This window comes from Chelonoidis abingdonii, chromosome 11 (assembly GCF_003597395.2).
Source record: "Chelonoidis abingdonii isolate Lonesome George chromosome 11, CheloAbing_2.0, whole genome shotgun sequence".
Lineage (NCBI taxonomy): Eukaryota > Metazoa > Chordata > Testudines > Testudinidae > Chelonoidis > Chelonoidis abingdonii.
Genome location: NC_133779.1, coordinates 265,438 through 553,795, shown reverse-complemented (window position 1 = coordinate 553,795; position 288,358 = coordinate 265,438). Strand labels below are relative to the sequence as shown.

The window sequence follows — 288,358 nt, the reverse complement described above, 5'->3', positions numbered from 1 at the left end:
TCCCTGTCTCGCGTCCCGTCAGTAATTCTCTGAAATGTATTCCAAGCATTGCTGCACGCAGTGAGGATCTGGGATGGGAGGCGTGTCGATGAAGCAGGTCAGCAGCATGAAGGGAGGAGAATGGGAGCTGCTGACACCACTTTGGGATTTGCTTCTTCTTAGATACTGGGATAATTGTGGGCTTTGGCCCCATTTCCCCCTTCTCTGGATGACCTGCTGTCACGGAGTCCCCGGGCGATGCTCTGGAACAGCTCCCCATAAAGCCAGGCAGGACTTTGGGGAGCCTCTTCTCCCTTGGAGCAGACTTGTTCAGGGCAAGAAGCTCACACATTTTCAGCTCCTGGGTCTCTCCTTGGAGCATTCAGCATCCTCTGCCCCTCCGTGTGCTTCCCACAGAGAGCCCACCCAGGCGGGGTCCTGGGGAAGCCACAGGGGAAGCCACAGGGTTCTGCACCCCCACTTTGCAGTCAGACATGACTCTCAGCCAGCCAGTAAAACAGAGGTTTATTCGATGACAGGAACAGGGTCTAAAACAGAGCTTGTAGATACAGCGAACCGGACCCCTCGGCCAGGTCCATTCTGGGGGGCAGTGAGCCAGACCCTCATGTCTGCACTTCACTCCTCGTCCCCAGCCAGCCTCAGACTCAACACCCCCTCCAGCCCCTCCTCAGGAGAGAGCGTGTAGTGCATTTAAATTTCAATGTTAATAAAGCTTCTAACAATTTGAAAGAACCCACGCCATATGACTTACATACAACAAAGAGCTATAGTTAGGAATCAAAGAGTGGCAAAATGTCTCTTTGGCCCATCTGGGCAGGATGGCCCCATTCCCTCAGTGAGTGGCCCTGCGAACAGCTGAGCTCACAGCAGATTTCACAGCTTGGATAGACAAAAGCACGAAGAAAATCAACCAGATCCAGGGCCCAGAAGGGAGTCTGAGGCCTTGTCTACACTTGCAAGTTACAGCGCGGTGAGGGGGTTACAGCGCTGCAAACGCAGGTGTCTACGCCTGTCTACACTTGGCAAGTTACAGGCGCTGGTGAGGGGGTGACAGCGCCAACTTAAGCGGTGTCTACACTTAAAGACTCAGCCCGCTGCAACTCCGGTTTGCAGCGCTGCTGTACACCTGGGTCTGCTTCCGGTGTAGCGAGACCAGCGCGCTGGTGATGCAGCGCTGGTCATCAGTTGTGGACACTCACCAGCATTTTATTGCCTCGCGGTATAGGACTTATCCACACATTCCTTCAGCCTCTGGTCATCACTTCGCACTCCACTTCCCTGGGCTCAAGCCTGGAGAAGGGGGAGTTGTGAGAGGAACCCGAGAGGGAGGCTACTGAGTGTTTGGAGACTCCGCAGAGTCATGGCAGGCAGGAGCTATTTTCCAGCTAGGAAGAAGCTAGCCAGTCCCAGCTGCTGGACTTGGTAGTGAGGAACCAGCAGAGGAGCCTGTTCCGGTAAGAAGCTTTATTAATAAGGATGCAAATGTTTGGGAGCAGGGGCTATAGGCTGCCTGCACATGCCTAATGTGGATACCCATGATTCCCTGTAGCTGCTCTGTGCTTCCACAAGCCACAGAAAGCCCCCATGGCTCCAAGTGAAGCAGAACCCCAACCCTCACCCTCTTCCCAGGTGAGCGCGGTGCAAAGAGTGGCTGAAGTAGCTGCTGGCAGATTTGGGTGTAGGTTCAGTGTATTTTCCCTGTAGCTGCCTGCTTTCACAAGCCACAGAAACGCCAATGCTTCCACAGGAAAGCAACCCCCACCTTCCCCAGGTGAACTGTGTGGCAAGATGGCTCGAGCAGTATTCGCGGGCAAATGTGGTGTAGGGTGCGTTTATTTACCTGAGAATGTTTTGGCTTTCCCAAGCACAGAAATTCATGCTCCAGAGTAAGCAACAACCACCCTTCCCAGTAGCCACTAGCATCCCCCCCTTCCACTTGCAGCCGCTGTGGAAACCGCCATCCTATCTGCAAGCGCGCCTCTGCTGTCTAGGCCAGAATTGTAAATGATATGCTAACATTAAAACCTTAAAAAACAATGCAGGCTCTGTAGTAACATTGCTCTGTTTTTTTTTTTTAAGTGACCTTGAATACGCTCCATCCATTGCAGACTCTGAAAGACGCAAGCTAAAAAAAAACCAAGGAAAACTACAGAAAGATGGGAAAGCAGTTAGGAATCTGTATCGCACAACACAAAATAAAAAGTTGGCAAGACTGGAGGATAAGGAAAACCATGAAAAAGACAGGCCTGCCAAAAAGGAGAAGGCTCCAAAGAAAGACATTGACTACCAGAGAAAGCACAGATCGGCAAGGGAATACTTAAAAAAAAAGTGGGGAAAAAAGCCTCTCATCTGCAAATGATATTACCTTCCATAAAACTACAAGAATAATAAGAATATATAAGGCATATAATGCGTTGAATTGGTTATAAGACTGCTGTCACATGTGTGGGCCCCCGCGCACTCCCGGGGTGTGCACATGTGTTGGTTCCTTCAGTTGCTCTCTCTGCATTGGGTTTATATTGCTGTGAGTATACGCGAGGCATCAGGGACAGGGCTGCTGAAGGCAGGCAGGTGTCGACGAGTGATGGGTGGCTGGCGCAGGCAGGGAAAGGGAGTTGGGCTGGTGGAGAAAGGGTGTGGGGCCCGGGCTGCTCAGGCAGGGTGCAGCCAGGGTTGCCTGAAACAGGTCGCAGTGGGGTCGCGGGCAGATTGGCAGAGCTGGCGGCACCAGTTGGGGGGGCTGGCTGCTTGGCCAGGGGTTGGCTGGAGACAGGATCGGTGGTGCAGAGGGCTGGGGCACGGGCAGAAGCGGTCACGGCAGAGGGGGCTGGACTGGTTGGGTCAGTCATGGGTGCAGCAGAGGCAACTGGAACCCCACCCTTTAAGTACCCCAAACTTCCCTCTACTCCGGGACCTTTAATAGCCGCGGGAGCGCTGGGGAAGAAGAGAGCGGGCCGAGCCTATTGAAGGACGCGTGGGAACCCGAGCATCTGGAAGCCCAGACATTCAAATATTCCCCACTCACCGCCCCACGGGCCAGGCGCGGGCTATTAACAGGGCGCAGAGCCCCACCGGGCGCGGCGGCTGCCCGGCCCGGCGAGGCTCCACGGCGTCGCCGCTGCTCTGCCGTGCTGGCCGGATAGCGACGCAAGCTCCCGACCGTCCCCGCGCCGCAGCGCGACAAGCCCACCGCCCCCAGCGCGACCCTGCCGGCAGCCGCCGCAAAGCCCCGCGCCCGTCGGAGCTCCAGCGGAGAGCGGGGCCATTGCCTGTCGCTCCGCCCTGGCGCCTCACCCAAGTGGCGGACCATAGAGCATAGCACGCAGCGGGACGGGTAAGTTTTAACAAAAAAAAAAAAAAAAAAAAAAAAGTGCCTAGGTGCGCCCTCTTAGCATGGGTCCGAATGCCAGGCACACGGGCTGAACAGAAGCGGAAGACCCGCACGACCTTAGCGTCCCGTCCACAACCTCTCGTTTCAGGTCTGGCACTGTTGTGTTTGTGTATTTTCGGTGCATGAATGCCTGCACTTTGCTGAAAGCAAGGTGTTAATGGAGTCTGCACAATTGTGTGGTGCTCGGGGGGGGGATCTCACTCGAAGCTTGTTCCTTTTTTGATATCATTCCTCAGCTTTCCCCTGAAGTACACACAGTGCTGAGATGATCTGAGGTTGCAGCGCTTCGAGAGGAGAGTTTTGCTCCTCTTTTCAATCATTACCCTTTTCTCTTCAGCTGCAGCATGGTCTGGCCCTCTGTTTTAGGAGTCAGTAGGCGTTAGGGGGGGCATCATACTCATCATCCATTGTCAGGGTTACGGGAAATCCACATTTCTCCTGACCCGTTCTGAGCCCGCCTTGTTATATTCAGGGCAGAGCGCAGTGTTCCTATTGGTATCTTGTTAGGGGTGCAGTTCACCAGCAGATGCAACAGCAGGGTTCTAAGCCTATTTACCCGCACGTGTGTCTACAGCACTGCAGTTCTTCGCTTTATTTTAGTCTCTTCATCATTAGATCCCCAGTCCGGCTCAGCTGATCGGTCTTTCCTTGCTTTCTTTTAAAATGCAGAGTCATTCTGCCTTGTAGAGGCAGCGTTCAAAGCTGAAAAGGTGCTCCCTTGATGTGCTCATCCGGAACAAATTCGCAGGCCCGTGTTGATTGCTTTCAAAAGTTTGCATGCTTTTAAAAGTGATGCTTTTGCGGCCTGGTTCAGGCTTTCGGATTGCTTGGGGACGCACTGCTGTTGAAATTCTTCCCAGGGGCAGAGTGCCCTGCCGAGTTCCATGCCCGTTGTCCAGTTATATCCTTGTTTTTGGAGGATGACAATCACACAAGTGCCCACTTCATCCCAGGCATTGACACCAGCCTCCCTGCCTTTCGCAGAGCTTGACCACTGCTTGCGGGTAATCTAGATCGGCTTTGCTCTACCTTCAGTTTGCACGCTGGGGCCCGTTTACAGTGTGGGGTACGCTGTGTCGGCGCGCTGCAGTGTGTCCACACTGAGACAGCCCTGCGTAGTGTCCACCTTGCCGTCTGCAGCGTGTGTGAGTGGTGCATTGGAGGCGCTTATCCCCGGCCTCGTCCCATTTTGTCGCTGTGGGTCCCACAGCGACAAAATGGGACGAGGTGCTCTGTGGGATAGCTGCCCACAATGCACCACTCACAACAGCGCTGCAACTGGTGCAAGTGTGGACACACTGCAGTGCTGGTCGCTGTCAGTGTGGACACACTGCAGCGCTGGCCGTACACAGCTGTACGACCACAGCTGTAACGGCCAGCGCTGCAAAACTGTAAGTGTAGACAAAGCCTGAGTCTAGATGTTGACCTGCATGAAGCAGGGTCAAGCTCTGCTGAAGTGCAGGGAGGCTGGTGCAATGCCTGGGCTGAAGTGGGGCACTTGTGTGATTTAGGTGGCATCCTCAAAACAGGATATAACTGGGACTTAACTGGTGCATGTGACTGGTGCATGTGGCTACTCTGCCCCTGGGAGAATTTCACAGCAGTGCGTCCCGCCCAACACATCCAGAAATCCTGAACCAGGCTCTCAAAAGCATTCACTTGTTGTAAAAAGCATGAACTATTTGAAAGCAATCAACACTGGGTCCTGCTAATTTGCTTCCTGGTATTGGAGCCATCAGGGATCACCTTTTCAGGCTTTACGCTGCCTCTACAAGGGCCAGAAATGGACTCTGCTTTTTAAATGAAAGCAAGGATAATAGTCCTATCAGCTGAGCCCAGGAGCTGGGGATTTAATGATGAAGAGACTAGAAATAAAGCTGAAAGAACTGGCAGTGCTGTAAGACACACTGTGCTGGGGTAAGATGAGGCTTTTAGAATCCCCTGCTGTTGCATCGGGCTGGGGTGAACTTCACCCCTAACAAGATTACCAATAGGACATGCTGGCTGCTCTGCCCTGAGATATCACCAGGTCGGGGCTCAGAACTGGGTCAGGAGCAGATTTCATTTTCCTCCGTAACCCTGACACAGATGGATTGATGAGTAGTGATTTTCCCCCCCCACCTCCTTACTGATCTCCTAAAACAGAGGTGCTCAGACTCATGCCTGCAGCTGAAAGGAGAGAAATGGGTATTGATTTAAAAGAGGAGCAAAACTCTCCTCTTCAGAAAGCGCTGGCAAGCTCTTCAGGAATCATCTCAGCCAGCTGTGTGTGACTTCAGGCTGGGGAAGAGCTAGGATGGATATCAAAAAGGAACAAGCTTCTGAGGTGATATTCCCCCCCCCCCCGACACACACACAATATTGTGCATACTCCATTATACAACCTTGCTTTCATGCAAAGTTCATGCATTCATGCACACAGATGCATACACACACATGTGCACAGACACTGAAGACTGAGGGAGGGGACACGGTGCAGTGGTCAGAGCAGTGGACTGGGAGTAGGACTCCCAGGTTTTATTTGCAATTTTGTCACCTTGGCAAGTCTTTTTTCCCCACTCTCTGGGTCTCAGGTTCCCATTGTAAAGGGGAAAATGAGACCTCCTGCCTCCCAGGGCTGTTGGAGAATTAATTCATGTGTGAGGGTCACCTATGCTGGAGACTGAGAAGTAGAAAGAGTCATGATTATTCGCAGTGCCCTGGGCTGGAATCAGTTTTTGGCACCCTAGGCACAGGGCCGGCTCGCTGGTCCCGCGGCTCTGGTCAACCTGGCCCAGGCATCCCTGTGGACGGTCCGCTGGTCCCGTGGCTCCGGTGTCTGCCGCCCTTCCAAATCCTGGCGCCCTAGGCGACCCCTAGGTCGCCTAAATGGAAGCGCCGGCCCTGGCTGCAATAGCAGAGGGGCTCTGGGTCAGAATCCAGGGGCCTCAGCAAAGCTGAGAGTCTGGTGGGGAGGCCGGAGCTGGAGAAGCAGTGGGAACTGTGGGATGGGATTGAGGACCGTCGATGGGCCGGGGCTGGAACAGCAGGAGCGAGGTGCATTGTCCAAGCTGGATGTGAGAAGCCAGCACTGCCCCGATGGCCAGCCCCAGTGCCAACATTCCTTCATTCCATAAACAATAACATCATTAAAGAGCTGGAATTGCATTTGCAAGGAAGATGCAGCCTGTTGGCTGCTGCTCTGCCAGCCCTGGGATGGGCTTTGCCTGTGTGTCCGCAACTGCACTCTCCATTGGGTCGTGTTGGCTGGCTGCTTGGCAGAGCCCAGCCAGTGACATTTGGGATTGTGCCTTCAGCTGCTGCTGCAGGTCCAGCCGTTTGCCTCCCCTGTATACTGGTGTGGCTGGAAGGCATTTCCTCCATTTGGGCTGGAAACCCAGGACGCAGCAGGACCGGGAGCAGTGCTGAACTGGCCGCTCCTGGCCACCACTCTGGATGTCAAACCAATGGAGTGTTGCTCAGCCTCCCTCTCTCCAGCAAGGCATCAGGCTGCCTTCCAGGAGCTAGACAGCAGCATAGGGTGCCAGGCAGCAGTTGCAGGGCTCCAATTACACACAGCCACAACGCTGTGGCTGCTGCTGCCAAAATACTGTATGGTGCTCACAGTGCAGTGTGCCGCTTGCTTAGCGCCTGCCTAAGGCAATCATTGGTGTCTGGACCAAATTCCAACCCAGGGAGTTAAATTCTTCCTCCCTAAACCCTTCTTCTGCAGTTTCATCTGGACACAGGATTCATCTCCACTCCCTGTCCTGACCTGCCATGCTGTGGTGTGTGCTGCTAAGCAGACAGGGAGTGGCTATCAGGTACTGCATGGAGTGATATCTCTATGCCCAGAGGGAGTACTGTGCCAGCAGTAATCCCAGCATCATGCACATGTGTAACTGGAGAGTTGGCCTGTGGATTTAAAAGGGGGGTACGCAGCAGCTTGGTTTGGGTGTGAGGGAACGGGGTCTCGGTCTGGTCGGGGTTAAGCAGTGTCTGGCCCTTATAGGATGGAAGTGGTGCCTACAGTTTGTAAAGCACTTTGGGATCCTTTCAGGGCCAGCTCCAGGGTTTTTGTCACCCAAAGCAGTAAAAAAAAAAAAAAAAAAGCCATGATCTGCAGCTCTACCACTGCCGCTTCAGTCTTCGGCGGCAATTTGGCGGCTGGTCCTTTGCTCCGAGAGGGAGTGAGGGACCCTCCGCCGAATTGCCTCCGAAGACCCGGATGTGCCGCCCCTCACCATTAGCTGCCCCAAGCAGCTGCTTGCTGGGCTGGTGCCTGGAGCTGGCCCTGGAGCCGTCACAATACAAGGTGGGTCTAAACTTGATGGCTGTGACGAGCTGTGAGAACTGTAAAGCACAGGGCAGGGCGCTTTTGCTGCAGGTTCTGGGAGGTTGCATCCCACAGTGAAATCATTGCCTCAGAGGAAAGCTGCCCTTGCATGATAAAAGCTCAGAACTACAGCACACAGCCCCAGTTAAATGAAGGGCGAAGCCCGGCCCAGCCATGAACACTGGGCCGTGACGTGATAAGGAAATGGAGGTGCTTGGAGTGGGCTGCGTGGAAGGTTAGGGTGGCACCAATCAGGCTTGGGGAAGCATTAATGTCAGAATAAGCGTTCAGCCCCCCAGCAATGCAGCCCTGCAGGGAGACCCAGGAGCTCTCTGAGGTGGCCATCTGGAGCCAATACCAATTAGCCACGCTCCGCGGTGGTGCTGCGTGACTCTCCCGGAATGAGCTGTCGAGAGAAATGAGAGATTTAAACATTCACCATCATTTCTCTGTGGTAGAGCAGCGCCCCTGGGCACAGATGCAGCACGAGGCCTCGGCACCATCATGTCACTAAGTATTACATAGGGCTTAGCGCTCTCATCCTCTCTCTCTCCTTAGACTTCCAGTTGCCCTCTATCTTAGAGCTGTCAGGCGGTAATGACCTGCTCCCTGCTGATCCAACCAGAGGCTGCTCTGCTGGCCTGTGGGAGGCAGAAGCCAGAGCTGTCACGAATGTGCTGCCATCTCTCGTGCGTGCCATGGCATCTTGTCTAGCTGCCCAACAGCCAGCACTAATTATTCCTGCCCCAGGGGCTTGTGCTAGCTATCGGGATGCAATTATCTACTAGCCATGCCAGGCTCTTTCTCAGCTCAGCCCTCGGTTCAAGCATTATCCCGGCCGGCTGGGGTGCTTTGGACAGCGGTGGCGGGTTGCTGTGGTTACAGGTGGTTGGCGATTACTCATACTTGGCATCCCATAGCCTGGTATGTCTCCAGGCCCTGTTCTCTCCTGGCCCCGGGAAAGGGTGCAGGCTGCTATGGACTGGTGAGTACTCTAAGCAGCAAGGTCCCTGTCCGCATTCTGGAAGGAATGAGCAGATGGTGGCAGCGGCTGCTGAAGTCTATATGTACCCAGAGTCCTGGGCAGGCAAGGCCAGGCTGTGCAGCCATCTGTGCTACCACGGCTTTGCTGCTGCTGGTAGTTCAGCGGGCTTGTCTCTAGCTAGATCACAGCTAGCTTGGGCACGCCTATACGTGGTGCAATCACCCCCCCCCGTTGTAATGCAGACATCCCCTTAGTCTTCCTGTGGCTATAGCTTGGGGAGAACTGTCCCTCCTTTGTCTGCATTATCTAGATTGAGAGTTTTGGGGCAAGGACTGTGTTGCACTCTGTGTCCATCCAGCACCACGGGGCCCTGGTCTCAATTGTAGCCTCTAGGCACTAAAGTAATGACAATAATAATCCGTGGGCCATTAGATAGTGTGAGGTGAAAAGGGCCATTCGGCCCATGGTTGCTTGGATCAAATGTGGCACTTTCAGTGCTTCTCGTTCTCTATCTCGAAACCAGAGGACAGAGGTAATGTGAGTGAAAGCAACACAGAGACGCCTGCCTGAATTTGCAGAGAGCCTGGAACAATAGCTTGGAAGTGGGGAGGGGAGGAAGAAATGCCCTCAGAATAAGCTATGCAGAACGTTCCTGCCAAAAGCAGAATCTGAGAGAAGGACAAACAATTTTAAATTAAAATGTTTTCCAGCTGGTAACTAGCGAGCTCTGTGGGCAGACAGCTATGATTCTGCATGATATATTTACAAGGCCTGTCTTTGAACAGGATGGGGGCCTGTGAGAGCCAGTTGTCCAGAAGACTTCTGTAGTGAAAAATGGATCCTCTGAATTCCAGGATTTCTGGGCCTTGCTGAGTGGCAAACAGCAGGCTCCGAAAATCCTATTTCCTTTTACGGTTCTGGGATATGAACTTTGTGGGACTTTAGCGTGATCGGTTTTAATGGAATCAAAGAGATGCATAAAAAGAGTGTGTAATACGAGTTATTGCAGTTAGCCGGGACGTTAAAACAGCAGGGGCTCTGGGCTGGCAATGCACTTCAGTCACATCACTACCGACATTTAGGCCAATTTTAGAGTGCTGAATAAACAACAGGCCGGAACGGCAGTGGGAAATGGTGCAGGGCAGAGCGGGGAGTGGGGATTAGAATGGTGCTTACTCCGTTACACAAAGTATAATCAAACCAAATCAACTTTTCCCTGTCCCCTGACACCTTGTGAGAAACCGAGCATAGCGAAGTTTAGTCAAGTCTTTAGAAGCAGAATATGGGGACAGAGCCTATCGTGTTATAGTCTGTCCACTCTCTGCAAAGGAATCGGATCTGGCTTGTCGCCACTGAACTCCAAGAAACAACATATTTGGACTGGACGAATTCTTAGAATTGATGCAGAGCCAGGAGAGGGCATCAGGGCAAGTGCCTGGATCACAAGCTAACAAAGGCCTTAATTCAAAGCCTTATTTTTGTTATGACAAGAAGTGAAAATAAGTCTGACATTGCCATTTGTGTTACCTGTTACCCATTGCAAAGTAAGCAAACAGCAGCTAGTTCTCTCTAGGCTCAGGGCTGGAGTAACAGGAAGCGCTGTGGGTGGGACATAAGAGATATCAGCAGAACTGGGGTGAGGATGCCCAGGGCTGGGACAGCAGTGGGGACTGCAGATGGTGTATTACAGGTATTATTTGTGAGATTTATATCTGTTACTGTGAAGTAGCAACACTTTTTTTCTGTAGTTCTTCATAGCAGGGTCCTTCCTCTACTTTCTGATATACTCTGAGGGAACTATCCTCCATGAACTTATCTAGTTCTTTTCTGAACCCTGTTATAGTCTTGGCCTTCACAATATCCTCTGGCAAAGAGTTCCACAAGTTGACTGTGCGTTGTGTGAAAAAATACTGCCTTTGGTTTGTTTTAAACCTGCTGCCTGTTAATTTGATTTGGTGACCCCTGGTTCTTGTGTTATGAGAAGGAGTAAATAACACTTCCTGATTTACTTTCTCCATGCCACTCATGATTTTATAGACCTCTATCATATTCCCCTTTAGTCATCTCTTTTGTAAGTTGAAAAGTCCCAGTCTTACTAATTTCTCCTCCCATGGAAGTTGTTCCATATCTCAATCATTTCTTTCTGTATCTTTTCCAATTTCAATATCTTTTTTGAGATGGGGCAACCACATCTGCACGCAATATTCAAGATGTGGACGTACCATGGATTTATATAGAGGCAATATAATATTTTCGGTCTTATTATCTATCACTTTCCTAACGACTCCCAATGTTCTGTTCATGCTTTTGACTGCCATTGAGTGGATGTTTTCGAGAACTATCTACAATGATTCCAAGATCTTTCTTGAGATCCAAGATCTCCAAGATCTTTCTTGCGTGGTGACAGCTATTTTAGACCCCATCATTTTATATGTAGAGTTGGGATTATGTTTTCAATATTGAATTTCATCTGCCATTTTGTCACCCAGTTTTATGAGATCCATTTGTAACTCTTCACAGTCTGCTTTGAACTTCGCTATCTTGAGTAGTTTTACATCATCTGCAAATTTTGCCACCTCACTGTTTACCCCTTTTTCCAGATCATTTATGAATGTGTTGAACAGCCCTGGTCCCAATTTAGATCTGGGGACCCTGCTATTTTCCTTTTTCCATTCTGAAAACTATTTATTCCTATCCTTTGTTTCCTATCTTTTAACCAGTTACCAATCCATGAGACGACCTTCCCTCTTATCCCATGATAGCTGACTTTGCTTAAGGTTTCTCTGCAACCAAAACAGCCAGAGATGCGTTTTTTCATTTGTCTATCTCCCCCACAGCCCATGAAAGCTGAGATTCTGACCAACAGTCCGGAGGTCTGTCCTTCATGCCTTCCAAGCTGGGGACCTGCCCTGCACCCTGGAAAATACCATCTTAGAGAAATTTCAGAGCATGTTTCTAGATCAGAGGTAGGCAACCTATGGGACGCAAGCTGATTTTCAGTGGCATTCACACTGCCTGGTCCTGGCCACCGGTCCAGGGGGCTCTGCATTTTAATTTAATTTTAAATGAAACTTCTTAAACATTTTAAAAACTTTATTTACTTTACATACAACAATAGTTTAGTTATATATTATAGATTTATAGAAAGAGACCTTCTAAAAACATTAAAATGTATTACTGGCACGTGAAACGTTAAATTAGGGTGAATAAATGAAGACTCGGCACACTACTGCTGAAAGGTTGCTGACCCCTGTTCTAGATCATATTCCTGAAAATGGCCCATTTCCACACAGCTGCGTTTTTGCGCCCTTCGTTATTAGCTGCCGCTTCACTCTTTATCGCATGAAATTAAAACGGCTGTTGCCTGGTGGGGCATTGTGGTGATTGATCACTGACCATCAATTTCCAGGAACCTCTCTTGTTTTGGCTCCTGTGAATGTGTGTAGTTTGTTTCACCCAATAAAAAAAAAGACTATTCCTGTCTGAGTGAGAGCACTTGTCCAAATGGAATGGCTGACATCTTCCTGCAGTTACCACAGCCACTGCTGGTAGAGGGGCCAGACACTATGTTCTGGCTGGGGTTCGATTAAACTGTTCATGGTACTTCTCTGGGCCATGTCACCATTAATGGACTTAGGCTCGCAACATTGAGACTGGCTATCCCTTGTGTTACATCGGAGGTACAGAGAGACTAGGGTCCGCATCCCCCAGGTATTTAGGCTCCTAACTTCCATTGATTTCTAACGGACTCACCATAGGTCACACAGGAAGTTTGTGGCAAAGTAGGAATCAAATCCATATCTGCTGAGGTGCAGGCCTTTACTCACCCCTCTAGACTGAACTGTGGGGGAGAGAGAAGGGTCGGAGTGGGACTCAAGCGATCCGAGCTCGGTTTCTGCACTTGCCACAGAACCTTTGTGGAACCCTGAGCAAATGACTTCATCTCTTTGGGTCTCAGTTCCCTCATCTGTAAAATGGGGTTAATAACCCTTGCTTTATCTACGTAGATTGAAGCTGCTTTGGGGCGAGAGTTGTCTCTCTTCCTGTTCCAGTGCAGCACCCAACATAATGGGCTCCCATCTCAACTGGGGCCTGTCAGCACTACTGCAATTATAAATCATACATAGTAAGAACTTTAATGGAGAGAAGGCTGCACGTGAGACCAAGCAGAGCAATCCACCCACATTACAGAGACAGAAAGCAAAGCTCCAAGCTTCAGTATCTCTAAATTGGATTAATCCGCTTTCCTTCCTCACCAGTGTTTTTTGCTTTGATCTGGGAAGATGTTGTTCCTCTGTGGATTGTGCATAATGACTTACAAGACATGGCTGGAAAGCAATTTAGGGAGAAAAGCGTAATAATTGTCTATCTGATTTTATCCAAGCGTTATGAGAGCAGATAACCTTGAATAAACAATGTATTCAATTACCTCTTGGTGCATGCATGCTCAGAAATAAAGGAATTTGTCTGCTTCTAACGGACACACCACTTATTGGACATTGGGTTGTGCACTCAACTCGAAGCCCTCAGGAAAAGGGGAACCTTAGTACGCTAAAGAAAAAAATATTTGCCATAAATAAACAAACATAGCTTTAAAATCCACCAAGCCCTGAGATACCACTGGGACCAAGAGGGCAAGCTGGCTGTGATTAGGAGTAATACATCTGATTTCAGAGAGGTGAGACTCATGTGAAAGTAAAAATAATTTACTTGGGAGCATCACACTTTGTCTGTTGGCTTGCTAGAGATCAGCTGGCTGGGGGAATACGAGAGTGTCTGAACGATGCTGCTCTGCTGGGAAAAATTGTGCCTCTGCTTTGCCAGTAATAGATAATGAATTCTTTGTTCATCGTATTATTAATGTGGTAGCGCTGAGGGGGCCCGCTTGTGCCATCCCTACCCTCAATAGCTTCCGGTTTGGGTTCAGTTCCTGTTAATGCCTCACCCAAGTTCAGACTGAGGGGTTAGTGGGTAGCAGAGGGAGGCATGGCCTCGAAGTTCAGCTTTCAGCAGGTCTGGTGTCAGTCCCAGCTCTTCTATGCACAGCCTCCTTGTGTGATCACTTCCCCATCCCATTCCTCAGCCACCCCATCTGTGAAATGGGGACAAAATCTGTCCTTTTCTCTCATCTTCTCTGTATTTAGACTGCCAGCTCTTTGGGGCAGAAGTTGCCTCTCACAGAGCATTTGTGTAGCACCTGGAGCAATGGGGCCCTGTCCCCGGCTGGTGGTTGGCTCCTGTAATGCAAAGTGGGATCGTGAGTATATGGAGCATGGGAAGAGGTGACAGCTTGGAGAAGGAAGATTGGAAGCCCAGTATTCTGAGACCAGGTTGAACCAGCTGCGTTGCTCGGGAGGGTGTGAAAAATCCACCCCTTGAGTGATGCAGGTAAGCCGACCCAACCCCTGATGTGGACCGTGCTAGTTGACAGAATTCATCCATCAACCCAGCTGCTGCCTTTCAAGGAAGTGGCTTAACTACACCGATGGGGGAACCTCTCCTGTCACTGTAGCAAGTGTCTACTCTGAAGCTGCCACTCTGGGGCTGTAGCATTTCAAGTGTAGACAAGCCCTAAGTCCTGGAGGAGCAACAGCAGGTGGGAGGTTGGATTAGTGTTGTACTAACCTCCAAACCGGGGGGGAGAGAGGGCTTTATTTGCACCGGAAATGTCAGTCCTTATAGGAACCTCCTGGAGTCAGGAAGCCTGGGTGGGAGCCTCCCGGGGAGGAAACTTTCAGGCAGGGCAGTAGGTGGAGATAGCATAAAAACAACCCAGCTTCTTCACACCAGGGGGAAAAAACCTGTTGGCTTTTGGGTGAAAGTCCGGGTGGGATGTTTGCTCTTCCATGACTGCCTAGAGACACGGTGGGCCAGAATTTACTACACAGCCAGGGGCCTGTGCACCCACAGATCCCACAGCGAACTGTGATTGCTCAGAACCTTGGAAACTCAGACTGTGGATTTTCCACCAAGAATTTGTGTCTCCTTTTTTACACATTCACATTTGCTGTTGCAACTGGCTGTGCTGGCATGAATGAGCAGATGGTCATTTTGCATTTGCACACTGCTCGTTGGTTACTGGATTTGCACACACAAATAGCTGTTGGCTGGCACAGAGCGAGCAGATGCATGAGTGAAAATGAAGGCTGCGCCTGAAAATCACATCGTGTTAAAATGATAACAGTGTTATATTGTTGTTGTTCTTTATCATCTCTGCAGTCTGATTTTTTTCCTGCTGACACGCCTTCCTTCAGAACTCCCACACTTCCTGAAAAAAAAGGAACATGGTGTTAATTTTGCATCATGCCCTGCTGCGTATTTTTAAAACTACATAAAACTTGGGTTTCTTTTCTGTTTATCATTGGGCAACGTGATGTGTTACCAAGACCACTTGGCCTCATGCGGTGACATACCTGGGATAAATTCCACTCCATGCCCTCTGCTGGCCAATTCCTCAATTGGGAAACTGCAGAACTCACCTGGGTTGGGTTTTTGTTCTTTATGGAAATTGGTCTTTTTTAAAAAATAAATCTTTTAATGTAAAAAACTGCCAACATTATCAAAATGTTTCATTCATCACAAAAAATTCTCTAATTTTTTGTTTTTAAATAAAAAGTTCTCAAAATTGTTCTTTTCCCCAAATCTGGGTTTTTACAAAACAAAAACATTAGATTAAAAGAATTCATTTAGAACTCTGACACGGCGAATAATGGGTCTGTTTTTGTTGTGAAGACTTCAAAACAACCTCAAAGTGTTGAAATTTTTAGCAAAACTTATTTTCCCACCAGCTCTATGACAGACCAAATGGAAACCAAAGGGAGGCAGGTGGTGGGGAGTGAAGATGGGGCATGACCATTCTAGGCCATCCCCTCCCTGGTGTCCTGGTGGTGTTAGTTATGGTTCATGTCCCTGGTGTGTGCTACCTGACGGCATCATGCTAGGAGACATGAGCAGGCAGCAGAGTAGGGATCTCCTGCGTCTTTGTGTTATGGGGCCAGTTTTTATAACTGAGCAAAGCATAAGAGGCAGATAGGAACTGCACAGCCCCTGGAGGATGCATTCCCCATGAACCTCTCCTGTTATTTTATTATTATTATCTGTGTTATGAGTAGCTCTGAGAGGCCCTAGCCAAGATCAAGGTCCTCTAGGATCAGAGCCTCCTTGCAGACTCAGTCTCCTCTCACTACCACCAGGCTAAATCAGAAGTGACACCATCCAAGACCGTGGCCTGGGAAGGAATGAGGGGAGATCTGGGCTAAGAGTGTGTTTGAATCAGGGCCAGATGAGTCACCTCAGCACATTCTCTGCCTCTCATGTTGACAGGCAATTGGGAGGCTGAGCCATGCCACTTTGCCTTAGGCTTGTTATCGAGTGACAGCATCTCAGCCTGGGGGCAAATATTGTCTGACAAAACACAAATAACACACACGTTGCCATCTGAGAGGCAACAGGGAGGTTTCCTGTCAGGGCTGAGGATCTCACCCTGCTGCGCCGTGGTAGCTATTTTTGGAGGGAGCCCTGCCTGCGACACAGGGAGCGCACTCTGGCCCACAATATCCCAGCTGGAATATTGGGATATTTTTGGCCAAGGAACCCAACCCAATCCCATGCACAGGCAGAGTGCGCTCCACCAAGGAGCCAGAGTCTGCTGGCAGGCAGAGGGACAGGGATGAAACACAAGGAGCAATTAGCCGAAACAGGCCTGCAAACGAGACTCGTGAGGGTGCTTTTGTCGCAGAGAGGATTATTACAGGCTGGATGTTTTCTGGCCAGGAGACAGCAGCTGAAACACCTCGTACCAGGGGGAGCAGAAGCAGCAGAACTGGCTCATGCAGAGTCGCAGGCCGGTTATTGTTAATAATATGGAAGTGCTTAGAGATCTTGGCTAAGATTAGGGTTCCTGTTCGGCTGGGAGCTACACATGCCAGTCCCTGAGGCTGTCAGAAATACAGGATCTGCAGGGCTGCCCGTTGCAAGCTCTTGCTTCTCCGCGGCAGGCGCTATCATGTAGCAGAGCATGATGTATCTGCCTCATCAAGCGGTTTAAGTTGCCTTGTTCGTCCCCATCAGCTCAGCGTGTTGGGGAGCAGTCAGGCCGGCTAATCCAGTGTGATGGCCTCTCTTCTGGTGCAGCCCCTCTGCTCAGCATGGCTTTGTGGAATCGGGTTGAGAAGGATGCACACTGGTACCCACTGAGTCTTGCAGGCATATTAATGATGAGGAATAGGGTGCAGTAGCTTTTGTTACCTTGGCGTTTTCCCCCCACTGAACCCGCAGTCCCCCATCCTGCTCAGGAGTTGCACTGATTATTGAGTCACCTTGTTTGGTTATGTGACAGATAGCAGCCCTCCTAACAGTTTCTGGTGACCCAGATGGGACCCTCCTAGCTCGGACATCGGACTCCGGGCGGCTGCGGTGAACTAGGAGTGCCACCACCGAGGTGTTTAGCCCCTCTTCCTCACTTCACTGCGGCCCCTGGGGTTCGTGCTCCGATAAGGTGAGCCCTAATAGGATAAGGAAATAATAGGGTTCTGGTTATATTCTGGTTACTTCGTTACTGTATTTCTGTCTTATACCTTTGGATGCTAGGTGTGTGGACGGAACTGAGATTCTTGTTCGTAATTCCTCAGGGTGGAAGCCATAGAGTGCGAGGAAGTCCTGAGGTCGTATTAAGATCCTTCTGTTCCGTCCCCTGTAGCAGTCAGTATAAGCAGAGATTGCTGGCTTGGATTTTTTTGGATTAGACCATTATTCCCTCCTTCTTTCTGTTTAATTCTCTATTTGAGTGCCAGAAAAGAGGATGGGTGGGTCTCAGCAGAAACCCTCTAAGGATAGCCCTTTGGATTACATGTTAAATAAATGGCCTTTACCCGGTGTTCAGAAAGGAATGTCAAAGAGGAACTGTTTATTCTTGTCTTCTGGACTCTGGGGCTGTCCTCTCCACTGTTACTGTCAAGCCGAAGAAGGGAAGCCTCATGAATACAAGTATTCCGGTAATGGGTATAGGCGGAAAGCCATTTGACTGTTCTGTGCTGCAGGAGGCTACTGTGGAAATCTCTGGTGTCTCCGCCTCTCATGCCTTTTTGCTAGCTCCGGATTCCCCAGTTAACCTCTTGGGCAGAAACCTGTTGTGTAAATTGCATGCTCAGATCTTTTTTTCAGATGACAGGATCGTCCTCCGGTTACCTCAAAACCAACTTCCCCAGCTATGTGCTGTTCTGACCCAGGCTTCAGAGGACTCGATCCTGCCTGCGGACCCGATCCTACCCAAGTGACTCAGACAAGAGGTAAAAGCCTCCCTATGGGGCACTTTAAAAACAGACTTGGGCACTCTCCAGACAGAACCAGTGCGTATAACCTTGAAGCCAGGCATTGTAATTCCTCGAATTCGTCAGTATCCCATCCCCCAAGAAGCTCTGCTAGGCCTCTGGAACCTTATCACCACATTCCTGCGGCTGGGAGTGCTAGTTCACACTAAGCCTCCTTTCAATACCCCCATTCTGCCAGTTAGAACACCTGACATGGATCCAGAGGGAAAACCGGTGTACCGATTTGTCCAGGACTCGCGTGCAGTGAATAAAGTCGTCCAGGCTAGACACAACGTGGTACCTAATCCTCACTCTATCCTGACTGCCATTCCAGCAGGTACTGCTTGCTATTCGGTAATAGACTTGTGTAATGCCTTTTTCAGTATTCCCCTAGATCAAGACAGCTGGGATATCTTTGCATTTACATGGATGGATCCAGAGACCGGGAGGGCAGAACAGCTGACCTGGACTCGGCTACCAAAAGGATATGTTGAATCGCCAACCATGTTCTCCTTTATCCTGACATGCAATTAAGCTGATATTAAGCTACCTGGTGGGTCCACTTATCTCTTGTATGTGAATGACGTCATGGTTTGTTCTCCTGATCAGGTAACATGCGAAACAGACACTATTTACTTGCTAAATTGCTTGGCAAATAAGGGACATAAAGTGTCCCCTTCTAAGCTTCAGTTTGCCAAGGACCAGGTAACCCACCTCGATCATGTACTGACCCCGGGACATCGAGCTCTATCTAGTGCCCATATCCAGTCAATCCTTAACATCCCATGGCCAGAGACTAAACATGAAATGCTGGGATTTTTAGGCCTTGCAGGATTTTGCCGTTCTTGGATTCCAGGTTTTGGAGAAATGGCAAAGCCCCTGTATGAGCAGATAACCCATGATGCCGAGGAGCCTCTGCACTGGAATTCTGGGGCTATCAAAGCCTTTCAGGAGGTTGAAACAGCCTTGGCCTCAGTCCCAGCCCTTGGGCTCCCCGATTATCGGAAGCCCTTCGTTTTCTATGTGCATGAGCGACTAGGGCTGGCCTCGGGCATCCTGACCCAGACTTTTGGGCCCAAGGAATGACCTGTGGCCTACTATTCCCAAAAATTGGATCTGGTGGCACAAGGCTTTCCTGGTTGCCTTTGGGCAGTGGTTGCTGCTGGCCTTCTGGTACCCCAAGCAGAGAAGGTTACTTTAGGCCATCTGATGGTCCTACGGACCCCACATGCAGTCCAACTACTGCTAGTCCAAAAGGGCACTCAGCATTTAACCTCTCAGAGACTGACCCATTTGGAAGTTTCTTTATTGTCCAGAACCAATTTAAAGATTGAGCAATGCCATACCTTGAACCTAGCGACCCTGTTACCTTTTCCAGACAATGATTATAAGCCTTCACATGATTGTCTTCAAGTAGTGCATTATCAGGAAAAACCTCGACCAGATCTTTCAGATGTGCCCATTCCAAATGCTGACCTGGAACTGTATACAGATTGCTTGGCACAGGTCGTGGAGGGCCAACGAATATCTGGATTTGCAGTATCTACCCAGTTTGAGATATTACTGTCTGCACCCCTGGGACCCTCCACCTCAGCCCAGGCTGCAGAATTGGTAGCCCTCACCTGAGCATGTGAGCTGGCAGCAGGTCAGTCTGTAAACATCTATACTGATTCGAAATATGCTTTTGGCATTTGCCATGCCACGGGCCAACTCTGGGCAGAGTGGGGTTTTACTACCTCCAGTGGCACTAAAGTAGCACCTGGGCCCTTAATTCTGGAACTATTAAAGGCCGTGAACCTGCCATCCGAGATTGCCATTATTCAAGTTCATGCCCACCAGAAGCGAGATGATCCCATCGACCGTGGGAATTGATTGGCTGATGCAGCATCAAAAGTGGCCTCCCTACAACCTTATATCACCAATCAAATGGTGCTCGCACCCTCTCCCCCATCAACACCGGTCTTATTTGTCCCTGAACCATCAGAGGTTAGTCGCTGGGAGAACGTAGGGGCCACTAAGACACCAAGTGGGGAGTGGCAGCTACCTGATGGGAGAAAAGCCTTGCCCCAGGCTGCTCTGCAGCCTGCCCTATTTAAACTACACCAAGAAACACATGGCGGAGCAGAGGCCATGGCACCTATTGTGAACAGACTTTGGTATGCCCCTGGGGTATTCCAGGAAGCCAAAAGAGTCCTTTCCACTTGTGACATTTGTGCAAAATTCAATCCAAGGGGGGGAAACCAAAAGGCCCCCCTGGAGCAAGGTTATGGGCATATATGCCCTTTAAATGGCTCCAAATCGGCTACTCAGAGATGCCCAAGTGCCAAGGTTTGTAATTGTATGCCAACTGACTGGCTGGCCCGAAGCATTCCCGACTACACGAGCAACTGCCTTGGAAGTGGGGAGAACCTTATTGAACCAAGTTATTCCTCGGTTTGGTCCTCCTAGCTCTATTAGGGACTCATTTCACTGCCCAGGTTATTCAATACGTTGCAAAGGCCCTAGGTATCACCTGGCTTCTACATACTCCTTGGAGACCACCATCTTCTGGGCAAGTGGAAAGAATGAACCAAACTTTAAAGCTTAAGCTCTCCAAAATATGTGCACAGATGGGATTAGAATGACTTCAGGCTCTACCTTTGGCCCTCCTGGCAGTTTGAACTGCCCCTAGGGGTCGGCTTGGTCTCTCACCTTTTGAACTTTTATTCGGCAGGCCATACACCGGATTTGCTGACCCAGGACCTGTGACTGATTTAGCCACTTGGGGGGACGAGGAGTTGACCAGATACATTGTTTCCCCTCCAAAATACTCTCATGTCGCTTCACAGGTATGCACCCCAATTTCAGTCCTTACCCGCTGATGTACCTGCTCACCGGATCCAGCCAGGGGATTGGGTCTATGTAAAAGAGTGGGAAATAGAGCCTCTCCAACCCCGGTGGGCTGGCCCTTTTCAAGTCCTTCTTACCTCCCACACTGCAGTCTGAGTAAGGGAAAGGGATACCTGGATCCACCACGCCTGAATCAAGCTAGCCCCTAGGCCAGGGCCAGAAGCAGACAACAGCGGACTTTGAAGGAGCACCGCCAGCTCTTCCCACTGTGTCCCGGAAGAGCCAGAAGCAGATGATACCTGGAAAACTGAATCTCTCGAGGGACTAAAACTTTTGTTCTGACTCTCAAATGGATTATTTTCTTTTTTTTCTTTCTATGTGTTGTTTGGGTAATGTTGCAATGTGCAAAATGTTTGTGTAGTGCTGTTACTAAGGGCTCTAATCTCCGTAGGAGAACACAATATTTCTCCCTCCAACTTGATCGCAAATTGCGTAATGAGCCTGACAATTTGGATTGTCAGGCCCGAAGGGGGGACTGTGACAGATAGCAGCCCCCCTAACAGCTAGTTATAATAGCTGGCAACCATTAGGAGAAACTGGACACTTCATGGACCCAGTAGCCTGAACTTTTGAACTGTCTTTTCTTATCAGTCTTGAGGCAGTTGGAGCTGGTCCTAAGCTGTTTTTGCTGAGCAGATTGCAGAAGTGCAGGGTTGCTAACCACCAATCAAATGCTAACACGACCGAAGCCTGTGTGTGAGTGTGTATAAAAGATTCCTGGTTTTTGTATGGAGAGAGTTTTTTGTACCAAGGTACAGAACTCTCCTTTCTTCTGCAGAATAAAGCAACCTTTCTTTATCCCTATCTGGCTGCCATTGGCTCTCAGCTAGGTGGACCCGACATTTCGGTAACAGTTATGTGGATCTGAACAGCCACAAGAGGTGCCCGGGTTTCAGCTCCAGGCCGCTTTGCCCCCAGTTACAACATGCAGGACATGGACACAAAGCAGCCAGAAGTCATGCATTCCCCAGCCCACAGAGGAACATATTCCAAGCCAAAATCACACCCCTACTGAGACTCCAAGCCCCTTTGCAAGGTGGCTGCTCACCAGGAGCACAGAGCCTGGCCATTCTGGGCTGATTTTCAGAAGTGCTGAATACCTGCAGCTGGACTGTAAATACCAACCTATTGCGGGATTCAGACTTTGGGATGAAGCAGAAGGTAACATGGATGCTATTCTCAGGGCTGGTTGGCATGCAGATTTTGTATAACTGGCAGAGGTGAGAGACTTTTTCAGCTTATTCCCCTTCCTGTATGGGAGTAGCGACACTGGTACAAAGCACCTTTTGCATTGGGATGACTGCGCCTTCACTAACAGGGTTATACGGCTTTAACTACACGTGTGTGTTAAGCAGTCTGACTTCTGTGGATAGACAAGCTGCAGATACTAGAGGGAGAAACAGAGACATGTCAGGCCTTGTCTGTGTTACCGACATTGTCAGTTCTCTGTGGCGTGATCATCTTGTTTTGTGTTTGTACAGGGCCTGGCACAGTGGGGTTCTAGACCATGACTAGGGTTCCTAAGGGCTATGGTAACACACGTAATAAGTCGTCACACTTTAACTAACTCGATTTAAACCGTGGTGCCAATCCCAGTTTAAACCGATTAAGAGTAGGTTAGATAAATGTCCATCAGGGATGGTCTAGACAGTATTTGGTCCTGCCATGAGGGAAGGGGACTGGACTCGATGACCTCTCGAGGTCCCTTCCAGTCCTAGAGTCTATGAATCTATGAACCCTTTTGTAAGTCAGTTTAGGTTGGATTGGTAATTATGAAATTAAGTGAAACCGATGTAAGAGTTAAATCAGTTAATATGCGTCTACATTAGGGGTTTAACTAAATTAGTTTAGGCTCAGTTTAGTTAAACTGACGCAACTTTTCTAATATAGACCAGGCCTTTATAGACCCGCATGTCACACAGGGAAGGGTCCTTTATAGACAGATGAAATGCAAATGAGCTGAGCTAAGTGATGACTGTCTCTGACTCGGGCTAACAAAGGGCAGGAAAGGGTTAGTGCTTTCAGTTTCTCAACAAGTGAGTTTTCGGTCAGAACGTGCAGGCTGCCGCACTTTGTGGAATATGGGATCCCTGAGCCTAGAAATACACTGCATCCTTTAAAACCCATGTTAACAGGACTGGGTCTAAGTTCAGAATTTGTCTGTCTTCCTGAGGCAAGTTCTGATGACAAGCTGGACAAGGCAATGGAAGAAGTACTGCTTATCTAATAAAGAATTTATATAGAAGTGTCTCTCTCTCTCTCCCATCCCCAATTTATGTCCCCGGATATCTGATACTCGTGATGAAGCAGCAAACTCTCTGGACAAGATGTTGTAAGACTGTCTAACACCTCTTTCTTCATGGCGCGTCTGCTCTCAGTAATGCTTCCCCACAAATAAGGACATGCGAAGTGGTGTCATGCAGAGGATTGCAAGACAATTATCCCTAGAAGCAATCTTCATGCTCTGCATAATTACCCTGTGCAGAGGACATATTTTTGTATATTCATGTTACATGATGGAGCATCAACTAGGCTGGCTCCTGCTGCACTTGCTAAATGGAGCAGATTCTTCCAGGTAAAATAATGCAGCTGCTGCACTCTGAACATGCCAAGTAAGGTCCTAACAAGACAGTGAATTAAGATTAAGACAGCCTGGGTGAATGGCAGAGGGGCTAGCAATGAGGGGGTTAAGCAGTGTTTTCCAAAGCATTGAATAATATTTGAATAAAAAATTAACTTGGGAAGCCCGTCAGGAAAGAAAAACCTCATGCTAAATGCTGGGGACTTTGCAACCACATCTCCTACTGCAGCTGCCTGCTCTGCATTAGTGTGCCTTTCGTGCTGGGTTTGGATCCGAACGAACGCACCTTTCCACAGACGTGTGAGACAATTTCATGCCCTCCTAACTGCCTGCCTGCCCATCCAAGAATCGATACTATCCTTCAACCGTGTTGCTATTTGTTTCAGCAGAGTTTGCTGTGACTTTAAATAAGGATTCTCTCCGCACACTATAATGGGATCAGGCAGTTTATATGCTGGGACTTGTATTTCCTGCACAAAGAGGGCTGGTGCATGGTTCGTGCCAGGTGGTGGGACGAGAGTTGAGTTTCTCTGGTGATTTCTATTCTATTCTATTCGGACTCCTATCCCACCTTCATTACCCCATTTGAATGCCCTGACAAATACATTAAGTGATGCAAGTAACATCTGGCCTGTGTGGTTCATTCTCTCTCGTCCTCTCCCCTGGGGGAGAATTGTGAGCAGTGGAGCATCGTTGGATTGTCTCAATGTCTGCGCTGCTCTGCGTTTGTTAGAGATGGAGGTAGGAGGAGTGGGCCATGCACTTGGAAGGGAAGGGAGCGAGGTTGGTGATGGTTCTGGGGGAGCTGGGATAGCTCCTGCAGGAGTTCATTCCACAGTCTCAGCCTGGCACCTGAGATAGCGCTGTCTGCTGCATGGTTTTACCCTGATGGCAGGAAGTTCCCTTGCGAGAAATGAACAAAGCTGTGAGCCACAGACCCCGACCCAGAGCTCTGGCTGTTTTAGGCATCCAGGCATCCTTGAAGATAAGGGCTGAGATCTTGACCTGCTACTCTGGAAAGCAAGTGAAGAGAAAGGAGGATGGGATTGATGTGCAGCTAGGGGGTGGCTCTGCAGCATTCTCTACTCACTGGGATTTCTGGTGCAGAAGGTTAAAGTGCCATAAAACCAAAGAGCCTCTCAAGGGCTAGATGACATGTGGCTGCCGAGTGCAGGGGCAGAATGTGGGCAGTCGGCTTCAGCAGTGTTACTACAAGCCAAGGAGCAAATCAGAGGGCACATGGGACCTCGCATGCCCCCACCCTGCCACGCCTCTAGCTGTGGCAGCTGGGGGTGACAGGCAGCAGCCCCCATGGCAAGGGACATGTGCAAACAGGCCTGTACTCTACAGGACTGAACTGAAACAAACCCTATTCCCTGCTTTGCCCCTCCTCTGTCTGAAACTGGCAGCCCCCCTGGAGCAGAAGCAACTCCAACCCCACCTGGAGACCTCCAGCGGCAACAGGCGGTACTACATCCGGCAGTCCGGGGGGGTGGGAGGGCAGGAGTAATTCCAACCCCATCTGTAGACCTCCAGCGGCAACCGGTGGTACTACACCCCGTAGCCTGCGGGGATGGGGCAGGCGCAACTCCAACCCCACCTGGAGACCTGCAGCGGCAACCGGTGGTACTACACCTGGCAGCCCCGGGTGGGGGGGCAGGAGCAACTCCAACCCCACCTGAAGATCTCCAGCGGCAACAGGCGGTACTACACCCCGTAGCCTGCGGGGATGGGGCAGGAGCAACTCCAACCCCACCTGAAGATCTCCAGCAGCAACAGGCGGTACTACACCCCGTAGCCTGCGGGGATGGGGCAGGCGCAACTCCAACCCCACCTGGAGACCTCCAGCGGCAACAGGCGGTACTACACCCTGCAGCCTTGGTGGGTGGGGGGCAGGAGCAAATCCAACCCCACCTGGAGACCTCCAGCAGCGACAGGCGGTACGGCATCCAGCAATACATTAGCCATGTAGTATAGCAGAGGGGTGTATATTGGTGGGGTTGCACCGTTAGCTATTGATCACTTGCTGCTCCTTCATGCATGGTCTCTGCCATTTACTCGTCACTTTAGCCCTCATTCAAGGACCAAGTGCTGTTTAAACCTCTTTTCAGCCCTCTGCGTTTCCTCGATTCATAGATGTGCCCATTTGATCATCTAGTCTCAGCTCCTGCACCTCACAGGCCTCGTTACTTCCTCCAGTTACTCCTGTACTGAGCCCAGGGACTGCTTGCTGGAAGAGACGCTACAGCCAGACATGCCTCTAGTCTTAGTGTGAAGACACCAAGCAATGGAGAACCACCTTTTCTCCTGGTAGTTTGTTCCAGTGGTTATTTACCCTCGCTACTGAAAATGCATGCCTTGTTTCTAACTTCTTATTCCCCAAAAGCTCTTTTTAAAGATAGCACCTTAAAGAAAGTGAAAGAAAGTCTCTTTTTTCCTACGGTGTGACAGATTGGCCAAGATTCCCAGGTGACAGTTAATTCATCCCTTTGCAAATTGTAACATCAGCTTAAAGGGATACAGAGATGATACAGATGTGCTGGTCAACAGGGAATATATTTTAATGGCATTTTCATTAGATCCATATATATAGACATCTCGGATCCTCCCCTTCCCTCTCTCCTCAATCATGCAAGTGGGTTTGTTGTTTGGAAGGAAATATTCATTTGGCTTTGCACATATCACATTATACCTGCACGGAACATGCGTCATGGTCCATTAGCATTGTTTTGCATCCTGTGCTCCATTAACTCTGCTTCGGAAAATGCGAGCAGAAAATGCAGGCCGTTTGAAGGGCGGAGCAGTGACATGTTTCTGTTAGAATCAGTTGGACAGCAAAGGAATGAATGCACATAGCACTGTCATCACATCTCCTCCTAGGGAGTCTCTGCTTTAGGACCAACTTCAGCATAGCTATGTTTAACTTCCGCCTGCTGGGATCATAAGTCAGGTTTGATCTCAGGACCTCCCGTGCTGAAAGTATGGGCGGCTATCACTTGCATTACGCTGTCTATCTTAGTTACTTATACAGCACCCACTATCGTAGGTGAGCACCTCACCATCTTTATTACATTTATCCTCACCGTGCAGTAGGGCAGTGCTAGGAGCCCCATATCATAGATGGGGAACTGAGGCATAGGGACGCTAAAACTATGCTTACACTAACTGCAGCTGTAGACCTCTCTTACATCAACAGAAGGGTTTTTTCCATCACTATAAGTAATCCCACTTCTCTGAGTGGTGTAGCTAGGTCAACAAGAGACTTCTTCTGTCAGCCTGGCCAGGGCTACACCTGCCATTAGATCGGCTTCATTATGGCACTCAGTGGTATGAATTTTTCAACTCAAGAGATGCAGCTATGTCAATCTAAATGTTGTGTAGACCAGGCCTAAGTGACTGGCTCAAGGTCACACAGAAAGTCTGCATCAGAGGAGGAAATTGAACCCAAGGTTAGTCCCCTGACTGCTGAACCATCCTGTCTCTCCAAAGGAGTAAAACTGCTATCTGACAGTTGTAGTAGGCTGTTACCCTTTTAGAGAGGGAAGCCTTTGCATAGGCATTAAACTTCTCCATACGCAAGTAAAACAAAATTGTATTACTGACTGTAGCAGCTGGGTTTGTGTCTCTTTTTTGTTAATGCCAGCAGAACTTTAAAGAATGCCTTTCCCTGAAGTCCTGACTTCTCCTCAGGAGATTCAGGGCTGAGTCCTCAGTTGGTATAAATCAGCATTGCTGCAGGAATGTCAATAGAGCTCTGCTTGTTTACACTAGCTGAGGATAGGGCCCTCTGAATCTGAAGCAGGAGCAGGCAGAAGAACCAAAGCTGACGGCTTACCAAAGATCAGAAAATGCTGCTGCAGCCCCCTGGAAACTGATGCCCATGCAGCACAGTGCCCCTCACGTTCCCCCAGACTCAGACAATACACAGCAGGAACTCAGGACGCATGATGAGACCAGATACCAGTATCCCGGCTAGTGGCTTCTTTTAGGAAAAAAACCTTAAGCTAGTAACTGTGCAGCGTGGTGGCCCCACTTCTCAGCCACCTCATGCAGCCTGCCAATTAACCAGAGACAGGAACAAGGGTTATAGGCCTGTGGGGAGAGCAGGAGGCTAGAAACCTACCCCATAGCACAGACCACCTCTGGCCCATTCGGCGTCTGGCAGGGAACATGCTCCCATATTACAGAAAACACAGCTGTGCAGGCGGCTTTGTGGAGGGGCTAGGTTGTGGCGCTCTCTGAGTGTCCTTTGGAAGTTAGCATTATAAGTAATCTCCTGCCTAGAGCTACCTGGCATATTTTATAGGCTTTGTCCTGCAGGCAGCCGTCCCGGCGAGCTTTACTGTCAGAATCCCTTTATTCCAATTAAAAGACACAAGAGTGAATGACTCTGTGGTGCCCAGAGTGGCGGAACAGAAGCCTGCTGCTAGCAGAGAAGCCAGTGTCTGGCTGCTGCTCTCCCCACCAAGGACAGGGCCTGGGCACATCTCCCCAGTGCTCTTGAAAGGGCTCTTTTCCTTTTCCAGTGTGAATTTAGTACTGGTGAAAGGCAACAAATCATCAGCCCTGGAGACTTGGGGGCTGATTTTCTGGCCTCATCTCGACACAGACATTGTCCTGGTTGCTTGCCCACACATGCACACAGGGGTCTGTCAACACAACATGCAGCACCTGCAGATGTACCCAAGCTATAGCCAAGCCAGCCTGGGTACCTACCAATAACAGCAGCGTGGCCGTTCAAACGTGTACCCTGGGTCCTGGGTGAGCAGAGTGTGTCTGGCAACCCTGCTATGGGTACTTGAGCTAGCTCGATCAAAGCTACTTTGGATATGTCTACATGAACTGCCAGCCCACTTCCCTTGGCAGTGCAGACGTGTCCTCTCCAGCCACAGGCAGCTGGAAAAATTATTCGCCAGTTGCCGAAAAGGTGAGAGTGACTGGCCTGGTGAGAAGCATTGAGAGATGGACGGGGCTGGGGGAATGGTGGGGAAGCAGATTTGCTAACGCCTTATTTTACAGCCGGTGAGGGCATTAGAACAGGCAAAGAGAGAGTCCGGACTCCTGGGTTCTGTTTCTGGGACTGAGTGGGGAGCAGGAGTTTGGAGCAAGGGACACAAGGAGACAGGACACCTGGGTTCTCTTCCTGGCTCTAACTTTGACTAGTTAGGAGGTCAGGCACCATGAGAGGGGTGCATTTAGGCCTGATAGCGTGAGTAACCAGGGGAGGAGATGTGCACACAAGGGGAAGGTTGTGTTGGTATCCAAGCCCACACACTAGCTGTATCTACAGCGCTCCAAAGATGTGCATAAATGAAGAATCAGAACCACAATACATGTTAATAAGACAAAACAAATCCTTAGCATTGTTCAGTTTTTCTGAAAATATATGCTAGCCAAGAAAAGAAAACAAGATACATCAGAGGCCAGGGTGTTCTCAGAGGGGAAGGAGAAAGAAATCATTGATGTGCCAGTGAAGTGAAGATGAAAAATATCTTGTGTGTTGTTGATTTAACAGAATGGCCTATAAAGTGGGAATGTGCTGCATGGGGACCAGAAGATGAAGACCAGGTGTTCAGTGATGTTTGGAGGTAGAAACCTTGTGTGCATCCCAGCCCTAACCACTATCCCCCTGCTGGGAACGGAACTCAGGAGTCCTGGCTCCCAGCCTCCTGCTCTAACCACTACCCCCCACCAGGAATGGAACCCAGGAGTCCTGGCTCTGAGGGAGGGTGTGTAGGGAGAGAGAGATGCCCCTGTCTGCCCAGCACTGCAGCAATCATTTCCAATTCAGTGCACTTCAGTCAGCTCCTCTTGCTTCCGCTTTGCTTGGCCAACCTGAGCCAAGTCAGGGCTTGGCTGTGGGACCGTGAGAAGTGCCCAAGCGCTGGAGGATGTGATTCTGGGGAGTCAGAGGCTGGCTCTCATCTCTCTGGTTCCAGAGGGAAGATTAAGTGCAGGCCTTGCGATTATTGGCGATCCCAGGCCAGATCACATGTTGCCCTTCCCGCACTGCACTGCAGCTGGCAGTGAGCGACTCAGCCTGGATAGAGAGACTGGTGCTAGCATACTAACAGGAGCCTTGTGGACTCTCAGACCCGCCCCCCCCCCCCCAAGCTGCAACGTCCACACTGGTATCTTTAGCACCCTACCCCGAGCCCTGCTTGCGTGAGTCTGTCGAGCCTGGCTGGGACACCTGCTCCCAGCGGCAGGGCAGATGGGGCCTTGTTCACATGCAGTAAGTGGCACCTGTTTAATGTAAATCAGTTTTGAAACAGCTTTAGTTGAACCAGTGCACACCCCTCTGTGGACACTCTGATTTCAATTTACATTAAACCTATCCCCCTGAAACAAGACTGTCTTAACCTGAAGTACGTGATCTACGCAGCCCCTTGTTAGCAGTTTAACCTCTTACCAGTTGAACCTGTGCAGACAATTTAATAGCATTTCGCGCCCACTTTGTTCAGCAGACTCGTGTCCCAGGTGGCTTCCCTTCCCTGGCCCAGGTGAGAAGGATCAGGCTCATGGAGCTGTGGTCCTCTATAAAGCAGCTCATGGGTGATCAGAGAGGAACAGGGAGCTGTCTAATTCAGCGTCTGAGAATGCAGCGCAGAGGCATATGAAGCTAGGTGCTGTGTAGTGAGGGGACAGTGCAAGGGTATGAAGCTAGGTAGGACACGGGAGAACGGGGTGCCCCGGAGGCTTGTGGGAAAGAATTGGTGGGCCACCATCTGCTGACCAATCGGTTGTGACTGGGGCCATGTCTGTTCATACAGTGCTGCAGCTGTTCTGATACAGCTGTGCCACTGCAGCACGTCTGGTGAGGACATTCTATGCAGATGGGAGAGAGCTCCCCCGTCGGCATAAAAACCCACCTCCCTGAGTGGCAGAAGCTACTGGGAGAGCGTCTCCCACCAACATAGCGCTGTGTGCACAATAGTCACCCCCGTGAGCAACGCAGGTTTTGCTGACATTGGCTGCAATGTAGACATAGCTGGGTGTTGGCAGAGCGTGAGACAAAGCAACTAGCGTCCTGAGCTACATTTGACAGCGTGGCAGCTGCATTGCACTGGTGTCTGAATGCAGAGCGTGTTAACGAGAAAACTCACCAGTCCTTCTCAGTTGCTTCTCCAGTGGAGACAAAGCCTGAGTGTCTGTCAACATGCGGAGCTGCATTGTTTTAATGTCAAATGTGGTGTTACACAGCTGCTTAAGCAACACTGCCAACCAGCGTGTTAAAAAATCATTGGCTAATTATACACAATTTCAACACGTGCACCTATTTCTAATTAAATGTAACTTCAATGTTTTAAACGAAAGCCAAGAGAGGCTCAGGTGACAGATCTCAGCAGCCAAAGCCTTTAGGAAACTCCAGACGTCAGGAGACTTATGATAATGGGTGGGCAAAGCCATTGAAGCTAGAGCTTGGACTCAGCATTGAAACATCTAACTCCTAAGTCCCCGTTGTGGACCCAGCACTTTGGGAACTTCGGCACCTACAGGATTAAGTGGAAGCTGAGGAGGGCTTTTGAGGACCTACATTTTGGACATAAGTACCTAAAATGGCAACTAGGCACCTAAATTCCTTCGTGGATCCAGCCATTACAGCCTGAGCTCTTTGGGGAAAAGACCATCTCTTTGTCCTGCACTGCGGGGTGTTCTGCAATGTACAATAACAATGAGGCTGCATTGACATTCCTAGTTCAGTTTAGCTTCAGACAGTTAGGAGCAAGTTTAACTGATGCTGAAATCAGAGTCCACACATATGCAGATCTGTGTAGACAAACGCTTGGGAACAGGCAGCTGCTGCACTAGATTTAGGGGCTGGGTTTTATTACAGGCTGAGCAAGGGGGGTGGCATGTCTCTGCTTGGCTTAAAACCTTCTGTCTGGTTAAAATCTGTTAAACTCACTCACTCGTCTACTTGGGAAAGGCTCATGTGCTAGTCCGCGCTGGCCGCCTCTGCCAACTCTCACTCTTGCATAGAGCAGTCAGCAGGAAGATAATGAGATAATAAAACAGATTGACATTGTCTCACAGACATGGGGGCATTCTAAACAGTTGTCTGTAGTGCTGGCCTGCCAGAAGATGAAATATATTTGAGTAAAAATTATGGTTGCATTTTCCTTTTTGGTGGAATCTGACTCTGCAGGGGAGTGGAAGTTTGGTTGTTTCGTCTCTGCAAAGCTCTGTGGTGTTTGCAGACTGCTTTGCTGTGTCACCTTGGCCAACAAGCCCCCCCTACCCCCCACGGGGATTTCTGAGAGCAAAGGGCCAGAAGTAGGAAGATGAAGTTGGAACAAGCAGCAAATATCTCAGTGAGCTGGAACTGTGTTCCCCAAAGAGTATGGTGGCTTCTCCATTACTTGGAGTCTTTAAATCAAGATTGAGGGTAAAATTATCCAAAGCACCACAGTGCTCAAGTCACTCTTAAAAACAGAGTCGCTAAGAGACTTTTGGAGCCAGTCTGAGGTTGTGAAATTAACTCCCCCAGGAACTAAGGACCATCGCAAACCTCACTGCCTTCCACTCCCAGTGCAAGGCGCAGTTCTTTGGCCTTGCCATCTCTAACAGACCTACATGGTGACAGGTGTATTTAACAAAACCCTACCAAGGCAAGACACCCGCCGTGTGTGTGTCTCCCCCGCAGGGAGAGGAGGAAAGCACAAACAGCACATGATGCACGTTAGGCATGATGGCTCTTGATCCACTCTTAAAAGAGGTGCAGATGCTACAGGGAGCATCATGCAAGAACAGCTACAGAATCGTAGGGAAAAATGTTACTCTGGGCATCCTTCTAAAAGGCAGAATGACAGGTGGTTGGCTCAGTGCAGGTGCCCCACGGTGAGATTCTGGCCTGGGTTATGCAGGAGGTTAGACTAGGTGGTGATGGGCTCTTCTGGCCTCGGAATTCTAGGAGTCAGCGGCTCAATGAATGGTAACTCTCACCTGCCATGTGGGTGTCCTTCACCATGCGTGCTGGTGGAGAGTTGAGGGTTTTATTAAAAAACAGGCAGACGCTGGTCTTTCTACTCACAGAAGTAAATCTCAGCTGCCCCATCCCTTGTTCTATTAAATATTAATGCCAAGAGAGATGCAGCTTGATGAGTGACTCAGAGGTTCACAGTCCTGGGCCTTCCTGCCCAGGTCTCACATCGATCAGTGTGTAAATGGGCTGTCCTTGGAACATTCTCAAGAGACGCTTGCTGAGAGCGCCGTGCCCCGTCTGAAAACGCTTGCTGGTCAGACATTGAGATAGATGCTGGAGCGACGTCTGGAAAGAATCTTTCTGAGCCTGATGGCTCGCTGGGAAGCTTAGTTAATGCTAATGGCTGCACTGCACCACCCCATGATGGGGGGACTGTTGACTCAAGGAGAGCGCCAGCTGTGTCAATTTCTGCAAATCTAGCTGTGCTGATTATTCTAAAGGAAACAGCCCTGCTGTCGCAGCAGCCCTGGTCTGCATGCATGACCAAGCTCCCTCTATTATCCCATCAGCCCAAGCATGCACGTCAGGTGAGACCGTCGCTGCTTTTGCAAGGCTCATACATTGCCGAATGCACAGCTTGGAGCCGCAGCACTGCCAGTTCACTTCCCACAATTGAAAGATGTGTAAAGACACACACAGCCTGTGCTACTCTGACCTGTGGGTACAGAAAAGCTCACAGCTCAGGTATGGACCAGCAGGGGCTCCGACCCAATGGCGCCGGGCACGACATGAGAACCTGAATAGAGATCAGTGGGTCTCATCCTTTTCCCCACCTTGCGATCCCGTCTTTCAGGAGGGAAAGGTTCTGGACCCCAGGCTCTGGGAGCATTGGCAAGAGATGCTTGTAGAGATTGCTGCTGGAGCGATGTGTGGAAAGAACCTTTCTGAGCCAGGTGGCTGATTGGGAGGTTTGCATTCACTAAAACGCGTTAACTCCATGCCATTTAAATGCCTCCATTTGACTGAAGACAGAAGGGAGGTGGCCACATGCCCCTCAGTGAGAACCCAGGGAGCAGAATGCTGCCATTAGCAGAGGAACTGAAGTACTACGCAACCAGAAACATACGCGCACCTCCTACCTCCCCCTAGGGATGATGGGTAGGTGGCTAAATAAAAGTGATTCCCTCTACCCCCCCTGCTCTGAGGCTGGCATACCCTTTTCCACAAGGAATCACTCTGGGGAGTGGTGGTTAAGTTGAAGCCTGGGCTGTGAGTATTAAATAAAACCCAGCTGTTCTCCTGGCTTAGAAAACCTCATCACTACTTTTAAGAACTGCTGATGAAACCACTCTGCCTCTCCAGAAGTCAGGGCTGCATGAGTTCCCTCTTACTGCTCATTGCCAGTCCAGCATCTCATAAAGCTTTGCTGGCATAGATTCAGAGGCAGGTGAATATCAATGTCTCAGCCCCTGCTCTAACCACTAGACCCAGCTGCCTGCCAGAGCTGGGATTGGAGCCCAGCAGTCTGGCCTCCCAGCCCTGACCTACCACTAAGGATGTGTCTGCAGTGCAATATAATAAATCAGCTGACCCAGGCTCGGCCTGCAGGACTATACAATTGAAGTGCAGGTGATTAGGTTTCAGCTGAAGCCTGAGTTCTGGGACCCCGTGAGGATCCCAGAGGCCAGGCTCCAGCTAAAACCTGAACTTCTACATCGCAATTTCATAGCCCCGCAACCCGCGCCCCATGAGCCCTGGGCAGCTGAGTTGGGCCAGACATGGGTGTTTTATTGCAGTGTAACCTAAGAAACACGCCACAAGAAACACAAATGCTGCTGCTCTTGGAACTATCTCAGCAACTGCCAGACTTCCAAGCAGCACGTGATCGAAGGTACAGCATGACCTTCCACTCCCTTATCCCCCTCTTGTTTTAAAAGGGCCTGTAGGGAAAAATCATCAGCCCCTTTACAGAAGAGAGAACCTGTGCACGGTCCTTTTCTCTCTGTCTCTGGCGAGGCATGTCTGTGCAAAGCGCCTCTCACCCTGCCCAGTAAAGCCAGTCTCCAAAGATCTTGCACAGATGATGTCAGGAACTAACATTTCCAGCCAAGCTCAGATCCCATTTCCCTCGCCAGGACATGGAGAGCACGTTCTGATCATCCCTAACAGGGCTCAGGCTGGTTCTGGGGAAATGGTCTGTTTTCACAACAGAGACATAGATAGCCGTGCCGGGGTCCTTCACAGATTTCTGTTGGAGTTGTGCTGCTCAAAATATTCATAAATGATCTGGAAAAGTGGGTGAACAGTGAGATGGAAAACTTTGCAGGTGGTACTAAATTACTCAAGCCAGTTAAGAAGGGATCTCACTACACTGGATGACCTGAAGAAGAGCTCAGTGCAAGCGCAAAAGTTTCTTTCACCAACAGAAGTTGGTCCAGTAAAAGGTATTAGCTCACCTGCCTTGTCTCTCTTGGGTGACAAAATGGCAAATGAAATTCAGCAGTGATAAGTGCAGGGTAGTGCACATTGACAAAACTAATCCCAACTATACATCCAAACTGATGGGGCCTAGATTAGCTGTGACCACACAAGAAAGATATTGGCGTCATCATGGATAGTTCTCTAAAAATATTTGCTTAATGTGCAGCATCAGTCAAAAAAGCAAACAGACTGTTAGGAACCATTAAGAAAGGGATAGATAAAAAGAAAAATATCATATTGCCTCTACATACATTCATGGCATGCCCACACCTTGAATACTGCCTGCAGTTCTGGTCACGTCCTCTCAGAAAAGATGCATTAGAATTGGAAAAGGTGCCGAGAAGGGCAGCAAAAACTATTAGGGGTTTGGAACAATGGGGGGCGGCTCCAGGCCCCAGCATGCCAAATGCATGTTTGGGGCGGCATGCCGCGGGGGACGCTATGCCGGCCGCTGGGAGGGCGGCAGGCGGCTCTGGTGGACCTCCTGCAGTCCACCAAAGCTGCGGGTCCAGGGGACCCTCCTCAGGCACGCCTGTGGGAGGTCCACCGGAGCCACCTGCTGCCCTTGCGGCGGCCGGCATAGCGACCCCACACGGCATGCCACCATGCTTGGGTCAGCAAAATTTCTAGAGCTGCCACTGGGAACACCTTCCGTATGAGGAGAAATTAAAAAGATTTGGACTGTTCAGTTTAGAAAAGTGATGACCAAGGAGCAATATGACAGAGGGCTATAAAATCATGGATGGTGTGGTGAAAGTGAATAGGGAAGTGTTATTTACCCCTTCATGTAACACAAGAACCAGCTGATAAAATGATAGGCAGTGGGCTTAAAACCAACCGTAAGGGGTGTCCCTAAACGTCTGACTTCCAGAAGCTGGGCCCAGATGACAGGACGGATTACTGAAAAATGGCTCTATTCCGTCAGCCATTGGCAGAGCCAGGACACAGGGCTAGCTGGCCCACTGGGCTCTCCCAGCATGTTCTCTGGCAGAAAGCCCCGAGGCGGAGGCCCTGGGTCAGAAGGAGGGGGCTGCAGCAGTCTGTGGGGTAGGGGGGAATGGGGGTTCTGAGCAGTGATATTTTCCCATCCTCCTTGGCAATGAAATGTCACAGCCTCATGGGCCATGAATTCCTAGTGCCTCTTCAGTCGGAGACGATTGCTGTGACAGTGGGAGATTTTTTAAGGAGGCAGCTCCCTGGGAAAGTGACAGGCATGGCTTGAAAGTGAGCAGGAGGGGATCTGTGCAGTGGCCAGGACTCCCACTCCCATGCACAGGCTGAGGACTCAGCTGCTTCTCTCAGCTACCCTCCCCCCCGCCCTGTGTGTCAGTCTGAGTGGGGATCTCGGGGAGGGGCACAGATGAGGAAGAGAGATGGGATATGCTGCGGTTGGTCAGATCGCGCTGGGCACCATGGGCCAGAGGTGGGATACGAATCAGAAGAAGGGAAGCAGAACCCAGAGATGGCCCCACGAGCTGCTGATCTCAGGGGCGGGAGATGCTCCAGATGGCTACAGACCCCAGCTGCTTCCTGAGTGCAGGATGTGACCTGGAAGCACGGCTGGATCAGGGGATGATCCCAGAGGCTGGTGCTGCCCTGTGCAGCTCCACGTGGGAGACTCTGCCTCCTGGGCAGTGATGGGTCAGGAAACCTGTGCTGTCCGCAGCTGCTGCAGGAGTGGACTCTCCTGACAGCTGCCTGCCTCACACCATCGGCTGGGGAGGCTGCTGATTAACGTTTAATTTGATGCTGCGATGTGGGCAGACACGGAGGGAGGGAGTGAAATGTCACAGGCCTTTGAGATGGGAGCTGGGTGCTGTCCTGCTGACTCTGGGGACTGGTTCTCTGTACAGGCAGAGAGAACAAAGAGCAGGTTTCTCCCTGCAGCGTAGGAATTACTAGACAAGCGCAGAGCTCCCATCTCCAGCAGGGGCCAGAACCAACAGCTCTCTAGAGGAAGGTGCACAAAACCCCGCAGTGATGGGATAGCCATCCCCCAGGGAGCAGCCCCAGACCCCAATCGGTCGATGGACGCTCATGCCCTGACACAGCAGGGCTCCTCCCAAACTTCACCCACGGGTTCCTGCCTCCAGCCCAGCCCTTCCAGAGGACCTAGTGTGGCTCTTTTGGAAAGCTGCTTGGTCTTGATTTAAAGATTCCAGGTGGTGGGGAATTCACCATGCACCTTTCCAATGGCTGATTCCTCTTGTTGTTAGTGTAAAACCTAGGGCCAGGTATTCAGACATTTCCAGGTAAAAACTGTCCTGAAAAACACCTTGTATGGAAAACATCCACCACACTCCAGTTCTCACGTCTACCAGCAAAACCATCCCCTAGCTGTAGGGTTTTAAGAGCTGCAAGATAACAGAAGGCGGCTCCAGAAAACTCTTCTTTCCAAAAGAGCAAAAGATTGCTCCAGGCTTGGAAAGGTTCTTGTAATTTATGCTGGTATGCACAGTATTTATGCTGTGATGTGTTGTAATTGCACCATAAAGCGCTCGGAGTTGGGACTGTAAATTAACTCAGTTTTCCTTGTGGTGTTGTGTGTCTCTGACATGCCACACGGGGCGAGCTCAGGTAGTCCAATCTTGTGCTCTAAGACTAGCAGCCAGACATCGGTGCCAGTTCTGTGCTGAGCGCCGCGGCTGCTACTGGCATGATGGAATCTAGAGGCTCATTCTATCCACAGTTGCAGGTTGCAAAGTTTCACACCTTTCTCCCCATTTGTTGGGAGGGAGGGAGGCAGCTCCAGCTAATGAGCTGACCCAGAAGCAGGTAGCAGCTATAGCAGGGGCAGGCAACCTATGGCAAGCGTGCCGAAGGCGGCACGCGAGCTGATTTTCAGTGGCACTCACACTGCCAGGGTCCTGGCCACCAGTCCAGGGGGCTCTGCATTTTAATTTAATTTTAAATGAAGCTTCTTAAACATTTTAAAAACCTTATTTCCTTTACATACAACAATAGTTTAGTTATATATTATAGACTTATAGAAAGAGACCTTCTAAAAACGTTAACATGTATAACTGGCATGGGAAACCTTAAATTAGTGTGAATAAATGAAGACTCAGCACCCCACCTCTGAAAGGTGGTCGACCTCTGGGCTTGAGGCTGGATCTCAATGCTTTCTCCTTGCCACTTCCAACGCAGCAGGGGCTGCGGACTCGCAGGTAGTACAGGAGGCAGCTCTGAAATTGCTCCAACTGGTCATTTCCAGCAGGGCCTGGAAGTCAGAGGGTTTAAATGATGCTGTGGCCCATCTCTGCCCAGAGGGGAAATTCACCCATTGGAGCCCCCAGGGAAAAGTCTGGCTGCATCTATGCCCACTGAGCGCCTGCTGAAGAACCGGTTCCATGGCAAATAACAAAGGGGCCAGTAAGACAGCTAGAGCTGCAGGGGAGCTGTGGCCATGTCCCCTACAAAGCCATCGGGGAGTGGGGGTTGAGTGCAGGTTGCTCTGTGCATCCAGAGAACTCTCCACACTGGGTAAGGTTGCCAACTTTCTGCTCACACAAAACCAAACACCCTTGCCCTGCCCCTCCTCTGAGGCCCCGCCTCTTCTCCAAGGCCCATAATCTCTCACTCCATCCCCCTCCCTCTCTTGCTCACTCTCCTCACCCTCACTCACTCACTCATTTGGGTGGGGCCAGGGATGAGGGTTGGGGTGCATTGGGGTCTCCAGGCTGGGAGGTGGAGCCAAGGGGTTCGAAATATGGGAGGGGGCTCTGGGCTGAGGCAGGAGGTTGGGGTGTGGGAGGGGTATGAGCTCTGGGCTAGAGGTGTGGATTCCAAGGTGGGGCTAGAAATGAGAGGTTCAGGGTGAGGGAGGGGGTGGGGTTGGAGGGGGTGAGGGCTCCAGTTGGGGGTGCAGGCTCTGGTGTGGAGCCAAGGATGAGGGATTTGGGGTGCAGGAGGAGGCTCTGGGCTAGAATCGAGGGGTTTGGAGGGTGGGAGGGGGATCAGAGCTGGGATAGGGGCATGGGGGGGAGGATCAGGGGTGCAGGTTACGGGTGGCGCTTACCTCAGATGGCTCCCCGAAGCAGTGGCATGTCCCTCTCCAGCTCCTATGTGGAGGTGCGGCCAGGCGGTCTGCATGCTGCCCCATCTGCAGCTGTCACCACCACAGCTCCCACTGGCCACAGTTCCCAGCCAATGGGCACTGCGGAGTTGGCACTTGGGGTGGGGGCAGCACGTGGAGTCCCCTGGCTGCCCCTATGTGTAGCAGCAGGAATGAGGACATGCTGCTGCTTCCGCGAGCCTGCCTTAGCCCTGTTGTGTCGTTGACAGGACTTTTAATGGTTTTAGGTGTTCTGGTTGAAAACCGGACACCTGGCAACCCTAACAGTGGGGTGATCCTGTCAGCCAGTGACAGGCCCAAAAGCCACCAGAGCCATGGCACAAAGCAGCTGCACTGAAGCCCAGAATCTGGTCAAGCAGTTCTGAAACGTGGGCTATTGTTGTGGAGTAGCAGGAAGGGTGTGGTGCAAAGTGGAGGTAAAACACCAGTAGATGGGAATGGTGAGCGTCTGCACCTGCTGTGCGCCGATTCTCTGTTCCTGGCACCTGGGGCAGCCATTCGTGCCGGTGCCAAGGGTGTGCATGCCGCTGAGACAGCATTGTGCCGGTGGAGGTGGAGTCTGTGCTTTCTATGCAGAATTAAGGATGGGAGGAAATCCCACAGATGAAGCTGGTTTCCACGTAAATGTGTTTACTAGCCATATGCAAATGTATGGGGCCAAGCTATTTATACACCTGCAGTGCTGCTAGGTTCTGGTGGCTTCTGCAGTGTAAGACGGAGGCTTGGTGGAGGGCTCTGGGCCTATCTAACTGGACGCTGTCTCATGCCTGTGCAGTACAGCAGGCCTGCTTTGCACGGGACTCAGTGAGGGCACACACTCACTCATCTCTGAAGCCCTCTGCGAGTCTCCTGAGTAGATCCCTGCTCTACTTCGCACAGAGCTCAGCCAGGCAGTGTGAGGAAAAGCAGAACCACCCTTCAGGCGGTTGCTGATTCAGAGGCACTAATGTGCAGTTAATTCCTCTGGACAGGACTGGGACAGATCTGAGCTGTTGCTCCAGCTGCAGCCTGCGTCCCCCCTGCCCCCCCTCCCCAGTGTAGGAGCATGTGCACTCCATGACGTGTCCAGTGGAGCAAACGCCTCTCTCTGGACACAGGCCTCTGGGTGTCCTGCAGCCTTGTGATGGACCCTAGCCGCTGACCTAATGAGAACATCATGGGGCAGGCGCTGCAGCAGTGCCCAAGGCGGGGTGTATGGGGATAAGGAATGGGAATTTTAGGGGAAATCTCTGGTGATTGGAGAGGCCGTGAGCCAGCCCACATCTGAGAGGAATATTGCTTCTATTGCAAACATCAGAGCTGTGTGAATAATGGATCTTTGGTTCAGTGGCAGTTCTGAAAAATAAAATTAGTTTTGGGACAACTCAAAATAACATTTTTTCAAAAAATCTCTTCAACTTGTTTCACTGAAAACTTCCTTTTGGGCCGAATGACCTAGTCCTTGTGCTAACCTGTCTGGTTGTGAGTGAATTTCATTCTTACACCAGTTTCCCTCTGCTGTAACTCCCTTCCCTGACAGCAGTGTCACTACCCTAAGAACCCATCCCTCATCCCCAAGAGCGTGAACTCTTTCCTTGCCCTTGGCTGCTTTTCCAGGGGCTCAGGGAAACCTTGCCTGAGTGGGATTTTGCTTTCTTTTTCCTTCTTCCCAACATTTTGCAAGCTTGACTTCATCAGAAGCAGCTCCTCTCCATGGCTGTGTGTGATTCTAATTATCTGAGTTGTAGCCAGAGGGGGGGAAAAAACCCACATCCACTTAAATTGCAGTTGGCAGAAGGGAAGCAGAGAGGCCCAGGCGGGGGTGTGCAGATAGGGCAAGGCCAACGGGGAGGCTGTTGTATGTGTTAATGAGAGCGAGTCAGCCAGGCACCCAGGAATAAATTAAAGCAGTGGGTTTTGTATGAATCATTGGAAAACTCTGGAAATGATTTCCTAAACAGGAACTTCTGGGTACGTGCAGGTGTGCACCCTGGGGCATCTCACAGCAGGATGCTCGCATGCACTGGCTTTGCATGATAGGGGTGTCAGACTTCTGGGGGTACCAAGGGTTGGGAGGAACCTTGCCACCACCTGCCTTTAGCCTATGGAAGTCTAGTCTGAGCCTGCCAGAGGTCAGTTCCCTGATTGTCCCAGCCATGCCCTTCACTCTAGGCTTTGCTGTCTTTCTGCAGGTTAGTGACAGGAGCAGTCCACTCCCCTAGTACTCCAAGCATCCCCGAGCCACTGGACATTCACAGAATTACTAGGCCTGCTGTTCCCCAAGGAACAGGTGTCATAAACAGATAGCTAAGGGTTAATGTTTCTTTTACCTGTAAAGGGTTAACGAAGGGAACCAAACACCTGACCAGAGGACCAATCAGGAAACAAGATTTTTCAAATCTCAAGGGAGGGAAGTTTTGGGTGTGTGTTCTTTGTCTCGTTCTGTTGCTCTCCTTGGCTCTGAGAGTGATCTCTCTATCTCCAGGCTTTCTAATTCTCTATTTCCAGGCTGTGAGTACAAAGGTAGAAAGACAATAGGCTATATTGTTTTTGTATTTACATGTGTGTAGTTTGCTGGAATGTTTTAAATTGTTTCTTTTGGGATAAGGCTGTTTATTCCTTTTTCTTTAAGCCAATAACCCTGTATATTGTCACCTTGATACAGAGACCATTTTTATGTCTTTTTCTTTCTTTTTATATAAAGCTTTCTTTTAAGACCTGTTGGACTTTTTCCTAGTGAGGGCTCAAGGGATTGAGTCTGCAGTGCACCAGGAATTGGTGGGAGGAAGAAGACGGGGGAAGAGAAAATCTCTTTGGTTAGAGTTACAAAGCTTGCATTTGCAGGACTCTGAGTGAGGGTGAGAGAAACCTGATCTCTCTGTTTGCATTTCAAGGAATTGAAACAGGGTGATCGTCCAGGGCCATCCAGGAGGAAAGCCTGGAGAAAGTAACGAGGAGACAAGGGGAGGGAGTTGTTTCCCTTTGTTGTGAGACTCAGGGCATCTGAGTCTTGCGTTCCCCCAGGGAAGGTTTTGGGGAGACCAGAGTGAGCCAGGCACTGGAATTCCTGGCTGGTGGCAGCGCTATCAGATCTAAGCTGGTAATTAAGCTTGGGGGTTTCCTGCTAGCATCTCATTTTCTGAACTCTAAAATTCAGATCTGAGTAAGGAGCTGTGACAACAGTGCTCCACAGTGGGCGAGATATACCTTAGACCCCACCCAGCACTTGGAGCTGTTTCTAGAGAAAGCGAGGATACATTTGTGTAGCACAGGACAGAGATTCAAATGACAGCAAGCAGAAATACCATCAACAAAGTGTTATATATAAAATCCAATCATAACATGGATTCTGGAGCCCAAACTCTGCTAAAAAGTGTGTTCTTGTCTAACAAGGAGCTGCTCACCCCAGCATCCTTCTCTCAGCGTTTTCCTGCCAGAATGGCTGAGACCCTCAGCCTGCTAGCAGCTTGGATCCCCGGAGGAAGGATCCCAGGGCATCTCTCTGCACCCCTAGAGATATTAAATCAGTCTTTTGTTCTTCACCTCTAAACGGGGCCTCCCTCCCCTCGCTGTTCACCTCTTCCCGTTAATTTCTTCTCCTTCAGTCTTGGAGATCTCTTCATTAGCATTTGACTCTGCGGATAGACTCCCATTGTAAGACACACCATGGTCAGCCAGGGAGATACGTGTCCCTATCTCCTGTAGGCTATTTCTTCAGGCATATGCTGCTGGGTGACCTGCCATTAACTTGAAGGTTTAAGAATATAATTGTGTGTGTGTGTGTGTATCTGCTTACATATTATCCATATATATATTTCACAACAATGATCGGTGTGACACAGGCTTTCAGCACAGACATCAAGGGACACTCTGGTGACCTAGGATGTAAATACCAGACCCAGGGGATCCCTGTAGCCCTTAGGCACCCCTGTGCCGGTGAGCAGCAAGAAGCATTAGGTCACAAGGGGGAGGTATTCCTCTGGGGCACTGGACTGGGAGCCAGGAGATCTCAGTCCTAGTCCCAGCACTGCCCCGATGTGCTGAGTGACCTTAGGAAAGTCACTTCACCCCTGTTTTCCCCTCCCCACCCCTTGTCTATTTAGATTGCAGGGGAAGGGGCAGGGAATGTCCCTCACTGTCTCTGCAGCATCTCTCACAATAGGGCATCTATCTAGGGCCTATGGTGATGATAGGAAAATGTCCAAAGTACAGTCAGGCTCATCTGCCTAAATCTCCACTGGTGCATAATGGCACCCTGCGGTGGCTGCAGAGCTGATGCCACCAGCCAGAGGAAAGGGTGTCCTGGTGCCCAACATACTGCACTAGGCGTCAGGCGACCAGGCTTCAATTCCCGGCCCTGTGGCGGTCTCCCAGTGTGACCTCAGGCAAGTCCCTGCTTCCCACATGTAACATGGGGATAATCTGTCACTTTCCCCATCCACGACCCACTGGACAGTCCTAGCTCAGTGCCCTGTTTACTAGGCCGTACACAGATCCTTCCATGCTGGGCTGATCTGGGGTGTTTGCAGCAAGACAGGGTCATAGCAGGGAGAGGGTTAGAGCTGTCTTAGAACCTTGGACATTCCTTGTGAGACCAGTTCAGAAATGACATCGGCCGTTCAGTGTGTTGCTGTTCTGCACCAAAGGCACCCTGGTCTAGAAGGTGGGCGTTTGATAAGGAAAAGTCTCTGCAACCGTGTCGGAAACAGCTCAAACTAAGCCTACAAATCTCCCAGTGAAACGAAATGCAGCTAATTCTTCTTGAGAGAGAGTCCAGCTGCCCAATTTCCCCTGCACCTTCTGCTATCGCTGACACCAGCGCAAAGTGACTGTGAGACGCTGCCATTCTGACTTAGTGTTGTTTTGCACTGGCGTGACTGCGCAGCATGCAGGTCAGTGGAGAACCTGGAGTCCCAATCCTTCCCTCATAGAAACATTCCCTTTTCCATAACTGCAGAACAGCCTTGGGCACTGACCTCAGTGACTGACCTGAAACCCACTAGCAATATCGGGACATAAATAGCATGGAACAGTACTGGCCACATTAGCAAGGCTGGGACCTGCATGTGGCAAATAACTCAATGGGAGGCAGCCTCCTCCTGGGGACCTCCAGCGAAGGAGTTTCCATAGCCTCCCTGCCCAGTCTGTTCCACTGTCCTATTGGTCCCACACTTAGGAAGTTTTTATCTAAATCGGCTGAGCTGTGGTTTGAACCCAGGCCCCTTCTCCTGCCCTCCGTGGCACGAGCGAGAGAAACATTTCTCCATCTTTTTGTGGCACCTTTCAAGTATCTGAAGACCACTATCATGTCCCTGCTTAATCTCTTTTCCAAACTAAACATGCCCAGTTCCTTCAGCTTTTGCTCACATGGCTTGTGTTCCATTCCTTTGATCATCTTTGTTGCTTGCCTCTGGATCCTTTCCAGTTTCTCTCCATCCTTTCTATACATTGGTGACCAAAACTGCACCCAGTACTCCAGCTGAGGACTAAACAGCGCCAAGTAGAGTGGTACTAACACCTCCCATGACTTGCATGCTTTGCCTCTGTTAATGCAACCTGATATTGCATTAATAATTCCGCCAAGGTCACACAAGGACTCTGTGGCTGTGTCAAGAGTTGAACTTGGATCCCATGAGGCCCTGTCCACTGCTGTAACCACTAGACAATTCTCCCTACTCCAGACTGACTGCCCAAACCCTCTACATGACTTTGCACCTCTCAGCTCAAAGACTCCGTCAGCCAGTGATGACCGACTCTTCAGTCTCACTGCCTGCAGCAATGTTTATACATACTGTAGTAGTTTAGTTTTTGTGAGGGTTTTATCCCAGGGGGAAAAAAATCTTTGAAAAGTTCCCTCTGTAAGTGTCTCAAATCAAAGACAAGTCCAGCAGATACAAGTCCAGCTGAATAATTAATGCAGAAAATGAATAACAAAGCAAAGCTAATGTTACATCCATTTTTTATGTTGCTCTTGTAGCAATGCACAGGTTGGGTTTAAATCACTCGGCAGGTTGGGTCATGGCCTGGAGCCAGTCACGGAAGAGAAAACTGCCACCTAGGGAGAAGGATGGCGGAGCAGTGGGGCAGGGTGAGGGCTATGCATGCACGCATTGTGGGGGAGAGGGAGCCCGAGTTCCCCACTGCCTTGTATGCTGTGCAGTCACAGCAGGGCAAAAGGGAATGTGAATACAAAGCTCTGCAGAACGGCAGGGCATTGCTCTGGTGCAAGAGGCTGCATGAGGTGCAGATCACTGGGGAATCCAGCCTTTGCTCTCATGGGAGAAGCAGCTTCAGTGGGTGGAGAATGGACAGGGGATCATAAAAACTGGTGTGTAAAGCTCCTATTGACCTCAGTGGGGTCAGGATTTCACCCAAGTTCTAATCCAGCTGTGATGTTGGGCAAGCCCTTCCCCTTTCAGTCCTTCGTTTCTGCTCTCACCATCCCTGTCTTGTCTGTTTAAGTTGTATGCTCTTTGGAGCAGGGATTTCCTCTCCCTGAGTGTCTGTGCAGCCACCAGCCACTTGGGAACCCACTCTTGGTTTGAGTCAATGAACGTAAATGAGACTCAGGCACCTTTCTAATCTGTCATCTTCGCCTGCCCCCGAGAAGCAAATGCAACCACCAGCAGCTCTTTGAAGGTAGTGGAAAGCTTTTCATCTGCCACTCCTCCTTTTGTTATGGAGCTTTTCTCTACTGGAGACATTACCGAGCATGTTCCTCATCTGGCATCCTCCGAAGAAAGTTTGCTTGAAGTCAGGCTGTGGGCATTGTGAAGAACTGGAAATGTTCTTAATGTTTGCTTTGAATACTGTGTTGGTGCCTCAGTGTCCCCTGTGCAGTTCTTAATATCTAGGTGGTAGAATAAGGGGTGTGTGATTGCTGCAGAGCAAAGGGCCAGTGCACCTAAATGCCTACACTCTGTCTCCTGGCAACTGATGGCCTGGGCCCCTCCTCTGCAAAGGTGCCAATTGAAGGTGTTGGAGACAAAAAGGTCAGGTGACCTCCTGGCCCAGGAAAGGGGTTTAGCAGAAAGGAGGGACTGGAGGGGGTTGTTAGTCTGGAACTGGCTGGGGACGAGGAGTGAAGTGCAGATGTGGGGATCTGGCTCACTGCCCCCCAGAGTGGACCCGGCCGAGGGGTCTGGTTCGCGGTACCTACAAGCTCTGTGTTAGACCATGTTCCTGTCATCAAATAAACCTCTGTTTTACTGGCTGGCTGAGAGTCACGTCTGACTGCAAAGTGGGGGTGCAGGACCCTGTGGCTTCCCCAGGACCCCGCTGGGTGGGCTTGCTGTGGGAAGCGCACGGAGGGGCAGAGGATGCTGAATGCTCCAAGGAGAGACCCAGGAGGTGAAGACGTGTGAGCTTCTTGCCTTGAACAAGTCTGCTCCAAGGGAGAGGAGGCTCCCCAAAGTCCTGACTGGCTTTGTGGGGAGCAGTTCCAGAGCATCGCCCGGTGACTCCGTGACAGGCACTAATTTGCTGCCAGCTCTGTATTGCTTTAGGTGATGGAGAGGCACCAAAGTAACACTTCAGCAGGCGGATGTGCTGGCTGGTATTAGTTGTTTGTTTCCCTTCCTCCCTATAATCCATCTGCTCAGTGTGAGGAGCCCCTGGCTGCCTGACCTTTGCTCGAAGGGCTATAATGAAGAGCTCTTGGGGTGGCCAGTTAGCAGGGAGCTGCGAGGACTGAGGAGTGAACCCAGAACCAGAAGGTTAGAGGCTGTGCAATACTCCCACAGCAGCGGTGCCCAGCAGCCTTACCCTCAACCATGGCATTGAAACACGGCGAGAGGCATTCCCTGCTCTGGAGAGCTCACAATCCAAATGGACATGGTGGAAATGGAGGCACAGAGAAGGGAGGTGACCTTGACTGAGGTCATACAGCAGCTCAGGAGTAGAGCAGGCAAAAGAGCCCAGGTCACCCATGTCCTAGCCCTGTGCCCTGCCCATTGCATCTGCCTTGGCTCCTGAGAATCTGTCCTTCAAACTCCACACTTGTTTCTCCTTCATGTCAGTGCTATGCCCTGGGGTTCTATTTGTGCTTGTGTCATTGAGAATTGTTTATCTAATAAAAACCACTCCTTGCCAACAGCAAAGCCTTTTCCTTCTCCCCGCTTGAATGTTGTTGCATGCATCTCATAATTCTCTGTGCAGCTCCATCTTGATAAATTTATCAAAACAGTTTTGGGTGCTGGGATCCCCAAGGGACATGGTTGTAGCAACTGAGAGTTTGACAGGCAGCTGCATTTTTAGCTATTTCATGCCACGTCTTCCGGATGTGGCAGCATCGCTAGGTTCACACATTTGGAGAAGGCATTAATAGCAGAAATTATTTTTCTGGTGATTTTCTTCCCTCCTCTTCCTTCCTCTCCCCCCCCCCCCCCCCCCCCCCCCCAATAATAACATTTCACAAAGAGCAGAAGGGAATTTTGCAGTCTGGTAAGTCGCAGAGCATTAAGTTGAAGCAAGAGCACTCTTGAGTGTGAAATGCGTTTCTAGAGATGCACAGACCCACCCGCCTCCGTAGTGTGTCACAATGCACATTCTTGACACTTTCCTCTTCACTTACTTCCTGTTCGCACCTCAGCTCCAATCTGCTAATGACATTTGGATCAGACCTAAACCCCAGACCACCTGCTGCCCCCAACTGGCCAGATTCTCATACAGTCAGGGCTCTTTACATCATTCTGGCAATGCAAAGGTGCCTCACAGTGGCATGAATGAAAATCTTGGCAGAGACAGGAAGTTGTGTATGTCTCCATTTCAAACCGGGGGTGTAATTCCCCCTTGAGGACACACGTTCCTGCTGCCTCTCATTGAGCTAGTGCGGTGAAAAGGGAACGGAGCCATGCCCGCGTGAGCGGCCAGCTGGCCGGTGTACATACCTTGCGTATCCATCGGGCAGATACTTGGGGCGGCTAACCCCTGCCACTGCTCTGTTTTTAGCACATGAGCTCGAGGACAGCTAGCGCTAGCAGACTTCCTGTGTTCTCTTCCTAGCCATTGACTTGGGCCAATGGCTTCCCTTCTCTGTGGCCTTCTCCTTTCTAACAGCAGATTGCAACTAGAGGGCAAACATTCCTCTGACAGAAGAACTGCCTGCATTAGATTGCTAGCACTGTGAGTGTAGCGATGGTCTTTCACTCTCCCCTGCTCGTACAGCACGAAGGGGCCTTGACCTCTGTTGGGGTCTCTTAGGTGCTACTGGAATTAAATCATAATCAGGTGTCATTTAACTCCAGTCGTCCATCCCCAAGCAAACTAGAGGGGAGGGTCTCCTGTATTGATCTCATAAGGCCAGATCCTTAGCTGGTGTCATCACAGCTGTGCTGCTGACCCCTGGCATATTGTATTTGCTGCCGTAGAAGTCCCTGTGTGTGCAGCTAACTCATCCATGAGAACCAGCTTAAAAACCAAAGATGACTGCAGGGTCTTGGAAATTCAATAACATTTCACCTGAAAATTACTGTCAAGCCCTGAAGGTTCTCTGACGAGTTTGCCTTGCTTTTCCTTGGAGCAGAAATGGGAGAGCTGCAGGGAGACTGGAGAGATTTACTGGACTTTCCATAACTGCAAAAATTATCACCTCCCTGATTATGCAGAAAATCTCCTCCCCACTAAGAGCTGGATCCTAGTGGCCTAGGAGGTGACTAGCGTCTGCTCGCTCCAGCTAGCTCGAAGTACATGCCATGTTCATTCACTTATCTGCTCCACTGGTCTCAGTGCAAACATCTTCCCTAACATGTTCTGCTGCTGCTGGAAATCCCATTTCTTTAAGCATGTTCAATACTTGTCCTAGTTGCTCTGTGTGCAAATAAGCAAGAGGACTGACTCTCCCAGAGGGCAGAGGTGGGGGAACGGCCTGGAATCCAGACATTCTGAGTCTATGTCTGACATTGACTCCATTGGTGGCTGTGAGGCAATATGCTGCCCTTTCGTGCCTCAGTTTCCTCATTTGTAAATTGAGGCAGGGAAGAAAAGTGTATCTGACTGTATGGCGAGGGGATGTTGTGAGAATTAATTAGTGTTTATAAATTGTCTTGAGGCTGCAGAGCATTGCTGTGGTGTGAAGTGGTATTACTGTTCTTGTATACAAAGTCTCTCTCCCAGCCTAGATGTTATTTATTCACTGATCCTGCACCAGGACTTTATCGTGCTAAGCCTTGTAGACACACACAACAAAAAGGTGGGTTGTGTCCTCTTCCCCTCAGCTTTCTGTTGTGTGAGGGCACGTTTCTGCTGACTGTTTGCTAGTGGGTAGTGCTTTGGCCTGGGTTTGCAGTGACTTGGGTTATGCCCTGTCCTGCTGTGTGCACCTGATGAACCTTGTGCCTGTCTCGTCTGTCTATGCTGCAGGTGGTTGGGGCTGGGGGCTGGGGCTGGGACTTCTCCGACTCTGTATTCGCAGTGCCCAGCACTGATCTTGGTGCTACTGCAATACAAGACATTTTAAACAATTGGATTATGCTCGGTAATTGGACACAAAATTCAAATGTGTCAGTTTTTTCATAGCTTCTGCTGGCTTTATTGTAAAGGAATGTTCCTCCCTCCAGGTGAAATTCAACCTGGTGCAGAAGATAGAGTTCACCCACAGTCTGAGGGGATGGTCGTTGGGTTCAAGCAGGTGACTTGGAGCTGCTGCAGCCTTGGTCAAACATTGCTCTCTGTCCTCTGGGCCCCTGTAAGAGTAAACACAGCCTAGTCAGTTTAATCAGATAAAAACACAAGGTAGGTTCCTTTTGGAGTTCAGCTGTGCCCAGCACATTTGGATGCAAACTCTCTGGTTTATATTCTCCCACTTCCAGTGTTGTAAAGTCTGACAGTGGCCCGGCATAATAATCACAATAGAAAAAAATGAGTGAGTCAGAGAGATCTCTGCGTCTGGGCTCAAAGTTGCTAAGAACAGACATACATACATTTTTCATCTCTTCAACATGCAAAATTAACTTTGCAAATCTGCAAAAACAAACCCCAGTGTCTCTGGGCTCTAGTGGAGGGGACAAAATGTTACTGAGCTTGCATAACAGAAAACAAAAAATAAAAACATCCGAGGTTTGCAGCAATAGGGATGTGTGGGTGTTTATGCAGGTGATTAGATTAATTATCTTTATGATCTTAACCAGTGGATAGATCTTAGTGGGGCGTAAGTGGTATATGGGCCCTTGTTCAGGGGTGAATCTCACCTCAAAGGACAAATGTAACAGCTAACTAATTGCATTTGGTGCAGATGTCTTTTCTGATGGAGATTTCACAGTGCAGTTGTATCCAAGATGAAGTTGCCCTCTACACATTATAAAACAAGACACTCAGGAGGTGGAAATTGAGCTGGGAGAGGGTATAAATAACATGACAAAAAACAAGCAAAGCAAAAGTCCTTCCTGTCTTTATGGAATATCAGGGTTAGAAGTCATCTAGTCCAACCCCCTGCTCAGAGCAAGACCAATCCCCAACTGCTCCCCTCAAGGCTTGAACTCACAGCCCTGGGTTTAAGAAACCACTGCTCAAACCACTGAGCTACTCACCCCCCCGAGCTACTCACCCCCCCAAGTGCTGGTAGGGATGACAGGAGCCAGGTTGTTATTACAATAGTGCTCAAGACCTCACACCGCTGTGGACCCTTCCCCTGCATGCTGCACCACCTGTTCTGGAATGATGCTGGCATCTTATCCCAACAGGGCTTCTCTTGTTACTTCTTTAACTTAAAATAAAAGAGTCGGCACCAAATAGAAGGTGCTATCAAATCCCCATTCAAGAGTCTCTGGAAGCATGCTCTGTGCTGGAGAGAAAGGAGCAGCACTGCTGCAGACCTGGAACTGGGAGCTTTCTTCTTATCTCAGAACAGATATGAGAGAGGCTGTGCCACACCCTGTCCCTCACCGGGGGGTTTTTTAGCCTGACCATGGAGTCCCATGCTCCTCTGATAACTCAAACTCCACAGAATCCTAAACCACTCAATGGGGCCCTGATCCCGGCCAGGGTCTGGGTGGCGCCCGGCCCAATGGGGCCCTGATCTCAGTCGGGGTCTGGGCAGCACTTGGCGCGATGGGGCCCTGATCTCGGCTGGAGTGTGGGGGGGCGCCCGGACCGACGGGGCCCCGATCCTGGCTGGGGTCTGGGCAGTGCCCGGTCCGACAGGGCCCTGATCTTGGCCGGGGTCTGGGCAGCACCTGGCCCAACGGGGCCCCGATCCAGGCCGGGGTCTGGACAGCGCCTATTGTAATAAGGCCACAAGTAAGACCATTGTCCCACTGCACAGACCACTTACCCCTCCCTCCATGTACACTCCATCACCCTCAGCACCCAGTGAGCTTTGCTGCTGAGCGTGTACAGTAAGAGCAAAGAGCCCATTAGCAATGCCCTGCAATCGACATGCTCCGGCTGCACTTACGCTGCTCCCCGTTTAGCACTTTAAAGCCTTCTGAAATTCATCCAATTTATGAGAGATGACCCAGGAAAACTAATATCCAGCCTCAGCATCTAATAGTTTGCATGACAGAGTCAAACTTCTTCCTGGTAAAGCAATGAGGCAAACACTGAGTAGCTGATTAAATCTCCCAGCCTTTTCCATTAAAGGCAAAAGATTGAGTTCCCATAGTCTTTCTAAATCCTGCTTCCTGACAGCCACTCCTCCTGACTGGATGCTAATGTGATGGGGATGGATATGAGGCAGCAATTTACTATCTGCCAGGATTAACGAGGGGGTGGTGTTGGTTCTTGCATGTTTCCTGGATGACTTCGGGGGCACGTTTTGAAAGGAGGTGCCAGGATTTTGCCTTCCACTCTACAGGTAGCAGCACAGCCACATGCCTCTATGATGTTCTGGTATTTTTACCTCCTAAATTCAAGTTGTCGTTGCACTGTTGTTGTTAATTTGTTTTATAGTAGAACCGGAGGCCTCAGCTGAGATCAGGACCTCGTTGTGCTGGGTGTTGTGTGGACATGTCATAGGACAGCCCTGCCCTAAAGTGCTAACAATTTAAATAAATGAAGGATTATGAGCCCCATTTTCTCCTGGGAGCCAAAGCCCAGTGAGCTGCAGTGACGGGTCAGGCAGGGATCTGTGCCAGGAAATGTGCCAGGTCCCCCATCCAAAGCACTAACCACATCCTCTGTCCTAACACAAGGGAAGACTTGTAAGTAAAGCCAGAGATCCCTCTGCCTCAAGAGCACGTCTACACAACCGTGAGCTGACTTGTGCGAAAACGAGCCGTGCAGATGCTGCAGCCTGGGTAGCGAAGCCCCCCCCCCCGCCCCCTCAGGTGTCACAGCTTGAGCTCTGCTCCAGCCGCAACATCTCCACGGCTATTTTTTAGTGGGGTAGCACAAGGCTGAGTCTGCTGCCCCAGGACCCGAGACTCGTGGCCACTCACTGTATAGATGTTTCCCCAAACTCCAAGGTCACTGCAAGCAAACCGGCTTCACTGCATTGCTGCTGTTGGCAGCGCTGCCTTGCAGCTTGTGAATTGCTTTGTTCAGTGGAAGGAGACTGGGCATCATTAACCACCATCCTCATCACACAGCGTGAAAGAGGAAATATATGTCTCAACTTTGGCAGGCCGTAAGTTAGGTAGCAAAGTCTGTGAAACGGAGATGTGATATACAGCGCCACTACCGAAGATCATCAGTTACCCGTACCCAGGGCATTTCCTTTTGTTAGGTGACCGAACAAGCAAAGACTGCGGGCTGATTCATGACCAGTTTACACTTAGAGAGAAGTGCGTTTGTCCTGCTCCAGCAATGGAGCTTTATCAGATTAGGGTTTTGAGCTCTCTGCTGGCAAATCTGCAAACTCGGATTTACACCAGTTATGATTAAAATGTCCCCAGGCAAACAAAGAATGTCAGAAGTTTGGAAGGTCTATAAACCTTCCTGTTTCAAGGCATAAACCAGCCACTAACAGCGCAGGTAAGGGAGAAACTTCTCCTATAAGGCAATGCCCACTTAGCCTGTGGATCCCACTGCCACAAGATACTGAAGCCAAGTGTTTTGCAGTGTTCAAAAACAACAACTGGCCATTGATTTGGGCAATAAGAATATCCAGAATTACAGTAGCTAGACTTAGGAACAAAGGATTGGAAGGGACCACTGGGGTCCTCAAGACCCTGGTCTTGCAGGCCACCCCATCGTATAACTCTGTTCGTAAATGTATCGAGCTCCCTCTTAAAATGAGGTGGGTTGTTTGACCCCGTTGCTCCTAGTGCAAAGTTGAGCCAGAACGTTGCTCCTCTGTGAGACAGAAACCTTCTAATTTCCAGTTTAAATTTGTTCCTGGCCAGTTGTTCCCCATTTGTACCTATGCTAGCATTGCCCTAGTGCTTCTCCCTCTTTGGGCGTACCCCCTGGATGTATTTATCAAGTGTGATCAGACCCCCCTCTCAGCCTTCCCTTTGCTAGGCTAACCAAGCCAAGCTCTTTGAGTCTCCTCACATAAAATAGCCTCTCTGTGCCCCTGGTCATCACAGCAGCCCTTCTCTGCACCTGTTCCAGTCTCTATTCATCTTTCCTGAACAGACAAACCCATGGTCTGGGATGGGATCGGGCCTTCCTGTGTCTTAGTTCAAACCAACCTCCAGCTGACAAAAGTTGGGAAGAAATTTCCACTATGGACAGATCAGCCCATAAACTGACCTTTGCAAGTTTCAGGCACATTCTTCTGATGCAGCTGGTGCTGGTCAGTGTTGCAGATGGGATACCAGGCTAGGGGCCCTTGATGTGATCCAGTCTGGCAGTTCCTGTGATCCTATTTACCACATTTCGAAAACAGAAACTGGCTTTCTTCCATCTATATAGAGCTGGTCAAACTGCTTTGACCTAAATTTTTTTCATAAAAATAGTTTTTTGTTTTAATTTCTAACTTATTGTGGAGTTATGGTAAAACCAAAGCTCAGCCAAGAACAGAGCCCCTTTGTACTAGGCAATGTTACCAATGTAGAATACGGACTTATCTGTTTGGGGACAGTCAGGAAAGTTAATCCAAATAACTAAAGGTGTGAATTTAAAGTTTGAATCAAATTAAGGCCACTTAATTCAGAATAAGAGTGATTACACACACAGATTTAATGCAGTGTACCTAGGTTTGGAAGGATTAGATTTTTATTGGTAAATGTTGATTTCATCCACAATCTTGTCTTAAATCTACGACTGTACAATTTATGAGGCACTGACTTTCTTTTGTTATCTGTCTGTGCAGTGGACAACACAACTGGGCCCCGATCTGGTTGTGGATTCTTGCTGTTACTGGAGAATAATAATGACAAAGTTTTTGCATCACAAATGTTATTTTACTCTTTTATGCAAATGTCTCCTCTCACAGGGAAGGCTAGAGCATGGAAAGGTCAGAACTGGACGCTAGAGCGCAAGTTTCTGCTTTCATATCTGTGAAAGGAATAACTTCCCTTTCCCACTGAGATCCCTCAAGCACCCAAACATCTTAACTCAATTTCCACCACTGCTGCATGAAGATCTTCTGAATAATATTAACAACTTCCCTTCCCTGCAAGCCTGTTTACCATGAAGGAACTTGTCTTGCACTATCCAGATCTAAGTAACTTTTATTAAAATTCTGCCACATGCAAGATTTATTTAATCAAATGTTGGTAGCATTTCAGTTTTGAAAACCAACCCACAGGGAAGAGAACTGCTCCAGATATTTTTATTTCTCTGCATATCTCAAAATATTGCGAACCAGGGGAATCGTATGCTTCCCTAGGACAACATCAACTGAAGATATTGTGAGCAAACACATATGGTACTGAACCTCAGAATTACCTTCTCATCTCTGACTCCTATAGGTCAGTCAAATGACTTTCCCATGAATGCGTCTGTCCTCTCCTTAATTCTTATATTTCCTGCTATCAGAATGTTGAATGAAATTCACCCCTGTGCAAAGAGCCAGCCTAAAGCATCCCATTAAAGCCCTGAAAAGAGGGTCTTTGCTCTGGGCTAATTTCATTTGTAGGGAGCAATAATTTCAGCTGATAAAATGCTGTACTCACTCACTGGCCACATCTACACTACGCGCGAAAATCGATTTTAGATACGCAATTTCAGCTACGAGAATAGCGTAGCTGAAATCGAATCTCTAAAATCGATTTACTTACCCGTCTTCACCGCGTGGGATCGATGTGTGCGGCTCGCCATGTCGATTCCGGAACTCCGTTTGTTTTGGTGGAGTTCCGGAATCGATCTAAGCGCGCTCTGGGATCGATATATCCCGTCCAGATCAGACGCGATATATCGATCCCCGAGCAATCGATTTTAACGCGCCGATACAGCGCGTAGTCTAGACGGGGTGACTGGCTGTGACTTCCTGAGTCTGTCTCTGCCCTCCTATCATCATTATGTAATGGTTCTTATCTTTTTTTAATTAAAGTTATTTAGCAATGCTATTTTCATTGTGCTGAACCACAGTTGACAAACCACTTGGCATTTCATTTACATAAGCCTTTGTCAGGATAATATGCTACGCTTGCCTAGCATCAGTTATGCCTAATGGCTCTCCAGGAATTGCCACGGAGATGCAGCCTCCTACGGGATAAAGCAGCTGTCTTAAAGCCGGGCAGTAACACTGCCAACTGGTTGGGGCAGAAAGGGGGATGTTTTTCAAGGTACTGAGTCAAGGGGAGTTGGGCCTCTTAACTCCCATTTGCACCTTAGGAAACCATGCCCCAAGTGTCGAGGATGCCTGCGAGGGAATGCACTGGCTCAGCTGGGATTTTGACTAGAAACATGGGGGTCGTACTCCTAGGAGTGGGGAAAATGCCGGGTGCTCTTTAATGACACGCAGCAGCCAGCTCAGCGCCCTGAGCACTAATTACTGAACTGCCAACTTCACCTCTCAGGAGCTCCGAGTGGTTTCTCAACCACTCACCAACCTAGACTAACCCTGCTCAGCTCACACTGCCAGATGGGGAACATGACTGCACAGCTGCAGCAGCCCACGCACCACTGCCAAGCACTGTCATGGCAGAGCAGGGAGGCGGTTGTCGCCTCTGCGGCAAGTGCCCGGCATTCTGAGGTTGACTTATTTCACCCTCTTATTACTAATGAATGAGCTTGCCATGGTGCCACTTGTCCTGTTCTTTTATCTGTGTGTGCGTGGGGGGGTTCCCTGGCTGCTAGAGGCTGAACGCGGGTCTATAATTCAGGGTTGCCAGAGAACCTGAGAATGCAGCTCTGTTTGGCTTTCAAATTAAAAAATTAAACGTCAAGTTTCATAATAGCTGTCGTACCTAGTGCTTGTTACCCATTACTCATCACAGGCACCAAGCCTCACGTACTGATTGGCTCTGCTTTAGGGGAGGGCGCCTGGGATGGGGTCCTGCAAGAGCTGAATCTGGCCAGGTGGGCCCCATCAGCTAATTAGGCTGGAGGAAGCTGATGAGAGGGAATTGCACCTGTGAGGAGCAGGCAGGGCTTCTCCACAGCCAAAGGGCTGCAGGGAAGTAGGCTGCACCCCCTCCCTGGGAGAAGGGAGGTGTGTTTGGGCGGTGGCTTTGGTTGTTCTCTGGGAGGAGGGATCCGTGAGACTGGCAAACCTGGAACCAGAAGGTAAGGGAAGGACTCAGGGAAACGTAGTAGGGTTCAGGAGAGCTGGGAGCCACAGTGGAGCGCAGACTCGGGTTCCCTTGCCAGTTGCCAGCCACTGAGGGAGTGGTACCATGGGGCAGGCAAAGGGGATATTGCTAGTGAGCAGGAACGTTGTTACAGCCCCATAAGGGGAACCCACATAGTGACCTGGCTGCTGCCCAGGCCCAGCCCCAATTGGGGCAGAGAGGGGGCGCCCCCCAACTGCAGCCCTGCCACCGACCCTCGACTGTGGCCTGCTACAGTTTCGCTCCCCTCCACCCAAAGTTAGCGTGGCTAAGAGACACCCAGTTCTGTCAGCCTAGCCGTGCCTACACTGCAGGCCGTGTCTGCACAGGGGCTGGGCCAGGGGCATGATGCAGCTGTGATGCTGTAACGTCTTGGGGTAGACCAGGCCTGAGACCTGACGTATTTATAGTTTGCATGCAAAAGCGACGTCGACTCGAGGTAGTAAATAACTGGACTTGGCATGCTGGTTTCAAAACCTCTCACTTGTGCTGAAATTAATACAGACTTTATTGCTGTCTTAAGGACAGGTCCTGTGACATTGCACTCCATAATGTTTTATGGAAATATGTTTATGGTGTGAATATGATGTAACTGGAATATGCTTCATGCTAAAGGTCTCTTGTAAGGTGGTATTACAAAGCTTATAATCTACTGATGTGTTCATCCCATTTGTATGAATGTATCATTCTTGTATCTGAAACTAGGAATATGAAAAAAGAATGAAGTACTTGTGGCACCTTAGAGACTATCTTGTTCTTTTTGTGGATACAGACTAACAGGGCTGCTACTCTGAAACCTTGGAGTATGAAGTTAACTCTGAGTCCTATTGTAACTATGCAAAATGGGGGCCATTAATGGTGGTTTGGAAGCTTGATGGTTCCCATTGATTAGGACAATTGGTTGTAAAAGGTTTGTAAATTTGCAAACCTTCCTGGGTGCCTGCAGGCCAGCCCTGGAAGAATGGAGGCTGGGGGTGGAGGGGTGGGGGTCTCACAGGACATGTGACCATGTCACATGATGCTGGTATCCATCTTAAATCTGGTACTTTTTCATTTAGGAAGAGGGGTGGGGACCCAAGGACACAAAAGATTCCTGCCTTGTGCCAAAGCTATAAAAGAGGGTGGAACAGAACAGAGAGGACTTCCAGTCATGAGAAAACCCCTAGTTTCTACCTAAAATGTTTGCTGGAACTAACAAGGGCTGTACTGGGGAAAGGATTGGGCCCAGACTAGAAAGGCATCTAGGCTGTGAAAGACACTGATTGGAACATCTCTGAGAGTGAGATTTACCTGTAAACAGTTTCTTAACATATTAGGCTGAGACTTGTGTGTTTTGCTTTATTTTGCTGGTAACTTACTTTGTTCTGTCTGTTATTACTTGAAACCACTTAACTCCTACTGTTTATTCTTAATAAAATCACTTTTGTTTATTGATAAACCCAGAGTATGTGATTGGTACCGGGGGGGGGGGGGAGCAAACAGCTGTGCATCTCTCTCTATCAGTGGTATAGAGGCTGGACAATTTATGAGTTTACCCTGTATGAGCTTTATACAGAGTAAAATGGATTCCTTTGGGGTTTGGATCCCACTGGGAGCTGGGTGTCTGGGTGCTGGAGACAGGTGACCCGCTGAGCAGTTTTTGGTTAAAGTCTGCAGCTTGTGGGGGACGTGGTTCACACCTGGGTCTGGGTTGCAGCAGGCTGGCGTGTCTGGCTCAACCAGGCAGGGTTCTGGAGTCCCAAGCTGGCAGGGAAAACAGGCTCAGAGGTAATTCCAGCACATCAGGTGATAGCCCTAAGCAGGGGGTCTCTGTGACTGAACCCATCACAGGTCCCTCCCCCGACCGGTCCAAATTCATAGTCACTGAACCCTTCTGCATGTCAGCAGCTTGTGCAATCAACCTGCAGTTACAGCTATTTCAAATTAAAACAGGCTGCAGCGCCCCAGCTCCTGCATGGAGATGTCAGGAGAAAATTGACTCTCCTGGAAACAGACTCTGTCGCCTGACAAAACGGTCAAGGTTGCCTTTTTGTACATCGAGGCTTTTTGTGCTTTCGACAATGTTTCCACCTTGGGAACAGCTGCTTATTTTCTAAATGCACGTAGGAGTCTCTCCTCCCCCCATCCCCACCATTAATACCTTCTACAGAAACCCCCCAGTGACCCTTTCTCTGCCTGTAACAAGAAGTGAATGATCAATTCCACACAGAGAAAGAGTTGTGATCCTGCCGTGACCTTGAGAGGATGTTCTCCCTGCCAGGACGTGAATGCAGGAAGCTCTCTACAGTCCCAATGAACCTTTTTAGCTCATCTGCATTAGAGACTTCAGCATTTTAAGCTGAGAGGTACCATTTGTCGAGGGCTATGGGATTTGCTAGCTATTATTCCAATTACATTCAGTTGACAGCGTGACTTCCTCAGCAGCGCAGGCAGTGGGGAGGGTGCACGGAAGTGTGTGATGGGGTAGGGCAGAGCAAAGGGGAGCAGCACTGGTGGCATGCAAATAGACTTTGTTAGACCCTGCTCAGATACATCCACAGCTGGTGCAAATCATGGTAGCATTATTGTCAGCCCTGTTCTTACCAATTATGGTGCCCTATACAGCGTAAGCACCTGACCCCTTCCACCCCCCTGCCCCCAACGGAGAATCTGGGCTGTGCTCAAGGCCTGCAGGACTGCGGTGGCAGGAGCTGTGGGGAGCCCTTGGGGGGGGCACAGGCCCAGAGCAGCCTAGGAGATTAGCAGGGGGCCTGGTGCTGGCAGCAGAGAGCAGAACAATCTGGCCCAAGCCCACTCTGCTCCCCCCCAGCCCCAGCTATGTTACTCATGGGAGGTGGCTTTGGGGGGAAGGGGTCAGTGCCTCCCCTTGCACTCATCAGTGGGAGGAACCCAGTCCCAGCCTGCTCTGCTCCCCTTACCCCAGCCATCTTGCTTGGGGGGAGGGGGCTTGGGGGCAAGGGGTCCACCCCTCCTCCCTGCACTCAGTGGCAGTGGGAACCAGAGTGACATAGCGGGGAGCCAGTGAGCAGAGAAATCCCCATGGCATAATGAAAGGTGCTAGAAACACACTCGGCCTGAGACGCCATCATTTACATGCCTGCAAAGTGCTAATTGATCTGATTGATGGTGTTTTGCATCACTTTGGGCTAGTGCCAATGACTGGGCAAGGAGCAGAAGAGGGAATCCAGCCCACTGGCTTTGATTACCAAAGTTTTGCTGGACGCTGCCTGAACACTTTATTTGAGACATGTGGGCTTGTCTTCAGCAATGAGGGAATCCTATTACTGCTGGCCTCCAGCAGGTTGCAGAGTATCAGCTCTATGTGCTCTCATGCTCTGCAGAAGGCATGTGAATGACACCCTGACATTCAGGTTTTCCACTGCATCCAATCAGACGCTTACTGCTTTTCATACTGATGGATGGAGATAAGGTGGCAGGAATTTATCCTTGAAAGCACAGGTGGTGGGGACAGGCCAGGGGGCAGCTGAGCTGTAAATCACCAGCTCAGATAATGTCTTTGGGTTAAAATTGAACCAGTCTCAACCTGGGTTCAAACCCATGTGGCCAGAAGGCAGAGGAATGAGGAGGAGCAGGTGGAGGGTGGCTGCCATGGACAATAGAACACAGGTCTTAGTATCATAGTCCATATGGTCTGAGTCTCATTTACAGTGTCTGGCCATGCAAAGGGACTCAGAGTAAAAGAGAAGCAGGCCCAGGAATATTACAGTCAGAAGGATCCATTGTGGTCAACCTGTCCGATCTCCTGCATAGTGCAGCCCACAGAATTTCTCCCCGAGATTGCTGCATCCTGCCCAGCGACTTGGGCTTGAACAAGCAGTGTCTTTCACAAAGAGATGCCCAACCTGGATTTAATGATGCCAACAGATGGAAAATCCACCACTGGGCTCTGGAACATGTTACAATGGTTAATTCCCCCCATATGTACCTTGTCTGATGCTGATTTCAGCTTCCAGCCATTAGATCTCATTCTCTTTTGTCTGCTCATATAAAGAGCCCTTTTTGCTCACAGAGATCTTCTCCCTGGGCCAGTACTTATAGACTGTGATCATGGCAACTCTTGAGCTACCTGACTAGCAATTAGGTGAAAAGGATTTAAAAAGAGAAACCCCCCTTGTGAGTGTAACCGAGCGCTCTAGTATAAACATGGGTGGGCGGTTTCTCACCTCCCTTCATTTCTAGTCCTACACAGAGTGTACTGTCTCCCCAGCTTCCCCAACAGCAGAAGCCAAGAAAAATTGAGCTGCAGGGCTTTTAAATCTAGTGTTACTAAAGCCACAGCTGGTTAAAAACTGAACTGCCAGCAGGGACGGGTGTGCAGCCAGGGCATGTATGTCTTTGGGAGTGTGCGTGTGTGTGTATGCAGTCACCTCTGTAGGTTTGGCTGCGGAACGGAGGTGCGCATGGCTGCACTGAGAAGTGTGTGTATGTACACAGCTCTGAGTTGTGTGTCTGGGGGGGAAGAGGGCGGTAGCCAGCAGACATACACCCCTCTATCTCCCTTGCATAACCTGGTGCCCCGCTCCAGGATGACCACCTAGCAGACCCCAGGAGGCACTGATTGTTTTCTTGCACAGCAACTCTCAGCTGTCTGAAAGCACTGCATTCAGCTTGGAGCTGTGATTGCGTGGCAAGCACTGTCCCGTTGCAGTAACCCTGCCATGTCTCAGCAATTATTTCTGTCTGCCTGCTCCTATTCCTCTCCTCCCTCCTACCATGAAGGCCTTGGCCTGAACTGATGCCATCCCGAGCATTTTTGTGGCAACATGCTGTGTTTTTCATAAAGTGCAGGGTTATAAACCTTGCTGCAGCATCCAGAGAAGCCGGATTAGGTGGTTGCCATCAGCCCCAAACTGCGAATATCTCCCCTGCTAGCCAGGGAAATCCAGGGCAGGATTTCATGTTACGTTCTTCTCCATCTTGGCAAAAGACTCTTGCCAAAGCAGGTTCTGTGAGGAAGTGAGATGCAGCGATGGAGACAGAGACAAAACTGACCTCAGAGCTTGTGACTAGAGTGACTGAGTACCTTTACTGAGTGGGAGAGGGGACAAGTTTCATCTTACAGATCTGTTCTTTTAATTGGGCCCTCTATAGCAGGACACTATTTTCCCTGCAGGTAGAGGCAGACGTTCCCTCTTTTCATTTACCAACCGTGCAGGCTTCATTAGTTAGTCTTTAACCAATTTCTTGTATCTGAGCCCATTTAAGCTGGAGAGAGGATATTGTTAAATACACAGGGTATGGGGAGGTGGAGCACAATGAACATGTTTGCAGAACACAAGTCTGCAGACTCCAGTCCTGGGCTAGAAAATCCCTCATTAGATTTCTGCTGCCTCTTCCATGGCTGGAAACACAATTAGAAGCCCACTCAGTCTCTGGGACAGGCACTCTCCACCTGTTGTTTGTTTCAGTATGTGATCATTTTCTCATGTATTGCCAGGAACCCAACAATGGGCTGGATTGTTAATAGGCACGGCCGTCTGGGTGCAGTTCTCTGTGGAGCAGTCACTGACACCTGTGTACTAAACCAGAGTGAGTTCCTGGTTTATGCTGCCCTGGCAGAGGTGGAGATGACTGCACCGGTCCGTGACTTAAAGATCAACAAGCTATTTAGTTTCACAGAAAGAAGACTTAACTGTGATGTGTCAGCAATTTCACGGGGAAAAAATCCTGGGTACTAAAGGGCAAGGCAGAACAAGAACCAGGCTCTGTACACACAGCAGCTTAGGTTGTATAAGTTGTGTCAGTCAGGGGTGTGAATACAACCCCCAGGAGCAACGTACGGTGTGGACAGTGGTATGTTGGTGGGAGATCTTCTCCGCCAACACAGCTATCGCCACTTACAGGGGCTGGAGTAGTTAAGTCAGCAGGAGAGCTCTCTCCCGCAGCTTAGCAGCACTACAGTGGCGCAGCTGCATTGGTGTATGTAGGTGCATAGGCCTGCGCACGGGGTGTTCTGGCTGTGCCCAGGCATGCCCTAATGCCCGCAGGCTGGATCCGGCCCCTCAGGCCTTTGGATCTGGCTCGCAGGATTTGCCCCCCGTGGTGCCGCAGGCCCCGCGCCGCTCTCAGAAGCGTCCGGCACCGTGTTCCTGGGGCCCCGAGGGGGGCAGAGGGCTCCGTGTGTTGCTCCAGGCACCAGCCCCCACAGCTCCCATTGGCGGGGAACGGGGAACTGCAGCCAATGGGAGCTTTGGGGGAGGTACCTGGAGGCGTGGAAAGGACAGCACGTAGAGCCCTGTGCCCCCTCCCCTCACCTTCACCTCACACCCCTCCTCTTCCCCAACTCCTTGCCCTGAGCCCCTTCCTGCACACCACACCCCCAACCTTTATGATGTTCACCTTTAAAAAAACAAAATAAAATCTAATTCCCTGGGTGCATATGCCTCTGTATATGTGTGTGACAAATTCAAATGAGAAATAAGGCACAACTTCTTACCAGTGAGGGTGATTAACCACAAGAACAAACTATCAGTGGGTTGTGGTGGATTCTCCATCTTTTGATGTCATCAGATCAAGACCAGATGCCTTTCTGGAAGCTGCTTTAGTCAAACACAAGTTAGTGTGCTCAGCACATGGGTAACTGGGTGAAGTTTTATGACCTGTTATATATGCGGTCAGACTATGTCATCTAATGGTCCATTCAGGCTGTAAAATCTATGCATCTATGGACAAGATGCAGGTCAACAGAGAATTGGGCCCCATATGTGCAGAGAGAGATTCACGCTGCTTTGCCCTAGGGGGTTTCACAGGAGCTGCAGCAAATTTTTGTAGCTTCTTGGTTTAGATTAATTGTTCTGTGTTTGTTCTGAAAAATCTTATTTGATGTTTGCATGATTTTATGACTTCTTCAGCGGATTGCTCACAGCTCAGCAATCCTGGGGCTGTTTTTAATTTGCCCTGATGCAATTTAACAATCTGGTGTCAGAAATCTTTGTTGCCTGTGTGCTTGCAGAGAACAGGTTCATTCCGGTCAATGAATCTCACTTGTGGGGAGGAAGATGTAAAACATGAGAAGGAAAAAAAAAGGCAACTTCCAATCATGGGTTGGGTTGATTTTTTTTTAAAGGGAGCCATGATTGCCTATTCCAGGTTAAAGGGAAAAGTGCTTCAGCTGCTTGCAAAGGAAACGTGTTCATGGATTGTTTGGTAAGCACCAATTCTGTGGAGGGAGTAAAGTACAAGAAACAATTCTGTCCTAGCCTTTCAGAGAGGACCAAGCTGATCTGCAAAACAGTAAGAAATCTCTCCAGGTTATGGTTAAAAATTGTCAGTGTTTAGCAAACTGAACTAAAAAACACTTAGACGATGAGCTTTTGGGAGCATGGATGGCCTCTGACTTGGTCTGTGCAGAACCCAGCACAACAGGCCCTTGGTCTCAGCTGGGGTCTATGCAATGCATGGCACCTTGGGGCCTCAGCCTTGCTTGGGGAAAGAAATTGCTGGAAAGCTCCTTGCAGAGGCCGTATGTGAAAGATCTGGACCAGATTCCACAGTCCAGAGTTCTTTGGATAAATTTCAGAGCAGTTTCCCAATGACTGGGTTCCTATCTGACCTGAGCCTCTAACATCATTTGCCCCATTCTCTCTCTCCACTCTGGCTCCTGATAGCAAAGTACCAAGGGGGTCTTGGAAGTTTTTTTCTTAGCATCCGACACTGACTCCAAACCAAGGGTGTGTGAAAAACAGACACGTCTGCCTTTCTGTGCTAGGGAATTTCTCAAAGTGACAAGGGAAGTTGTAGGCAATCGAAGGCCATTAAGGAGCAAGCTGATGTCAGGAAAACATTTTAATTCCCAAAAGCTGTTCCAAGCTGAGCCTTAGGGTTGCTTAGTGCCATCTGGCTCTGTGCAAGAGCTGGTTCCTGTCTGAACAGGGAAGTGGCAGATTCCCATTTGAACACTCCCGAATTTGAATTGTGTAAAAAAAAACCAAGTGAAATTAGTTCATCCTGAATGATGGTATCTGCTATTTAGAGTGGAATAGGGGTCTGGGAGCCTGTACTCCTGGGTGCTAGTCATAACCTGGGGAGAGGAGTGGTGTGCAGTGGTGGTAGCAGGGGGGCTGTGAGTCAGAATGCCTGGGTTCTAGGTATGGGAGGGGAATGGTGTCTCATGGCGAGAGGAGGCAGTCTGGCAATCAGGACTTGGGTTTTATTCCAAGCCTGGAGCAGGCGCTAGTGGTGAGTGTGGGGATGCTGGGAATAAGGACTCCTGGGTTCTGTTCTCTGCTCTGAAAGAGGAGTAAGGTTTATGGTTACAGCAGGGGACCTTCAGATGAAAGTAACTTCGGAAGGGTAAAGTATTATCGGTTTGCCCTGATATGAAAAGTGACATGGCTCAACACTTTTGATTCTGCTGCTATTTAGGGATGACCTCATCCTGGCAAAGATGGTCCAAGAGCATCAGTGAAATTAACAATAAAGGATTATCATAATGGCCAGTGTATCATGGCTCCTTCAAGTCAGGCATTCCACCCACCTCCTTTTCTTCCCCCTTCCCCCCGCACTCATCCTGACATCAGTTCTGCTTTGCATTCTCTGTCACTGATCCACCATGATTTCTGGAACGATCATCCATATCAAACAGAAGATGTTTAATAAAGAAAACAACTATAAAAAAAGATATACAAAGAGGCTTCCACACAACTTGAGTGCTAACTTTGTCTCTCTTGTTTGCCAGGGATTGCACTACCTGCTTGGAACTCCAGAGAGGACACAGACAGCTAGTGATGGTAAGTAAGTATCAATATACTCGTACAGCTCCTGGTCATTAGAGGTTTTTTTCCCCTCCACTTCCCCAAATGACTCTTTAGTCTATTCTATATAGGTTCTCACACCACATTCAGCACCATATTGTTCTCTCACCCACCTTTGCCTCCTGTCTCTGACTCACTCCCAGTTCTAATTTATTCTTTAATTACAAACAGTGCAATATTCACGTAATGAAAATGCCCAATGGAATGAAGCTGCCATTAACATGTGAAACAAATTAAATTCCTCTTTTCCCTTTTGGTAAGATGACAAAGAAGATTTGATAAAGGCAACACACGCCCACTTGGAAAGGGATAAACTCTGTGTGTGTGCGCATGTGCATGCTCATAATGATTTAACACAACAGCAGTCATTCAGGATTCACAGACTAACATCTAATGCTTCCAGATTTAGCCGCGTTCAAAGGCTTGCACAGATCTAACATTATACTCATCTGATCTCTGGAAACAATTTAGTTTGTGTGTGTGAAAGCCAGGTGATATATCAAAGTGGAGCTGGGATAATCCACTTCCCTTTCTGAATAAATAACTGAGCCTGTGCATTTGCTGGTGCTTTGGAGGGGAAAATACAAAGAAAAATCACATCCCAGAAATGAAAACTAGATGCGACTGTCAGGGTGTGTTCACAGCAGATTGGGTTTCATCAATATGGCGTAAGAGATTGTGAAAAATTTGATGCAGGCCATCTTGGATTCATTACCTATTAGCAGAGTCCTTCTTGTTCATGAGAATTTGTTCAGTTGAGTTTAAAATGCACAGGAGTGAAAGACGAATCCTTTCTGTCCTTGGTGCCCCTTTCAGATGAGAAGTGGAATGGATTACACAGGTCAGTACAAAGTGGCCTGAGCGGAGACAGGACTCAGGGCCAGAACTCACATTGCAACTGAGCAAAGACCTTGCCACAAAACATTATTTAAAAAACCCCAACCTGTGAATGTGTCGGAGCAGATGGGACTCTAAAGGAATGTGGCTGAATTTACCTTCCCAGCCATGTCAAGCATCAGGAACAGCCTCACACCATGGGTATGTCTACACAGCAAAAGTTGTGCGCACACTAGCCTGAACCCATTTAGTGCAGGTAACAGGAGGCAGCACAAGCCTGGCACAGACCCTGGGAATGGGTCTGCTCTGAAGTGGCCCTTGCTGCTCTGTCTTCACTGCCACTTGTACCCAAGCTAGCTTGGACCCAGCTTTTCCTATTTAGACATACCCTCGGTGTCTGCACCCCAGCCAGCACAACAGGGCCCTGAGCTTGGTAGGTGCCTTCAGGTGTATCGGAACACAATTCAATCATCAGGAAATCAACGGGAGAGAGAATAGCATCTTGCTCCTCTCTAGCCCCTTCCATCTAAGGATCTCCAAGTGCGTGGAAAGTACTAAGCCAGCATTGCAACCCTTCTGGGAGCCAGGCAAGTGGTGTTCTACCCAGAGACACAAAGATTTAAGCGACTTAACACAGGCAGGACCAAAGCTGGAACTTGAGACCAGAAGTGCCTGGCTCTCACTGCCAGAGCTGAGAAGGAACCCAGGCGTTCGGAGTCCCCTGCCCCACTGCTCTGATACTTTCTCCGGGAGCTAGGACTAAAGTGGTGCCGGCCTTTCCTCCTGGGAGTGAATTTCGCCTGATGAGATCTTCCCTGAGCTGCTGCTTTTGGATTTCAGAGACTTCACTGTCATAGACATTGGCCCATGGTTGGCTGGCAGGAGGGGGAAACGGTCAGCAGTGGGTAGCAGAAGTGAAGCCCTGGTGTGCCATTCCCCACTGGCTTTCATCAGGGACTCGGTTACTCCCCCCACTCCCACATCCATTAGAGACAGAAGGATGGCTATGGAAGGGAGCGCTCCCCTCTGTGAAGAGCTCGGCGCAGCAGGCAGTCTCAGGCTCTCTGTTTCAGTGCCCTGAAATGACACCGGCAGCTGCTGGAGTCCCTGGTGTTGTCATCTTTGATCTGTGAGCGTGGAAAGGAGGGATGGGGGAGGATTGGTGGCACAGCTACAGAATTCTGTGGTTTATTGGCCTTCACAGATTTATACGTTTTTAAGGCCAGAAGGAACTGTTGTGATCAGCTGGTCAGACCTTCTGCAGCATGCAGGCCAGAAAGCGCCTCTCAGTAATTTCTGCAAATGGGGTGCAAATGCTGGCGTTGGGAATCGCTAGTGTTTTGCACTGGTATAAATAACTGCTCCTGGTGCAGGGCAACAGAGAGCTGGACCTGGTGATGTTACACAAACTGGCAGGATGTACACTACGTACTGGGCACCCTGGTCAAGGGAGAGCCTTGCTCCCAGGGACTGGAGCTCCAGTGCTTTCTCATGAGACACTGGAGACAGCGAAGTGAAATACAAGTAACCAAGGAATTTCTCAGGAGCAACTCTATGTGCCTGATTCCCACTGCCCTTACCCCTTGGGTAGTCATTTACACCAGTGCAAAAGGCAGTGACCGGCTGCCAATTGTGTTTGCACCCACTCTGCACTGGTGTGATTGAGTCCACATGGTGTGGGCTTGTGAGAACCTGCAGGTGAAATGCTTTGCAAAAACCACACTACACGTGCTCCAAGCAAACCCTTGGAAACAAAGGTCCAAATCCAGAATTCAGTCTTAGATTTATAGTGTTTAAGGCCAGCAGATGATCCAGGCTGACCTCTGTAGATCGCAGGCCACAGCATGTTGCCCAGTTACCCCTGTATGAAGCCCAGTAACTAGTGTTTCACTAACACATCTCTTCCAGAAAGGTGTCTGGTTTTCACTGAAGATGACAAGTGATAGCAAATCCACCACTGCCTTTGGAAGTTTGTCCCAGGAGTTAATCACACTCTTTGTTAAAAAAAATTGTGCACCTTATTTCTAATTTGAATTTGCCTGGCTTTAACTTCCAGCCCGTTGTTCTTGTTCTGCCTGTCTCTGCAAAGCTAGAGAGCCCTTTATTACCCAGGATAGTCACCCTAAGAGCCAGCACAGGGCATGTCAACACTGCAATCAGAGGTGCGCCTGCAGCAGTGGAAACGTGTCTTTAAGGGCGACAGGCTGGAGGAAGATGTAACGAATGGGAAATATTGCTACCTACAGCCCAACTTCTGGCCTGGTCCTCAGAAGTAGGGAGACAATGAGGGGAAGCAGGAAGTGAGCTTAACAAGATCATGGAGATTCCTGTGGCTCTTGGCAGTGCTGGGGTAGCAGTTCGAAGGGAGTCAGCAACCCCTAGGAAAATTACACATCAAGAAAATCTAAACCAACTGCAGTGCGAGGGCTCCATTCACAACAGTAATAGGTTAGACAGCATGACAGAGAAAGTGACAGCACTAGGGCATGGACACAGACTCTGCTCACCCAACAGCTCAATATGCCCAGCGGAGACAGCTACGTTTTAAACTAAAAATTACAACGTGATTTTTTCCTCCCCTTGCCTGCCTTTGTGTCTGTAACGTGTGTGTGTGTGTGTGCACTCTGTGCATATGTGTGCGTGCACACACACAAAACTTAGGGGTTTTTGGGGTTTTTTTTAACTCACACCAACAGAACAAGGTTTCTTTCCATTGCAGTGGGAGGCAGCACAGGAGAGGAGCTAGATATTTCCTAGCATCAGGAAGATGCTGCTTGCCTCAATTTGCTCCCCGGATCCCGACCTTCAGACAGGCAGATTCAGTAATAATACTCTCTACTCTCCCCAGAAGCCTCCAGCACCCTTGGCAAGGGAGTCTGAGATCCCTGCAGAAACGTCATGTATCTGCACTAACACAGCCCTGGCTTTCCCCAGAAGCCTCCAGCACCCTTGACAAGGGAGTCTGAGACCCCTGCAGAAACGTCATGTATCTGCACTAACACAGCCCTGGCTTTCCCCAGAAGCCTCCAAGCACCCTTGACAAGGGAGTCTGAGACCCCTGCAGAAACGTCATGTATCTGCACTAAGACACAGCGCTGGCTTTCCCCAGAAGCCTCCAGCACCCTTGGCAAGGGAGTCTGAGATCCCCTGCAGAAACGTCATGTATCTGCACTAAGACAGCCCTGGCTTTCCCCAGAAGCCTCCAGCACCCTTGGCAAGGGAGTCTGAGATCCCTGCAGAAACGTCATGTATCTGCACTAACACAGCCCTGGCTTTCCCCAGAAGCCTCCAGCACCCTTGACAAGGGAGTCTGAGATCCCCTGCAGAAATGTCATGTATCTGCACTAAGACAGCCCTGGCTTTCCTTAGCATGGCATTTTTCTAACCCCTGCCAAAGAGCAAACTTCCGCCAATGCCCCTCACTTACAAACAAATGTCCACTTTTGAACACTGCTTCAAAAATGTAATTAATGTCTTGTCGCCCAATAATTCACCCAGCTAGCTTGTTTGTATCTTGAAGAAAATCATTTCTATCATTCCTTTAACTGCAGCTCATGCTTATTGAAATATGACATTGCTAGCTCTGCCACCCGATAATTTATAGCCCCTCGTTCGTGTCCCTCGCCGTTCAGCCAATCTTGTGTATTTTGTGTCTTCAGAAGATAAATTGGAAATCTGCTTGAAAGTAAAGATCAATGGCCAATTGAACTTTCTTTTCACTTTCCACTGCAGCTGTGGGAGAGGGGAGAAGCCATTTGCCGATACCCTCCCCTAAGTGGCCCGAAGTTTGCTCTCGCTTTAAAAAAAAAAAAAAACTAGCTGTTTTTTGTGGCCCAGCCCTTCTGGGCAACTTGGCACTGCTGCTGGAGGAGGGAGGGGGCAGCGTCTATTCTTGGGGCCTGAGTCAGAAGGCTCCTTGATGTCAGTCTTGCAGTGCACAGTCAGGGCTAGCTGGGATGAGAGAGGCTGGCAACCTGTGACTGAACTACAATAGTTGTGCATCTGGACAGCCGTGCTGCTGGGTTTTGCTGGGATAAAGGCTGTGGTATTGCATACTTCAGGATGCTGCGGCCCCACAGTCAGGGATGAATGACCCCCTCCCACTTGTATCATTACACAGTAGCCCAACTGCATGGTTCTTTGCAGTGTTTGGGGGATTTGCCTTCCTCTAAAGTATCAGCAACATCCAGAGACAATGCACCACGGGTCTGTCCCAAGGATTTGTGACCCACTCCTGGAAGTTCACAAACAGGAAATCGGCGGGGTGGGGTGTCACAACCATCTTGCATTTCCCATCTTGCTACATAGGGGGTGCAGCCCAGCTGCAAAAAGGCAAATGTTTGAGTCACTTTTTGCTCAGCCACACTCTGCGGCACCTGAGCTCTCCTGCCATGGCTCCAGGGGAATCTTTCCAGCTTAAAACCCAAACCCACCTGGGGATTTTTCTGAAAGCCTTCTACAGGCTAAAGAGACAACCCAGTTCATGTCAGGCTCAGTGCTCCTGCATGCTGGGCCTGGCTGCACTTATATCTCCCTACAAAGCCACGTGAAAGGACAGGACAAAAGGTCTTTGTTACTTGATGCCACAAGAGCTGCTGCAAATGGATTCTGAGCCTCTCCTGAATAACGCTCGGAGAACAATAGACCAGGGAGCAGATTATCCACAGCACCAGAAAGGTCATCAAGTAGCCAGTGCTGGGAAGCAGGTTTAAAATGTATCTGTTGTAGGGCCCCTCCCCTACTGGGGGCCAGAGAGCTGTACTTCCCTGCCAGAGATGTGGGGCTCGCGAGGAAGCAGCTTGGGGCTCTAGCCAAGGGCTGCCCTAACTTGCACTCAAGCTTAAATGGCCTGTTTGGGGCTTTGCAAATGTATACAATGCACACAGCACTGGCCCACCCCCGTTATGCCCTCTCACTCCTGTGAGCCAGGCCCACCCATCCTGCAACACTGGCCCCACCCAGAGCTGTAGCAAATGAGGCTCAACTGTGCACATCCACAAGCAGACTCTCTGCCCCCCTGCAGGGGGGCTGCAAGGTTACCATGATTAGGGCTAGTTAGCAGGGAACTGCTAACTGCCAGGGAACACCTGCAGAATTGCACCTCACAAAAGATGGCAAATGCATCACTGCCAGCAGGAAATATTTGTGTAACCCTTCTGCCCCTCTGAGCTGGCAGCAACAAGGGCCGGGTTCAGTATCCAGGGGTTCCGTTTCAGTAACACAAGGCATAACCGGCTCGAGCCCCAACCCAGTGACCTGGGACACTTACAGACCACACCCCCCTGGGTGCCTCTAGGAGGCAATACTTCCCCTCTCGCAAGCACGGAGTCTAAGGCTACGTCTACACTATGGGATAATTTCGAATTAGCTAAAACCAGTTTTATTAAACAGATATTATAACGTCGATTGTGCGTGTCCACACTAGGCACATTAATTCGACAGTGTGCATCCATGGTCCGAGGCTAGCGTCGATTTCTGGAGTGGTGCACTGTGGGTAGCTATTCTGTAGCTATCCCCTAGTTCCGTCAGTCTCCCCCGCCCCTTGGAATTCCGAGTTGAGAGCCCAGTGCCTGATGGGGCAAAAATCATTGTCGCGGGTGGTTCTGGGTACAGCCTCACCCCTCCCTTTGTGAAAGCAGCAGACAACCATTTCGCGCCTTTTTTCCGGGTGAACTGAGCAAACGGCATAGAACAGCAAGCATGGACCCTGCTGAGATCAGTAATGCAATCTTGGATGTTGTAAACACCTCGCGCATTCTTGTGCTGTCTATGGTGAACCATGAACTGCAAAGGCAGGCGAGGAGGAGGCAGCTACGGCAGCACGGCGACGAGAGCGATGAGGACGTGGACATTGAATTCTCCCTAACCGCGGGCCCCTATGTTTTGGAGCTACTGCTGGTAATGGGGCAGTTTCTACCCATTGAATGCCGATTTTAGGTGCGGGAAACAAGCACAGACTGGTGGGACCGCATAGTTTTGCAGGTGTGGGATTCGCAGTGGCTGTGAAACTTTTGCATGCGTAAGAGCACTTTCTTTGAACTTTGTGACTTGCTTTCCCCTGACCTGAAATGCCAAAATACCAAGATGAGAGCAGCCCTCACAGTGGAGAAGCGAGTGGCAATAGCTCGTCTTGAACTTGCAACTCCAGGGACAGTACTGGGCAGTTGGGAATCAATTTTTGAGTGGGAATAATCTACTTGTGGGGGCTGCTTGTTGTGCACCATTAGGGCAAGAACATATCATCACTAAGCTGCTGCTACGAAAGGTTGTGACTCTGGGAAAACGTGATGGGTTCATAGTGGAACATGGGCTGTTGAAGCGTGTTAATGTGGGATTCCGCTATACTGGAGGAGGCCATAGATGGAACGCCATATCCCTATCTTGGCCCCGGGAGCACCAGGAGCACCCAGTACCGTAAACCGCAAGGGTACTTTTCAATGGTGGCTGCAAGCACTGGTGGATCACGAGGGACGTTTCAGCCAACCATCCCACGTGGGATGGCCAGAAGGGTTCATGACTGCTCGTCCGTCCTTCAGACAGCACTACTCTGTTAAAATGGCTGCCAGCACGCAAGGAATTACTTCCCATGCTAGAAATAACAGGTGGGGATGTTGATGACGCCTGTCGTTATCCTGGAGAGACCACAGCCACAACCCTTGGTATGCCATGGCTATGATGAAGCCATACTACAGGCAGCTTGGACAGTGGTCGGAGACTGTTCAGTCTACAGGCTGAAGACAAGTAGCAGGATGGTGACTAAGAAGTGCATGGCCGTTTAAAAGCTCGCAATCGTCGTGGGGCATACACATTACTGACTCGCTCAGACCTCGCCAAACCATTGTCCCCTATTGTTTGATTGGCTCGCTTGTTGGGTCTCACTGAATCTCTTTGTGAGGTCCAGGGGGAGACCTTCGCGATGAGGGTGGAGGCAAGGGCAAATCACACTGGCCAACTTGAGACGAGCCAGCCAGACACCAGGGTCGGATAGAAGAGGCACACCAGGAGCGGGTGCGCATCGCGAGAAGCCTTAAAACGAGTTCTCACGCGGGAGTATAGGCGTTGAGGAACGTGCTCGGGCGGAGTACACGTTTCGAGTACAGCTGACGCTGTGTTTGCTTCCCTTCAAGAACCCCACCTTCATTGACTCCTTCCTGTAAGCAACCCACCCTCCCCCTTTGATTACAGCTGCTTAGGGAAATAAGTCACTATCATTAAAATCATGTATTCTGTATTAAAAGACATTCCCTGTAAGCACCACCCTCCCCCTTTGCATGTATTCTTTAAAAAGTAATTATAAAAAGAGGTAGAGAATTATCACGGTATCCCAGGTGTGGCTTGGAGGAGGACAGGAGGGAAGGAAAAGACCATAAGCACATTTCAATGTTAATGACAGCCTTTTGGTTGGACTGTCCATGGGGGTGGAGTGGGCGGGTGCAGAAAGCCTTCCCCCACGCGTCTTCAACATGTCTGGGTGAGGAAGATATGGAACATTGTGAGTATGAGGGTGGTTAACTGGCTGCAGTGCACTCTGTAACCCCGCTGCGTCTTCTTCTGAAGATCCACCAGACGTCGGAGGATATCTGTTTGATCACGCACAGCTCCCAGCACCGTGATCCGCCACCGCTGATCTTCCTGCCTACACCTTTGATTCCTGGCGCACTTCTCATCTCGAGCGTCCTCCTGTCTCACGTTCACTAGGTATCTTCCTGTACTTTGCAGCATGTCTTCACTCATTCTGATGAGGCTCTTCATTGCAGTTACTTCCATGATTTCAGAGAACATTTTCATCGCGTCCCTTTTTCCCCCCGCTATCTGAGCTAGCCTTCGGGATGGAGTAGGGAGGCTGGAAAACTGTGCAGCTGCATGGGGGAGGAAACAGGACAGAGAAGTAGGTAAAAAAATACTTTTACAGAACAGTGATTATACTCTTTCACAGTGAAGAACACTATCCACCTTACATAGCACATGTGATTTCACTACAAGGTCGCATTTTGGATCTTTTAATTTGAGTGCCTGTGGCTCTGGTGTTGCAGATCTCACAGTGCAGGTCCGGGCATCATACTTCAGCTTCATGTGGCCACGGTAGCTTTATCTTTGACTTCTCCAGCCTTCACACAGTGCCTATGATGCCTTTTTCTGTTAACAGGCAGCAGCAGACGCAACCCCTCCTCTTTCCCTATGCAGGGATTGCTATATTCCTCCCCCACGCATGGCTGCTATCAGTGGTAATCACCACCCTCCTTCCCTCCCCACGCGTGGCTGGTAGCTGAGAAGATTCTGCTCGCCAAAACACAGAAAGCTCAGTGCTATCCTTCTCCCCTCCCCCCGCTTTGCTACATGCAAGAAGGATTTGAGTAGCAACAGCCCAGTAGAAATAGCCATCTCTGTCCCCTAATAAATTCCTGAATTTCAACCAGGTTACAATGAATGATATACTCTCCTGAGAATCACAGCGTGAGATGAAGAATGGATGTTTCTTGAATGCCAGCATCCCACGGACCATATGCAGCTGTGCTTGTCACAATGTACCCAATTACTTGCTACATGCATGGCGAGGCAAGAGTGTCCTATCATGTGTGGACAGACTAAAGCTGCCTTGCCCAGAAACCTTCTGCAAAGGCTTTTGCAGTACCTCCAGGAGCAATTCATGGAGATTTCTTTGGAGGATTTTCGCTCCATCCCCAGACATGTTAAACTTTTTCCTGTAATTTTACTGGCTGCAAATGCATCTTAAGCCCTGATGGCAAATCAATCATTAAAAAACGCTTGTTTAACCATGTTTGATATTACAAATTACTCACCAGAGGTCGCTTCCATGGCTTCACTGTCTGGGCTAGTGCTTGGGAGGGCTGGGGGTAATTCATCTGGGTCACAAAAAGCTCCTGGCTGTTGGGACTAGGAGTGCGTGATGTGCTCGCTGCTGAAGGTCGTCCTCTTCTTCCTCCTCCTCCCTCCCCTCTTCCGCTCCGCTGAAATCCTCACCACCATGGTGAGATTATGCACCCACTCGGATCCATGGACAAAGGGGGTCGTGGTGGTGCAGCCCCCTAAAATGCATGCAGCTCAGCGTGAGAAGCGGCATGTTTTTGGCCCTCCTGACCCTGCACCTCCGTTTTGCTGCTTTGGTTTTCTGGTTGCTTTGCTGCAGTCCTTAACATTTCACTCTGCACTCACTGTCCCTGCTGTGGCCTTTTCCCATCTAGCCTTTGAAATTTTTTCAAATATTTTTCATTTCGTCTTTCAAACGGAGTTCTGTTGCACTGAATCCTCTCCCATATAGCGATCAGATCCAGTACCTCTTGTGCGGTCCACGCTGGTGCTCTTTTTTCGATTCTCAGGAGACTGCATTGTTACCTGTGCTGATGAGCTCTGCGTGGTCACCTGTGCTGATCAGAGCTCCACGCTGGCCAACAGACGAAATTGAATTCAAAAGTTCGCGGGGTGGGGGCTTTTCCTGTTTACCTGGCCAGTGCCTCTGAGTTCTGATTGCTGTCCAGACGCGGTCAGTGGTGCACTGTGGGATACCTCCGGGCAATAACGTCGAATTCCGTCACACTAACACTATTCGATTTAATAATATCGATTTTAGGGTTACTCCTCTCGTTGGGAGGAGTACAGAAATCGATTTAAAGAGCACTGTAGTGTGGACGGGTGCACGGTTAAATCGATTTAACGCTGTTAAAATCGATTTAAAGCATAGTGTGGACCAGGCCTGAGTGTAACAAAATCTTTTTATAAAGGAAGGAATCAATGCGGCATCCCATTGAGAAACACCACAGACAGGGTTATAAACCAAACCATAAACAAAAACCCAACTCCAAGTTATTTGGCAATGTCCTTTTTCCTTAGGGTCTTAAGTCCAATCACCCCAAAGTCCAACAACCCAAAAAAAAGTCTCTTGCCTGTGCACCCCAGATTCAAAGAGTTTATCTGTAGAGTTTTACACACACCCCCAGCCTGGGTGGAAATGGGGGGAAAGTCACACAAGGGTCAAGGGCACCTTACGTGGCCAGGGCCAACTTCCTCTTCATGAAGTTCTGCTGCAGCTTCTACCACGACCAGCTCCACCACACCAGCTGTGTGCTCCTCCAGCCGCGCCCCTGCCCTCCAAGCCGACTGCAACCGCTTCACTCTCACTGTTCCGTGGGCTGCTCCAACACGCTGCAACTCTCGTCTCCTTGCCTGCCGCTTAACCTGCTCTCAGAACTCCCCCACTAGTTAACACAGCACTCAGTGATCTCAGTTCAGCTCTTTCAGAGATTTCAGCTCTTAGTAGGGAGCCCTGGTGCTGGTGCACCATTGGTCCAACATGAACTCAGCTCAGCAGTCTCTAGATGGACTCCAATGGAATCAAAATATCTCTACTCTTTAACAGTGGAAGAGGAGATTGCATTGAGTGTTCCAGTCCCTCAAAAGGAGCCCATAACCATCAGGTACACACACCAGTCCCCAACCCCTCTCTCTTCATAGAGTTTTGGAACCCATGTCCCATGTTTAGCAAGTACCACCCAACTGAGGTTGAGTCATTTCTGTCACAAAGCAGTCCCACAGCTCCCCATTCACACAATCAGGGTGACACACTTTTTCCCTCCTGCCCCAATAACAAAGAAATTGGGGATTCCAGAGCTGTAAAAATCACCCTCCCAAGCTGCTGTGGGGTTATGCTAAGTTGTATGCTAAGTGGGGGTGGATGCCAATGGAAATTCCTAACATTCTTTCCACACTCTCTACCATTCACCACCAGATTTCAGGATAGCATATCCTGACTCTGCTTACACTTGATTCACACATCATTAGCCACTGGAACTCACAGCTATGGGGTGTTGTTGATACCCCTAAGTTAGCACAACTCACTGCGATCAGCTGTTTATATGGCCAACAAGAATATCCAGCCTGATACTAGTGAAAACCAGCAAACCCTCATGTATCGGGTTTTACACTCATCAGCACCTAGTGGGCGGCAAAGTCGGGTTGGGACAGGTTATCTTACATCTGCCCCTTTAGGGTCTCCTGCCCTTTTCTCTAAGGCAACTAAAGAGATGGGGTCCAGGAGGATGACGGTGCTGAGCCAGGCTGGTGGTACCTCTCTTCCTAGCTTTGCAGGAAGAGAAGAGCAAAGAAAGTCCCACCCACCTGTGTCAAAATACTCCATAAGAGCTAGTCCTATAAATTCGGTTGCCTGAACAGACTGGAGTGGTATTAGGGTCAAATTTGTGCATTAGTCGCATCCCACATGGTCCCATCTCCATGCTGTGATTCTGCACCTCCCTGAGGCAACATCAGGTTTCAGAGTGAATATGAATGGGGCAGCTCATACCTTTTGGAGAGACCATTTCAGGCTCCATGCAGACTCAGGCAACCATCAATTACACTCAGTTCATGTTTTCAAGATTTTTTTGCCACCCGTGAGGGCTACAGAGATAAATGGAAAAAACCATAACTAGCCTCCTGTAACTACTTTTCAAGATGTGTTGCTCATGTCCATTCCATGCTAGGTGTGCACACATCACATGCACTCTTGGCAGAGTTTTTCCCCCTAGTGGTATCCGTAGGGGCTGGTTATAGTGTGCCCCGGGGTCCCACACTTATACACCGGTCTAAGGGATATTGCTGGCCCCATGCGCTTTGATAAAGGGGTAGGAGGGCAGGTCATGGAAGGGATATTTCAAAGAACAACAGTTACGGAAGGTTAATAACCCTTTTTTCTTTGAGTGCTTGCTCACATCGATTCTATGGTAGGTGACTCACAAGCAGTATCCCTGGTGGTGGGCTCGGAGTTCACAGATATGTCGACTGCAACACTGCTCTCCCAAAACTGGCATCGTTACAGGCTTGCTGGGTGATGGCGCAGTGGGATGCGAAGGTATGAATTGATGACCACAGGGCGGCCCTGCAGATGTCCTGGATTGGAATCTGTGCAAGGAACACTGCTGATGAAGCCTGGGACATTGTGGAGTGGGCTGTGAAAATGTCCAGAGGCAGAACTTTCACCTGTTCATAGCACATCCTGATGCAGGAAGTTATCCAGGCCGAAATCCTCTGGAAGATACTGGCACACCCTTTGTCCTGTCCGCTACCTCTATAAAGAGCTGCATTGACTTGCAAAAAGTGTTTAGTCCTTTTGATGTAGATGGCCAGGGTCCACCAAAGTCTAAGTTATGTAGTTGACATTCCTCATCCGATCCGTGAGACTTCAGAAAGAAAACAGAAAGAAAAATGTCCTGGTTGTTACGGAATTACGACAGCAGCTTTGGCAAGGACCGGTGGGGGGTGCAGTCAGACCTTGTGCTCGAGGAGCACCACATAAGGGGCTTCTGAAGTGAGGGCTCTGATTTCGGACACCCTTCTGGCTGACGCAATTGTCACTAAGAAGGCCACCTTCCATGAGAGGCACAGCAGTGAACAAGATGCCAATGGCTCGAAGGCATCAGATTAAGCCACAACAGCACCAGATTAAGTCCCATGGAAGAATTGGGTCACGGACCTGAGGGTAGAGTCTTTCTAAACCTTTAAGGAACCTGATTGTTATCTCATGTGAGAAGACTGATTTACCTTGGACTGGAGGGTGGACGGCCGAGAGGGCCGCCAGGTGGACCTTGACCTGATAAGGCCAGACCCGGTGCTTCAGGTGGAATAAATAGTCCAAGATGGACTGCAAAGAGGACTGAGATGGAGAAAGACCCCCATCAGAGGTCTAAAATGTTAAGCGCTTCCACTTGGCCAAACAGGTCACTCCGGTAGAGGGTTTTCTGCTACCCAATAAGACTTACTGGATCTGCTCTGAGCAGGCCTGCTCCACAGGGTCCAGCCATGCAGCAGGCAAGTCGTCAGCGGTAGGGACGTGAGGTTTGAACGAACCAACCAACCATGGTTCTGCAAGAGCAAGTCCGAGTTTAGTGGGAGCTCTAATAGGGCTGCCTGAAAGGTGCAGAATCGTGCCGAACCAACGCTGGCGTGGCCACACCAGGGCTATCAAGATAACCCTCGCCTTGTCTCTCTTGATAGTTAAGAGGACCCTGTGGACCAAGGGTGTCAGTGGGGAAGTCCCAGCCGCCCACAAGAGCAGGACGGTGTTGGACAGGGAGCCCTTGCATCAAGCAAAACTGCTGGCATTTCCTGTTCTGTCTGGAGGCGAACTGACCCAACCAGGGAGTCCCCTTGCAATCGCAAGAGATGTTCTAGCAACCGCCATGGGCAGCAAGAAGGGACTGAGAAGGTGTGGGGCCGGTAGGGCCTCTTATACTGGCGCATAAGTGTGGGGCTCCAGGGGGTGCTAGGACCAGCCCTATGGCTACCTCTAGGGGAAATATCTCCAGCAACAGTGCATGCGGCACGTGCACACCTAACATGGAAATGACAGAAGAAAGCACTCTAAGAACTGAAATTCTGATCTCATTACATGCCTCAAGCCTGGGGGGCTACTGCCTTCGGGTTAATCTGGCACAATGGAGGCTGGCATAAGGATTTTATTGGCACTTGTTTGGGGTGTCCTGCAGATGTCAGTCATAGCTTCACCATGCTGCAATGCAGCCATGGCAATTAAACCTTTTATACCACACTTTTTTGTATTCATGTGTACACAAAAGAGGGGGGGGGGATCAATAAACACAAGGCTTCTGTGGAGAATGCACTCCTTCCACAGCATCCTTGTGTTCTCTCTGTGCCACATCTGACCCTCCTGCTGCTAGATTTAAAAAAAACCAAAACCACAGTGATTCAGGTTTCAGGGAGAATCTCCCAAGGTTTATTTTTCCTGTTTATTCTTTTCATGAATTCAAATGTCCACAAAAGGTGCTCTGCTTCCATTCAGTTTCATAGTCCCAGCCCAGGCTCACTGTTTGCACTAACACTAAGGTTTTGCTCATCTCCAGGTTATGGTGGCATTTTTTCTGAGGAAAAAAAGAAAAGCAGGGGGGGGTGTGTGTGTGTGTGTGTGTGTGTGTGTGTGTGTGTGTGTGTGTGTGTGTGTGTGTGTGTGTGTGTGTGTGTGTGTGTGTGTGTGTGTTCCCTCCCTCCCCCACCCTCTCCTCTGAAAGCATGAAAAAAATCAACCAAAAGATACAATTAAAAGAAAAAAAATCCAAACCCCTCAACTGTAGGTGAAGCAAGAGTGAGAGATGCCTCAGATTGTCATGGAAACAAGGGTTTTTGCTGTACAAGGTTACAAAGGCTTTTGTTTGGCTTCTTTGTCATTTGAAATTTATATTTCTTGGTAAAGGCCAGATGCCAACATCTGATGCACACCTGGAAAGAAAATCCATCACTGTAAACATCACACACACACACACAGAGCAGCAGTGCCTTGTCAAGCTGCAGAATTCAGCCTTCTGAGCTAGTTTTAGAAAGGAAGCCTTGTCTTGTTAAAGGATTGGAATGGGAAGCTGGGTTCAATTCCTGCTCAGTCTGGGAAAGGCACTGACTCTCGCTGGACCCTACTGCTCACATCTGTAAAAGGAGATGAATAAAATTAATCTTTCCTTTGTTTGACCTGTGAGCTCTTTGCACCACTCTCCTTCTCTATGAGGAGGGGCAGGACAAAAAGGTGAAAAAAAAAATCAAAATTTTTCATGGTGTGGAAATTTCAAAAAAATTTCAGTTCTGAAATGTGAAAATATTTTGTTTTAGTTCAACATTAATCTGCTTCCCCTGAGCTGCTGTAGCGCCTCATGGGACTTGTAGTCTGAGTATCTCACACCTCCATTGTCCTGTATGGATCATGCTCCCCAGACAGACTGCATCACCCATGATACACTATGGTAAAAGACCTCTCCATGAGGTGCCCTGTTAGTTCAATTGCAGTGCATCATGGGAGATGCAATTCAAACAGATGGGGGCATTAGGTACCTGAACTACAACTCGCACAATGCACTGGGGTAGCTCAGGGAACACACATTAATATTGACCTGTCCCACCCTGAACTGAACTATGTTCATTTTCCTGATGAAAAAAAATCAAAAAAAAATTCAGCAAAAATCTGTTTTTTCCCCATGGAGAATGCTGATTTTGCAGAAAGTGCATTTTCCATCAAAACCCCACCCCTATTTAGATAGAAAATTCCCAAAATGCACTAGGGAACAGTACTCAGTTGGGCCATCCATCTGATTGGCTGCTCATCTCTCACTGCCAAATTTATAATTAAACTTAATTGCAACACACGGTTCTGGATGCTGCAGGGCTTTTTGGGCTCTGTCATATCTTTTGAGTTTAGCCGCAGCCATTAGCCACTTTCTGCCGGGGAGAAAGCAATGAACTTCTGAACCATAATTAGCATTTGTTCCCAGGGAGACAGATCACATTCTGTCAAGTATCTTTCCCAGGCTCTGCCACATGACAGTGAGTGGGAGCTTTGCCCATTTCCTTTGCAGCCTTAGCAAATCCCATCCATTTTACCAGTGGAGCTGCCTGCAGACATAAGAGAGGTTTTCAGTTTTGGTTTCCCCTTTGCCTTAAATTCATAAGTCAGATGTACTCTGCTCAGCATTGCAATGCCTAGCCCCTAGCTGACCTGCTGGAATCCTCAGCCCCAAGGTAGGTGCTCAGGTTCCTGTACAACCACAGGGAGCGCCTGGGGCTTCACGAAGGACTTTTCAGCCGCTGGCCAGCTGAGCAGAGCACTGCGAAGCTCACCAGTAGCCGCGCAGAGATGAAGCTTAGGCCCCGAGTGGATGACGGCCTAGCGACAGTGTAAGACTACAGGCCAACACTGGTCCTCAAGAAACAATGGTTGAGTTTAAATATTAGCATGAGTAACTAGCTCAAACTATGTGACCAAAAGAATCAGCTCACCCAAAAGAAGAGTTGTTTGTCGTGACCATGGAAGTACCAGTGTGATCGTATTGAAGGTCTGAGCTGACATAACAGAACTATTGAGAACATGGGTAACTGGGCACCAAGTGCAGGGTTTAGCTAGAAAGCCTGCCATTTTTGTTTTTACCTAAAGGCCAAGATCATCACTTGTTTGTGTTAGTGTATAAAAAACAAGGCTTTGAGAATGTTTTTTGTCAGAACTCTTTCCTTACCAGTTTGGAGAAACACCGGGATGGGAACAAAATCTCCCTGGCCTGCTTCTGTTTTGAGTATTTGGCCAATGCTTATAACTGTATCACACACACAACAAAACAACGAGGAGTCCGGTGGCACCTTAAAGACTAACAGATTTATTTGGGCATAAGCTTTCGGGGGTAAAAACCCACTTCAAACAAACTTTTACCCACGAAAGCTTATGCCCAAATAAATCTGTTAGTCTTTAAGGTGCCACCAGACTTCTCGTTGTTTTTGTGGATACAGATGAACATGGCTACCCCTCTGATACTTGACAGATAACACAGAACTTTGTACATATGCCTGTATTGGTATTTTGGCAGCAATTAACATCAAGTGGCCTTTGGACGAGTAAAGGAATCCTGTGTGGAAGCCAAGTCACGGTAAATCGTAATAAACTTAAACGAGAAATTATTTCCAACAGACAGGTGCCTCCCTCCGCTTGGGAGTCAGCCATGAACCCTCTCCGGTCAGCCACTTAGCTAGGCCACGGCCTAGCATCCAAACTGCCCCCCCTGCCCCCAGACTGCTGCTCATGTTCACTCTACATTTCCATGTGTCTTCTCTGTGTGCGCACTTTGCTGTCCCTCTCCTGTCAGCGGCTGGCAGGTAACCAGTGTTAGGCAAGCTCTGAGCCAGGATCACATGGCAATTTCCTGGCTAGTTTGAGAATCCTGCTTCTGGACATTTGGGGCTTCAGCCTGAGCTGCTTGTTAGCTGGGGAGTGCTGTCAGTGCTTGGGCAGCTTTACGAATGCCAAGGAAACGTAGGCACTTAGCGGGTGTAGGGACCCACAGGGCTGGCTGGCAGCTGAATGGAGGTTTTGAAAATGTTAGTGGTGCCTAAATGGTGGATTTAGGTGCCTAAAGAGACAGGTAGGGGCCTAAATACATTTAAGGAGCTGTGTCTAAGTCATTTCTGAAAATGTGATTTAGGCTCCTAAGTCACTCTGGCAGTTAAATTTTTTTTTTTTGCTGTAACATGCCAAAGGTCTCTCACAGTCTATGGCAGAGCAAGGAACAGAACCCAGAACTCCTGGGGCCCAGTGCCGTCTCGCAACCCCAAACACTTGAAAAGAACAGAGCTGGACTCTTACAAGAATTTCCAAGACCAAATTCTAGCTGCTGAGGATGTAAATCAGGACAGAACTATGAAGGTTTTGGCCTCCAGTTTTAGGTTCAAGCCAAAAAGGGGATCCTGTGAATCGGCTGGGCACTGAAGGGCCCCTCACTTGTCCTGTGTCCTAAATGGCAAAAGAGTTTTGACTGCAGACACTGGGCACACGGGCACCATGAAAAGCACTGGGAGCTCCCAGTGACACGCTGAATGACTTGAGTTTGTGGGTGGCCAGCTCCATTGCTGGCTGCATGATAAGTTTGTGAACACTTCCAGCCTACTGATTCCTCCTTCACACAGCTGTCATCCTTCCTCTGCTATGGAGTCCCCTTCACAGCTTGAAGCCACATTCGTGGCCCTGCTAGGAATTTATTCACTTTTGAAGGCAGAGTGACTCAGCACCTGGTAAAGTCTGGAATCCATTTATAGAAAGTGGGGTTCAGCCCTGTGACGCAAACTAGCTTGTGGGATTGTGTGTCTGTTCAAGAAAAGGATGCTTGGTTGAGAAGTAGCTACCTCACCATTTTACTTCATGCCAGGATGCTGAGATCTCTGTATGAAAGCAGCTGGCCAGCGGGTCTAGTGACAAAAGCCGTGCACCGGACTGAGGGTGACTAGAAGCAGAGGGTTATTTGGATACAGGATCAAGAAACATTTCCAAAGCATGAGATCTCTTGGCCTATGCAATAGGAAGTGCTGGAAGCCCCATCACCTGAGACCTTGCACACAAGACAGGTACAAAGTCCTGCTCAATGGTATAGGGCCTGACCGAAAGGCCCTTGAAGTCCAGGAGTCTTTCCATCGATACACCTCAAAACACTTCATGAAGGGATGATAGCAGCACTATCACCATTTTACAGCCGGGGAACGGAGAAGGGAAGTGCTTCACCAGAGCTGGGCACAGAACCCAGGAGTCCTGATGCCCAGCCCCATACTCTGGTCACTAGATCACTAGCTCCCTCCTGGAGCTGGGGCCAGATCACAGAAGTCCTGACTCCCAACCGTGCTGTTCTAACCATGAGACCCCACTCCCTGCTAAAAGTTGGGATCAGAACCCAGGAATCTTGACTTTCAGACCCCCTCTGCAGGACCATGATGTCATCAGAGACTAGACTGTAGCAAACAATCCTGCATGGGTGCTGGATGGACGTATGAGAAGGTGTTTGCCAGGTCTTCTCTATCTTTATGCTGCCACGTACTGCTGCTTGCCTGCTTTCTACCAATACCACGCCAGTCGAGTCAAAGTCATGGAGTTTCAGGCCAGAGGCCACCAGTTCCTCTGTTCTGACCTCCTGCATACCACAGCCCACCAACACCACTTAACAGCTGCACACGCGACCGAAATTACACCCAAGTATTACAGCCCTTAGGAGACTAGACAGTTCTGTGACACAGGCAGAGAATGGGGGGAACCAAGGTGCACCAGTGCTCAAGGCCCTGCAAGGGCAGGAAAATTATTAAGGGCAATAGACTCATATAATCCTGGCAAGTGAGAAAGAGAGAGAGTGTGCGTGTGCACACGCACATGTATTATACCTCTCACCGCTGGGTGATTGCATGGCTGGCCCAGGAGCCATCATTACCTTTCGTGATGTTATTGTTTATCTGGTGTTTAAAGCCAACTATAATAGAGGTTTTGAAATTAGAGAGTAAAAAGAAACCAATTCCCCGGGTCCTGCCAGATGAAGGGCATTGTTCTCAACAGCTCAAGAGGCTGCTTAAGGGCCTTGGAAACTGTCACAAGCCACCTGAGACTCATCAGCCCACGTTGTATGAAAAGCCTCGAAATTCTTTCCATAATAACAATCACCCTCCCCTCCATCAGTGGAACAATACAGTTAGACGCTGGGATTCTTGTGCCCTTGCCATTCCCCGTCTGTGGGGGAAGAGACATCAGGATCTTTCTGTAAGTAAAAGTAAAGTTTAAAAGAAAAAATGGGACGTTTTAAGGCAAATTGCACCACTAAAGGCAATTCTTTTAGCCTTCCCTGTGTTCCCGCGCTGATTGCTGCTCCCTTAGGATCCTGTTTTGGAGCAGTGTGGGTGGAGGACTGGCATGTGCTCAGGCAGGAGGGAGTATTTTCATGTGTGTGTGTGTGTGCACGTGCGCAGGCTGGGTGATAACATAAGTTACATCCTGCTCACGCTCTGAGTATCCCAGGAACCCACCAGCGCCAGCATCACTCATTCTCACAGGTGGGCAGGAGGCGTAGGGATCACGTCAAACAACAATTCTTCTCTTCCTGGCTCTGTCACCAGCCCAAAGCTAGGCTGAAATCCTGGCCCTACTGAACTCAACAGGAGTTTTATAACCAACATCAGCAGGGCTGGTGCTACCATTTAGGCAGCCTAGGCAATTGCCTGGGGTGCCAGAATAATGGGTGGGCGGCATTTTGCCAGAGGGGGCGGCAGGCGGCTCCGGTGGAGCTGCTGCTGCCTGCGGAGGGTCCGGTGCTCTGCGGCTCCGGTGGAGGTGCCGCAGTCGTGCCTGCGGACGGTCGGCTCCTCAGGGTGGCTCTGGTGGACCTCCCGCAGGCATGACTGCGACAACTCCACCGGAGCCGCGGAGCACCGGACCCTCCGCAGGCACCACTGCGGCAGCTCCACCGGAGCCGCGGGACCAGCGCACCGGGCAGCGAAATTGCTGTCCGCCTAGGGCACTCAAACCCCTAGCGCCGGTCCTGAACATCAGCAGAGCCAGGGTTTCAGCCCCCTGCTGCAAATTATGGTGCCTACTCTTGGCATTTGCACCACAGCATCTACATCAGCTGAAGCATCCCTGCCCTTCAGCAGTTCTAGACTCGGACGAACAGCACTGCTTCACCAGGACGTCGTTTCTCCTGGGATTTATTTGTGCTAAGGCTTCGGCTACATTGGTGGGAGTACGTGCAGCTACATACCACAGCCAAAGGCTCTGGCAGCAGGACACTAAGCTTGTAACGACAGCAGAGTGAATAGGGAGGCAGGACTTGGGCACATACAATGCCGTGCAGGGTAGCTACTAAGGCTGTGCTGTGTCTTTACTCTCCTGGCGCAAGCAGTGCCTCACCATCTCTGCTGCTTTTTATACCCAGGCCGGGGGCTGCGCTGTGTGCGTGTGTGCTGTACGCCTCGACCTAGCCGAAGGGGATCACTGCCCTGCAATTGGAGGTGTGCTTGCAGCATGCATAGCTCCCCCCAGCTGGCTGTAATCTAGTTACCACAAGTATCAACTGCAGCAATGCCGTGGCAGCACGGACGTCAGCATGGGCTCACTGCGCCTGGGGCAGGTGCGTACAGCCCACGCTGCTGCAGCATCACTGATTGGCAGCATGCTAGTGAACGCATATTGCAGTCATGGGGGAACCTTGTGTGAATCCCCCAAGATAGAGCAGAGCTTCCTGCACTATGGCTGCAAGTTAGTGGTAGCGATGGGGCAATACCGGGAAGGATTTTATTTAGCTGAGCTGAGACTGCAAATGTGCAAACAGAAACCTTTAAACCATGTTATCTTTGACACTTGGATTTTTCAACAGGGAGCATTTAAAATGAATGCCTGGGGCTTGACTCTTCCATTTACACCATTGCAAAACCCTGCTACAGCTGAGCCAGGGTAGCATTTCCCATACACTCTGCACTGGTGTAAATAGCTGCACTAGGTAAGGGGCCTGGAGAATCAGCCCTCACCCCACCCCGATTCTAATCCCTGCTTCCACAACAGTGTGGACTTGGGTCAGTATTTTCAGAAGCGTGCGACCTCGTGCAGATCAGCAGCAGCTAACGCCCATTACACAGGAGGTTAGTATCCTTATCCCCATGTTACGCTGGGGACACTGACACACAGCGAGGAAAAGTGACTTGTGCAAGGTCAGCCAGAGCTCGGAATAAAACCAGCAGCTTCTGTGTCTCAGGCCAGACGGCCAGGGGCAAAGGGCCTCACTGGAGACATCACGGGCCTGGTTTTCCCTCAGTGTTGCCCACTCAACACTGTAGTTTAAGTCAATGGGAGCAATGGGAGCTCAATCTCTCTGAAAACCATGTGTGTCTAGCTGGGGAGACCCCAAACTCAGTGCCTGCTCCAGGTGCTCTGCTCACGCCCTGCACACGGGGGTGCTACACGACATTCATGAATGGGTACATTGAGGGACAGCTTCTCTGATGCGCTCAGCACCCCTGTAGGTGCCTCTACCAGTGGCTCTTAACCAGATGTCCGGGGCGCCCTGCGGGGACATGAGCAGGTTTCAGGGACTCCGCTATACAGGGCCAGCATTTGAATCGCTGGGGCCCAGGGCAGAAAGCAGAAGCCCGGGGCCCTGAGCCCCGCCACCGAAGTCTACGCAATGTAGGTTTGCAGTGTCCCCATGCAGTTGCCCTGCTTGCTACCCCCTAATGCTGGTCCAGGCTTTTATATGCAAAAACACAGTTGTTGTGGCACAGGTGGGCCATGGAGTTTTTATAGCATGTTGGGGGGGGCTCACAAAGACAAAGGTTGAGAACCCCTGGCCTATATGAAGTGATGGAGCTGCTGGATGCTGAGCAGATATAAGCATTCAGCCCTATTGAAGGTTGCCTGCACTGGGACCCAAGAGACCTGCGGTCTATTCCTGCCTCCGCTACGGACTCTGTGGGTACGTCAGTTCAGTTCCCTGTCTGTAAAATGGAGCTAACCCTGCCGTTCTCAGACCCTTGGCTGGTTAGACTGGGAACTCTGTGTGTCAGGGACCATGTCTGCGCAATACGTGGCATAAAAGGGCCCCGAGCTCAGTTGGGATGTCTAAGTGGTACTGTAATTAACAGTACTCTGTATTACGGGCTCTCTGCTACCACTTTCAAGAATGTACCTTTAAATTCCAGCTTCCCTCTGCATTAAACAATCACTGATCTCTTTTAGCGTTCACTGCGATTTAATGTTGCTAGCCAGGTTAATGTGGTTACATTAGAATAGCAAATGTTGCATTGCTTATTGAAATAACCTTGGGCAAGTGATGTATGAAACATTAAGTAATTGCCAGAAAAAAACAAAAACAAAAACTGCAGAAAAGACAAATCGCATTTTAATACTGAACAAAAAATTGTCCAAAGTGTTTGCCAAAAGAGGGCCAGTAGGCAGGAGAATGGAAAAAGGTCTGGAGGTGATTGTTAAAAAGTCCCTAAACATTTTTAAAAAATGCAGAATTCCTTGCTGGATGGCTAACAAGGTCCCTGGATATCTGAAAAAAGGGATGCCTTAGTCCAAAAAATCTAATTTGTGTTTGCAGAAGGTTTCACCACGACTAAGTCTCTTTTCCGGTCTTGCTTGGAGAGAGAGTGCTGCCAGCTTCCTCGAAGCTCGCAGCCCCACTGACCATAGATGCTGACTCCATGGGTGCTCTGGGGCTGGAGCACCCATGCGGAAAAATTGGTGGGTGCTCTGCACCCACCGGCAGCTCCCCGCCCACCCCCTGCCCCAACTGACCTCCGCTCCACCTCCTCCCGCTCCCCTGAGCGCGCTGCCATGTCCTGCTTCTCCCTCCCAGCTGTTTTGTGTGGCAAGCTTGGGGGGAGCAGGGGGAACGCGGCATGCTTGGGGGAGGAGGTGGGGCCGGGGCAGGGATTTGGGGAGGGGTCTAATAGGGTCAGGGAGGGGCAGAGTTAGGGCAGGGACTTTGGGGCAGGCATGGAGTCGGGGCAGGGCCAGGCATGCAAGCACCCACCAGCGCAGAAGAAAGTTGGTGTCTGTGCCACCATCCAGTGCTAACCTGGCAGCAGCAACGCTGTGCAGCATTTCTGAATGAAGAAAGCAGGAAAGTTTAACATACAAGTCATTAGGGGCCAGGGTCTCCACTGCTCTTAGCACCAAAGAGGACCTAAAATGGCACATAAATCTTTGATGAACTTTTGCACGGGGAGATTTATATCAGAGGCCTCAAATGAGATCAGCCCCCCAGCTGTGCTGTGCACTTGAAAGACACAGTTTCTGCCTCAATAAGCCTCAGTCTAAGCAGCCAACAGAAAGATTATTGGCTCCATTTTACAGATGAGGAACTGAGACACAGAGACGGGACCAATGTGACCAAGAGGTCAGTGGCTCAGGCCAGAACTGAACTCAGATCCCCGTCACATGTTCTAACTCAGGGATCGACAGCCTTTCAGAAGTGCTGTGCTGAGTCTTCATTTACTCACTCTGAGTTAAGGTTTCACGTGCCAGTCATACATTAACGTTTTTAGAAGGTCTTTAGTTATATAATATAGACTTATAGAGATGCTATTGTTGTATGTAAACTAAACAAGGCTTTTAAAATGTTTAAGAAGCTTCATTTAAAATTAAATTAAAATGCAGATCTTATCAGTTTAGTGCAGTGGTTCTTAACCTGGGGTGCACGCACCCCCTGGGGTTGTGAGATACCCTTTCTAGGGGTGCAAGACTTGCAAGATTTTTTTTTTTTTTTAGCAGCTGGGGGGCAGCTGCAAAGCACTGGCCCAGACCAGGAGCAGAGCCCTGAGCTGGTTGCCAGTATCCTAGGCTGGCAGCAGGCTGAATGGGGCCGATGGCTGGGACCTCTGCTGGCCGGGGGCTGGCGGCCAGAACCCCAGACTGTCAGTGGGCTGAGCGGGGTGGCGGACAGAACCCCAGACCGGCAGCAGCTCAGCTGGGGTCTCAGCCGCCAGCCCCGCTGCCGGCCCAGGGTTCTGTTCACCCAGGCAGGCAGCAGGCTGAGTGGGGCTGACAGCCGGAAGCCTGGCTGGCAGCAGCGTGCCAGTAAAACTCGTCGTGTGTGCCACCAGTTGCTGACCCCTGTTCTAACTGCAGGGCCAGCCTGGCTTCCTACACAGCTGTCAATCCAGCCTTCCTTGGCAACATAAACCTAAATGCCAAGCTGAAGGTTTGCAAAGGAGAAACCTGTGCATCAAGTGAAACACTTGGACAGAGAGAGCACTGAGTGGGCTGGCTGTAGAAAGCTCGCAGAGGTAAATTACTGAGTGATGAACTGCACGGCACTGAGCAGTGAGAGCGCAAGCAGCAATCTCAAGCCACCAGGCACTCTGACTTAAATCAATGTTTATTTATGTTCAGGTTAATATTTCTGTGCATGCTCCAGAATTGATGCATATATAAACAAACTCCTGCACTCACTGCACAATCTGCCTCTTTTGTCTCTGACAGCTATACCTGTCCTTTTGTTCCTAGGAGATCCATACTCCATGGTCATCTAGTAATCCAGAGTGCGGTAGGGGCCTGAGCAGCCTCTGCCCACATCTTTGATTTTGCCCTCCAGCTCTCTGAATTGAACAGTTATTTTGGAGTCGCCAGTCCTACTGCAAGCAGTGATATTAGATTTTATGTTGTGATGTCATGCTCTTCTCTCTTATCTATAAAGTTCAAAGCACCTTACAGCATAAGCTCCAGTATCATTGAGGTCAGAAGGTCTAGCAGTGTTTTAATCAAAAACCAGTCACCATCTGTCTGTCATCTCCTTTGGTGCATCTCCACCACATCCATATGTACCCCTCGATCCATTTCAGTTCATCATCTCTATATATACACCTCTTCATCCATCCATCTTTATTCATCTCCCCATGTAGATCTGTCTGTCTGTCATCTACATACATATCCCTCTATCTGTTGATCCAGCCCTATCTATTCCAGCACGGTTCTGATGCTGCCACCGATCCCCACGCTATCTGAGCGCCACAAGCAATGCAACCTCAGGAAATGACAAATTGTGCTCTTTCCACACACGCAGGTTTTATGCAGCTGCAACAGCAAGTTCCTACTCTGTCTAAACCTGGGGCTGATTAATCTCTGACTAAATTAAAACCTGAAGACAAATGAATAATCAACAGCCTGTTAATAAGCCTGTTGACTTCTCACTAGAGACTTTGTTTCTAAAAGGAGGGGAAGGGAGGCGCTAAAAACGTCCATGGCAGAGGCATCTTGCAGAGGCAGAGGCATACTAGCACGGCCCACGTGGGAAGCTACCTGTTTCTCAAGTAGTGAATGGATATTGGGTTTCATAGGCCTCTTGCTGGTCTGTGGTCAAAGTGACCAGGGGTTAAGTGCAAACTGGGAACTTGCCATTGAAATTTTGAACTTAAACAAAGAAGTGGCTTCAGAATGGGTGACATCACAAATGAGCCATCCCCCAGGGTGAGCACACCCAGGAACCCTGCCATGGGGACCATGGCCCTGTGCTAACTGGGCTCACTGGGGCAGGGAATGCATTGCTTTTACACACATTGCTAAGTAGGGAGCAGGCTGGGGCAGGCACAGCAGGATATAAAACGCTCCCTAATCAAATGGGTGGCGTTTTACACACACTTTGGCCCAAGGTAGGGGACACAGGTGGGGAGAATCAGCCCCCTGGTTTTCAAGGGAACACACAGAAAGTGAAAAGCAAACCATGTGGCTCCTTTAACTACTTTGCTACATTTTCTTTTCGGGTGGGCACTTCCTTGTTTGAACAGGGAATGGGAAATGTCCCTGAGCAGCCCGGGGTCAGCACTGACCCTTCACGAGCGTGCTTTGCCTTTGAGACTTCTTGCCAGTTGCCACTTGCCCTTCGCATTGACCATGGAACGCAACCATGGCAGCTAAAGGAGGTTCACAGAAGAGTAAATGTTAGGTGTTAAAGGTTACCACAAAAACTTTGCAGCAGCACAAAAGGTGGCAACAGGCAAGGACTTTCAATCAGCTGCGAGTCATGAATTGTATTTACGGCACAGTTAGAGCAGCCATGTGTAAAGGATTTAGCCACATTACACACCTAGTCACCTCCATGTCCCACTATAAGCTGCCTAACAGGTCGGGCTCCAAGATGGCAAAACCACGTGCACCAACAACAATGGGAATCATTTGAACGGGGCAGTGTTGAAGCAAACTTCTCCTTCAGTCTGCAGGCAAACACTCCTGGAGCAGCCATTCATGCCTAACACTAGGGGTTAGGATCACCAAAGGACTCAGGCACTGTAATGCTGGTGTAATCCATAGTGATTCATTTTATATGTGAGAGCTCCACTACTCTGGTGAGAGGGACCAGGAGAAAACCCAAAGACAGAGTGTTTAGAGCCAGGAGGGACTATCAGACCAGCTAGTCTGACCTCCTGGATCACACAGGCCGGAGAATTTCACCCTGTTACCCCTGTATTGAGCTCAATAGCTTGTGTTTGGCTAGATCACCTCCCAGAAAGGTCTCCAGGCTCCATGTCACCAAGAGATGGAGAATCTGCCACTTTTTTGATGGTGATGAACCATTGGAACAAAACTCCCATTTTTCAAAAATGGTCTTTACTTTGAACATGTCTGATTTCAGCTTCCCGACATTGGTTCTTGTTCTGCCTTTTCCCACTAGGTTAAAAAGACCTTTAGTCCCTGGTATTTCCCCTCCCCATGAAGGGAGTTCTACCCCATCACCTCCTGACCTTCTTTCTGATAAGCTAAATAGATTGAGCTTTGAGTTTCTCACTGAAAGGCACTTTCTCTAGCCCTTGAGTAAGTTTTGTGGCTCTTTTCTGTATCCTCACCAATTTTTCAATATCCTTTTGAAAATATGGGCACCAGAACTGGACTCCAGTTGGTCTCACCAATGCCACCTACAGAGGTAAAATCACCAGCCTGCTCCTATTCACTATCACCACTTTATATGGCCAAGGGCACTAGTCCTTTGCCACTGCATCACACGGGGATAAAGCATTTCAAAGGCGCAGAGGAGAGTGAGGTGAAAGTCACTGGGAATTGGGTGCTGAACTCCCACTTGTCCCTTTGAAAATCTCCCTAGATACAGTTAGGGTGACCAGATGTCCTGATTTTATAGGGACAGTCCCGATTTTTGGATCTTTTCCTTATATGGGCTCCTATTACTCCCCACCCCTTGTCCCAATTTTTCACACTTGCTGTCTGGTCACTCTAGACACAGTCAAAAGGGCTGGGAACCCACAAATCCCATTTAAGTCAGCACCAGCACCTTAGAAAAAACGCAGGCAGAAGGCAGGATTTTCAAAAATGCCAAAGTGTTAATATTTTCAAAAGCCCCTAAAAGCCTCTTTTCCAGAAGTGAATGAGACTTAGGGTTTGATTACTGAGCACCCGTCACTCCTGTTGACTTTCACTGGAGGTGTGGCTGAAAAATCAAAGCTTTCAGCTCCATAAGTGGCTGATCACTTTTGAAAAAGGGACATAAGCGCTGAAGTCACTTGAGCATATCTGAAAATGCTACTCTTTGGCAGTAAATCCTCACCTTAGTGGTAGGGGGGTAACTGCTTGGAGAGGGCAAGAAATTCATTGTGAAGGGACAGAATGAAGTTCAGAAACAAATTTTTAATAAAAAGTCAGTAGAGAGCGAAACTGCTATTCCCTGCAGGAAACATTTGGTGACCTACAGCCTGTAAGCAGCAATGGTCCAGTCTGGCCTGAACGCCTACTCCGATAAAGGTGACTGGGCTTAGCTCTCCCCTGCCCTGCATTTCATGCAATCGACAGTAGTGCAAACCAGAATGGCATCATTCAGCACTCACTTTGCTCAAGTGTCAACAGAAGATCAGGCTCTGGGTTGGCGTGTTTGTTGCATGTGTGAATGCACACTATGGGTGGGTGACATTTTATTTTTGTGCCAAGGGCCAGTCCAAGGACAGGGCACTCTTCCCAGGGATTAATCTCACTCTCTGTACCATATGTTATCTACACTGCGTGATGAATCTTTGCTCCATTAATACAGCTTACAATTCTCTGCATTCAGTGAATACATTTGCACAGATATTCAACGCCTGTTTCATAAATTGCGTATCTATTAAGGAACAAGAAGATCTGAAATAAGGTAGTCTTGGGAGCGAAGTAAGAGTCAGTATTTCTTGGTCCTCCTGGAAACTTTCCTTAAAAAAAAAATTCTTATTTCTAAAGGTTATGAAAGGTCTGATTTGAAAGCTCAGCAGGAATTGTACAGAAATCTAAGTTCATTGCTACAGAATGGGATTCTGCACAATTGCTCCCCTAAACTGGTCCATTTCATTTTCAATATCATGGGCCACTCTTTCCTCTGTTTGACAGGTTCAACGAGGAGACCTGCAGAGGTGGTTCGCAGGCATTTATACAAACCCTGTAGCAGCCTCTCACTTATGGCTGTCCTTGTGCCGCTGCCAGTGTCAAAGAATCCTGCACTGTGTGATACGGAATCTGGGCTCATGAGTACTCGTGTACGGTTTCTGAGAATTGTAACTCAGCTTTCTCTCCTCACAGCAACCAGAGAAGCTCCCAGTCACATTTTCAGCCCTTCCTGAGCTCTGTGGGGACAGCAACATTTTGAAGCCACATTTGTTACTAGAAGGAGCTTGGAAACAAATACCTGGAGCCAAATTTAGCCCTTGCGTAAAGACTGTGGGTTTAATTCCACTGACGGCCCCAAGGTCCACATCCTCAGCCCGTGTAAATCAGCCAAGCGCTACGAAAATTAACGGATTTAGGCAAATTTACAGCAGCTGAAGATTTGGACTACTGTCAGAGGAGTAAAACATTCATTGCTGAACCTCGATACACATGAAACTTACCAGTTTTCATGCTGTGTTACAAATTCCAAACTTAGACCAGAGTCTTTCAATGTTCCACCGAGGTTCAGAAGCTCTCCAAAAGGAAATGAGGGCCTGGATCCCTGCTTTATGGTTTCAACATGAAATCAAATGAAACTTGGCTGTGTTAGGCAGGGGATGCACACGCAGTAGCCAGGCTCTACATATATGCTAGCATCTGTGTGTATGAGAATGTGCATGCCAACCAATGCGTGTGCACACCTGTCCATGCTAGCTAATGTGCTAGTATTCAAATTTTGTGTGCACTAGTGCATGAATGTGTACATGCCAGCTTGTGTGCATGCATGCACACGTACATCTGTATCAGTGCAACAGGGTGCATGGGCACACCAGCCTCACTGTATGTGTATAGCCTACACTTGAGCTACACACAATGCCTTAGCATTGTGGGTCATAGCGTGGTGCTTCTCCCCTCACTGTCTCAGCCCAGGCAGCACATGAGGCAGCTGCCTGGGCAACAGCCACACAGTAGCATGAGTCAAGAGCCATGCATGTGACCACTGCTCTGGGACTCCCCCTCCGCTTGTCTCCTTATCCCTGTCTGCTCCCTTTGTTCTGACCCGCCAGATGCAGTGCAGGAGAGTTACGTCTTGGCATGATCAACTGTGCTGAAGGAGTAATGAATCCTGATCAGCTACTGAAAAAAGAATCAGCTGTTCCAGCCCCTGGCTCCATCTTTTGTTAGTAGCTACATAAATGTGACAAAGATGTTCTGGTTGTGGGGCACCAGAAGGTTCCCTAGCTCTGTGACTTCCATTAATCAGTGCCTCATTAGGGGAGGTCGCCATAAGCCAGATCCATCTCGTGGAGGTGAAACATTTTCAGGTGACACAGGAGAAATTTTTAGCCAAACTTTTGTGTGAGTGTGTGTGTGTGAGAGAGAGAGAAAGAATTCAGATTTGGTGGCACTGAAATGTTTTGCTAATTCATGCTGATCTCAGTGTTAGGAAAAAAAAATATTCAGAAAAACTGGAAAAGGTTTGTTTAAATTTTTTGGTTCAAAATGACTGTTTCAAAAGTTCCTTCAAGTGTATTTTAAAAAAATTTGAATATATTACAAAACACACTCAAAATAAAAAATGGTGGGTTTTTTGACTTTTCAATTCGGTGAGAATTTTGGAAAAAAATAATTTGCAGTTTAACCCAAAATTATTTTTTGCCCAATTTTTAAGAACAGCCAGCGAACTGAACAATCGATTATTTGCATAGCTCTGCCAGTGAGCCTAAGGGCTTGGCTACACTTGCAAGTTGCAGCGCTGGTGAGGGGGTTACAGCGCTGCAACTTACCAGGTGTCCACACTTACAGAGCTCAGCCAGCGTTGCAACTCCCTTCCTGCAGCGCTGGCGAGCCCTGGCCCTACGGGACGAGGCGATCCAAGCGCCTGTGATGCAGCGCTGCTCAATCGGTGTGGCACTCACTTAGCGCTTATTGGTCTCGCATAGGTATTAGGATGTATCCCACAATTTTTCCTATAGGGTGACGACGGTCAACAAACCGGAAGGTACTCCCGGAGCTACTTAGCTAAAAACAAACACAGCTGCTCTTTGCTGCAGCGAGCGAGCGAGCCGAGGCTTTGGAATGTTCACAGCTGTTTGCTGAGGAGACAAAGCAGGCGGGGGTGGGGGGGGGGGAGGGAGTCGTCGGAGAAGCTGCTTATTCGGTCTGAAGCCTTTTTACATTTAAGAGTGATTGAGAGAGGGGTGGGGGAATGGCCAGAATTGCAAGGCAGGGCTGTCACACAGTGTCTGCTCCAAATCACTCTCTCTGTCTCCCCGACGCTCACACTCACACACACCACCCCCCCCTCTTTTGAACTGCAAGGCAGGGAGCTGTCACAGTGTCTGCTCCAAAAATGCTCTCTTCTGTCTCCCGCAAGCTCCTTTCACACTCACCACACCCCTCTTTTGAAAAGCACGTTGCAGCCACTGAACGCTGGGATAGCTGCCCACAATGCACCACTCCCGACAGCGCTGCAAATGCTGCAAATGTGGCCACCCTGCAGCGCTGGTCGCTGTCAGTGTGGACACACTGCAGCACTGGTCCTACACAGCTCTACGACCACAGCTGTAACTACCAGCGCTGCAAAAATGTAAGTGTAGCCATGCCCTAAGTCCCATTCACAATGGGATCTTGGAGCCTGTGACATTCAGGGGCCGTTGGAAATATTACCCCTAGTTATTAAGGGCCCAATTCTGCTGATTTAAAGTCTTTCTGCAAACACTTCACAACCCCAAAAGCTCCAGGATGAATTTGTTCTTCATATACACTTTACACACACACACACACACACACACACTGCAGACAGGGCGAGTTTCGCCATTGCTCGGCGCCTTGCGTGGCCATTCACACCAGCACCAAGTGCGGGTAAATTGTCACATTTCTGACTTACTAAGCTTTCACAGCCATTTTGCACTGGTACAAATGTACAAGGTGCAGGGCACTGAAGCATTCAGCCCATGAGCGTGTGTGTGCGTGAGCAAATGTGTGACATGTAGCTTTTTCCCTGAGACACTCTCACTACCAGCAAGTAGGTTAAATATTACTGGGGGGGGGGGGGGGGAATAAGTAAATAAAACCTGTGCAGTTTGCTGCCGTTGGAGAAGAGTCAGAGAGCTGGCTTAGTCTCCTCTTTTAAGAAACAATCTCATGGACCCCATTGAGAAGGCTCCAGAGGGGAACATTTATTTTTGCCAGGAGAAATAATGAACTGTATAAAGGGGCGAGTTGGAACTGCACGTGCTGTTTCTTGGACATGCAGAAAATCTTTGCATCTTGTAGACGACAACTTATTTGGAGGCTGCAGGAGTCAGTACATGATGTGATTTGAGCTGTTGACGCCAGGTTCCAGCACTTGGGGAACTATGGACTCTCCAACTCTCTCATGCGCTCGATTCTTTCCTTTTACTGATCATATGAAAAAGATTCCCCCTCCCTCTTCCTCTTTTTTTAAAAATTGTCTTTTAAATGCTTTATGACACATGTAATGGCCCATTTAGTTTATACGTAGCTGATAAGATATTTTGTCAGATGATAAAGGGCTTTTCACTCTAGAGATTGGGGGCCTTGAAATGTCATAAAATTTTCCTTCACTACAGCCATTAATTGGATTTTTCATTTCAAAGCTATGGTAAATCAGATAACTTATAACTGTCCAGAGAAACATCCTTCTCATGCCACCCCGGTGCAGCCTATGCCAATGACAGACTGCAGCAGCCGTCTTGGTCTAAGGAAGGGAAGAGTCTCTCTTGTCTAGCTTTGGAAATGGTTACAGGAGGTAACAGGGAGGATACATTTATTATTTACTGAAAATCTTGCTAAATGGGACATGCTCTGCTAGCTGTTTGAGGGCCAGCTGAGTTTTCGTCCTGGTGCGAAGCTAGGCAGCCTGAGAATTCAACTCTTTTCTTTGCACAAACAAGCAGAGCATGTCTGAGCAGTGGTCACCAATGCAGAATCCAGTGAGAGGACAAACTGGGCCTGTTTCATCGTAGCACTGGTCAGCAGATGGTGGAAACTGGTACAGCACCATTGACTTGGATGGAGGTGCCTCTCTGATACCAGACAAAGACCTGGCCTGTAGCAGCGCAAGCAATGAACATGACACTAAACCTCCTGTGACCAGGATCTGGTTGGGGTGTCACTACCAGCTCCGCCTAGAATGTAAAATACACACACACACACACACACACACACTCAAAGCACTTCACAAAGATGGGTCAGTATCAAGGACATGCCGAAGTGGTAAACTTAGGAATAGATCTCAGGTCTCTGAGTCCCGACCCAATGCGCTAGCCTGCGGACTTCTCTGATGAAAACCATGCATCTAGTTTCCAGCATGCCCTTTTTCTAAATTCAGCAGATTCCCCTCAGTCGCTCTGTGTACGTGCGCGCACACACACACACACCTAGCTGTAAATAAATCCGACTAATACTATTATGCCTTATCCCAGCACACGTCTCAGGCAGAGATCTCACATCAACTTCTGTAACAGGAATTAATAAATCCTCTTAATATTGGGAAGAAAGAAAATTTCTCCAGCTTGCAAGTGATAATTACAGGGCTGAAGTCTCAGATGGCATAAATTGATACCACTCCATTGAAGTCAGTTGGGCTAGGGCAATTTACACCAATTCAAGAGTTGGCCTATGCATTACAGGTGATGGGATGAGGAAAGTGCAGCAGCTGTATGCTGATCAGAGAGGAAATATTTTTTCTAGTACTATCACAGGTGGTCGCTTGGAAGCGTAACCTAGAGACCTCTCACATTTGAGACAATTAAAGACAAAATCGTGCCTCTCTGGGAACACAAGCCAATCGCAGAAAGCCTTTGGCATAAGATTAAAAGCTGCTATCAAAAGCTAAAACTCCTGCCCCTGTCATTTCATGTACAGATTATCCCTATGCACCATGGGGGTGGTGGTGTCACACTAGGGACACATGGAGACTTCAGGGTGATTGTTCATGGCACAGACGTGTTTTTAGCTAAACACGGGGGTTGCCGTGCTGGGAGATGGGCCTTATCAGGACAGACAAGAGATGTGATATGGCACTAATGTTCTGTTAGACAAGGTTAGATTTGACAGCTGGTATCAGATACTCTCAGCTGGAGTCAATGTTCAGCATGTGGCAGCTAGGCCTTTTTGCACAGCTACACAGACATTCATCTTGTTCTTATGACACGTTTGGTTTCCCATCTGCCCTGAGTAGCACCCAAAACAAAAAGTCACAGAGTGCTGGCCAGACAGACATGCTAAGAAGAACTGGTTTAGCAGCTTCCACCATGAAGGACCTGCATAGGGTCTGGAGCCAAAAGAAGGTGAAATTATACACAAAAGTACAGAACTATCTGTGTATTTCTGATCCTCTTCTATGGATCTGAAACATGGATGATGCTTAAACAAGACTTCAGAAGGCATTTTTGTTGCACGGGTAGCAGCAGCTGCTGGGCATACAATGGTTTGATTTTTATCAGTACTACTGAGGTTACAGCTGGCAAACTGAGCTAAGAATTCATGTCCCCCTCAAATTTCTGCAGCTTCTAATTACACTGGGCTGAATTTTCCATGGCCCTGCCCTTTGTGGCTTCACTGACAAGTGCAAATGCTGCCAATTCAGAATGGCAGCGTTTTGCACAAGTGTAAATAGCCATGTGGGGTGCAGTGGAGAATCAGGCCTATCAGACACGGAATTACATAAAAAGGTTCCCCACTCCAGCGTGCCTGGTGTTTTGTGCTTTATAGCTGAAATTGTTGTAAATTGTCGCTGTGAGGTAATGAAAGGGAGTAAGAGTTCTACCAATATATTAAAACACTTTATTGATATAACAACGGCCCACGCCATTTGGAGAATATAACTTTTGTACCCCTGTCCCACTTTTACAGTTGCAGAGTTTATTAACTCTCTTTCCCAAGGTCTGTAATGATAAATAATGCTCAGTGAAATTTTTATGACCTCCACTGTCCTGGATTATGCTTTTCACAGAGCACGGTCACGCCTACTACAGCTGCCATGGCTCCAGAGGATTGAAACGTCTGATGAGCCTCAGATGGAATCGCTGCCAGAAGGACTGAGAGAAGTGGGAAGGAAGCTGAGCTCTGTCTCACTGCCTCTGGAGACAGGTCAGAAGGCCACTTCCAAGTTGACAAAATGACACACCTCGCACTTCACCAAATGCACGCAAAGTGGCCCTCAGGTAAGTCCATCTTGCAGACCGAGATGTAACTGCATCACATGCGGACATATCCGAGCTAGCTTTGATTTAACCATGGCCACACGTGCAGCTGCCCAGACTATACAGCCCCCCACCCACTACATCTCGCACAGCTAGGCCATGCTGCTGTAGCTACACTGTGATCACTGTTCAAGCTAGCTCAGGTCTGTCTAGAAGTGCTGCAGTCACACCTCTGATTACCATGGAGATATTCCCCTAGTTACTGTCATAGCTTTTTGGGGGTTGGGGGGCGGGCAATAAACACAGCTCTTATGTCAAATCCTAGTGGATACAAGGCACTGTGGTTTTTAACCTCATTGAATTTCAGGGTTGGAAGGGACCTCAGGAGGCATCTAGTCCAACCCCCTGCTCAAAGCAGGACCAAGCCCAACTAAACCATCCCAGCCAGGGCTTTGTCTATGTAGCTAGGTAATGTAAACCCCAGCTGGGGATATAGGGTTGACCTCAGCTAGCTACATCAAAGTAAAAACTGCCTGAGCCTTCTTTCCACTAATTTACACCCAGTTCGCTGTCTCAGTGGAAAGACACCCAGTTTATGTAGCGAAGACACGCATAGTATAGGCTTCAACTCTACTAGCTTAACTCACACGCAAATACACATGCCTGGTCCATGTAAGAGTTTTAGAATGCGTTAGGAAGCACCATCCAACACCACCTAGTCCAAAACCTACTCTAGACAAAGGCAATGAAGTTAGAAGGATTACTACCTCACCAATCAGCTGGCAGAAGGTCCTCTGTCTGGCTGATTTCCATTTCATTCATTAAGGGTTTTGTCATTCCCTGGTTATTTGTCTTGGATGGCCGTTTTGAAACCAGGGCAGCATGAGACTGAGGAATGCCCATGAACTGTGGAGGAGGAGGAGGAGAATGTTCTTCTCATTTTAGGAACACAAAAGTGCCAGTGATTCTAGCAGTGATAACACGCCTCCGTGGTGTAGGACATAATGACAATACTGTAAATGGTGGAGTGGCCTGGGAGGTTTTTTTGAAAATAAAGAGGTTGCTGCATCTAAATCTCCCTGACTTCACTACTTAAGGAATAGAAACGAGAATGCAGAAGAGACTGTTCTGAAGAACAGCTCTTAATGAGCAGTGTTACAAGATGATAAAGGAAAAAACCCTCTCAAGGTGTGTATTTAGCCAAGAATTCATAAATCGTAATTATCCTAATTTGGCACCATAATCCATAATGGAAAAGCTTCTTTATGAAATACGGGCATATGGGGAGCAAAAAGGAAAAAAACAAAAACAACCATATCTTCACTCCTGTTGTTGCCTACCTGCGCTACCATTATACCTTGATTTGTGGGGTAGATCTATCCTCACTCTGTGCCTGTGTGGTGCCCACCCCACAAGGCCCCACTCTCCTTTGCACCCTCCAGTAATGAGCAACTAAAAATACAGCATCACATGTGGTATGAAATAGTTTCTCCAAAATTCCAGCTAGGACAAAAACAGCCCACTCCTTCCAGCTCGAGCTAATGCTTCAACCTTCAACCATTAACCAAGGTAAGGAGAAAACTACAGATGTAATGATCCTCCTTTAGAGACAATCCAGCCAGTACCAGTGCTAGCCCATTGGCGGCGCCAAGCAGGAATCTTTGGGGGTGGGGGGGGTGTCCCACACATACCACATACTAATAATTAATAGGGGGGCCTTTGAGCTGCTCAGGGCCCTAAGCAATTGTTTAGTCTGCTTACGTGCAGTGCCAACTCTGAATCCATCCAGGTCATTCCTGTTCCCTAACCTCTGTTGTCCTTATGCTGTGAGCTGCTCGGGGCAAGGACTTGCTCTTTTTGCATGGCTGCCCAGCACCCTGCATGTCGTGGCCTTTATCATAAACAGACAGCAAGTTAACATGAAAAACACTGTTGTGGTGGAGTTCTGGTTGCCATGGCTCAGCACTGCCCTGTGATCTCCCCGTGCCCACCAAGAACCAGAGAGATTCTCCTGGCAGAACCAGGTAACGTGATGTTCAGGCTGAACAGGATAAGTCACCTTAACTCTGACCCCCATTTGTTCCTGCCCTGAGGAGTCCCTTGGGGAAACAACAGCACCTTCCCCCTCCCTCAGTCCCTGAACCCTGGCAGCTTGCAGCTGGCTAGCTGCCAGGGTTCAACAGTGATGCCCAGAGGAGCAGGGGGACTGTCTGCATGGGAGCCCCAATTTCGAGCTGTGATGGGCACCGGGAAAATGGCAGGAGGCTAGCAGGTTCTATTCAGGATGGGGAAGGTGCCGTGATATCCCCTGTGCCTCAAAGACACTTGGCAGGAGCTTTCCTGAGAGCCCAGGGAATGGCAGTCTTTGGCGATAAAGCAAGGACACAGCCCCAGCCTGCCATTCTGTTAGCTGCACCCCAAACACAGCAGCACTGAGGGGCTATTGGGATGTCCAGACTGCAGGTGAGGTTGTGATGGTAGCACAGGCAGGCCTACCTGTACTAGCCCTTCTCTCTGCTACCTAGATTTCAATAGCCCCCCCATCAACTCTCACTTGCAGCGCCGACATACCCTCAGCAGGAGGACGGTCCCCTTCCCTTTGTCCATCGCCCCAGCACGTCCACTCTGCTGCTGAAACTGGTCAGGAGCCCTGTCTCATTAACATTGATGGGGATTGTCCATGGACCCATCCTGCAAAGACTCTTCCCTCCCCACCCTGTTGCACAGCAGCCTCCTCCCCAGCAACATCCCCAAGAGCTTCCTGCCAAACGGGCTTCCTGCTCCGTGCAGCCTTCAGAACTATTTCTAACTGCAGCGACAAGCTGGGAGACTTTAGGGGGGGGAGCATCTCCCAAACCCCTCACAGAGTTATTTTCTGGTACAATGACAATAATAAATCGCCTCTCCACTTCCACGCATGTAAGGCAGCTGCAAGAACAGAAAGTCACCGACACAGCAAAAGGTCTGTTGCTCTGACATGGTATCCAGGGGCCCATGGACCCTGCTCCAATGCTTCTGTGACAAGTAACGAGTAATTGCTTGTTGTTCTGGAATTGTCTTAGCAATCACAGTGCAAGGATTTCACACAGCTACAAACAGGGCCTGGATTCCAAGTTAAGCCCCGAGCCCCCCACCCCATAGGGCACAAGCCCTGAGCTACAGCAGGCATGCCTGGCTCTCGAACCTCTGAAGATTATTGTATGTGGCTCGGCAGGTCAGTAAGTTTGGCTGTGCACATATATCACATATATTGCGTGGGAGAGAGAGAAGCTTGTTTACCTTTTAACTCCTGGGCTTAGAGCATCTGCACCAGATGCTGCACAGCGGTACAATCTGGCCTGGTCATTTAGACTAGCCCTGAGAACCACAAACGGCAGCTTTGAGGGCACATCCTCCAAGCACCTTTGCTCTAGCTCTTCCTAGGGTATGCTGGGTCGCTAGCCCAAAACGGACTCAGAAGGATGCTGTTAAGCTTATCAGAAAGAAGAGAGACAGCTGACTTGATTATGGTGCATAAATTCCCTCCAGGAAGAAAAACCCCAGGCACGAAAGGGTTCTGTAATCTAGTGGAGAACGGCAGAATAAGAACTAGTGTCTGGAAGTTAAAGGCAGACGAATAAGGCACAGTTGTTGTTCTTTTTAAACAGCAAGGGCGATTAACCATTGGAACAAACTACTATGGGAAGGGATGCGTTCACCACGTCCGAAATCTTCAGGTCAAGACTGAATGCCTTTGGGGAGGTCATGCTTTAGCCACACACATGCACTGGGAAGAGGTGAAATTCTCTGGCCTATTATTCACAAGAGGTTAAACTAGAAGGGTCTTGCAAACAGCTCTGGCAGTATAAATGGAGCTTGAGGAAGGCATACATTTGCACCCACTTCACAGGCCCTGTACACATCAGCGGGCTATACAGGATCCTTGGTGTAAATCAGAATCAGGCCTGAAAATACCACTGAGGCATTCAGCACTCTCCAAAGTCTCAGAAGCCCAGGAGTTAAAAGGTAAACAACACACACACACACACACACACACAATATGTAATATATATGCATAGCTCCGTTGTCAGGTGGAAAACTCATTATATTCAGCTTTAATATCAGATCCATTCATAACATGAGGCCTGACTGATTGCAGTGTTTGCTAGTCATAAAACAGCAGGTCACCGCCACGTAGATATGGGGTTTCCGTTATTCATCACCATCCACAAGTGCTGCAATTTTACTTCCCCCGTGCAGTTTAAGACTGTTACAGTACCAGCTGCACAGATGGCTGGGAATTTGTCAGAACACTTTGCACTCACTCATCTGAGGAGCTCAAAATCAGGTTGCAACACTGAGTCACATGTTTACATACAACTCCAGAGACGCACCAATGTGCACAAAGACAATGGTCTTTTGTTTATGGTAACACTTTACTCGCTGTGGTCACTACACATAGTGCCAAGCTAAGAGGTTGCTGTACATAAACCCCTGGCATGACACCCTGGCTGCATGGATGCCATTGGCAAAACCCGCTTTCTGGACAGGATTTCTCCCCAAGGTAGACAGCTGGGGATCAGATTTTTCAGAAAAGCTCAGCTCCTCACATGCACCCATAGTGCTGAGCTCTGTTAAGAATCTGGCCTGCAGATCACTGCCAGGAAAGAGAATCCTATAAGCCAGTAATCTGACTAAAGGACATACATTGGCTCCAATGGAAGTTGTGGGTTTGATCAGGACCGGCGCTAGGGTTTCTGGCACCCTAGGGGCCGGACATTTGGCCGCCCCACGCGCCGGTCTCACAGGTCCACTGGAGCCGCGGCTCCCTGACCCCGGGGAGCGGGCGGGGGGTGCCCTGGGGTGCTGGGTCGCGGCGGCGGCTCCCTGACCCGGGCGGGGGGCGCCTCTGGGCTCGGGCGCGGCGGTGTTGTCCCTGACCCGCGGTGGGAGGGCGCCCTGCGCGTGGTGCGCGCTCCCTGACCCCGGGGCGGGGGGCCCTGGCTGCCGGTTGGCAGCGGTGCTCCGACTGGGGGGGCGTAGGGCGTCCCTGGGCTGTCGGCGGCGGCTCCCTGACCCCGGGGGCGGGGCGCCTGGGGCTGGGTCGCGGTGGGGCGACTGACCCGCGGGGGGGCGCCCCGGCTGCCTGGATGCAGGCGGCGGCTCCCTGACCCCGGGGGGCCGCCCTGGGGCTGCTGTGGACCTCGCTGACCCTGGGGCGGGGGCGCCCTGGGCTGCCGGGTCGCGGCGCGGGCTCCCGACCCCGGAGGGGGGGGCGCCCTGGGCTGCGGCAGCACCCTGACCCGGGGTCGGGGGGCCCTGGGCTGCGGCGGCGGTTCCCTGACGCGGGGGGCGCCCTGGCTGCCGGGCTGCGGCGGTGGCGCGCACTGACCCGGGGGACACCTTGGGCTGCCAGCTGCAGGCAACTGCGCCGCCGGCAGCTCAGCCCCTCCAGCAGCAGCGGCTGCAACCATTTAAAAAAATTTTGGGGGGCACCACTTTTTGGCGCCCCCAAATCTTGGCGCCCTAGGCAACCGCCTAGTTGGCCTAAATGGTTGCACCGGCCCTGGGTTTGATATAGAAATCACTTGGTGCAATTCTCTGTCCGGGATTATGCAGGAGGTCAGAGCAGATGATCATAATGGTCCCTTCTGGCCTTCAAGTCTATGACTCATGAGTGAGCTATGCATTTAAGAGCCTAAATATCATTTTCAAGAGTGACTTTGGGCCCTTAAGAACTAGAGTTTCACTGGACGTCACTAGGACTTGGGCTCTTACATCACATCAGCACTTTTGAAAACTTCAGCCTGAGGGAGATTTTCAAGAGTGCGCTGGTCTCCTGAAAACCAGGAGGCTCTTTAGAAAATCGACCCCTTAGTAAGACACATGCCCTGCATAGGTCAGATAGAAAGATCTACTGCTTAAGACAGGAGTAAGGTTGCTTTTGTCTGGGTAGCACTGCTTCTCACGTTGTGCCAATTGCAAACTGGCCAAGCTCGCCATGGCTGAAACTCACCCCTCTGTCCGCACAAGGATTAGACACTGCTTAAGCCCACTGAAGACCTACAGGGGACACAAGCGATGCTTATGCTTGTGCTGGCTCCTTCATGCCTGATTTCTGAGGCGTTCACAAGGTATCTGATGTGTCCTTCCATTGGGAGCTGGACAATGCCCTCTGCACAGTGTTTCAGTGCCCTGCAAGTTGTTCAGTCATCGACACCAAGGTTTATATCCATTCTGATCTGGCTTGGGTGACCAGATGTCCTGTTTTTAAAGGGACAGTGCCATTTTGGGGGACTCTCTTATATAGGCGTCTATTACCCTTCACCCCTTGTCCCGTTTTTTCACAGTTGCTATCTGGTCACCCTAGATCTGGCAGTGTTTTCACACCCACTTTATGCTGGCGTACATGACTGCATGAGGTGGGGGGCAACAGAGAATCATGTTTAAAGGCAACCTGATGTCACAAAAATATAAAGTTTAATGAAAATGACTGAGTGCTTTCCCCAACAGGGAGCATGAGTGCATGAAATATTCAACAACAAAAAGCAAATACTGCATAATAGATTCTCTGTGATGCAGACATATCCCCTGACTAAATCTACTGACTTCAAGCTGGCTGGGCCATACCTTCCCTAGGTTTTCCTTTGCTAAATTAATAGGATGCACCTTCACCTGGTTTCATGGAGCCACTTGGTCTCCTTCACTTTTGTATTGCAAGCACATTTATAACAGAGATGATCAGGCCGAAATTCCTGCACACCTACAGGGCAGCAAGATTTTGGATTGAGGTTAATTCATTTAGCAATTTTAAGGCTTCTCGTTAAACCCTCTTCACACCGTGTGATCTCCTTCTCATACTTACACACCCCGTCCCCCAGATAGATAGCTTTCTATGCAGTCCCCCATAACATAGTCTGCAAGTGCCTTTCACACCAGGAGATTGGCCTATCCCAGACCAGGTGTCAGGGTGAGCTGGCCCTTTAAGAAGGAAGGGATCTCAGCCTCACCTGTTCCAGGTGCAGCCTGCCTCCCCAGCTGAACAGAAAACATGCAGGGGCCATGTGATGGGAGCATGTGATTCAAAACCAGGCCCACTGGGAGTCTAAGTGCACTGGGGGAAGAGAAACAAAGACCGCATGGATGGGTTGATATGTTTGATTTATGCTGTGTGGTTTTTAATTGGAGAAATAAAACTCACCCCTGAAGAGACGGGACAGAAATCCTGGTGCTGCTGGCAGTGTTACTCAGTGCACTGGCTAGTGTGTGAGGCCAGTGGCTTAGAGCAAGCCGTTTATTATTTGAAAGCGGAAGGATACATGGTGCTTGGAAATTGTATTGAAGACAAAAGGGCCCAGACTTTTCCAAACTGACTCAAGTTTCAGGTGCCGAACCTGTGATAACTTAAGGAGACCCAATTTTCAGAGGTTGAAGTTTCAGCCCTTTCTGAAAATTATCTGAGGAGGCTCAAGTTGGGGGCCTAAACATTTAGGCACCAAAAATCATTAGTCCCTTCTGAAATCTTTCCCAAGCTCCCTGACCCACAGTACTTACCTACTATAGACAGAGGAGATCAACCCTATGGAGCAGGGGACATGGTTGCTGGGGTCATGGTTCTGGAAGGGCTTGTCAAAGACACTGTTTTAGAGACAGGAGGAATACGAGGTGGATTCACTAGTTGGAAATACTGGACCCAGTTCTGCACTAAGTTACAGACACATCAAATGGGTGCATCTCTACTGACAAATTAGCACAGCAGAGAGGAGAATCGGGCCCTGAAAAGATGTGCCTGCTGCATGTCTGCAAATTCTTGGCAAGAAAAAGGGGAAGTGGGGAAACGCATCCTGGAATGTTATTTGCCTCCCTCCCTGATGCACTCAATGCTCCATCCAGACACTGCCCTTGAAGACAACGACCTGCTCCTTCCGGACAGGAGACTCTCAAGAATAATGCACACGCCCAGTAAATGCAATATATTCTCATAGCCTCACTGCAGAGTTACCATCTGAAGAGACAGAAGGGATGAGCAGTCTGATAGCAGGCTGGGAAGAGCTCCCAGAAAGTCAGGAAAGAGACAAACTGAACCAGCCACAAAATTAATCTACAAGTGCAGTGTTCAACAGCGACAGCGAACATGCTGGAGACACCCTCATGTTTATTAGGTGGAGGGCATCAATCTTACAGGGCCTTTCATCTGCCAGGCCACGATGTGCATTCTTTACTCACTGGCACACTCACCTGGCTTCCCAAACTTTGCCAGGTTGCCCTGATGTTTTTGAGGTGCTGAGCCTCCCCAACTTCAGCCCCTCTGGAAAAATCAGACCCAAACGTGTCAATGCTGAGCAACTAAAATGTGAGGTACCTGTGACACTTTCTCTGGCTGTCCAGGCCTGTGCACCACCTTGCTCCCCTCCTGCCAGAAGATGATTTGCTTGTGCTTACCTGGGCCCAGCTCCCTGACACCCCCAGTCTGTTAGCTACCCCCACAGTGAATGTCAGCCCTCAGTATGCTTTGCAGGTCAACAGTAGGGCAGCCCAGTCCCCAAGCCCTTGTGATGTGTTCCCTGGGATATGGAGCCCTGGCCTTGCCTGCTCTCAGCCATACCTCATTTGCTTTCGCTCACAGGATAGCGTACACACTGCTTGTTTGATTCAATGGAGGGTATGGCAGTGTTGCCAACTCTCATGATTTTGTCATGAGAATCTTGTGATTATTATTGTTTTACTTAAAGCCCAGCTCCTGGAGTCAAGCGGAGATGTGATGATTTCAACCTTCATTCTTGAAAAAGTAAGCTTCTAGCCCTCGTGGCTGTGGAGAAAGCTTCAAAATGTGACCTCAGTCCATACTAAAGGCTCAAAAAGCAGAAGGCAAATAACAAAAATCTATTTGTACGTAATCTCATGATTTTTGGTGAGCCTAACTCGTGATTTTTGAGCATCTGGGGTTGGCAATACGGGGTATGTCTACACAGCAAAAAAAGACCCGTGATAGCAAATCAGAGCCCTCCTCACCTGACTTGGGCTGGCAGGATGTCGATGTTTGGGTTCAGGCTAGAGCCAAGGCTCTGAAACCCAGGGTGTGGGAGGCAGGGTCTTGGAACCCAGGCTCCAGCCTGGGCCCAAACATCAACACTGCTATTTTTAGCCCCCCAGCGTGAGCCCCGTATCAAACTCGCTGCCATGAAGTTTGTTTTTTGCTGTATAGACATACCCTTAAGATCAGTTCCTAGCGAATATCACAGCACTGAGCTATATTTGTAGCTAATACAATAATGTTTATTATCAAAGGCTACGATTTCAGAGATAGTAAGGAAGGATGATAATGAAAACAGAAAGGTTAAATATAAAACAAAATCATAACACGCTGTCTAGAGATTAAATTTAATTTCACAGGCTACAATCCTGTCTAAAGCAGTCTCATCTTACCCAAAGTCTTCTTGCAGTGTGTCCAATCCAGGCTGGTTAGAATCCCATTTTCACGACTGTAATCACACTGCTTTATTACTTCCTCAGGTGCAGGATAAAGATATGTCCTTTTGCTTTCTCCTGATTACTCCCAAAACTCATGATCCCCAGTGTCAGGATGCCCCCTCCCCGCAGTGTTTATTCCCTGATGTGCTGACTTCATGTTGAAGTCACAGCCTCTTGCTGATTTTGTATGCAAATGTAGCTTCCATTGTGTTGGCTTACAATACTTATTTCACACGTGATCTGAGTCAGAAAGGTGACTATACACCCTGTGTCTGGCAGAAACTTGTTTGCCAACGCTGATCTGATTCAGATTTTAGGAATAAATTATATATAAACAAACATTTTACATATCTGTATGTACCTTTCACACCTATATTAATGATCAGCACAAACCTTGCTTTCATTTAAGATCTTATATTACAGAGGGTGCTAGGTGTAGTGAGTCCGTCAGGCTTGTTAGGAGTTACTGTTATAGAACGGTCATGGTGGATAACCAGCTGAACGTGAGCTCCCCGTGTGGTGCTGTGACTAAAAGAGCTAATGTGATCCTGGGATACATAAACAGGGGGATCTTGAGCAGGAGTAGAACGGTTATATTACCTCTATATTTGGCATTGGTGCAACCGGTGCTGGGATACTATGTCCAGTTCCAGTGCCCACAATTCAGGAAGGATGCTGATAAATTGGAAACAGTTCAGAGAAGAGCCACGAGAATGATTAAAGGCTTAGAAAACATCTGTATAGTGATAGACTTAAGTAGCTCAAGCTATTTAGCATAAGAAAGAGACGGTTAAGGGATGAGTTGATTATAATCTATAAGTATCCACATAGGGAACAAATATTTAAAAATGGGCTTATCGATCTCACAGAGAGAGTTCTAAGGCTATCCAAAGGCTGGAAGTTGAAGCTACGTAAATTCAGCCTGTTAATTTTTAATGGTGAGGGTAATTAACCATTAGAACAAGTTACCAAAGTTTGTGATGAATTCTCCACTGCTGACCATTTTTTAAATCAAGACGGGATGTTTTCCTAAAAGCTCTGCTCTAGGAATTATTTTGGGGCATTTATCTGGCCTGAGTTATCCAGGAGGTCAGACTAGATGATCACAATGGTCCCTTCTGGCCTCAGAAGCTATGAATCTCACCTACACACCTTCACCCACACACTTTATTTTAATTACATAGTCCCCTTTTTATCGCATTCCTTGCTCTTGAATTTTCAGTTTGTACCATTCCCCTCTTCTTGCCTTGGCCTCCTCTCATGGCTGCTTCACACACAGTGTTAATGGCAGTGAGAAAAGTTCTCTCTTCTCTTCAGACACTCCTCTTGCCTGCACAGCCATGCTAATTATTGTAATTATTGGTCTGGTGCAGTTCACCAGAAGCTGAAGCCACACAAATTCAGACGAGAAATAAGAGGCATGTTTTTAACCTGGAGGGTAATGAAGCACTGGAACATTTTACCTATGAATATGGTAAATTTTTTGTCACTTGGAGTCTTTAAATGAAAACTGGGTATGTCTAAATGATACACACTAGCTCAACCACAAGCTATGGGCTGGATGCAGGAATTACTGAGCAAAGTTCTCCGGCCTGGGTTACTCAGGTCAGACTTGATGATCATAATGGTCACCTTCTGGCTTTGGAAATCAATACATCTATTAAATGGGGCATACACATTGCTCATGGAGTTATAGAATATAGACACCCAGCAACAGCCCCGACCCTAAGCAGCTTAGGATCTAAAAGCACAGAAGAGTGAGAGGCACAGAGCAGAGCATGGTCATGGCTTTGCTGGACAGATGGGTTTTTGCAGTAGGGATTTGACAGACAGTCTAGCAATCTGCAGCATGGAATGAACCAGAACCTTTATGCACCAAAATAAGAGTCCTCTGCTACTTGAGTAACAAAAAAAATTATTAGCTGGCCGCAGAAGTAAGCTCTTATCTTCTACATGCACCATCCAACAGGTATCTATTACAAGCTCATCCCTGCATTATATGAGTGCTGGCCCTTTAAGAGTCAGCTCTCTACCATGAAAGATGCTTGAATTCAATTATCACAGTAATCTGTATTGTGTGAGTCCTATTGGTTGCCATGCACTCCATTCCCCAGGGGAAGAAGGCCAGGGCAAGAGTGTCACCCGCAATGCATTTTCTAGTCCTCTCATAGAGATAGGGTTTCCATTTGTACAGGCGTATTTCCCATTCCAATGGCAAGGAGTGCAGCTGCTGTAGAAAACAGCCTCTGACTTTTTATGGCTGCATCAGGTACACAGAATTAGATGTTACATGGAGATGCTGATTTTCCCTTTAAATATTTTTGTTGTACCAGTGCCCGGCTGCAATTCTCTGCCTTTTCCTGATTGCATCCTCTAGGGTCAGAGAGGTTATTTGGCTTTTGTGAGCTAAGAATTTCCTCACACTGAGTCTTCACCTTCCCTTCTGTCTGAAGCACCCAGGGCAATTTATACCACTTTGCTTTTTGCTTCAAAAGCCCTGAACCTTTTACTGGTGTCAGTTTCAAACTGCAAAATGTTCCAAGTCATGTGACCCTGTCAAGTCTCTAGCTTGTTACAGACAGGTCAAGCCAAAGCACCTGAAAGACCTATAGCCGACAAGAACAGGGAACAGGTAGTCAAACCAAATGGAAACAACAATCCATGAGCAAGGCTGACCTGGGGCCATAGCACCAGGCTCTGAAAATAGAGGAAAACATCCCAAAGGAAATCACCTCTCTCTCTCAGTAAGGGGCTCCAGATGCCAATTATTAAGTGGACTCTAAGCGTATGTCTACACTGCAATTGGAAGTGTGATTGCAGCTTTGGCAGGCATGTCCAAACTACCTTTAATCTAGCAGTGGTACAGACCCCAATGCAGCCTAGGAACACAAGTAGGTACCTAGGGTTTCAGGTGGGCTTGTACAGCACAGACTGAGGGCCATGCCACCGTGACTTCACTGCTACTTTAGTTGTGCTAGCTAGATTGAAGCTAGCCTAGCTCTGCCTGCCAGTAATCACACCTTTGACCACAGTGTGGAGATGCCCATAACCTTAGTCTCTAGTCTGTTTCTGTATACACCTGCTGTCTCGTCTTATGCTTGGACTCAGCTATTCAGGGCAGGAACAATCTGTTATACGTGTGTGTACTGTGCCCAGCACAGGGTAGGCATGATCGCAATTACTGATAAATAAAACAACACTACATAAAACTGAACAGTACATTGTAATAATGAAACATACACAGTAACAGATTAAAAAGTGTTAAGGTCAGAAGGGACCATTACAATCAACTAGTCTGACCTCCTGCATCACACGAGTGAGAGAATTTAACCCAGTAATTCCTGCAACAAGCCCATAACTTCTGTTTGAGTTAGGGCTGCTCTTCTGAAAAGAGACATCCCATCCTGGCTGAAAGATTTAGTGAAGGAGACTCCTCTGCATCCCTAGATAAGTTGCTCCAGTGCTTACTTACCCTCACTGTTACAAAGCTGTGCATTGTTACTGCACTGCAGCTGTGCCACTGCAACGCTTAGAGAATATGCTACCTACGCCGATGGGAGGCATCGCTATGTCAATGGGAGAACCTGTTACGCCTTTTCTGCTTGTTTAAAGAGCTCGCTGCGATGAGAAATCTCTTTGCCGTGCAGGTTCCCATAGACCACAATCAAGTCACCACTTAGCATTCTCTTCGGTTAAAAATCTAATTGTTCTACCTATTGTATTTATACAGGGCCCCTTCTTGTCCTATCTGAGCACTTCACACTCTGAGGCATTTGTCCTCGCAAGACCCCAGTGAAGTAGGAACGGGGAACTGAGGCATGGAGAGGAGAAGTGACTTGCTCAAGGTCATGCAGGAAGTCTGTGGCAGAATCAGGATTTGAACCCAAGTCTTCCAATGCCCAAGCTGATGGCTTAGCCCTGGGCCAGACTTCCTCTCCAGCCTGATAAAGCTGTATGTATTGTTCAATAAACAATAAGACTCATTCGCTGAAGGAATAAAAGCACACAAAGAGAAAGCAAGATGGGAAAAAGTTCTCCTTGTTCTCACAGAAAACAGCAAATGTGTTTCTATTCTTGAACTTGGAGCCTGTTGCTCTGCTGTGGAATTTCTCCTTTCAATATAAGAGATACTGAACTAATCTAAACAAGGGATGCAAGATATACAATCACCGAGCTGTGCCCTCCCCACAACATGCAATGCACTTGTTTCACTTTTTTCACCCTGAGAAATACAAGTTGCATGATTTCCAGGTTATCTCCACTGATGTATTTTGATAAATATGACTCCATTTCCCGACAGGAAAGCAATTCTGCTATCGGCTACTGCATCAAGTTTATTACTGCAAGTCCCTTCTGAGAACACAGCTCTAGTCAGAAAGTTCAAATAGTAAAGAGACATCTTAGCATGAGCTGGCCAAATCCTTGAGTTTTTCTCATCAGCAAAAGCTTAGCTGTCATCCCAGCAAGAGACAGCTCCAAAAGATAGAGAGCTCCCACTATTAAGGAAAATCAGGCAGCAGAAGTTAAACTTTGAGGAGCCTGCCCCGAGCTATAGCTAGAAAGTATCATGGATGCCCAGGAAAGATTGAAGGCCTGATGCTGTGCTCACTTTCGTTGCTTTTTCGCCCATACAACTGCATTGACTGGAGTGGTGTCGCTCCTGACTCAGGGCAGGTCTACACTACAAACCTGCATCGGTGCAGCTGTGCCGCTGTAGTGCTTCTGGGAAAGATACTCTAAGCTGACCAGAGAGCTCTCCCGTCGGCTTAACTCCACCTCCACAAGAGGCGGTAGCTGTGTCGGTGGGAGAAGCTCTAAGCTGACATAACTCCCAGTGTAGACAGTGTTAAGGCTGGTTTAACTGCATCATGCAGGAGTGTCTATTTTTTACATCCCTGAGCGATACAGTTATACCGAAGTAAGTGTGAAATGTAGACTGGCCTCAGGGCAGATTTAAACCAGTGCAGCTTCTGTGTATAGCTTAAATCCATTTAGTTTAACTGAAATGTGTGTGTGCGCATGCTCTTATATCAGTTTAAAACTGGTTATATTGGTTTAGCTTGCACATACCAGGTTTTTATACTGGTTTAATTATTTTGATTATATAGGGGTGTGATTTTTCTATGAAAGTAATAAAAAAAACCTAGGAAAACTCCTAGTGTAGACACAATTACATCAGTATAAAGGTGCCTTATATGGATATAACTTAGCCTGTGTCTGCACAAGCAAGCTTACAGTGGCACAAGCGTACCGATGCAGCTGCGCCACTGTTTGATCTCTTGTGTAGCTGCTCTGTGCCGATGGGCGAGAGCTCTCCCACAGACATAGCACTGTGCACATTACCGCATGCGCCGGCAAAATGTGTCACTCTGGGAGGTGGAATATTCACATCCCTGAGCAACATGTTTTGCCAACATAAGTGGTAGTGTAGACATGGCCTTATTCCCCTCCCTACAGGATGTATAGCCTTGTCTACACACCAAAGTTGTTCCATTTTAAACTATACCAGTGTAGTTCTCTCAGTATAGCTATTCCTATACAGGAAGGAGAATAAGTTATATCAGTATAAAGCTTCATACTGGGATAACTGCATCCATACTAATGGTTGCATCAGTATAACATTTCAGCAAAAAAAAAACAAAAAAACCCCCAACCAACCAAACAAAAAAACCCACCACCACACACACCACAACTCACAGCCCAATATAATGAAAATAGTTATATCGTTATAAAAACGCTGTGTAGAGCAGCGTATGGCACCTTTACACTGATATAACTGTGTCCACACGAGGGTGTCTGCTAAGCACAAATTTTGTGCCTCAACAAGGCCTAAATTTACAATAAGCACAAGTGTAAAATGATCTAAGAGCGTCCACATACAAAGCTGGGCTGGTTTAATGCAACACAGCTAGTTATATCAGTGTGACTGTGTGTGTGTGGCCTAGCCCTTGGAACTGATTTAAGCTAAACTGAAATAAGTGGTGTCCCCACAAGGGGCTTGCACCTGTTTAATTAAATTGGTTTGGTGCAATTAAACTGGTGCAAATTTGCTTGTAGAGAAGGCCTTAAATTAGCATGTCAGATCTCCATAAAGGGCTTATCTACACTTGAAAGTTAATTCTGATTAAGTTAGGGTGTGAATTTAAAGTGCAGTCACTATTCCTGAATAACTCCATGTGTGGTTACTTTTATTCCAGTTTGGAACACAGCACAATTTACTCCAGACTCAGTGTGTCCACACACAGAGTTATGTGCAGACAAGCCCTCAGGGTGGTCTTATGCTGCTGACGCATCCCTCCCATGCCCCCAACCTTCAATGCAGGGTGTGGAAGGGGCCAGGCTGGTCCCCCTCTATTTAATAGGAAGCAGACTACCAATGCCCAGGACAACATGCTGGGAAGATTTTCAAATCATCATCTAGAAACAAAAGGATATTGCAGTTGTCCCCTAGCCCACATCCTCTGCTGTCACTGGGGATTTTCATCTCCAGACATGGCCCCAGGAAAGCAAATTCCTTCACAAAGTGCCCTTATAGTCCAGTCTCAGTTTCCCCTTGGGATAGTTTTGACCTTTGTTTTACTGGTGCACATCCTAGCAGATGCCTCTCTGCTTTTCTCATTGGGGAATTTATAAATCAATCCTAATGGACATAAAGACTAATGAGCATTCACCTCGCTTCTCTTCCTTAAGCATTAGACCATTAGACCTTGGGCTTCTAAGTGTGATCATCATTAGTCATAGGTAGAGGGCTCAGCTAAGATCTGGGTGCTGCAAAGAGACAAGACACAGTCCAAGCAGACACAGGGAATGGTGTGCTCTCTGTGTCACAGATCAGGAACTGAGGTGGGCTCTTCTGAAGTACTCAGCATTGGTCTAACTTAAATTCCCAATGACTCAACCAGTAGCAGAGCTAGAATAATGCGGAGTGGTTCTGAAAACCTCATTCTAAGAAACTCACGCAGGTCCTACAGGAGGTGCCAGGAACTGAACTCAGAACTGAGTCCCAGCCTACTGCGTGTTTCTCAACACACAGCTTGTGCGCCACTTTATCAGTTTAGAAACCACTCGGGTTTAAACAGACATTACCCAAAGAGAAAAGTTATGCCACTTACCTCTACCCATCTCATTAGAGCTGTACGTGCCTCGAAATGAGGGTGCATTTACACTGGTTTTTTTAGCAGTACAGTTGTTTCAGTTCAGGAAGAGAAATGTGGCACCTATATACCAACATTACTGTGTTCCCCACTAGGAGCTGTATCTGCAAGAAATCACACCCCTAATTGAAATAGTTCACTGAAGCAAAAACTCTACATAGATCAAGATTTACAGTAATAAGTTATAGCACTATTTGAAATCCACCTGTGCTGCCATTAATTCTTGGCTGCCTTCCTCACTCTACTACTTTCCCCAGTGGTTGAGTTCAAACTTGGTCTTAATCTCTGCTTTGCTAAGGTTATGCTAATAAATTGGCCTCTCCTAGATGAGGTGGATTCAGTTCACTAAACTGCATGTTAACCTCCCTCGTTCCCCCAATGAGACACATCATATTTGAGTTACAACAATAGGGTTCTCAAATACCCAGTTATTAAAGTCCCACAATCCCAGCCTTGTCATATCTACAAAACACCCATAAACGTGGGATTTAACAAAACCACTATAGGAGCAAGATGAAAGAGCCAGCACATTGTAGCCTGATTCTGTACAATTCATAATTCCAATCCCCTCCTCCCCCACACACCCTCATGCGGGGCAATGCAAATGTGGAAATATGAATATTCTCTCTCTGCAGTCTGGTTTGTGAGCTGATCTCACTGAAGGTACAAAACCTGGAGTCAACCTGTGTTTTTTAAGCCATGTATCTCTGAGTGCCCTGCTGGTCCCAAATTTGAGATGTGGAGATCCTGGATCAGTCAAGAAAAGACGGAGCGTGCCTCTCTAACGTTTAATAAATCCATGACAGGGGCATGGTCTAGTGATCAGACACGGATGTACCATGAGAACGCTTAGATTCTATTCCCCCTTCTAAGAGGAAAGTGCGTTTTAGTGGTTAGAGCGGAGACAGGGAGCCAGAATTCCTGGTTTCTACCCCCAGTGACTGGAGCAGGCTGGCCGAGAGTCAGCACTCCTGGGTTCTGTTCCTTCTCTGCTTCGTGACTTTGCATAAGTCATGCTGCCCCTCTAGTTTCCCCATCTGTAGATCAGGTGTGCTACCTAATTTACTCAAGGTGATCTTCAAGGCTAAACACTACAGGTGCTGGGCACATGGGCCATACAGCTTGCTAATTCCAATGGCAAGAACCCAGCTTTGAAGAAGGAGATTGCACTTTGGACCTGGGTTCTGTAGCAACATAGAATGTTTGCATCCTTCTTCAGGTGCTACAGGAAAAAAAAAAATCAAACACAAACACAGTAGCCTTCCCACTAGGTACCTACACCTTTAGAAATTGGTCTTAATGTTTCTCTTCCCCCATCTACCAAATGGGGATTGTTTTTGCAGGATTGGTGTTATCATCTTGGCCCCAGGATGTAAGAGATAAAAGGTGGGTGAGGTGATATCTTAGGTTGGACCAACTTCTGTTAGTGAACGAGACAAGCTTCTGAGCTGTCACAGAACTCTTCCTCGGGTCAGGCAATGACACTGTTTATAGCCTTTGCTACTGTGCAGCCTGGAAAAACTCAAGACACATGGGTCTCCACCCAGAGAGATGATGCTGAGGAGCCAGAAACCTACGGTGGGTGCTGTTGCTGGATCACAGAAGGGAAATACAGGTGCAGTTGCCCTGAGCTGTGACAGAGGAGATACATCCCTACCTCCTGCAGGTGCTGTGAGGAAATGCATTGAAGACTGAAGTACTGTGATAATTGGGGGGCTGTCTGAGTAAATCAGTGGGAGTTGTGGGTCTCTAGCCATTCATAGAATCTCAGGGTTGGAAGAGCCCTCAGGAGGTATCTAGTCCAACCCCCTGCTCAAAGCAGGACCAATACAACTAAATCATCCCAGCCAGGGCTTTGTCGAGCCAGGCCTTAAAAATCTCTAAGGATGAATTTCATTTCGCTTTGACAAACTCTCAGCTTTAACATTAGCACAGGTGGTTCTTGCCCTCATGACAGAGAAACTCAGACCTCAACAACGAGGAGCTAATTTCCAGAAACAACAGAGAGGCCACTGGTGACAAACTGTTGAGGCTGAGGAATAATGCCATTAAACAATACAGATAAGAACAAGAACCATGTTACCCAGTCCCTAGCCTTGACTGCAAATTACTGTAGAGACCGGCAACCTCTGATTTGATCAGCTGAGCGAGCAAAGATACACTCCCCTATTAGTGAAATCTAATAAACAACAGAGAAAACTCCCCTGCTCCAAGATACTCCATTAACTGTTTTGTTCTGTACTACACATTTATGAAATAACAGCAGTATTTTTCACAGAAACGGCATCCCGAGTGCTTCCAGGGACAGAGTAACACAACCCCAAAGAGTAAATTGAAGGTGAGAATCCATTTGGCTTTCAGTGGAGGAAAGATGGAATCTGAGCTGTGCTTTGGAGAGGAGGCCGCCCCTGGTGGAACAAAGCTGGGGAGGGGGTTGAGAGGAGCTGGCTTCCAGAGGTAACACTCTTCTGTCATCCCAGCTGAGAGCCTGGAGTTCTCAGCAGGAGCTGTGAGATGGGCTGGAAGCAAGTCCTTGGGGATATTTTAAAGGGTTCTGCACCCGCCCTGCTCCCAGTGCAGGGGCAGATCAGGGGCATGACCGGAGAGCTCTGCACTGTGGCTAGTCACTGCTCCCTGAGCCACAAGGAGCTCTGACAGACACTGGGGGTCACACAGGGCCCAGAATCAGGCATGTTTCCAATGGGGGCTGAGCACCGCCTCTCCCCAGCCAGGTTTGGAGTCACTGAGACTCAGGCCCCTAGAGGGCAAGAATCCAGCTTGAGCCAAAGAACTTGCTCTGTAATAATTCACTCTCCCCACCTTGGCCCAGCCACTGAGCTGGATCAAGGGGCAGCTCCCCTCAGTCCTGATCCTAGAGTCAGACCACATTAAGCAGGAATCTCCTGCACTTCTGGGAAAGAACAACAGGCTGAATCACACCTGTCACATTGCCCCTCCAGCTTCCCTAGAAGCAACATCCTCCCAGCCCCAGCCAGCTGGTGCCCGCAACACAGACTTGCTTTCATGGCAGCAGAGCGATGTCTGCTGTACCTTGGATGACAGCATTGCTCAGTCGACCAAAGTGGGGCCATGCATTTAAATTCTCAAGCAGGTATCATGACCGAGTCTCTGCCGCATGAGAGATTTAGTGTGGTGTTTGAGAGTGGGACCAGAGGTATTTTCACACTGGCAAGGAGGTGTGTGCAAGGAATGAGCTAAGGCCAGAGGTGTTTATTATAGTGAAGCCTCCCTTGAGCAGTGTATTGCACATACAAACAGTGAGAGAATCTGTGCTCCAAAGAGCTTACAATCTGCATAAACCAAGTCTGAAGGGAAATTGAGGCATGAAGAGGGGACGAGACGTGCCCAAGCTCATACAGCAGGTCACAGCCAGGAAGATAATTCAGGTCTCCTAGGCCAGTGCCCCAACCACTGCATTACGCTGCCTTTAGTTTTTCTGCACACTTAGCTGCCAGAGTCCCCTGGGGGAATAAACTCATTCTACCAAGTTTCAGCCTTAGAGGAGACTTAATTTTTAAATTAAAAACAACTTTAATTTAAAAAATAATAAAATAAAATGAAATCTCATGCAGTAACTCAGCCATAGTATGATATAATTGCTACTGTTATCTTGGCAACTATTAATGGGCATTTTCCCGCTCCCCCCAGAATCCACTTTAGAAGGAGGGGGAACGCATGACATTCAAATCTGCAGCAGATGCAATAAAATTAAACCCAGAGTATAGGAAGGTGAGAAGAGAAGACTCTGAAATAAGGTTACACAGATAATTCTGTTAAAATTGTCCTTCTCATATCCAGACAGGGCTTGATGGGCAGCTTAAAGAATGACTTAATTATGATTTTAAACCTGTGCAGAATCAGACACTCACCGTATTGCTCCACTTATTAATGCTGGTAACAGAAGAAAGGGACAAAGGTTCTATAGAGTTTCTACTGCATTTCAGGGGAGGCAAGTGCTTTGGAATATACACACACACACAGAGGAGGAAATTTCTGATAGCAGATGGCTCTTTAAATCTACCAGACAAAGGCAGAATGGCTGGAAGCTGAAGCTAGATAAATTTAGTGTTTGTGTACATAGGGAAGCTAATACAGATTAAAGTATGCTATGAATTTCAAGTGGAAGAGCGATTCCTGGTTAACACCATGTGGAGGGATGCTCTTATTCTGGAATAAGAGTATTACTCTGAATTAGTTTAAGGCCTAATCAACACCAAAAAAAAGTTCGGTCGACCCAGTTACGTCACTCATGGGTGTGAAAAATCCACACCCCTGAGCTCCGTAGTTAAAACAGCCTAATCCCAAGTGTAGACATCACTAGGTTGACAGAAGAACTTTTCTATTGACCTAGCTGCTACCTCTCAGGGAGGAGGATTACGTACGCTGATGGGAGAAGCCTTCCCGTTAGTGTAGGTAGGTCTACAGTGGTGTCGCTGCAGCTGTGCCACTGAAACTTTTCAACTGCGGACAAGTGCTAAGGCACTTTTATTCTGGAATGAGTGTCCACATAGGAAGCCAATCAGGAATCGCTATTCCAGAATAACTCTCCTAGGCTAGAAGTCAGGAGCAAGATTTTGACAGTGAGGGTGACTAACCCTTGGAACAGATTACCTAGGATGTGGTAGTTTCTCCATCATGTGGAGAGTGAAAATCAAGACTGGATATCAGCTTCTAAAAAAAGATGTTCTAGCTCACTAGCAAAATACGGGCTCGAAGCAGGAAAAGACAGTTACCTTTTCCGTAACTGGTGTTCTTCGAGATGTGCTGCTCACGTCCATATTAGGTGCTTGTGCTTGTCACATGCACCAGTGCTAGAAGTTTTTCCCTCAGCTGTATCCGTAGGGGACCAGCTCTGGTGGCCCCTGGAGTGGTGCCCACATGGCGCGGTATAAGTGGTGCCGCCAGCTCCCCCAACCCTCTGTTCCTTCTTCCTGGAAACTGACAATGGGGAAGGAGGGAGGGCTGTGGAATGGACATGAGCAACACGTCTCAAAGAACACTCGTTACAGGAAAGGTAACTGTCTTTTCTTCTTCGAGTGCTTGCTCATGTCCATTCCATATTAGGTCCCTCCAAAGCAGCACCAAAGGAGGTGGGTAGGAGTTCACAGATGTGTAGATTGCAACACAACTCTGCCGAACCCAGCATCATCCCTGACTTGCTGAGTGATAGCGTAATGAGCCGTGAACATATGGACAGAGGACCACGTCGCAGCTCTACAGATGTCCTGGATAGGGACGTGCACCAGGAAGGCTGCCGAAGATGCCTGAGTTCTCACTGAGTGGGCTCTGACAATCAGCGGCAGAAGGACCCCCACCAGGCTCCTCAAATGAAGCAAGTAGTCTAAGACATCCTGTAAAGGAGAATGCAAGGGAGAGATGCCATGCTCAGACGCCCAGTGGAAAAACCTGGTCCATTTGGTCAGGTAGAGTCAGTCTGGTTGAGGGCTTCCTACTTCCCAGGACGATCTGTTGGACCTCCTCTGAACGGGTCCGCTCCTCTGGCTTCAGCCATGCAGCATCCACGCTGAGAGGTGAAGGGACACAAGGTTGGGGTGCAGGAGCTGATCGTGGTCCTGTGACTGTTGGGCAGGGGCCAGGGAGGGGCCACTGACAGGTTCATGAGCATGCCAAACCAGTGCTGATGAAGCCATGCTGGGATGATCACAACAACCTGTGCTTTGTCCCTCTTGATCTTTGCTCAGGCCCTGCTGATGAGCGGAATCGCATACATCAGGCTCTCTGACCACAACAGGAAGAAGGCATCGGATATAGAGTCCTTGCCCAGACCCTGTCGATAACAAAACTGGTGGCATTTCCTGTTCTGTCTGGTAGTGACCAGTTCCACTTGGGGAATTCCCCACCTTTGGAAGATCATGCAGGCTACCTCTGGGTGGAGCGACCACTCGTGGTGAGAAGAGAAGTCCCTGCTGAGCTGGTCCACCAGCATATTCCTGATGCCGGGAAGGAGACATGCTTCCAGGTGGATTTTGTGGCTGATGTGGAAGTCCCATAGATGGAGCACCTGCTGACAGAAAACCGACGAGCACGCTCCCCTTGCCTGTTGTTGTAGAACATTGAGGTTGCACTGTCTGTCAGGTGGGGCTTGAAGACTCCCCAAGCCAACCGGACCGGTCTGAGCTCCTTGACATTTATGTGCAATTTCACCTCCTCTGGGGACTACATCCCCTGAGTCTGGAGGTCACCAAGATGCGCCCCCCAGCCAAGGTCCAAGGCGTCTGACACCAACGCGATGGAGTTGGGGAGGGGGGGTGTCGAACAGATCCCCCTCCGGGACTGTCCTGTGGTTGGTCCACCAACACAGCAAGGTAAATATCTCCTGGGGAATAGTTATGATCTTTTCCAGGGGGTCCTGGGACTGGGAATAGACTGTCCCCAGCCATTGTTGTGTGGGCCGCATCTGGAGCCTGGCATGGCAGACAATGTAAGTGCACGCTGCCATGTGACCCTGCCAGCACAGGCAGACCCTGGTTGTAGTTAGGGGAATGCAGAGACTTGATGAGGTCCGTCAATGTCTGGAACCTTTCTAGTGGCAGGAACACCCTGGGGCAGGTCGAACTGAGGACGACTCCGATGAACTCTGTCCTCTGCACCATTACTAAAGTCAACTTTTTGTCATTTCCGAGGAGGCCCAGAGAGCAGCATGTGACTTGAAGCACCACGACATCCCTTCAGACTTGAGACCCAAAGGTGCCCTTGACCAGCCAGTCATTGAGGTACGGGTAGTTCAGGATACCCTGGCGCCTGAGGTAAGCAGCTACCACCGACATGAAGTTTGAACATATTTTGGGTGCTGCCGCCAGGCCGAACAGGAGGACCACAAACTGGTAGTGGTGGGACCCCACAATAAACTGGAGGAAGCATCTGCGTGCTTGAAAGATCGCTATGTGCAAGTAAGCGTCCTTCAAGTCTAGGGTGGCGTACCAGTCTCCCAGACCCAGGGAGGGGATGATAAGCCAGGGAATCCATGTGGCACTTCAGCGTCTTTAGGTACTTGTTGAGGTCTCACAGGTCCAGGATGGGCTGTAGATCGCCCCTGGCCTTTGGGATTAAAAAGTACCAGGAACAGAACCCCTTGTTCCTGTACTTGAGAGGAACTTCTTCCACCGCACCCAGCTGTAGTAACTCCCTTATCTCCTGCGCAAGGAGATTCTCGTGAAAGGAGTCCCTGAAGAGGGATGGGGAAGGCAGGTGGGAAGGGTGGTGTAGAAAGGAACTGGAGGGTATGTCATAAACAGATAGCTAAGGGTTAATGTTTCTTTTACCTGTAAAGGGTTAACAAAGGGAACCAAACACCTGACCAGAGGACCAATCAGGAAACAAGATTTTTAAAAGCTTCAGGGAGGAATTTTGGGTGTGTATCTTTTGTTTAACTTCTCTCCTAGCTAATCTTTCATATGCAATTAAACCAAAAAAAACCACTTTATTGCATGTGTGTTTGGCTGGGTACTTGACTCCCAATCGGAGTACTATTGTTTAACAAAAGATCCTTTTGTCACCTTAATGGTCCTTGCTTATATGCAAGCCAACATGAGCCTACTGAGAGAACAGAAAAAAAAATTTTCTTTCTGGCTTCTTTTTAAAAACCAAACCTTTCTCTCTGCTTAAAAGCCTAGCAGAGAAAAAGAAAAATAATTATGTCCTACTGGCTTCTGGTTCTTTATTTCTATTTTCCCCACCGCTAGCCAACATGTTATACTTTTTACTCAGATCTGACCTTAGAGTTTAGAAAATAAGATGTAGCAAAAAATTTCCAAGCTTATATTACCAGCTTGGATTTTATAGTGCTGCACCGACAGGAATTAGTGCCTGCCTACTTTGGTCTCCCCAAACCTTTCCTGGGATCCCCAAACTTAGATGCCCTGATTTACAACAATAGGGATAATAACCACTTCCCTTCCCCTTTTTACCTCCTTACACTAGGAGACAGCGCCGGCTGTGGGTGAGCACGTTTCTCGGTCCGTGCCGGAATGTTCTAACCGGGCCTGGCTCGGTGGCGCAGGGCAGACTTGGGCTGGATGCGGCTCTGGGCAAAGTGGCGGGCCTCGGTGCGGTCCCGGTGAAGTGCCGACGGGCGGAGAGGCGGAGCTGTTCAAGCTAGTGCAGGCGCAGGGTCGCCTCGACCGGAAGTGTTCAGGAGAAATAAACCAATCCTTCAGCCAGCGGGACCCAAGGTCTGGCAGAATGTTGCAGCCGGGTAAGGATCTGTCCAAAGAATGCCCCGCAGCCAGCACTGGCAGGCTCCAGAAGACTGGAACTTCTGAAAGAGCAGTGGAGGCAGCAGTACATAGAGACTCAAAATAGAGCGCTGAGGACTTTGTTAATTCCTCCATTTAAATAAGTGCAATGTAGCACACATATAAAAATAGGAGATTACTGTACTTTAAACTTTTTGAAGACAAACAGAGGAACAATTTCACTTTTTTTTTTTCCACCAATTTTCTTGTTGAGCTGCAGGCTTAATTTTTTGAGTTTTTACTAGAAAAATTTACAGTTTAAAAAGATAAGCTTTATTAAAAAAAAGAAAAAAGACAAAAAATTTTTTGTATTTAAGTGACAATAATACAGGTTAATTGCTTAATAAAAAATGAACAAACAGCCTTTATTTAAAAGAAATACAATTAAAACATTTTTTAGCAAACTACACAATGTAAATACAAAAAAAACACAATATAAGCCTATTGTTTTTTTACCTTTGTACTTACAACTTGGAACAGAAGATTAAAAACCTGAAGGTAAAGAGCTCCTCTCTTTAGGGCCGACGCTGATGCCAGAGCCGAAGATCACAGACAAAGGGACACACACCCAAACATTCCCTCCCTGAGCTTTTAAAAATCTTGTTTCCTGATTGGTCCTCTGGTCAGGTGTTTGGTTCCCTTTGTTAACCCTTTACAGGTAAAAGAAACATTAACCCTTAGCTATCTGTTTATGACAGGGTATAACCCTGCTCTACTGTGCTGAGGACGCAATGTTATAGCATTCCAAGCAGGGAGGAAAACGGAAAGGGAGTTTGAGAACACTGGGAAAGATGGATCCGGGGAATAGTCTGGTAGGTTGCCCCCGGGCGCACCCTCAAAATGACCATTTGACCCCTTGCTTGGTACAGGTCGAGCCTGACTGGGCAGAGAGTGGAGATGGGTGGCCCAGGCAGCGACTGTAACCCTTAACTCATTTGTAGGGCTGGTCCTAATGAAGCTGGCTCCCCGGTCCTGAGGCCGCTGTGGTTTGAGCCAGTCAGGGAACCTTGCTCAGTGCCAGAGCTATAAGTGGAGCGGGTAGTACCGGGCGACCAGGATCCAGCAGACCGGTGGCTTTCGTCTGACTGGTGCCAGTCACTGCATCAGGAGCTGACCTGTCTGAGCGGGACGGGTGTCGTGGTTGGGGTCTCAGGACTGACGTTTGGCAGATCTGCATCAAACACCCGGCGATCCACACCTCACGCTACTCGACCGGTACTGGGACGTCGAATGAGACTGGGAGCTACTACATGCCGGTTGCCGAGGGATCTTCCTGAGTAGGGCGACCTACTTCTGGGAGACGAGCAATGACACTTCAGAGATCGGTAGTCTGTGGTCCACAGTCAGTCCCGTGATCGGTACTGGGCCCTTGGCGACGGTCGGGGCCAGACCCGGAGTTTCTGCTGGGTGGCGTGTGCCTCAGAGGTATGCCTTGTGTGGGGATGGAAGAGACCTGCACTAGGCCTGCCTCTCTAGTCCTGAGGTGTGACGGCTTCGGGTAGGCCAGCGATGGCGAGATGTCCCTCCCAATGGGGAATGGCGGTGCTGAGGTGAGAACACACACATAGGTCCCAATGCAGGTTTTCCCCGAGACCAGAGTTGCAGGTAAAGTTCGGGATGGGCTGCACCACTCGACTTGAGGTGAGGCCCGACTTCCCGAAGGGGGCATTGAGCTGCCTGGCACAGGTCTAGCCAAAGCTGCAGGCGTTCCAGCACCATCACTGGTGTCAAGAAAAAACTGAGGGTGGTGGGGAGCCGGTGGCATCCCTTATACCACACCATGTGGGCGCCACTCCACTGGGTGCCAGAGCCGGACCCCTAAGGATACTGCTGAGGGAAAAACTTCTGGCACTGCTGCATGTGGCGAGCACACAGATCTAATGTGGAATGGACATGAGCAAGCACTCAAAGAAGAATCACAGGACATTCCTCCTCCTATTTGCATACAGCAGTCCCATTGGCTGAAATATGAATCAGACTAGAGGGGGAGGAGGCAGCTGGAGAAAGAAACTGGTAAGCAGGTGATTTAGGCCTTATAGATAAGCGTGGAGCAGGAGATGGACCGAGACTTCTGACAGATTTTCCACTGCACTGAATCTTCTCTGCACAGCACTTAGCACAGGGCAGCGGAGAAACTCTGACGGTCAGAAACACTAATTACTCATACAAAATAATACATCATTTTTAATTACAATTTTTTTAAAAAAATTCTTCATCCCCAGTCTAACCCAGTGCATTTTAAATAGCCCATGTAATCGTTCATGAAGCTTGGCTTGATTAGCCTAGCAAGACAGGCCAAAAACTGATACGACTTGTCAATACATACACTAGGGAGGGAGAAGAACCTAAAAGACAATGTGAGGATCGCAAGTGGAAATCAACTGGCCAGGAACGAGTTGAGGCTGGAAATTAGAAAAAGATTTCTAACCAGCTGAGAAGGGACGCTCTGGAACAGCCTCCCAATAGCAGGAGTGGGGGACAAGCCACCTAAAGGTTAGCCGGCTGGCATAACTGTATATTGTGCTGATAATACTAACGTTCCAAGCACTGAAGTATGCACATCTTTTTATGCTTTAGTATAAGAGTTCTATAGCCCAAACTGGCCTGTACCTTTGTTACAAGAGCCTGGTATCGTATGGAACGGTTTCCTGTACAATATTAACATATCTGACTGACATCGGTTTTATGGCCTCTCAAGAATATTTCATAACAAAATAATGAACCCAAGTGTGGTCGAGCAATTGATGATACAATTTAGCAACAAGATGATCAATTTATGAGTGGGACTATCCAACAGGTTGGCCTGCATTAGCAGCAGACTGGAGTCAAGCCCTGTGACGAACTGGGACTGTTCTTAATGTTTGCTCTGAACACTGTGTTGGTGCCTCAGTGTCCCCTAGGCAGTTCTTAAGTATCTAGGTGGTGGGATAAGGGGGTGTGATTGCTACAGAGGAAGGGGCCAGTGCACCTAAATGCCAGGCACTCTGTCTCCTAGCAACTGATGGCCTGGGCCCCTCCACTGCAAAGGTGCCAACTGAAAGTGTTGGAGACAAAGGGATCAGGTGACCTCCTGGCCCGGGAAAGGAGCTGAGCAGAGAGGAGGGGCTGGAGGGGGGTTAGTCTGGAGCTGGCTGGGACGAGGAGTGAAGCGCAGACCTAGGGGTCTGGCTCACTGCCCCCCAGAATGGACCCGGCCGAGGGGTCTGGTTGGCTGTATCTACAAGCTCTGTTTTAGACCCTGTTCCTGTCATCGAATAAACCCCTGTTTTGCTGGCTGAGAGTCACGTCTGACTGCGAAGTGGGGGTGCAGGACCCTGTGGCTTCCCCAGGACCCCGCCTGGGTGGGCTCACTGTGGGAAGCGCATGGAGGGGAAGGGGATGCTGAATGCTCCAAGGAGAGACCCAGGAGGTGAAGACGTGGGAGCTTCTTGCCCTGAACAAGTCTGCTCCAAGGGAGAGGAGGCTCCCCGAAGTCCTGCCTGGCTTGGTGGGGAGCAGTTCCAGAGCGTCGCCCGGGGACTCCGTGACAAGCCCGGAGGTCCCTTCCAGTCCTGTTCATCAAGATTGTGAACCATCTATACGTTAAATAAATTCTGAAAAGTGGAAGAAATGAAGATCACCAAAAATGCCACGTGGCCTGCTTTTATTTATATTCTATTAGGCTAGAGAAATGGAGAGAGGCAGCGTGGAGAGAAAAGGGGAGAAAGAATCATTCACGCCGCGTTCCCAGTGAAGGGAAAATAACGTTTGTTTTAAAGTTTAAAGAGTGTTAAAAGCAACAGTAACAAGTTCGGCACACAGCCAGCTATGGTGAGAGAGAGAGAGAGAGAAACAGACCTCTGAGTCGTTGGGCTTATAAAGGGGCAAGGGAAGGGTGCGCTATGGGAGAAAGAAAAATATCAACTGAATTTTCTAAACTGGAAGCAATTTGTTGCCGAGATTCCTATGACTTATAGTAGAACCTAATTTTGTGAACAGTCTTATGAATGACTGGTTATATTAGGGACCGGCAACCTTTGGCACATGGCTCACCAGTGGGAGCCACGAACAGCTGAACCTCCCAACGTGGCAGGTAAACAAACTGCGTGCTAAAGGTTGCCGATCTCTGGGTTATATGAACCATTTTTACCAGTGAAATGCAACACCTAGGTTTGAAAAGGCCAAGACCTTTAGTGAGAAAAATGATGCAAGTCTCTCAGACAAATAAAAATCTGTGATTTATTTCATCAGTGCGTATAGCATGACGAGGCTTGGAAGGATCAGAGTTTATTGGTTAATGGTGGTAACCGATGAAAAAATATTTCCATCAATAATAACTGAAATTCACAGAGGCAAAGATAAAAAAGGCTGCCTGAGAACTTAGGGTTTGATTTAAGGATATTTACTCTTGTACTTTTACATGTGATGTTGACAATTTGTATTTTAATGATTATAACGCAGTAACTTTTTAAACCTTAAAAAACATTTACTGTAATTAAATAAATTGTTGGACACTGCCCCAGTTGTCTGATCCTCCTCACCCAGTCTCCTGCAACTTGGAAATTTTAAACTAAAAGAATAAACACTAATATTATCCTGTGAAATGATATAAAAAATAAAAATCAAAGTCTGTCAAGGCTCTGTATATGTTAGTGCAATGAATTTGTAACAGGCACACGGTACACCTGTGTTACCATTTGTTATGTACTGTGACAGACTCAGGCCAGTGGGGTGCAGGAGTCTGGTAGAGGGCAAATATACTGGTCACTGGGTGAGTAGTTTTCTGTTCCCTGAGTGACCAGAGCAGGGTCTGCACTAGAGTAGCCAGGAACTTGCTAGAACCAATTAAGGCAGACAGGCTGATTAGAACACCTGCAGCCAGTCAAGGTAGGCTAATCAGGGCACCTGGGTTTTAAAAAGGAGCTCACTCCAGTCAGATGGGGAGAAGCCAAAGGAGAGGAAGTGTGTGTGAGGAGCTGGGAGCAAGAGACACAAGGAGCTGAGACTGAGACTGAGACTGAGGCTGTGCTGCTGGAGGACTAAGGAGTACAAGCATTATCAGACACCAGGAGGAAGGTCCTGTGGTGAGGATAAAGAAGGTGTTTGGAGGAGGCCTTGGGGAAGTAGCCCAGGGAGGTGTAGCTGTCACACAGCTGTTACAAGAGGCGCTATAGCTGCAAATCCATAGGGCCCTGGGCTGGAACCCGGAATAGAGGGCAGGCCCGGGTTCCCCCCAAACCTCCCAACTCCTGATCAGACACAGGAGGAGTTGATCCAGACTGTGGGGGAGATCACTAAGGTGAGCAAATCTGCCAATAAGTGCAGGACCCACCAAGGTAGAGGAGGAACTTTGTCACAGTACTTGTCACGTACGCACTATACCTATTGCCATTTTGAGATGTTCAGTTTTATGAACTCCTCAATCCCCAATGAGTTGACAAAATAAGAGTAAATATACCCGTGAGAGGGGATAGCACACGGGATCCAAGACCTGGGTTCTGTTCCTGGTTCTGGCACTGGCCAGCTGTGCAACCTTGTCAAGTCACTTTCCCTTGCTGTGCTTCAGTTCCTCGTCTATAAAATGGAAGTGAATACACCTCCTGAATGCAGAGGGGGGTTGCAAGAATAAGCGTATTATTATGCATGCAGCACTCAGATACCACAGGTTGGGGGGCCATGAACTCCGCAGCCCCATGAAAGTCAAAGGCAAAAAACTCTGTGGGTTTGTTGGCATGAGCCAAAAAGATGCTTTAGTTTAACTTGATTGAAAACCCATGTTAGCATCTACAGGAGTCTTGGTTACAAAGTGACCACAGCTCATATGATTTTAAAGACATTAAACTGTGTCAATGTTAAAGGAGCATGTGAGTTGGGGGAGGGCGATTTTCGACCAAGTTAAGATAAGCCAATTGAAAAGCCAACCAGATTTGTACTATGACCTCCAATTAGTGCTGTGCTGGCTACCTTTCCCCAGCTCTCCCATGGAAAGGGCTGCCATTTGAAGGCCTGGGGCATGATTCCAATCTGGATTAGACAGGCCACGGGACGCCAGCCATACTTCAGCAGAAGGGGCTCTGCCTGCATGCTTCATTTGTGCATGTGGAATGAGCTGCATGGCTTGGTTAAAAGGTTTATCCCTTGTTCTCTGCATTTAAAATGTCAGTTGGTATTTTAAGCTTTTTCCTGTTCTGGCTCAGCATGTGGTTGCATTACGTGGCTCTGAAACATCTTTCCTCATCAAGTTAAAGTTCTGCACTAAGCTTGAGTTCCATCGCACAGCAGGGAGCTGCATCCACCTCAGACAGGGCACGGGGAGGATTTTTAATGTTTTGTAAGTATTGTTAAATCCACGGAGCTGGGGAATGCTGCCTTTGGTGAGTGCTCCAGTCAAAGCTGCACTGGCAAGGAAAGACAGTGCAACATGAGTGCCTGTTAACCCGAGTATACAAGTTTGCAACAAACACAACAGCAGCTAAGAAGAAGTGCCAGGATAATCGCGACAGTGCGTGAGAGAGGCAGTGTGGTCCAATTCTCTGCTTTGCCACTATCGTATAGTGTGCCTTGAGCACTTCCCCTGTCTGTTTCCTCTCCCCATCTGTGGTCTTGTCTGTTTAGCTTGTCAGCTGATAAGGGTAGGGACTGTCTCTTACTTTGTGTATGTACAGCTCCCTGCACAATGAGGCCTTGATCTCAGTTGGGCTGCTGAGGTGTTACCATAATACATGAGTGAACACAACCTGATTATGGAGCCAGGAACCAGCATTCCAACAATCATGACTAATCCTATCCTCTAAATATCTGCTTTTTCCTGGATGGGTGGTCCACAGATTATTGTGGAAGACTCTGGAAATGCAAAGGGCCCAGTTCTCCATTGCCTTGCACCTTGCGCAATCATTTACACCAGTGCCACGTGAGAGCGGAAGCTGCCCTTCAGATTTAGTAGAGTTTATGCTCACTTTGGACTGGTGCAGCTGACTGCACACAGCGCAGTAGAGAACTCAGCCCAGGCTCTGGATCAACAGCCAGACACTTAAGCTGCAAAGCAATCGGTGGTACTGTGAATCCCGCCTCATGCAAACAAAAGCGTTGCTCTGCTTCCATAATACAAATGTTTCTAGACCAGTCGCATGCACTCAGGATTGTGGCTCAGCTGTGCTAGGAGCCATACAAATACATGGGCCTGGCCGCACAGAGCTTGCAGTCTAATGACCTGAACTTGCGCAGTCATTTTGCACCCACTTTGCATCACTGTAAACACAACCATTGTAATTTGGTAGCATTATACACCTAGCTGGTGTAAATGGCTGCACAAGGAGACAAGCAATGGAGGGACCCGCTGTAAAGCTCCATTTTCCCGTCTATTCAATAGTGGGAGAATTCTCCCCTAATGAGTGCACAGAGAGTCGGGCATACAGAGGAGGGAGTCCAACCTGCCTTCTTGTGCATTTTGCTGTCCCTTCCTCCTCACTCAGAAATCAAACAAATTGCATTTATCCATGTCTCAGCAAAAGGCGGTGAAGCGATACCATATCAGAGGCTCCATCAAACCTGTTACAGCCTCCACCTCTCTAGGCTCAGGGGCTTAGCATGATTCTGGCACTGCTACAGCTGCCTGGTGGTGACTGTTCTGCAGCTAACCGATAACGACTTGGAGTCACACTTCAAAATCATATCAACCCGCAGCAGCCAAAAACCCAAACCAGGTGAGGGGAATAACTATCCACTGGGACCCAGAAGTAAGCAGTTGACAGGCGCTGCTCATTTCCGTGTCAGTGTCTAGAGGTGCTGGGCTAAGTCAGGAGTCCTCAGTTCCAGTCCCAGGTCAGCCATTCACTGGCTGTGAGTCTGTATTGGTGCAGGTGGCCCATTCCAGCTGGGAGGGGGCAGAAGCAGCCAGGGAAACCTGCAGCTAGTTAGGGCGAGGCTTGTTAGGAGCCAGGCAGGAGGCAGTTGCTGGGGCAGCCTGGATCTAACAGAAGCAGAGGGGAGTCTGCCCCTGACTAGCAAGGGAGGGGGACTGGCTCCTGTGGTAAGGAGGCAGCACCCTGGACAGAGCAGTGCTGGGCAGGCTGGTGGGAGCAGAGGAAGAGCTCTGGCCTGTAACCTGCCAGGCTGCAGCTCCTGACTAAAACGGTCAAGAAGGTGCAAGGGCCAAAGGGGAAGAAGCCCAGGGAAGATAGGCGGACAAGGGGAGGGTAGGAGGGCAGAGAGCAGCTGCCGCTAGAGGGTCCCTGGGTCGGGACCCAGAGTAGCAGGTGGGCCTGGGTCCCCCTCTTCCCCCTTGCACTGTACCAGGCTGCAGAGGCACATGGCCAATACAGACTGCAACTTGCCCTGAAGTGAGGGACTAGACTTTAGGTTGTGGTTCACTCCTGCGGCGGGTGCAAGCCAAAGGACTGGCGTGACCCCCAGCAGGGGGGCGAGAAAGAAGTAGCGGGCACTGCTGGAGGGCAATGTCCCGAGGAGGACACTGCTGAGCAGGGGAGCAACATGGGTCCAAAACAGCAGAGTAGGGCAGACAACAGGCAAGACACCACCCGCAGAGGGCACTCCAGAGCTGGCCTGAGCTAATTCCCCGAGCAACCAGCGGGAGGCGCCGCAGTAGTTAGTCTAGTGCCATTACAGAGTCACTTCCCCTCTCGGGAGGTATTTCACCTCCCACCATTTATCTTGTGTCTGTTTCAACGATGATCTCTTTAGGGTGGTGGGGGGCTGGCTCTTGCTGTGTTTGTACAGTACATTAGTCCACTGGGGCCCTGACCTGGCCCTGCCACCACTGGAGAAATGGAAATTTTGCTGCTGGGAATCCAGTCTATGCTCTGAGAAAACCCTTGAAGACAGAAAACTCTGCTAAGAAAGAGCCAATCCTCAGTGCCGTGCAAGAAACCCAAAGAGGGCAATCATGGAATATCGCATGCATGTGGGAAACACAGAAAGGAAGCATGGTCCAGTGGGTAGGGCACTGAACTGGGATGAGGGAAATGGGGGTTCAATGCTTAGTTCTGCCAGCCTGTGTCCATGTCCCCTTCCACCCTACTTCGATTAAATAAAACTGAAAGCTCTGTGGGAAAGGGACTGTCTCTCACTCTGACTCTGCAGCACCCTGCACAATTGGATCCTCTCCCTCCCCCAATCAGGGCCTGTGCAGCACCCGGCCCCATTCCCCCCTCCCACCACCACCCCGCATCTCAGTCAGAGCCTCTATGTGCTACTGCAGCACACACAATAATGATTAGTTTCTTCCTACTCCATCAGTTAGAGACGAGTTCAAGCCCTGAATCATCCAGGTTCAGAGCCGTGGACTCTGGGGGCTCTCACCCACCGGTCACAGCCGCTAAGCACCCACACGTCTAGTATTCACTCTGGTTTTTTACTGATGGATTTTCTAGAATGATGTACCAATGCATCTTTGCAGGGTGGAAGGTGGTGTATTTTTATGGCAATATCCTCATTGATTTGCCCCAGACTGGGGGCTGACTCCCGTGATGGATCTGCCCACTTCAGCAGGATCACCATCACCAGGCATCACTCTTTCTGCTCTTTGTTATTCCACAATTTGAATGATTTGACCAGTTCACCCAGGAAGGAGATAAACAGCATAAAGACTGAGGTTTCAATCCTCCAGGAGGGCTGGGAATGGCTGGCAGGTGTCACTGCCCTTGAGATACAATGGGGTTCCCTCACCACAAATGCTGCCCATTTGTATGTATAATAGAGAGGGACAAAGATCACTCAAGAGGCCGTCAGGAGAGGCTATTGGATAAACTCCTTCAGTGGGGGAGAGGCGGACGGAGGACAAAGGCTGCCTGGAAGCAGCAGACACATGAGTGTTCTAAATGGCAGGCGGGAAAAGGGAGTCAAAGTGATCCAGGAGAGACATTGGAGGGCTGGAGCAGTTCCTAGGCCTTTCACCTGCCCAGGGAGGAATTTGACAGTGTGGCACCAGGCCGCATTTTGTGCAGCTTACAAATGGGGCCATTTAAAATGCCAAATTCCCACTGAAGACCTGGGAGCTTCAGAGGCAGAGAGAAGAGAGAGAGCCAGAACTGGCCACCCGAGCACCGAGGTTGGCACAGCTCATATTCAGCTGAAGGCTAAACAGAGACAGACAGCTCAAAAGCCTCTCTTACAATGGCCAGGTTCACATTGTGCCCAACTCACCCTGCCTCTCGGACAGTTATTTACACCAGTGCCTACTTGGCGGGGGGGGAATGCTGCCGAATCCGAACAGCAGCTTGTGCCCTGGTGACGATGACAGCACGAGGTGCAGAGCACTGGAGAATAAGGCCTATTGCTCCTAAATGACTATTTAGGAGGAGCTGAGGCACCATGTGAAATATTTAGCCCCTGCAACTGGAGCATGAAAATGACCCTATGGCCTTATTTCCCTCCTACTGCTTGGAACAGGGCACCAAGGAGAATGGGCTGTGTCCAATTTCCCCACCCAGGGACCTACCTCAAGTGAATTAGAGACAGCCAGGTATTAGGGTCTCGCCAATTTACATTTATACAAGCCCGGTAGGATTTTACGTTTTAGGAGCATTAGCCTTGATCTTCAATTGCTTCCCACGACTCATGTGTCTTTCAAGGGACTCCAGGGGCTCCCTCAATGTCTTTAATGAGACTATTTTGCTGGCTGACAAGAAGGAAGGTTCAGAGTCCAGAGCCCTGTAATTACATGAAAGCCAAGCTGGTCCCATCTCTCCTGCAGCCTCCCAGGTCTCCGGATTTTAGATTTCTTTAGTTAAAAGAGAGAGATTTAAGATAAAATGATTCTTTTGTGCTTCCTGAGCTCTCTTCGCAGAATGAAGAGTCCCCATTGTGCTGTCTTGAGCTGAAGGCTGCACGGTCTTCGATTGCTTTCAAACAATGGCTAGGAGGAAAAATGTATTTTTCTCCCTCGGTTCCCTTTCTCTTGAACTGCCTTCAGCTCCCTCATCACCCCTTTTTATACCACCTGGGAAGAGCAGAGGTCACTCAATTAATCCAGACTTCTGCTGCCAAAAAAAATGTACCTAGTATTTATTGACCATTCTTAGTCATTTTTGCAAAGAAAACTATGAAACCTGGTGACTGTAGGATTATTTTGTAAAGGTTGTGGCGGTATAAGAGAGTCCTGTATGGGATGGCTGTGTAGCCCCATATGGTTCCATGGGATTACAGCCTATCATGTGGACAAATGCATCTCCCTTAACACAGTAGTTCTCAACCACGGGTATGCATACCCCAGGGGGTACACAGAGGTCTTCCAGGGGGTACATAAACTCATCTACATATTTGCCTAGTTTTACAACAGGCTACATAAAAAATCCTAGCAAAGTCAGTACACACTAAAATTTCATACAAACAATGACCAGTTTATACTGCTCTATATAGTATTCACTGAAATGTAAGTGCAATATTTATATTCCAATTGATTTATTTTATAATCCTAGGTAACCATGAGAAAGTCAGCAATGTTTCAGTAACAGTGTGCAGTGACACTTTTGTATTTTTGTATCTGATTTTGTAAGCAAGTAATTTAAGTGAGGTGAAACTTGGGGGTGTGCAAGACAAATCAGACTCCTGAAAGGATACAGTAGTCTGGAAAGGTTGAGAGCCACTACCTTAACATACCCACAGAGCCTCTGTGCAACCCTCCTCATTTTACTCCCTTTCATTATGGGACCCCTATTCCGAGCTTCCATACTGACAACGTTCGTTAAAAAAATAATGTGTTAATGAAATCTCTGAATGAACTCCTTCGGAGAGAGTTGTATGTCTTCTGCTCTGTTGCACTCACCTTCAGCCATGTTACAGCAGTCTCAGATGATGACACAGCACATGTTCATTTCAAGAATACTTTCACTGTAGATTTGACAAAATGCAAAGAAGGTATCAATGTGAGATTTCTAAAGATAGCTACAGCACTTGACCCAAGGCTTAAGAATCTGAAGTGCTTTCCAAAATCTGAGAAGGATGAGATGTGGCGTATGCTTTCAGAAATCTTAAAAGAACAACACTCCAATGTGGAAACTATGAATTCAAACCACAAAGAAAAAAAAAAATCAACCTTCTGCTGGTGGCATCTGACTCAGAGGATGAAAATGAACATGCACTGGTCTGCACTGCTTTGGATCGTTGTCGAGCAGAACCAATCATCAGCATGGACGCACATTCTCTGGAATGGTGGTTGAAGCATGAAGGGACATATGAATCTTTAGCGCATCTGGCATGTAACTATCTTGCAACACCAGCTACAACAATGCCATGTGAATGCCTGTTCTCACTTTCAGGTGACAATGTAAACAAGAAGCAGGCAGCATTGTCTCCCATAAACATAAACAAACTGTCTGTCTGAGCGATTGGCTGAACAAGAAGTAGGACTGAGTGGACTTGTAGGCTCTGAAGGTTTACATTGTTTTGTTTTTGAATGCAGTTATTTTTGTACATAATTCTACATTTGTAAGTTCAACTTTCATGACAAAGACTGCACTACACTACTTGTATTAGGTGAATTGAAAAATACAATTTCTTTTGGGGGGGTTGGCACAAATATTTGTAATAAAAATATCAAGTGAGCACTGCACACTTTGTATTGTGTTGTAATTGAAACATTTGAAAATGTAGAAAAAATCCAAAAATATTTAAATAAATGGTATTTTTTTAACTGTGCGATTGATTGCGATTAATTTTTTTAAAATCGCTTGACAACCCTAGTTTCAAGTAAAACAACATCAGAAACTTGGGCCTGGCTGGGTCTCCGTTGCCCTGCCCCCAGTGCAGCTGCCTGCACCTGTGAAAAGCAAGCTGCCACTCTTAGTTCACACGTGTGCTTTGCACAGGTGCAAATGACAAGGTATAGGGCAAGACAGGTGTTGGCCCACTGACTCCAAGACCCCTTTTATTGCTGGCACATGTTTCCAGCTGACACCCACAGACTAACCAGTAGAGGGCAGCATCTACCTGAACGTGCACAGGACAGTCGTACTGTATATGAACATGTGCAAATTCCCTTTAAAACAAATAAACAAACAAACCCCAAAACCAGATTTTGAAGGAAAGGCGCCTATTGTTTGGGCAAGGGGAGAAAATTGTGCATTGCAAATACTGTAGGGGAGAGTTACAAGGTCTGTAGCACAGAGTGTGGCCTCTTAAACAGCTGCAACAGCTCTGCACACAAGAGGCAATTCCCTCACCCCCACCCCAATCAACCTGTAATTAATTGTGGCATTGAGTCCCACTTGTTGGGAAATTCATTGCTAGTCCTCATCCTTCTATACAGTTCCCATCCAGAATCATTCGTTGTCGTCTCTGCCAATCACTGGGTGAAGTATTCCAGCTACCACAGCCATTTCCTCTGCTGAGAGTAACTGCGTATGTCCTGATTTGCATCATGCTGTATTCATTTCCCTCTTGTGCCTCTGGGACACAAGGCTGTTAATTTTTCTAGCAAGAACCAGCCTACATACAAGTACAGAGTTACACAAATAATAGTCTGGAGAACATAGAAACAAGCGATTTATTGTCATTTGAATTAGGGCAGCACCAGTGTAGATTAGGCCCTGTTGTGCCAGACACTGCCTGGACACAGAATGAGACAGTCCCTGCCGGAAACAGCTCCCAGTCTAACTAGTCAGGACAGACAAAGGAAGCGTTATTATCCCTGTTTCAGGGATCTGTCTCTTAAGACCAGAAGGGACATGAGCTCACCTAGTCTGCCCTCCCATATAACCAAAACAGGTCACGATAAATGACCCAGAGAGATGAAGTGATTTGTCCAAGGTCACATGGAGTCTGAGGCAGAGCTGGGTATTGAACCCACATCTCCTGAGGTCAATGTCTTACCCACAACCCCTCTCCCTCTAACTCGCAACCTTAGAGCTTCTAGTCCATGAGTCTTCTCTCCTCGTTCAGGAACACTGAGCACACGAGGCACTGTTACCCAGGCTTCACCACCCTGGCTCTGGCTCAAAACTGCCCAAGCGCATGCTTGGGGCTGCAAAACGCAGGGGGGCGGCATGCCAGTCACCATGGGGGCGGCACTCAGGCTGCCTTTGGTGGCATGCCTGCAGGAGGTCCGCCAGTCAGGGGCAGCTCTAGGGATTTTGCCGCCCCAAGCATGGCAGGCAGGCTGCCTCTGGTGGTTTGCCTGCGGGAGGTCCACTGAAGCCGTGGGTCCAGTGGACCCTCCACAGGCAAGCCACTGGAGGCAGCCTGCCGGCCACCCGTGGCGCCGGCAGAGCGCTCCTCATGGCTTGCTACCCCAAGCATGCGCTTGGTGTGCTGGGGCCTGGAGTCGCCACTGCCACCAGTCCCGCACTTTTGGCGGCAATTCATTGGCGGGTACGCCGAAGGCGCGGGACTGGCAGACCTCCCGCAGGTATGCCGCCGAAAGCCGCCTGACTGCAGTGCTTGGGGCGGCAAAATACACAGAGCCACCCCTGGGTACCATGTGTGATTAAAGTCACAGAACAAATAGTTTCTCATGAGCTGCTGCAGATGGGTGCTTTGCTCAAATACTTGTGCTACAGGGACCTTTCCCTGGTGTAACAAAGTCCAATGTCCGTACATCTGGACAGTGGCGCTAACTCTTGGCCCCATGATTCTTGTAATGAGCACCACCTCCCAGGGTTTCTACTTAGAGGTCCAATCCCTCCCCATGTGTCTGGGTCTGTCACAAGAGCTTGCTCCAATCCTGTGTCTTCCTAGTATCTTCCCCCCACCCTGGACTTTCTCCTCTCCCTGCAGGAACCTTCCTGTTCCCCACAGGTTACCTACTACCAGGAGTTCTTCTCTCTCTTTCTGCAGCCCCTTAAACTTCAGTCTGAAATCCACTCAGGCTTTACCATCACTTCTGCATAGGCTTCCTCCAGCCTCAGGACAACCAGCCTCCAGCCCCAGGCTTCACCACCCCAGCTCTGGCTCAAAACTGCCCAGGCTACTCTCTGTCTTTACCCCCAGAGAGAAAACTCCCAGCTGCCTCTCACATGGGCTCCTACTCCCTGGCTTTCCCCTCACAGCTCTGTGCTCCTTCCTTTCTGAAGGTCCAGCTCCTGCCGTGTGAGTCTGATCACCAGTTATGCCTAGTACCCTTCCATGTATCACCCAAACGGCCTAACTGGGCTGGGGCTCCTGTTAACCCGGGGTTAACCATCCCAGTCAGCAAGTTCATCTCAACGGGGGGCTGATCCTGGGCAAAGGGACCCCGCCATGGAAGATGTGAACCTCTGCTGTGGGGAACTGGCACTGAATTCAGCAAAATGCCGGTGGCTAGATCCCTGGCTGGTGTAGGGATCTGTGCCAGATTATATCTGCTTGAGGCTCTGGCCCCACCAATGCTGGGAATGCACTGAACACAGTATCCACAAGCGGACAGAGCCTCTGCTAGGCTGAGGTGATGCAAACAACTGAGTCTAGTCAAACCCAAAATGGACACATCATGAAGGAATTAACCTGCCCCTTTTCTCTCTTCCCCTCTATCAGCAGCAGCCAGTTACCCTGGGCCCGGGCAAAGTAAATATGCTCCTTGGTAAACATCTACAGAAGACAAAGCTTTGTCTGACCATTGTCTGCAGTGTTTGGATCTCATTACTCATCATCTGAGATCCTAAGCATCTAACTCATTTCCCTTTAATTCCCAGATTTGTAAGAACCATCTGCATCCAGCAGATTATTTTTCATTATGCATCATTAGTTCCAGTATTTACAGAAGAGGTAAAATGACAATGAGGATCATTGTTTAAAAAATAACAATTTTTTACTGGGGGTGAATGCTCTGTTTGCTCCAGGGATATCGCAATAATTGAAATGTGACAGGTCTGGAAACAGGAATTAAACTGTGCATAGAGAGAGTATGCAGGAATCGTCAAACAGGATCAACTCATCTAGCCCACTCTCCTTTCTCCAGCAGGGCTCGCAGCCAGCTGCTTACATAGAAAGTGGAAGAACCCTTGCATGGGGCAGCCAAAGGATAAAGCTTTCCCCCAGTTCCCATTAGCGAATGCTTGCTTGGTGTAGCAAAAAAAATCTCCCTCTCTCCTTTATTCAGTGTAGTGTCAAGAGGTTGACTGAGACCGTGCTAGGCACTGCTCCTACCTGTAGCCAGAGATGATTCTTGCCCCTCGGACCATACTGACAAAAGACACATCATTACACCTCTGCTCCCTATTACAGATGGGAAACTGAAGCACAGGTAGATCACATGGCTTGCCCAAGGTCACACACTGAGGAGCTGGAGATTTACATAAGAATGGCCCTACTGGGTCAGACCACAGGTCCATTTAGCCCAGTATCTTGTATTCCAACAGTGGCCAGTGCCGGGTGCCCCAGAGGGAGTGAACAGAACAGATAATTATCAAGTGATCCATCCCCTGTCGCCCATTCCCAGTCTCTGGCAAACAGAGGCTAGGGACACCATCCCACTCATCCTGGCTAATAGCCATTGGTGGACTTATCCTCCATGAATTTATCTAGTTCTTTTTTGAACCCTGTTATGGTCTTGGTCTTCACAACATCCTTTGACAAGGAGTTCCACAGGTTGACTATGCGCTGTGTGAAGAAATACTTCCTTTTGTTTGTTTTAAACCTGGTGCCTATTAATTTCATTTGGTGACCACTAGTTCTTGTGTTATGAGAAGCAGTAAACAACAATTCTTGATCTACTTTCTCTACACCAGTCAATTTTATAGACCTCAATCATCTCTCCCCTTAGCCTCTCTTTTCCAAGCTGAAAAGTTCCGGTCTTATTAATCTCTCCTCATAGAGAAGCTGTTCCATACCCCTAATCATTTTGGTCGCCCTTTTCTGAACCTTTTCCAATTCCAATACATCTTTTTTGAGACGGGGCGACCACATCTGCACACAGAATTCAAGGTGTGGGCTGGATTTAAGCCAGATCTCCTGAGTTCCACGCAATTCTTTAAATGCACCATCATCTTTGTCTTCCTCTGTGGTAGTGACCTATGCAAAATTCTTAAACTACCTCTACTTGCTGGGCTTCTAACTCCCTCAAGGCTTGTCTACATGGAGACCTGAACTGGTTTAACTAAAGGGGAGAATTTAAACCAAATGAGTTCAACTGGTGCAAATCTCCATGTGGACACTGATTTCTGTTTGGCTTAGTTTAATAACCAACCAACCAACCAACAGCATCTAGCTTTTATACAGCACTTTTCACCAATAGATATTGAAGCATTTTACAAAGGTGGTAAGAATGTAAAATGGGAATAATCAGTCTGTGCCTCAGTTTCCCTGAGTGGGGAAGTGACTTCCTCAAGGACACCCAGCAGGCTAGTAGCTAAGCAAGGAATAGAAGTCAGGTCTCCTGAGTCCCAACCCAGTGCTCTATATCTATTGAGCAGCAGCCTCCCAAGTTAATTAGGAACAGGTTGAAGTTAAACCAAAATAAGCCATCCTTAACTAATACCCCAGCCTTTCTAGGGGAGGGTGTCCAGCTGATGTGACACAGGAGGTCAGATTGCTTCCCTTAGGCCTGAAGATTAATGGAAACCGACGTAGAAGTGTCCAGATGAGCATCTGGCACTAACTTAACTGTAAAAGCAGCAAAGAGTCCTGTGGCACCTTATAGACTAACAGACGTATTGGAGTATGAGCTTTCGCGGGTGAATACCCACTTTGTCAGATGCATGAGCTTAACTGTGACAGTGTACATGTGTAGACACAGCCGCAGAGTCCAGCCTCTCCTCTGCACCTGGAGGTGCTAAAAGAAGGCTCTGTTTCTGCCAGTGCCACTGGGGCGTTCTGGTCAGCGCCCGCCATTGCGCCCCAGGGAAGGGCGAGAACTGCAGAGCTCCATGCTGCAGGTGAAGCAGTTTCTGCTGAGAAGGGGTTGGGAGCACAGGTAAGAGTGAAACGTCTCTTAGAAGTTTCCAATCACACACCCCCCGACGAGCTGCTTCCACGTATCTGTAAACTGGCCCTTGCCCAGCTCCACTCTTTAAGCAACAGCTACCGTTGCCATAAATCAAGGGGCTGGCAGCTTGTTTAATGCAGGACCTGGGCTATGCTTCCTGGGCACGTTCCCAGAATAGCGTCAGTTTTCAAGGTACTGTGCAGGCTGCTTGCTGAGATTCTGTGTCACGGGGAGGTGCTGGACTCTAGGCCTTATGAGACCGCACAGGAGCTTTCTATGGAAACGTCAAAGCAAAACTCCACTCAAACCCTCCAGCCATCGCACAGCCGCAAGCTGCACCTGGCAAAACCACAAACTGGCCTCCTGGTTTATGAAAAAAGCCCAATGGCTGGGTCCTCCCACTGGCCTGCACCTTCTAAAGTCATCTGCCCTGGTGCAAAATGCTGCTCTTCAGATTGAGGCGCACTCTGCACTGGTGCAATTGTATGGATGCACATGACAAGCATGAAGCATTGGTGAATCAGACACACAGTGCTTGCATGCGTGGATGAGATGATGGTGTAGGCAGGCAGGAGGAACTGGGGAACCTTTAGGGCAGGAGTAGGCAACCTATGGTACGCGTGCCAAAGGTGGCATGCGAGCTGATTTTCAGTGGCACTCACACTGCCCGAGTCCTGGCCACCGGTCCACGGGGCTCTGCATTTTAATTTAAATTTTAAATAAAGCTTCTTAAATGTTTAAAAAAACCTTATTTATTTTACATACAACAATAGTTTAGTTATATATTATAGACTTACAGAAAGAGACCTTTTAAAAACGTTAAAATGTGTTACTGGCACGTGGAACCTTAAATCAGAGTGAATAAGTGAAGACTCGGCACAGCACTTCTGAAAGGCTGCCAACCTCTGCTTTAGGGGAAGGAGTGGCCTATAAAGGAGGGATTCCCTGTAGCACAGAGGGGAGGACACACAACATTAATAAAGAAGCCAAGAGATTTGGTTCCTTACTGGGGGCGTGATATTTCCCACTCCATGTCCTGAGAGAATGGATCGCGAGCACATCCTCAGCTGCCATCGCACTGGGAGGTTTCAGGTAGGGGGATACAAGAAGCAAGCATGGGCATGTGACTAAAGGCCTGGGCTTGGGACTCAGAGATGCTTGGCTCCACTCCCTGCTCTGCCACCGCTGCATGGCATGAAAGGGCAAGTGACGTAGGCCAGTGGTTCTCAACCAGGGGTCTGGGGCCCACTCGGGGGCCATAAACAGGTTTCAGGGGGGCATTAGACTTGCTGGGGCCCATGGCAGAAAGCCGAAGCCCCACCGCCTGGGCCTGAAGCCGAAGCCTGAGCTTCACAGGGGCACCTGTAGCGTGGGGCCCTGGGAAACTGCCCTGCTTGCTACTCCCTAACTTCGGTCCTGGCTTTTATATGCAGAAAAACAGTTGTTGTGGCGCAGATGGGCTGTGGAATTTTTTATAGCATATGGGGGGTGGGTGGCCCTCAGGAGGGGGAAAAAAAAAAAAAGAAGAGGTTGAAAACCCCTGACATGGGCCACGATTGTCCAAAGTGACTAATGCAGGGGTTCTTAAACTGGGGGTTGGGACCCCTCAGGGGGTTGTGAGATTATTACATGGCAGGGGGGCGAGCTGTCAGCCTCCACCCCAAACCTCACTTTGCCTCCAACATTTATAATGGTGTTAAATATATAAAAAGTGTTTTTAATTTATAAGGGGGGGGGGTTGCACTCAGAGGCTTGCTATGTGAAAGGGGTCACCAGTACAAAACTTTGAGAGCCACTGGACTAATGGTTTCGGGTGCCCAACATGAGACACTGTACAGGGGGCCTGATTTTCAGAGGGTAGGTGCAGAGTCCTAGGTGATGCTTCACGCTGGGTTCCCAAAATCATGTTGCTGGTTGATCTTGCCCTTAGTCTCTGAGCCTCTGTTCCCAGTCTGTAAAACAGGGTTAGCAACACTTCCTTTGTCTGCCCTGTCAATTCAGACTGCAAGCTTTTGGGGAGCAGAGGGCTGCTGTAGTACAAATACAAAATAATCATTTGATACAACACCCCAAAGTTTCTGGGGTCTGATTTGTAGATGTTTAATGCCAGATAAACAGCTGCATTCCCCCTTCAATGTTCAACACTTGCTGAGAAAGAACACACAACACAAGCCGTTGATGTGGCAAGATTTTCCGCACACACTCTTAGCATCTTGCACGGCCTCCCCTACCCGGCGCACCTCAGCAACCCTCTCTTGGGGGAGAGGCAAGGCACTCTTTACAGAGTCAGGCAGCCCTGCATTTTCTCAGTGCACAGGCAAGCCATTTGGATGTGCTGATGTATTTGTTTCCAAAAGGCTGCAAGGAATCAAGGATGACTCAAAAGCACCTGGAGCACTGCTGACTTTTGGCATTTCCTGCTTGGTCAGCGTTCTCCACCCCCAAGAGGCTGCCAGGCTCAGCACGCCCCATTCAGACAAGAAAGGATGAAACACCAGAGTGGGTGTCTTAACGGCTTCGGGTAACGATGCTGTGCCAGAGCACAGGCAGATAAATTTATCAGTGTGGGTCAGCAGGAGCTACCTTCAGTTCCTCTCCAACAAGAATAAGCCCAACAAGCGAACCAGGGCCAAACAGAAAGCGGAGGCATTTCATATTTAATTACAAATACAATTCACTGGGTAAGAGCAACAGAGCACGAGGGGGAGCAAACGGTACTGGGGGGAACCATGCAGCAGGATATACCTGCCTCTCTCCTGCCAGCGACATGTGGCCTGCAATGTTGAGTACACAGGCGGAACGAATGGATCTAATAGTTCCACACGTCTCTTGTTGGTAGATGGAGCTTAACGCCCACTCAGAGGACCCTTAAATCCATGTCAGCAAACAACACCTGGTACTTCCCGCGCCAGCAAGACACACACTGAGGCCATGGGCGTTAGCACAGATCCGGAGCTAGCATCACCTCAGGGCATTCTGCCATTGGATTCCACGGATGGGATTCCTCTCCACGCCCAGCAGCCAGCACCAGGCCTCGGCCCTACCACCCCCCCCCCATTGCACACAGTGTCAGCGCAATGGTGAAATGGGCCCAACAACAACTCACCAGAGCAGAGATTCCTTCTGGTCTGAGCTGACCCAGGGTAGGTATGTGTCACTCCATTTAAGGACTACATGTATCCTCACAACACCCCGGGAGGTTATCTATACTTTACGGATACATATAAGGCTCTGGGCCTTTCCCTATTTAAGCACTTAATTCCCATGGACTTCTTAAATCTGGGCCCGAATCTTGGGGCTCTGGATCTGTTTGCCTTGCTCAAATCACACAGGAAGTCTGTGGCAGAGCAGGGACTTGTGCCTAGTCACTGCATGAGAGAACGGAAGAGGCAGGTGAGGTTTTGTAGGATGGGAAGCCCAGACCAGGGCCAGGGGAACAGGAAATGTGACCCTTCCGGGTGATGGTAGAGGAGCAGACCCCCTCCATGGGCCTTAGAGTACACACTGACGACACTAGCGATGGCATCATTGGGTATTTCCAATACACATTTTTGTGGAGCCAGCAGAGTCCCTTTTAAATCACCCTCCCCACCCATCCCCCACCACAGTGGTTGTGTTAAAAAAAAAAATCCAGCTCATGGCAGCACTGTGCAGTCAGAGTCAATGCAACAGCCCAAGCCACAGGCTGTTGGGGCTCTGTTATTCCTGGCAGTTTTTTTTTTTTTTTATTATTATTATTAACGACACACAGCATCCATCAGTCCCCCTGATGCGGAGCGTGAAGTGCCCCCAAGCACACCACAGAGAGAGAGGAGATCCGTTCCAAAGGGGCCTGCGTGCCTCCAGCCCTATGTCCAATCCCAGGAGCAGGGGATCCACATTAGCAAGCAGCAGACAGTCCCTCCCGCATTAGCATTAGAGAGAGGCACACCAGCACAAATCAAGGGCACATCTGGGGCTGCTCTCTTTCTGTAGCCAGCAGGGGAACTGGAGAGCCAGTCTTGGGGAGTGTGCGCATTTCAGCGCTACCAAACCGGAGTGGAATTCATCCCCGTGCACAGGGGTCAGCATGAGGCTGAGGCCCCGCTGCAGTGCTCATACCAGCTCTTGTGGGAGCAGTGCAGGGACACAATGCCTATCAGCTGCTCTTCAAAGGCAGCTCAAGCTCTCAGGACCCAGCTCTCAGCATCCTCCCACTCCGCCCAATTCAAATCACACTTCCACACAAAAACACTGCAGACGGATCAGAGCAGCACAGTGTGGTGCAGTGGGGGAAGCAGAAGATGAAGGGAATGCAATTCCATGAGAAGAAAAAAACAACCGGAGGAACTGGTCCCAGTTCCCTGTGGGACAGCATAACCCTGAACACTGCTATTCTCTCCCCTGCTGTTACATATGTTGGGCAGGAGCCTCAGCTGGTGTAAATCAGCCCAGACCACTGGATGCTGATTTACAGCAGCTGAGGATCTGGCCCATTGCACAACATCCCAAGGCAGCACCTTGGGCCTGCCGCTAAATATGTTTCATGCCCGCATTCTGGAGCCCCTTCCCAGCTGGGCGAGAGATTTGCAAATGGGAAATATAAATGAAATAGAAAGCAGGGCGAGCTCACATGTGATGCAAGATGGTGTGACTGCATCCATAAGAGCGCAGCTGTTCCCTGTTAGCCCAGGCGTGAAATCAGCCGCACACAGCTATCAGTGACCTAGCACAGCTCCGGCCAATTCCTGCCTCTCGCTAAGAGATGGACCCTGTGCACATCTTTGTGTGCGTGTGGTGGTGGGGAGGGTGTCTTAATAATGGTCTCACCTATACTTATGCCAGACTCTTGCCCTAGCCTGGACCTGAATTTTTTAGGGCATTGCATGCAAAGATGCACACAAAGGGGCCTTGAATCTGGCAACCAGCTCTTCCTGCACTGCTGGGTGCAGCCGATACAGGCATTTCTCTCTGTCCCTTTAATAATAAACATTCGTTATTTCTTCCCGGAAAATCACTCAGAAAACAGATAGGAATCAGATGCCGGGATGGGACATAAAAGGTCAGACCATATTATAAAGGGATAAAAAATCTGCCTGGGCGGAAAGATTCACTCTGGCTTTTACTGTGGTTTTGGTTCCTCTCCCAACAACATCCCCGCCCCTGTTGCTTTGCGTCTCCTGCTGGTTCTGCCTCTAAAGCACAGCTCCAATCCTCTGCAACGACCATGCTACCAGCAGGTCTCACTCACTGCCTTTGCACTGGACATGGCAATTCACCAAGTGCAAAGAAATGGTTACAACGACCATCTGTGAGTAATCCTGAGACCATGGTGAACTTCTGCAAACATGTCTCTGACCATAACCTTGGCCTATCCCCAACCCCATAGGTCTGCTTAGTCCCCCTTGGGGACTTGTCAGAATTACAGACTGCGAGCTCTCTAGGGCAAGGGTAACAATGCCTAGAACAATGAAGCCTTATTCTTGAGCCAGGCGCTAATGCAATTATTATGGATGGGAGCCCTCCCTCACAGACTAGGGCATCACGGCACTAGCTGCTGTACACCTACATGCCCCCAAAAGTTCACAGCCTAAGGATTTGTCTACACACTAAATTACTCTAGAATAAACGGTAGGATGTGTGACTTTAAAGTGAATTAGCTATTCATATGGATACTCTTATTCCAAAATAAAAGTGCCTTACTCTGAATTAGCTTAATCCACTTCCAAAGAGGTTTAAGATAAATTTGGAAGAAGGCATTCTGATTCTGGAATAAGAGCACCTACACATGGAGTTACTCAGGAGTAGCTATTCCAGGATAACTCCCCATGGAGACAAGCCCTCAATGCCAGCCTGCAGCAGCAAGGGCACTGCCAGCAGGGAAAGATCTAGTGCCCTGCCCCCAACAAAGTGATTTAAACCTGACTCAGGTGGTCAGCTATCAGGGAGAAAAGGGGTCTTTAGTCTCCATGGCAAGGGAAGGTGGCTGTCTCAGGAACATTAAACACACTTGCCTTCCCAAAAGCGAGATTGAACAACTCATTTCTCACAGGTCACTGAAGAGCTCTCACAGAGCAGCGACTTCTGGCCATCACTGACTTGTCCTGTGTGACGCCACTCCAGCATCAAATAGCTCCATAGCCCACTGCTAATCCCTTGAGCCACCTGGTTCCATTCAAATGAAACATGTCTGCCAATGCCATACAAGCCCCGTTTGTTATTCTGTGGCAAAGCATCCTGTAGGTTAACAAAGAGCAGCAGATGGAGCTGCGGCTAACAAAGAATGATAAAGTTATTACTTGCATGCATCCTTGTGCAAGGAACACAAATAGAGCAGAGGCAATAGCTCACTCAGGGAATGGAAAATTCACAGGGCAAGGCTTCCATTTAAGTTTTCAATCTAGAGTTTAATTCCCTCCCCAGATACAGGAGCAGCAAATAATTGGCAGCAGTGAGGAATTTGCTTACAGCAACAAACTGCAGTGTGATTTTCCTTTAAATATCTTATTAAAAGGGAGGATAGAAAAAGCGTCTGAGTCAATCTCAAGCCTGTCTGCACTTGGCCCCTTTCACATATTCAGTGGGGAATGAAGTTCTGTGAGGAAGTGGGTAATTCTTTGCTCCTGCGGACAGATTACTTACACACATGGCTTGATTCTCCACGACTCATCATTTTACACTAGTGCAAAGTGAGTGTCAATGCTACCAGTTATGATTCAGTAGCATTTACTCCCTCTTTGCAGAGATGCATGTGATGATGCAAGGAGCAGTGCAATGCAGAATTAGGCCTATGCAATAATTTGGCTCAAAAATACCTCTCTTCAGAGGTTTTGGCTTTACTACCACCACTTAGGGTGTCTACGCTGCAATTGGAGGAGTGCAGCTCACACAGGCTTTAATCTAGCTAGCATGGCTAAAAATAGCAGTGCAGACAGTGGGTTGGCCTGTACAGTCCCACTGGGGATCATGAATATGCACTCATGGGACTAACCTGCACTGAGGTCTGTGCTGCTGTGTTTTCACTGTTGTTTTTAATGCACTAGCTAGATTGAAATTAGCGCAGGCATGCCTACCTGCGCGGCGATGACACCTCCAATGGCTGTGCACACATCCCCTAGGAATCATCTCACAGCAGCCATGGCTGTCTGCTCCAAAAGGTAGAGTTTGTGCCTTGCTCCAGGAGAAGAGAGAGAAATGCATTATTGAGAATTATCTCTGATAAATTTAGTTTTGTGAGCGGACTGCAGAACTCTTAGATTATCCATAATTAGTTGTAATGACTTGTGAGTTCCTTCAAAGGAATAGTTTCTAGTTAGCAGCTCATTCAGATGGCGAACATCCCAGTTTGTAACTTTTTTTAAACTCACCCACTCAAGGATCAGAAACAACTCACTTGATTGGTGGAGGGATCGCCCACAAACGTGTTGCTTTCTGTGTCTATCTTAATCTCCAGTATTTGGGCCTCTCATGCTCCTTGCAAATTATCAGCCATTAAGAAATGGTCCATAACTGAATGGCATCATTGAATGACTGAATGGTTGTATTGATTTGCAGAGGACCTGTCACTATAGCGTGAAAGCAGAGGATGCTTAAATACTGACTGCTTCTGAACTCCCCATGACACATGGCTACACGAGGGGTCCAGGAACAGCAGGCCCGTTGCTGCAGCAAGCCTGCACTGCACTTGTTTGGGGCTTGTCACAGCACACGGGCTGGTGGAAATATGCAAAGCCCAATTCCCAGGGCTCTTCATGCCTCATGTTTCCTTCTGGCGCTTCCCCCACCCACGATGTCGCAGATACTCTTGGAATTAAAGCCTTGCGCATCCCTCATTTCTGGCAGCCAGCAGAAGGCCTTCTGCTGTCAAGTCAGAGCCAGCTCCATGCGGCTGCCTGTTTCGTGCTGGCTTGTTTATCCTTGCTTGTCTTCCCAGTCCCTGCCAGCCAGAGCCTCTTCCAAGTTAATGGCCTTTTCCTTGTACACTCTTGCCTGCATCGAGGGGCAGCCATCTCATCTCTGGTTATCTGTAGGACAGTAGCTGTAAGAGGCCCCAGTCACGCTCCATGCCCCTTTGACTGGAGTGCTGCATGGACACACAAAACACACTCCCTGCCACAATGTGCTTACAGTAAATAGACAAGACCGAAAGAGGCACTGGGACAGGAAGTCACCTAAGCAAGTCAGGGATAGAGCCAGGCCCAGAACCTAAGTGTCCTGACACACTATCCTGATGGATCACGCTGCTACACCTCTTACAATACTTCACTCTTCTTGAGGCAGGGAGGCTGGGCCGTTGGCCAAGTCCCAGGACAGGAACACAGAGAAATTCCCAGCTCAGCCACAGACTCCATGTCTAGATTTCTGAGCCTCAGCTCCCCAGTAGAATGGCCTAGGCATAGGTGGCCTGGCCAGGGGCATCCACTGGGCCCAGGCTGATGGCAGGAATCGAGACGCGTTACCAAGGTGAAGCACAGCCAGGGTCAGAGTCGATGGGGGTGGGTGGGGGCGAGGGGAGAGAAAGAGAGCAGGTCTGTGGCAATAGCAACCTGGTGTCTGTGGTGTTGTTCAGCTGGTTCCCTGGGCCTAGACCCAGACCCATTTCCTGTAGGTGTGGACCAATCTGGAGGCCACAGAACTCTGTTATAGTGGCCCTGTTGGGTACTTTCTGCATTGCCTGACCCTCCAGTAGTTGTCAGGTGCTACTTGGCCTACCAGTGGCCATGTGGAGTGTCAGTCACTCTGGGTCCAGCAATGTTGTATTCTAGGCCTCTGGATCCTTACACCCATCTGTTAGACAAGCAGAATAATCTTGTCTATTTAGACTGCAAGCTTTTGGGGCAGGGAACATGTATCCGTGTACTTGTCCAGTGCCTGGCACAATGGAGCCCTGATCTCAGCTGGGGCCTGAAGCAGCTACTATAAGACAATTAACAATCCCTTTAACAAGTGAGGACTGTGGGGCAGAGGGACTGAAGCTTTGCTTTCCAGAGATGCTGAGGACCCACAACCACAGCTGAAGCCAATGGGATCCGCAAATCTCAGTAGTTGGGATGCATCAAGACCCCTCAGTGGATTTTCCTAATGCCAGAGAGAAAGTGGGTCAGAACTCAAGAGCTCCTGACTTCCAGTCCTATATGCAGATCCCTAGGTTCTGGCAAGATCTCCGGATTGTTCAGATTCAGAATACACCAGATTATTTTAACCTGTCTGTTTAAAACTTCCATTTTGATCACCAGTGGTGCTGACCCTTGAAATCAGCCTATGGTGGGAGGAGTTCAGGGCGATTCACAGCTGTAGCAGGCACCACACAGCACCTTGTACTGTCCCAAGCAGCAAAGGAGGAGCACTGCACAGAATGCTGCAGGCTGCTGTCTCATCCCTCCATTCAAAGGGAGAAGAGGCAGAGAACCATTTATAACAGTAGTGCCTAAATTTGCTAAAAGTAAGCACCATGCATGCAAGAAAACAAATTCCGCATGTTTCTCAGCTACTTCAGCACAGCAAATTGGCACTGGGCTGAGGGAGCTGTCCAGCATGATAAGCAGCTCAAGCGCTGAGAAGGGAACTCAATACAGATGCCAAGTGAATGCCACAGGGAGTGGAACAAACTTTTTTGCCACCTGATTTTTTTTTCCCCTGCCTGCCAAAGATTTCCATGAAGATCTCTCTAATTGGCTCCTCACACTCAGGCGGCAATCAGGAAGACCTGTCCTGGTTACTGCTCTGCTGTTTTGCTATCACTCAGCAAACAAGAACTCCCCTCAGGCGTGACATGCCCAGCTCCCCTGCCCTTTTAAAAATCACTTGCACTGCTAGGAGTCCCAGCTCGGCCCTCAGCCTGCAGGTGGAGTGTCTTGGCTTTGGGAGGCTGCCAAGAGACCTCACCCAATTTGGCTGAGATTTTCAGAAATGATTAATGATCCTGAGTGCTCAACTTCAGACCCCTCGGGGGAAGGAGGGGCTGATTTTCAGAAGAGGAGTGCTCAGCCCTGCCAGCAAACCAGGCTTTTTTCAAAGTGTCTCAACTGGGGCCTTCAAGAACTGATTCACCCCCAAATCACTTGTTGCCTTTGGAAGTTTTGACATATAAATATATTAATAAATAATAATAAATACCCCACCACCATCACAAGCACAGGAATACACCCTGGATGTTCTACACAGAGCACAAAGACGGAGTTTGCATTCTACGTACAGAACAGGAGACACCAGATGGAGACAGACAGACAGGAGAGAATAAGGAGACCATGCTGCTCAGTTGACATGCTATGGGCTCAGCCTAACCATACTCACATTCGCTAAAGAACATGGGTAGATTGACCCTTTCAGGATGGAGCTACACCCACCCAAACACAGCCCAGAACAGAATGTTTGGAAGCCCCAGCTCCCGCACTGGGAACTTCTGCCAAATGCTGTGTTGTGCTAAATGAGTATTGTTCCCCCACATGGCCAAAGGTGGATTCTCTTCAGTGGGTGCTGTCAGTGTCAAATCAGGAAACCAAATAACTACCCTGTACCACTCCCTGATGAGATCACAGACCTTTGTGCTCTCTGGATGTTTTCTGGTCCAGCACTGAGCCTCTGAACCATGAAATGGTGACAGTCCCCCAGCCAAAGGGAAAGACCCTATAGGGAGCTATGTCAGTGATGCTCACGGACAGAGGCCAACATCACTGCTCCAGCCAGGAGCCAAGACATGCCAGTTTGCCCTTCTGCCCAACGTCATCAGCCCGCAAGCGTGCACGCGTGCACACACACACCCCTACCTGCCTATCAGCAGGTCACTCCACTACTTCAATGAGGAGCTACAGCCCAGTGCTGCCAGCTTTACTGAATTGCACCTGTCAGGGCTACACCTGAATGGTGTCGTACAAGATTGCGTGCTCCAGGAAGAAAATTCAGCGAGTGCAGAGAACTGCCTCAAGTCCCCAAAGGCCTAGGCATCACTTAGACTCAAGCACATGCTCAGGCCTTGTGCTCAGCCTCTGAATAGAGGTGAATTCACCACAAAGACCACGCTGGGTTGTTGGTTTTTTTTATTTCCATTAGATGTCATAGGAACTCTTCTAAATAGCCTCCCTTCCTCTGCTTTCCTGCTACCCTCGCCGTTATTCCCAACCCATGCCAGCTGCACAGGTACTTCACTGTGAAATCCTGCGGGCTACTGGCTGGAGCTTCTACCTTGAAGCTGAGGCTTCCATTGGGTTTTGCTGGCTAAAAGCCCACTGGCTGCGTCTAATTTAAAGTTCCCTGCCTCCAACCATTCCTTCTCTTCATCTTCAGAAGCAGCTAGGACTGGTGATTTCTCAGCTGCCAGCTCTTTTAGGACAGAAGTACCTCGGATTGCTGCATTCCTAAACACTTCTTGCAGTGTAATTATAGCATGTGCATTTCCCTGCCCTCTATCAGTTCCTTCTGATTTACCAGTTTCTAATGGCAGCTCTGTCTCTGGAGCCTCCTCAATAATAAATACTAATATTTATTTATGTAGCTGACATTTATTCCAGTCCCCTTTCATCATCCTTCAAGGATATCACAGCTCTCGGCCAAACTGACAGACATTTCATTATAAACACAGGGTCCGTATTTGAGATATGCTGTGCATAACTTAAAGAAAAAATATATATACATGGAGTTATGCAGGAGAATACATTGCAGCCCTGCTCTAGGGCACAGTATTACGCCTACAGTACAAACCATAACCCTATTTTTCAGTCTGTGCATCTATGGCTGGACTGCAGCAGCCACCTCTACAGTGGAATGATAATGCAGAGAGAGAGAATGCAAGGACCAGAGTTCAAATCTGGCCAGGGGCCTGGACGAAGTCTGGTTCCCGAGGAAAACCTGCAGGGTGATATTTGAATCCACAAGTTTTCAGGACCTTGGTTTCACATTTCATCTGACAGAGGGCGTCTCCAGCAGGAGAAAGGATGGCCCAGTGACTGGGGTGCCTACCTGCACTTTGGAAAACCCAAGTTTAACTGCCTGCTCTGCCATAGATTTCCTGTGTCATCTTAGACAATTCATTCAGCCTCAGTGTTGTGTGTACACAATGGGGATAAACAGCCCTGCTCTGGCTCTGAGAGGGGTTGCGAGAATAAATACCTTCAAAACTGCAAGGTGCTCCGATGCTACTGTGACAGGGGCCAGAGAAGCTCCTGAGATGGACAGACAGTCCCGTGGCAGGGCAGTAATGACGCAAGCCCTGGAAGAATGCCACCTTCTGAATCACTAATCACACTTGGTACAAGCTATGAATGCTGAGCCTGCTTAGCTTAGGAGACCTGATGGGATCCCTAGCTGAGGAGCAGAGCTGCAAATGTTCGCTCCAGGGACTATGTGATAAAAACAATGCAGAGACACAAGTAGTTCTCAGCAGCTTTCAGGATTGTTAAGGCCCCACCTCCATAACGCAGGGCATAATAGAGATCAAGCCCCATTATGCAGGGCACAGCACATGCACACTGCCTGCCCCAAAGAGCTGACAATCTAAGCAGACAGAGTGGGAACTTAGGCACAGAGAGGGGAAGGGACCTGTGGAAGGTCACAGCCGAGCCAGGAATAGACCCACAGCTCCCCTGAGCCCCTACCCACTAGACCATGCTCCTCCACCTTTAAGAACTCAAGAAGACAGGAAACCTCTTCACAGGCTCAGCTATTTTTAAATGGTAACAAAGTTTGTGCCGTAGCATCCCTTTCACCTCCACGGGCAGCAAGTCTCCAAAAGCTCCCCAAGCTGGTGTCAGTACTCCTGGGAATTCAAGGGAACACAAACAATATTTTTCTTGACTCTGAGAAAGCTTTTGCTCAGATTCATCCCTCTGAGCCCCTGATTCTTCGCCAGCCCTGGAAACCACTCTGAGCATTGGCTGTTGACGTCCGCTCCTTAGGAATACGGACAAGGGGAGGGGGAATGTAATTTGGTGTTCAAATGACACTTTAAATGTAGATGAAACTGCAATTATGATTCACGCTTCTCTTTCAAACTGGCCTTTGAATCTGTAATAACCTGCCAGCTTTCAAAATGAAATCCTGGAATCTTTTTTAATACAGAGTAACATTTCATTATTTTACTAAAGGGGTTTTAATTTCTTATAATAATTGCTCCACCAAATCAGCCAAGATTTTTTTCTGGTAACCTGAGTCAATGGAAAATTGCTTTCATCTAATTTAATTACAGCTGCAGGATAATGCATTAAAGATGTACTCCCTTTGTGTTTATTCTTACATTCAAGGGCTGGAATTAATTAGTTCTTAACTTTGAAAAATATCTGCAGCTTGCCTGTAAACAACAAACACTTCAGCAATCGCCTGGTAGGGACTTGACCAACTCCAGTTTTTTCCCACCTTTGTTGCAAGGGACCAAGATAGCATCTTCAAATTATTCTGTCTCAAAAGTAGTTAAACAAACATGGGTAGAGACTCCCCTCTCTATTCCACTGAACAACGGATAAAGTGCTGTCTGTGGAGCAGAAGGGATGCCAGATAATCTGTGGATTCTGGGAGACACTGGTAATTACAGGCATGCTCTCTCGCTCTCTCTCTCTCTGAGAATAATCTCATGATATTAAAAAAAAATAAAATTAAAAAATCCTCCAAACCCACCAGCACAACAAAAACACAGATTTGGAAGTTCCCAGGGAAAGTTAAGGACGATACTCTACGCAATCTCCTCAGAGAACTTTAGGAACTGAAAGGAAAGGTGGACTCAACTCCTGCCACTGCCACAGGACGCCTCCCGCCCCCAACGCCAACCCCCCAAACAAGAGATGATGAGCAAACCATTGATTTCTTTGTGCCTCTCTTTGGCCAGCTTTGAAAGGGGGACAATAATCCTGCCTTTCTCCCACATGCCATCTGTCCCGTCTATTTAAACTACCACCTTTTTCAGGCAGGGACTCCTCTGGCTAAGCACAGAATCCCAGAAATGTCGGGCTGGAAGGGCCCTCAGGAGGTCACCTAGTCCGCCTCCACCGCATGCTGAGGCAGGACTAAGTATCATGCCTGACAGGCATTTTCCTAACCTGCTCTTAAAAACTTCCTGATACACAAAGTGCCTAGCACAGGGGTAGGCAACCTTTGGCATGCGGCTCGCCAGGGTAAGCAACCTGGCGGGCCAGGCTCGTTTGTTTACCTGCTGTGTCCACAGGTTGGGCGGATCGTGGCTTCCACTGGCCATGGTTCGCCGCTCCTGGCCAGTAGGGGCTGGGGGAAGGCGTGGCCAGCACACCCCTCATCCCACACCACTTCCTGCAGACGCATTGGCCACGAGCGGCGAACTGGAGCCAGTGGGAGCCGCAATCGGCCAAGCAGATAAACAAACCAGCCTGGCCCACCAGGGTGCTTACACTGGTGAGCCGCGTGCCAAAGGTTGCCCACCCCTGGCCTAGCACAATGGGGCCTCTAGCAATAAAGGGAACTTGCTCTCTGGCTCACTATGCCCTACTGCATTCAGGAAGAAATCAAAATGTCTGACACCTGAGTCACTGATGAAAACAAATCCATAGATTTATAGATTCTGAGGCCTTAAGGGATCACTGTTGTCATCACCTAGTCTGACCTGCTTAACATCACATGTCAGAGAACTGCCCCCAAACAATACCTAGAGAAGGTCTCTTAGAAAAACATTCCATCTGGATTTTAAAATGGTCATTGATGGAAAATCCACCCCAACCCTGGGTAAGTTGTTCCAACGGTTGATGGATCTAATGCAACACATAGTAAAACAAACAAACAAACAAACAAACAACCCCCTTGAGAAATGTTTGCTGTAAAATAAGTTACTATGCAAAACGCCATTGACCAAATTCTCTCTTCAGAACTATTCCCAGTCCATGAACCACTGGACTGACAGCCTGCAAATTCTCAGGGCGATAAAAACAAAGCCAGTTCCAAACTGGGGGGAGGAGCAGCATGTGAAACCTTCTAACCAATAGACAGCCAGGCCAACCAAAGCAAATATGCCAAGTTTTAGCCTGCAGCAAGGTTTCACAGCCAACTGACAGAGATCCAAGATGGGGTTCTCTCAGCATTTCCACGACAGCCTAAGCAGTTATCAGGATAGAGGGAGCAGCTATGCTAGGAAGAGCCAGTGAAGAGTCACCTTGGAGCACGGCGCCTGACCTTCTGCATGAGCAGTGTGAGAAGCTTTCCCTGGCGCATTCATGAAACGCCGAGGTGGTGGGGGAGTTAGAAAGCGTGCAAGCAAGACAACTTCGTGGCATCTTTGAGCTGAATGAGGATCTCTCACTCTAACGATCCAGACGCTCTTACCATGTGGAGCGGCCGCAGTTCATACAATCTGGGTCCAGAAATACCCAACCTAATTACTGAATCCCTTTGGGTTAGAGCTCAATTTCAGGGCACATGCAGCCATATGTGCCCTATAATTCCAGGGAAAGGACAATCTTTTCTCCCTTCCAATCCCACATAGAAAGTCAATATTTAGTGTTCCAGGGTCTGATCTGACATTACTTTGTTCCTGTGGTTGGGGTACAGACAGAAGAGGAAGATTACTTTAGGCACTTTATTGCTCCCTAATCCTCAGTGCAGGGCTGGCTCCAGGCACCAGACAAGCAAGCTGGTGCTTGGGGCGGCAGATTCCAAGGGTCAGCATTCTGTCCGATACTTTTGTTGTTGTTGTAGTTGCTGCTTCGCCTGGAAAGGTTGGGAACAGTACTTCCTTAGGTCAAACGCTAGAGGCTTGTTTTTTCAGCATTGCAGGTCCTGGGTTCAAATTCCAACAATAACCCCAAAATGGGACCATTGTATCTACAGTCCATAGACCACCCACTACACTGCTATTAAAACAAAAGTGACACCCCGGAAGATTCCATATTACCAGGTGAAAACCAAATGGACAGATCCTTCTGGCAGGCTGGAGTCTGCCTCCTCCCCCAGCAGTCTGGATGCCAAATAAAGAAATAAATCAATAACAATGCCTCGCTGATCCCGCCAGATGGCCAGTCTGCAGCCATTTATCATGGAGCAGTAAGGGCCCTAAAGAGGTACATTAGCCAGGAAGACTATTTTGTGCTTTTGTTCAAATTTTAAAGCAACCTTTTCACAATTCATCCTTCCAGCAGGCAGAATCCAACTGCATGATCCAGGGTGGTTTTGCTGCCCAGTGTGATCTGAGACACTCTTCTGCTGGCTGGAAACTGTGCAGCCTCCATCTGTGAGGTGAACCCCAGAGAGCAACACTGGTAATCAACAGACTTAATGGAATGATCTTCACCTACAGCTAAATTCTGCATGGAGTTTTTCCTCCCAGAATCTAACCAGAAAGTTAACAAGGTCGCCTAACATGAGCGACTGCGGTAATGAAACACGGGTGGGTTTAGGAAAGTGGCCCATGCAAACACATGTGATTCCTGTACTGAGCTGTCTGCTGAAAACCCACCTTTTTTAAAATGAGGTTGTGTTCCCAGGGCCTGATTATCCACTCAGGCTTCACGATCGCCTCTGGTGACATGGATTGAGAACTGGTAAAAAGACAGGGAACAAAGGATAGGAATTAATGGTAAATTCTCAGAATGGAGAGGGGTAACTAGTGGTGTTCCCCAAGGGTCAGTCCTAGGACCAATTCTATTCAATTTATTCATAAATGATCTGGAGAAAGGGGTAAACAGTGAGGTGGCAAAGTTTGCAGATAGATACCTACACTCAAGATAGTAAGACCAAAGCAGATTGTAAGAACTTCAAAAAGATCTCACAAAATAAGTGATTGGGCAACAAATGGCAAACGAAATTAATGTGGATAATGTAAAGTAATGCACACTGGAAAAAATAACCCAACTATACATACGATGGGGCAATTTAGCTACAACGAGTCAGAAAAAGATCTTGGCTCAATCGTGGATAGTTCTGAAGAGTCCACACAGTGTTGCAGAGGTGGTCAAAAAAGCAAACAGGATGCTAGGAATCATTAAAAAGGGATAGAGAATAAGACTGAGAATATATATTGCCCTTATATAAATCATGGTACGCCCACATCTCAAATACTGATACAGATATTGGTCTCCTCACCTCAAAAAAGATATACTGCACTAGAAAAGGTTCAGAAAAGGCAACTAAATGATAAGGGGTTTGGAGAGGGTTCCATAAGAGGAAAGATTAAAGAGGCTAGGCCTCTTCAGCTTGGAAAAGAGGAGCTAAGGGGATATGATAGAAGTATATAAAAGCATTGAGTGATGTGGGAAAAGTGAATAAGGAAAGTGGATAAGGAAAAGTTATTTTACTTATTCCCATAATACAGAAGAACTAGGGTACCAAATGATATAATGGTAGCAGTTTAAAACAAATAAAGGAAGTTCTTCTTCACACAGGCACAGTCAACATTGTGGAACTCCTATGAGGGAGGTTGTGAAAGGCTGGGACTACAACAATGGTTTAAAAGGAACTGGATAATTCATGGTGGCTAAGTCCATAAATGGCTATTAGCCAGGAAGAGTAAAAATGGTGTCCCTAGCCTCTGTTCATCAGAGGATGGAGATGGATGGCAGGAGAGAGATCACCTGATCATTGCCTGTTAGTTTCACTCCCTCTGGGGCACCTGGCATTGGCCACTGTTGGTAGACAGATACTGGGCTAGATGGACCTTTGGTCTGACCCAGTACGGCCGTTCTTATGACACCACGCTCCTGGGCAGGTCAGCAGCAGCAAGGACCAAATGTGGGTCTTCTGGATTTGAAAGCCTGAGCTAGAGTCCCCAGCTCCGTTAGCCACGGCCAGAGCAGACTCACTTCTCTGCTGTCTATGGCCCAGGCACATGTAGGATAGGATGGAGTGCCACGCACAGGGGGCATGTAAGGCAGCTGCAAAGGAGGGTAATTAGACATCAGCATGGAACTCCTGTCCCCGACACGTGGCAAATGTGAAAGTGGAGATTGTTCTAATTAACAGAACATCCCCAAGATGCTTTTGGTAGATAATGACTGAGCTGGGTGCTCTGCAGCTCTTGCTTTCGAACGTCTGTGCTGGCTAACTGGTCAGGCAATTAAGCTGTTCAGAGCCACACACATTACAGCTCTTCTACAGCAGGCAGCCCTGACTTTCCCTGTGCTTGTTTAGCTTGTATGCAGCTTTGCTGAGAAGCAACTTCTGACAGAGCATCACCTCCCCTCTCTGCATGAGGAAAACTATGCTTTTGGAAATCATCACAATGAAAATCTTTTCATGATAGTGTGTCTTACAGTAACATCTACAGGCTCCAACCCAGATCAGGACTCTGCTGTGAAATTAATAGGCAGCAAGTTTAAAAACAGAGAAAAGAGGTGGGGGAAGGACAGCGCACTGTCAATTTGTGGAACTCATTGCCATGGGGATGTTGTGAAGGCCACAAGTATAACTGAGTTCAGAACAGAATTAGATAAGTTCATGGAGGACAGATCCATCAATGGCTATTAACCAACATGGTAAGGGACACAACCCAATGCTCTGGATGGTCCCAAACATCTGACTGCTAGAATGCACCACTCAATAATTGCCCAGTTCTGTTCATTCCCTCTGAAGCATCTGGCACTGGACCCTGTCAGAAGACTAGATACTGGACTAGATACTTGGACTGCACAAACACATAGCAAGAGACAGGTCCTGTCCCAACGAGCTTTCAGTCTCAGTAGACAAAGGGTGGAATTAAAAAAGCATCATCTCCAGAGAGACTAAAGGCCCGATTTTCCATCACCCTCTCATTTACACTAACGGAAAGGAAGCGTTGCCAATTGTCACAGGTTTTATTGAGACTTGTGCTATTTAGTGGGTTTTTCAGAAAGCTCCAGCTCCTGGAGTCATGTTATTCTCAGCTTTCATTCAAAAAAGAAAGGCAAGTTTCTCAACCAAATGGTTTACAGAGGAAATGCTTGAAAACGTGTCCCCTAATGGCTCAAACACAAGGTAACAAACAAAGAGACCCAATATTAGTTTTGAATCTCTTGATTTTTCAAGCCAAACTTACAGTTTTGGGGCCCAGGCTGGCATTCAGTTTTTGAACACTAAGGGTTGGCAGAAGAGCTGCTAACAAGAACATCAGCATTCCACACACAATTTGCACTGGTGATAGTGACTGTGTATGGCATAGGGCAGTGGGGAATCGGAGCCAGTTCTCAGCTACATTATGGTCCCTTCGCACCGGGGATATATCAGGTGACGGGGACTCAGAAACCTAGGCTCTATTCCCAGCTCGGCTGCTGGCTTGCTGGGTGGCTTTGGTCAGGTCACTTCACCACCCTGTGCCTCAGTTTATCCATCTGTAAATTGGGGGCAACAATGCATCCCCTTCTTTGTAAAGCACTTGGCGATCTGATAGCATTTCAAGCACATTTAGCATTGGCATAACACCGCATGAGACGTAGTGCAATGCAGAATATGGTTCTCTGTGTCAGAACCTTTCTAAGCCTCCTGAAATGCAGAGCTACAGGAGGAGGTTTTGCTTTGCAGAAGAACATTTTCCCTGTAGCATGTTCTGTATGAATTATATGGGAGAGCTGCCCTGCTGAACTAAAGCCTTTGTGACAGGTTGTTTCCTTAAATTGCCTGTCTGTCAGAACTTTTAAACATGTTGTGGCGAGAGGGTTCTTCATAGGAGCTTGTCACAACTGTTAGCTGTGCTGAGCTTGGAAGTTCTGCTGTCCCTGTGATTCACAGAGCTCACAAGCAGGGAAGGGTGAGAAATGGTTTTTCCATCACAGCAGAAGTTTGAAGATTTAAAAAAAAAAAAAATCCTGTCCCAAATCAGGATGAAATTAGAAATTTTAAACATTTTCACAAACGGAAAAATATTTGGTTTGGATCAACTGAAACTTTTTGGTAATTTCAGAACATTTCATTTCAATTTTGACATTTTTAATTTATGCTTAAAGTTTAAAGTCAAATTTCAAAGGAAAAAGTTGTTTCAACCTGAAAAACAAACTTTGTTTCAAAAACATTGACAACAGGGTTTGACAATTGAGACTCTTTCCCCTCCCAACATTTTCTCAAATTGGAAAATTTATCAAAACCAACCTTTGCCCACAAAGTTTTTCTTGCAACAAATCAAAATTTTTCATTAAAAAATGTTTTCTCAAAAAATTTCCACCCATCTCTACTCAGAAGGAGTCTCTTTCTCAATGGCGCACTTGATATACTTCCTATGAAAACTAAAAAAGGGTAAGAAAGATTTCCTGTGTCACCTCCCCACTTCCCTTCAGATTCTGCCATTCCCAAAGCTTTGGACATGTCCATTGACTGTGCTGGGTAATGAAAGGAGCTTAGATTAAATTGGTTTATATCACAGGAAACACCATGGAGATGAATTATTAGAGCTTGGGGAAACCCTGTGATGAAGGATGAACTGAATCAAACCTCCACTTCAAGTTTTCAGTGAACATTTTTAGGGGGAGAGGGGAAGTTGTGAAAAAGTTTGGTGTGTGTCAATTTTTGCTTTAGTACTTAAAAAAAAAAATCCAGGTGCCTCTGTATTGGAGAAGGTGGAAGTGCTCCAGCTTGGGCCAGTTAGAACAGAATTGGACTGAGAGCATTCACTTTCACAGCAGGGAAGAATAATCCCCATCCAGTGCTGGGTGAGGGTCTCTGGCAGGTGTTTGTGGTCAGACTCAAGGATTATAACTGTCCCTTTTGGCCTTATGATTCTATGGGCAACAGCTTTAAAAGTGACACCGAATTTTGAGAGGATTTTCAGAGGGCAGGTGCTCAGGGTGCATCCCACAAAAATCACTCATTGCTTTTAAAAGCCTCATAGATGGGAAGGACCAATCCTGCACTGGCCCCACCCCGGGATTTGTTCACAAGCTTGTGTGCACTTCCCAACACTGTAATTAAACTGTGACCTCCAGAACTAAAAGCATGAGTCACCAGAGAGTGAGCTAAAGACGCGTCTCAGTCATGGATTGGGCACAGAGCAGCACACACACGGACCAGTGGGTTCCTGTCTATTAAGGACAGACAGGACCAGGGCCGGTTCCAGCTTTTTTGCTGCCCCAAACAGCGAAGCGGAAATAAATAAATAAAATCAATCAATAAATAAAGGCAGTCGGCGGCACTTCAGCAGCAGCTCAATCATGCTGCTCATTCTTTGGCGGTGGGTCCTTCGCTCCCTCTCTTCTTCTTCGGTGGCACTTCGGCGGCAGCTCAAAGAGGAAGAGAGGGACTGAGGGACCCACCACTGAATTCCCGGACATGCTGCCCCTTTCCATTGGCCACCCCAAGCACCTGCTTTCTTCACTGGTGCCAGCCCTGGATGGGACTGTAGATCCTCTTATCTGACTTCTTGTCTATCATGGGCCAGAGAATTTCACCCATTGAGCCCCATAACTTGTGACTGGCTAACATCTCTCTTCCAGAAAGGTATTCAGGCTAAATCTGAAAACTTCAGGAGATGAAGCATCCACCAGTTGCCTTGGGAGTTTGTTCCAATGCTTAACCGCCCTTGCTGTTAAGCATTTGTGCCTTCTTGCTAACTGGAATATGTCTAGGTTTAACTTCCTGCCATAGTTCCTTGTTGTGCTTTTCTTTGCTACAGTAGGGAGTCCTTTAGGACCTTGTATTTGCTCCCCATGAAAGTCCTTATATGCCATAATCAAGTCACCTCTCCATCTTCCTTTCTGATAAGATACATAGTCGGACGTCTTTCTGTCTCTCAGTGTAAGGTGTTTTTCTAGCCCTTGACTCATTTTTGTGGCTCTTTTCTGCACCATCTCACATTTTTCAGCATCCTTTAAAAACATGAAGAACAGAACCGTATGCCATATTCTAGTACTGGTCTCACCAATGGTATACCCAAAGGTCAAAAACCATCACCTCCCTACTCCTGTTCACTACTCCCCTGCACTATGGCTTTTGGGTTATTACCATTTTATGATTTCTAGCTGCAGCACTGTGGGGTCTAAAAGTGAATGGTGCATTGCATGTAATTGGTGGGTGGGGAGAAGACAAGCCAGTCCCTGAAAGCTGATTTCAGTTGACAATTAGTGCCTAACAGCTTTTAATATCGTCTCCCTCACCTTAGCACACACCAGGAACATGAAACACGGTCGTACATTACTGCTTAATTACTTGGAAATGTCTATAGACACTTTCTATTAACTCGCTCTGTGTGATTTACCCAAAGGCAATGGGGTTTGAGAGGAAGACAAGACGCTTCCTTTTTCCAATTAAATCCATCTTCTATTCCCCATAGCAAATCCTGGAGAACTCTGTAATTAGAATGCTGTTGCCATGTAGCCAGATCCTACCTCTGGTAACCTATCAGAAGGGGAAAGGCAGGGTCTGTTCCATGCATCCATTTGTTAGGCCTGAATAAAGATATAGCAGACAAAACCAGGTATGCCAACCTGACCAAAGTCAGGCTAACAGAGATTTTTGAGTAATGCCTGAGTGGAAAATGCTGAAAAAGCAGCATGTCTCACAAGTGCTCGGAAAAAGTGAGATAAGAGAGAAGCTGCATTCCTGGCATAATACCAGATGTGCTGTGTTAGGAGCAGCCCCTTCGAAGAACTGATAAGAACTCTAGCTTCCCAGCCTCCTTGTTTTCACTCCCTGGTTTTGTTCTTTGTTTGTTTGTAACTCCCCTACATTTCTAACTTTAGGCATGCAAGTATACTAAAGGTGTCTAGTTTCTAGTTGTGAAATGAAGGGGGTGGGTTGCTCCAGTGAATAATTTATGACGCGATGAAACTGTCTATATAGGCTGATACTAAGATGTAAAGAGTGGCTGGTTCTGTCTGGAAACGAGCTGCTCTCTATTGATGCGTGCACTTGTCAATAAAGAGCTTTTGATCGGACCTTGCTGGTGTTGCCTCTCTCTCTTGCGGTCAGACAACGAACTTTGCCGTCTGGGTTAGAGTCCCTGACACATTTTACTCTCCATCATAAGAGGGCTGCTAGACCCTGCTTTTCTCTTTGCCAACAATTTGCAGATAAAACAGCAGCGACGCAGAGGGCTTATTGCAATGGAGCCATACACTCAGTGTCGTTAATCTAATCAAAAGAGGAAAAAAACACAGCAAATGACATCTTTTTTTTTGTTATTGCTTAAATAGCACTTTGCAAACTAAAATATTCCAAGAAACTAACAGTCCCAAAGGCTAAATTCCCAGAAACAGCTCAGCAATACCAAAGGTACCGTTGGGTTCATTGTTTTAAAGGAATTGGGAGGCAACCTCCCTTCTCCCTACCAATAGGATATTATGGCGGATGCCTGTAATTGTTGCATTAGAAACATGGCTGATTCAGCTCATATTCATATTCTATAGCCACACCAAACAGTCTGAATTGTGAAATTATCTCTAAGCTACAATTTTCCCCTTGTCAGTCCCTTGTCACAGTCTGAGGTACCAAAAAATAAATAAATCAAAATTTTAAAAAAACCGCCACACACACCATCACCAAAAAAATACTCAAAGCTGATTAGTGTTCGCAAGAGAATACTTCATCCAGGAAAAAGGAATCTAGAAACGATTAGCACTAATCACCCACAGCAGCTAAAAGAGGGATGACAACGTAGCCATTTAGAACAGGAATTTTCATAATAGATGTGTCATGTGGGTCTAAGATAATTCAGCAGGCCAGGGGTTTCTGTCAGCCCACGATTAATATGCACATGGCTCTGAATTGCACCACACTTGACCAAATGAAAACGGAGCCATAGGGCCCAACTCTGCAACTTGTGCGCTTGTTTACACTAATGCAAAACGAGTGTAAAACACTGACATTATGATCTGGTAGGGTTTGTTTGTTTGTATTGTGCTAGCAGCTCAGAGCTCCAGTCATGGGCCAGGGGCTTGTTGTTCTAGGTGCTGCACAAACAAGTTTGATAGCTTCTTACACCCCACTTTATTCTAATGCAAATGACTGAACAAGGGGCAGGGCAAAGGAGAATCAGGACTTGCCTGTCTAATGCCCTACAAGGGCACATACGGTGAAAGAGGGGTGTCCCGCACACTTTTAAGTAGAGTTGGGCAAAATTTTTCAACCAAAACTTCTCTCTCCCCTGGAAGAAAAAGCAGATTCTGTGATCCCGAAACATTCCACAGTACTGTATAGCGATCTCTGGGATCCCCATCTAGCTTCCTCTGGCTCCCCCCATCCCTGCCACCTTGATGGGAGGAATGCTACCCTCTTTGCACTTGATAGAGGGTTTGTTCCAGAGACGGGCGACTGCATTTGCTCCCCCGTCTAACAGATTGAGCTACCCCACAACCTGGTGTCACTTTAGCTCTGCTGGCCTCCCAGCTGGGCAGCTATTTGCATCATTGTCACTTGATAGTGAAACCCATCTCTGGGAATATAGTATTTCTAAAGCTACACTCTGCTCTGCGGTGGGTTATCCGACTCGCCATCCAGTTAGTCTGTGTCCCTGAAGGACACAGGACAGACAGACAGAGATCAGAAACTCTGGGCCAAATTCCCCGCCGCTGTCACTTGTATCTGTGCACAGTGGGTGTGAAACGCTACCAAGACAAAACAGCTGTATTTTATAGCCAATTTTAATTGGTGCAGGACCCAGACAAGGACTCAAGTGCATGCTTAAAGTTAAGCCCCATTCACTTCAGTAGGACTTAAGCATGTGCTTAAAGTACCTTCTTGAATATGGATGCCGCCCAGAAGCAGGGACAAAATGAGTACAGAAGGTGCAGGGCAACGCACTCCTACGTCAGGAGGATGGTAGATGAACTTGTACAGAACAGAATTAGGTGCTCTACCAAGGTTGGATTTTATGCCCTGGGAGCTAGATTCAGCCATCACAAAAGGAGGGGCCAGCAAAGTGTGTATGTGATGAATTAATTAATTCACTGCGATCAATGAGTGTGTGTTCGGCAGGCTGGGATGCTGGTCACTAAAGATTGATCTGTGCATGTGGCTGGGGTGGGAGAGGCATTTTGTACAGCATTTCAGAACCGAGATATGCAAAAACACAATTATTGTAAGACATGTGGCACGAATAAAAGAACAAACCCAAAGCACATGGCTTCTTCTGGGAGATAGATGTGGGATAAGGGGGGTGGAGAGTATAAAGGAATTCTCAGAATGTGACCCTAGGTTCAGTCAGAGCAAACATGGAGAAAATTATTAGATCTCAAGCCCAAATGTTCTGAAATGTCTGCACAGATTTGTTCTCACCCACTTCTTCATAATGTCATTGTGCTCTGGCCAGGACTAGAAGCACCCAGAAGTTTCATGGAGGGTGGAAGGGAGTTTTTGCAGAGTTTCCATCTGGGACTTGTGAGGGGAGCTGGCCAAAGTCTCCCACAAGGACTTGTTCTCACCAAATTTCCAGCACAGTTTTGTAGACTTGGGAACTTCAGACAGTGCAGAATGAGAAACAAGAGTTCAGAATCGTCTCAAGCTCGCTAATCACCGAGGTCCTGATTCATCAGGTAACTGAGCACATGCTTAAGTTTAGCCATAACTAGTCTCATTGATTCAAAGAGAACTACTCATGAGCTTAATGTTAATCACATGCTTAAGTACATGGCTGGATCATGGCCTTGTGACATGTCCTAAGTAGAGCCAATTTGACACAGTTCATAGGCTTCCAAGTGGTACTGGCAGCTGGGAAGGGCTAGAGGGATGAGGGTTAAAGTGTCGTGTTAGGATTCATGAGACATGGGTTCAAGTTCTAGCAGTCGCAAGTGCTATGGCCCCGATCCTGCAGTGTGTGATTTCCGGGGGATTTCAACCATTATTCAGGTGTATTAATCTCTTGGTGGGCTTTGTTTTTCCATCTGTGAAGTGAGGAAAATAAACCTTCCCTAACCCACCTCCTGAACAGATGACTGTACACAAGGCTCATTCTATGCTGACTGGGAGCATATAATGAGACAGGCTCCTTATAGCTAGGACAGATGTGCATCTAGACAGAAGGCTGGTCATAAAGCAGCCAGGGCTTCTTGTTAGGATGTGCAATAGGAGGAGGAACACACTAGTTTGTTAATTCATACTGGATGACACACACTGCCACTCAGAGCCCTGATCCCTGGATGTGAAGGCATGGCTGTCGCAGAATCTATTTCCCATGGCCCCGATCGATATGTATCGGTAGCTTGCCTTGTTATTTCCCAATTCCTGCCCTGCCGAGCAGAGTTACATTAAGAAGGGAATTTATCTCTGCCAGGCTCTCTGTGGGGACCCTTTTTCTTACAGTTTCATTTGAGTCTGTTCCTCCAGTAAGGCATGGTGGCAGGCAAGGCTAGCTCATCCAACTTCCATTCCAGCTGCTACCGCTCAATATCTACTTATCTGAATAATCCCAGCTAAGCAGCGGCAGCCTGGTAGGAAGCACCCAGCTAACAATGCTGCAAGCATGCCGATCGAGAATCGTAGAGAGAGAGAGAGAGAGAGAGAGAGAGAGAGAGAGAGAAGTGTGGCTGATGGGCATTGACGCAAGGGGAAGAGATGACCTCGTGGCTGGACTGGGAAGAGCTTGTTGCCCCTGGAGAAGGAAAGTCTGCAAAAGGAAAGGATCCCACTCCTCATTCCAGTTATTTGTTGTGGCAGGGCCTGACACTGCACTCAAGATTAGGGCCCCATTGCATCAAGTACTCTGCAGCCTCACTGACAGAGACTGGGGCCCCTGCTGTGCCAGGTGCTGCATAGACAGAGACAGTCCCCGCCCTAGACAGCTCACATTCCAAACAAACAAAGCATGGCAGAAAGGAAGGATTATTACCCTTGTGTTATAGAGGAAGAGAGCACTCCATTCAGCAAGCCAGCCCTATCCACCCACACCTACATTGGAGTCAGCGGGGCCACAGAGGTTAACCTCAGGATGGGGCTGAGGCCTGAGGAAAGAGTCAGCAGCTTTGAGACATTTCAAAAGCAAACCATCCTCGTCGTGCTCACACGGTCACTGAGCCACAGACTTTGCTGTCTGAAGACAGTGTTGAGATAGCGGAGATAAAGCAGAAGTTGGAGCAAGTACTGCCTCAAGCTGCGGAGAGGATCTAGGAGCTCTGCACAGGGGAGACGAAGTTGATTTGTATCAGATAAGAGAGTTAGAAACACTCCTGTAACTTCACAGCAGCAAACTCCAGAGGCTTGGGGATTTTCTGCCTTTCGGGAGCGAGAGTCAGGTAGATGACAGATTAACAATGCTAAAAAACAGGAGAGATTTCAGAGTAAATTCGAAAGACAGTAAGCGGGGTTCTGAGGAATATTAAGAGTCTGGTTCTCCATTACCCTGCACCATGTGCAATCCTTTACATCACTGCAAAACACTTCCAGATAGAATGGAAACATACTGCATCAACTTTACACTGACATCAGGGCAAATTGGCTTAGTGTCACTGAAGTCAGGAGAGCTGATTTACACCAGCTGAAAGCAGAGCAGTGGCCAGGGGTGGCTCTAGCCATTTCGCCACCCCAAGCATGGCGGCACACCGCGGGGGGCGCTCTGCCGGTCCCGTGGCTCCGGTGGACCTCCGACAGACGTGCCTGCGGATGCTCCACTGAAGCTGCAGGAACCAGCGGACCCTCTGCAGACATGCCGGCGGGAGGTCCACCGGAGCCGCCTGCCGCCCTCCCGGCGACTGGCAGAGTGCCCCCCGTGGCATGCCACCCCAAGCACGCACTTGGCGTGCTGGGGCCTGGAGCTGCCCCTGGCAGTGGCAATATTTGCACTGATAGAATTGTTGTGTTGTTTCACAACACAAATTCTGTGGGGTTGGGGGGCAGGTGGAATTAACCAACCACCCAATGCTGTTGATTTCTAATAAATCAATCTCTCCCTCTTTCCTCCATCCCCACCCTGCTCCAAAAAAGCTGCCAGAACCCTTTCTCCACCCATGTACAAATACTGACATTGCTCTGCTTTCAGCTAGCGTAAATCGAGTTGAAAGCGTGACATGGCTAGAACTTACACGTCCAAATAAAATGCATCATTCCCACGTCACATTTTCAGAAACAGTGTGTGGCTGGCTCATTACGACTGGTCACGTGGTAACTAATTCCAGTTCAGAAGAGCCCCCACAGTCCCCAGTGCTGCAAGCTACTGTCTGGGTGCATCCCTGTGTCTACATGGAGACTATTTATTTTGCCATGGCTCCATGGGGGTGCATGGATCTGCTCAAACCCAGCAGATTGGAAGACTGGAGCCCTGCCTTGCAACAAAAGTTACTGGTGGGTGGCAAAGATAGGCAGGGTGTGTGGGAGAGTCTGGAATCCCATTGAAATAAGCAATAATTATTAGCAAAGAGCTAACTCCCCAGCGTTGGGGAGTGTGCGTGTAGACCAGGCCTCAGTTATTGCCACCATAGTCACATCAGTTTAAGGAAACCCTTAGAATCATAGAATATGAGGGTTGGAAGCGACCTCAGGAGGTCATCTAGTCCACCCCCCTGCTCAAAGCAGGACCAATCCTCAGATTTTTACCCCAGTTCCCTAAATGGCCACCTCAAGGATTTAACTCACAACTCTGGGTTTAGCAGGCCAATGCTCAAACCACTGAGCTATCCCTCCCCCCATAGGCCCTCAAAAATCAGTAAAAACCTGTCTTGCAGCAGTTTCACTTATGGGTAAATGTGCACATGCAAAGTAAACTGACAGACAATTTTGAACCAGTGTAAGTACGTACATGCAGGAATTTGTACTTGGTTTAAAACCAGATTTGGTTAAACAGTACAAATTCTTTATTTAGACAAGCCCTGGATTGAGTGGAGCTGTGCATTTGAAACTAGACGCAGGCCCCTGACTCTCCCAAGTATTGTTTCCAAAAGTGGCATTACATATCATGATCCCCAGTGGTCGTTTCTGTACTAGGAGGTGGGGGTTAAGGGTTTTATTCTGTAGCCACTTCCTACACACCACATAAGTCGGGGAATATAGGTGCTGGAACGAGGGGTGCTGTCGCACCCCCTGGCTTGAAGTGGTTTCCATCATATACAGCGTTTACAGTTTGATTCAATGGCTCTCAGCCCCCTCACTGTACATATTGTTCCAGCCCCTTTGCAGCAGAAGATCCCATTTCTAGCTGCACAGGCTCTTTAGCCGCTCCTGCCTGATCTCCCAAGATGAATGAGTATTGTTGCTGTGAGCAATCAATGAAGGTACAGAAGAAGAGATTGAGGCAGGTACAGCAGGAGGTCTGCAGCTTCAATCAAAGCAAATTAAGTGAGAATGGATCTTTTTTATTACCTGATTGACACACATACAGTGGCACAGCGCTGTGGCGAATTGATTTTGTTTCTGTGGAAGGAGCAGCAGGTGAAGTGTCGGAAGGGGCCCATCCATCCAAGATTGAGCACTGTGAGCAGGTTTTTTCCATTCTGATTACAGGCTGCCCTCAGAGCCCAGCACCCGGAATGGAATGATCTGACGTGAAATTCACACTCTACAGATTGCTGTAATTTTATAATCACGTTTCTACCAGATTTCTGTCTGTTCTAGGCCCAGGGGCTGCATCCTGCAGACAGCCGTGCCCAGCGTGCAAGTGTGCACACTGCACCGCCACTGCAGCTTGGATGAGGAGGCACACTGCACTCTCACAGAACCTCCCTCCTTGGAGCTTGTGAGTGTGCAAACAGGGATAATTGGATGATTGCCATAATCCTATAAATATCTGGCAAAGCAGCAAGCAAAGAAGCAATTGAGAAATTAGTTATTGCTGGGATCACATCTAGAAGCTATTTCCTTCAATGACAGTAATTTACTTTCTTGTTAGCACCTTTCAAAATGATCCCAAGGCATTTAGCAAACTTCTGCTGAATGTATTAGATGGCCTCCCAAAAAAGCTCTACTTGACTGCAACATTGCATGCACCTTGGTCCCTACATGGCCCTAACAACTGACCAAGCATCTCTTGTTCATCTGGGTTCTGATTTCAGCTCAGCCACTGGCCTGTTGGGTGACTTTGGGCCTCAGTTTCCCCATTTGTAAAATGGGGATAAAGACGCTGCCCTCTTTTGTAAAGCATTGAGATCTACTGATGAAAAGCACTACACAAGAGCCAGGCGAGACTCATTACTATTAAAGAACTGATCTTCATAGCACCCTTGTGAGGTTTGTGAGCATCACAATTCCCATTTTACAGCTGGGAAACCAAAGTCCATTGTGGTAAGCGCCGTACAAACAGAACAAGAAGACTGAACTCCTGGTGGCAGAGACCATCCAGACTTTTTGCTGGCAGAGGCCATGGACTGAAGAAGCAAATGGAACTAATCTCTCCCAGCTTCCTAGATACGATCCTGCCAGTACAAGGTGGACAAGCATTTACAGAGGTGGCATGGGTGTATGGAGAAGGACTGAATTTGGTCTTCCCAAATACTGAATCGGTCTTATGGGTGGAACACAAACACACACACACAGTTTTTCTAATGAATTATAAACAGGTGATCTACCAAAACTGCTGTTTATAGAGGCAAGTTTTGCATTTCCCTGCTGGGAGCAGAAAACATGGCTCATCAAGGTGAAATGCTGTAAAGGATTTCATGATCACACATGAGCAGTTTGGACAATCAGCTAGAAAATTAACAATTAAAAGTTGACCAAGTGGATTAATTTGCATTCCGTAATTTTCAAGGAAGCCCCAAGGGAATTAGAGGGTCCTGGTGGAGAGTTTGACATTGCATTAAATCCAGAGAAGTTTAAAGGAGCCTAAGGCAGCTCCCACAAATAAGACAGAAACCAAGGAGCAGGCAGTGGCCTGCTAGAGTCATCAAGGCCTAACCTTTCAGCACCCTCATGCAGGGCCAGATTTTGCAAGAGACCGAAGCTCCCATCATGGGATCCCGCAGCTCCCACTGTGACACCCATGATAAGATTTTCACGAGAATTCAGCTTCTGAAAACCATTCCCATGTTTTTGGATTCCCCACTCCCAGAGATGTAATACCTTTCTGAATGTTCTGCCCCTCATGTGTAAACTCCTCCAGCCATCCCCAGAGTCCACGCCCACCCCCAGACATGTCTCCATTCCAAGACGTGTGCGTTTTTACCTTGAGATTCAGTGTAAAATCCTGGTGGAGACAAGTCTGAGGCAGTCTTTACAATCACAGCAAGTAGCTGAGTTGAGCCCCAGGTGGGGATACAATTGTTGGCCATGACTAACTACACTGAGGTAAAAACTACTTGTGCCTCCGCTCTATTAGGATGTTACTGTGTTAGCTCTCACGTGCAGTGAAGACAAGGCTGCAGAGTGACTGGTATGGGGAGGATGGGATAGAAAACAGGGAAGCTAGTCTAGGTACCGATATGGAGTTCGCTACATTAGTGCCCTCACTATTCGTATTTATCTTCACACACATGCTGTGATGAAGTCCAGTTTTACAGAACATAACGGCCGTACTGGGTCAGACCAAAGGTCCATCTAGCCCAGTATCTTGTCTTCTGACAGTGGCCCCGGACAGAATGAACAGAACTGGTAATCATCAAGCACTCCATTCCTGGTCACCCGTTCCCAGATGGAAAACTGAGGCAGAAAAAGACAAAGGGCCCGTGCACAGCGTCCCACGGTTTGGACTACACGGCTCCGAATAGCAGGACACACCGAAGTGCTGCACTGTCACTCTCCCATGTGGACATGAACCTAAGAGTCCCCAGTTCACACTAATAGAGCCCTATTTGAAGAGGACTACGTTAGTACAACCTTTACGTTTGTGCCCGCAGCATCCACATGGGGGAGTCACGGTGACAACACTTTGATGGGTGCTGCTCCTCAAACCGCCAGAGTCCAAACTGCGAGGCAGTGTAGACATGTCCCAACTCATGTAGGAATTCTGTGGCTGAGCTGGGAATTGGACAGTTCTAGGCTACATCTGGCTAGCCTCCCATAGCACGGTTGGCCTTTCCTTAGAGAGGACGCCCCACATACCAGCTAACAGAAGACTTGAGGCGCATGCGCGCGCGCGCACACACAACTATGGGGAGATGTCAGCTCTGCCAAGATTTCAGGGTGCTGAAAGGGCCTTAGGTGGAGAACAGTCAAGTAGATTCCTGGACGAAGACACTGGCAGCAGAGTCTTTTTGCTGGGCCCTTCATAAACAGGCTTTGTTGCATAGTTTCCTCAGCACAGAGAGATCATGACTCTGACAGACATGTCTGGACAAAGCCAGCACAGGCACCGTCATTACACAAGATAATAAAGCAAGCTGCAGACCCGCCTGTTCCTTTTAATCAGGCTCATTGTCGCTACAAAGGGGAAAAGCCCTGAGCCCTCAACTTCTCTCCAGTGTGAAGTGTGCATCCCTTTAGCTCCAGTTTCATCTGGATGATTCACAGCTGTGTCTGCGCCAACAAGCTGTTCCAAGGAACAAGGAAGACGCATTAAATTAAAGTGATGTGGAGGGAGGAAATTTAACTTCCGAAAGAGCATCTCCTTCAAGGGTGACATTGAAACCATTGACAGCCCATGAGGGACAGCCCTGGGTCGTGGCCTCTATGTATTTTTCATGCCTACTGCTGGCATTATAGATCTGGCCGCACCAGCAGAGCACAATATGCCCAAGGACCTAGGAGGATGAGTTTAAAGAGCCAGGATCCTTGAACTGCCAACGCGGACAGGCTACCTGACATATGGTGTTTTCAGACTGACAGCCGAGTGTCCACGCCGATAAAGGCTGAAGTCACACAACTGAATTAAGAGCCTTTGTGTCCATTTGCGGGATTCTGCCATAGCTGAATGATTTGTTTGCTGCTCAATAGCATTAACTGTTTAAAGCCTCTTCTAAACTCTTGTGCACTCCTGACTTTTCCAGCTGGTTCCTGATCTGTCACATCCAGTGCTCTGTTGGCAAAAGGGACTTGTACTTTAACTCCCTTCTGGTTCTGCAGCATGGGGGCATGGGCCATGGCTCCGCTGCCTGAAGTTTGCCTTGGCATACAGGGGATGACTCAAGATCCATGTATCATTTGAGCTCTCAGAGTTGGACTTAGGTAGTGCCTAGAACTTTGCCTTTTGCACAGAAGGGAGTGTCACCGCGAAAGCACAGAATTCTCCCACTTGAGCTGACAGAGTGCTTCCATTAGATGCCAGCTGTAGTAGGTCATTATCCTCTTGGTGAGACAGCCACTAGAAGGGGACAAGACAAGACACACACACACTCCCACCCAGGTTTTCAAAAGCAACTAGTAATTTTGGGTGACCCAACTGGAGCTCTTTGAAAGCTGTCTCACTGAGAGATTAAGAAAACCAGGCCCCTTAAAATTACCGCAAGTCAGGAACTCAGAACTGCTGGCTGCTCTTGAAAATCATGGCCTGTGTGTGTCACACTCCGAGCATCATTCGCTTCCCTGGTAGGAGAAAGTTTGATTTTCAGCTGACAGTGCCAAGGCTGCTTCATGACAGGGGGCCACTTCTGGTTCACCTGTTCCTCTCTTTCAGCTGCTGCCTGCACATCTCTGTTTCTTACTGATGCTGCCTTCACAGCTTCAGCCAATCCTGGTTTTTTTGTTATGTTTTGTTTTAAAGGCAATGACACAGGGGAGTCAAAGGCGCCCCTTGGAGACTAGCCTACTCTCTGTTGCCCTGTACCTTGTGCATAAATTTACCCCAGTGCTGAGTGGGTGCAAGATGCTGCTAAGTCAGAATGGATGCATTTCACACCCATTTTGCACAGGTGCCAATGACTGCACAAGGTGCAAGGCCCGGGAAGAATCTACTTCATGGTCTATAGGCTTTGAATATCGGTGGCAGAGAGAGGGCTAATGCTGTCTCCCTGAGCTAAAGAAGTGCCTCACAAGCTCCACCTCCCTGCCAACCAGCAAGCAGGTTGCCAATGTTTTCCCTTCAGAGAGAGCGTGAGAGCGAGTCAGGATGCACTGGCTGAGCCCTGTTTTTATTTGCCTGTTCCCAGGAGTCTCTCTGCAAGAAGAGGGGAGCAAAAGCAGAATGACTCATTTAAGAGCAGCATAAAAGGAGAGTTCTTTGTTCACAGCAAAGCAAACACCACTTCATTTTCACTAGGTAAAATTCATTTAGGCTTTTTATTTGACCTATTTAAAACCTCTACATCATATTTATGAAAGCAAGCAGATCTTTTAAAAACAATTTAGAATGACTACTTAATTTTTCCCCCTTGGGGGAAAAAAAAAACAAAACCCCACAACATTCAGCGGATGCTCCATGGGTCTTTAGATGGCATTTCATTTAGCTTCTGAGAACTGGCCCCCCATGCAAGATTCCTAGCAAATTGTGAGGTAGAAAAGCAACTGCACAAAATCCCATCTTTGCCCAGTCTATGCTCCAGCTCAGACCCAACCCTCAATACGTTTCTGAAGTTTCCTCAAGAAGCTTAACTCAGTTCTCATTCTAGTCACACTCAAAGTACGGACACACTGGTACCTGCTCTGGTGGGATCCCTGTAGGAAACATCACATCGACTGCACTTAGAGAATCAAGTTTTGCATTTGTCCAAGCAAAAAAAGTCACAAAAAAACAACAAAAAAAGCCACACAACAGCACACGGGCAAAAGTTGTTAGAAATATTAAGAATTTTTTGTGATGCTTTCACTTCAGGTGATATTTAAATGTTGACATTTAATCTGCACCACAAAAAAGGGTGCGACAGACTGCCACCTACAACCATAAAGTTATATCACTACCTCTTCTGGTCAGCCCTGTAAGTCATTCCCTTTCTAAATGTTCTCCCCAGGAGAATATTTATTTGGAATGAAAAGCAAACAGTACGTATTTCTCAGGGCTTTTACAGTACTAATTAACAGTCCACGTTTAAGCAATAGAATTATGTATGAGGGCATCTATTCTTCCTTTGGTACATGCAAGCACACTCAAGTAGCATTAGAGGGAAACAGGCATTTCTAGATAAATTCCATAGTGGATAGTATATATGGAATGTAACAGATTGCCCTACATAGCGTACATTTGTTCAAACAGCTTGCCTCAGAGTGTGGTATAGAAAATCTTTTATTAATGCATTCTTACTCCTTATCAGGGCTGCAGAATGACACCGCCTATAAATAGCACCAAAACTCATTTGTCTGGCTTGGCAGATCTCTCTAAAGCATCTATTGATTGGCAAAAGATCCTTGGTGTCCAGGCTCCTGAACTGCATTAAAACGCTTCCCTCCTAATCATCTCAAAACTTCCAAATCTTTGTGGGCCAGGAGCGTCCAGAGACAGCTCAGCTTTGGGCCTTCGCCCTGATGGGAATATTGGAATCTAGGGGCTTTTCAGCTCTTTGTAGCACTTTCCATCAGCAATTCTCAAAAGCCTTTGCAGGGGAGGCAAGTACCATTAGCTCCATTTGCCAAGGGAAAAAAGCAGAGACAGAGAAAGGGAGACAGGATGAGCCCAGGAATAGAACCCACGACTCCTAAAACCCAAGCCACGTGTACCAGGGCTTGAGTTATCTGTTTTTCTGAACATTCAACAGTCATTTACACCAGTGCAACGTGAGTGTGAAATGCTACCAGCTCAGAATGGGGGAAGTCTCACACCCACTCTGCACTGGCAATGCAGAATCAAGCCTGAGAGTTCAAATAGTTCTTCAGTGATGGCTAGGGCCAGCACAGGGGTGAATTTCCATGCAGAGTAAGCAGAAGTCCTCTTTCCAAGGCCCTGCTTTCCCGCCTAAGCCCTTATTTCTGGAGCCAGAGAAGAAACCTCTAAGGTCTGATGTACACAGTTTTGGTATCAATTTAACTATTTTGGTAACTTCTACGTACCCACTCTGTAGTGTCTGATTTTGTATTCCAACCTCCAAGTCAATGGAAGAAAGTTTATTTAACAGTTTGGATTTACCCTAAATATTCTGACATAGAGGTATTAAGCCTCATCTTATCTTCCCAACCTTGGTAACTAGGTATCATGTATTCGTGGGGAGATGCATGTTTTATTTGCATTATGGTAGCACCAAACACACACCTCCGTTTCTGGAACATGGTCTTATCTGACCATTAAGTCATTATGTGCTACCTCTAAAATTAAATATTACCCTGCTATCACCCTTGTAGGAGAGAAGGATACTTTCCTGCATAGCAGGAATCACTGGCACCAAAATATCAGACTGGTTAAAAAAAAATAAAAAATATTAAGGTTCTTTTTATATGCTGTCTGGCTTTGGAAACTTTAGAGAGCACGTTGGTTATATTTTAAAGATTTTCTTGGCAACTACAAAGGCTAGAAATTTGCTTTTTTCTACAAGCTGAGATATTCTCAAAGCACGACTCCAAGAGTTCGGACTTCAAGAATAAATGCCCTTCATGAGAGTTGTGACCAAAAAATCCCACCACAGATGCAGAAGTTGGCTATGCTGCTTTCTATGGGCTGTGTTACGCAGGAAGTTGGACTCAGTGATTACCAAGGTCCCTTCTGTTTTTTTGTTTGCTTGTTTTAAGTCCAGTGGTATTTGAAAAAAACACTCCCGCAAAGAGTCAAGGGCAAGGGAAAGACTCGTGGCATAGTGTTGGAACTACCTCAGCACGGAAGGGTTTTAAAGGCTGGTTGCAGTGAAGAGCTTTCCACTTGAGGAAGACTTTAAAGCAGCTTTGCATTTGCATTGAGAAATCCCTGTTGTGAAGGTAGCTGGTCAGAGACGTAGGCCAAATAGAATTCTCAGGTTCTTACCAAGGCTGAGTTTTTCCCCCCACAAGAGCTCTTAAACTGGGCCCAAGATAAAAGATCTGGGCTTCTGCGTGACAGGTTAAGGTGTTCTCAGTTAGGAGCCATACAGCTGTGGTTGCAGCTATTCAGGGTTTTTAGGTTATGTGTTAAGCAAGGAAAGGCAATAGATGGTTGCTGCTAGACCACATTTTATTTGTGTGCTCCCTGGAGCTGCACCCTCTGAGCCTCCTTTCTAATCTGTCTAAGTCAGGGGCTACAGAATCCAGATGTCTGCTAGAGAAGCAGAGAGAACTGTGTCTTGGATCGCAACTTGCGCCCAAACCGATGCTGGGCGGCAGAGCTTTGTGGAGCTGGCAGGGTGTTTCCACACAGGGCCCGAATCACTCGGGGATGTGACAGCTTCACATCTCAGAAGAAAAGACGCAAATGAAGAGGGCACAGGTGATCCAATGGTAGGGAGGATCTCATAGCCCGGTGCCAGCATGCTGGACTGTTGGGTTACCACTTATTTCTTCTGCTCTCTCTTTTAGGTAATACCAGTGTAACTTCTCTACTCTGTGGGTTTTGCAGCTAAATTGACAAAACAATGCAGCCTGGCTCGTAACTGCTCTTCTGTTTTATACTTCTAGATAAAAGCCAGCTGGCATTTCTAAAGCTTGCCCATTGGAAATAAGGACACAAGCTGGCCAGAGCTTATTTAACATTTTGCATTTGCCCTAACCTGTGTCTTATAGATGTTAAACTTCACCCATGGCAAGGCAAGCCACAGTCAGAAACTCCAGCTGAGATCAGGGCACCACCACCAAGTTCGGTACAGCCCTGAATAATTTACAGTCTAGGCAAACAAAGGAAGAATTATTGTCCCCAGGTTACAGATGGGGGACTGAAGAACAAAAAGAAGTAGTGACTTGTCCACAGGAGCTCTGTGGTAAAGTTAGGAATTGAACTAATTTCTCCTGGGTTGGATTCTCTTTTGTCCTGCACCACGGGAAATCATTTACACCAATACAGACTGTTACTCCATCACAAGAGCAGTATTTTGCACTAGTGTAAGTGACCATACATGTGACACAATGTAGAATCTGACCCTGAATGCCATTCTAGTGCCTAGGAGCCGCATCACTCCTTGTAGAGTCATTGGGAGATGAGAATCTGGAGCATGTAGGAAGAAGTCATGCAATGAAACTTCAAGGCCAAGTTTGCAGAAAGACAATGTGGGGAGAGGTCTTACTTGCTCACCATTTTAGGATAGACAACCCCCTCACTGCTGTCACTTCAGCAGAAAACTTAAGGAAGCAAGTGCAGTGAGACCGTACAAACTGTTCACCAGTAATGAGTAAGGTTTTTTCTCACAAATCGCCCTGGGAGGGTGCATAGCCTATCTCACTCAGTAGAACTGACAACAGCTAAATTCTCAGTGGATTAATTTTGTACTGAAAGTTTCCACTCAAAATTACAACTAAAATAGCTCAGGATGAGAAGAAACAGTAAATGCATGAGGTAAAATAAGTACCCTGAAATAGCTGCATATCCCAGTCCCACAGCTCTCCAGCAATCAAAGCTCTGGTGAAAAAACAAAGGAACTAGCAGAGAAGGAGCAAAGCTTGTGCTGCTTTAGTAGTTACTAGTCAGTGGCAGTCTTTATTACTTCAGCAAGTAATAAAAATCAAGAAAATTAGCAGCTGAACTGATTAAGAAACAGCTAATTATACTGTGTGGAGAAGAAAACAGGAATTTCCATAACATTTTTAAAGCATGAATAATTTTATTGAAAATTATAAAAACTCTTGAAAGTCACTTTATGCCCAGGGATTTCAGTGCACTTTACAAATATTAATCAAGCTTTCGTAACCCCCGAAAGGTAGGTACTATTAGCTCCATTTTACATCTAGGAATCCACACAGCAAGTCAGAAACAAGGTCAAGAATAGAAGTCAAACTGACTCCCAGTTCCCCCTGCTCCATCCACCCCGCCCCCCCCGCCACAGCTGGGAATAGAATCCAGCCTGCCCCCATCTTGCTCCAGTTACCATTGCTAAATCTGCTCCATATAGAGCCAATCTGTGCAGATGCCATGTGCACAGGCAAAGCATCGTCTCTGGGGCATCATTTCCCCAGGAATTTGTCCATCTCAGGCCTGTGGAACTCTCAGCCACAAGATCTCACTGAGGCCAAGAGCTTAGCAGGATACACACAAAACAAAAACGAACAAAAAACACTGGACATTTTTACTGCTAGCAGAAGCTTTTGCCTTTGACAAAGGAAAAGTTATCATTGTATTACAGTAGTGCCCATTCCCCAGTTCCCGTTTCCCCATTCCACTGGCCTATGCTTTGTACAGGGCCCGCGACAGAGCTTGCAAATGTAATAGGACAAGATTGAGGCTGACTGGGGAAGAAACTTGCCCAAAGGTCACACAGCAGGTTGGAGACAAGGACAGGACCCAGATCTCCCAATTCCAAATCCAGTGTCCTACCCAACACACCATGCTGCTTCCCATTCAACCCTGGATCCTTATGTTTCTAGGCATCAGCTGAGCCCTAACTGAGAGGCGTTAGTTGAGCTAATTCCATAATTGCACATGGCAGGGTTTCTTGCACCTTCCTCTGAAGCATTTGGTGCTGGCCACTGTCAGAGACGGGATACTGGGCTACAGGGACCTGAGGTCTGACTGAGTCTGACAATTCCTATTTCCCTAAATAAAAGTGCTATGCAAACGCCACAACAATGAAAAATTTAAAGGAGTCTGATTTTGCCAACATGAGAACTCTGCATGCTCTGTACAGGCCACTTCCAGCATCCAGCGGGCACAGGCATGTTCTTAAAAAAAAAAGTGTGTGTGTGTGTGTCTGGGAATTTGGAGATTTAAAGATAAATCGTGGACAGGTGGCTAGTTTATAGGCCAGAAATAAAGTCCTGCCTTTCTCTCCGCAGATCTGGGCAGATAATCTATCTCCTGCCTGAAAAAGCATTGATAACAGCAGAGAAGATCAACTGATTATTCCTTATTGCTCCTTTTTAATCGACCCTGACGTGGTCACTTCTGTGGGTGGCATGCAGTTAGCAGCAGCCGCTTTCCCACATCTCCTGCTGCACTTTGCTCTCATACTGTTCTGCAGGATAACCCTGCTCTGCTTTTTGGCCAACAGAACTCCCTCAGAAGACACGTCTGCCTAACCAAGTGACATCTGCTTAGAAATGGAGCTACATAAACTTTGCAGGTGCAAAGGAGCCAGAGTCTGGGTCGCCTCCACACCAGCTACAGACTGTGCAGCAATTATACTTTCTTGAGTCATTTCAGTTTTATATCAGATGATAATTTATTCTCCAGGAGCTCTGAGCCAAAGCCTTTTTATTACTGTCTCGTACTGGTAGCTTTAAACCGCAGGGGGAATAGCCTTAAAATCCTGCATTTATTCTTGTTACAGTAACAGTTCTAGACTGAATGACTTTATTTATCCTCCTCCCCAACCCCCACCCCACTAGTTTTAATCCCCTTTTTTTTTTTTTTTTTAAAGGACTATTTCATTTCCCCTGTCCATTAATTGAAACCTGCAATGTGCTTTGATTAAGAGATAAAATCAGCTAGAGAGCCAACCCTGACAGGATAATGGCCTGCAAAGTCAGAGAGGCATTGACAGGAAATGAGTATCAGGGAAGATACAGAGGTTGACTGATAGTGGGGTGGCCTCGGAGGGTCATGTGATAACCTTTCCCTGTTATTTCACTGATTAATATGGGCTCAGGACCATCACTTAGCACCCTGGGGTAAGCAGCAGCCTCACTCCTGGGTGTGGTGGTCTGTCCCATCTAGTGGCATGGAGACCACTTAGAGATTAATGAGTCTGCTCTACAACCCTCACCAAGAGCGTATGGCTTTTAGCTCATGCAGTAGTCTCCAACCCTTTTAGGCACAAGATCATTTTTTGAATTTAAGATCAACCCAGGATCTCCCCCGACCCTTCCCTGAGGCCCCTCCCCAGTCACTCCCTCTCGCCCCCCTCCGCTCACTTTTACTGGGCTGGGGCACGGGGTTGGGGTGCAGGAGGGGGTTCAGGCTCTGGACTGGGGCTGTGGGGTTTGGAGTGTGGGAGGGGGCTCTGGGCTGAGCCTGGGGCAGAGTTGGGGTGAAGGAGGGAGTGCGTGCTGCAAGCTCTAGGAGGCAGTTTGGATGCAGGAGGGGGCTCAGGGCTGGGGCAGGAGGTTGGGTGGCAGCAGGGAGTGTGTGAGGTGTAGGCTCCAGTAGGGAGGTGCTTACACAGGTGGCTCCTGGTTGGCACAGCACAGCGGGGCTAAGGCAGGCTCCCTGCCTGCCCTGGCCCCACGCTGCTCCCAGAAGTGGCTGGCACATCCCTACAGCCACGGGGGGGAGGGGCCAGGCAGCTCCGGACACTGTCACTGTTCCCGCCCCCCAGCACTGACTCTACAGCTCCCATTGGCCCGGGGCCACAGAGACATGCTTCAGAGGTCCCAGGTTCAATCCTGCCTGCCTTGCCCACCAGCCACCGGGGTCTGACAGTGTTACAAGTGGGGACTCGTCCGGGATTTCAACTCGGAAGTCTCTGAAGCTTGGGATGTGCTTCCTCAGCTAGGGAAAGTATGTAACCAACATACCTCCTGGGTGTGGTGTTCTGTCCCCTTTTAGTGGCACCAAGATGATTTAGAGAGACAGATTAATGAGTCTTCTCTACAGCCTTAGCTAAGGGCCACATAGCTTTTAGCTCATGCTCTAAGCTCCAGAGGCCCCAGGTTCGATCCTGCCCGCAGACAACCAGGGTCTGTCAATGTTACACCATCACTAGCACTTCTACTGCATTGACAGTATTCACGTTTATATCTGGATTTGTACAAGGTACAGAAATTAAATTAAAAAAAACCTACTGGAAATTTGTACAAGCATTTAAATTAATTTGTTGGAGTTGTTACTTCTAAATGCTTCAAGCATGATTTGAGTTCTGAATAATTGCCCAGAAAACTTGCCAGAAATCTCTGAAGGGGCTAGAAATTTAAAACAAAAATATATTAGCTGCAAAATTAATTGGTCTCAACCCAGTTTACCCACACACATTACAACGCTCAGAAAAAAGCGAGTGTTGTTAGCTAAGAGCTGCCGATAGCTATTGAGAAGGCAATAGTGAGGAAATGGATAAATATTGGTCGTTGGAAGGAGCAATTAGAGGTCAGTTATGCCCCAATAAATCTCAGAACGCTTTAGGCAGTTAGTGACAGGAAAGCAGGTACATGCAGCCAAGAGCAATTCCACAATTGGGCCCAATTCTCAGACCCACCAGAGGCCCCTTAAGTCACTTTAGCAGTGTAAAGGGCACCTAAAGTGGACTGAAATGGTCCCCTGAGAATTGCCCCTATGCAGGGGTCTCCTCTGCCAGCGTGGAGTTGGCCTGCAAATCCTGCTTTCACCCTGGGGCACATGGTAGATCAGGGGTGGAGCAAGAATGCCATGCACCAGGGGTATTCTCTGCTCCCATGGGGCCATGGAGAACAAAGTCTGTTAGAGCAGCCTTGAGGCAGCTGCAGTTTACACTGGGGGCCAGGCCTCAGAATATGGTGATCACAACAGGGTCCCCTCTCCCACCACCTCCAAGCAGAGCGACTGATAATCCTGAAGAAGGTGACAGACCTTTAGGAGACTTCCCTGCTGAGAAATCTGTAAGTATCTTCATGGGGAACAAATATTTAACAATGGGCTCGTCAATCTAGCAGAGGGGGTCAAACAAACCAATGGCTAGAAGACGAAGCTAGACAAATTCAGACTGGAAAGGTGTAAATTTTTAACTGAGTAACCATCGAGGCATTTTATCAAGAATCAGGGTGGATACGAGTGGTCGTCTCTGCAACCTGAGCACAACATGCTGAGCATTTGTGAAGACCTGGCCCTCCTGTGCATGGCAGCCTCTTGTGAGGAAACCAGCCCTGATCTTTTGAACGTTCTGCCTTGACCACAAGAGGATTCCCCAGCTTAGCCCTTTATAGAGGATGATGAAGTTCGCAGGGGGAGGGAGGCAGCACTCTCCGATTCAGTCCCTCTTCCAGGAGGTAATGGAGAGAATTCAATCAACAATGCTATTCTAATATGTTTCTAAGTGCAGGTCAGAAGCATTGACTGGCTTATGACTCCACACTGACCCTGGGAAATGTCACCGCAATATACACTTAGCTGTTAAATATATTTATGTCAGAATCAATAACTGTCTTGATCTATATCTTCCACCCACCAAAGAACATTGGGGTTTTTTTTTTGAAAGCCTGAACATTTGTATATTAAAATTGGGCTGGAAGTTCAGCAGTCGTAAATGCCACCAAAAAGTAAATAGATGCTAATTTGCAGCAGCCAAGGATCTAGCCCCGTATTTTCATAAGGGGCCAATTCTAGTCTCAGGTTTTATACACGTGTTACTCTACAGGGTTATTCCCAGTTTACACCAAATGTAAGCGAGAACAGGATCAAGGTCAAAGTCTTATATAAGCCATCTGCAAAACAGTCAGTTACCATTCATTTCGGGCTAAACACACCCCCAACACCCACCCACACATATCCTTGAACTCTACTCGGCGGTAAGTGGCAGAAGAAATAACAGCAAAACCAAGCTGTATGAATCCCATGATATACCCACCAAACCCAGAATTTTTATAGACATTTGAGTTACACACATGCAGGGAAAGCCTGTCCAGCTCTCCTGTAGTGGCTCAAGAGCACAAGTACCACTCTCAGGGCAGACTGTTAGGAAACAGGGCAAATATCCCAAATTAGCTGTGAGTTTTATACTTAAATCTCAACAACCAATTATCAAGTTAAACACCTCAAGTGCTATAACAGCCTAAACATGGAGTCACAGACAGTCTCCTTGGATACGCCAATCTGTCGTCACCTAAGCAAGCCTGCCTTTGTGATAGATGGTCCCCTATGTCAAGTATCACAGCAGTATACAGATCAATTCCTGTCCCAGAGGGCCAGTCACTTACCCTAGCCCAATTGCACTTAGATCTCATATCGAAGACCATGCTTGTAGCCAGTCCTATAATAAATCTTTAGACAGTGTGTTATACTGGAAAAGGAAATGACACAGTTATTGACAAGGTTAAAGCAGGTAAACATAGATACACACAAATGAGCTTCTATAGTAAGCCAGCTGTGTATGTCCTTTGGGGCTAACCCAGGCTAAGCTCAGGGGATCTGTTGCTTATGCCTAGTAATGCGTGCCCCTCAGAGTCACAGCAGCAATGAGATCCAGTTCCTCCTTGTCAGAGTTTTTTATTCCCTTTCCCCCTTCTGCTCTGAGCTACAAATTCAGTTGAAAGAGCAATTCACTTGCAAGACTCATCTTCATGTGTGTGTGGGGAGGGGGGGAGTATAAGCAAAGTCTTTTGTCCTCTTTAATATTCCACTCTAGTCTGTCTGGTATCTACAGGCCTTCCCTGTCAGACAGGACAGGACAGGACACCTTCCACTGGAGACCAGCATTTCACACTAGTTGATTGCTCTCTCCAGTCTGGAGATTTACAGTGACAGAAGCTTGCAATGCAACCATTCAGATATTACCTTACAAGATGGAATACAGATGTTACAATGCAGGCAGCAACTCACAAGCATTCAATACAGTCTAAGCACATTCTTATACTTCTTATACCTATTTTAACAATATTAAAGCACAGAGCTGAGCCAGACTCATTTCAGCTACTTATCTGTCAGTGTTCAATTGAGGAAAGGGAACCCATGGCATGAGCTTGCACCTGGTCTGCCTGCAGGGACAGCTCCAGGCACCAGCGCAGGAAGCAGGGGCTTGGGGCGGCCCATGGAAAGGGGCGGCATGTCCGGGTCTTCAGCAGTAATTTGGCGGCGGTTCCCTCAGTCCCTCTCGGGCGGAAGGACCGGCCACCAAATTGCCACCGAAGAATGAAGCAGCGCACCGAGCGCAGCTTTATCTTTTTTCTTTCTCCCCTCCCACACCCCCTTCGCCACTTGGGATGGCAAAAAAGTTGGAGCTGGCCCTGTCTGCCTGTGTCACAGAGACTGAATCTGGAATTCCCCATCCAAGTTCCAAAATTCATCTTGGTACATCCTGCAAGGCCTTCTGACCACAAAGGCTTTTGTGCAGAACATGTTTACTCTGGTGTCTTAATAGACAATGTTAACTTAAAAATTATCAAGCCAGATTCCATGGACTCAAGGTGCCAGCATGTCCATGAATATGGTTCAAGAATATTTTATCTTTGCCCATTAGCAGTAAGGTTTTTCAACTCAAAAGGAGAGAAAAATCTGTCTGCCGCAAGGCAGCACATCTGTTCAGAATTCATTCTTCCCAGAGCCAGATGCTGTCACCTCCTTTTTCAGGGATTAGGAAATGCTGCACTCCAGAAGAGACCCTTCTTTTGAATCACTTGCTAAAACAAGCCCTACAGGTTGAAAATGCGTTTACAAAAAGCAGGGCCGGCTCTAGCCATTTCGCTGCCCCAAGCACGGCGTCACGCCATGGGGGGCGCTCTGCTGCTCGCCGGTCCCGCGGCTCCGGTGGATCTTCCGCAGGCATGCCTGCGCATGCTCCACCAGAGCAGCGGGACAAGTGGCCCCTCTGCAGGGACGCCTGCGGGAGGTCTACCGGAGCCGCCTGCCGCCCTCCCAGCAACCGGCAGAGCACCCCCCACAGCATGCCGCCCCAAGCACGCACTTGGCGTGCTGGGGCCTGGAGCTGGCCCTGACGAAAAGGTAGAATATTTACTGCAAATTGAATTTTCACTAAAACAGACAAAGAAAGAAGAGATTGCCAGGGTCTTGGGTACTTGTGCCTACAGAGGAATGTTGAGCATCTGGCATTATTTTCCACACCTCTCCATACACAATATCCGCTTGACAACTACAGAATTAAACATCGTGGGGACCTTCCGAGTCCTATCCCCAGCTTTAGGTGGGGAGTAGGGTCTTCTAGTGGTTTGAGAAGGGAAGGCTGAGAGTTAGGACTCCCAGGTTCTATTCCCAGCTCTGGGAACAAGCCTGGCCTAATGTCTGAGCCCTTCTACACTGCCCCCATCTTGGGCACAGGCTGGACTAGAAGTGGGTAGAATCACTTGCATGGGGCAAAAGGGAACAAAGAAAGGACTGTACAGCAGCATTCCTTAGCCATTATTCTGTGGAGACTACTCCAATGCTCCAAGGGCCAGGCAGACTCCATGGATACAAACTCTCAGCCTTAACGCCTCTCATGGTTGACGAACAGCCCCATGTTTTAGCATGAAATAAAATGACACCCAGACAGGAGCAGCTCGGAACAAGGTAAGAATTTTAGCATCCAGGCATCTCTGCTGCTCCCCATCTGAATTGACCCCCAGCCTGTGCCAGGGGCTCCTGCCGGGACAAGGAGGAGTATTGCCAGCAGCACAGTCCCTTCTCTGCATGACCCAGAGACACTGTCTAGCTTGGTACGCCAGGAGTTAACACAGCAGCTAATACCCTAAAAAGGCAAACCAGGGCAGGAATTATTCCAATACTCCAGAGAAGAGCTTAGCCCACAGCATTTGTTAACATGATAAAGTCATGTCAGATAAGCTCTTTTGCACATGGTGTCTCTCTCATCAAAAATGGTCTATTTTTAATGCCTCAATTTACCTGGTGCATCCCCCCAGAGCCAAACAACTGTGCACTGCAGTAGCAGCACCACTGTGTCCATCACAGCACCTTTAATCCAAGGATCCCAGTGTTAATTAAGCCTTGCTACCAAATATAACAGAGCCCGGGGGACAGAACCCAGGAGCCCTGACCTCAGCCTCGCCCCCTCCCCCCCCCACTTTTAACAATTAGACCCCACTCCCCTCCCCCAGCAGAGAATAAAACCCAGGAGTTCTGACTCCCAGACCCCTGCTCTGAATATTAGATCCATACGGCCCCTACTCTATTCCACTTCTTACTACTTCCTCTTCATTTCCTTTCTTTAAATAGACGCCAGAAAATTCTGGCCCAACTCAAGCCAGAAAAGCAGTGTCTTCTCCACTAATCTCTAGCCTCCCTTGCTTGAGCCAACCTCCAAGGTTGCAGCATAGGTGATTCCCAGACTCACCAGAGCAGAGAATTACTCAGGCATAGCGCTTTGCAGCAGGAAATGATAGGCTGGGGAAATGGTGCAGGAACATTACTCAAAGTAAATGGTATTCCCTTGCTCACAAAGAGCTGCAATGTCAGAGACTGTTATTCCAAGTCTCTCCCACGCCGCTCACTTTGCTAACTGAGATTTATGGAAATAGGAGAAGTGGGTGGGAGGTGTTAAATCCCAATATGCCAGCTGCAAAGTCCATTTGAACTGGAGACAGCGCATGGAGGAGTTAGGAAAGGCAGAGACAGACTTGCCAACACCCGGTAGGAGAGAATCTACATACGTGCAATTTAGAATTCAAGTTAGGACCATAAAAATTGCCAGACTGGATCAGAATCAAGGTCCATCAAGCCCATTTTCTAGTAGTTAGAGACATGAGCTCTGAAGCATGAGGTCTAATATGCCCTTCCAGAATTTTTGTCATTAACAACAATTTTGGATATTCTATTATCCACACAGCTGTCCAATCAGTTTTTGACTCTTACTAAATTCTCAGCCTCAGTACCATCCCATGGAAGAGAGTTCCACAGACCAATTGTGCCTTTGATCCACTGTGGATTTGCCCCCTTTCTTTTTCAATCAACATTCTCTTGTTCTTGTGTAGTAAACCAGGGAGAACATAAGCTCTCAATCGGCCCTCTCTGGGCCTGACTGTATTTTATATACGTCTATCATGCTCTCTCTCTCTCTGGTAAACAATCCCAGCCTTTTCAATGTCTCTTTATAGGAGTTTTTTTCTAGACTCTGGGTTTTGCTAGGCTCTCTTCTCTTGAAGCCTCACGAGAATTTTATTTCTTTCCCTGTGCTCCTCTTAGCCAGCTGATGCATCTGTCTGTTGTTTCATAACATTTAAGGCCAGAAAGGACCATTAGACCATCTAGTCTAACCTCCTGTATGTCTCAGGCCTTATACGTCATCCAGGTACCCCTGCACTGAGCCCAATAACTTGTGTTTGGGCAAGCATATAGTTCAGAAAGACAAACAGATGGAGCACTTTCTACTTCCTTTGCTAGTGTGTCCCAGTCATTCATCACCTTCACTTGTTTTATGCCTTATTTCCAACTGAATGTGTCTGGTTTCAGCTTCCAGCCATTAGTTCTTGTTATACCTTTTTCTGGTAACTTAAAACGCCCTTCAGCACTAGGACAGGGGTCCTTATATACTACCACAGAACAAATTATAGTGACAGAATGCCCATTCTGTAGCCCTGCCATGAGTGCAGGCAACTGGACTAAAAGACATCTTGAGGTCCCTTCCAGTCCTACACTTCTATGATTTTATTACTTGGGGCATATTTTGAGGCCTTAAAATGCCTAGGCCTCGTGCTGGAGGGATGAAGTTCACCCAGGAGTAAATTTCACCCCCGGGCAAACAAGGTGAAGCAAAAGTTTCAGACTCTGGGACTGTCCAGTCAGAGCCTTTACTATGCATATTAGGGTAGCACTCCTGGCCCCGTGCCTTAACAAGACCACCCTCATCTGTCACAGGGGTCACGGATTCCATGATTTTATGAAACCTTCCTGACTTCTTGAAAATTCCAATAATTCAGCCCTAGGTGGCGGGGCACAGGCTTCGGCTTTAATAAATTAATGATGTATTATTTACTGCTCGTGTCCTCTCTGTGACTTTTAATAAAATTACCCACACTAAGAATCATAACCTTAGTTATACTCACATACACTACCCTTGTTCCTAAAAAGGGGCTTCCACTCAGCAGATGATATCCAACCTCCCTCAGTCACTGAGTCTAAAAGTTAGGGAAAATCCTAGCAGTCAGCTAAGAAGCCAGAAAGCAAAAATGAAAGAGGGCAGAAGAGTCACCAAGCATTTGGAGAGGCCAGAAAAAAATAGATCACCTAGTCTAACTAAGAATATCCCTTTCAGTTCTCATGCCATCATGATGTAGCAAAGGCCACAATTTCTGCTTGGCAGGTAACGGTTGTATCTTTAGTTCCTTTTCTCTCCTGCTTAAAGGATTAGATAGCTACTTTTTTGCTTAGTAAGCCAGTGGCTCCCTGGTATATTTTCCACTATAATTAAAGGGGTGTCTTATTATTGTAACCCTTCTGCCCCTCTAAGTTGGCAGCAACAAGGGCCGGGTTCAGTATCCAGGAGTTCCGTTTCAGTAACACAATGCATAACCGGCTCGAGCCCCCACCCAGTGACCTGGGACACTTACATACCACACCCTCCTGGGTGCCTCTAGGAGGCAATACGTCCCCTCTCGCAAGCACGGAGTCTGAGTGTAGCAAAATCTTTTTAATAAAGGAAGGAATCAATGCGGCATCCCATTGGAGAAACACCACAAACAGAGTTATAACACAAACCATAACCACCCCCTAGTACATTTGGCAATGTCCTTTTCCCGTTAGGGTCTTAAGTCCAATCACTCCAAAGTCCAACAACCCAAAAGTCTCTGGTCAATGCCACCCCAGAATTCAGATAGAGATTCCTACAGATAGAGGTCCCTCCCCCCAGCCTAGGTGAAAGGAGCACCTTACGTGGTCCAGGGCCAACTGCCCTGCCTCTCCGTGGGTTCTGCTTCTGCCTTCTCCACGAACTGCTCCGCCTTACCAGCTGCTCCACTCTGCTCCTCCAGCCGTCCTCACAAAGTGCTCCACTGCACCAGCTGCCCCGTGAGCTGCTCCAGTTGTCCCTGCAAACTGCTCGGCTCCACTCGCTGTGTGGGCTGCTCCACTCGTCTCACAGCTACTCCATTCTGCCAGCCGCTCTGCTCCACCAGCTGTCCCATGGTCCGCTCCAGCCATCCCCACAAACTGCTCCACTCCGCCAGCTGCTCTGTTCCACAGTATAGCTTCAGGCTCCCCCACTAGTTAGCACAGTACTCGGTGCTCTCAGTTCAGTAATTTCAGCTCTTTTGTGATTTCAGCTCTTAGTGATCTCAGCACATAGTAGGGGAGCCCCAGTGCTGGTGCACCATTAGCCCAAAGTGAGTTCAGCTCAGCAACCTGTATCTAGATTCTTAAGGGAATAAAAAAAATCCACTCTGACATTCCACAGTGGAGGGGAAGGGGTGGAACTGGTGCTTCTGGCTCCACAAGGAGACTGCACCACCAGGCACAGATACCTGTCACCAACCTCTCTCAATTCACTGGGTTTTGGAACCCATGTCCCTTGTCTAGCAAGTACCACCCAACTGAGGTTGAGTCATTTCTGTCACAAAGCAGTCCCACAACTCGGTACCCTGGGATGGGGTAGGCGTGCCTATGCAAATATTTGAGACTTCACATTCCAGACATTCTTTCCACACTTCCCATAATTCACCACCAGATGTCAGGGTACAGCTCATCCTGACTCTGCTTACATCAGCTCTGGTCTACACTGCAGGAGGTGTGGGGGGGAGATCGATATGTGAATAACGTAGCTGAAGTCGACGTACTTAGATCGACTTACCGCTGGAGTACAGGCAGGGCTGGCACTTTCATTTAGGTGGCCTAGGCAATTGTCTAGGGTGCCAGGATTATTGGTGGGCGGCGTTTTGCTGGAGGGGGCAGCAGGCGGCTCTGGTGGAGCTGCCGCAGTCATGGCTGTGGATGGTCGGCTGTTCGTGCGGCTCTGGTGGACCTCTCACAGCCACGACTGCGGCAGCTCCACCAGAGCCGCGGGAGCAACCGACCATCCGCAGCCACGACTGCGGCAGCTCCACCGGAGCCACGGGAGCAGCGCGCGGGGCGGTGAAATTCCCGAGCGCCTAGGGTGCTAAAACCCCTAGCTCTGGTCCTGAGTACAGGAGTCGACAAGAGAGTGCTCGGGGGTCGATTTATTGCATCTAGATTAGACATGATAAATCGATCCCCACTGGATGGATCGCTACCCGCCGATCTGGCGGGTAGTGAAGACATACCCTTAGATATTAGAGCAGTTATGCAAACAGTTTAAAACAACTACATAAAGCTGTCTGGTTGAGCCAGTCCATCTCTTCCTCCCAAAAAATTGATGCAGGGAGATTTAGCTCATGTTAAGGGCCAGGGTAGGAGAGGCATGAGAGACATTTGAAGTGCTCCGTTGCTTACAGAGGGACTTGGTGCTGGTTCATTCATTTTAATACAAATCGACATCACACACCACAAGTGCTTGGTGCTTTAAATAGGGCGTGGGCAGGACTGAGCTAGCCAGCTTGCAAGTTGTTTAATGATCTGCATTAGTACAGAGTGTTTTACACACACTTTGCACTGTGTAAATGATTGTAGAAAAGCTAATGAAACAAAAGAAAACCTTGAATGCATTTTACAAAGTTCACTGTAGGAAGGAAAATTTCACAGCTACTTACATATTAGAAAAATACACTTGGACAGTGAGCTAGTTATGGGGGGAGAGAGACTGTCCTTGGTTTCTTTAACTTTATTCATGGCTTCCAATTTCTGCTGCTCACACAATACTAGGGGCGTTGTGGGGAGGTGTATAGGCACGCGTGTAATCAGAGAAGTTTAAGAGGCAAGTTATGGAGTTATAAACAATGACACCTGGCTACTAAATATACATGTACAGCAAGCACCTGAAGAAAACAGCAAGCCACATTTCGATAATTGTTCTTTCTGCTAGTAAAATCTTTTGCCTCCAGCCCCTAGCGATAAGCAAGTCCTGCTAAGTTGTTAGCAGTGAAGTGCCCATTACCTGGTCTTTCAGTAGCCATTATAATGAACAAATGCCACCTCACAGCCATGGCAACTGCATCAACCAAAGTCTCTTCAGCATAATGCTGCTAGTTGCTGTCATTATCAGAGAATGTCCACTGTCAAGAATAAGTGGCATGATTCATCTGTTAATAGACACCTAGTTACCTGAATATAGTTTTATTGCAATAAAACATGTACAGTGCCTTAAATTTACACAGGTCTCAACTGGACAGGGACAAGACCCATCCCCTCTTGTCCTCTTCCCCTGAGAGAGTTTCCAAGTTTAGGATGTCTACACACACGGTACCAGGAACCCTACATCCCACAGTGCCACTATTCATAACCCACCTACTGGGTATAGGCCCCAAAGCAACACCCTGAAGGAGGCCACTCCGCCGTGGTCAAAGTATACAGTAGTTAGCTCCTGGCTTCTGAAACGCACAAGGCAGCTTAGCTCCTTTAATGTGTCTCAGAGCCACCAGAAGATTGAGCCAGCCAGGAGTAGCCAGTTGCTCTACAATCTGCTGATGCTCCAGAACCGACACAGGAAATCAAATGGTGGCCATTCAGTCTTCACAGACCTGAAAGCAAATTTTTTGAGGGGTCACTCTGGTGCCTTGGGGGTTCACAGGTCCATTTACAGGAGCAGGGCAAAAGTTTTCTAAAATGGATGAATGCTGTATTTGAGGTGCCCAGAAGACGACAGGACTGAGCTGGGCTAGGCCATTGAGCCATAAGCGAGTGCTGAGCAAGCTTCCCCATGGGCCAGCACATGACCAGATATTCTAGTCCGGATACACATGCAGCTCTGCCTGTGCACAGGAGTTTGCCCTGCTATTCCAGTCCTGTGCTCCACCCCCCCCTGCTGCCGCGGATGCCCCTCTATCCCAACCAGCCATCCCACAGCAGCTCTGCCAACACCCCTGCTGTTGCAGCCCTGGGCCAGTTTGGCTTTGAGATGCACAGGTGACCACAAAGGGCCACTGTTTGTTTTGTTACTTTTTTAAAAGAAAATATTATGCAATGTTAAGTAAGCTGCTTTTACTGATTCCCATAACAACACAGAGAGAGAGAGAGAGAATGTGAGTAGAACAGAAATATAATTATGTTCTGCCCACACCTGACATGAAAGGAATTAAATCAGGAGAAAGTGGCAGACAATTTCACAGGATCTCTTTATTCGTTAGCAAAGCTTTTGCAGACTGACTCGCTCACTTCAGAGATCCCTGGCAAACTGACAGCCAAATGAAGGATATGTGAAATCAGATCAGACTTTAATCATACAGAAGCCCTAATGACACTTGCTTTGAAAATGACATTAATGGCAATGATATGCATAATACCTCATTAGCAGCTGAGTCATCTGGAGTAAAATGACGCAGTTTCGCAGCTGATGGGGTAAATAGGCAGAGGTTGATCAAACAGCATTTGGAGAAGGAGGTAGTTAATTTATGTGATTTAGCATTAAGCCAAACTCCACATTTCCATGGGGGGGAGAGGTCTGAGGGAGAGGCGGACATGTCCCATGTTAAGCTTCTTAGCAAAACAGCATCAGTGGAACTCCCAGTGCCAAACAGCCTGCCCACCACAGGTGTCAGCGTTCACAGAATCAGTGCCTTCGGCAGCAAGAAACTTCAGCGCCTGCAACTCAGTGCTAATATGGACTAGTTAGTGCAATATACGGATGATCAGGAGATCGGCATTCTATCCCCAGCTCAGCCACTGATCTGCTGTGTGACCTGAGCAAGTCACTTAGGGCTGCTTGGGGCGGGGAGGGGGGCAGCAAGTGGGGCAATTTGCCCCAGGGCCCCCCATGAGAATATACTATTCTATAGTATTGCAATTTTTTTTATGGAAGGGGCCCCTGAAATTGCTTTGCCCCAGGCAGGGACGGCTCTAGGTATTTTGCCACTCCACGCACGGCAGGCAGGCTGCCTTCGGCGGCTTGCCTGCAGGAGGTCCCCGATCCCGTGGATTCAGCGGCATGCCTGCAGGAGGTCCGCTGAAGCCACGGGACCAACAGACCCTCCGCAGGCATGCCGCTGAAGGCAACCTGCCTGCCATCCTCGCAGCAACCTGCAGAGCGCCCCCCGGGGCTTGCCGCCCCAGGCATGCGCTTGGTGTGCTGATGCCTGGAGCCACCCCTGGCCCCAGGCCCCCTGAATCCTCTTGGCAGCCCTGAAGTCACTTCCCCTGTTTGCCCTCCCACCTTCACCTGCCATGTCTATTCAGACTGTAAGCTCTTCAGGGCAGTGGGCTGTCTCCCATGGTGCATCTATGCAGCATCTGACACGCTGGTCTTCAGTGCTACTAGAATACAACAAATAGTAAAACCAACTCCTCCCACAGCCGCCTTCCCTTCAGCATCCAAACACACCCGTACGGTCTCTGGATTGTATACTGTCCCCAACCATCAGCACAAGTCATTGCAAAGAGTCACACCACTACACGAGGTTTGGATCTCTTCCTATTAACATATTTGTTTGCCAGTTCCAAGGGTAGAGAGAGACAAGGTCTCAAGCTATCAAAAACACAGCACAAGTGTGTAACAGGGAACAACAGCAATAAGCACCATTCAGCCTCCAGCAGGCCAAAAGCCACAGAAAATGGATGGTACCAGCAGTGGGATTCTGTGTGATGTAGTAGGATATTTTCCAAGAACTTAAAACTGGAACAGTAATTGGACAGGAATAAAGTGGGGGAGAGACAGGCAACAATTCACTCTCCCTGACTCACCACTCACCTGATTTAAAAAAAGACAAAACACAACAAACCACCACCAGAAATACCCAAGCAATGTGATGATTAGCCTAAGATAGAGCTCTGATTGCCAAGTTTTCTGAAGTTTGGGATGGGATAAAAATCAGCCCAGAAACGCCCCTCTGAACACAACCTACGTATTCCTTGCCAAACAGCTGGAATCAGAAGTGCTTTTTATTATTTGTTTTACAGGATATTAGTGGGAGGCACAAATCAGGCCCCTTTTAATAAACATACTTGCTGGTGCTCAAAGCTGTTAACCTTTCGTTATCGGACTCCCGAGGGGTGCTCCTGCTGAGCCATCCACTGAAGTATCTCAACCACCAGGATCCTCAGAGATCTCAGCTGCCACAGAGCCACTCACAGTGGCCGTGGCCACGGAGAGATGGGCCTGCACGGGCTACTTAGAACTGCACATCAGCAAATGCAAGGCTAGACTCTCATCTGCCAGATCAGGGGTTCTCAAACCAGGGGTTGGAACCCCTCAGGGGGCTGCGAGGTTATTACATGGGGGGGGTCGCAAGCTGTGAGCCTCCACGCCAAACCCTGCTTCATTCTAGCATTTATAATAGTGTTAAGAAAAAAAGAAAACGAATTAAAAGCTTTTAATTCGGGGGGGGGGGGGGAGGGAAATCACACTCAGAGGCTTGCTGTGCATAAGGGGTCACCACTACAAAAGTTAGAGAAGCCCTGTGCTAGATGATCCCACGAACGGGACCACTATTGCAGAGAGAGGCAGTGTGGTCCAGGGGACTGGATGCAGGACTGGGACTCAAGGGCTGAACTTTACTCCTAGCTCTGCTCCTGAACTGCTGCGTGACCTTGAGCAAGTCCCTTTCCCTCGCACCCTTTGTCAAGTTAACACTATGAGCTCTTGGGAGGCAGAAACTGCATCTGTGCAGCCCCAGGCACAACAGGGCCCTGATCTCAGCACTTGTCCACATAGAGAGGTAGTGCACACCACACTAACTCACCACATGGACACTGCCACAGCACAATACAGAACTTTTAGTGTGCTGTAGCAGTGTCCCCATGGAAAAAGACCATTCAGCAGCATATTGTAGATTCAACACCCTGGCTTGCTGCTCACTAACCTCCAGTGTAGACATGCCAACAGCTAATAAAAACACACACCACAGACAATGGGAGAGAGTTCCAGAGCAGACGACAATGGCAGGACAAGCTCAGATGAGAAAGGGGACTGTGGTATAAAGCAAAGGGTTTTTGCTTCTGGGAGAAGCCCTTCCTTTGGGGGAGGAAAAACAAAAATCTACCTGAGATGTAGGAACAACAGTTCCCTCTGACTTGGTGACATTCACATGCTGGGCTAAAGTTTAGCAGAAGGCCTAGGAACCATTTTAGTCCATTGTCTGGGGAGATTTTCACCCATAATTATCATGGCCCAAATCACCATACACAGCAATAGGGTGACCAGAAGTCCCGATTTTATAGGGACAGGTCTGATTTTGGGCTCTTTTTCTTATATAGGCTCCTATTACCCCCCACTCCCATCCCAATTTTTCACATTTGCTCACTGGTCACCCTATACAGCAGTGTCCTAGATTAAGGTACCGAGATCCTCTCACATCTGCCCAGTTCCTCTCGGGAAGGAAGGATTACGTCCCCACAATTAATATTTTAAATTAAAAGTATAGGAATCCACTTTGTTAAACCATAACAAGATTACACCCAATTAAATGCTCAAGTGACATGGTGGGGATTAGGATGAAGACAAAAAATAATGAATTCAAAGTATCAGAATTTATCTGATTAAAGGTTTAAACCCTTAAATTCAGATCAAGTTAATGTATCAAGTTAATGCAATTTTTTAAAAACAAAAAGTATTAAGCAACAGGCTTAGAACATGGTTACTATGTGGAGATATAACTATCTCACAGAACTGGAAGGGACCTTGAAAGGTCATCAAGTCCAGTCCCCTGCCTTCACAGCAGGGCCAAGTACCTTCATTTCAATGAAAACAAAATGTGTTTGATTCCTAATTCAACCCATTGTGAATCAGGAGTAACTCCATTGCAGTCACTAGGACCAATTTCCCAGTCTTGTAAATCAGGAATGGAGAATCCGGCCCATTATTGCATATTTGTGTGTGCATCACACAAGAACAGACTGCCAACAAATCAGTAGAATCCCAGCCCTCACCCTTAGGCAGTTTTGCTAAAAGCTAATGCACTTGAACAGCAGATCACCTGAAAAAGTTGAACTTCTGAAAGGACAGAAGACTAGTAACATGTTCAGTAAGTCTGCGGAAACCCTTGGAGTCTTTTCTTCAGCCAGTTAAGTCTTTTATAACTATTCCTCTCATTTCAGCAGAGAGCAAAATTCCAGTTTCCCTGGGTCTGGATAGAGCTGGTCTCCCCACCCACCCCACCAAAAAAGTTATGACATTCAGGTGAAAATAAGTGAAGTTCTTTTGCTATTCTCAGATGAGCTCTAGTTCTTGAGGCTGATATTTTTACGAAACATGCCATGCAATCCAAAGTGCCCCAAACACTGCCTTTGGCACCCTATCATCTCAAAATCCTGATGCTCCTTTGTGGTTAAAGATGCTGGTTTTCTACACAGGAGTGCATAATGTAACCCAGGCTGTGCAAAAGTGGACCCCTTTTGCCTGTTCATTACAGGCAGGCTCATGAAACCAAGCCAAAATAAGAAAGTACATCTTACCTTTCCATCAGCTGCACCATCAGGACGTGACTACTACCTCAGTCTCCCCTAACAAATGGTCTTCACATGCCCTGTAGCCAAAGCAATAAAGAACAGAGCCAGTTGGAAAATAGAGAACACTGTCCGTGAAAAGTTTTTAATAAATATGGGAGTTTGGCAGGGGAAAAAAACCACCACCAAAAAAACCCAGAAAATGTCTGTGAAAAACAAAACCAACCTCCTCTTCCCACATCTCCCCTCCCCTCAGCAGCTTTTGGGGTTTTCGGTTGAAGTTTTGTATTTATAAACCACCACACATTTTTCATGGAAAAAACAATAAAGTTTCAACCATTCAGTTTCTATTTCTATTAAAAAGGCCATTTTCCACAGAAAAATAAAGTTTAGTCTGAAAATCTTCAAACAGCTGTTAAGAGTCCAAACTAACCAGCCTTTCCTACCATACCTGCTGCTCTCATCTTCAATTTTGAAACAGGGACCCCTAAACAAAAGGCAGGTACCTTAACAGCCTGCACCAGACCACTACTATAATACCCCAAGTCTTTTTCTCCTCTTGCTTCACCCTCCCCCGGTCCTTTTGTGCCCTGCCTCAAGCACATCCTGCAGCCCTCTCAATCAGGAGTCACTGAAGAGCAGCTGAGATTTGGAGCAGGACTTCACTAGCCTAGGCTTGTCCTTAAAGGGGCAGTCCAGCCTGTGACACCAACCAGTCTGAGAACAGGTACACAGGAGCTAAACACACAGGTCAGCCAGCCCCAAAAGCAAAGCTGAGGAGTGTTGCAAGAGCCTCACTAACACCCCATCTAGACTACGTGCCGTATCGGCGCGTTAAAATCGATTGCTCGGGGATCGATATATCGCGTCTGATCTGGACGGGATGTATCGATCCCAGAGCGCGCTTAGATCGATTCCGGAACTCCACCAAAACAAACGGAGTTCCAGAATCGACATGGCGAGCCGCACACATCGATCCCGCGCGGTGAAGACGGGTGAGTAAATCGATTTTAGATATTCGATTTCAGCTACGCTATTCTCGTAGCTGAAATTGCGTATCTAAAATCGATTTTCGCGCGTAGTGTAGACGTGGCCTTAGTCAGCCTGACACCTGCACTTACCAGCAAGGGATAGTATCTTTTACAATTCAGACATCAACAGCCAGCTTTATATTTCATGAAGATAAATGAGAATATTCATTTAAAATGTGAGAATGAGATTGCATCTGGAGCCTAATTCATTTGAATAGGCCTCCTGTCATATTCGGTACAAATTATTCTCTAAATGTTTTGTTAATTTCACATGCAGACTGATCTATTTTACATTTTTACCAGGCTTTGAAATTATCATCTCCTTGTCTGGATGCAAGTCTCTACTCAAGAGAAAATTCAAGGTCTTCTGTTGCCCAGGTGAGCCAACAAAACAAATACAGATTTACTTATTTTTTTTTAAATCAAACCTTTATTCAAACACTTTACCACAGATGCTTCATTAGCAGTATCACCAACCCCAAGAGTTCAAAACTCCTAAGTCACCCTCCCACCCCCAAAAGTTTTTTTTTTCTTTTTTTAAATCACGGATTTTTTTTTTAAATTCTCTTTTGGTTCAGCCTTTTGAGAACTGCATTTTCAAGCTTTTCATTTAAACCACATGGGCTACCAACTTCTCTTTTAAAGGAAAGCTCAGATTCCCATCTAATCCCGTGATTCCCAGAGAAAGGGCTTTAGGAAACACACCTAAGATTAGGAGATTTGTGATAAAACCGCAAGTGCTGACAACATGGAATGAGGGTGAAATTCACCCCTGTGCAGACGGGCAGCACAAGACTTAAGAGGGGGTTCAATTCCTTGTTCGGCAAGACTTCCTCGGCGACCTTAGGGAAGTCACTTAGTCCCCCCGTGCCTCAGTTTCCCAGCTGTAAAATTAAGAAAATAGCACTGCCCTGCCTTGCAGGGCCTTGTGAGGGTAAATGTGTTAAAGATTGTGAGGAGCTCAGACACCATGGTAATGGGGCCTAGGAGAAAGAAAATCCCAAATGGGGATTGAGTGGTTCTAAGCAGTGCATATCCCTTATATTGGCGCTATGCAAAAGGGTGAATTTCACCCCAAATTTCCCTCTACCTTTCCCACCATAGCATCTTGGCATTAAGTTTGGAGCCTTAACAATGAGAAGATCCCTACATAATAGGTAAAAAGTCTCAGTTTAAGAGGTCAAATTAATTCCTGGTGTAACTTTATCGATGCAGGCCATCCATATGCCTTGTACTGGCCCTCTGTGAATGTCATTCAATACATTATTTCTATTCATTTCTGAATACAGGCCAGGAGCAATCTGTCTTCTTTAAACGGCACAATAAATTAAGGATCCTAAAGATCCCCTTGTGTCTAAAAATTGAAGATCAGAAACTCACCTACAAAATGAAATAGCATCTGTGGGGCTGCTGTTCACACTGTGTGAATGCTGCCAGTGTATAATGTGGACTAAAACCCAGAGCCGTTCTCCTTCCCCCTCTACAAGGCGCAGCCATTGACAGGGTGGCAATGCTATCAAGTCACACTGGCTATGTTCTACACCTGCTTTTGCACAGATGCAAGTGACAGCATGACATGTAGGAGCCATGGAGAACCAGGCGCCACTTCTCCATCTAGGTTCATCCATGACACCTGCATTCCTGTGGGACAACACTCCAGAGGAAAACGGGTAAATGCAGAGACAACGGGATGGAACAAACTCACAGGGGAGATTAGACTAATCTAGAATCTGGCCATTTTCAGGACATACTCCAAGACTTTCTCCCAAATCCCTGCCCCCACTCCAGAAGTCACCCTAAGCAGAGAAATTGTATGGCAGGCCATGAATGCTCATGAAATTGGGGGTTGGGGTGCAGGAGGGGGTGAGGGCTTTGGCTGGGGGTACAGGTTCTGGGGTGAGGCTGGGAATGAGAGGTTGAGGGTGCAAGAGGGTGCTCAGGGTGTGATCGAGGGGTTCAGAGGGTGGGAGGGGGATCAGGGCTGGGGCAGGGGAGCAGGCCCAGGGCAGTGCTTACCTCAAGCAGCTCCTGGACGCAGCAGCATGTCCTCCCTTCAGTTCCTATCCCGGCCAACAAACCCTCTGGCTGCCTCTATGCATAAAAGGTCAGACTAGATGATCATAATGGTCCCTTCTTCCCTTAAAGTCTATGAGTCGGGGATGTGCCACTGCTTCCTGGAGCTGCACAGAGCCCTGGCATGCGTGGAGTGGGACAAGCCCCTGATCCTGCTCCCCAGCTGGAGCTCGAGGACTGGATTGAAATGTCTGAATGGCCGGATGCGGCCCCCGGGCTGTAGTTTGCTCACCTCTGTGTTAAGAGGAAGCAAGTCAGGCACCCTGGAGATTTTTGCTGATCTGATTTCCTTTTACTGTTGGATGTTTCATCACTTGAAACAGGTGAGAGTAAAAATGTACAGCCAAGAAAAACATTGTTCCACTCTGACTTTACTGCCTCTCTTGATTACAGTTTCATATCTGCTTGAAGTCATCTAGTAATGCAGACTGCATGGCCCAGTGGTTAAGAGATTGATTCATAGATTCCAAGGCCCAAAGGGACCATTGTGATCATCTAGTCTGACTTTCTGTATAGCACAGGACAGAGAACTGCCCCCAAATAATTCCTAGAGCTTTTCTTTTTGGAAAAAAAAATCCAATCTGGATTTTAATATTGTCACTGATGGAGAATCCACCATGCCCTTGAATAAGTTGTTCCAATGGTTAATTACTCTCATTGTTAAAAATGAATGCCTGGTAGTTGGGACTCCTAGGTTCTATTCCCAACTCCGATATGGACCTACTCTGTGACCTTTACTAAGTCATGGCTCTGCCTGTGCCTCAGTTTCCCCAAGTTTAAAAGGACAATAAAGATACAGCCCCTTCTTTGTACAGCACTGAGATCGATGGATGACAAGCACTAAGATTTTGTCCACACTCAAGCTCGTCTCACATTTAGTTAGCTCTCATGCCATTGCATGGACAGCACAGAGGCCTCTGACCATGTTATGTGCCTCCAGGATATTCTGTCCTGAGTCAAGTTTGGGGTAGACCACCTGTGAGGGACAGGAGTCTGTTGATACTGCCCAGCCATTGTGTTTTAGGCCTTCCAGGGGGTCTTTTCCATCTTGCTTTTACTGGATCTCAGTCAAAGGTGATTCGCGCAGGGAAGTTGCTAGGCTATTCGGAGCAGATGACTACACCCCCCACTTAGTGAGCAATGGGGACTGTTTGAGAGAAAAGGACCTCTTCAGTTAGACAACAGATCCCATCATGTGACATGAATTCATATTATTTCATGTTTTTGATAGTTCAAAGATGATAAATCAAGATAACATCCAACTTCTTTTCATTCATGACAATGAGAGGCCAGGTTGCACTCCTCTGAAAACATTCCATCATTCTATATATCCTCAAGCTTTGTTTCTTGACTTATCAGGGTGCTCAGTTTGCAAGAGATGCCCCTGATAAGATACCCCATTACCGATGACATTTTTGCAGCAGGGGCTTCAAGTTCTCTTGATGCTGCCTAAGTTATTGGCAACAGACTCAAGGTAGGAGAAACGACTGACTGCCCTAGCATGGATGTAGTTGCACTAACTTAACCACGTACAGGGAATAAGCCATACTATTACAAGGCACTTCTCTGTCAGTATAGCTGTGCCCACCCTAGGGCTGTACTGGCACAGACAGACTATGGGTAACCATACTCACACCCTTAACTGACAGTAATCTGTATGCAGATCAGACCTAAGTGGTGACAGAGACATGTATGCACAGGGTCAGCACAAGACCCAAGCAGTGCTCAAGCCTCCAAAAAATGGGGGCAAATTGCAACCTACTACACAGGGGTTCTCATGACTCTTGCTAACAAAAAGTGTAAAGATGTAAATTAAAGGGAGCTGTGATTACTGTAAAGTGCAATTAAAAAAATTAAGTTCCAGCTCAGTTTGTATTCAAGGCTTATATTATGTGTTTGGTATAAACACTAATTATTTTGTTTACTATGGGATGATTGTGTAATTAGGAGTAGGGAGAGATCATGCCCTGGGCTCAGCATGATGCAGAAAAGTTGGCAATGGCAAGAGAAAGCTATGCAGGTGAGCTCAGCTGCCTTCCCCAGACATACAAACACACTGTCCTCCAGGAATTGGGGCTGCAGTGGGAAGAGTGGCACATCAATGAAGTTGCTCACTCCTGGATCCCAATTACAGCTGGCTTGGGTAATTAATTAGTGCTCTCAGATCAAGTGGTGTCCTACAGTTCATCCTACAGGGAAGCAGGAGAGACCCAAGGCTCCATGCAAGGAAAATAAAGACTGGTTAGATCAAGCTTCTCGTTTCAGCTGTCTCCCTGGTTCCTCTGTCACAGGATCACTGTATCCTTTCTGCCCAGATGCACAGCCCTTTCCACAGGGCAATTGGACAAGTGATTAGAGCATGAGTAGGCAAACCCATACTCACTTTAATCTAATTAGCACACCTGAAAACAGTAGCAAAGACACAGAGGCACAGACCCCAAGGCAGGCTGTGTAAGACCACCCAGTACCCTGAGTGTGACTTCACATTGCTAATTTATGCTGGGGTCCCTGACACCGTATCTTCAGGGTGATTTCTAGCCAGTAAAGCTTGCAGAGAGAAAGCTATCCAACCTCCAACTGTGGTGCAGAAATCCCCTCCATTTCCTTCCCTGCTGTAGCCAAGGGAACCCCACACAAAGAGGTTTTTTTAAATGAAAGTCTTCCCTTCCAAGGCCTGACTTAATCACATAGGTTTACAAGGAGTGACTTTCCTTCACCTGTGTGTCCAGGTTCCCCAGGTCCTTCTGAGCTCAGATGCCACAGTCATCTTTGTCTCTGGGCTTCAGCACCTTTCTACCAGCGTTGTTGCTGCCCCACCTCTCCCCAAGTTCATACAGGGCCCTGAACTACTGTTTTCCTCCAGTTACTCTCCTGCCCTTTTCTATACAGCCCCCACACATATCCTCCTATCCCAACCCCTGGCTTTTCCCAGAACAGAGCAAGAGCTTTGTCTTATATAGTTCCACAGGCACTTACATCAGCCTCAGTCACCTGACCCCTTAAGTGCTGTACCTGACAATTAAAATTCCCAGCACTCCCACCTTAAAGGGGCCACATCCCAGTAAGACATGGGTCCCCAAAGTATGGAGCATGTGGCAGGGCCCAGGCCAGTCCTCATAGGGGATGGGGAGCAAACGCATGCCACCCAACTCCACTCCAGCCCCAGCCCCAGCCCCACCCTTACCTGTCACCTGGCTCCGGCCCCACTCTTGACCACTGCTCCAGCCCCAGAGCCCGCCCCAACCACAGCCCCAGGCCAGGTTCCCAGGGGTGCATGGACAGATTACATTATGGGTAAGCGGGGGCCATGACAAAAAGTTTAGGAACCACTTTTCACGTATTTATCTTCACAGCACCCCTGTGGGGAAGGGAAGTACTATTATTCCCATTTTACAGATGGGCAACTGAGGCAGGGAGACAGTTTGCAGGCTGGGGCTATCAACAGCACTGAGTGACTGCAGGCTGAACTAGTGACTTGCCTAACAGCTCACAGGAAGTCTGTAACAGAGCAGGCAATGACCCTGGGTCTCCCAGCTTAATAACTTGACCATTGGAGCACACTTGCTCCCCTTAGCTGTCCTATAAAAGCTCTCAGTATCTTCAGGCAGAGCTTGCTTCTCCGCAATCCCCAGCATTGTGGTATTTTGGGGGGGGTTGGTTGTTTTTTTTTTGCTGCTGCTGGTCACTCATTGCTCTGACTGAATTTGGGTTTGTAAGTAAAAGCAGTATGAGAATAAGAAATCAGAAAGAGAGGGCTGTTTAAAAATAGGCTGGGGGGAAAGAGTCAGCATCAGGCAGTGAAATGCCAAAGAGACAGTCTAACAAGCTTTGTTCCTGGCCCTTTTTACATATCTATCAGAAAATCAACAGTCAGTCATCTCACCCACAAGCAGTTCTCCTGGAGCAGATGTGGCTCCATTTGAGATCTGCAAACAGAGGGAAAGTAGGTCAGCCTTCCTCAGAGCTCCATCCCCTAAACTGCCTTGCGTGGAATCTTGGAAATATAAAGGTCATTAGCATTCCTGTTCTAAGCAGCTGAAACATTAAAGGCTAATTCTGCATCATTACAGAATATGGAGGAGGCTGCCTCTGCCATGCAGAATGGTTCACAAAGAAACCACCAAGTTCCCTGTGGAGATTAACTATGTCTAGTGCCCCCAAGCCATAAAGCGAAAATGTGATAAAGCTTGTAATAATGTTGTCAATAAGGGTAAATGCTGGTTTTAGACCCCGTGTTTCTTATTGGCCATGACTGCATCCCTGAAGCACTAAACTAGGCTAACTGTCTGACTTATTCTTTCTGCAAACACCAAGGCTAACCCTGCCAGTGCAAGCTTTGCCAGCCACAAAAAAACACTATGAAGCCTTGAATTCCAACCTTCATATTTGGGTTCGTGCTTATTTTTAACAAAACAACAAGCTCAGCTGTGGGGGTTGGGGTGTGGGATATTTCTTAGCAGGCGAGCACCCCACCCCTTCAGTAGGGCCAAATCCCAGCAGCCTTGAGATCAGTTGTTCTAAGGCTGGCTCCCTAAGAAGCCAAGATGAATTCCAGTCTAGACTCTAGCCAGGCCTAGCTGATCTTTCTGAGTCAGTTCCTAGTTTGTCTGGGTTGAGAGAGGAGCTGGGCTTCCTGTCTGTCTCTTTTAGGTATTTATATGGCCTGCCTCCACATGTTTCACCATTCTTAACGCATTTGCGTGTCCTCGCACTGTGTCTGTAACCCATCTCGGCAGCAGAAGGGTCTCCTTAGCCTTGCATAGGCTGCAAGGCTACGTCAAAGAAGTCCTTCCCTTCTCCAAGGAGGCAGCGTGAGAGATAGGGCAGAGGAGCTATCGCAGGGAGGGTTTGCAGGCTGGGCATCTCTGAAGAGCTCCAAGTCCCTCTACACACGCGGCCAGATAATTACAGAAGAGCTCAGCACCCAGCAACTCTCATTTGTTAGACTAGGGGCCCTGGGGTGACCAGACAGCAAATGTGAAAAATCAGGATGGGGTGGCGGTTAATAGGAGCCTATATAAGAAAAAGACCCAAAAATCGGGACATCTGGTCACCCTAAGGGGCTCAGGCTTACACAGGTATTTAGGGACCTGAAGATACAGATTGGTGCCTGCTGTGATATTCAACAATGCCTGAGTGAGCTGGGTGCCAAATTCCCATTGGCTTTGAATGGGGGTGAGGCACCGAAGCTGCTTAGGAGATTTTGGCACTCTCGTGGCTCTTTGGGCACTACTAGGCAGGGAAGCGCTACTGAAATCCATGGTGTCATACCACGAGGACAGAGGAGAGCAAACCAGGCCTGACGACAGCTGTTTGTTTTTTTCACCTGTTCATTTCCCAGACATGAACCCCCAGGTAAAGGTGCCCCATTCCCCACTCGGCCCGCCCACCCCCTGCATTCTCACACCACACCAGGGCCATATTCCCCATTCTGTCACCCCCCCTACCCTCTGTGTTCTCCCATCATGCCCAACAGCCTCCCCAGATGCCTAAGAATAGAAGATGGGGCAGGGGCTGAGATTTTTCAGAGCCATGCAGGGAGTCTGGCCATATCTTTCCGTAATTTCAGTGTGAAGCTGGGTGGCTAATTTTCTTGCACTGCTTTGAAAATCTCCACTGAGGTTTGCAGCATGCCCTTATAGGGTAACAACTCTGGGGTCTGTCAGACCAATGAGTGGCGAGACAGTTCCTGAGCCTAGCACTGTTATGGAAGGGGGGTTAATACTCTGCCACCAGAACCCCATGGCCCAGCTCAGCTGTCAGTGGTATCACATGGAGAGAGATAGGGTCCAACCAGTACCCAGATTTGTCCCCTCCTAGTATTGTCACAAGAACTCACAGAGCCACAGGGAAGAGGGATGAGCTAATACACAACCATCTACTGGCAAATCCAGAGAAATAACAAGCCATCTAGAGAATTTATTAGCAGCAAAGTATCTGCCCCAAAGCTTTAAAAAAAGGCATTTAAAGTGTGTGAAATACTAATAGTAAAAATAAAGCTCTTTTTTTCTCTACACCACAGCCCCCTGTGAGCTCCAAGCATCAATTGTGGAATTAAAAATTGCTTGTAAAATGGCTCTGGATAGGACAGGAACATGGTCATAATGAGATTAAAATATCCAAGGCCAGGCCAGCCCTGGTAACACAGCAATGTCCTTTCCTTTAATTCCTTGTCATCAAAGGAGCCTCCACCAGGATTAATCTATTTTATTTTTCATTTCTCTTGTTGCCAAGAAAAAGGCCATTCCATGACCCACATTAAGACGGTGAATTCCTCAGAGTGGAGCTGAAGCATTGGCTGCGTTTTAATATACCGAAATTTAAAGTAAAACAACCATCCCAGCCCAGTGGAGTTTTGGACTGCAGATTTCCAAGGAGCTCTGAAGCTTGAGATTCTACCCCAGACTATTAATGGATTCACAGATTTTAAGGCTAGAAGGCATTAGATCATAGTCTGTCCTCCTGCATAACACAGGCCAGGGAATTTCACCCAGTAATTCCTGCATCAAGCCTGTAACTTCTGGAGTTGAAGCTACAGCACATATTTTAGAAATACATCTAATCTTTTAAAGATTTTAAGTGATTGAGAATCTACCGTACACTCAGCCAGTGGTTCCAGGGGGTAATTAACCTCACCACTAAAAGTTTGCAATTTATTTCTACTGCTCTGAATTATTCTAGCTTCAGCTTCCACCCATTGGCTGTTGTTCTGCCTTTGTCTGCAAGAATAAAGAACCTATACTTTCAGAAATCTGCCTGCATAGGTACTTATAGACTGGGATTAAGTTGTCGATTAATCTTCTTTTGAATAAACAAAACAGATTGAATTTTTCAGTCTCTCCTGGTGGGGCAGGTTTTTCAGACTTCAAATTGTTCTTGCAGCTCTTTTCTGAACCCTTTCCAGTTTGTCAACATCCTGTTTGCAGTGTGGGCAACATGAGACCTGGATACAATAATCAATCGTGGTCTCACCAATTCTTTACAGAAATAGAGGGTAGAGCTTCTCAAACTGTGGCCTAGCGACCCCTGGTGGTCTCTGGAAAGCTGACTGGCTTCATGGTAAGGGCTCTTCTTCCTTTTCTCTAGCTGCTAAGACAACACTAAATGCTGCAACTACTTCTCTATGATTAATTTTTCCATCTAAGCAATTGCTATAATCACCACAGGGACATTATTAATCCATTAACTGGTGAAGAGGTGGGGCCCTAGTGTCAATTTTTCTATTAAGATGTGGTCCACTCTTTCAGTTGCCTTCTCACACATAATACAAGATGCAGGTGACATTCAATGAAATACAAAGGCAGAAAATTTTAAACCCATGAAAATAAGCACTTTTGCATGAAGCCTACCTACCCTGCAGGACTAATTGCCACAACATCAAAGAAAGGGGATTGGACATTGCTATGGATAATGAGAACTTGAGCTATAACAATAAAGGTTAAAACAAAGAACCATGAAATTTTGGCAGTTTATGCCAACTGGGGGTGTGACTCTAACTGTTTTGGAAGAGATGTAAACAGTTCTGCAGAGCACCAGGAGCTAAGAACGGAGATACTTTCCTTATGCATTGGTTATCCCTCAGCTGCCCACTGCAGAGTTTTTTGCACCTTCCTGTGAAGTAGCTGCTACTGGATGCTTTCAGATTACACCCCTGACTTGACTTCTGTCACCCTATTACATGTATCTATTAATTTCAAATCATGTTAAGAGTTTGACTTACATAGAGAGAAGCATGCAGTGTTGTTATAGCTGCATTGGTCCCAAGGTATCAGAGAGACAAGGTGGGTGAGGTAATGTCTTTTATTGGACCAACTTCTGTTGGTAAGAGAGACAAGCTTTCGAGCTGACAGTTCTTTTTCAGGTCTGGGAAAGTTGGTCCAATTAAACATATTAACCTCCCTTCCGTTCCACTATGACTGGAGGGGTGTTAGTAGGCCACTTCACCTTGGATGGTCCTTTGAAATATCTGGTAACTACTACGCTAAACGGGCTGTTCCACCTTCTATTTAGCTGTGACACTCTGAGTACATTTCCCAGACCTGAAGAAGAGCTTTGTGTAAGCTCAAAAGCTTGTCTCTCTCACTCACAGAAGTTGGTCCAGTAAAATATATTACCTCACCCATCTTGTCTAATATGCTGGGTCAGACATGGCTACAACAATGTTGCTCAAAAGCTTGTCTCCCTCTCCAATAGAAGTTGGTCCAGTTAAAGGTATTGCCTCCCTGACTTTGTCTGATAGAGAAGCAGGAAGTTCAAAGTCACAGCTAACATATTCTCCATCACCTACACTGTTATATTCATGTCTCTAAATATAAAATATTACACATGGCACTCAGAGATCAAGAGTGTTATTGGTTCTGATTTTCTGAATTCCTGATCTTCAGGTTCCTGATGTGATTTCTGTCTATTGTATTTAATTCCCAGAGGTGATTCTGACAAGCTACCCTTTGCATAATCCTTCCTATCACACACACTCATGCTCCTATGTGCTTCATCCCTCACCGGAGCTCTCTGAAAATAGACAGAAACTTCTCATTTGCAACTTCCACTGGTGCATGACTGCCAGCTTCAGCAGCAAAACCTTTGATGCTTCATGGATATCAAAGGAATATATTGATCAGTCCCTCCCTGAGAGAGTTGCTTTTTTGCACATGAGCACATTGTTACAGAGCTGGCATTTACAGCGCACAGCTTGGCTAGGCCTGGTTTTCAAGCAGGCAGCAGAAGTGTGAATGTAGTGCTGGATTCTATAGCTTGGTTTTGAGTTTTATGCCTGAGTTTTTACCTGTGTAGTCACTCTGTTCCTGCCTTGATCTATGAGCCCCAAATGTTAGGATATTATGATCTTTCCAAGTGCCTAAGCAATTTCTTTTTTTTTTTCTCTTTTTTTTAAACACTCACTTGTGGTACAAGTATCAGAGGGGTAGCCTTGTTAGTCTGGCTCTGTAAAAGCAGCAGAGAATCCTGTGGCACCTTATAGACTAACAGACGTTTTGGAGCATGAGCTTTCATGGGTGAATACCCACTTCATCAGATGCATGTGGTACAGTGTATATAATTACCAAAACAATGCAGAGTAGCTGAGAAATGTATACCTGTTTGTGATGGGATTTACTCCCATCACCTGTTAGCCCAGGGTTTAAGAGCTAATTAGTACACCTGTGAGTTACTACTTCCTGGCTGGAGCTACACAGGGATAATTAGAAGCCAGAGCCTTTTAAGACTGAGGGTGCAGTTGTAGAGAAGGCAGGATTCTCTTTGAGGAAGAGATGCTACCCCCCCCCCTTGATAAAGTGGGGGGCCTTAATCCTAAGGTTTAACTAGATAAGAAGCTTTACAGGGAGCAGGTTAGGCCCCTTGTTATGGTATGGGGGGCTCTGAGATAGGGTCTGCTAAAAGCACTCCAGTGGTGTCTGAGCAAGGCAGACAAGTGAGTAGTCCAGCAGAGAAAACAGAAGCTTGAAAACCAAAGAAAGAAGGCTGTGTTAAACATAGGCCATGGAGAAGCAGCACACAGTTGCCTGGAGGTAGGAAGTGGCCCAGGGAAAGAAAGAGCAGCACATCTGAAGAAACAGACTTAGCTGCCCAGTACACAGTCCCTGTATTAGAACCTGGGGGTTACCCTACCAGCCCTGAAGAAGGGGCATACAGGCCCAACTGAAAGAATACTGAACCTGGGAGGCTGAAGACTGATTTTTAAAGGTGAGATGGGGTGGGGGGGGGGGAAGAGACTCTTCCTGTCAAAGGCTCTTTTGTGAACTTCCCAGTGGCCCTTCTTGTTACCCCAGAAGGCAACTGGGTTTGTTATCTGGCTGGAGGACAGAGCCCCAGAAGACCTGGTGAAAGGCAGATAGTTTGGCATTTGCTGCAGGCAAGGACCAGGGTGCAATGCTACAAAGGGATGGTGGGTACACTACTTTATACTCCTATGTGCAAAGTTTACAGCCTCCTCCTCACTTGCATTGAGGTTTATTCACAGTGCTTTAGTTTATATTTCCACCCACTGTAAGGCCAGCTCATGCTGTCAGAGCAGTGTTGAGGGAGTCTTGGTGTAAATGAGACTCAGTCCTGAAGGTCTATTTCAGCCTGCTTCTTCCTTGGCTGACTAAACAGTCTTGCATCAGGCACTGAAAATAAAAGTTGACACCAGAATTCATAGCAGTGTAGCTAACAGCATAATCAGGTCCCCTTTGCATCTAGCTGGGGCGAGTTAAATTACCACCACCACTTCCTGCAGTGTGTGGATTTTCCTCACAGATCCCTTATCTAATTACTAACCCAGTCTGGCCTTATTTAGCTCATCAGTCACAACACTTGGAGGCCTAGCAGTAGGTCTATTCCCTTTTCATTTAATTCTTAGAAGCCCTGGGGAGGGGGGCTCTTTTCTCCATTTGACTTTTATTCCTGTGCTAGTTAAAGTACAGTAGTTCTCTCTCTGCCCCCATCACCCCCACTCTATTCTTGCAGGAGATGGCAGGCCACATGGTAACTTTCCTGGTTACCATAAAACTTATGTTACCAAGGAAAGTGTGGCAAATAGAACAGAGCTTGCTCACCACTCTTGTCTGTATCTAGTCCCCAAGGCCAACATGCTCAGAGGCCTGAGGCCAAGTCCCTAACTCTGTATTTAGACACCTATGGCACTATTGCCTGCTCTGCCACTCTTTAACTGCAGTGGGATTGGCAGGTATGTGGACACTCTGGAGGAGGCGGGGGCAGAAATCAGGCAACTTCTATTTAGGGCCTATTTTCAAAAAGTGACTAGTGATTTTTGTGTGCTCAACATTAGTCGCTTGAGAGGAGCTGAGGCTTTCAGAAAGAGCTGATCCCTCAATCTGAAAAACTGGGCCCCTTTGAAGTATAAGTTGGGCACTCAAATGGAGGCATCCAAATTCATTAGTCACTTTTGAAGACTTAGGCACAGGTGCCTGAACAGGGATATAAAGGCCTTTAACTTTAGCCATACTGCATGCCCTGCCCTTTTTGCAGCTGCTCATAGCAGTGCAGAGGGCTGTCACATCAGCAGGGTTGTTTCATGGCCACTTTGCACTGGGGCCACTGGTGGTGAATTGGGCTCTCAGGCCTTATCTCTGAATGCTGAGGAGGGAGAGAGTGTGTTGCTGATGCCCCACAGATTCCCTTCCTTCCCCATTTATCTGTATTGCAGCAGTGCTTTATCTGCACAGACGAGATCGTGGCCCTGACCCCGCACAGCCATGGAGCAACATGGCCCCTGCTGCCACCAAGATCTTACTGTCTAATTAGACAAGACAAAGTGACATTATTGTCCCCGTTTTAAAGATGACAAAGGAAGGTGCAGAGATCCAGGGCTGGATTTCCCTCAGATGCTGAGGACCAGACGTGCCTGATGATCGGGACTTGTGGGTGTTCAATGCTTCTGAAAAAGCAAACATCAACCAACTTTCCCAGGGCCATGCAAGGAATTGGAGTTGGTGGCAGAGGCTGGAATTTAAAGGTATCCCCAGTCTCACTCCAGTACCTGGCCAGCCTCTGTCTCCTCTTCCTTTGCTATTCTGTGTTTCAGTGAGCTGTTTCTGTCCTCTTTATCAACATTTGCTAATCTCTGTATCCATCCATAGGTCTCCTCCAGCCTCTCACACTGTTCAGGCACTCGCAATACCCACAGATAAATGGGTAACCTTTTACCTGGAAATGCATAGCTGAGACACTTAGCACCCAATTAATGCCTGTGCAGGGGGTTCATGTGGACATCAACTTCTCTCATGCATCCAACGCAGTGGGTATTCTCCCATGAAAGCTCATGCTCTAATACATCTGTTAGTCTATAAAGTGCTACAGGACTCTTTGCTGCTTTTACAGATCCAGACTAACACGGCTACCCCTCTGATACTTCTCCAGCACTGTGGACAGAGCATCAGATTCTCTGTTGCATGGCACTTATGAAAGCAGACTCCTCTCACCTGAATGAGTGCTTTGCACTCCATCTCCACTCATGTAGAGGACCACCCAAGTTGCAGATGGAAAACTGAGCCTAGAAAGAATAAAACTAATGGCTCCCCTGTATTAGTGCAGCATAAGCTCTGTGATACCCCAACCACCTTACTGTATTTATCACTCATAGGCTAGCAGAAGAGATGTGCTAGAGGGGCACCAAAGCATAGACAGGAATGCTAAAAACCAAACAGCCATACAATAGGTAGGGACAAAAGTCAGTCTCTATGACTAGGATTTTCAAAGGAACTACGGAAATCTTAAATTCTCTTGAAAACCCCAGAGCCTCAAACCTTGACCCTCTCCACTCACAAGTAGAGCACCCCTGTGAGAAATAATCTTTCTGCAAGCCCGAAGAATGCTTCTAAAACAGCATCAGAACAGCAGATATTATATACAAAGGCAGAAACTCATACAACATCTAGAGGGACTGACAAGGCAAAAAGTTATGCTTAGCACAGTCACTGAGCAGACATTAAGGGCAGAGCTAAACTGTCCAGCTCTTAAGAACCCTCATCAACTGCAGACAAATCAAAGAGTCCCCAAATTGTTTGAAAAGCTGAGCTGCTTCTGGCTAAAGTGTTTATCTACAACTCAAAGGCCTGAAATGGCTTTTCTGCAGCTTGGATAACAGGGACTCAAGCTGAATATTAAGTGTGCAAATATTTTCCTGGCAAAATGGAAGGGCTGACTGTGTTTCAGGAGAAAAATGCTAGATGATCTAAAGTGGGTCCAGACACTGAAGAAGTCCTGTGCGAAGTGGCTTATCACTACTGGGAGATGGGTAAGTGCTGCTAGAAGCCAGTTTTGGGGTTAAGAATAGAAGCGTGCGGAATAAGAAACTAGGAGAGAAAACACTCTTAGGTGTTCAGTGGTGTCAGACGAAACCATGCCAGTTTCTCCTCAGTAAATGGAGACAACTGGTCCGATTTCCATTTACAGTGCTCTAGAAACATAAAGGGGTTTTAAAGTGGGAAACTATATATCTCCACCCACCAGAACGCCCTATTACATGAATAGATCTGTGTAAAGTGGCCTTAGTATAAACAAGAATTAAGTTCAATAAGATTTTAATTTTAGCAGGAGAGTGTTGCATATCAGGCCCTGCACCTTATGCAGCCATTCACACCAGTGCAAAGCAGCTGTGAAATGCTGCCAGATCAGAAGGGTTGTGATTGGCACTAGTAAATGGAAATGGCTACATATGACCCAGCCCGTGCAGGTCAAAGGGATTATATAGCCTGTTCTGGCTGCCCCAAAGACTAGGTGACTTGTGAGTCAAACAAATAACTCAGCTGCTAAGATGCATCTCCTGCATAATTATTGCAAAGCAGCACTCAATGCAGTCTGTTGGCTTCATTTTCCCCACTCACTAGGAGAGTTACTGGCACCCGCTGTTTTATGATTTGACTGCTTCTGTGTGCTAATAATTTTCAGGAACAATAACTTTGCCTGAAACTTCTCATTGCTACCTTCTATGTGCAAAATCCTCCAAGCAGAAATAATTATGCTGGGTGGGTCTCAGCCCAGTTGGTGGGTGAGAAGTACCTATGTCACCCAAGCTGGCTCCTTTGCCAATGCTCTGAACCCCACAGGAGGAATCTCTGGTTCAAGGGTTAGTGGGGAACCTAGAAGAAGCTTGCCCATGCTGTATTTGTTTATATTGCAGAGGACCCACTTTCAGTGGGTGCTACATTCATACATAGTAAGAGAGACAACTTGTGCATCAGAGAGCTCACTATCCAATAAGATAAGCAGAGCTCCCTTCCCAGCATGCTTTTCTCCTGGTGAATGTCCACACTATGTGAGAGTCAGATGTACTCACATTCGCTCTGGAGATCTTAGCTTATAATTACCATAAGATCAGCTGCAGCCTGGACATAGTCTGTCAGAAAACTCCAGGAAAGAACTGCTCCAGCTGTTGTTATTTATGCATCTCTGTGGATGTGTTGTTTTTACTGACTTAATCAATAAACCCAATCAAAGCTGATTTAGTCAAGGTTTGTTATTAAATTAATCCAGTCTAGAGGACTCTCCCCCCCACCAATTTATAATCACAGGTAACATTTTATCAACTACTGGTTACCAATAAACCATTACTGATCAGCAGGAGGGAGCACCTCCACCCCCAGGACATGGCAGGGAGGAGAGTAATTAGACTGTAAGGCCTTTTGAATCAGGAACAGTCTCAACTCTCAGCAGGTCAGCAGTGTTAGTCTGTTTCAGCAGAAACAATGAGAAATCTTGTGGCACCTTTAAAGACTAACAAATTTATCAGAGCATAAGCTTTTGTGGGCTGTGACCCATTTCTTCAGATTTATGGAGTGAAAGTGACAGTGGGCAGGCATAAATATACAGCACAAGAAAAGATAGGAGTTGCCTTACCAAGTGGGGGGTCAATGTTTCTCTTAACTGTCTGTCCAACATCTAGCACAAGGGTGTCCTAGTCCATGGCTAGGTCTCTGAGGCATCACTGCAATACAAATAGAATACTTTACCACTTGCAATAATGCAGTGATGTTAACACCATCAAACCTTCACTGTATTAAGTACCTCCTGCAGCAGCTATTTTCTGTTCAGATATTGTAAGTGGGACAATATGGAATCTGTGTAGAGAGCAGCCATGCATGCACACTATATAGCCAGAGGTTTTCTAATCTCCTTATTTTAGGAATTTATCTGGGTCCCATCATTGTATAATAGCTCAGTGCCTCGCAATCTTTAATGTATTTACCTCCCAAACACCTATTATCCCCATTTTTATGGATAGTGAACTGAGGCACAGAGAGGTTAAGTGACTGCCCACGATCATCCAGGGAATATGAGGCACAGCCTAAGGCAGCACCCAAGCCACTGGACTATGCTTCCACTCTAATGTGCCACCGGAGTCGATTAGGCAGTGCATCGGACTAGAGTTGCTGGAGTGTAGGGAATGCCCATGGCAATAGAGTCTGGACCCTGCCAGTCTAGAATAAGATTCTGTTGGAATAATGAGTTCTGATGAAACTGGTCACCACCACCACCACCATGTCATCACCTACGGGCTACATCAGCTGGTGCCAGCTCATACAAAATCTATGTCTGGCACAGGAGGGAGCAAGTGCTTGTGAAAAGGAGTGTGGTTCTGTTGCCTCTCTCCGTGACTGCTGGGTTGGTGTAATACCCCGGGAAGAAGGGCTCCTTTGCTCCCAGACCCCTCCCATTCCCTGTTCCTTTCCCCTCTCAGGAAGAACTGCTGGAAAGGTTCTTTTTGTGTCCCAGCCCTTGCTCTGCCATCTGGTCTCTCCCTTAGACCCTGGCACAAATGCGCATGCAGATATAAGGCATGCACACCAGCTTCTGAGGAGCCCTGGCACTTCTCCCTCCCTAGAAAACCTGATTTTTCAGGAAAGGTGCATTTTATTACCCAGAGGGGGAAAACTGCTTCCAGCAGCCAATTTTTCCTAGATGTCTTTACTGAGATAGCACCTTTGCTGTAGCTCTCACTCAACGCAAGGCATGTGGCTGATTGAGGCCTCTTCCAGTTAACATGCACTGCCTGGATCAACATGGCTGCGCAAGGCAGCATAACAGAAGGGACTGATCTTGGAAGACCAGAAGGAAGTTGAGAGGTTTATTAAGCCTGAAGCACAAAGCTAAACAATGCAGTTTGTAGCTCAGCAGATCTGTGGGAAAACACCTGATAATATCACCAAAGCACCCAACCACTCTTGCCCTTGTTTATCATTCCAAACCTTCTCCATTTCCTCCTTTTGGTACATACTTCTTACCATCTTAGGTTATTTCCGAGTTTCTCAGTTCCCCAGCAACTTTCCAAATGTCTGAACAGCTGCCCGTTATTGTTTATTCCCTTATTTGGATGATTTTTGTGTGCGCTCTCTTGCACACATTTTGTAGTTACTGAAATATCTGTTACAGCCATTTTCAATATATGCTAAAAGTGACCACTCAGAAAAATTCCACTTCTACAATTAGCTCAACTACAAAGCCTCATGGGACTTCAGCTCCCAGAAGAGCCTGAGGTCCTTTCTTTAACATGTCTTCAATATCAGCATAGGGCACGCTAATATGCTCTTTCCCCTCCCTCCAACCAGTCCCTCCCCTCTGACCTGGAAAAATCTCTTATCTTCCTGTTGCTCTAAGGAAAGGTTAAAATCCCTCATTCCTGATAGCAATAGAACAGTTTAGACATGCAGGGGGCCTGGTGAAGATGCACCTTTCCTGCGCTACACTCTCTCCAGCCTGTAATAAAGTCAGCAGTCTGTAAGGTGAAATTCACCCCTGGACAGCGAGTCTGTATGAGGCCCATTCACCGCTTTAGTCCCATTTTAAGTGGTGCACGGCCTTCGTGCTGGTTCTCTGCCCTGGTGAATTTTACCCTGGGGGCATAGCGAGTTTCCAGGTTGAGACCTGCGGTTAGTGCCAGTAAAGTTCCAAACACCCAGACTTGATTGCTAAGGGTCCCAGATACAGTGTCACTCTGAGGCATTAGGAAGGCAATGCTGCCCTGACTGAATCAGGCTGCTTGGTAAGAACTTCCCTGAAAAGCTTCCTGTGACAAGCTCACAGACTGAGGAGCAGAGGGGTGCATTTGGAAGCCTTTTATGCATGGTATTTACAAGGCATACGCCACTCCTTGGAAAGACTTGTCTGAATTCCATCTGATCATGTAAGCAAGAGCTTAGCTTTCTTCTTGATAAGTTGTTGAAATAGTGACATCCTTTTGGCTGTGCTTAACCTCCACCATCATTTTTAGGTTAGGCTAAGAAGTAAATGTAATGTTGGGAGCTGGATTTGCCAGGGAACAGAAGCTTATTGAGGTTTCTATCTAAAGCTGCAGGCTACTGCACTGATTTCAGTGCAGGATCGAATAAAGGAAGAAAGACTCCTGGGCCAAGTATTCTGTATTGAGACTGTTGTAGAGACGAGCAGTTCTTGCCTGGCACCAGGATCTCCACCATTTGTCACCTTCTGTAAGAGGACCTTTTACTGGCTGAACAAGAAGAAACATTAACATCGTAAGAGTTCACCTAGTCACCTATCAGAGAAAGGCCTGTGCCAGATCTACAGGAAGCGCATGCTCCAGATTTAGTCAGTTCCAAAAGAAATTTAATAACCTAGATTAACTTGTGCAAATGTGAGGGGTCTGGCACATGCTGTGTGTTTGCTGAAGTGCTGCTCCAATAAAAGCCGCAGTGGCCTCCCTCTCTCTCTCTGAGGGTAGCTTCCTAATCACCCTGAGCTGCTGATTAAATAATCAAGAGTCTGAAAATAGGCATTGAAATCAGTAATGAAAATAGTCTGGTTTAATTTACATTTGGATGTGCAGTGGAGCATCAGTTTTAGCTTCCCAGAAGCCAGCAACTAAGGAACATTATTATTCCTTTGTGTTACCGTAGCAGCAAGGAGCCCTAGTCATGGACCAGGACCTCATGGTGCCACCTGCTGTACAACCCACGACAAAAAGGATGTCCCTGCCCCAAAGACCTTACACTATAAAATATAAGACAAGAGACAACAGGTGGATGCTAACAGACGGGGGAGTAGAAGGAAACAGAGATGATACTGGTCAGCATGACAGGCAATGGTCTCAGCACATCAGCAGTGTACCTATTGTCAAGGATTTTGTAAGCAAAGGAAAATTTTAAGGTGGGACTTATACTGTACTCAGAGCACTCCATCCTCAATGCATCGTGTGGCTCCTCTTAACGGTGACCTCCAAGGGCTTTAAAACAAATTGGGACTTTGTCTTTTCTTTATGATGCAATTGGAAGGTCTCAAAGGTTCATGTAAGTATTCTTTTCTGCTTAGAAAGTTCACCAGAGTCTCATCTGGCTTAGCTGTAGGAATGCCAGGAGATCTCAGAGCATATGTATTGCAAGTTCTGACAGCTTAATTGAAGAGCAGTGGAAAATATCAAGTCTTCAGACAAAGAAAGCCTTTCTCCAGAACGTTGATTAGGCAGGGATGTTAAAAAAAAACAATGTTTTTAAACCATCTGACAAAGCATCATTAACACTCTCAATGGCTCAAGTTTCACTCTTGGCTCTTTGTGAGGTCACTGTAAGCCCAGGCTAACACAGTATGCTCTGGCCCCGTCTAGTGGGCGGAGGTTTATGATTCTGCTACTGCCTTGCAGCTAATGAACCCAATACTTCAGGTAGAGAAACTTATGTTCTCAGGTCTGGGAGCCCTGAGGTCAGGTCCTGTTACCTCACTTATTTGTATTACCTAACTCCTAGGAGCCCTAGTCATGGGCCAGGTCCTCATTGCGCTAGGCGCTGTACAAAACACAATTAAAACTCAGTTCCTGACCCACGGAGCTTGTAGGCCGTCACTTTCCATTACAAAGCAGCTGATGAGGGCACAAGCACATTTCTTGTTTTGCTTTGCAGGTCACCTTTGACATGGGAGTTGCATGTGGTTACCAAAGCAAAGATAAGAAGACGGTGCAGGGGGGGGGGGAAGACTAAGTCTTCAAATAGATTAAGGGGTGTTATAAAGAAGCTGATCAATTGTTCTTCTTGTCACTGAAGGCAGGACAAGAAGTAATAGGCATAATTTGCATCAAGAGAGATGTACCTTAGATATTAGGAAAAACTTTCCAACTCTAAGGGTAGTTAACCTCTAGAATAGGCTCCCAAGATAGATTGTGGGACCCTGTCACTGGACGTTTTTAAGAACAGGTTGGACAAACACCTGTCAGGAATGGTCTAGGTTTACTTGGTCCTGCCTTAGTGAGGACTTCTCAAGGTCCCTTGCAGACCTACATTTCTAAGATTCTGTGCCAAAGTGTGTTTAGCTGCAGTTCCAATATTTTAGCCATGTTATTGCAATGCTGCCATTTCCAGTGTCACCTCTATGTCTGCTACCTCCCTGTAACGAGGGTTGCCGGGGCTCAACCCTCCCTCTGGGGGAGGGGAGCCACACCGGCCTCGTTCTGTCCTCCAAGGGTCCGGCCCCTTGGACCTGCGGCCCACCGTCCGGGGACGTTCGGTCCCTATGGAGAGGACTGAGCACAGGCAAAGGCAACGGGGCCCAGCCTTTGATGCAGGCGGGCACCAACAAACACAGTACAAACAGCTCTAGCCCTTGTGGAGCAGGGCAGAGCAGGGGTAAAGTCTATAGGGGCCCGGCCCTTGGGTCGGGCGGGGCACCAAACACAGCACAAAAAGCTCCAGCCCTTGTGGAGCAGGGCAGAGCAGTGGTAACCACAATGGTCTCCTTAGGTCAGCGTGAAGGGGGTTCTGCCACCCGGTTTACAGGTGGCAGGGGGAATGCAGGCCCACCCACTCCTCTGCGTTCCAGCCCGGGGCCCTATTAGTGGGTCGGTGGGGCGCCAACACAGAACAAAGAGCTCTAGCGCTTGGAGCAGGGCAGTAGCATGTAAAGTCTATGGGGCCCAGCCCTTGGGTCGGCGCGCGTCCAAACAGAGAACAAAAGAGCTCTAGCCTTGTGGAGCAGGGCAGAGCAAGTGACAAAAGTAGAGGGGCCCAAAGCCCTTGGGTCGGTGCGGCGCCAAACCAGAAACAAAAAAGAGCCTAGCCCTTTGGAGGCAGGTCAGAGCAAAAAAAGACATGGTAGGAATAAAGTCTATGGGGCCAAAAGCCTTGGGTCGGGCAGGCGCGCAAACACAGAACAAAGAGCTCTATGCCTATGTGGAGCAGGAGAGCAGTCGACAAAGTTAGAGGGGCGCGCAGCCCCTTGAAAAATCGGTCGGCGGCGCCAAACACAGAACAAAGAGCATCTAGCAGCTTGTGGAGCAGGCAGAGCAGTGTAAAGTCTATGGGGCCCAGCCCTTGGGTCGCCAGCGCCAAACACAGAACCAAAGAGCTCTAAGCCCTTGTGAGCAGGGCAAGCAGTGGTAAAGTCTATGGGGCCAGCCCTTGGTCCGGGCGGCGCCAAACACAGAACAAAGAGCTCTAGCCTTGTGGAGCAGGCAGAGCAGTGGTAAAGGTTCTATGGGGGCCCAGCCCTTGGGTCGGGCAGCGCGCCAAACACAGAACAAAGAGCTCTAGCCCTTGTGGACAGGCAGAGCAGTGGTAAGTCTATGGGGGCCCAGCCCTTGGGTCGGGCAGGCGCCAAACACAGAACAAAGAGCTCTAGCCCTTGATGGAGCAGGCAGAGCAGCGACAAAGTCATTAAAGAGGGGCCCAGCCCTTGGGTCGGGGGGCGCCAAACACAGAACAAAGAGCTCTAGCCCTTGTGGAGCAGGGCAGAGCAGTGGTAAAGTCTATGGGGGCCCAGCCCTTGGGTCGGGCAGGCGCCAAACACAGAACAAAGAGCTCTAGCCCTTGTGGAGCAGGGCAGAGCAGCGACAAAGTTAGAGGGGCCCAGCCCTTGGGTCGGGCGGGCGCCAAACACAGAACAAAGAGCTCTAGCCCTTGTGGGGCAGGGCAGAGCAGTGACAACCACACTGGTCTCCTTGGGTCAGGGCGAAGGGGATTCTGCCCCGGCTACGGGCGGCAGGGGGAACGCAGGCCCAGCCACTCCTCTGCGTTCCAGCCCGGGGCCCTGGTAGCGGCGGTCACCGCTGAGGCGGTCAGGGGGATCCGGACCGACACACACTGACAGCGCGATCAGGGGGATCCGGACCGACACACACACGGCCAGCGGCTCGGGGCCCTCTGCGGCCTGACTGTAGTCAGCTGCCCCCCGGCTACTTCCAATTTCCCCCTCGTTTCCTACCTGGGCCGCAGGGTCGCCCAGCACCATGGGCTCCTCCCAGGCAGGGCTGGGCGGTAGGTCCGGGAGTACCTCAGGGAAGGTGGGCCAGGTCTCCTCGGGCTCGCAGCAGGGGCGGGGTGGCTCCGGCAGCCCCTGGTGCCGGTCTCAGAGCTCAGCAGCTTCCCAGCGATGGGGGTCAACAGGCACGTCTGCTCTGGCCGGCAGCTGAGCTCCAACTGAAGGCTGGCGCCCGGCTTTTATTCTTCCGGGTCGCCACCTGACCCTCTGAGGGGCGGGACTTCCACCCAGCGGTTCCACCCTGGGGGATGATTGACGGGGCTCAACCCTCCCCGTGGGGGAGGGGAGCCACACCACCTCGCTACACTCCCCTAGCTGTCGGCTGCCTTCTTTGGCTCTCTACTACCCAAGACTTCACACAGCACACATTTACGATTCAGAACTAAACAATTCTGAAATTGTGTTTTGTAAGTGTTGATTTACTCCCCCAGAGGAAAAACACCATTGCCTTGGATTCCAGCTGTGAGGTCAAGCTTTACACTGAATGTATCGGAGAGAGTGCAGCCTCTGAGGATTATTAATGAGGGTTTCAGGTTCCCATGTTAACATTTGGCCCTTCTGCTCTGTAATAACTCAATAATACACTTCAGTGCTCACCACTTTTCAGCCTCTTTCTCTCTGCTGCATCATTTTGCAAGAGCTCCTTATTCAGCAATGACTCCCATTAGGGAAGCATATCTCAACGGCATTAACAAGACAGGTTGATTAGCTGCAAGGTGGTTGCCTCATCATGAAACAAAATACTATAAAATAACTCCCAGAAATGTTTCCCCACCAGTCCAGATTCTTGCACTTCCCCCACACAGAGCTCCACAAGCTTCTATTCAAGAAAGGCCTAGTTTAGCACATACTCGGATGGCATGCTGGAAAAGACTTAGAAGTCCTGGCTTTTATAGTGCCTAGCGCAACAGGGTCTTGGTCCATTACTTGGGCTTCTAGCTACTATGGAAGTACAAATAATAATGAACGTGAGCTCTCAGGGTGGTGCAGTGCATAAGAAGGCGAATACAATTCTACGATATATACACAGGGTATATCAAGGAGGAACAGGGAGGGGGTATTTTCTCTACATGCAACAATGGGGACACCACTACCGGGATTCTTGATACAATTTTCAAAAGAGACTGTGTCTCTTTTGAAAATGGGTATAAGGCTTCTACAGCACTTCTGATGCTTTTGAAAATGTTATCCACTTCTGGTGTCCACGTTTTTAAAAGGATGTTGAAAAACTGGAGATAGTTTAGAGAAATAAGAACAAGTCTTGAAAAAACTTGCTTTATAGTGAGAGAAGCCTAAGAAGCTCAATGTCGTTAGCTTATCAAAGAGAAGGTTAAGAGGCGATTTGATAACAGTCTACTAGCAGCTACTAGGCAGAAGATGTCCGATAGCAGAGGGCTCTTAAATCTATCAGACAAAGACAAAATGAGATCCAATGGCTGGAAGTTGAAAACAGGGGGGAAAAAAGGCACACATTTTTAATCATTAGGATAATTAGTCACCGGACAGCTGGAACTGGAACAGCTTATGTAGGGATGCAACAGATTGTCTATCATTTGGAGTCTTGAAATCAAGATTGAACATCTTTTTTAAAAAAAAAAAATACACTCTGGTTCAGTGGTTTTCAACCTTTCCCAGATTGGGATGCCTTTTTTGTAAATTAGTGACCAGCTTGTCCGCTGAAGCCAGGAGGAGTTTATATCTTTCCAAACCTTTTCAAAATCCTTACTAATGTAATTGTAGCAGTTCCTATTTTCCATATACTTTTTTTGTTTGGGGATTTTTGAAGCTTTGAGCCTCACTGATATCTTGTGGCTATGAGTTCCAGAGACCAATGGTGCTAATTGTTGGAAAAAAAGCGTTTCCTTTTAGCAGTTTGAAAGCCCTGTGGCCTGAAGCCTATGAGATACAGGAAGTAACTGAGTGAGCTGTTAGCTGGAGAGTAAGGAGAGTTCACTGAGGGAGGAAGTACCCTATTTACATATTAACTGCAGATGGTTTGGAGACATTGGGATATAAATTGGCTAAATTTTGTATTCAGCCCATATTTTAGAGATTACCTTGTTGGGAACCACCTGGGCAAAGCCTTGAGAATGACGAAGTAGCGGGGTCACCCTGATGACAACTGATGTTTGGCAAGGTTGGGTAAGAGACTCTAGCCAGAATCCTACTTCAAAGGCAAAGAAATTATGTATTCCTGGATTGGTGTTGGGAATATTTCCCTGGCTGATAGGGACTTTGCTGGGTCTTCTAGGCCACTGGTTCTCTTGTATTTAAAAGAGCTGAACTTGCTTTACATGGACAGGTCTCAGCAGTGGTTCTAGTCTATCTTAGATCAGCTGGACTTGTTACGCTATTGTCCTGTATCTTATGCAGTCATTTATATGAGTGTCAAATACAACCATTCTAATCTGGTAGGAATTCATATCCATTTTGCACTAGTGTAAATAGCTACCACGTGAGATCAGTTATATTACAAGCCCACTTTCTTCTACTGTAACTCACTGCACAGGAGGCATGGACAGCAGAAAAACTAGGCCTATCATCTTTTGTGTATGACGAGGCAACCCCAAGGCTCAAGGCACAGTGCAAGCAAATCTACCCATGCTCATGACTTCACTGAGGTTTTAAAGGAAACAGAATTTTTCTCTATAAACACCAGATGAAAAGGGAATCGCTCTGCCTCAGGCACCAGCCAGTCACACGGAGAGGCACATCTGGAAGGAAACCAACACAACAGAGCACAGGTTTGGAGAGGAGTTAAAGATTCAGTAAAAAAAAATAAAAAAATCCTTTTGTTTCTTAACAGAGGTAGAAAAGGCTAATTAATCCCAGCTGGGACCAGTGGATTTGCAGCTGCACTCAATGATTATACATTTCCACTCCCATGCTGGTACACATTGTGGAATACCCACACGGAGAAAGCAGCATCGCTTTCCATTTCCTTAGGTCATTGATGTATGTCTGAGGATACAGGGTGGAAGATCACCCCCGTGCTGGGAAAATACCATGTTAAAAAATCATGAGTCAGATCTCAAAAAGTCATGAGACGCTTTAAAAAAAGATAAATGTTGTTTTTTTTCTATTTGCCTTCTGGTGTTGGAAACTTTAGGGGTCAAGATTTCAAGCCATGAGGCCTAGAAACTTGCTGCTTATTTTCTTTTTTTAAATAAAAGCTGAGATTCTCACCTAATCACAGGATTCCAGGAGCTGGGGCTTGAAGAAAAAACACCACATAAAGCTTTTTATCTGAGGATTTCCAAGTGCTTTGCAAACATGGGTTAATTAAGCCTCACAAACCCCCATTTTATGTTATTAGCAGTAATATTATAGAGAATCCATTTAACTAAGCTCTGTACAAACTCACAAAGAGAGACAATCTTTGCCTCCCCCGTCTACCCCTGCTATTTTTAGCAGTGTAGAATCCTGCTGCTGGAGTCATCCCCTGCCACAGTGAAAGGCTCTGGCAGGGGGAGGCACTGGAAAAATATTCCAGCAGCTTTCTACTGCCAAGTCTTTCCCTGCTGGCTCCCTTGCCCAGAACCTTTCACCGACATGTAGCTATGCACCAGTGTGGACGCAGCCTGCTTTTCACTGGAGCACGTTGCTACACCTACCCGACGCATTGCCACAAGAGACACGCAGTGCAGACATAGCCTAAGTAATTTGCTCAAGATCACAGAAGCCAGTGGCAGAACAAGGAACAGAATCCAGGATATTTATTGGGCTAGAGAGAGATGGACTATCTAGCCCAAGGTTTAGGGAACTCAGCTGGGATGTGGGAGACCCAGACTGGAGTCTCTATATCACTGAATATTTAATGATTTATACAAAACGGATCAACTCAAGAAGGAGAGACTGAGAAAACCTACCCCAGAATGGTTGATAGCCTGGTATTTATGGCACTCGCTTAGGATGTGGGAGACCAGGATTCAAGTCTCTGTTCCCAGCTAGCCCTAACACTGGGTTGCTGAGGGAGTGCTCATCCTTGTTTTTTGTGTTTTTTTTAAAATGGCCTCAGTTTTTCCCCCCCTAAGTAGGGAATAGGGACTTATTTGAAGTCACCAAAATTTTCACAAGATGGAAAAACCACTTCCTATCCAGCTCTATCCCTCACTCTTTCCACTAGAGCCACTTTCTCCTTTGGACAGTGGAGTTCTTTGCTGTATGGACACACCCCAAGAAACATTAGCTTCAAGAACTATGAACTTCCCTGTTGCTCTCAGTGGAATAATCACTCTGAAGTATACTAATAAAAACATCCAGCTATGATACTTACCAAGCATAGGTAGACTATATGAAAGAACATTCCATACAGAGTTCAAGTTTTACATTTTACTAAAAATTGAATATTATGTCTATAATATAATTTTTGTCCTTAGAATGGGGCCTGTGAGGTCGAGGGCAGAGAAAATGTCTGACGGGAGTAGAAGGTCTCCAAGGCAGGGGAGGGTTCATGTGAAAATCTCAAGTAGGCACTGAAAGCTCTGAACTTGGGGGGACAAGAAATTTAAAACAAGACTGGGCAACAGTTTTATTTCAAATTATTCAATACAAACAAACATAATTTGGTATGAATTTTCTTTTAAAAATCCAGTGGATTTTTCTGCAAAATCCAGGGCAAAAATTCCAGTAAATAGGGAAAATGTGCTGCCAGGCCCTGGAGGTTTTTCGCCTTCCTCTGGAGCATGGGGCACGGGTCACTTGCTGGAGGATTCTCTGCACCTTGAGGTCTTCAAACCTCAATTTGCAGACTTCAATAACTCAGACGTAGGTTAGGGGTTTGTTACAGGAGTGGGTGGGTGAGATTCTGTGTCCTGCATTGTGCACAGGACCGGCGCTAGAGTTTTTCGCGCCCTAGGTGCACGGCCATTTCGCCGCCCCATGCGCTGCTCCCACGGCTCCGGTGGTGCTGCTGCAGCCATTTCCGCAAAGGGTCTGTTGGTCCGCGGCTCTGGTGGAGCTGCCGTAGCTGTGCCTGCGGGAGGTCCACCGGAGCCGCGGATTAACGGACCATCCGCAGGCACGACTGTGGCAGGTCCACCATAGCCGCCTGCCGCCCCCCCCCGTCAAAATGCCGCCCCCCAAAAATCCAGGCACCCTAGGCGATTGCCTAGTTCGCCTCAATGGAAGCGCCGGCCCTGATTGTGCAGGAGGTCAGACTAGATGATCATAATGGTCCCTTCTGACCTTAAAGTCTATGAGTCTATGTGAAGGTGGGAGCCCCATCTCCTAGGAGATTTAAAACTAGATGGGCCAAGTACTAAAAAATATGGTGTGGGGAACAATCCTGCACTGATCAGGAGCTGGGAGTCAGGGGGATCAACAAAATCAGGGGCGGCTCTAGACATTTCGCCGCCCCAAGCATGGCATCATGCCGCAGGGGGCGCTCTGCCGCCCCAAGCAAGCACTTGGCGTGCTGGGGCCTGGAGCCACCCCTGAACAAAATGTGACCTACTGGCATAGCTCCTGCCTTTCTCTAACTTCTATGGTTCATAAGTTACATGTATTATGGATTTACCTGATTGTCATCCTGTTTATGTGAGATTTCAGTGCAGTTACTCCTGATTTGTACTGGTGAGTGAGAAGAGAATCCAGCGTGCACATCTTTAAATCTTCCTATTACATGACTCGCATATTCATAAGCTCACAAGTACAAGCCTGACTCATAGCACAGTCCTCATCATCTCTATACCGAAAGTTCTTTTTCCCTTCTGGATCAACTTCAATTCCTCCCCCTTCTCGGGGTACTAACCGACAAGGCATTTCCCTACCAGGAGTCTAAGTACCACTTAAGCTGCCCCCATGAGCTTCTTTCTCATTCTCTAGTCCTCGCAGACCCTAACTTGAGGCTCCTCTCGAGGGCGGCCCCAACAGGAATGAGCAGAGCTACAGGAGCAGGGTGGTCTGGCCATAGTCAATCCCATTTCTCTGAGAAGAGAGAACTCTCCTGAGCTCATCTGTCCCCTCAGCTTGGGCTTTGCTAGTGTTTGGTGCGGCAGTCTCACTCTCCTCACCTGAGTTCCCTCAGCTCCTTATACACCCTCGCTCTGCCCCCTCTGGACAGGAGGCTAGTAACCAATTGCCTCCCAGGTGCAGCGCATAACTAATTAAGTTCTTTCCCTTCCCTTACAGGTGATGGGGTTAAGCCCCACCACAGGGACATTTTCAAAAAGCACCTAAGGGGTTTAGGAACACAATCTCCTGCTAAGGCTGTGAACTCTTTGGACCAGGGACTGTCTCTGTATTTGTGCAGCCCCTAGCAAAACAGGGGCCAGATCTCAATCAAGGCCCCTATGTGCTACCATAAATAAGTAAATAATGCACAGAGAGGTATAGACACTGCATATTCTCTCTAATCTCTAGGGTTCTCTGATAAGTGACCAATAGCAGCTGATACCATCTGGCTACTGTTCCATGGCTTAGAGAAATTAGTTGTTAGATCCCCATCTACTTCCCCGTGGCCAGGTTTCCACAGAAAAAGAGAAGCCCATCACGGGGTCCTGTCAGTGGTGTGGGTATTTGACACTGAGTCAATGGGGATTTGTCTGAAACATGCTGATACCACTTGGTTTTATGCTCAGTCCCCTGGGCTACTTCCTACCCAGTCCTGTCCTGCACTGGTCTGGGCATCTCTGGGGTTTCTGGATTCCTTGGCTAGATTAGTTTCTGGCAACTCTCTCCTCTCTGGGGAGTCCTCCATCATCCTGGTGTCTGCCTGGGTCTCGGCAGCTTTCGCTTCCATGCTCTGGAGATTCGACAGTTCTTGGCCTGGAGCCAGCAACTGCATCCTCTCTCCTCAGCAGTCAGCTGAGCTGCTCCCTTTTATACCTGGGTTCCAGCTGGAGCTTGTGCAGCAGGACCAAGGGGGCGTGGTCTCCTTGGCCCACAGCATGGGCTTAACCCCTGCTGAACAAGCGTGAGGCAAGCACACCCCATCACACTCCCTTCACCTCCTTCCCATCCATTTGTTCAGTAGGAAATCTTGGTGCCATCTTCCAGCTATGACTCCTGCCTATCATTGCCTCTTCCAAGGTGAGTTCAGAAGATGCAAAATAGTCCAGATTCCCTTTCATCACAGAGGAGAACAGTTTCTGAGTGCAGGTGCAAATTTCAGTCTGGCAGGGAGTGAATGAATCACCTGCCAGGCCTCTCACCCACAGCAGCAGGAGATGCCGGCTGGTATTTCAGAGGAGTCAGCATTAGGGTTGCAAGTCATTTCATCTGCGGTATCAGCATTAAATAAAAATACATTAAAAATTCCCAAAACACAAACATCTTGATACTAAAATATATGATTGGTGGCTATCCAAAAAGCCTCTCCTTATCATGGGAATGTTTTACTGAAAACTCTATAGCTCAATAAAATGCTAAGTTATAAAAACGCCATCTGTTTCTTTACATTTTCCTTCTACCTGGGCGCTTTATTGAGAAATTTTATAGCCTTCTGTACTTCTATATACCTCTTTCAAAACATGTATACTAAACTGCAGAATATCTATTCAGACCAGGAGAGAGGGGCGTGGGAGGAGATAAAGAACTTTAACTGTATCCCTGAGGCACTTCAATTAGCAAACAAGATATATGCTCAAGAAGTGCTAGGTCCCTTCATATATTTTTTGCAAAGGACAGATGACTTCACACTGAAGTATGGTTGGTATCTTCCATTTAATAAAATCCTCTGGGGGTAGGGTGAGAAGGAGACTAATACAAAGTATTGGAGGCTATTTAGGCTTTAAAGGTACATTTAAAAATAGCATGAAACCCCATTGCTTTACCATCGTCACTGGTAGCAGGTTTGCATCTGGTAGCAGAGTAGATTTGCTCTGGAGTTTAATTGTGGTGCTGCTTCTACTGGGAGATGGTAGGTTTGGAGGTAATAAGGACAAATGGGCAGTATTGAGGCAGAAGTGTTCAATAAATATTTCTATTCTGCATTTGGGGAGGAAAAATGATGTAGCCTCATTATATGGTGATGATAACACTCTTTCCATTCCACTAGTATCTCTGGAGGATGTTAAACAGAAGCTACTAAAGTCAGAGATTTTAGAATCAACAGGGCCAGATAACATGCATTCAAGAATTTTAAAAGAGCTGGCTGAGGCACACACTGGACTGTTAATGTTGATTTTTAATTAGTCTTGGAGCACTAGAGAACTTCCAGGTTGGAAGAAAACTAATGCTGTGCCAATTTTTAAAGAAGGTGAATGTAATGTCCTAGGTAATTATAGGCCCGTCAGCATGAAATTGTCAAAGTTAGACTTAGGACTCACAGTTTGTCAGACCACTCTGTTTTATTAGCGCAGCGCTCTGCTAATACACCCAGATAATGTGAGCCCCATACAAGACACAAACTATCTTATTTATACAGATAAAAGGGGGGGAGCACTTAGCAAGATAACAAAGGAAGCAGAATCTGATAAGTTTACCTGGGCTAGCCATGCATATTTTATTTCCTTACTAACTATTACAGATCTTCTGTTAATGTTTCGCCATTAGCACCCTTGTTTATGCCTAATGTTTCTTTTCCTGGCACCTGTATTTCAACATTTCTTATTTCTGCTTAAAGGTACATACAACATTTCTTTAATCCATTCTTATTTTTACAATATAATTCATTCTACTTTCACAACATTGATCCTAGGTAAGATAATGGAGTGGCTGATACGAGACTCAATTAATAAAGAATTAAAGGAGGTAATGTAATTATGGCAAACCAACATTTTTTGGAAAATAGATCCTGTCAAACAAACTTGATATTTTTTAATGAGATTATAAGTTTGATAGATGAAGGTTATAGTGTTGATGTGAGATATTTCTGTAAGTCATTTGACTTGGTACCACACGATGCTTCGATTAAAAAATGAGAATGAAATAAAATTAACATGACACACATTAAATTGATTGAAAACTGGCTAACTGATATATCTCAAAATGTAACTGTAAATGGGGAATTGTCATTGAGCATGTATGTTTCCAGTAGAGTCTTGGAGAGATCAGTTCTTAGCCCTATGCTATTTAACATTTTTATCAATGATTTGGAAGAAAACAAAATCATCACTGATAAAGTCTGCAAGTGACACAAAAACTGGGGGAAAGGTAAACAATGAAGAGGACAGGTCACTGATTCAGAGTGATCTGGATCACTTGGTAAACTGGGTGAATATGGATTTTAATATGGCTAACTGTAAATGAATACATCTAGGAACAAAGAACATAGGCCACACTTACAGGGTGGGGGACTCTATCCTGAAAAGCAAGGACTCTGAAAAAGAGTTGGGGGACAGAGACATAATCAGCTGAACATGAACTCCCAGTGCAACCCTGTGGCCAAAAGAGCTGATTAGAAACAGGGGAATCTCAAGTAGATGTAGAGAGGTTATTTTACCTCTGTGTTTGGCACTGCTGCAACTGCTGCTAGAACCCTGCATCTAGTTCTGGGGGCCACAATTCAAGAAAGATGTTGACAAACTGGAGAGGGTTGAGAGAGGAGCCATAAGAACGATTAAAGGATTAGAAAACATGCCTTATAGTGATAAGCTAAATAAGTTGAGCTCCTGGGGCCTAACAAAGAGAAGGCTAAGGGGTGACCTGATCACAGTCTGTAAGTATGTGCAATGGGAACAAACATTTAATAACAGTCTCTCCAGTCTAGCAGAAAAAGGTCTAGCACGATCCAATGGCTGCAAGTTGAAGCTAGACAAATTCAGACTGGAAATAAGGTGCACCTTTTTGAAGGTCAGAGTAATTAAACATTGGAACAATTTACCAACGTTTGTGGTAGACTCTCCATCATGGACCATCTTTTAAAATGAAGACTGAGTGTTCTTCTAAAAGACCTGCTCTAAGAATTATTTTGGAGAAGTTCTCTGGCCTGTGTTATTGAGAAGGTCTGACTGAACACAATGGTCCCTTCTGGCCTTCGAATCTATGAAAATCTCCTTAGCATTGTGGCTATGTTGGGCCAAACTCAACCCTACTGCATCTCCAGGGAAGCTTACAGAGTTGCAGCAGGACTAAACTGGGCCTATTATGCTGTAGATTTTACCTCCTGAGATGTTGGCATCATCTCACTATATTAATGCCCTGTGTTTTTTTGCATCTTGCTCACACTGTTCCAGGGTTAATGACCAGACACCATGGTGATGGGTGCACAAAAAAGATACATATTCTGGGTGAAATTCCTCGAAACCTCAAGGCCTGTGTCCCACTTAGGTGATTAAAATTGTCGTAAGTGGTACATAGCTGGCAGTGACATCTCAGGAAGGCTTAAGGCCAGGTCTGGCATTGGTGTCCTCTCATACTGACTTTTGGGATAGACGGGAAATTCCCCAGAATACCCTCCCTCCATTTTCAGTGCAACCTCAGCACTTTATTCCAAGTGCATGCATAGGCCATTGTAGACAGTACAGTAAGTATAATGAACAATGCAAGTCACTCAGCCTCTCTCTCCCTTGTTCAATATTTATCACTGGACACATGCACACAGCCAAATCTGAACTTACTATAAAACTGTGAGTGCAACAGGGAGTTCTGTGAGTGTTATGTCTGGGACTGGCTGTGAACAAATGCCCATTCTCGCAGTATCTCTAAACCACCAATCACAGACAAAAATAAATAGGCTGGGACTTGTTCTGGTCACTGCTCAGTACTATAATAATGGAATATTGATTAAAAGCCCAAAATATTGGGATTGTGGCTCACTCTGTCATTTACAGAGCTGGTCAGGATTGTGTTATCCAGAGGGTATTTCTCTGCCCCCGCCCCACGTTTAAGAGAAGTAATTACAGCATAGTAAAAAGGGAGTAGTTGAAAATGTCTGAGAAAGTCACACAAGCGAGACCTTGTGTTAAAAGAACATAGGACTGGAATGGCAAAGACAGATACGCAAGCACAAGGGACTGGATGATTGGCATTTGACACAATGAGCAGGCAGAATTCCCCCAAGATAATGTTACAAAAATGAAGAACACTGAACCCTGAGCCCCTGGTGGGGGCTAGGAGGCTGATGTGTCAGCATTTCCCCCCCATAATTCAAGGTGACAACTGAAGCTTCAGCAGAAAGGCGAATGGAATCCTTTCTCTTGCCTGGCTGAACTTCGGCAGCACTGTGCCATTTGATGAGCAGCTGCAGAGCCATCCTTGCCCCGCCACACCGGATTAAGATTACTCTCTGAGCTCAAGGCATATCACGAACAAAAACTCTGTCAATTGTCCCAGATCCCCACGTGGCTAAATTACTCATGGAACAAGAGGCAAGGAGATCAAAAGTGAAGTGACCAGATGTCCCTGCAGGAATCAGAAGGGTTCTTTGCTTAGATGAGCATTGGCGGCAAACATCTGTATATGCTGTTTGGCATAAAAGGGTTGGTTTGCAGCTGTGTAATTCTTAACCACTGCTAAGCTTCAAGAGTCAGCCCGAAATCTGATAACTCTCCAGAGAAATTCCCTATCCTTCCTACCCCTCACTCGGCTTCAGAAGCCCCTGTCCTGTAGGGAACTGGAACACAATCTCATTCCTTAAAGGATGGGTCACCATACTTCTCTTGGGAGGAGTCTGTGTTGCCTATTCAAGGGCGTTCCATTGAGAGTATCTTGTAGCACAGTGCTTTCAGGGCAGCTATTCCATCTCCTAGTGCCTGCCACGTCCTACCTCTGACCATCGGCTTCCTGCCAGAAAGCAGAGCAGGGCAGCCAGTCAGATGCATTATTTTATTTCAATCTGAGTGCTCTCTGCAGGCTGAGCACTGGCGGCACCTCTCCTTGGCCCCAGCAAATCAGAATTGTTCAAGAGGACTCTGGGTCACTCTCTTCCCCTAGAGCCCAATGACATTCTCAACATTACAAGAAAAAATGGATTTGTTGTTAAATCAAAGCACTCTGTTTACTCCCAGCAGGAAACACCTATGCAAGCTGCCCAGCCCTGCCCTGCTAATAAGTCTCAAGTCTGAACTGGATGTAGTTCCTCTGCATAAGCAAAACCACTACTAGGATACTGCATCCAGTTCTAGTGTCCACATTTTAAAAGGATGTTGAACAACTGGAGAAGGTGCAGAAAACAGCTGCAAAAATTATTTGGGGGCTGAGAAAATGCCTCACAGTGTGAGGCTGAAAGAGCTTGATCTGCATCGCTTATCAAGAAGATGATTGAGGTAACACTGTGTAAGTACCTTCATGGGGAGAAAATACGAGGTACTAGAGGACTCTTTAATCTAGCAGAGAAAAACAAAACAAGAATGAATGGCCGGAAGACGAAGCCAGACAAATTAGAAATTAGACAAATGTTAGACAGCAAAGGTGATTAACCACTGGAACAAACTATCAAAGGAAGTGGTGGATTCTCCATCTCTTGGAATCTTCAAATCAAGGCCAGGTTGCCTTTCTGGAAGATAATGTAGTCTCGCACAAAGGTCTCGTGGGGTGTCTGTGGGGCCGTTAGGGCGACTGCCTGAATTGGCACCTGACCTTGTCTCGTAGGACTTCTCTGTTACGAAGGCATCCCTGCCTCCTAACTGAAGTAAATATTCAAAAGAATATTATCCCTGCTCAAAACTTTAATAAAAGGCTACAATGCTTTAGCCAAACACAAGTTATTGGGCTCAGTACAGAGGAACTGAGTGAAATGTAACGGCCTGTGCTACACAGGAGGTCAGACTACATGATCTCATGGTCCCGTCTGCCCTAAACCCTATGAGGGTGAAGGGCAGAGGTTCTGTTTCCAATTCCTGGCCTTTTGCTGAGCTTGCTAACAAGGGTGCCACTTACTGCCAGTGATGGTGACATACACATCCCCTGGGAACTGGCCAAAGAATCCCTATCCAGCTCCTAGCATATGCATCAGTGAAACTGCTACTGGCTAACAGTGACTTTCAGTCACAGCTATCCTAGCATCTTGTCTCCAGCAGCCCTACCAGACGCTTCAGAGTAAGCTGCAGCAACCCTGAAGTGGGCTATTATAAAATAACTTGCGCTTCGGGGAAGTTTTTTCCTAACCCTCTCCCCACTGGACTGTTTATGCCCTGAAGCAGGAGGGTTTCTAAATCCAAAATTTTTGAAAACTAACCCAATCCAACGTGAGCTTGGATGTTCTGATTATCCACATGAATGCACGCTGTATTGTGGATGCAGCTTGGGTCCCAGATATTGGAGAGATGCGTGACATAGTTATGCTGACCTAGGCCCTCAGTACAGACAATGCGATGTGGATGGGAAGGCTTGTCCTGTTGACATAACTACCTCTTCTCGGGGAGCTACCACTTCTCTATGCTGACAGGAGGAGAGTCTTCACTAAGCACTACAGCAGCACAGCTGCACTGCTGTAAGTGTAGACAAGGCCTTAGACTGTAAACTCCGTTGGCTCATCTTTTATTTCTGTCTTTGTACAGTGCCTAGCACCAGGCGGTCCTAGGCCTCCCAGTTGCTACCTTAATACATGTAAACAAAACAAAACAAAAAAAAAGGGTCCACTCAAGAACTGAGACACGCAAAACCACCAGTACTTTTTGTCAGTTTAGGCCCATCTCTTATTTCCAAACTACCGAGCCATTCAGTCTCTCCAGCCACTGGCATCTGACATGCAAACATGCATCTTCTTTTCTGGCTCCAGGTTCTACATCCCCCACCACCAAGCCCATTCAATAGCTTACGTATGCTCTTTGCGTATTATTACAATACACCCAAGCTGTCCGTCTTTGATTTTATTCTATTCCAAAGCACTTTCAGAGGATGAATACGGAGCATACTGGTGGAGAAATGCACAGCCTTTCAAAGCACTCACAGAAAGGCACCTTATGGCAAAATGTGCCCAGTGCAGGGATAGCATCCTACCACAAGCAGTTCAATAATGATAATGAAATTGCAGCTGTCTGTGGTTGAATATCATCACTTTAACTTTTGGGAGGTGCCACTAAAATCCACAAGAATAAAATATGAAACGAAAAGGGAAGGTTACACCATTCTGAGGTGTCAGGGTTGTGATTAATGGAATCCAAACCATTCTTTACAGCCTGGAAGCAAATGTAATTCAATAATATGTTAGAAAGTACAGAAGCCCTGGAGATTAGCGTCAGAAAACAATTTCTTTTTTGTAAGAACTAATTTGAGTCTTGACCATCCTCATTTACAGCTTGCAGAGGAGACCAGCAGATATTTCCTTGACTATTTCAGTCTCTTTTATGGTAAAGTTTCATCAAGTAGAGCCTGTCTGAAGCATTTAATTGTAAAGAAATGAGGTAGTCGATGCTGCTCGGCAAAAACACCCAAGTTGTTAAGGTTGGCATTTTAGGAATAGTAAAGTCATATGAAAGGGAAAGGCCTCTTTATGCATTTAATTTTAGTTGGAGGTGCTTTGTCCCTCAGTCCTCCAAAAACAGGTCATTATATTACATATCATTTGTCAGACCCCACAACAGACTAACAGGCTCTTCAACAGTGACAATATTTTATGTGAGCTGAATATTGCAAGGAATATTAGAACCATGAGCACCAAGCAGGAGCCTTCTGTTTTTAAAGGAGAGACTCAGCGGGTGAAATCGTGTCCAGAGGATCCAGCATGAGGCCCAGGTAACCAACGAAGTCCCTGTTTCAGCCCTCTGGTTGGTGGCTCAGAAGCATGTAGGCCTTGTGGGAGTTAAGTGATAGTACTGAGCTGCCCTTCTGCACATTCTGTTCTAGCCTATACACGCTCATCACCATAATATCTGAGCACCTTCCAGTCGTGCTTTAAGCAATGTGATGAATATTAGTCACACATTGTTTGTTCTCTTATCCTCTCCCCCAGAGGGAGAAGCACGTGCAATGAAGTGTTTTGTTTTAGTAGGGTTTTGTTTGTTTTAAAATACAGACGCTCCCCGGGTTACGCAAGACCCAAATTATGCAAATCCACACTTATGGGAAAACGTTCCATAAGCTAGAAGTAGGAGCTTTTTGGTTTTTCGTGCAATGGTCAGAGATACGTTTCTGACTCATGCAAAATTCAAGTTATGCAAGGCATTCTGGAATGGAACCCTTGCGTAAGTTGGGGAGCGTCTGTATGCATATTACTGTCACTTACATTATAGAAGACAAGCTCAAAGAGAGTCCAAAGCAGACTGTTAAGAGTTATGAAGGGATCTCACAAAAGTGGCTGACTGGTCAACAAAATGGCATATGAAATTAAATGTTGATAAATGAAAAGTAATGCACATTGGAAAACATAATCCCAACTATACATATACAGTGATGGGATCTAAATTAGCTGTTCCTGCTCAAGAAAGAGATCTGGGAGTCATTGTGGATATTTCTCTGAAAACATCTGCTCAGTGTGCAGCAGCAGTCAAAAAAGCAACCAGACTGTTAGGAACCATTAGGAAAAGGATAGATAAGACAGTGTTAGGGAAAAACACACCCTAGACTAAAAACCTATATTGATTAATAGTATACGTTTTGTAGGCCTTGTGTAAGGCCCATATATGTAGGCCTTAGGCGAATAGTAGAATCATAGATTAAGGAAATAAAGTATGTTTTAACAAATCATGATAGTGCTGCTTGCATAGGTAAATCCCAAGGAGGGAGCACAAGATAATCATTAATATTGCTAGATTATATAATATAGATAAGGATTTTTATGGAATTCCCCATCAGGCTTCAGCGAGGTATAACAAAGCCTTTATTACCCTCATGCTAAATTGTCTTAATCACTTGTTTAAAAGTTAAAAGCCTGTTTATTCAAAGTTTGAATGTGTTTGTCAGCATATGAACCAAACCATCTGGCTGGAATTGCGGAACTAGGCCCTAGATACAGAATTCCAAGGGGCCATGCGAACCTTGTCAAAGTAACCGCAAGAAGGGGTAACGGAACAGTCAGGGCCGCATGACATTTGAGTGGACATCCATAAGGAAGTGGAAAGATAGTGCTTGCAATTTAAAAATATTTTATGCTATATAAGGAAAATATTAATTATGTTTTGCAGTATAAACCATGTGATAAGCCAAATAAGGTTATGATCAATCTGTAAGCAAGATATGACAATTTGCGGTTTTAGGCTTTATAAGGATTGGCAAAAATCTGTACGGCAGAGCAGCTTAACCCTTGCTAGGGTGAACCTGTCTCTCCCTGCATATGCTTGTAATCAATAAAGGAGCCTCCAGCTGTTTGATTCAAATTCAATAGAGTGGTGGTCTTTTCCCCAACAACAGTAAATATCATAATGCTTCTATATAAATCCATGATACACACACACCTTGAAAACTGCATACAGTTCTGGTCACCCCATCTCAAAATGATATATTAGAAATGGAAAAGGTACAGCAAAGGGCAACAAAATGATTAATGGTATGGACCAGCTTCCATATGAGGAGAGATTAAAAAGGCAGACTGTTCAGATTGGAAAAGAGACAACTAAGGAGGGGAGGGTGTCACTCACCGCCGGACTGGCCACTCCTCCTGGTACTCTGGGGATTACCTCAAGGTCGAGGCCCCCCATCGCAGTTTGCACATCGTTACTCCATCAGGAACCGCAGCATCCTCTTCGTGGCTTGGCTTTCTGGCTGTGTCACTGTCAGTGTCCTCCCTCTTCCAGGGGAAGTTTAGCTCCTCAGTAGTAGTAGGCAGTCCTCCCACTCAGTGCTTTGGTGCCACTGACCCAGTGGCTGGTAGGGGAACCTGGGCCTGCCCTCTTCTCTGGATTCCAGCCCAGGGCCTCTCAGCTCAGCAGTCTGGGCCTTGTCTCTATCGTTGGGCTGCTTCCTACCACTGGTTCTCCTTTTCTTGCTGGGCCTACCACCTTCCAAAGCCTCCTCCCTCTTCCTAGGGAGTGGCTGCAGCCTACAGTCCCCACTCACTCCTTCTAGAGTGTCTACATTTTCCCACAGCCCTTTCTGCTTTCAGCTCCTGGGCTTTATAAGCCCCATCTATTCCTGCCCAGATGAGCCTCCTTAATCAACTGCCTAATGGGTTAACTGGCCCATCTAACCTGCATTAAGCCTTGCAAGGTGAGTGTGCGGCAGTCACCCTATCACAGGGGGATATTATTGAAGTCTATAAAATCATGAATGGTGTGGAGAAAGTGAATAAGGAAGTATTATTTACTCCTTCTCATAATATAAGAACTGGGATCACCCAATTACATTAATAGGCAGCAGGTTTAAAACAAACAAAAGGAAGTATTTCTTCATATAACGCACAGTCAACCTGTGGAACTCATTGCCAGGGGATGTTGTGAAGGCCAAAAGTATAATTGGGTTCACAAAAGAAATACCGTATACAAGTTAATGGAGGACAGGTCTAGCAATGCCTATTAGCCAAGATGGTCATGGCTCACTCGATAATTGCCTGTTCTGTTCATTCCCTCTGAAGCACTTGGCATTGACCACTGTCAGAAGACAGGATACAAGGCTCAATGGACCATTGGTCTGACCCTGTATGGCCATTTTTATGTTTCATTGTACGAGAGGATCACAGTCGACCAATGTCTTCATCCTATAGATTTAGGATCATTTAGATATCCTGGGTCAAGAATATAGAGTGCCTTGAAGTGAGAACTAAAACCTTGAACTCAATTCAATATTCTCTGGGAAGCCAGTATAGGGAGTGGACAACAGGTCTGACGCTTGCAGTACCATTTGTGGCTGAGGAGATGAGCTGCTGTGTTCTGTGGTATCTCTAAGTCCTGAAGCCTTTGTGTGCAGGTATAGTGCATGGCTGTAGTCCAACAGAGAAGCGATGACAACATGAATAACTGAGGCCAGGACATCGTTCACCAGGATGGGACCGAGTCTTCTAGCCAAACAGAGATGATAGAAAATATTACTTATGGATGCTGCTCTGTAACGCACACGTGTGAATTTCACCCTCTACAAGCCTCAGTCTCTTAAACATTTAAATTCTTTCGAAGTGCTTTGTTTCCTTTGTACCTTCTGCCCCGCGGCACCGTCTGGATGCACTGTACTCTCATTGATTATAAAGTCAGAAGACACCATTACATCATCCAGTCTGACCTCCTGGATAGCACAGGCCAGAGAATTCCACTCATTCTTCCATCAAGCATAAAAAACTTGGGCTTGAGCTAAAGAGTATCTTTTAGAAAGAGACACTCCATCTTGATTTAAAGATCCAAGTGGTAGAGAATCTGCCACACCTCTTGGTAAATTGCTGTAATGGTTAATTACCCCTCTTGTTAAAAGTGTGCTCCTTATTGTCTGTTTGAATTTAGCTAGCTTTACCTTCCAGCCAAGAATCATCTCAGTTTTAGAGATAAGGAAACCAAGGTACAGGGAGACAGAGAACAAAGCACAGATCTGGACTGCTTTGTCTATTGTAGGGTTTCTCATGAGTAAGGCTACGTTTTAGTCATGGGTATTTTTAGTAAAAGTCATGGACAGGTCATGGGTAGTAAACAGAAATTCACAGCCTGTGACCTGTCCATATCCCTGACGAAAACTTGCGGGATGGGGCAGCTCAGAAGGGGAGTTCCTGTCGCCCTTCCGGGGAGCCCCTCTCAAGTAAGCACCATCCCACATCCCAACCTCCCCACATCCAAACTCCTGCTGCTGGGGGACAGCGGGGCCCAAGACTGCCCCAGCAGTGGCCAGTGTGCCTGGCCCGGGAACTGCCCGAGCTGCTCAAGCGGCCCCTAGGCCAGGTGCACCAGTCACTGAAGAAGTAACGGAGGTCACAGAAAGTCACAGAATCCATGACTTCCGTGACCTCCATGACAAACATGGAGTCTTACTCATGAGCACTAATGGCTATGCACGCTGATTTGCTATTACAGTATTTCTGAGGAGGAACAGGACTGTGCACCAGTTTTTTACTGCGGGGATGCTTAGGAGTATTGGGTCAGGCTCTTAGTTATTGAAGAACTGCTTTTGACTGCAGGAACTGATTGAAGATCATTACAAGGGGCCTTGTAAAGAAAACAGTAGGTCAGATTTGAGCCTTCCAACCTTGATAGCCTCCATTTAAACTTGGAAACATAATTGCTCTCAGAACAATATAGAATGATAATAGCAGACTACAATCAAATTATATAACAAAAATAATGTTAATATTTTATCTTGCTATTGATTATGTATAAAGAAAAAAACACTTCAAAGATGGGTCCTTAGTAACAGAAACTAGAAGCAGTTACATCAAAAGGAAGAAATGGAAATATTTTCCTGTTCAGAATAACACATTTTAGATTATCCCTTCTCAATATAAACCTGAGCCTGACTTCAGAGAGAGAGAGGTTTTCATTATCCCAGGCCTGTGTGAAGTTCACTGAACGTGGGATAATATCCAAATGTATTTCTGTAATGTCTCCAGTGTTAATCATTATTTGGAATGAACTCACATCATGCTTTATTATTAGATTGTCCATTTTCATATTCTGTACATGCAGGGTTTGAACAAGGCTTACAGAGGGGAGTACACGGATTCATATGCCACAAATACCACAGCCCTCTGCAGAATTGGGAGTGTGAGCAATGGGCAGGAAAGGAGCTCTGGAGAGGAAGGGACCCACAGAGCAGAAAGCCTTATAGGCACTGAACAGCCAACAGCTGCACCAATCTAGCAGAGGCCCTGAGGGTGAACTGTCGTTCTGTAGCAAGATCTATCTTCTCTGGGAAACAAATTAATGTTCACTCTTTCTCACAATGCAAGAACTGCAGAGGGGATTTTTCTGGATTCTGGAGTTTAATGTTTTCCTCTGCTGGTCCATCTTCTTCTTCATCCTTTGTTTTACAATGTTATGGCAGGCGTCACCATGGTCTTGTTACACAGTCTTCCAAGTTCTTTTTCTTAGCATGCAAGCAAATGTTCAGTCTTATGAAGACATGCTGTGTTGTTCATTTTTGGTTAGGTAAGGTTCTGTGTAGAGGCAGTGGTCCTTGTTGAGGGAGTTATGTTAGTCGTGGGAAAAGAGTTTGCTCTCAGCTTAAGGCCACTTCTTGAAGCAGAATTGCTTCCTGGGAACCAGATGTTGACATTAGGCTAAGAATCCTGAAAAAAGGAATTGCTCTGCATGCTGTTTGTCCACCTCTGTTCTAGGACTGGCGTATATGTGTAAATAAAACAAGTTACCCTTAGAATATATGCAGACTCTGCCTCATTGATTTTTCCTCCACTGGCAAGCAGGCTTGCAAGTGCCCAGATATTTGCTAACACTTGGCGGAGTCTCAATATTCTTGTTTAATTTTATAGCATGAAAGAATCTTCTTCTATGTCACATGATCTTAAACTTTTCCTGGTCCCTTCTCTCCTAGTCCAAGACAGGGGGCGAGGGGGGGCGGGAATTATTTAAAACTGTGTTCTGAAAAAAAAAAAACCACTACAAAACCAGGATATAAATATGAAAGTAACTGACAATGACTAATATGCAGCTGTCTTATTGCTTCAGTAATGTTTTATCAGTAATGAAGCAGCATCTTCCTCTGTCACTCCCTGATATATACTATTCTCCCCAGAATAGGGTAGCCATCTTATAAGAATCTTTTCCCCCTAATATGTCTAGCTGACCCTTTATATTTGGCAGAGCCACATAGCCATAGCCCTAAAGTAGCTGTTTAGAAAACTAGCTGTTGTTGGCTGCATTACCAACAACTAGTGAAGGATGCCAGATTGACGGACCTGAAGGTCTAGAGTCACTTGTCTACAATGTACCTAAAAAGCTGCCAGTACACTGTTGGTGTAGATCATAATGCATTAATACTCAATGTACACGTGCAGTATAAGCCATGCAGTCTTCCCTCAGACCTCCACCCCTCCCACCCCAGGTATTTAAAGAGGGGAGTCCAGCCTCTGTCGCCTTGTCTCTCTGCTGGCATCACCAATGTGCATGCCCGTCTAGTTGTGGTTTTGGAACTTTATTTAATTTCTGCAACTATTAAGAGAGGTGCTCTAGGCGCCCTTATAATAACTTAAAAATACCCTCTGTGCAACAAGCCAGGCAATTTAATGAAATGCTCACCCCACTCCAGTGATCCTCCACAGGTTTCAAAAGCTTGGGAACAAAAATTAGCTCTGCAGCATGGAACCTTGTCCACTAGGTCATACACGGAGATCCCTCCAATGCACTTTACCTACATAGGCCATCAAAGAGCCAGCAAATGCTCATGACTTTCTGCTACTACATGCCACAGTCTGATTTCACGTACAGGCTAGAGGAAAAGACCTGCAAAAGGCCCATTACAAGCCACTCAATCTCTCCAAACACCCACGATTATTTGGGGTGCATTATCCATGCACTATGGACCTTTGGAATTAATAATAGGCATTTTCAACTACGGAGGAAGATGGCCCCAGAGTTAGAGTGGGAGACCCGGGTTTAATTCCTCACTCCACCACAGAGCTGCTGTGTTACCTTAGGTAAGTCGCTCAATCTCTGTCTCAGATCTTGTTCAAATGAGGATAATAGCACTTCCCAATGGATAAATCCATTAAAGACTAGTAGGCACTCAGATACTGGCAGCTATATAATGATCTAAAATAGCTTCATAGCACCTTTCAGATTCTCCAAATTTTGAACATTAAAAAAATCTCTGCTTTTCAGGGCATTTAAATACAAGCTTGAATTGGCTAAGTCTCATCAGACATCCACAGCAACACTTTTTTTCAAACACTTGAGTGTAGCCATGCTGCCAGAAAAATATCCTAGCTTTTCTCACTGATGAAAATCAAATTCAAGAGTGAGATGGAACAGCAATCGCTCTCCAGTTTTATAGCAACAGGTAAAAAAAAAAATCACATTGTCCTTAAAGTAGTTCAAAAATCTTTATTTCTGTAAGAAAATAAGTTCCTACTTAAGCACCTGGCAAGTCAATTTGGAAGATCGCTTTGCTGGCATCACTATGCTACAGGAAAACCACTAGTGTAATTCTGCCCAAGAGGAAGTTTGGGATAAGTGAATTGGAGGGTAGCAAAGCTCAGATTTCTGCAGTTGTTAGGATGGTGGTTACCATCAGCTGATTTTAATTATTCTTGGGGAAATCAAATTAGCTCATAACAAACAGGACCATATGGTCTTTCCCTGTCATGTAAATATTCTTAATTAAATCCCATTAAAGTTTATCAACAATAAACAGAACAGTTACTGTGTAAGTTTTACTGCAGGTTTGCAAATTGACACAAACTCATGTTTCCTCACATAAAGTTAAAGCAGAGGGGCAGATTCTCATTTATACTTTATTTTTCTCTTGCAATGTAAAATGGCCATAAAGCGAGAACATACGTGTACCCATTTTAAGGCCCCTTTGCACAACTACAGTTATCCCATTAGCCTCTTCTCAACATTTTGTCATTACTTATTCTCAGTGCAGGTGACCTTGGCAACATACAAACTATCCCAAATTGCTTTACAAATTTATCACCATGGTATATATGCACAGTCTATCACTGAATTGCAGACACTTCTGGAGTAAAATATGCCCATAAAGCAATCTTTCTACCAAACAGTGGTCCAAGCTCTGGAAAAGTTTGAGAACCCCTGGGTTAAGGTATTAAAAAGCAAAGCCTCAGTGACCTCATGCCAGAAAGAGCCTTTGAACAAGGAGCTTTATAGGGAGACAGATTTTAATCCATTTTTGCTACTTCACTCAGTGTGGGATCTGGGGATGCCTGAACCTTTAATATCACCATAAGCAGAGTGAGTGATTACAAATATATGGTTTGCTTGTATGTTGATGACTTATTTACTTGTTCTGTAGAACACCATAGATTAGCTGCCAGTTCCAGATTTGCACTTGTCTGTAGGGTTTTAGTCTTCTTAATGTTCTGGTCTTAATTCAGTTGTTTGTATATCTTCTTCCTTGAAATAAACTGGAAGTAAAGAAACACTTTTTTAATACATAATGTAATTTTTCTTTTTATGGCCTGTAACTACTTCTTTCGCACATAATAGATAGTGCTGAGGATAGTTTTTATGGTATAAACAGAGATTAAAATTGCTCAGGACCCCATTTCTGCTCATTGTTTTGTGAAGGAGTTTAAACTACATCATATTCTGACACCACCACATCTTAAGCAAGGGAAATATCTCCATGGGAAAACAGTTATGGGTAAAACAAATGACAGTGCTGATAAAAAAGACTAGTAGGTTTTCATCTGTCATTCAAGTGTTTTTGATCTGTGGAAAATAATTTTATGATAAATAAGACTCTAGCACTCACTGACCTGTGCAGTGCAAAGGTTTCTTGGCCAAGGTTAAAGGAGGAGATTCTCAATAAACTTGCTCTTTGTCCAAATATTTGCTATTTGAAAGAATGAATTGTGTCCAAGTTTGCTTTTGAGCAGGAACTGAAATATATTCGTCTGCTCTTTTATTCTTGCTTTCATAGTGAGGTACCACCTTTATTTATTCCTATTGATTGGATTTTAATCACAAAAGCTTAGCAGTAACCTGAGTCCAATATCCAAGAAAGCTGAACGCAGCGTCAGTAAGAGTAGAAGAGGCATTGCTGTTCTGGAAGTGACTTTGGGCCTTCTAACTGTGAAATAGATTAATAGGGTTGGAAGCAATGGCCCCCACAGCTACAGGATGAGGGAATCCGATACAAACAAAATAAATATGCTAGTCAAGTGAGAGCACCAAGGTGGCAGGTCACAGATGAGAATGCAGCATGGAAGGAGATAAGAAGGAATGAAGAGCACAGCATGGATTGTGGGAAGAGTGTAACAATAAGTTCAATATCACTGTAGTTCACCTTCACGTCAGAGCTATAATTCTCGATTTGCCTCCAACCCCAAGACCCATTTCGAGGTGGGAGCATTGTCTAGTAGCTAGAGAAGAGGACTGGGAATCAAGACTGCTGGGTTCAATTCCCAGCTCTGTCAGAGATTCTCTTTGTGACCTCGCACAACTCTCTCTGCTTCCTATGCAACTGACATGTGCAAAAGAGCATTAAGAGAGCCTTGATTGAAAGGTGCTATACGAGCCGGACCTCTATGTACTCTATAGCAATTTTTTAGCAGTCTGGGGATGCTGTGACAGAGAGGTTCAGTGAATGACACAATCAGGACATCAGCCCCTAAGTTAGTGATGTTGAGATTAAGTTCAATGCATGTTACAGCGTTCCCATATTTTCAACAGGACTCTCTCTATATCATTTGCGGTAACAATGCATAACTGTAGCAGATGTTTTGGGATGAACACTCAAGATTTTTGGCATTTAGTTAAGAGACAGCTGGAGCTTTTTGAACCTGGGGAGGTGTGGGAGGAATAGTGGGATCAGCACATTAAGCTGGGAACATCTATTAAACACTAAACACTCACAGAAACAGTCATCTTTAGCATTCAGTGTTAACAGCTCTTTGAGAGGCAGGGGGCAGTTTTCTTAGAGCCGTTGTTCTAGGCTTTATGTAAACTCAGGGGAGACCAGACTCCATCGTCAGTCTCTGTTCATGTTTTCAAGATTTTCTTCTGTCACAGATCCAGATAGGTTTCCACCAGACTGCTCTGATGTTCTCAACCTCTCAGCAGGTTGCAAGGCTATTTTTCTCCCCTGGTCTCTCTGGCACATTTCCTGGGCACAGACTCCCAGCTTGTTACCACTTAATGGAAATTGGCCCTGCAGCCCTCCTACCCTGGGCCCCTGGACCAGTGCTGACCTCCAAGATACCCCGATAGCTTCAACACCACCCGCTCCTGGAACTCCACCAAAGGTGTGAACCTTCTGGGTTGCTGTTTAACTCTCTGAGGGGGTATGCAGTAAGTGTACCATCTCTCTCACACACACACTTTGCACAGAAATCTACAGCACTGTTACTCTTTACTTAATCCTTTGAGAAATACACAGATCTATACAAAAAGAAGAAACCCTACAATTATTTCCCCTCGCTCTAGCTTACCCTTCCGGGGGAAGTTCTTGAAGGACCATCTGAGCTTACGAAGGTGAGATTCCCTCACACCATCTGACTCCTGCAGCAGCTTTCCTCTTCTTAAGCCAGTGAAACTGGCCAAAGACACACCCACCCACCCAAGGAAAGCAACTACTGTCCTTTCTATAACCTTGCAGCCTCCTCTGTGAAGTAACTTCCTGGTCAAGTTGAAGGGGTGACTTCATTGTCAGTAACTCTCTCCTGACAAACCAGTTCTCCAAGCAGAAGCCAGACTATTGTCTAGGATGTTTCTAGTTCAGTGGCAGAGCACACAGATTTAATGGGCTTCTATTGTCAGCTCTGTATCATGAACTCATTGGAATTTCAGTCCAACATGGAGGTAAACAGGCAATAGAGAAGGTAAAGAACACCCCATCCAAAATGGAGTCTGCAGTCTGACACAGATATACATAAAGAGCTTCCAGTATCACAGAGTTCATCAATTGTACAGACAGATTCCCCAAATAATCACAGCCATGAGGGCTGTAAAAACTAATAAAATGAAATTTTAGATTCAGGAGCACAATTCTGGACAAGATGGTAGGTACCAAAGTTATAGAATACACAGGGCTCTATGCAAGGATTATTTATATAGCATTATTTATATATTATTCATATAGCAAGTCAACAATTTTCTGTAGAAATACATTTGGTGGGAAAAAGGTTTTTGAACCAACTGAAATTTTCACAGAAAAATTTCTAGGCTTGTCAAAATTTTCAGGTTTTTTCAAAAAAATGAAAACCAAAAATTCTAAGCAGATTTTTTTAACTTGAAACTATCAAAAATAAATGTATAGCTGAAAAATGTTTTGATTTAAAAAAAAATAAACAGCGATTTTCAGTTGCTGGGGGAAAGCACTTTTTAAAAAAAAATGAAAATCTAAAAGTTTTAAAAGAGAAATTGTGACACCCCCCAAAAAAGAATTGTGCATGCATTCTCCCCCCTCCCAACACCTGCAGCTGTTATTGTTTGTCACAGCGCTGTGTATATATTAAAGTACCATCAGCATAGGTAGCAATTGGGCATTGGCTCTAATAGCGCAGGTAGGTTACAGTTGATCGAATGACCATGTTCTCATCTCAACAGAATCTTGATGCCTGTCTGAAAGTTTTCCCTGTTTCCATTTGGCATGAATATTCATGGACTAACTGATTTTGCCTGGCGGAAAACCTCAGCACTTATAATTATTCCAGAAATGTTGTATATGATGAAAAATTAATTAAATTTGCTACAAATTTTTTTAGCTGATGTTTTCACAGTTTAAAAAATGCTTTGATAAGAAAAATATCCTTTAAACTCATGTCATGTGGGGAAATGTCATAATTATTCACAGCTACTGTGCATTGTTCAATCTGTCCTCACAACTAAACTGCATTTTCAGTTTGCTGTGAATGAATGAAGTAAATAGAGCTCTGTGAGCTGCTTGATAGCATATGCATATTGCTGGCTCAAACTCTCCACTTCACAATGGTCCTGAGGATGCCAGCAAGGAGGAACTTCGCATCATTTTCTCTCATTCTGAAACTCAGTGGTTTTAAAGTTTAATTTTACCATGTTGCAAAAAGTGCTTAGAAATGGTGACAGCCCAGAGGGGCCTTATGGGATACCCGCAGGGATTTATGGGATTTTCCCACTGGATTATGGGAGTTTGACCATTCCTTCCATATATCCCCAGAGCACCTGCAAACTGTCCCACCAAGCTTTTCAAAATCACCTAGAATGCACTGGTACTTGGACACTGGTACCCAAGATGCTCAACTGTGTGATCAGAGTTCTGATGTGGATGTGGGGCAGGACTTGATTATGCATGGCTAGTGTACATATGCACTGAATCAAGTGTGCGACAAAAGACACACCACATCTTATTTGACTAAAACTAGGCAAATGCCTCACACCTTCCTCCAACTGTTCTCTCTGCCAGCCACATCACCTGCAATACTAAACACGTCTCTCCCCTCTCACGGCAGGGGTACCCTGCCTTCGTGCAAGTGGCTCTTCACCTAGCAAATGGATTCTGATTCCAGAAAGGAGCGTGGATCACACACACACAGAGCATCCAAGATTACAGGCCAGACAAGCCTGCAGCGTTACACATACAGAAAGCCCAGTTCTCCACCTATCAGCTCACCCCTCCCCCTGAGCCTCGCAGCCAAGGGGCAGACAGGGAAGGCACCTAAATCATGTAACGGTATGTTTACTTGCAGTACATTATTCAGCCACTAGATATCTCTGTGCATTGTACAGTATTCTAGGAATGTGGGTACTCTTGCAAACCAGGATGGCAAAGCTGGCAACACAAGTTGTGTGGAAGCTTTGTTTGGGACTATTGGTTTCAGATATTTTCTTTTATAAATAACTCCTGTTTGAGACAGACTGTGATTCCACATATCAAGGCAAGCTGGGAGCCGCATAGGTATAACTTTGGAATTTGTTCCTCCTTCTCGCCTTTGGTCCGTAATAGTCCAGGTTTGTAAACATTCATGCATTCTGTCAGCCCTCTCCCTCATCTCTGGTTCAGTGGATAGGGAGTGGGTAGCAGGTGGGGGAAACTCTGATAGGCTGGGTAGTGGAGGGGGAGTGTGTTGGGGAAATTAGTTTTTTGTTATACCTTTGCTATTAACAAGGTACTAGGAACAATTGAAAGGTATCTGTTTAGTTAAGCGTATATTGTGTATTTCTAAAGAGCCTGTCAAGACTGCTCAGAGCCTAGTTTGTGTGCCCTTTTTTTAGCTGTAGTAGAAATTTAATTAAAATAAATTCTCTGGATGCCTTTAGTCCAGTGAAGTCCTCCTCATGTATATTTGGTAGAAGAGCAGATCAGTTCATATGCCATCAATGAGTGGCCGGAGAATACACTAATCTTGCTTTGAGCCTTTCTGCACCCTTCTTATCAGAGCATACTTAAAAAAATGCATATTCAGATCACAAGGGGCAAGTGCTTCAAGGTGGCAGAGATGTGACTACCTGGGAATCCAGGCAGGAACAATTGATACTTCTGATATAATTCCTGCTTCTTTGACTCATGCACCTCTCTAGGGTGGGATGATGGGTTTACCATGTGCACACTCCTGACAGGGGTTAATGAGGAGAAAAAGAAAGCAATCTATTCATTCCTTTGGAGCATTAGCTTCGTGTTTTTGCAAGTAAAGTCTGAGGAAGAGTCAGCATCACTATTTCATGACGAAGAGCCCCAAGGTTTTAAATGTTGGCAATAGGAGTTTAGAAATAAAATTAAAAATTTATTTCATGAAAGCCAGTACTGAGTGGGGAAACAAAGATAAACGGTTCAGAGCCGTTTCTGCTTGTGAATTCAGAGACAGAACCACTCACCTTCGATTAATAAAACTACAGAAGTTACTTCAACTTTCTTGCAGATTTTTGAGAGGGGTAAGGAAAAACCACTGTAGGAAGAAGCCGTTTAAAAAAAAATGTTTTATGCCAATTTGCAGTGTTGTTTTGAGTTTTACACAAGCGCCTCAGTCAATGATATGACAGGACAGTGACCACCTTTGTTAAGCAAAGAAATTGCATGTGAGGACACTCCACCCACCCTGACTAAATACTGGTATGAATTTCTCAGGGCTAACGTTGGCACTGGTACATGTTACTCTGTCAGTTCATAGGATTGAGGCCAGGACAGATTATTACAATTATCCAGTTTTGCCTCCTGTATGACACAGGACAGAACTTTACCCAAGAATTCCCAGATCGTGCGCATTTACATTCCTACATCAAAATCAACATTATACAAGTCGATAAATTGTGGTTGTACGATAGCATCTCTTTGAAACAGACAGCAACTCTTGATGTTAAGACTCCATGTGACTGAGAACCTATTGCATTCTTTGGGAATGCTATTCCAATGGCTAATTACCCTCATTCAGTGCTAGTTTAAGGCACAAGTAACATAAGTTTGTACCTACCACCCCAGCTCCTAAAGTCATGCCATTACATCTGTCATCTTCTACTTTTTTTCTTTATTTTAAGTAAAGGCTTGTCTACATGGGGACTCTCAGGAAAATTAATCCAAAGTAAATAACAGGTGTGAATTTAAAATGGATTAGTTAAACTGCATTAAATCCCTGGGTGGGCACACTCATTCAGAATTAAAGTGGCCTTAATTCACTTAATTAAACTAAACCAAATTCAGGCCACTTTGATTCTGAATGATAGTATCCGTACAAGGGTTTAAAGAGGTTTAACTAACCCACTTTAAATTCACACTTTTATTTAATTTGAATTAATTTTCCTGAGGGTGTCCCTGTATAAACAAGCCAGAAGTTTTTAGCAGGAGCTTGGCAGGAAACAGTTTTCCCACTCCACAAGAATTTGAGAACTCGAAAACTTTTCCTGACACAAGTCAAGATGCGGGTGGTCAGGGAGGAACGTGCCAACCACCAGCACAACAGAGAACTGGGTATCTGGCAGGGAGGGAGGGAGGAGTGCATGAGGTTTGGTCCATTCACCCAAGCAGCTACACCCCAGCAGCTGAGGTAAATACAAGGGTGGGGGAGAAGCACCACCGTTCCTGCCTTTTCTGAGTAAAAGGGAGTCTTTGATGCCACTTCCAGGGGAAGAAGCGGACCCCACTGTGATGCAACTCTGCCACACTGCCTGGGGGATGGGACTGTAGTGCAGGGCTTGTGTCACGGAGCACCCAGGGCCTCACCTTGCCTCAATCCAATTTTTCCCCCACTTTGCATCCTCTTATTTTCCATTTGAATTCCCTCCCCTCCCCCTTTTAAAAAATATCCTTAGTATCCAGCCATTGTCTTTGCTCTGCCTTCCTCGGCTAGGTTCCAAGTGCTCCTGGGCTCCCACCATCAGCTAGTGAAGTGACCCAGCACTGGAACACATCCATTCAGCATCACAACAGAGAGAGAGAAGGGAGTTAGGGCCAGTTGTTGACTCCATCAAATCCTGGCCTTGCTGTGGATTCGTGCAGGCTGCTTTTGGCAGACAGCTCACTCCAGCTGAACTGGCTTCACCACTTCCAGGCTCAGGCAGAATTCAGCAAAAAGAGTGAGCAGAGGAGAGGGGATTCTATAAAGAGGGGTGCAAGGTCAGATTAGGCAGCACTGGGGTGCTTCTCCAGCACAGAGATGCCATAAAACCAGCATAACTGGGCAATATTCTCTTCCTCAGCAGGGAGAGCAGCCTGTGATGGCTTGGAACCGCTGTAAGTTACTCCTGTGTCGCCTTCTCTCCCTTTGCTGCCACCACATGGGGCATGACTGAGTCTCTTGCATCTGAGGATCACTACAACCCGCTGTGAAATGTGGAGAAGCCCATCTCTGAAGACCAACACAGAACCCTTAAACAACAGAAGGCCCAGTAGATAAAATGCCACATCTTCATTTTAGATTTAACACAAGGAGCAGTGTCAGCTGGACAAACACCATAGCATGGAAGAATAACTCCTTGTGCTGCTGGAACTAATGGAGTAAGTGGTAAGGCTTGCGCTGTGCATGTCAAACAAGATGATTGCAACTCTGTCCCTTTTAAAAAATAATAAAATAAATAAATAATCTATGGGACAGCTTTTCAGCTGGTGTCAAGTTAACATCATTCTGCTGAAGCCAATACACCTACCTGGATTTGGAGTCAGTGAGAAACTGGTCTTACAGCTAGCAATCCCTAGGCAAAGCTGTCCACTGGTGAGGGCAGATGTGGGCAGGTCTGGGACAATCTGGAAACTGGAGAAGCAATAATGAATCAATACTGGAAGACTATGAACCTGGACGGTGTGCAGAGCAACTGATCTCAGCATTAAGGTATTTGTAGTGGAAACTTCCTACAGTTGGCAATGGAAGGAGAGATCGCCATCCTGCAGCTGTTCTCTCGCTCTTCTGCATTGTGAGCAGTTCAAACTCATCTCTTACCTCATTACAACTCTCCTGCTGCCTGTGCCTTTGAATCGGAGTCAGATTTGACATTAAAGCATCCAATTTCTGCAGCTTTTACATTACCAGAGACAGCAAACAGATCCTAAAAGCTATCCTGCCAGGGAAAGCTAAACGCTTGACAAGCTGCAGGGTTCAATCCCTAGAGCACATGCTTCCTCTCCTCCGAGTGCTTCACTACAGCTTCCGGTTCTCGTATCCGATGCCCCGTTGGCGTTTCAGCCCAGGATTCCCACCCCGCCAGCACTGGAACTAGCAGAGAGGGGATGACTGACAGCTGCTGTGATTAGCTTTGCCAGCAAAGTGCCTCATTAAAACTAGGGGAAATGGTACTAATGAGAGTCGCTGTCTTTCTTCCACCAGATGTACCATCAGGCAGATACTTACTGATATCCATCTGCATTACAGCCCCACACTGATAGGTCATGCACCCATTGGCAAGCCTCTTGATGTTAACAAAGTCACACAGAACACCCCATTAGAAATGGTCATTGCTAGAGCAGATGGGGCGAGGGGGACCACTGTCTCTCTATACAGAGCCAAATGTTTGACATAAAAGTCATGGTGCATAAATCCACCAAGTACTACAGCCTGATCCTGCAGACATGCCCACAAACAAGTCTCACAAAGCCACATGCAAGGAAGGATGGTCTTGTGGCTAAGGCACTGGGCTGGAACTCAGGAGATCTGTGCCCTATTGGGCAAGTCACTTCAACTCTCTGGAGTCCCCACCATGTAATAAAAGGATAATAACTCTTACTTTACCTGACTTGTTTGTTTAACCTGTAAGGGGCAGAGACTGTCTCCTGTTTGTACAGCTTGCCATATGCCAGGGCCTTAATCTTGGTTGGGGCATTCAAACCCTACTGTACTACAAATTATTATTAATAATAAAAGCCCATTATCGAGAGGAAAATTACACAGTCTTGGACTCCAGGAGAAGTGATTAAATGTGTAGCCTTATTGTTAACTATTATGGGCCAGGATGGATGTAGCTAATAATTAGAGCTCAGTGAAGAATAGATTTTTCAGTTCAGGGGCCAAACTGAAGTTTGAAGAAAAAAAATTGAGTTAATTTCAACCAGAAACTGAATATATTCATTTTTTCTTGATTAAATTAACCCCTCTATAAGCATGCGGGACTCACCCCTGCAGCACCTCCTGCTGGTACCTTCTGGGAATTAGCTCTCCAGCCATCAGAGCACCCTCTGCAGGCCCGTGTCCCACTTTTGCCAGGCCCCCGTGTCCCTCCCAGACCCCCTTGCACACCAGGGTGCCGCCCCCTGGCAGTACACCCCTCAGTCTCTTGGTCTCCCCTTATCCCCACCTTGCCTCCGTCATAGGCTACTGCCAGTCACCAGCTCACCCCTGCTCCCTGGGACAGACTGCTGTATAACCCACTCATCACAGGCAAGGCTGAGTTTGGACCGGCTGCTTCTACCTATAGCGGAGCTGCCCCTCTGCAGCCCTAGTCTCCTCCAGTGGGGCCTTACTTCGGCCTGCAGCCTGGGGCTCTGCTAGGCCGGAGCTCCCCAGCTCCCTGGCCCTTCCCCAGCACTGCTCCACCCTCAGTACCTTCCTCAGCTCCCCAGGGAGCCTGGTCCCTCCCTCTCCAAAGGCTAGAGAAAGAGTGTTCCTGCTTCTGGCTTCCCTGGCCTTTATAGGGCCAGCTGGGTCTGTTTGGGGCGTGGCCCCAGCTGCACCTGCTTCCCAATCAGCCCAGCTTTTCTGCCTGGCCCAGCCCGCTCCAGGGCTATTTTAAGCCCTTCCAGGCAGGAGCAAGTGACCACCTTGCTACACTCTCCCACACACAAAAAACGTCATTCAGGTTGACTTAGATAATTCTCAGACCTGCCCTGAGTGCAGAGGACTAGACAAGATGACGTCTCGAGGTCCCTTCCAGTGCTACATGTCTATGATTCTAGGATTTCAAAAATGTCATTTCAAAACGAAACGTCAAAACAGTATGTTTCAATATTTCCAAATAAAAAATTTTTTGGATGAACTATTTGCCAAATTTAACCCCAATTTGTAAACAGTTTCAGGGCCCCCTCAATGAATTTTTCAGTGAATTTACCATTCCCCCCACCAAAAAAATTGCTCAGTTCTACCAATAATACTGTGCTTTGTTGCTTCCATGTTAAGCACTGAAGAGCATTTTTGTATGCTGTGTTCTGAACACCAGATGCAATGGTTGGGCGCCCCTACCCACTCCTTGGAATCAATAGCAGCATATTCATCCCAGGAGACAGGCTCCCTTGTACTTTTGCAATGGCAGCTCTTTAGAACAGTGGTTTTCAAACTGTGGGTCGCGACCCAGTACTGGGTCGCAGAATGGAAAGCACTGGGTCGCGATGGCTCTGGTCAGCACCGCCAACCAGGCCATTAAAAGTCCCGTTGGCGGTGCAGCCCAGCTAAGACAGGCTAGTTCCTACCTGTTCTGACACCACAATGTGCTCCGGAAGCAGCCAGCAGCAGGTCCGGCTCCTATGCGGGTGGGCGGGAGTGAGGGGGAGGGCCTGCGCGCTCCCTCTGCCTTGAGCACTGGCTCCGCACTCCCATTGGCTGGGAATGCTGGCGGGGTGGTGCCTGTGGCCGAGAGCCACACAGAGCCACTTGTGCGCCTCTGCCTAGGAGCCAGACCTGCTGCTCGTTGCTTCCGGCGCACAGCACAGTCTGTGGTGCCAGGAGAGGCAGGAAGTCTGCCTCTGCACCCCAGCTGTGCTGCTGACCAGGACCCGTCAGCAGTAATTCTCTTCAACTGGGTAGCCACAAAAAAAGTTCGAAAACCATTGCTTTAGACTCCCTTCATAATGCCACAATAGGGGCTATTTTTACTTAATATCATATATGGTATGCATGGCTTTTAATACTTCAGATTTAAATTCAATAAATAGGTAGTTACAATATTAAAGGTGCCAATATTCAGATAATACATGTGGGGAAGTGTTCCCACTACCACTTTTAATTCTAGCAATAAATCCACTGCTGCCTATTCCCTTTGGATGGACACATCAGTGTGTGCTGCCACGGAACATAAAGCAAGCTGTCCCCATATTTAATTAATGCCTGTTTGGTATAAATATATCTTATTAACCTACATAATAAACCGGCAATAGTTGCATTATTAATGTGAAATTGCCTCTTAAAAATGCCTTTTTTTAAAAATAAGCAGCAGGATTTATATAGGCCTTCAGCTCCTATTGGAATTAAATTGCTTTATGCAAACAAAGGGGCTTTGCCTTCGAGTTATGTGCTGTGGACATATAGTGCAGCTTGCTGAGTGAGCATTTTTAGGCGGCTGTGTGTGAGAAAGCAAACTCCTTCTTTGCAAACACCATCTATCTCCTCCTAATAACTGACTCTTATTTAATGTATTTTATTTTTAATGAATCTATTCCTAGCCAAATGTCCAGCTCACAAAAGATGCTGTTGGGGTTGAGCTTGAAGGCACGATGAGAAAAGTCCTCAACTTAACATACAGAAGATACTCTGTAAAAGGGGAGGATGGAGTTCTAGATATTGTGACCTGGATCAGTGGTTTTCATCCTTTTTTCTGATGACCCAGTTGAAGGAAACTGTTGATGCCTGCAACTCAATGGAGCTGGGAATAAGGAGTTTGGGGTGTGGGAGGGACTCAGGGCTGGGGCAGAGAGTTAGGGTGCGGGGGTAAGGGCTGCAGGGTAGGGCAGAGAATGAGAGGTCCAGGGTGTGGGAGGGGGCTCTGGTCTGGGGCAGGGGGTTGGGAGGGGTTCAGGGGCTCTGGGCTAGGGCTGGGGGTGAGGGGTTTGGGATCCAGAAGGGGGCTCCAGGTTTGAGGGGAGGCTCAGGGCTGGGGCAGGGGATTGGGGTGTGGGGTTGGGTGCGGGCTTACCTCCAGTAGCTCCCAATCAGCAGCGCAGCCAGGGTGCAGAGGAAGGCTTCCCACCTGTCCTGGCACTGCGGACCGCGCTGTGCCCTGGAAGCAACCAGCAGCAGGTCCTGCTCCTAGGCAGAGGTTGTCATGGTATGAACCCCCACTCTGAACCTTAGCGTCCAAAAGATGGGGTACCAGCATGAATCCCTCTAAGCTTAATTACTCGCTTAGAAATGATAGAACTGCCACCACCCAAAAATATAGTGTTTTGGGGCACTTTCTGGCCCCCAAACCCTTCCCTGGGGACCCCAAGACCCAAAACCCCTTGGGTCTCACAACAAAGGGAAATAAACCATTCCCCCCTCCTTTCTTCCTCCCAGATTCTCCCCTCCCTGGGTAACACTGGGAGATCCCTGTGATTCAACTTCTTGAATCTTAAAACAGAGAGGAAATTCAACTTCCCCCCCCTTCACACCCCCACCCAGACTCTCCCTGAGAGAGAGACAGTAATCTTAACACAGAGAGAAATCAGGCTTTTCCTCCCCACTTCTCTCCTTCCTCCCACAAATTCCCTGGTGAGTGCAGACTCCCTCCCCTTGGGGTCTTACACAAGATACACAAAAAATCGATCAGGTTCTTAAAAAGAAAAGCTTTTAATAAAAGGAAGAAAAAAGTAAAAGTTGTCTCTGTAAAATTAAGATGGAAAATGTTACAGGGTCTTTCAGCTTATATACACCAGGGAGAATCGTCCCCCCAGCACAAATACAAGTTGCAGCAACAGAGATACAATCTTTTCAGCAAATACACATTTGCAAATAAAGAAAACAAGCAAAAAGACTAAACCGCCTTTCTAACTGGTACTTACTAAAATTGAACAGAAGAGGCTGTTTCAGAAACTTGGAGATATTTGCTTACATGTCTGGTCCCTCTCAGAACCCAGAGAGAACAGAGAACAAAGAAAACAGCACAAAACAAAGACTTCCCTCCACTGAGATTTGAAAGTATCTTGTTTCCTGATTGGTCCTCTGGTCAGGTGTTAGCCAGGTTTACTGGACCTGTTAACCCTTTACTATTTGTTTATAACAGAGGTACACAAGCGGCTCTGCATGGCTCTCACCCACCGGCACAATCCTCACCCCCCAGCTCCCATTGGCTGGGAACTGGGCAATAGGAGTGCAGAGCCAGTACTTTAGGCCAAGGCAGCGCGCAGAGCCCTGTGGGCCACCCTGCCTAGGAGCCGGACCTGCTGCTGGCTGCTTCTGGGGTGCAGCTTGGTGTTGGAACAGGTAGGAACTAGCCTGCCTTAGCTGGGTAGCACCACCGACAGGACTTTTAATGGCCTGGTTGCCAGTGCTGACCAGAGCTGTCGTGACCCAGTGCTTTCCATTCCGCGACCCAGTACTGGGATCGCGACCCACAGTTTGAAAACCACTGACCTAGATCTTCAAAAGCAACTAGTGATTTTAGCTGTCCAATTTGAGATGTTGATTTTTAGAAGCGCCAAGCACCTCTTTAAAATTTAGGCCCCTTTCAGGAGTCTTAAGAGGGGCACCCAAAATCACTAGTTGCTTTTCAACGTTTAGGCCACTATCTTGTTTTTACTGAAATAAACTTGGAGGTAGAACAAAGATGGGGATCCAGGCTGAAGATATTGGTCTCAATTCAAAGATAACTGCGTGAAATTTAATGGCCTGAAACGTGCAGGAGGTCAGACTAGAGATAATCTAATGGGGTCTTTTCTGTCCTCACACTCTATGAATTCATTTCTGTTTGGGGTAGCAAATTTGAGCTGGCTCATATCCAAACTGCTCTGCCCTAATCCCTAGTCCCAATCCCTATCCAAACAGATGTGTTTGCAAAAGGGTTTGATAGCATTAATCGAACCAATCAAACAGGCAAGTAAAGTGCTCTAGCAATCTGCTGGCTTCTTATCCTTGAATTCCTCAGGAATGCCAGTGATCAGTCCCTTTCAGTCATTCGGGTGTTGTCTGACTACCTGCCACTAGAGAAATTTAGAATCGGGAGCTATAATTTATTTCAGATCAGATCCTGTGCCTTCCCTGAAAATTGAGGGTTTTTTTATTTTGTACAGAAACATTCCTTTATAACACAATGTAAATAACCTTCTATATTTGCAATGCAATTTTGACGTTTCCTCCAGTGTTGCCAAAAAATAATCTGTTTAAGGAAAGACTATCATTGTAAATTCACTCCCACCCGTGACATCTCTAGATACTCTGGGCTTCTGCAGTCTCTTTCCATTCAGACACAGCTTGTTTTTATTGTTGATTCCAACCCAATGATTTCCACTTTATCAAGTTTCCAGGAAGTTGAAAAGAATAAAAAATAAAAAACAGTGTCTTAGCCTGTCCCAGGATTGACACTTCTGAGCAGCTGGTTCTTTACACCCTTTTCAAATGTTGTCTCTAAGCACCACTTAATACAGCTTGAGTCATAAAATGACAGTGGAAATTACTTCTCCAGAATAGAGCATTGTCAGACTGAGTCCAGGTGAACTTTCTCTTCATACTGATAAAAAAAAAAGTCTTTTGAGGCTGTGATATATTAATAAGTATCATACAAGTACCATTTATATAGCCCCTTGCATCCTGACAGGGCTCAGAGCACACAAACGCAGAAGTTCTTTCACTCAACACCAAAATGCAGTTGCCTCTAAAGTGAAACTCAGCCACCCAACAGTACACAGCAATTTTGGTACACAGGATAAGACTCCCGGGCCAGACTCCCAGAGGAGGCTGAGTGACTTGGCCAAGGTCTTCAAGCAAGTCAGGGACAATCTCAATAAAGGAAATCAGGGCATTCAAAGCCCTGTGTCCTACCCACTAGAGCATATAGCTGAAGTTCAATGTGAAAAGGAAATAGAAGACTAGACCCAACCTAAAATGGAGACATATTCTGCCAAGCATAGGGAATACTGATATAATCTACCAACAGTGTCATAACCTCTAGGGCTACAGCTAATTCATATTGGATGATATTCATGCCTGTGCAGACAGACAGCCTGCCATGCACCACTGAATTCAAGAAAGATGTGGAGAAATTGGAGAGGGTCCAGAGAAGAGCAACAAGAATGATTAAAGGTCTTGAGAACATGACATATGAAGGAAGGCTGAAAGAATTGGGTTTGTTTAGTTTGGAAAGGTAGACTGAGAGGGGACATGATAGCAGTTTTCAGGTATCTAAAAGGGTGTCATAAGGAGGAGGGAGAAAACTTGTTCACCTTAGCCTCTAAGGATAGAACAAGAAGCAATGGGCTTAAACTGCAGCAAGGGAGGTTTAGGTTGGACATTAGGAAAAAGTTACTCACTGTCAGGGTGGTTAAATACTGGAATAAATTGCCTAGGGAGGTTGTGGAATCTCCATCTCTGGAGATATTTAAGAGTTGGTTAGATAAATGTCTTTCAGGGATGGTCTAGAGAGTATTTGGTCCTGCCATGAGGGCAGGGGACTGGACTCAATGACCTCTCGAGGTTCCTTCCAGTCCTAGAATCTATGAATTCCTTATGAGGCTGAAGTGGGACTTGTGATGCATAGGTCTTGTGCTAGCTCCTCTGCCGGAGGTGAATTTCACCCATACCTCCTAGCACCTACCAGGTGGATTAATCCAGAAAACTCTCCACCAGAGCCTCCTGCCCTTCCATGTAAACACATTGATTCCTCAAAAGCCACATGTAGACAAAAGTCTAGAAATAGGTTGAAAACACAGCATAGGGCACTTACAGTGAAATGGTTTTTCAATGAGATGATGCACTTTGTGGTGATTAATAGTCATTACTGCAAACAGAGGTAGGTGTTAATGATGAGGCATTGAACTGCAAATGTCCTTAGAATTACTTATCTGACCAAAGAAGGCAATCTGGGACATTTTACTACACCTATAAAAACATCTTTTCCATCAGTTTTTTAAATTTAAATTAAAAATATGTTGTACTTTATCAGAGCTTATCTTTTACCACTACAAAGAAATACACAGCAGAAGGATGTTAAAAATAGAATAATCTTCAACCTCAGAATGGATGTTTTGTGCAAACAAATTAACTCACCATACACAGAGATTTGAACAAATTGATACAAGCTTTGTGTGTAATTTGTTTATTGAGAATTCTTCTCTCTCTCTCCCCTCTTCTCCCCCGCCCCTTTTTTTTTTTTTAAACTATGGCCCATGCAACTTCTGTAAGAATTTTTTTTAGCCTGTTACTTCAGATAATAGTTTGATGTTCTCCTCCCAAGTAAAAACATTGCGCATTATTTTTCATTACACTGATTACATGTTAGCAATTATTCCCTTGGATAAGAAAATACTCACTATTCTGTCATATTATTCAGCACATCTGTTAAGATTGAGATATGGCATCAAAAGTGCTCCTTGCTTTCTTTGTGTTACATAGCATGCATATCTCAGTTTGGAAGAATATAGCTGTGTTTCTGGTTCATTTCACTTAAAATATTATAATTTGTGCTCTCTTATTTTAGAAGCCTATCAATTGCCAGACTCTTTCAAGCTTATGGTCCATCTAGTCCAGTGTTCTGTCTCCAGAAGTGGGTCAGTACCTGTTGCGTCAAAAGAAGGTGCAAGAAACTTTGTAGAAGACAGATATGGAATAACTTGTTCACAGGAAAAGTTTCTTCCTAACCCCTATTAGTTATGCCCCATAGCATGAAAGTTTACATTCCCTTCCAAATCCTTGCAATTTTTAAAATCTTAATTATTGTAGGTTTGGATGTTTTCATTTTTCAGACAAACAGGAATTTTTTTTACTTGTTAATTCTGCTACGTGTTTGGTCTTGGTATCAAGTGGCCAGGAGTTCCACAGGCTAATTGTGTGAGCATGTATTTCCTTGTAGCAGTTTAATTTTTACTGTCTTTTAATGTCAGTTTGTCTCAATGACGTTTTAAAGTTTCTAAACTCATCTTAGTACCAGATCTATTTTTTCTCAAATATCCTTAATCTTTCTTACATTCTGTAAAGTTTGTCTTTTCTACACAAGTTTTTGCAGGTCTTTTTCTGCTCCAGACTTTTCTCAGATCATGGTAAAAGTGAAGGTTCTGATAAAATCTTGCATTTACAAAGCACCTTTCATCTCCTACATAAGAACTTATTGACTTTCAGCTGTATTAGTTCATCCTAAACACTTAGCTGGGGAGAAGGATATTAATCTCTGAATTTGCCCACCTATCCTGAGCATCCAGAAGATAATTAGACAACATTCCAAATGCTCTCTTTCTTTTAGATTAAATCACTTATCTTTCTCCCTGTTCTATATTTTTTCATGCTAATACTATAAGGCTAAGAAATGCTAACTGGAACTACAACTCTGACCTTCAGTGTCCTGCTACCTCTATATGGATAAGGAGGAAGCATATACATATTTTCCTTCTCTTCCCAAGAGACCTTTTTCTAGTGCAAAGCAAACAACTAGAACCAATTTGCCCAAGTCGAAAAGTGAAGAGTTGGCTAGTTCAGGGTAGTATTTCGCTGTGCAGGAATGCCCATGCCTGAGGATAAATGATATAAGTTTATTTCCATGTTAATCTCCCATCTGGTTGACCAAAAGACTGTCCTGTCCTGATGGATAGTGACATGACCTCAGTCATACCTTTGAACATGCAATGTACTCTTGCATAAAGCTGTCAACTCTTAGGGAACTCCAACGAGTGCAGCACACCTGTTCAGCAACCCTGGAAGCACATCATACCTGCCTTCCACACTCTACCTTGGCTTCTCCTAGAGTTAAATACAGGGTCTCGATCCTTGTCTTCGAGGAGCTCAATGGCCTGGGCACAGCATATCTAAAGTGCTAAGAGGAGGACATAACTTTTACTATAAAAGGGTGCAAGAGACAAAAGTTTTGGGGGGGCTGGTCCTAGATGGTGGAACAAACTCTCAAAGGAGCAAAGAACTACCACAAACCTCACCACCTCCAAGTGCAAAGTGCACATCTGGGACTTTGCCTTCTCTATAATAAACACAGAGCAGAGTGGACATATTAAACAGTATCAGAACAAAACACTCACTGCACACACAATTCTCCCCTTGGGGAGATGGCCAGAGAGGGAGAATGAACCACAACATGATAGATGTTAGCCACAATCACTTACCACATGAATGAAAGGCACTTTGATACCATAGTGATAAAGGTGCTGTAAGAAACTAAACAGAACAGAATTCCAAATAATCACTGAGACTGGGGTTTATGTTTTATTCACAGACATCCTCTGGTCAACAATCATCGTGCCATGTCCCATAGATCAGAAGAGACCACTGTGATCATCTTCTAGTCTGACCTCCTGTATAACCACAGACCATAGAACTTCCTCAAAATAATTCCTACAGCATTTCTTTCAGAAAAAACGTCCAATAAGAACCTAAGAATGGACATACTGGGTCAAAACAATGGTCCATCTAGCCCAGTGTCCTGCTTTCTAAAAGTGGCCAATGCCCAGGTGCTTCAGAAGGAATGAACAGAACAGGGCAATTATCGAGTGACCCATCCCCTGTTATCCACTTCCAGCTTCTTGATTTAAAAATTGTCAGTGATGGAGAATCTACCACAACCTTTGCTTAATTGTTCCAATGGTTAATTACTCTCACTAAATAGTCATGGGGCAAGAGAGGTCCTTTAATGGATCAGTAGATAAAGGACAGGAAACAAAGAGTAGGAATAAACTGTCAGTTTTCAGAATGGAGAGAGATAAATAGCTGTGTCCCCTAGGATCTGTACTGGGATCTGTGCTGATCTGGACAGAGGGGTAAACACTGAAGTGGCAAAGTTTGGAGATGGTACCCAACTACTCAAGTTAAATCCAAAGCAGACTACAAAGAATTGCAAAGGGATCTCACAAAACTGGGTGACTGGTCAATAAAATGACAGGTGAAATTCAGTGTGATAAATGCAAAGTAATGCACATTGGAAAACATAATCCCAACTATACATACAAAATGATGGAGTCTAAATTAGCTGTTGCCACTCAAGAAAGAGATCTTGGAGTCATTGTGGATAGTTCTCTGAAAACGTCCACTCAATGTGCAGCTGCAGTCAAAAAAGGCAACAGAATGGTAGGAACCATTAGGAAATGGATAGATAATAAGAGAGTAAATATCATAATGCCATTATATAAATCCATGGTACACACACACCTCGAATACTGCATGCAGTTCTAGTCACCCCATCTCAAAAAAGATATTTTAGAAATGGAAAAGATGCCGAGAAGGGCAACAAAAATGATTAAGGGTATGGACTAGCTTCCATATGAGGAGAGATTAAAACGACTGGGACTGTTTACTTCGAAGAGAGACAACAATGGGGGGATATGATAGATATAGGATATAAAATCATGAAAGGTGTGGAGAAAGTGAATAAGGAAGTATTTTATGTATCCCTTCACATAATACAAAGACCAGGGATAACCCACTGAAATTAATAGGCAGCAGGTTTAAAAACAAACAAAAGGAAGTACTTTCTCACACAATGCAAAGTCAATCTGTGGAACTCATTGCTAGGAGATGTTGTGAAGGCCAAAGGCATAACTGGGCTTAAAAAAGAATTAGATATGTTAATGAAGGATAAGTCCATCAATGGCTATTAGCCAAGATGATCAGGGATGCAAACCCATTCTCTGGGTGTCCATAAACCTCTGACTGACAGATGCTGGGACTGGACAACAGGGGATGGATCACTTGATGATTCCTCTGTTCTGTTCATTCCCTTTGAAGCACCTGGCACTGGCTGCTGTCCGAAGACAGAAGACATAGCTAGAGGGCCATTGGTCTGACCCAGAATGTTATGTTAACAAATGATGCCTTATTTCCAGTCTGCATTTGCCTAGTTTCAGCTTCCAGCCATAGGATCATATTGCACCTTTCTCTGCTACTCTGACGAGAATATTATTCAATAATTGTTCCCCATGTAGGTACTTAGTCACCCCTTAACCTTCTCTTTGTTACATTTTGCGCCCTGAATCAGTCAGGTTTTCCAATCCTTTAATAATTCTCGTGGTTTTTCTCTGAACCTTCTCAGCTTATCAACCTCCATCGCAAACTGTGGACACCGGAACTGGACACACTATTCCAGCAGCAGTTGCATCAGTGCCAAACAGAGAGGTAAAATAACCAATAATAGTACCAATATGATATTTGAATGCCCTGTCTGCTGGATGTAATTATGGAGAAATTCAACTTTCATTTTTTTTAAAATAAGTAGATCCCTAGTCCTTGTGATTGCAAAGAATAGTTAGAAAATTTGACACCCACCCTCCCCGACATACATACACTAAAAGGTTAAAAAGTTAGAAGGCAAATTAAAAGATTCCAAAAAAATTTGTTTTTAAATCTTATTTTTTGACTTGTGATTTTTACACGTGTGGAGTTGGCAATACTGGAAGTTTATCACTGGATAGTTACAAAGTCAGGCCCTCATCCTATGATTGGATCCAAATCTCTGCATCGCAATAGGCCTATGACTGCAAGGACCCTAATGCACACTCACTTCTGTTTAAGAGATTTTTTTTAAATGAATACTAATAAAAGCACATTTCCTCCTAAATCTGTGGTTCTGAGGTTAAATTCTGAGACTGAGTCTAAAATCTTTTTCTTTCTGCTTCTCACAGAATGAGAACAAATACATTATTTTTGCATTATTGCACAGACTTGCCCCTCCCCTTAACATCAAAGGAAGTGACCTTGTAGCCCTGATATAATCCAGCGATAGGGCTGACACATAAATGAGATGTTCTGCAGTCAAGGAGAATTTGCTCAGTAATTGCTGTTGCTTGCTATTTTGTGTCGGTGGAGTAAGGGGAGGACAAAATTGGAGATGGGTGTTTATTCTCTCGACAACTCTCTAATGAGATGAGCTTCGGAAAGGAGATCTTGAAGATTTTGTATTAACAAGCAAACCTGGAATCCCAAGGTTGGTTTGTCTACATTTGTTTGGTCCTTCCCTAGAGCTGACCTATAATGAGATGTGATGCCAAATAGGGGTGGGGGGCAAGAGCATGTGTCACGGAGTCACCGGGCGATGCTCTGGAACTGCTCCCCACCAAGCCAGTCAGGACTTTGGGAAGCCTCCTCTCCCTTGGAGCAGACTTGTTCAGGGCAAGAAGCTCACACGTCTTCACCTCCTGGGTCTCTCCTTGGAGCATTCAGCATCCTCTGCCCCTCCGTGTGCTTCCCACAGCGAGCCCGCCCAGGCGGGGTCCTGGGGGAGCCACAGGGTCCTGCACCCCCACTTTGCAGTCAGACGTGACTCTCAGCCAGCAAAACAGAGGTTTATTCGATGACAGGAACAGGGTCTAAAACAGAGCTTGTAGATACAGCGAACCAGACCCCTCGGCCGGGTCCATTCTGGGGGGCAGTGAGCCAGACCCCCACGTCTGCCCTCAGCCAGCTCCAGACTAACAACCCCCTCCAGCCCCTCCTCTCTGCTCAGTTCCTTTCCCAGGCCAGGAGATCACCTGATCTCTTTGTCGCCAACACCTTCAGTTGGCACCTTTGCAGAGGGGGGGGGCCCAGGCCATCAGTTGCTAGGAGACAGAGTGCCAGGCATTTAGGTGCACCGGCCCTTTCCTCTGTAGCAATCACACACCCTTCATTCTACCACCTAGATATTAAGAACTGCCTAGGGGACACTGAGGCACCAACACAGTATTCAGAGCAAACATTAAGAACATTCCCAGTTCGTCACAGCATGAGAGACCAGGAGAGCAAAACATATTTGCCAAACACCTCAGTCAAAGCAATAAATCAGCGTGAAAGGCCAGTGGGACTCAGTTCTCATCTGAAACCTGCTATTGTGTACTGAAGCCAAATCTCAGAAAATCCTCTACTGTGCTTCTGTGCTCACATACCAGTTGGTTTGGTTTGTTAAGTCCTGCTGGGTGAAGTTCACCCCTAAGCAGAGGGACAACTTGAGGCCAAGGGCCCCAGTTCAGTGGGACTTAGCTCCTTTGTGAAACCTCGCCTTAACTCCCTTAGCCTCCTTTGAAAATACCAGTCTTCCCCGCAGAGTTAGCCCAGGTGTTGCCCCTAACCCACTTCAGTCTACTTAGAAAAACCTCTAATCCAGGCTTGAGGGTTTAGTCCAGGCTAGCAGGCATGGCTGAGCGTATTCGCATCAATCCAGGCTGGCAACTCACCTACTTAGCAGCGAGAATAAAGGCTAATCAAGCCCAGGTGTTATTAGTCTTCCAATCTTATCCCACAGTTCCACATGGTCTGTATTTTCTGGTCTAACTCCTCCCTTCTTCTGCACTGGAAGTCACCTGTCTCAGTGTTTTAACCCCACACTTGCCTGCTCCATTTACAGAGATGCCCTCCACAAACCCTCTTCCCAGCATGCTGACACCTGGCAAAAAGTTGACACCAGCCTTCCAGTAAGATCTATAATTGGAGGAAAGATACTCAAAACAACAGTTCTATGATGATGTCGCTGAGAAGCTGGCAGTGGATAGGATTGAACAGTTGATATCTCAGTGCAGGGAGAAAATCAGAACAATGGGAAATCTTGCTAGAAATCCAGCCCAGCACAGTTGCTAGTACAGCATCATTGTGGACACAGCCATATTGGGAGGGATTTGCAGTGGGAACGCTCCACGTGGACTGGTTTAGGCCAGGCTAACTCTGAAGTGAAGACACACCCAGTGAAACTGCAGTGGTGCCTGGGTCTAGTGCTGGTCCCCCTGTATAGGGTGAATTTCACACGTTTTTGAATAAACCCCCCAAAATCAATAGACCTAAGGACCTGATTCTCTTCGCTGCTGCTTGTGTAATCATTGACACCAGTTTGCACAGGTCTTTCAAATATGTCATACCATTTATTCTCCCCATGCAATCTCTAAAAATTATTGGAGATTTGATATTTGCCATTATTTCACTGTTCACTACACAAGATTTTATGTTGTGTATATAAAATATAGATGGTGCAATACTGGTTCATACCAGCTGAGAGTCTTGTCCCTTTTCATTTTATGTAAAGAGCAAAATGAATCCTGGATTTCCTTTTCTGTTACCAGGTCAAGAGACATTTTCATAGAATCACAGAAATGTGAGGCTGTAAGGGGCCTCGAGAGGTCATCAAGTCCAGCCCACTGCGCTGACCAGGAAAACCTTGACCATACCTGACAGGTGTTCATCCAGCTTGTTCTTAAAAACCTCGAGTGATGAGGGTTCCACAACTACCCCTGGAAGCCTAATCGAGAGCTTAACTACCCTTATAGTTGGAAAGTTTTTCTAGAATCTAGCTTAAATTTCTCCTGTTGCAAATGATCCCCATTACCACTTGTCCTACCTTCAGTGGACAAGGAGAACAACTGATCACAATCCTCTTTATAACAGCCTGTAACATATTTGAAGACTTGTCAGGTTCCCCCTTCAGTCTTCTTTTCTCAAAACTAAACATGCCCAGTTTTTTTTTTTACACCTTTCCTCAGAGGTGCGAATTTCTAAATATTTTATAATTTTTGTTGCTCTCCTCTGGACTGTCTCCAATTTGTTTACATTTTTCCTAAAGTGTGGTCCCCAGAATTGGACACAATACTCCAGCTGAGGCCTCGTCAGTGCCAAGTGCAGTGGGACAATCATCTCCTGGGTCTTGAATGCAACACTCTTGTTAATATTCCCCTGAATTATATTAGCATTTTTTACTATTGCATCTCATTGCTGATTCAGGTTCAATTTGTGATCCACTAGAACCCCCAGGTCCTTTTCAGCAGTGCTACCACTTAGCCAGTTATTCCTCATTAAAACAATTCCCTTGAATGGTAATTGTCTGCATCATACTTGCTTTCAGTGTGAAATTCACTCCAGTGCAGGTGGTTTATCACTTCCAGTAGAATCACATCCAGCAGGCACTATTTATTTCGAGTACAATGCAATGGAGAGCTTCCACCATGTGATGTTTCTAACATTGTTGTGGTATTTCCAGGAAAGAGGAATAAAAGTAGTGTCATCAGAGCAACTTAGTTTAGGAACACCCTAAGTCACCTGAACTTTGCCAATCCAGCTTGGCTTGTTTCATTTTCCTATAGCTCCATGCATCCTGCATTCATTATACCAGCATCACCCTCAGTCCCTGGCTCATCACACAGTACTGATTTGCACAGCTGTGCTATTCCAAATGCCTACATACTCTGTTTCCGTTCACCTTTCCATCTGTATAACTAAACTCCTTTCCTGTTTTATGCACTCATTAGCAGGGCTAGATTTTGTGTTTCTTTTGGGGTGAATCTGGAATGCTCCTTAAAAAGTCCCTCTACCTCCACATTAGCCCTTTCCTTACCATGGCAATTTGCTTTAGACTCTCCTTGAGACTGCAGAGATGTATATATCTGCATGTGTTAACAGGCAGAGCAAAGGAGTGACTGAGCTCTGTGTATGGCTGGCACATTCCCATTCTCATGATATTTGCTCTTGCAAACATGTCATGCCCTTTTCTCTCTCTGCATAAACTGTAAAAATCATTGGAAGGGAGGGGTTGAAATGTGCCATTATTTCACTGTCTGGAACACATGGGTGTGTTTGTGTGTGATTCAAATGAACTGGCTAATTTAATAATTTAAAAGCAGATTGTATTTTTAAGCCTAAAGCAAATTCCCAGACTGATTCAATCAAATAGCTGAGTTATCTTCTGGAAGTCAGAAAAGGATGTAGACACTCAGATACCATGTTGATGGGCAACAATATAAGAACCTAAAGTAACCTAATAGCAACATGCAACCTTGAAGATTCTTCTTGACCTAGAGTCATCTCCTCGTATCAGTGTAACCTATAGTTCTACAAAATGCATCCCTTGTAATCTCATTGACTGTGGTACTTGTCATGTATTTGACACACTGGAAAACAGACATATCAGTATTTCCACTAGAGATAGGCAGAAAATTCTTACCAGCAGTGAAATCTGCAAAGAAAATATGTTTCTGTATTTTAAATGAGCAAAATGACTTCCCATCTCAATTTGCATTTTCTGACAATGAAGTGTCACTGTTTTCACCTGCACAAATTTGCAAACTGAAAAATCAATTCCTCTGTTTGCCATAGAGATGAGCCTACACATCCCTTTTCTGTTAGTCCTGCACAGACAGGCACAGACGCAGCTGGTGGCTATCAGCACATGGCTATCAGCAGCCTCCAGCTCTCCTCTCTTTGCAGCCCATTCTGCCTTCATCTTTGCTCCCTTCCCTGGTTCACAATACTCCCAACATCTCCCTCAGTACAGCATTCTCCTTCCAGGATGTGTTAGCTCTCCCCAAAAGAGTTAAAACAGACAAGAGGGGTATAAACCTCACCCCTCACTCACGCTGCTTTCCGTTGGATCCTTTCTTGAGCTTTTTGTCTGCATATTCAGTTAGGGCTCAGTTCTTTCACCTCCTTACTCCTGCATCCTTTACACATGAATCAGGCCCTTTGGGGCAGGGACCAGGGGCTGAATTCAGAAGGCAGCCTAAGTGACTTTCAATCAGTGTAAGGGACTCCTTCTTCCAGCCCCCTCAGATGCTCCATCACTTACTGAAGTGACCTTGAACCCCCTTACTTATGCACCCACTCTGAATGTGACTTGGGGCTTGTCTATGCAGCAAGTTACTGCTCAGCAAGCCAGGGTGAGAATCTACAGCTCACCAGCTTGCTGCCAAGTAACATCCTGCATGGCCGCTGCTACAGTGCACAGAAAGCTCCAGAGCATGGCTGGACTTTCAGTGTGCTGGGAAATCTCCACGTGGGTGATTACTGTGTGGCAAACTGGTGCGCTGTACATTCAAACCTGCCTTGCAGCACAGGGACTTGTCATGTAGACAACCCCCAGAGTCTCTGGGCCATATTTACAAAAGTATTTAATTGCTAAAGATGCACATAGGTGCCTCATGTGATTAACAAAAGTGCCTAGGGAGGTTAGGCACCTAACTCAATGGAAATTAGGCACCTATCCCACTTTGGCACCTTTGTGAATCCCACTAGGCACCTAGCTGCATCTTTAGGTGCCTAGACACCGTAGTAAATCTGTCGCTATGTCTAGATTAGTGTAAAGTATATGCAGTAAAATCAGTCAAGAGTGTGGAGGAAGACATGAGCTAAAAAAGGTCACCTCCTACTTTAAGTTAAACTTGGTTCCTCTGAGCTTGTTACACATTTAGATTCCCTCTCTCACATTTACTGATGAGTAACTAGCAGCACTTCGCGCATTATATCTGCTTACAACCCCTTGCCTTCATACCTGTCTGTAAAGCATCGAGCATGCTATTGGTGCTACACTGATAATGATTCTGATTTCCCTGTTCATTCTTTATGTATGGTACCTATTGGGTTGCATGAGATGGCACATAATGCACGTTTCTGAGTAAAGAGGACTCAGTACTTGCCACGTTAATATGTTTAGTGGTGTTTTAAGCTTATTAAGGTAATCCTATTTCCATTTCTCTGAACTAGCAGACACCAGCATTATCATTTGTTAATAACTTGAGGGGTTCATTATACATTAATGGAAACATAGCAGAAACGACTGGATTCAATTGGATTTTTACTGTAATTTGTTATTGTTAGGTAGGTAGTGACCCTCTATAACAGGGCCTGACCTGGCAACCAGGCTGCACCCTTCTAATGGTGCCCTGACTGCTCTAATGGGGCTGGATGGAGCACATAGTGCTCACACCCCAGTAGCACGTCCCAACAGGGAGGGGCTAGGCTGTGTGCTTCTAGCAGGGCATGTTGAGGGACGCCTGGCAGCACCCAACTGAGTCTTTAATTTAAGTTCCTCAGTCCAAGAGCACAGCGTTCTCTGAAAAACTGCTTCTGAGTCACCTTGCTGAGACACCTGGAAGCCCAGACCTACATCTGAGAGCACAACTGGACAGACGCTGGATGACAGTGGTTCTACCTCTTCAGGTGTACTCCAGCTGGCTTGACTGAAGGGGAAGATTTCTCCCGTTATCAAATTATCAGGACTACCAAAGAAAGGGGTCTGTCTTTTCTAGTCCCCAGGTCCTATATTTCACAGCACCTTGGGCCAAGGTTAGCTGCGCTGTAGAAAATTTAAGTACCTCTCCCCTTACCATGAGCTCTGCTATGTAGCAGTTGCAGAATTATCTTGTGCATGATAAGGAGCCACCCCTTTTTACCTAAGCTCTAGCTGCCAGAATGAACCCTCACTACAGAATTTTTCAGTCACTCCTTTGAGACCGAGTTGAGCTGTATGACATCCCTTCCCCAAAGCTGGCTGGGTTTTTTTGTTTATTTTATTTGCAGACCGGTGCAGCATATTCTCAATATAACTCTGAATATTGCTTCGGCTTTACATAAGTTATATTACCAAACATTATACAAATGACTTAAGCTGCAGCTATTAGACTAAAATGCAGGATGATTCCAGTTGTAACAATACAAGAGCAAAGAAGAGATTTCTCCGGGGCATCAGACAGTCACATGAAAGTAACTTTACAAGTCTTTCTTTTCCATCACTCTGCTACTAATGCCCATAATTATGCTGAAGAGAATAAAAATTATTTTCCTTGCACAGTTTTCTCTCTCTCCCTGTCTCCTTCCCTCCCTCAGTATTAGACCATTTCCTTGATCAAATTCCTTTCAAAGTCTTTAACTACAATGAACAGCCTCCTCTAGGAAAAAAAACGTGGTCCATTAAGTCTCTGTGTTAACTTCGCTGACAAACCAATCAATCGTCTCTTATCAACTGAAAAGACAACATAAAACTGTTCTAGGTCAGGTTGTACACGTGTTTACATAAACCTACTGTGGGTTCACAACTAAGGACACGACATTGATTAATACCACTGGAAAGCAAGGAGTGATGAACCTGCCGAAGAAAAATAAGGGGCATGCTTTGCATTTATACCTAAGCCCTTGGGTACCATCTGGCAATATAAAAGGGCTTTAATGTGGATGTATATTACATTTCTGCCCACTTTATGGGCAGAGCAGTCTCAGTGATCTTATTGTGCATGAGAATCAGGTCCATAGTCCCTAAAATCCATTCAGTTCAGAACTCAAACATTTTACTGAAGGTTCTGAAATGTTCTGACACATTCCTCTCCCCCTACTTCCACTTTTCAGGCAGACATCTGGTACCTGAGGCAGAAACATTTTTTTTTTTTCATATTTCTGGATAAGACTGGAAGGAGGAGTTCTGGAATTCCCAGAATGTTTGATCTTACAAGGAGCCAGGTTCTCTGTTGCCCTGCACTGTGGCCAGCTTTTTACAATTGTGCAAGATGAGTATGAAGTAAATGTAAAACATGACTAGATCAGAATGATTTTTAGCCCCTCTTTGTAGGGGTGTAAATAACAACACACTGTGCAAGGCAACAGAGAATCAGGCCCAAGATTTCCACTACAATTTCACACACTCTGGAAGTTCATAAAATTATTTAAAAAACTGCACCTGAAGTCCAAACCTATTCAGGTTTCCCCAAACAGCTGGAGTTGGGAAATTCTGGTGAACCCCTCCTGGTAAATAAATATGTTCATCAAACTATCAGCTCAGCTCAGCCAAGACAGGAGAGGCCAGTTCACAGCCCCGGCATGTTCTGCTCTGCCAGCCACTGATGCCAGCGCATCAACACAATTCAGACACATCTCTTGCAGAGTAAAGTATCACATCCACCCACTGACACACACTGTCCTCCACTCATTGAAACTGGTGCTAGACAATCAAACCTAGGGACTCCGAGCCGCCCATTTTATTGGCTAGAATGGTGCTTAGGGAGAGAAGAAAGAAGCCAGGACTTAACAGAACACTCACCTTGAACTGGACCTGGAATCTGAATTGCAGACCAGTGCAAATTACAGGCTGAAGATACAAGCACCTTTGCCATAATGCCTACAAAATACTTGACTGGTTACACTGCTGGTTTGCTGAGACCACTGCCTTCCATGCTGACCCATACTGTCTCATTGTTTTCTTGCACTTCCAACTCGGTCTGTCTGCATCCTCTGTTGTAGTTTGTTGTATAACTTAAATTATAAAATCTTCAGGGTAGGAACTGTCTTTTTGTCCTGTGTTTGTACAATGCCTAGCACAATGGGTTCCTGATTCATGACTTTGGCTCCTAGGCACAATGGTAATACAATAATTAAGGCTGTTGATTAATCACAGTTAACTCACGTAATTAACTCAAAAAATTTAATCGAGATTAAAACTAATCGAAATTAATTGCTGTTTTCACCACACTGTTAAACAATAGAATACCAGTTGAAATGTATTAAATATTTTTGGATGTTTTTCAACATTTTCTAATATATTGATTTCAATTACAACACAGAATACAAAGTGTACAGTGCTCACTTTATATTGTTATTACAAATATTTGCACGGTGAAAATGATAAAAGAAATAGTATTTTTCAATTCACGTCATATAACTACAGTAACTCCTTGCTTAATGTTGTAGTTATGTTCCTGAAAAATGCGACTTTAAGCAAAACAATGTTAAGTGAATCCAATTTCCCAATAAGAATTAATGTAAATAGAGAGAGTTACATTCCAGGGAATTTTTTTTCACCAGACAAAAGACTAATATATATATACACACACACAGAGTATAAGTTTTAAACAAACAATTTAATACTGTACACAGCAATGATGAGTGTGAAACTTGGTTGAGGTGGTGAAATCAGAGGGTGGAAGAGGATGGGATATTTCCCAGAGAATGCCGTACTGCTAAATGATGAACTAGCACTCCGCTGAGCCCTCAAGTGTTAACACATTATTGTTAATGTAGCCTCACACTGTACAAGGTAGCACAAATGGAGGGAGGGGAGACAGCACGGCAGACAGAGACACACACCCTGTGTGTGTGAGAGATATGCGCATTGCTCCTTTAAGTATGCTGACCTCACTCTAAGTACATTGTCTTTTTAAGTAGGTTAGCAAGTTGAGACACTAGCTACTGCCAGCAAGATCCCTCCATCCTGAGCCCTGTCGTGTCCCCCTCTCCCTATGGAGATGGGAGTAAGCAGGGGGCAGGAGCAGGGCGGAGAGGGACATCCAGATATTCAGACATTAGCCTCCCTTCCTCTCTCACACACACAGCAAGCAGGAGGCTCGCAGGAGCAGCTCCAAGGCAGAGGGCAGGAGCAGCACATGGCAGTGGGGAGAGAGACAGCTGAACTGTCGGCAATTGATAGCTTGCTGGGCGGCTGCCACACAGGGAACTTAGGGGAACGGGGAGCTGATGAGGGGCTGCTGGTCCACCCTGGTTCCAAGCCCCCACCAGCTGTCTCCAATGGGCTGCTCTTTCTGCAAGCAGTGGACAAAGCAGGCAGCTGCCAAACAACATTATAGGGAAGCATTGCGCACTTTAAATGAGCATGTTTTCTAATTGATCAGCAATGTAACAGTGAAACATCATCAACCGGGACGACTTTAAATGAGTCGTTACTGTACTGTAGTGCAAACTCATAAATGTAGATTTTTTTGCTACATAACTGCACTCAAAAACAAAAAGTATAACTTTAGAGCCTACAAGTCTACTCAGTCCTACTTCTTGTTCAGCCAAACGCTAAGACAAACAGGTTTGTTTACATTTATGGGAGATAATGTTGCCCACTTCTTATTTACAGTGTCATCTGAAACTGAGAACAGGCATTCACATGGCACTTTTGTAGCCGCATTGCAATGTATTTACATGTCAGATATGCTAAACATTCATATGACCCTTCATGCTTCAGCCACCACTCCAGAGGACATGCTTCCATGCTGATGAGGCTTGTTGAAAAAAAGAGTTAATTAAATTTGTGACTGAACTCCTTGGGGGAGAATTGTATGTCTCCTGCTAGGTTTTATCTATATTATGCCATGTATTTAATGTTTTAGCAGTCTCGGATGATGACCCAACTTATGTTGTTCATTTTAAGAACACTTTCACTGCAGATTTGATAAAACACTAAAGATGGTACCAATGTGAGATTTCTAAAGATAGCTACAGTACTCAAACCATGGTTTAAGAATCAGAAGTGCCTTCTAAAATTGGATAGGGATGAGGTATGGAGCAAGCTTTCAGATATCTTAAAAGAGCAACACTCTGATGTGGAACTACAGGACCTGAACCACCAAAAAAGAGAATCAACCTTCTGCTGGGGGCATCTTACTCAGACGATGAAAATGAATATGTGTCGGGCCGCATGGTCTGCTTTGGATCATTATTGAGCAGAAGCCATCATAAGCAGGGACGCATGTCCTCTGGAAGTGTGGTTGCAGCATGAAGGGGCATATGAATCTTTAGTGTACCTGGAACGTAAATATCTTGCGTCGTCAGCTCTAAAGTTTTACATTGTTTTATTTTTGAATGCAGGTTTTTTTTGTACATAAACCTACATTTGTAAATTCAACTTTCATGATAAAGAGGTTGCACTACAGTACTTGTATTAGGTGAATTGAAAAATATTATTTCTTTTGTTTTTTACAGTGCAAATATTTGTAATAAAAATAATATAAGTGAGCACTGTACACTTTGTATTCTGTGTTGTAAATGGTGTTCAATTATTGTTTAACAGTGTGATTAATTACAATTCATTTTTTAATATCTTGACAGCCCTAATATTAATGCTAGCTTCATCTTGCACTAGCTGCGACTCCCAAGTGGTTTTCAATGGTAGGAACATAGAAATTTCCATACTGGATCAGAAAATGGTCCACCTAGTCCAATATCCTGTTCCTAAATCTGACCAGTGGTAGATGCTCCAGAAGAAGGTGCAAGAAACCCAGAATGGGCATGTAATGGATTCTCCCAAGGCTGCCCCCTGCAATTGAGGTACCACTGAGCTCCCTGACCCACCAGCCTAGGCTCCCACTCACCTTGTAATTCTGTGACAAGCTGCAGATACACTCCCAATCTCACATTTTCACCAGCACACAGGTAGGGACACACCCAGCTGTAGTAACAGGCAGACAGGCTTTCTGACCAGCCCCTGCGTGGAAGGCTATACAGCTAGGGAACTTATCAGCTTCTCATGTGCATACCCACTCTGTCAGCTCATAAAATTCACCATTTCACTCAATGTGGAGAGAGATATGCAACAGCTTTCTGCCCCAAGTTATGATTTACGCATAGTGGTTTTAGACAAAACAAAAAGTAAGTTTATTAATTACAAAATGTAGATTTTAAGTGATTATAAGGGATAACAAACAGATCAAACCAGATAACCTTGCAAACAAACAAACCAATCAACCCAATCTAAGCTTAATATACTAAAGAGAATGGATATGAGTAGCAAATTTTCACCCTAATTGTTGATTTAGGTAGTTTGCAGGGATTCTTGAGGGGCCAGCTGCACTTGCTTGCAACAAGAAAACCCCAGGTATTCCTTTCGCAGGCTAGAAATCCCTCTAGACTGGATTCAGCCCTTCCCCCAAGTTCAGTCCTTATTCCTCAGTGTTTCCAGGAGTCTCTTTAGGCAGGGAGTCAGTGAAGAACTCTGATGATGTCACTCCCCTGCCTTAAATAGCTTTTGCATATGGCAGGAATCCTTTATCTCCAAGGTTCGTTCTCATGCCTTTCACTGGAAAAACACTGGTATTCCAAGATGGAGTCCAGTACCAGATGACTTGGTCACATGACTGCATAATATTATAGCATGAGTCAGAAGCTGTGGGTAGCATCCGCAGGAAGACTCTTCGGTGAGAGATTAGCGTTTTCTAAGACCTATTGTTTCCCCTAATGGCCTTGCCCAGCCAGCCATCTAGACTGACTGCATTCTGCCTAGTGGGCATTCCCCAGGTGTAAACATATTTGTAACAGAGGAATAGACAATATTTCTAACTTCAGATACCAAAATGATACATGCATACAAATAGAACAGTCATATTCAGTAAATCATAACATTTTCAATGATATCTTACATGACCCATCTTGCATAAAATACATCATAGTTATGCCATAATCATATCATAACAATATCTCTATGAAGAATATGGGGCAACGTGTCACAGAGCAATTAGATAAACTACCCGGAAAGAAGTTTCTTCTAAACTCTTTGGTTGGGGTTGGTCCAGACCATGCAGCAGGAGTGTTCATACTCCTCCTAAATTTCAGGATTTTTTAAAATCCTCTCTAACGTAACTATGGCTATTCTCATTGGGCCTGAGCAAATATCCAGGGATGTAAATGGGAACCCTCTTTCCACTGCTTCTGACTTTGGATCAGGACCATTATCCCTATACATTAGACAAGGCCTATCTAGCCCTATAAATGACTAGATAGAAATTGCCATACTGGATAAGAAAATATCCTGTGCTCCTACCCCTGAAGACCATTTGGAAGTTGCAGCTAGTGCAGGATGAATCTAGTGGGGGCAATCTTATATAGCCCACTCCTCAAAGCCTTCACTGGACTGCAATTCAAATTCTAGGTCCTTGCAGCTCAACAAGACAGCATTTCAGTCTGGAGATAAGGGTTTGGTTATGAGCATAAGATCACTCTGAAGATGGAAATACAGGGAACTAATGGTCACATTTTTACCAGTGCCAACTCATCACGCACCTAAGAATTTGTCAGTGGCTTTAAAAGTGAAATGTTTCAATTTCCCTTTCTATATTGATTTTTGCACAAACTAGTGGAGACAAATCCAGCCTAGTCTGTTCTGCTCCATTAACGGACATTTCTATAGAACTGGGAATTGCATGAGGCAGAACAACTATTTCTCTCCTTAGAGTGATTACTACAAATGCTTCTAAACAAAGAAGTTATTTACAAGTCAAGGCTGCTTAGTAACACAATCCCAAGCCCCCTCCTCTTTGAGAATCATGCTGCCTGGAGATGCAGAGGACACTTAAGATCATGTTTTTATGGACTTGTGTGGGGATTTTAACCACACAGCTTAGAACCTCTCACACGTTTCAAAGAATCAGCCAGAGCTATGTGAGATCAGGCTGTGAATGACAGACAGTTAGCGAAGTTTATAACTAACGGGGACTCTATTCAGTTGATCTCAAAGAAGAAATTGCACCTAGGAGGCGGTCTCTGTGCCAGCACCCCTGGAGCAATCCCTTTACATGCTTTCAGAGAGAACAGCACCAGGACAATATTTCCCATTGGGCACCCCTGCAGCATGGCAGGTCCATCCATTATCTTTTTGATTGGCTGACATGCACAAGGCAAAACCAGAACTTAGACCAGTCAGATTGTTTGCAAAGCCTTGAAGTGAAGAGATACTGTCACTGTGAAGGAGATCTGCCTGGCTGCTGTCAATCCCATTGCAGCAGCGAAGACTCCAGAGACTAAATAACCATTTTATGCTCCCAGATTATAAAAATAATCAGATTTTTAAAAAAATTGCTTAATCAGGAAGTCAGCAAAATCCTCCTGAAATAATTTGAATTTTCTCTTCGATAAATCGCTTAATGAGAAGGATTCCAGACTTTCTGATTGAGTAATTTGTTATCCGAATCTAATTTTATCTCAGTATTAAATGTCTCTGTTAGCTCCCAGACCAGAGGTTGTTGCCTGAACTAAAGAGGGAGGGAGGAGCAGAAGGAGCAAGGTTTCTTCCCCCTCTCCTGGTGTGGATGAGGCATTTACAGAATATTTTGCATTTGTGTTTATGTGAATGTAACTGTGATGCATGGCTAGAACGGGTTAACCATTCTGTAAAATAAATAACTGTCAAAAGACAGGGAGATAATGTTTGTGGTTTTGTGTATTTATATATGTATGAGTAGGGGTCAACAATGTAATCAACAGTCTGTGTCTATGCTGTATTCTGATAGTTCAGAGATCAAAAGAACATCCTAGCATTCAAATGAATTGTAAACACGAGATATCTCGGTATTCATCTCTCTTTCAAATGTACTGTGAGTGGTGGAGGAACAAGAGAATTGCCTTATGTTAATTCTATAGTTAAGTACTGATGATGGACCTCCTTCAAAGTCATCCTAATTACCTTTTGTTCCCAGAGGAAATCCCAACTTGTCAAAGAGGACATGAAATTGTATAAAAGATCCTTGGGTCCTGATTCTGTCATCTCAGATCTGCTTGAGGCTTCATACAGGGGAAGCTTAGGCCATAAGGACTGAGATCCCAGTCGTAAACTGGAACACCCTGCAGTGACATTGGACTATAATGTATGAACTATTTCTGAGCGACTCTTTGCAACTACAAAGCTCACCATCTCTGCTATGAATTTGAATCTTAAGAATTAAACTCACGTCTGTATGTATACTGACCTTTTAACCATACTCTCCCTCTTTTGTTTTTTAATAAATTTTAGTTTAGTTAATAAGAATTGGCTGTAGAGTGTATTTAGGTATGATCTGGAATATTCAGCAACCTGGGAGGTAATGTGTCCAATCCTTTGGGATTGGTAGACCTTTTCTTTTATATAATGAAATAAGATTTTCAGGAATCTTCATCATATTTGACTTAGGTACCTGGATGGAGGCCTGAGGTTGGATCACTTTAGGGGAACTGTGGTGTTTGGACTTCTGAGTAACCAATAAGGTAATAAAGAAGCTGTTTCATGCTGGCTTGGTAAATCTAAGGTTTCAGAGTAGCAGCCGTGTTAGTCTGTATCCGCAAAAAGAACACGAGTGCTTGTGGCACCTTAGAGGCTAACAAATTTATTTGAGCATAAGCATAAATTTACTAGTCTCTAAGGTGCCACAAGTACTCCTGTTCCTTTTTTAGTAAATCTAAGTATTGGAATATGCACCAGCTTTATGGGGATTGTCTGTCCCATTCTTTGCAGTTCACCGTAATTGAGTGATCATAGCAGGCCCCCATTGGAACCCTGGTCACAGTAACCCACTAGCGAGTGCTACAGATCCCCCTCTCTATCGATTCACAGAGGGTATGAGTTGTTACAGCCCCAGCTACAGAGTATTAGTTCTTTAGCTCAAGATCATGCATTGAGCTCCATTTACTGGACAGACCCATCTTGGCTAACACACCCAGGACAGAACCAGAGACCTCTGGGAACCCATCTCCTCAGTGGATTGGTACAGAGAGGTCCTGGGACACACACTCACCAGTGAGTTACATGAACAAACCCTTAAACGGGACTTAAAGTTGCCACTCCTTCCCTCTAACATGCCACAAACGTCAAAGCAGGGTGCTTGGGCCAGAATCCTCTCTGAGCAAGCAGCCTCCCCAGCTGCTATGGAGCTGACACAAAGGGCACTGCTGCCAACCCCACATGCAGGTGGCAGGTTGAAATGTGGCCAAAGAGATTGCACTATGGCCCTTCTCCACTCCCCAGGGGATTTGGGGAGCAGAATGTAAATCAGAGATGCCTCATGGTGCCTATAACTAATACTAGAGACTGGTCAGGGCCCAGCACAACCCCAGAATATGGGGTGTGCAAAGGTGGCTTAAAGCCAACTTATACTACCACCACTCCAGTCCCTGGTCCAAGCACAGGATGGAAGAACCGAGTAGCAGACCCCTTATCTTTGCATGGGCTTTTTGTACAGCAAAGGGAGCAGGGTTAAATGGACAGATGGGAAGACAGTTCCTCTGGCACCATTTGAAATATGCAGGCATAAAACCACACAGCGAGGGATGGCTTTAGTAGTAGCAAGCAACATCAATGACTGCTGGCAGATCCAATGCTATTGAGAATCCTACACTGCCTTGCAATTTGCGTGATTCACCTCTCCCCTGCTTGAAATGGGACTAGAGGGGAAAAAGTCTCAGATGCCAGTCTCCTCAGCAGCAGGAATGGAGTCGGGGAGAGAGCTAACAGTCCATTTACTCACATACAGGGTATGTCCACACCATAAAAAAGGTGTCTTCAGCATAGTTAACCCAGGTGAAAATAGCAGTGAAGGCACAGCAACTCGACTTTTAACTCACACTAACAGCCTTAAAGGCTATATGTCAGCCTGGGGTTGAACTCAAGCTGCTAACCTGAATTAAAGCCAAGTGGACATGTTTCTTCACTGTTATTTTAACCCCTGTTGGCTAACCTAGGTTAAAATCACTTTTTTTTTTCTTTTTTTTTTTTTTGCACAGTGTTGTTATACACACAGGTCTTACTAGCCTGGGTGCCACAGATTGCTAGGGTAGGCCTTAAAGTGAAAGTTTTATTACTCGCGGGGGAATTCTGCTGCTGCACACATGCATAATTAATGAGCCATTAATACTTTTAAATTTTAGTGCAGAAAAAAGTTTCTGCCGCAATGTTTCTGTAGTTCTGCCTCTTTCCCCACCAGAGGGCACTGTGGCACAAGAACACAGCAGCTACTCCCAGCCCCCCCAGGGAAAAGAAAGAGCCTGTCTTCTTCTTAGCACTTGTCTGGCCAGGTCAGGAGACAGGGGCTATGGGGAGACAGACAGAATGAGGTGCTGGGGGTGGGGGTCAGACAGGGGCTCATAAGGGCTAGTGGGGGAGGACAGACTGGGGCAGGGGCTGAATGGGAGTGGAGTCACAGGGCTACATGGTGATGGGTGAGGAGGTACAGAGACACATGGGGACAGGGAGTGGCTGGGTGGGGGCACAGAGACTCCTGGGGACAGGGTGCAGGGCCACATGGGGATGGGGGAGTGGGTGTCTGGGGGTGGAGGGACACATGCAGATACAGGTGCAAGGAGCATGGAGATGGAGCAGGTGTGCCTGACTGCATGTAGAGGCTAGGAATCAGCCAGGGTCTGCATGGGGGAAGCTTCCAGACAATCCCTCCCTGCCCCCCCTAAAACCCTGTTCCATACTTTTCCCACCCATACCCAACAATCCTCCAAGTTCACAGCCAGGCTCCTTTCCAGCAATTTACTTCCCTCTCCCTCAGCTCCTCCATTACCCCTGACTCCCCCAAGCCTTTGCAATGCTTCTGTGGGGTGCGAGAAATGTGGTTCTGTATTGTAGTTTAAATGAATTACTTAGAGTTCTGTATTAATATGACTAGTGAGGAATCTATTTGTCAAAACACATTTCCTGAATCTTTTTTGTTGTCTGTCTTGTTACAGAAATACTTGCTGACAGGTATTTTGAAACAAATGACCAAAAATAGTTGAAATTGGTGTGATTATATTGTGTTAATATGCAGAATTTTGAAATATTGTGCACAGAATTTTTTTGGGGGGGCAGAATTCCCCCACGGATACTCTAGGGAGCAGGGACTGTGTATCCATAAGTGCCTTAAAATCCTCATAAGAACATAAGAACGGCCGTACTGGGTCAGACCAAAGGTCCATCTAGCCCAGTATCCTGTCTACTGACAGTGGCCAATGCCAGGTGCCTCAACTTATTGTGGCCAGCTTGTCAAAAGAGCTCAGTTCACATAGTTTGGGGGGCAGTGGGAACCCCACATGGGAGTGGGAGAGTCTCCATTATTCTCAAGGGGGTGTATATGGATGAGGAGATCTTTTGCATATCTGTCCCATAGTCTCTGAAGCCCTGATACTCGCCTGCCCCACACTTTGCAGAGCCATTTACAGCAGTTGTGAAATACAAACCACTAGTGCTTTATGCTCAGGTTTCCCTGATGCGAACAGCACATAAGGCATCAGGCAGCGGAGAATCTCAGACCCCATCCCTCCATCCTGGATCACGTTAGAGAAAGCGCTCTAAAAGTCAGGTTTATGCTCTGCTTTGCTGCATCACTGACCTCAGAGGCCCCTTCACCTCCCTCATTTGCTATTGCTAAAATATCAAGGTTTTGGAAGGCTTGTCTTTGAAATCCAGTCCCTAGGATTAGATCTCACTTCTGTTCAAAACTACTCCATTTTTTGTTTAAGTATATCATGACTAAGGCTACAATTTTGTCATGGAAGTCACTGAATCTGTGATTTCCAAAGACCTCCATGACTTCAGCCCCAGTGGCTGAGAGCTGCAGGATCCTGCCGCCTCCCACAATGGCAGGAAGCCGTTGGGTATCCCACACTGCCTGAGGCAGCAGACCCCCAAGCTTTCAGCTGCCATGGGCAGGATGGATACCTCACAGCTCCCAGCTGCTGCAGGCAGCAGGGGGGAACCCCACTGCTCCTGGTCGCTGCAGGGGGTGGGGAGATCCTGCAGCTCCCCTCCGCCATGGGGAGGGGGCGACAGGGGGACCTGCAGCTCCCAGCTGCCCAGTGCTTTCCCATTTCATCATGGATATTTTTAGTAAAAGTCACAGACAGGTTATGGGCAATAAAGAAAAATTCACAGAAGCCCGTGACCTGTCCCTGACTTTTACTAAAAATATCCATGACAAAATCTTAGCCTTAATCATGTCCAATACTATTATGTCCATTTCTAAAGAGATGGGTTAAAAAGCTTATAACAAGTGTGATAGACCCAGCCCAGTTGGGTACAGCAGAATAGCAGAAGGCAGATATACTGGCCACTGGATTAACAGTTTTCTGTACCCTGACTGACCAGAGCAGGGGCTACTCCAGGCTAATGAGAACACCTGACTCTAATTAACCTGCAAAGAGTAAGGTGAGGCCATTAAGTTAATGTGACCACCTGACTCTAATTAAGGCCCTGCTGATACTATAAAAAGGGCTCACTCCAGTCAGGCAGAGGAGAGCCAGGAAGCCAGAGGAGAGGAAGTGTGACTGAAGGGCTAGTTGCTGAAGATACCCTGAAACCATTGTTAAAGGAGCCCTAAGGTAAGGGTGAAGAAGGGAGAAGCAGGAGATCTGTGGAAAGTGGCTGAGAGAAATGTAGCAACTCTAGCAGTGAAAGGCTGGCTGCCAACAGCTGCTAACATTAGGGTTCCTGGGCCGGAATCTGGAGTAGAGGGTGGGCCTGGGTTCCCCCCAACCCACCACTACAGGAAGATCTCCTGGGAGGGGAAGTCAGGCCCCTGTTAGGACAGGAGGCTAAACAGAGACTGTAGGAGTTCTCTCACCAACTTCCTTGCTGGCCTATGATGAAAGGGGCTCAGTAGACTGTAACCCTGACCCTAGAGAGAAAAGGGCTACGTGGAGGGTCACAGTGAGCCACTGAGGCTAGCATAAACTGCCTAGAAGTGCAGGACCCATGGGAGCAAGGTCAGAGCTCTGCCACACAAGGAAGAAATTTCTGGAATATGTGATTAGCACCACAGTACTTTCCTCTTATTAATATCTGTACACATGATCTTTTGTTTTCTACCAGTCATCACAGCTTCCTTCTCAGCTGCAGCACCAGGAAAACCATTAGCACAGGCACAATAGCACAGGGTAAAGCCTGTGATGTGTCTATGCTACTTCTCTTAAAACTCTCCATTGTTACTGCCCCCATGCAGCTTCATGAGAGGCAGTGTTGGAGGAATCCCTAAAGTAAACAGGCTGCTGGCACCTTAGCCAAATTATCTCATCTAACCCTGCCCAGAATGAGTCAACAGGATATCATGGACATGGGGGAGGCAGTGTGACCTATTGGACAGAGCACTGTTTTGGGGCTCAGGAGACCTAGGTTCTATTTCTGTCTCTCCTACACTGACCAGCTTGGTCAAGTCACTTCACCTCTCTGTGCCTCAGTGTTTCCACCTGTAAAAGGGAGATATTGATACTGACCATCTTTGTAAAGCATTTTGAGATCTATTGATGAAAATTACTGGATAAGAGATAGGGATTATTATTTATTATTATTAATAAAAAATTATGGTTGCCTTTTAGCACCTCAGGTAAAGTTTTCCAACCCATCTAAGTGCCTTGGGTTCCTAAGTCCCATTTTCAAAATGACTTAGGTGCTTAGTGTAGACAAGGAGTAAAATTTTCAGATGCACCTGTCTCCCCCATTTCTGCTAGCAGCAGTGGTGGGAAAAATCTATCATAGGCACGGCCTTTTTTATGTTCAGATCTACTTAGTTCTGCAGAAGAAATATCTCTACTCATGTTCCTTTGGTATCAATTACATTTGGAAATGCACAAGGTACAAATCAGCATTACAGCCAGAGACCAGGGCTCTTAGCCCCTTTGAACAAGCGCATTACAGTAAATCCACAGAAGGATATTAGTGTGAGAAAGCCCATGTTCAGATCATCTACAAGGACTGAATCCACAGCTTCTGGATCTAATACAGTAAGCAGTTACGGCATGAGCTAAAGTAGTAGGTCCATTAGCACTGAAGCAGCAGCAAGCACGTAAGCCTATTTATGTGATCTAGCCACTAACATGGCAAAAAGTGCTACATGGTATTCGAGGGAGGTTATGCTAAGCATTGCCAGATTTGTAAGGAAGGGACTGTGAAACTTTAGTCATATTTTGGGTTTACAGAAGACTCCAGAATATATATATTTTCAAACAACAGATTCATAGATTGTAAGGCTAGAAAAAGGCCCATTGTGATCATCTAGTGTCTGACCTCCTGTATGGAACAGGTCATAGAACATCCCCAAAATAATTCCTAGAGCAGATCTTTTAAAAAATAAGTCCATTCTTGATTTAAATAGGGTATTTGAAATATTTTTCATAATTTACAGAATGATTTTCTTTTATGCTTAAATCCTTGTTTACAAGGGAAGCATTTAATTTAAAAAATGTATTTCTAATTAAATAGAAGACAGCATTGCACAAACTTGTTCCATTTCCCGGCCACTTGCTTAGGATTGCCAGCTTTAGTTGGATGAATTCCTGGAGGTTTAATCACATGACATTATCTTTAATTAAATATTAATCTTTAATTCCTGGAGACTCCAGGACAATCCTGGCAGGGTGGCAACCCAAAGTTCAGTGTTCTAGGAAAATAAAATTTTAAAATACTGAACCACAGCCCAGAAGTCATGTTTTGCCAAAGCCAAACAGAAGTCAGATGGGGGTTTGAATCTAGAACCCACTATTCTCAAGTAGGCCCTGAATTTCTCCAAAGCCTTTTCTACACTGAAATTTGAGACCACATCTTATCTGGAATGTTTCTTTCTGCACCCTCTTATCAACAGAGCTGAGCTGAGTTGTGGATAACAAATTCAGACTCAGGGTATGTCTACACTAGGGTGATCAGAAAGCGAATGTGAAAAACTGGGATGGGGGTGAGGGGTAATAGGAGCCTGTATAAGAAAAAGAACCAAAAATTGGGACTGTCCCTATAAAATCGGGACGTCTGGTCACCCTAGTCTACACTGTCCCACGGTTTGGACTGCAGCAGTGTGAACTGTGGAGAAAATTGCATTTTCCACCAAAATGCTGCACTGTAACTGGCCAG

General features: G+C 47.2%; 1 protein-coding gene and 1 long non-coding RNA gene across 2 annotated transcripts in view; both read right to left on the bottom strand.

The window, feature by feature from the left end:
• The window catches only part of BBC3 (BCL2 binding component 3), a 245,466-nt gene extending 208,019 nt beyond the window's left edge, over positions 1–37,447 (bottom strand). The window contains exon 1 of the mRNA XM_075070551.1: positions 37,443–37,447. The gene's annotated coding sequence lies outside the window, so the exon portion shown is untranslated. The remainder of the gene's footprint in view (positions 1–37,442) is intronic.
• Positions 37,448–49,421: 11,974 nt separating this feature from the next.
• Positions 49,422–206,963, bottom strand: LOC116819220 (uncharacterized). Its single transcript, XR_004372360.2, has 3 exons — positions 206,866–206,963; positions 199,888–199,958; positions 49,422–49,612 (listed from the first exon to the last, which is right to left on the bottom strand). It is a non-coding gene; the product is annotated as an uncharacterized LOC116819220 (long non-coding RNA).
• Between the last annotated feature and the right edge of the window lie 81,395 nt (positions 206,964–288,358).